General features: G+C 47.2%; 3 protein-coding genes and 1 long non-coding RNA gene across 16 annotated transcripts; 3 read left to right on the top strand and 1 right to left on the bottom strand.

Annotated features, from left to right (window-relative positions):
- Window positions 1-126,888: 126,888 nt before the first annotated feature.
- Window positions 126,889-129,580, top strand: LOC128341148 (uncharacterized). Its single transcript, XR_008314234.1, has 3 exons — window positions 126,889-126,993; window positions 128,153-128,202; window positions 128,741-129,580. It is a non-coding gene; the product is annotated as an uncharacterized LOC128341148 (long non-coding RNA).
- A 20,624-nt stretch (window positions 129,581-150,204) lies between these two features.
- Window positions 150,205-236,818, top strand: LOC128340841 (uncharacterized). Of its 7 annotated transcripts, none has more exons than XR_008314012.1 (11): window positions 150,205-150,286; window positions 200,805-201,270; window positions 201,829-201,999; window positions 202,232-202,399; window positions 202,615-202,791; window positions 203,015-203,142; window positions 203,998-204,129; window positions 204,875-204,969; window positions 205,468-205,620; window positions 205,724-205,819; window positions 206,696-207,792. XR_008314012.1 is itself a non-coding variant. In XM_053286610.1 (10 exons), exons 2-9 carry the CDS (start codon window positions 201,207-201,209, stop codon window positions 205,809-205,811), a joined length of 1,023 nt encoding a protein of 340 aa, XP_053142585.1. In that variant the 5' UTR covers window positions 150,205-150,286; window positions 200,805-201,206; the 3' UTR covers window positions 205,812-205,819; window positions 236,687-236,818. The 7 variants fall into 7 exon arrangements, 4 of the variants coding, with proteins under 4 accessions (XP_053142585.1, XP_053142584.1, XP_053142586.1 ...); XR_008314011.1 differs by lacking the exon at window positions 205,468-205,620 and having other exon boundaries at window positions 206,696-206,832; window positions 207,523-207,626; XR_008314013.1 differs by having other exon boundaries at window positions 207,523-207,558.
- Window positions 171,370-182,850, bottom strand: LOC128340840 (maestro heat-like repeat-containing protein family member 1). 4 transcript variants are annotated; one of them, XR_008314009.1, is made up of 14 exons: window positions 182,605-182,850; window positions 182,209-182,373; window positions 181,866-181,993; window positions 180,893-181,024; window positions 180,372-180,451; window positions 179,635-179,734; window positions 178,938-179,033; window positions 177,489-177,593; window positions 174,157-174,292; window positions 173,577-173,671; window positions 172,926-173,078; window positions 172,726-172,822; window positions 171,789-171,913; window positions 171,370-171,473 (listed from the first exon to the last, which is right to left on the bottom strand). XR_008314009.1 is itself a non-coding variant. In XM_053286607.1 (13 exons), exons 1-13 carry the CDS (start codon window positions 182,789-182,791, stop codon window positions 171,421-171,423), a joined length of 1,527 nt encoding a protein of 508 aa, XP_053142582.1. In that variant the 5' UTR covers window positions 182,792-182,850; the 3' UTR covers window positions 171,371-171,420. The 4 variants fall into 4 exon arrangements, 3 of the variants coding, with proteins under 3 accessions (XP_053142582.1, XP_053142583.1, XP_053142581.1); XM_053286607.1 differs by lacking the exon at window positions 171,789-171,913 and having other exon boundaries at window positions 171,371-171,473; XM_053286608.1 differs by lacking the exon at window positions 171,370-171,473 and having other exon boundaries at window positions 171,487-171,913.
- Window positions 236,819-236,947: 129 nt separating the features above from the next.
- LOC128350612 (endogenous retrovirus group 3 member 1 Env polyprotein-like) lies at window positions 236,948-280,968 on the top strand. Of its 4 annotated transcripts, none has more exons than XM_053309293.1 (3): window positions 236,948-238,749; window positions 247,411-247,520; window positions 280,576-280,968. In XM_053309293.1, the coding sequence occupies exon 1, from the start codon at window positions 237,168-237,170 to the stop codon at window positions 238,200-238,202; it is 1,035 nt and encodes a 344-aa protein (XP_053165268.1). In that variant the 5' UTR covers window positions 236,948-237,167; the 3' UTR covers window positions 238,203-238,749; window positions 247,411-247,520; window positions 280,576-280,968. The 4 variants fall into 4 exon arrangements, with proteins under 4 accessions (XP_053165268.1, XP_053165181.1, XP_053165010.1 ...); XM_053309206.1 differs by lacking the exon at window positions 280,576-280,968 and adding an exon at window positions 249,638-249,791; XM_053309035.1 differs by lacking the exon at window positions 280,576-280,968 and having other exon boundaries at window positions 247,411-248,326.
- The last annotated feature ends 1,239 nt before the right edge of the window (window positions 280,969-282,207 follow it).

The raw sequence follows: 282,207 nt of genomic DNA, 5'->3' as shown, positions 1-282,207 counted from the left end.
CAGGCGCAGGTGGAGGAGGTGTTGGAAATCGAGGATGCCACTGTTGCTGAACTGTTTCAAAATCAAAAACAGGAAACCTCCCCTTTGCCTTTCCTTCTCTAATCTGCTCATGGGGGGGTGGGGGCGGAAGCGGCGGTGGCTGGGGCGGCTGGTTTCCAGCGTCCCAATTTTACCATAGATTATGGCCACTGGCGGGGGCAAAGAGGCGGGAGGGGTAAGCAAGCCCTCCCGCCCTTACAGTGAGACCCCCCCACCTGGACCCGGACCGGCCCAGTCCGAACCGGTCCGGCAGTTCGGAGGCCATTAGAATGGCCTCCAGACCGGTTCGGACACACCCCTAAGACCTGCATTATTCTCCTCGAAGAGTTGTATTAACTCTTCAGTCCAGCGCCCCCTGCTGGCTGATGCTGGAATATCCAGCCAAATGTGGCCTAGATCCAATGGGGACTGTGCTTATGTTCTTAACCCACAAAGCAGGGGTTCTCCCACTTGGGTCCCCAGACACTGTTGGACCATCACTCCCATAATTCCCAGCCACAATGGCCACAGGAGATCTGGGGTTCTCGCATTCCCAGATGGCCAACATGGAGAATCCCAGCCATAAGAGCTCTGCAAAGACCTTCTGGTGGAAGAGGCCATGGCAGGACCAGAAATCTCCTTGCTTTCCCCTCTGAAAAATGCATTCACAAAAGGCAAGAGAGAAAGCATTCTGGCTCTGCATACTGAAAAATAGCAGTGTTTCTTTTCAAACTGGCGAGCCCTCCCTTTGGAATAATGAGAAGGATCAATTGCACGATGGCGATTCAGGGAGATTAAGCATCCCAGCCTTGTTCAGGAGCTGTGCGTGCTCCCGTTCGGTGAGCCTGTGCGAGGGGACAAGCAAGGTCGGTTTGGGAGAGAGGTGCTGGCATGGATGGTGCTGTCCCACCCTGCTCTGGTGCCCAGCACTTTACCCAGGTGGGAGGAAATGCTGCCAGAGGCAGCTCCTCCCCCTCCGATCTTGCTGGTCATCAAGAGGACCGGATCACCAAATGGGAGCACCCACCACAGCTCCCAGCTAGGGTGGGCTGCTTGGCCTGCCCCGATCATGTGGATCTTGGAGATTCCCAGATGGAGACGGAGAGCTGGCGATTCCAGACGGAGTATTTGGTGAACCTGTTCCACTTGCACAGATGAAAGATGCTCCCTGAGAACTTGAGCCCTCCACTCGCCCATCTGCTTGCAAAACCCAAAAGGACCTTCCCATCCATTCCCTGCTCTGGGTGCTGCTGGAGGGGAGGAGATGTGGGGGGGCCCTGACTGAGATCATGCAGGGGCTCTACTCAGCAGCAGCAGCAGCAGCAGAAGGTCTGGGGAGGAGACCCACCTGAAAGGGCACCCCCTTTTCCGCCATGAGGAAAACAGCCTCTTCCAAAGTCTAAATTCATCGAAGGCTAAGCAGATGCTTGGACTTCCCACAAAGCTCTCAGTTTGCTTTTGGACAGCCAGCTTTGGGGATATTTGAATACAAGTCAGTCTGGCTTTTGGTTTAGGGCCACCACAGGAAGTCTCCACTTGCATGAAGTATCAGCATCCAGAGCAGGGAAAGCTGAAGGCGGAAAACGGAATCAGCAGGACATGCATTTCAGTTCTCCAGGGGAGAGCTCCAGTTCTCAGCGGGTCTCCATCCTCCCTCCCTGGAAGTGGAACTTCTCTTTCAGGTCTCACCCCATACACAACGGCCGGGGTTCCCTGCACTGAATCCCCTGATGTGGCTGGACTACAACTCCCATTATCTTCTGCTGCCGCAATGTCCTTTGTGGCAGTGGATGATTGGGGGAGTTGTAGCCAGGGGTGAGACATCTCAATTTGGGGGGGGGCAGCGGATGCACCGCATGGCATATGGGAGGCCTCGGGGTAGTACGCATGACTGGTCCCCTTTGCTAAGCAAGGTGCACCCTGGTTTGCATTTGCATGGGAGATTCCAGGTGAGCAGGGCAAGACTTTCCCCTTAGGGGATGGGATGCCACCTGCATGCAGAATAAGCACCACCACTTGGGGAGCGGTTCTGCTCTCCCACAGTGGCAGCGGCAGCAAGCCCCGCCCCCGAGGAGGAGGCGGAGGAGAAAGAGGAGGGGAGGGGCTGCTGCAGCCAAGGCCAAGCTGGGGTGGGCGGGGCAATGGGAGGAGCCAGCGGGGCGGGAACTCGGCCCCGGGAGGAGGAGTTAGAGCGTCCTCCCTCTTCGCAGGCAGTTTCCCAGGCTGGGTGGGGGCGGGAGGAGGGCGGGGCTTCAGGGGGCGGGGCACATCCCCACGCGAGGAGGAAGGAAGCCACGCCCCCTTCTCAGTCCGGTCAGGCGGCCCCTCACGGGAGTGGGAGACAAGACCCCCGAGAAAGAGGAAGGGAAGGAGGGGGAGCCACGCCCCCCACAGAGCACACACACCCCGTCCTGAGCACCGCCCTCTGCAATGGGGGGGCTAAGAGGGAGACCCAGGGGCGTAACTACCATTAGGCAGGGGGAGGCAGTCATCTCGGGGCCCCACTGCCTTGAGGGGCCCCCCAGAGACACCTCACATTGATGTGAATACCCGGTTCGACTTGGGTCCGCATTTTAGCCAATCAAACAGAATCAAGGGAATCAATCAGAGGCTTTATTGCTTCGCGATAGCAAGGTAGACAATGTAGCTCACGCATCGCATTGAATACAATGAGTTACAGCTAGAGATGTTCTATTTATACAAACAACAACATGAATGCAAAAAGGCTCTTGACCCTAATGCGCATACCAACTGAGACCTAACCCCTTTCAAGCACGCATGCGTGACTTGACTATCGTCCATCAGGTGATTTCCCTAATATGGTTAGATCCGCTCTTTCTTCAGCGTTAGCATTTCAAGCGTTTCTCATGGGAACCTAGCTTGGTTAGCATTGCAATTGCTACTATGCAAGCTAGAGAGATAAGAGTAGTGACGGCTATTGTTAAAGCAATGTTGCAGAGTCTGTGTCCTTGGCCTTGCTGAGGTTTCTCTGAGTTAGAGCTTTTGCTTTCAAAGGAGAGTTTCTTTGGTTTACTAACAAAATGGAGTAGCTTTGGTTTACTAAAACACATCAATTCCCCCCTGAAACAATTAGATCATCCTGAATCTTCAGGATGCTTCAGGATGCCCTCATTAACGCTTGTAAGGGTACGGATGTGTATTTAGGTCCCAAACTGTGGCGGGGTCTAAAAGCTTTCATAAACAATTGAATTAAAGTTGGAATGCATTGCAAGCAGCAACATGTGATTATCAATAAAAGACAAATACATACGATAATTATGATTATCTTCTGTGCCCACAATCCCCAGTTGGGTAACCAAGAAGTGAGCCATGCCCATATATCCATAGGGTTTTCCTTGCCCATGTTATGCCATATTTGAAGTTGATCTTTAAGATTTTGAACATGAGCAGCGATAGATCCAGTCTCATTGACATAAAAACAACAAACCTCACCTAGAACTGCACAAGCTCCTCCCTCTTGAGCTGTGAGAATATCTAAAGCTCTACGATTTTGCATGACTACTTCTCCTAATGAATTTATCTCTGTACCCATATCAGTTAAGGCTAACAGAGTCTGGTTAAATGAGAGTTCGATTTGTCTGGAAATATTTATTATAGCTTTTTCTAGTTGATTTACTCCTAACCTAGGTAGTATGGTTCTTGTCCATTGATGGAACTTTGTGTTTCGTGGAGCTAAAGGATTTGGAACATACTTGATTTTGGCTTGTCTTCGTGTTCTGTGTAACAAGCTTCCAAGATTAAGAACTTGTGATGCATTAAGTGAAGGTTTCACATAAATGGTAGGTGCTAAATGGGCTGGTGCACATCTGCCTGTCCATCCTGGGGGTAATGCACGATAGGCTCTGTTCCCACAGACCCAATAAAGGCCTGCAGGTAAGGCAACAATTAAGTTGTTTCCTGAACGTGGTAGATTGACATCATGGCTACACAAATCCACAATGTCTTTACCTGTATTGCTAAACAAATGCTTCCATGTTTTTGACACTTTCTCTGGATAAGCACATGCAATAGTCACCCAGATGTCAAACCAAGGCGTGTGCGTGTTAAAACTAGAGCCTTCACAAACATGATCAGTCTGGTTTGCCTGTTGACAAAGGCCAAGACCTTTTGTAAGATATATGGAAGAATTATAAAGGTTCAGGGCTTTTGAAACAGTGATCCACTCTGAGTCTGTGAAGTTAAGAAAAAGAAATTCTCTAAGAGAAGTAGGTATTCCTAAATCAAGAGGAATATGAAAACACTCTAGTTCGTTCTCTCTGTGTTGAGAGAACCATGTTCCGTCTGTGCTGTTAAAGGACACTATATGTGTACAGCTGTGGTAGGGATTAACTCCCAAAAACTTCCCTGTACCATTTCTATTTTCAATGCAGATAGGATGTAAGCCGTGGCTTGAAAGCTTAATATCCGGGATACCAAGGGCATTTCTGTTGAGAGTTTCCCTTTTAGTGCATCCATAGCAATTATAACTAATGCTTCTTCCCTGGAAGTGAATTGTTTCTCTGTGTTTTCCCCAAGACCAATATGTAGTGTAATTTGAAAAATATTGGGGCTGTTCTGTGGTTTGTGGATAAGTAATCCACCAGCCAAGTGTGACTGGAATGGCCACTACATTTAAAATATCCCCTTCTGTGCTTGCCATGTGACTGCATAGCCAGCAGTCATTTAAGTTGGCAATGTCAGCTGAAGTCTGTAAAAGTGGAGCGTGTGGGTGTTGAGTTGACCATGTACACAAGAAATAACATGATAAACACCAAAAGAGATACATCCTCCCTTTGTACAGAAAAAAAATTAAAAGGAGAGGGAAAGAGAAAAAAAATATAAAAATATTGTTCTTTGCAAGAAAAATGTTTGGGAAAATTAAAAGTGTCCTTCATCCATTGCTTCCCACACTGCCAGAGTGTCTTCAAGGGAAAGAGGCTCTGGTGGGGGTTTTGGTGGTGGCTGTTTGCGTAAAGTGAGTCTCAGGTCACTGTCCAGTTGTTGTTGTTGTCTTCTGGTTCCTTCGCTGGGGTAGGCGCGAATCTCACTCGGGTGTGATGGGTCCAAGTCTTTGATCCAGAGAGACGAACTGCAGTTTGGGTCACTAGGAGCACTGTAAACGGGCCCGTCCACCGTGGCTCGAGGTTAGGCTTCTGCCATTTCTCAAGGTACACCTGATCGCCTGGTTGGAAAGGGTGTTGTGGTCCCTCTAGTGGCGGCCGTTGCGTTGCCTGTAAATGAGAAGAAAGAGAAGACAAGGCAGCCGCAATGCCAACTACATGTTGTTTCAGCAATTCTTCTCCCCTGACATGTAAGTCAGATACATCAGCAGATAGAGGATTTAGAGAACACACTCTCCCATACAGGGCTTCAAATGGTGAGAGCCCACTACGCCCCCGCGGTGTGATGCGCATGCGAAAAAGGGCCAGAGGCAAGGCGTCTGGCCATTTTAGCGATAGTTCTTGACATATCTTCCTCAGGTGTGTCTTCAAGATCCAATTTGAGGCCTCTACTCTCCCGGAAGAAGTGGGCCGCCAAGGTGTATGTAAATGATAGCGAATTCCCAAGGCTGTGGCTACCTCCTGTATGACTGTAGAGGTAAAATGTGGTCCTTGATCCGAATCTAAATGTCTAGGCAGTGAAAATCTCGGTATAATGTCTTGTAGAAGCCTCTTGGTGACTTCCTTTGTCTTGTTTGTCTTACAAGCAAATCCTTCTGACCACCCAGTGAAATTGTCAATAAACAATAGCAAGTGCTTATACATTCCAGCTCTAGGCATGTCAGTGAAGTCTAATTGCCAAGAGTCACCTGGGGCTGTTCCTGTCCTGAGCAGACCGCGTGGTCTTGCTCTCCTTGGTGGAGCTGGATTGTTCTTAATACAAACCACACATGCATTGACAGTGGTGGCTACCATTGCTCTCAATTGAGGGTGGTAAAAATATGTGACCAAGAGCTCATATAGTCTGTCCCTTCCCAAGTGTGTAGTCAGATGGGCTTGCTTAACTAAGGCCATGGTGGTGCCATATGAAAAGAACTGTTGGCCTGAAGTATGGACAGCTCCATTCTCAGTTTGAGTCCATTCAGGGTTTTGCAAAAGGTTATTTAAAGTAGACACGTCCTCTCCTGTCATTGGGAAAGGGTGATCTTGAGGCTGAAGTAAGGGGAAAGCTGGAATAAGTGGTAACATGATTACTGTGGGTGGGGGTGGCAGCAGAGCTGCTGTTTTGGCTGTGTGAACTGCTCTGGTATTGCCTTGGGCAATCTCAGTGTCCTTTCTCTGATGCCCTGGACAATGCATAACTGCAACCTTGCTTGGTAAAAGTATAGCATCTAGAAGTCCCAAAATCTGGCCACCATGCTTTATTGGTGACCCATCAGTGGTAATTAACCCTCTCTCCCGCCAGATGGTGGTGTGCGCATGTACTACCGAGAAGGAATATTTTGAATCAGTGAAGATATTGACCTTCTGGTCCTGGGCTAACTGCAAAGCTCTAGTCAAGGCGATCAGTTCTGCCAACTGAGCTGAGGTCCCAGGGGGTAATGAGTTAGCTTCCACTGTAGCATGTATGGTAACCACAGCGTAGCCAGCCCTCCTGACCCCATTGTCCATAAAACTGCTCCCATCTGTATAAAATGTGAGATCTGCATCTGATAGTGGAATATCAGTCAGGTCTGGCCTGGCTGAGCAATGATAGTCCAGAAACTGCTGACAATCATGCAAAGGAAGGTCTTGTTCTGACATGTTTTGCAGTAAAAGGGTAGCTGGATTTAATGCAGTGCAGTGATGAATGGAAAGTTCTGGAGACTTGATAAAAATAGCTTGGTACTTAGCCATGCGTGCAGGTGTCAGCCATTGGTTTGCTCTGTTCTCCAACAATGTAAGAACTGAGTGTGGAACATACAGTTTAGTCTGGGAACCTAGGGTGAATTTCAAAGCTTCTTCCCAAATGACAGCTGCTGCGGCCAGGGCCCTCAAGCAAGGAGGCCAACCTTGGGCCACGCCATCAAGTTTGGAAGAAAAATATGCAATTGGGCGATGATCCTTGCCCAGGGTTTGTGTAAGTATCCCAGATGCTGTTCCCTGACTCTCAGAAGCAAATAAGTAGAAAACCTTGTTGTAGTCTGGCAGTCCAAGTGCTGGAGCACTCGCAAGAGCTGCCTTTATCTTCATGAAAGCAGACGGGCAGTCTGCTGACCATGTAAAGCTGTCATTTTCTCCTCCAGAAAGTGCATCATACAGAGGTTGGGCTAAAGCTGCAAACCCATGAACCCATTGGCGGCAAAAATTAGCCATTCCAATAAAGGAACGTAACCGGCGGCGATTGGAGGGTGGGGCTATTCTGCAAATGGCCTCTTTTCGCTCTGGCAAAAGAGACTTCTGTCCTTGGCTGAGTAAAAGCCCCATATATTTAACTTGGGGTAAGGCCACCTGCGCTTTAGATTTTGATGGATGAAAGCCTGCATCCGCTAGATGGAGCAAAAGTGAAGTGGTAAGGATCAAATTGAGCTCCTTTGAGGTTGTGGCTAGGAACAAATCGTCTAGAAACTGCAGCAACACAAAATCCTTGCCTTCCTCGCCTTCTGGGGGTGTCCACCTACCCAATTCCTCCCTCAACGCATCGCTGAACAAATGGGGCGCAGAATTTAGCCCTTGTGGCAGACGAGACCATTGGAGCCCGACGTTTACATGCGTTTACATCCTTCAAGTCCAGAACAGTAAAAGTAGTCATTTGTGGTGGCACAGCTGTCATTATAGTGTGTGGATTTGGCAAAATTGTGTGTAGGGGTTCCACACAGGCATTTACTGCCCTTAGGTCTTGTACCAGGCGCCATCTACCGTCTGATTTTGGAATTGCAATGATTGGGGAATTCCAGGCACTTTGGCTAGGAACTAAGATTCCATTGGCTATAAAGGCATCAACAATTGGTTTTAATCCTTCTGCGCCTCCCTTCCTTAAGGGATACTGTGGTATTGCAACAGGCTGGGTGTTTGGTTTCAATCGGATTGTCACTGGTTGGGCATACTTTGCTTTGCCTGGCACTCCCTCCTTGGCCCACACTGTCTCTGGTACTTGTAAATCAATCAATGGTGCAAGCATGGGTGGGAAAAGACCCATCACTCTAGCTTGAACTGCCCAGGTTTCTGAATCAGGAATTTCCATGGTGATTTGGTCTGGGGCGAAAGATAAGGTAGGCCGCATGGCACACAATAAATCTCTGCCCAATAGATTCACAGGGCACTGAGGCATGTGCAGGAAGGAATGTTGTCCTTGTGACCCTGCGCATTCAAAGGGTATGGCTTCCAAAAAGTGATGTTTTGCTGAAGCACCCGTGGCTCCTTCCACAAAGGTGGAACGGCTGCTTGGGGTAGCCCCTTTTGGAGTAATTAAGACTGAATGAGTGGCGCTGGAATCTACTAACATTGAAACAGTCTGAGCATTTGCTCCAGAGCCCACTCTGCAGGCCACCAGGGGTTCTGTGGGTGAAAGTGTTCGGCAAGTCCCCAATACAGCTGTTTCCCCCGGCCTGTCCTATCTGGAGTTCCTTTGTTGATAGGGACTCTGGGGACTAGACTGGTAGGGCTGTTGTTGGGATTGGAACTGCTGGCCCCCCTGCTGCTGGGGTTGAAATTGTTGTGGTTGAAACTGCTGTTGCGGCTGAAATTGTTGGAACTGCTGCTGTGACTGGAAATGCTGCTGTGGCTGGACAGCCGAGGCTGTCTGCCAATAGGGCATTTGCTGCATTTGCTGTGGAAATGGCTGCGGCCCTTGAAACCGGGTCGGACAGTTCCGGACCCAATGGTTTGGATTTCCGCAATGGCAACAATATGGAGATCCCTGTCGAGGGGATGCTCTTCCCGGCCCCTGCTGGGCCCCCTTTCCTCGACCAGCATATAGGATATGTGGTTTACTTCCTCCAACTTTCTTCTTCTTCTCTTTTTCTTTCTCCTTCTCCCTTTCCTTCTCCTTCTCTTTTTCTGACTCTGGGTCTGGGTTCGCTCTCTGTGTATAGACACGGTAGGCTGCTTCCACTAAAGAGTCGAGGGCCATGGTTAAAGGTGCATCTAACTTATTCAGCCTTTTTCTAATGTCCTGGGCACTCTGAGCCAAAAATGCTGCTCTCAAAATATGTTCTGCTTCTGGAGATTTAAGGTCCAGGGACATGAATTGGCGAAGGCATTTTTCAAGCCTTTCCAGAAAGTCTCCTGGCGATTCGTTTGGACCCTGAAAGGTCTGATGAAGTCTGTTCAGATTTGTATGTCTAGGCACACAAGTGTTGAAAGCCTTCAGAAAGAGCTGGCGAAAAGTGTCCAAAGCGGCACTCCCAGCATCAGTATTTGGATCCCAGTTAGGATCCTGCAAGGGATATAGTTCTGCTGCTGCAACAACTGGTGTCTGACGGGCCCCCATGTTAGTGGCTAACTGGGTAGCTTTCTGCAAAAGGAGGCGTCGTTCCTCTGCTGTAAGCAAAGAGCCAGCCATTTGCTGGATATCTGCCCATATAGGTTTGTGAGTAGCAAACACAGACTCAAATAGACTAGAGCAGGCTACTGGGTCTTCTCTAAGTGATTTAGTTTGCAGCTTCCAATTCATTAAATCTGCAGATGAAAAGGGAACATGGACTAATGTTTGGTTCCCTGTGGCAGTTAAAGTTTCCCTCAATGGGGCTAAAATTGGGACTCTGCTGCTGCTTTTACTCCTAGTATGCCAGGCAACGGGGCTGGTTTTGGGGTTTGTAAGGGAAACGGTACCGCTGTTACTAGGCACAATAGCTAAATCCAAGGCTTCCAAATCTTTCTTTAAACGTTGCAATGGTGTTGTTCCCAAATCAACCAAACCTATGCCCGCCCCCGTTCCCAAAGGTGTCAAAGGTGTAGGAAGTGGCCCCAATGTATCTTCCCCCTCTAAGTCAACCAAACCTATGCCCTCCCCCCTTCCTGGAGAGGGTGCTCTCTGTACATCTGGTACATTGGGAATTTGAAGCAGCTGAGGCTGGGGAATAAGTTGAGGTTGTGGTGGGGGTGGGTAAATAGGTTGAACACAATCATCTTCTGGACATTCATAGGGCTTGGGATAGGGTGGAGGAGGGGGAGGTGCGGAAGGGGTGAGGGGAGTGGAAGGGCAAGACTGTAAGGGAAATAGTCCAGAAGAATTCCCTGCAGGCATTAGCCCACAGTCCATGGCTAACAGAGGTCTGCACCATAATTCCATGAATGGCTGAACATAACGGTGTTCTTCATACTTTCCATTTTTTGAACAATATACCAACAAATAGTATTTTTAAGCCCGTTATGATAATGGGCGCTAGCTTTCTATCCCGTCTTTTCTGTCTCTCTCTCTCTCTTTCTGTCTCTTCCCCCCCTTGTCCCCTCTCTCTTTTTGTTTTTTGTTTTGTTGTTGTCTCTGTTTTTGTTCTTCCTTATTTTGCTTTTACTTTTTTGGGGGTGTGTGTGTGGATGAATAACGGCCAAAATGGCCCATGAGAAGGTGGCCGCCCCCGCCTATCGCCCTCCCGCGCACCCAGCTGCCGGAGCCCACCTTACCCGCTCCAGCCCGAAGGAGAAGAGAGGAACTCGGAAACAGAGCTATTCTCTGTGTTAAGCTGCTGCCTATACTGTCGCAATGGACGCAATAGGCGTCCTTTGCGTCCATAGCGGCAGTTTGAGCAGTGACTTAGCACAGAGAGGAGCTCTGCTCGTGAGCTCCTCTCTTTTCCCTCGGGCTGGAGCGGGTAAGGTGGTCTTCAACAGCTGGGAGGGCGATAGGCGGGGGCGGCGACCTTCTCATGGGCCATTTTGGCCCTTAATCTTTTTGGGGGGGGAGCGGGGAAGGTGATTTTGGACAGCTGGGAGGGCGGGTGAGCAGGCGGCGGCGGCGGCTGTGAGCGGGCGGGGGCCTCGTTGGCGGCTTCGCCGCCACCTCGCCCAGCTTCCCTGTCCCCCGTCTCGGTCTTCCCCCGCCTCCATTGCCCTCGCCTTTTTCAGGGCGGCCGCTTCTGGTTGCCTCGGCCTCCTCTCGCCGTGCCGCAGCCTCGGCCACTTTCCCCCGCCGCCACACACCGGCTAATGGCCGCCCATGGCTGTGGGACACTGGTGTCTGAGGTCCTGTGTCCCTTGGGCTCTTCTGGGCCTGCGCTTCGCGCAGGCCCAGAACAGCCCAGGGAGGCAGGGACGCAGATCCCCAACGTTCCAAAGCCACGGCCACTCACTTAGCCTTTTATTATATAGGATTCTAAAATTAAAGATTGATCAACACTTCCTGTACGTGGCCAGTAGGTGGTGCCATCGCCAAGCTGATAGGTTGGCCACACTTCTATACAGAGACGTTTCAACATATATTTTTTAAGAGCATTGCTATCCCCTGTGAGGATCTTCCAATGCTTCAACACACATTCCAAGGGCGTGCAAGAAATCCTTTCAGATTTCGTGTGCTTGCTATTTCTGCTCCCCATGGTCTGCCCCCTAGCTTGCTTGTGCTTGGGACGTTTATTTTTGATTCAGCCGCCTCTCCTTCAGGCTCTTTGGCTTAAATTGCCCCTCCCCTCTCTCGGGATTTTGGCTTAAATTGCCCCTGCTTGGGTAATTTTGCTTTCTCCCCTCTTCTCGGGATGAAAGAATGCCCCTCCCTGGGCTTTCCCCCCCCTTTTGTTCCCCTACTTGGGCTTGGGGTACTCACCAAAGACGTCTCTGGATTTCTTGCCTCTCCCTCAGGCTCTTGCCTCGATTCCCAGATGTAGCGTGTAGTAACGACTGACGCGTCCCAGGGCCACGAGAAATCTCCTCAGACAAAGGCTGTGGTGCGCGCTGGTCCTCGTTGTCCCACGATGGGCCAAATCGTCCACCCAAGTTACATCCGACGTCACGGCACCAAATTGATGTGAATACCCGGCTCGACTTGGGTCCGCATTTTAGCCAATCAAACAGACTCAAGGGAATCAATCAGAGGCTTTATTGCTTCGCGATAGCAAGGTAGACAATGTAGCTCACGCATCACATTGAATACAATGAGTTACACTAGAGATGTTCTATTTATACAAACAACAACATGAATGCAAAAAGGCTCTTGACCCTAATGCACATACCAACTGTGACCTAACCCCTTTCAAGCACGCATGCGTGACTTGACTATCGTCCATCAGGTGATTTCCCTAATATGGTTAGATCCGCTCTTTCTTCAGCGTTAGCATTTCAAGCGTTTCTCATGGGAACCTAGCTTGGTTAGCATTGCAATTGCTACTATGCAAGCTAGAGAGATAAGAGTAGTGACGGCTATTGTTAAAGCAATGTTGCAGAGTCTGTGTCCTTGGCCTTGCTGAGGTTTCTCTGAGTTAGAGCTTTTGCTTTCAAAGGAGAGTTTCTTTGGTTTACTAACAAAATGGAGTAGCTTTGGTTTACTAAAACACATCAACATGACTCCCCATTGCCGCCTGCCCAGCCCCCAGACCCTTCAGCCACTGGCCCTCTTGGCCCCCTCTCCTGCTCCTCCTCCTGCTCGGCCATCCCAGCAGCAGGCAGGCTGCTTTTCTCCCGGGCGCCTCTCAGCTGATGGGCGGGTGGGCGGGGCTTGCAGGGAGGCCTCCGTGTAGGCCTCCGTGAAGCCTGGATTCGAGTAGGCTGGCCAGCCCCAGGAAGAAGGCTGGCAGTCCGAGTGGCCGCCACAGCTCTCTGCAGCAGACCCTCTTCCCAGGCCAGACAGCTCAGCCTTGGCCAGGGAGAAGAGCAATCCCTTGATGTGGTTCCCCCCACCCCCCCCACCCCCTACAGGTAGGGATCTGCTTGCCATAGGGCTTGGATGGGGGGTGGGGAGACGGAGAAGTCTCTGAATATTTCATTTAAAACTGATTGGGAAATGTGCTGGCTTCAAAAAACCCTCTAAAAAGCCCGATAAGTGGCTTGTTTCATGGCAGGAAATTACAAAAACTTCTGGAACAAATTTATTTATGTATTCATTCATTCATTCATTCATTCATAAATACACTTATGTTCAAGTTGTTTTGCAACCCAGGTCTGAGTGAGAACTGAGACATGAGTGAGAACTGTGACGCATGTGTTGTGCTTTTATGTTTTTTCCCCTTAGGGTCAATCTGGCCACCATGGGAATGCAGCACCTCCATTCCAGAGGAGATGTGTGTTAAAGGGCTTTCAAAGCCTCTTGTGAAAAACCTCCTGGAATCAAACTTGACTGAATTGGTTCAGAATTCTGAGAAAACAGACATAGGCTCACCCTGCATGGTTGAAAGTCTCCTTTGCTAATCTGCAGCAAGGGGCCCATTTTAACCATTAGTGTTTCTAGTGTGTTCTAGGCATGAAAAGTAGCACAGATATATAGTATTCAATGTATATCACTATCTATTGTGAAGTGTGTGTGTGTGTGTATTCAGTGAAATGTATTTCTTGGCAGCATACTTATTTTGAAATATCAGACTTAAATCCTTGGAAGCCTGGGGTGTGTGGAGGCCCTGGACTTGGGGGGGGGGGCATTTTAAAATCTCTTCTCAGGGCCCACTCCAACCTTGCTACGCCTCTGAGCACATTCGGCTCCGCTCTTAGAGCTCTGCTTCGAAAACGGAGCACAATGCAGAGAGCTTCACGATTGAAAAGGGAGCTGCATCTGCTGTCCACAGAGCCACCACCGGCTATTACTTGCTGGCAGACTGGAAGTCGCTTAGATGAACTTCAAGCTCAAATCCTTGGTTTTGCAAATACACCATATGAAAAACGAATTTTTGACCTGGAAATAGTTGTGCCTGAAAGGTATCCATTTGAGCCTCCAAAGATGCGCTTCCTGACTCCTTTTAAAAAAGGTTTTACTCCCATATAATTCTTCTCTTCTCATTTGCTCAATTTTGTACATCTGTTTTTTGTATGTTTTGAATGAGGACAGAAATGTGAGAATAAAAGCCCCCTGCTTACTGGGCAAAGAGGCACCTTATTCTCTTTGTAAACCACCCTGAGCCATTTTTGGAAGGGTGGTATAGAAATCGAATTATTATTATTATTATTATTATTATTATTATTATTATTATTATTATTATTATTAAAATATTTCTCGGCATGGGGGCCCATTTAAGAATCTTGTCTCAGGGCCCACTCCAACCTAGTTACGCCCCTGGGAAGACCCCAGGGAGACTCCCGCTCGGCCCGCCTCTCTCTGGGGAGGGCCGGTGCGGAGGCTGCTCTTTTTCTTCCCCCTCTGCCAGGTGGGGCGGAGGAGCAGCCAAGAGAGGGCGGGGCAGTGGGGAGAAGGCGGGGCTAGCCGTGCCGGGCTCCCTCCCTCCTCACCGCCCAGCCCAGCCCACTCGGCCACCCCCCTGCGAGGTGAGCAGCGGCAGCAGCAGCAAAGAAGCTGGACAGAGGGAGGAGGACGGAGCGATCCCCTCTTCAGGCTCCCTGCTCGCCCCGCCCCACCTGCTGGACAGCTGCCTGGAGGAGGTGGGCTCAGCAGCAAGCAGCAGCCAAAGCCGACAGGAAAAGAGCTCTGCAGCCCATGATGGGTGCCCCACTGGCGGCCGCCCCCACGTGCTCTGGGGCTGCGAACCCTCCTCGGTCTGTGCACCGTCGCCCTCCCGCTCCCTCCGTTCAGCCGAGCCCGGCTGTGGGGCTGCTGCTGCCTGTTGGGTCCTTGCCTGAGTGGAGAGCCTGGAGGGCAGGCCAGAGAGCAGCCGGGAAAGGAGCTCAGGATGCTGGCATCCATCCCCTGGTGGTGGGGGCTCCAGAGGGGACCCACATCCTCCTCTTGTGCTGGCCACTGAGAGGAGCAGCTGCCCTCAATTCTGTCCCTAGCAGAAGAGCAGGGGAAGGAGGAGCCCCGCAGTCTGATGAGGATGATCACAACAGGTAAAGTCAAACTCACCTGGTCCACCCAGATGATAATAATTGGTTATAATCGGTGGGATAAGGAGAGTGTTCACAGGGCCAGAGCTCATAGCCCAATCCCAGAGACACACAGGGTCAGGGATGTCCCGCAATCTTCCCTCCAGGGTTGCCCAGTCTTCTAGCAGGCCAGCCTGAAGAAGGCTCTCCGATGGCGCAAGGCAGTGAGATTCCCAAAATCTCTAGCAGGACAGGAGTAAACCTGCTGGGAGCAGAATCCTCCAAAGAATTCCAAAGCATTGGGGCCAAGCTCAGGTCTCTTTGCAGGTCACTGTCCCATATATTCATCTTGGCTTTCTGGTATCCCAGAGATAAGGAGTACTGAGAGGGAGACCCAGAGATGGATCATTTTTCCGGCAGCGGCCTCCTCCAGCCAGTTTGGAATGAGCCTCCCAGTCAGTGTTTCTGCTGCCAAACCAATTGGGGGAAAGATCAGCTTCAGCCAAGAACTCCAGAGATGCAGCCAAGCAGGAGCGGCAGCAATTGAGATGAAACCAGATCCTAACCATAAGGAGGAGGCACTGGAGGCACAATGCAGCACTGAACAAATTGCCCTCAGAGAGGCGAATGATCTCAAGGCAATTCTAATTGCGATAGACAGACCCCACTTCCCTTCCTCCTGCCCAAACAGAACCTGAAGAGGGAGCATGCAGTGGCATGCAGCCGAATCATGTTCTGTACAGTTCTAGAGACCAGGGGTCCCAACCCTGTACAAGAAGTGTACCCGTCCCATGGCAAACCTTCAGCTCAGGTACCCCATAGGAGCAACTGAGTGTGTGTGTGTGTAAATCATAAATGCGGCCGTTATGAGACAGGAGACGCCAGTCACTGACTGATATCCAGACTTTACTCATGAGTACACTCACTAAAATTAATGGGACAGGTTTACATGTCCCATTAGAATGAGTCGATGAGGAGGAGGAGGAGGAACTGAATCTGGATGCAAGTCAGGGATTGGAGGAGCCCATCTCACAACTGTCACCTTCTAAGAGTGTGTGTGTGTGCTCTCCTAAAAACACAACAGGGGGTGGGGTGGGGGCGACTCCAGTCACTGGCTCGTGGCTATTTCTGTCCCCTCCCAAGTTGCCAAGAAGCCGTCTCATGGAAGTCTTGTCCGGTCCATGTCAAGGGGAGTGCTGGGTGCGAGGCTGGGGAGAAGGAGAAGAAGGGGATGCAGAGCTTCAGCACCCAGCTGGCTGCAGCCTGGGGAGGGGCAACCTCAGCGCAAGAGGACCCGCTGGGAGCACTCCCAGTCCTCGTACTGCCTGTCGGGGACCCCTGCAGGACAGCATGCTGTGACTGCCCGTTTTCCTGATGAGCTGAGTGGGGATTCCCAGCCGGGGCAGCCCAGGATTTGTATGATGGGAGTCCATGACAACTTGGGAGACCCAAGTTGGGGAAGCCTCCAGTGAAGGGAAAGAAGGAGCATCGTGTGCTGTTTCACTTGGTGGGCTGCTGCAGAACCCCTGAATTGGCTCAGAACGATGGTCCCCAGAACGGCCCTGGAAAGCATCTGTGAAGAATTGGTCAGGCAGCATCTTTGCAGTTTTGCTTGGGAGAGGCAGCTTGTTCTGAGCCAAGTGGATTCCTGCAAGAGCAGCTGCTGGCGTCCTTTCTCCAGCCAATCCTCGTGAATCCTCCATCTTTTCCATTTCCCCCAGGACATTGTAGGACTCCGATGAATTCCTTCTCAAGCCCAAATCCAGAGGGGCTCAGCTGGACACATGGCAGTGGCCTCTGCTTCTCAAGGGGAAGAGAAGTGCAGCTCATCTCTTCCTAGGAATGGTCACGATGAAATGTACTGCATTCTAGCTGCGCACCATTTTACAAAATGAAACCCAAATCTTCCAATTAGAACTAGTTCTCAGAGTTCCATTGAAACTATCTTTGATGTAGGCATTTAATTGTGCTGGCGATAAACAACTTTGAAACTCGTTCCTTCTGGGGTGAAAAGGGTTCTTTTGAGAGCCAGCGTGGTGTAGTGGTTAGAGTGCTGGGCGAGGAGCAGGGAGATGGGATCTCCGTTCAGCCCTGAGGCTCATTGGGTGACTCTGGGACAGTCACTTCTCTCTCAGCATAACCTGCCTCACAGGGTGGTTGTGGGGGGAAGCAGAACCCTGTTCACTACACTGGGCTCCTTGGAGGAAGAGCGGGATATAAAGAGAGTGACATCAATCCATGCTGGGCACTTGGTGGCTGCTAGTCCTGATGGTTGGAGGCTACCTGTGAATACCAGCTCCAGGGGAGCAACAGCAGGAGAGGAGGCATGTCGTCATCTCCTGGTGGTGAGCTTCCCAGAGGGCTCCACTGGTGCTCTACTGTGTGGTATGGGAGGCTGGATTCAAGAGGTCTTGGGTCTGATCTAGTAAGTCTGCTCTTCTCTTCTCTCCGGGAGATGTCACTGCCGTTGGCTGAGAGCAGAAACTGCCAGCCCCACTGAGCTCTCAGAAGGTACCGAGCAACTTGTAACTCGTGCATCGTTTTCAAAAGCTTGATCTGGCAAGCTTTCATGAAACAAAACCTTGCCGAGAGAGAGTGAGATCTGGGATGAGAGGTCTGTGGTAGTTCTGGCCCCAAGCAATTGGCCCAGTCCTACAACCAAGTGCAGGAGCACTTTTGGATTTGATTATTGGCTGGTTGTTTTTGGAGTCCTTGTCTAACGGGTCGGTGTCGTGGTGGTTGTGTTGATTTTTGCTTGCTTTGGGTTTTGCAGGGATTTGACAAGCTGAACCTAAGCACAGCCCACTACACACCCCTCGCAGCTGCAATCGCTTGAAAAGAGAGACTGCTGAGTATGTGAGGCAAGATCCTCGGCAGACTCAGAGTACATCTTGCCCCTGGTCATGGCATTCAGTAACTGGAATGAGTCCGGAGCGTCTGAAACCCGCGAGCATAAATGGGGGGTGACGTTCCTCTCCCTACCTGCACGGTAAGCTCTGGGGGTGGGGTTCATGGACTGACTTGGGGATACTGGCCACGTGTCTATTCCAGGATCCCAGGACATGGGGGCGCTGCAGGGAAAGGGGGCGCTGCACTTTCCCACCCATCGCATTGAGACACATGTCTTTTTAGTCTTTTCTGGTTGCCAGCTTTGCAACCTCGCTGCAGACCTCATTGTTGTGGCATGATGTGGCCTATCTGCTGCTGTGCCATCCAGTCTAGAACTGTGTGTGTCCTTGCCTGGAAAATGATGGGTTGCCTCTCTAGAAGAGTGACAGCTTGGGTACCAAAGAGTTGATCTCTCCCATCTTGTTGTCGGTCAGCAATGCCGTGACCTTCTATGCTGTCTGGAAACCCTGGTTGCTCCCTCCTGCAAGTCTGAAGGTTCCAAGGGAACTCTTCTTTGGCCATTAGTTCAAACCTTCTATTTAGACTAAAAAGCATTTGAAGTCTCAAAACATGGAGCCAATTAAAACAGGGCTTAGCACATCCAGCTCTGTCCATGCTGGTCTCCTGCAGAACCTATCAGCCTAGGGAGCTTCAGCGTGGGAATTCAGTTGGCTTTGCTTTTCTTAGAGCAGGAGTTCTCCAGCCTGGGTCACCAGAGGTCATTTGAATTCAACTCCCATCATCCCCTGCCACAGTGGCCTTCAGGGGTGATGATGGGAGTTGTAGTCCAACAGCATACGGGGACCCAGTTGGAGGTCCTCAAAGAAAGAAAGTCATGTAGAGAGTTTCCAAAACTACAGTGATTCTTTGGGGTGATATTGGTTCTGACTGTAAGATCTTGCCAGACTCCATAGGTAGAGAAAACGGTCTCTTCCTAGCCATAATGGGCCATTTTCCAGCTCTCTTCTCTCTCTCTCCCTTCTGTATGGTTTTAAATAATGGCTTCTATTTTGCGTGTGGTAATTCTACAAAGCTGATGAATCTTTATATACTGCTTCTCAACACAAGTTCTCAAAGCGGTTGACATAGGTCTAAATTAAGTTAATGAACTAAATAAAGATAAATTTTATTTAAAATAAATAAAATGTACTAATGACACTTTTCTTCAGGTTGACAGGATACGCAGATTTGGATGGTCCAGGAACCTCATCTGGGAAAGGAACCATAAGTGGCTCTTAATTACCATCCGGGTCCAGTTTTGGGACAGGAATTGGAAAATCAGCTTGAACTGCTTAAGGGTCTCAAGCGACAAAGGTAGCTTTGGACCTTCATGTTTCATTCTTTCTGCTGAGATGCAGAAAGCCCAATGCATGCTAGATTCCCAGGCTGTATGCAGTGAGCACGTGAGAGACGTGGAATACACCCAGCCTTGACTGCAGGGATTCAAAGCCTCTACGTGGCCCTCCTCTGGAAGCACCAAAGCCACCAGGATTGTGGGGCAAGGCAGCCTCTGGCCCTTTCCCTCCGGCACCACCTCAAGGCCTCCGGCCGCCCCTCTTTGGACAAGGCAGGAAGCAGAGAAGAGCTTCTCGGCCATGCTGGGCACCAATGTGGGGCTCTGCCCTTTCTGAAGTGCAGGCCTCTCTGTGGGGGTGATGGGATCTCCTCACCTTGTACAGCAGGTGAGTAGAATACCACAACCTCTTCTTGGGCCTTCCTCTTTCCATCTGCGGAGAACAACAAAAGCCTGAATTACTCACAAGGCGACCCCTTTACAGCCGGAAGAGGTGCCTCTGCCCTCATCTTGGGATGGGGAGCTCCCTGCTCCTCTTCTGTCTCCCACCCTGGCCTGTAACTCTGCCTTGCTTTCCAAATGGCACATCAGCCCTCATGGTTCCCTGTGAGAGACTGGACAGGATTCTGCCCTTTGCCAGAAATGGAAGCTGGGAGCTGCTGCAGAGAAGGCACCCAGTCTACCACTGAGCGATGGGCTTAACTAGCCTGGCGGGGGTGGGGGACCTCTGGCCGGCCACGTTTGCTTGGAAGATGGGGCGCTCCTTCCCATCTGGGCTAGGCCGTGCGGGAGGGGCAGTGCTTGCTTACCTCCTCTCCGGTGCTCTCGGGGGAGCCTGCAGTGCTGGGCGGGACTGGAGTTGGCGCTGGAGGAAGGGGCTGCGGTGGTGTTCCTGGCCCGGGTCTGGTGGGCAGCTGAGTCCCCTGGATTCCAGGACAGGAAGAAAGGCGTGAGGAGGTTGCCTGCTGCATCCTGGCCCTCCGGAAGGTGAGGCACGACTTACAAATAAGAATTCGATGAATATTTATTGACCGCTTTTCAACAAGAACTTCTGCAGGCGGTTTACATAGATATAAATAAAATGGCCCCCTGTCCCCAAAGGGCTCACAGTCTCAAAAAGAAACATAAGACAGACCCCAGCAACTGCCACTGGAGGGATGCTGTGCTGTTGGGATAGACAGGGCCTGTTGCTCTCCCCCTGCATCTGGCATATGCCTTATACTCTTTGCCTTGCTTTTCTTTTTAGATTTTCTGGGAGTCTGGCTTCCTGAGGAAGAAGAAGAAGAAGATGATGATGGGTCCCTCCTGGGTCTTGGACACCTTGGCCCTTGGATGACCTGGACTGTTGGAGAGACTTATCCTGCCAATCTTGAAACCAGGTCTCTCATGTGGGTGGTTCTGTTTAAAGCACACCTGAAGGCGGGGTGGAGGGGGCATCCCCATGAAGGTCAACTGGTACCAGGGGCTCCACCGCGGCTGGTCTGTTTGGCCCTGTCATGTCTGGGTGTGACACACCCTCCAAAGAAGGGCTTCGAGGCCCCGCCCCCGTGCCATCCGATGTGCCCGCTCTGATTTGGAACCTTTCTTGGCCTCTGCAGCCAGATGGAGGCAGCTGTGGAGGCCCCTTCGCCTTTCTCTCTCAGCAACTCCTCACTGCACCGCAGCCTCTGTGGCCCCGATCAAGCCCTCTGGATGGGGCAGGTGGTTTCCTGGCCAGCCGGTGAGGCCGATGAGAAGGCGGGAGCGATGATGCCGCCGGGAGAGGGACTCGGGCTTCCGTGGCGCTTCCCTGGTTCCCAGGCGGGTTGCAGTTAGGGATAAAAGAATTCTCTGAAATAGTCTCCTCAGTGGTAGTCAATGCATTGGTGAATATTCTTTTCCAAGTTGGTGGCAGACTTGCAAAACCTGTCTTAAAGATCAAATGGATAGGCTAATGGCCCTTTCCCCCGGCTTCGGCTGATACGCCAGCTGCGTCCGTTTCTTGAGATGAAAGACCTCAGAACAGTAGTACAACTGCTGATCATCTCCGGACTAGATTACTACAATGCGCTCTATGTGGGGCTGCCTGTGTACCTAGTCCAGAAACTGCAGTTGGTCCAGAATGCGGCAGCCAGGTTGGTCTCTGGGACATCTCGGAGAGACCATATTACTCCTTTTTTGAAAGAACTGCACTGGCTGCCGATACGTTTCCGGGGGAAAATACAAGGTGTTGGTTATTATCGTTAAAGCCATAAACCCTTAGTATTGAAGAGAACGTATTAGTTCCTGGGTATTGAAGAGAATGTCTTCTTCACTATGAGCCCCACAGCCTGTTAAGATCATCTGGAGAGGTTCGTCTGCGGCTGCCACTACCTCGTTTGGTGGCTACTCGGGAACGGGCCTTCTCGGTTGCTGCCCCTGGACTTTGGAATGCACTCCTTGTTGAAATAAGAGCCTCCCCATCTCTGACACCTTTTCAAAAGGCACTGAAGACACATTTATTCACCCAGGCTTTTAATTAGATTGATAGTTTTGAAATTTTAATACTGGGTTTCCAATGTTTTAAATCTTTTAAATGATTTTAATTGAAAATTGATTTGATGTTTTAAATCATTTTAATTTTAAACCGCCCAGAGACGCAGGTTTTGGGCGGTATAGAAATAGTTTAAGTCAATAAAAGGAAGGGAGTAAAGTGATGGGGAGGTATATGCAGGCACAGTGACTTAACGGTGTAGCCTTAAGTAGAGCTCAAGCTTCCAGATTTCCCCTCTCCTCCCTCCCCTCCTCTCTCTTCCCTCAGGGAGCAGGAGAAATTCTGCTGCAGGCCTGTGTTTAGATCCCAGTTCAGCACTCGCAGCCTCTGTGGAGTGCTGAATTGTGTGGAGCATGTAAAGGGTCAATAGACAACAAACTAAAGAGCTGTTCTCATGGCCATCAACTGGGTAGGACATGCTCCCTGTCAGCAGTCTGGCCACCCAGCAGGGAAGTCCGCAATACAAACTGGGCTGCAGAAACAAGACACGGCTCAGAATAGTTCTTTCTATCTGGCTTGGGCTGAAAGCTGTCGACACGAAGGTTGACAAACGTTGTCTTCCAGCGGTGAATAGAAAGCTGACAGCTTCCCCTTCCTCCTCGCTATCTGAGATCGAGGGCGTGACACTCCCAACCTGTCTCAAGAGCTGTGCGATATGTCCGCATACCCACCCCACCCCACCCCCCGCCCAATCCCCAGTCACATATGAATCCAAAACTAGATCAGAGAAGAGGGAAAGGAATCCGTGGGAGGCGGGCACAGACTCTCAGTGTCATTTTACCCGGCACTTTTACCTATCAGTTGGGTAAAATCAGATGGCATTTTAAGATGGCATCAGAGTGGAAGTCTGTATCACGTCCTCTTCTGAGAATGTCTTGCCTTGCTTTTGGTTTTGATGTCTTCTATGTCTCAAAATGACAGTTTGTTGGGATTTTGTTTGGAATTCTCTGGCAGTTTTTTGATTATTGTTTTCCCATTTGTGAGACCTTGCGTGAAGGATGGGGGGAAACAAGAAAGGAAACAGAGAAATAGCCCTGAGAACTCTGTGGGGAGAAACAAGCTAAGATGCCAAAAAAAAATCTAAACTCTGAGGAGGCTGTGAGTACCTTGGAAACTTTTGAAACATCCAATAATGTTGAAGCTATACAAGATCAACTCCCAGCCTGGTCATTTGTGCCTTGAGTGAAAATTCTGGATTGATTTCTTCTATGATTTATTTGTTTTCCTGGCTGTTCATGGTATCCTCAAAAGTTTTCTCCAACACCAGAGTTCAAAAGTGTCCATACTTTTCCTGTCTTGCTGCTTCAAAGCCCAGCTTTTGCATCCATAGAGTGTCACAGGAAAAACCACTGTCCGAACCATTCGAATCTTTGTAGGTATAGACACGTCACGGCATCTAGTTATCCTTTCTAAGGCCTTCATGGCAATCCTACCAAGTGCTACTCTGTGGCATATTTCTTGACTGCTGATGGTAGATCCTAAAAGGCAGAAGCTATCCACCACTTCAACGTCTTCATTGTCAATTCTGAGTCTGGTTGCTGTACCCGTTGTCATTAGTTTAGTCTTCTTTACAGTTAGTCGTAGTCCCATTTTTTCACTGTGCTCCTTGACTTTCCCTACTAGAGGAAAAGATCATCCACATTCTCAGCTATCAGAGTGGTGTCATCAGCATAGCACAGATTATTGATGTTTCTTCCCCCAACTTTAAAACCACACTCATCTTCTTCCAATCCAGCTTCTCTCACTATAGGTTCAGCATGTAAGTTGAAGAAAGAAGGAGAAAGTATACAGCCTTGTCTTACTCCTTGGCTGATCTGGAAGCAGTCTGTTTCACCATGTTCTGTCTGGACTGTGGCTTCCTGTCCTGTGTATAGGTTTCTCTTGAGAGCAATGAGATGTTCTGAGACACCCATTTCCCTAAGGATATTCCACAACTTGACAGGGTCGACACAATCGAAGGCTTTTCTGTAGTCAATAAAGCACACATTGACTTCTTTTGGGTATTCTTTGGCTTTCTCAATTATCTAGCGTGCGTCAGCAATGATGTCTCTTGTTCCTCGGCCTTTTCTGAAACCAGTTTGAACATCCGGCATTTCTCTTTCCACGTAGGGCTCTAATCTGCATTGGATGATCCTGAGCATTATTTTGCTAGCATGTGAAATGAAGGATATTGTGTGATGGTTTGCGCAATCTCTTCAGTCTCCTTTCTTCGGTATGGGTATGTAGACTGACCTCTTCCAATCTGTTGGCTATTGTGTTGTTCTCCAAATTTGCTGGCATAGTTTGGTTAGAGCCTTGACTGATTCTTCTTCTGTTTCTTGCCATATTTCTGTAGCTATTCTAACAATTCCTGTAGCCTTCTGATTTGGTAATGTCCAGAGTGCTATTTAGTTTAGAAAAAAAGACAACTGTGGGGAGACATGGTAGAGGTCTATAAAGTCATGCATGGTGTGGAGAACGTGGATGGAGAGGAATTCTTCATAACACTAGAACCAGGGGTCATCCCATGAAATTGATTGACAGGAAATTTAGGACCAAAAAATGGAAGTATTTTTTCACACAACGCATAATCAACTTGTGGAATTCTCTGCCGTGAGATGTGGTGACAGCCAACAACCTGGATGGCTTGAAGAGGGGTTTGGATCACTTCATGGAGGAGAGGTCTATCAATGGCTACTACGGTAGTTGGAGGCCGATAGTCCACATCCAGCCTCAAAGGCAGGGTGCCTCTGAGTTCCAGTTGCAGGGGAGTAAGCGCAGGAGAGAGGGCGTGTCCTCAATTCCTGCCTGTAGGCTTCTAGTGGCATCTGGTGGGCCACTGTGTGAAACAGGATGCTGGATTAGATAGGCCTTGTGCCTGACCCAGCAGGGCTGTTCTTATGTTCTTAGAATGCTGATCTAACTTCATCTTCCCATACTAGAGCTTCTTGCAAGTAGGGAATATCTTCTCGAGTATCTTGGATGTTGTCATCCCTACTGTACAGATTTTCAGTATACTCCTTCCATCTCTGTTGGATCTTCTCTGAATCAGTGACTGTCTGTCCTTTGGCATCCCTGAACATACAAATTCAAGGTTGGAACCAGCTTCTGAGTTCAGAGATCTTTTGGAAAACCTTCCTCATTTTTCCGTGTCTATTTCCATCCTCAAGGTCTTGACAGATGTCATAGTAGTACTGTTCCTTATCTCTTCTTACAGCTTTCTGAAATTCCCTATTAAGTTCCTTCCTGAGGTCTTTCTCTTTCTTGACTTTGGCTTCTCTCCTCTTCTGGGCAATTTTGCTTTCTTCTGTTTCTTGGTCTTTGGCAGTCTCTTTTCACATTCGTCCTTAGCAACTTCTTTTTTCATTCCACAGTTCCTCTGGTTCCCTATCAATGAGGTTCAGAACTTCAAAGTGGTTCCTGATGTTCTCCTTGAAAATGGTGGCTACGTTCCCAAGGTCATATTGTGGAAGCCGGATAGCTTTGGTTTTTCCGCTTTAGCTTGACTTGGAGCTTGCACATGAGCAGTTAGTGATCTCTTCCTCGATCGGCCCCCGGCCAGGTTTTTGCTGTTATAACTGAGCTCTTCCACCTCCTTGCACCAAGAACATAATCAGTTTGATTTCTGCGTATTCCATCTGGTCAAGTCCATTTGTATAGGCGTGCTTTGGTTGTTTGAAGAATGTGTTAACAATGAAGAGATCATTGGCTTGGCAGAAACGAAGAAGTCATTCTCCTGTTTCATTTCTGTTTCCTAGGCCATGCAGTCCAACTTTGTTTTCCTCCTTACCATTTCCAACTTTTAACTTTCTTTAAAGATTCAAAAAGGTGTAATTCCATCCCAGTCTTTTATTAGGACCAAGCAGAATCTATGATTATCTTTGAACTAGAAACATTATAGTAAGGAGCGGACAACCCAAGAACGACATTGTAGAGTATTATATGTTGAATGTTTTGTAGTCATCGGCTTGGGCCTCTTCTTGCTTTTCTTTTTAATGATAATTTTTATAAATGTATTGTAATGGTGTCTGGTGTTTTTAAATAATAATCTCTTTTTAAAAAAGGTGGGGGGGGGGTCACTGGTTTGAGGTCTGGATTCCTCCTGGGACTCTGAAGGCATTTCCTCCTACTTAATAATAAGCTGGGTGATAAGCTGGGTGAAAGTGGTGGGTAGGATGACCCTGGCTGAGTCTGCCCCCACCTCCCACAGGTTCCTCTTCCTCTTCTCTTATGTAGTTGTTGATTCATACATGACTGGGGCTTGGGAGGGCACACAGCTCCTGAGACTGGCTGGGAGCTTGTCCTACGCAGCTGATGGTGTTCTTCCACGGCAGGCCCCATCAATCCTATGTGCCTTTAAAGCCCTAACGCCGCCTCCATGGTTCCGTGCACATCCCTTGGCTCCATCGCTCCGAAAGGGCCCTCCCCACTCTGAGAAAAGTGCAGGACGGTGCAGAGGTCAGCACAGAGGGAAATGGCTCTCACGCTGAAGGGTCTTTGCCCAAATGCCCCGCTTGGAAAAGAGTCAAGATGACTGCTCTGAGGTCTGGACTCCTCCGGGGACTCTGAAGGTATTTTCTTCTACTTTGGTTATTTGCTGGGTAGACCACATGCTGGGTAGGATGACCTCAGACTGAAGAGTAAATCAGCCTGTAAAGGCTCAGGGTCTCAGTCTGTCAGAATCTGCACCCACCTCCCACAGATTCCTTTCCCTCTTCATTGATGAAGTTTTTGATTCAACATTACCTGTGTGGCTTCCAGCGCTTGCAGGATTCAGTAGGCCAAACTGCGGAGCTCACCCAATCCCTGCATGGCCACACTCTGTATCCACTTCTAAAAGGAATCCAGAAAAAAACACAGACTCAACTCTGAAATCTCATCTACATCCCAGGATACTGCTCTGATGGTCCCTAGGGCTGGGCGAAGATTGAGGTGTACCTCAGCCTGAACAGGCTTCCACGGAGGGGGGATATTTGGACCACCTGATGCTAGACGGACACTGCCAGATGCCGTAGTGACTCTCTCTGTAGCATCTTTCTGTGCTCTGAAACAGTCGTAATGCCCAGTAGTGGGAGGAGGAGGAGGAGGAGAGGGCGGAGGAGTGGAGATCTCTTCCCAGGAACTGTCCTTTCCCTGACTCAGAGCTGGGAAGTCCCCGCAGCTCAGACTGCCCCACTTCACTGGAAAGCCCTAGCACAAGTGGAATGGGGGACAGATCTAGCACTCCCTCCATGGCCCAAGGATGCAGCACAGCCCTAGGGCTCCTACCTCCATTCCTCTTCCATAGGGAACATAAGACTTGCATCAAACATATGTGGACAGATTCTGGCGTGGGATGTGCTGGTTCTTTCAGCCATTGCTGCTATTCCCAGCAAAATGCAACTAGACCTTGGGTAGGCCGAGGCTCTTGAAACTGCAACAGAAAAGTTCAGGTCAGGTTTGGTACCCAGAGGGCTGAAAATGCATTTCCTCAGGGGGTAGCTGACATCCGGAGCAGCAGCAGAACGCTGTTGGAAGGATGCTGCACAAGTGCATAACTGATGCACTAGCCAGCCACCCTAACTGGTCAGCAAATTATCCAAGTCTGCAGTGGGCTTATCAGCATTGCTGAAGCAACGTCTACCTTGCTCCAGTGTCTCCCTCCGGTTCAATTGTCCCTGCCTGGGGCTATCCAAGGTCCTGACCATCCTGCCAGAATCTTGCTCACCCTCCAAGCTGCCTGAGGAATGTCCCCTCAGCTTAGACCCAAATAGCCCCACTTGACTGAAAGCCCGGCACAAGTGGAATGGGTGGCAGATCTCGCACTCCCTCCTTAGCCCGAGGATGCAGGCCCTCCCTGGGGTTCCGCCCCCGCCCCCATTCCTTTTACATAGGGAACGTACGGGAATGACTTGCGTCATACATACGGGTTTTGGTCTCAGCCTGTGATGGGGAGGTTTTCGAATAAAACTACCCATTCCTGGAGCAAGCCGAGGCTCTGGGACTTGCGACAGAAAGGTTCAGTAAAGGCTCAGTACCCGGAGGTCCCAAAATGCCCATCCCCACAGTATAGTGCTGCCATCTGTGCAGGCCCGAAGGTGGAGGCTGCTTTAAGGGGAATGGATCCCGAATCCTGAAGTCTTTTCCCTCATACTTGTATAATATGCTGGGTGGGAGGACACGGTCTGAGTTGGCACCCGCCTCCCATAGGTCCCTCTCCCTCTTCTTTGTTCTAGTTCTTGATTTCTTCATGACTGGGGCTTGGGAAGGCGCACAGCTCCAGAGACTGGCTGGGAGCTTGTCCTACCCAGTCGATGGCCATGAGAACAGCTCTTTAGTGCGCTGTCTGGTGAAGCTCTGCTGGTCCTCCCTATCGTCTGTTCATAATTACTAGCATTTTCCAGACATTACCTGCATGGCTTCTGTCACCTTCACGGTTTCCATAATGCTGTGATGGAAGTTGCCTGACCCATAGAATCCGTCCATGGATTTTCTTGCAAAGAATTCCTGTGGCAAGAAGGTTAACAATGTGCCAATTAGTGGCCAACACAAACCTGCATTCCCTAACTTTATGTCCACTTCTAAAAGCAAGCAAGAAATCAACACAGACCCACTCCTGACATCTCAGCTACGGCACGGGAATAGTCAATGTCCTCTCAGGGCTCCTGTTTTCACAGTTGAGAACACCCCCACCCCCACCAAGACTGGCAGCGCATCTGCATATAGTCGTTGGAAAGTGCATGAGCTTTCATGGTGCTCCCCAAAGACTCCTGGGAATTGCCGTTCAGTGAAGATGTGGCATAGTCTTCTTCCAATATCCTGCATCACTCTCACAGCACAACAGTCTCCAGGATCCCGCTGTAAAAGTGAAGCAGGATTCAACAAACTGAAGTCTGAAGTCCCCTTGCACAAGTGGAATGGGGGAAAGATCTGGCCCTCCATGGACCGAGGATGCAGCCCCCCCCCACCTCGGGTTCCAACCACCAATCCTCTTCCATTGGGAATATAAGAGTTGCACCAAAACGTACATGGACAGGTCTCGCCATGCGACTGACTGGTTGCTCAGGGCGATGCTCACATTCACGGTGAGAGGCACCCAGTCCTGGGGTGAGGTGAGTGTCTTGGACCCTGACAAAATGTTGATTGGGCCTGTGTGCAGCTTCACCCCAAACCTAGAACTCTATACAGTCCCCCCAGTCCTCATGTGGGCGTGACCATTTCCACAATGCAGTGCTGCTCTCTGTGCAGCCCCGGGGGTGTCCGGTTGCCCCCTTAAGGGAAAAGGAAGCCCCTTGAGCCTCTGCAAAGAGTGTGCTGAGAAGAGCAACCCCTCGCAGAGAGGGCTCCATCTCTCTGAAAGGGCCCTCCCCCTCTGAGAAAAGTGCAGGACGGTGCAGAGGTCAGCACAGAGGGAAATGGCTCTCACGCTGAAGGGTCTCTGCCCAAATGCCCCCACTTGGAAAAGAGTCAAGATGACTGCTCTGAGGTCTGGACTGCTCCTGGGACTCTGAAGGTATTTTCTTCTACTTTGGTTATTTGCTGGGTAGACCACATGCTGGGTAGGAAGTCACAGTCTGTCAGAATCTGCACCCGCCTCCCACAGATTCCTTTCCCTCTTTATTGATGAAGTTTTTGATTCAACATTACCTGTGTGGCTTCCAGCGCTTGCAGGATCCTACAGGCCAAACTGTGGAGCTCCCTTAAACCCTCCGTGGCCACAAACTGTCTCCACTTCTAAAAGGAATCCAGAAAACAACACAGACCCAACTCTGAAATCTCAGCTACATCCCAGGAATACTGCCCTGATGGTCCCTAGGGCTGGGCGAAGAGTGAGGAGTACCTCAGCCTGAACAGACTTCCGTGGAGGGGGAATGTTTGGAACACCTGAAGCTAGAGGGACACTGCCAGATGCAGCAGTGACTCCCTATGTAGCATCCTTCTGCTGCTCTTCGTTCCGTGCACTGGAAGAGTCATGATGCCCAGCAGTGGGAGGAGGAAGAGGGAGAGGGGGAGCAAAGCTCTCTTCCCAGGAACTGTCTTTTCCCTGACTCAGAGCTAGGAAGTCCCCTCAGCTCAGATGGCCCCACTTCACCAGATCACCTTGCACCAGTGCATCCAGCACTCCCTCCATGGCCCAAGCATTCAGCACACCCCTTGGGCTCCTACGCCCCAGTAAGGCTTGCATCAAAGGTACATGGACAGATTCTGGCGTGGGATGTGCTGGTTCTTTCAGCCAGTGCTGATATTCACAGCAAAATCCAACTAGTCATTGGGCACGCCGAGGCTCTGGAAGCTGTAGCAGAAAGGTTCAGGTCAGCTTTGGTACCCAGAAGGCTGAAAATGCATTTCTTCAGATGCTGGCTGACATCCAGAGTGGCAGGAGAGCACTGCTGGGAGGAGGCTGCCCAAGTGCAAAACCGTTGCACTAGCCAGCCACCCTAACTGGCCAGCCAAAGATCGAATCCTTCAGCAGGCTTGTCAACATTGCGTGCCCCTCTACCCTGTCCCTCTCCAGTTCAACTGTCCCTGTCTGCAGATATCCAAGTTCCTGGTCTTCTTGACAGAATCTTTCTCCCGTCAGAGCCGATCCTCAGCGGCAGGCTCCTTGAACTCTTGGTGCCTGTCTAGCCCTAAGTCTGACCAATTGTTGATTGGGCTTGTGTGCAGATTCAGCAAAAGCTGAAAACCCTGGAACGACCATCCCCACAGGATAGTGCTGCCATCTGTGCAGGCCCGAAGGTGGAGGCTCCCTTAAGGAGAACAGATTCCTCTTGAGCCCCTGCACTGTCTGGGAAGGCCTGCAGAGAGGGCTGGGAAGGGCAGCCCTTCCCGGAGAGCTCTTCAGAGAGGGCTTCCTCTCTCTGCAACGGCCCTCCACAGACTGAGACAAGCACAGGACTGTGCAGGGAAATGGCTGTGCAGGGAAATGGCTCTCACGGAGAAAGGTCTCTGCCCAAATGGACCCTACTTGGAAAAGAGTCAAGATCACTGCTCTGAGTTCTGGATTGCTCCTGAGACTTGAAAGTCATTTCCTCCCCCTTGGGTAATAGACTGGGTAGGATGAGACTGTCAGAGTCTGTGTCCACCTCCCACCTCTCACGGCTTCATTTCACTCTTCTCTGATCTAGTTTTTGATTCATACATGACTCAGTCTTGGGAAGGCGCACAGCTCCTGAGACAGGCTTGGGAGCTTGTCCAATCAAGCGAATGGCCATGAGAAGAGCTCTGTAGTGTGTTGTCTATTGAATCTTCATAAGGGACACAACAAAAGTGTTGCTTTTTGAATAGGGGTCTTAACACAGGCCTGCAGCAGGATTTCTCCTGCTCCCCGAGGAAAGAGAGGGGAGGAAAAATCTGGAGGCTGTGCAATACTTCAGGCTTCACGATTAACTGACTGTGCCTGCATACACCAGCACATTAGCCTATCCATTTTCTCTTGAAGAGAGAGTTTGAAAGTATGCCCTGCAAGTGTAACAGCCCCCAACTTGGAAAAGAATATTCATCAATGCATTGATTAGAAATGAAGAGAATATTTCAGAGAATTATTATTATTATTATTATTATTATTATTATTATTACTACTACTACTACTACATTTATATCCCGCTCCTCCTCCAAGGAGCCCTGAGTGGTGTACTACATACTTGAGTTTCTCCTCACAACAACCCTGTGAAGTAGGTTAGGCTGAGAGAGACGTGACTGGCCCAGAGTCACCCAGCTAGTTTCATGGCTGAATGGGGATTTGAACTCGGGTCTCCCCGGTCCTAGTCCAGGACTCTAACCACTACACCACGCTGGCTCTCTATTCTCTCAAGAGAATTCATTTTTCTATTCTATCCAATGCATTGGCGAATATTCTTCCCAGACCTGTAAATAATGTTCTTTTCCAAGCTATTTCTGTAATGTTGTGAAAGGAGAGATCTGTCTTCTTTACATTGTATGAATTGCTCCTTGACCTGCAGTGGCAATGCAAAGAAAACACAATCAAAGTTTGCTCCGGGGGATGGCGGGAGATTCAACCCATTGAAGTCTGTGGGGTAGACAAGCTCCAATAGCAAGCCTTATGCAGGCATATGCAAGTGGGCATGGGATGAGCCAAAGAAAGAGAGTCATGCTTGGCACTGACGGTTCTCCTAGCTGGCCTAAGGCTGAGGCATCCCTCAGGCTGAAAAGACTTCTACGGAGGGGGGATATTTGGACCAAGTCATGCTAGACGGAGAGTACCAGATGCGGCAGTGATTCACCTTGAAGCATCCCTCTTTTGCTTTTCTTTCTGCTCCCTGGAACAGTTGTGATAACAAGCAGGGGTGGGGGGAGGAAGAGAAGGAAAGATCTCTTCCAAGTCACTGTCCTATCCCTGACTTATGAAGTCCCCATGATCAGACGGAGACGGCTCCACTTCACTGGAGCCCTTTACACAAGTGGGATGGGAGAAAAATCTAGCGCTCCCTCCATGGCCCAAGGATGGAGCCCCCACCTCGGGTTCCAGCCCCCATTCTTAGTCCATAGGGAACATAAGGCTTGCATTAAACTTAGGTGGACAGGTCCTGGCTGCTTGGTCCGCATCTCACATTCAATGTGAAACGTCACAGGTGCTCATATGAAGCACGGTTTTCTGAACTGCAACAAAAAGGATCAGCACCGGCTCAGTACCAGGAGGGCCAGAAACACGTTTGCTCAGAGGGTGGTGGCTTCCATCCAGAGCAGCAGCAGAGAGATGGTGGAAGGAAGTTGCAGAAGTCCAAAACTGAGGCACTAGCCAGCCACCCTAACTAGCCAGCCAAAGATCCAATCCTGCACTGGGCTTGTCAACATTGCTGAAGCAACGTCTACACTGCTCTAATCTCCCCCACCGGCTCAAGGGTCCCTGTCTGGAGCTATCCAAGGTCCTGAACCTCCTGCCAAAATCTTGCTCCCCCTCGGAGTAGTGTTCTTTGGCGGCAGGCCCATTTAGCCTAAGTGGCTGTCCAATCCTGACTGTGACAGAGTTTTCTTTGGGCCTGTGTGCAGCTTCGGACAAAGCGGAATACTCTACACAGTCCCCCAGGCACCATGTGGTCATGGCATTCTACTTACAGAGGCCGGCTGCTGCTTCCTGGAGTTTCAGGAAGGAGGAAGAGGAATTCTTCCTGTGCGGAAGGGCCACATGGTTTCCATTGTCTTGTCTGCCCCACTCTGATGCTGTGTGTCAGTGCGAGTGTTTGTGGAACGGAGCAGGTTTCTCTTCTTTCTCTTCTCATATTTGATGCCATCATTTTCTTTCCCCCTTTGTGACTTGACCTGCTTCACCAGCTTGTCATCAGGAGCAGGTATACCCACCCAAACCCTGTTGCGGTATCACACTTACTTACAACCTAAGGGGACGGGGAAGATCATGATAACATGACAGACAAATATGCTATGTACATTCTCTGTCAAAAAGTGAGTTTGTTGATGCTCACTGATGTGTAGGACAAAGATTTCTAAATAGCTCTCTCTCTCTCTGTGTGTTTCATTGACAGTTGAAAACCCAGGTTCTTAAAGAGGAATTAATCCTTTGCCCCTGCTAACTGGGCAAAGAGGTACCTTCTTAACATGGTGATTCTCTTTATTGAGCGGGGGGAGAGTAACTGGCCCTATCCACCCCCAGCACAGTACTTCCAGTGACTGTTGCTGGTGTCTGTCTTATGTTTCTTTTTAGATTGTGAGCCCTTTGGAGACAGGAACCCATCTTTTTTATTTATTATTTCTGCATGTAAACTGCTTTGGAAACATTGGTTGAAAAGCAGTATATAAATATTTTGTTGTTGTTGCTGTTGTATTGAGATCTTCCGCATGCATGATTTGGTCAGGTCTGTGATCTATATGGCTTAATTTTCAAATCACATAAACTACATGTTGCATAGAATTCAGGCTGCATCCAGAGTTGATAGAAACCCATGTTTGTTTGTTTTTTAATTAATTAAAAAAAAATCAGATTTTTTCCATTTAAACTGGCTTGTGTTTTATTTTTCTTTAACCAGTTTATTTTCCAAAAGAACACAGGTCAAAGATATCATCATCACCATGAATGTTAATCATAACTCCTAATTATATTCTGTGAATTTTTTTTATCAGCAGTATATGGGGATGAGAGAGAACAGGCCTGATCCTATTCTGCAGGTGGTGAATATACAGCACTCACATACACAGTCAAGCCCTTGTGGGTGTCTGGGTGTTTCTCTCCAAGTGCAAAGACATTAGGCCCATTCACACATGATGTTCAACACTCATACAATGAGTATACACACAGGTACAATTCTGTGCACAGGTACAGTCATTCCCATGTTATGTTGAACACAGGTACAGTGTAATTCCGATCTGTACAATGCATTTGAAGGTCCTGTAACGAGGTTCAATTTTGTAATGAACCCCAGTACAGTAATTCACACCAACATGTGTACAAGTTGTACAGCATAATGTCTGAATCGGCCTAAAGAAGGACAAGGAATGACTAGAGGATTGAGGGGCATGGGATAGGTCTGAACAAGGAGCAGGAAGATGGAGGATACCTTTCCAAAGTCGTAAGAGGGATGTCTCTCACCGGAAACTGAGGACAGGTGTAAGCTCAGAGGAAATGTCCGTCAGCTGCTCCTCTGGAGCTCTGTACAGGAAGCTCCCCACTCTGGGAAAAAGAAACAGAAAAGCAGAGCATCAGTCCCGATACGCTGGGCTGAAATAAGCCGCCCATCTTTTGGGGAACCGGTTCAGATGGGGGTCCCCAGCCAGTGCTCAACCAGATGTTGTTGAACTACGATTCCCATCACCCCCATGCTACAGTTCATGGTTGAGGATGATGGGATTTGTCATTCAGCAACACCTGGAGTAACATGGCTGGGAACCCCTGCACTGTTAAGAAGAGACTTCCTTTCGCCCACTAGGAGCACTGAGGCCTGGCAGTGCGGAGGTAAAAGGAAGGGAGAGGCCACTGCCCGCTGGGAGGGACGAGGGAGGAGGCCATGGAGCCCAGGCCTCTGGGAGTGAGCCAGTCTCTCTCGTCACCTCAGAGACGTGAGGGACATCATCACTCCAGTGCCAGAATGGCCGCCCTTCTCTGGCCAAGAGCTTTCTCCATCCCTGGGGGGCGGGTGGGGCAGATCTCACCAGCCCCGTCAGAAATTCTTCCCAGCGGTTTCTGAAGGGAAAGACTATTGAAAAGAAGAGGAAGAAGCAAGAAACAGCTTCCCGCTCTCTCCCTTTCTTCTGAGAGCCACACTTCCGTTTCCGCACGAGGGAGAAAAATGAAAAATATCCCCACCTCATGCTGGCACACCATGTAGGAGGGCAACATTTTGGGGCTGGGAGAGTTTATTTTGAGTCCTAGATCCAGCTCCAGCTACAAGGACCTCGTGGTCTTCTTCTCTCCCCTCCTCGCCCTTGCAACGTGACTTTCTGGGCCAGCATAGAAACTTGGGATCAGTCCTGCAGGGAGGTCCAGAGGGCAGGTTTCCTGCGTGTCCTTTTCCAAACCCCTTCCCAGCCCTCATGGCAAAGCAAGTCCACACCACTCAGCCAGGCCTCTCCCGTCATGGAAATCCCCTCAGCTCATGGGTGAGCGTTTGGACTCTGCCGGGGAAAAGTATATCATCTTTTAAAAAACCGATTCTTCAAACAGGCGGGCTGGTGGGCGAAGCGCAACCAAAGGCAAGCAAATGGATTGGATGAGCCAGGGTGCAGCCATTTTGGCCCTCCCCTGGATGTAAGGCCACTAAGTCAGCTGAGGGCTTTAACTGCCAGCTTAGCTTAGCCTTCTGCTTGCAACAAATTCACCATGACTCCCTGTATGAATCACCTCTGTTTCCCCTGCGAAAGAAGGAAGAAAATGGTTCTTTCTTTCTGGTTCTTGGTTCTGTAACTGCCAGAGAGAAATGCAAAGCAGATTAGGCTAAAAGGGCAGAGGGATCCTGGATGTTCAAGCATGTTTGCCTGACTAGCAGAAAGGGAGGAGGACTAGCGGAGTGCGATGTGTGTGGCTTTTCCTATATAACGCTGAGGCTGAATGTGCTGGGTGTGCTTTTTGCTTTGGAAATGATTCCCTTGAGAACCATTTATTCTGCAGAATAAAAGCTGATTTCGAGATCTCCACCCTGGCTGTGTTTTATTGGCTCAACACACGCCAGGCAAGGACCCAGTTCTGGGACAACCGACTCACTCCACTAAAAATGCTCTATGACATCCAGGAGAAGACTTTGAGCTGGAAATTGGCACAAGCTTTGACATTTGGGGGTAGGATGTGAAATGCAGAGGGAGTCCGTTGTGTGCACGGACCCAGAATCACGTAGCCTCCCCGAATCCCCTTCCCTCAAAAGCAGCCAAGCCCAACCACCCATCCAAGAACGGCACCATGAGCTACGCCGCTTGGGGCTGAACTGTGGAGCTGCCGCCGGGTCGGAAGAGCTGGACTGGAGAGAGGTCAGCCGCGGAGGCCTGGTTTTGTGAGGGACGGGAGGAAAGCTTCAGAGCGCCACTGTGGGGAGAGATGGGCGAGTGGGAAGCATGCGGCCATGTCCAGGTGCTGGGTGCACATCTCCTGCCCTCAGCATGCCTGGACTCGCTCTCGGGGCCCAGCTCTGGGAGCTGCTTGCGGGTGCTCTGGCAACTGCAGTGAAGTGGATATTGACCTCCCCTTAAGGAGTCCTTTAGAACGAGGTTTTGCCTGCTTAGGAGCACATGGAGCTTCCATCTCCTGAGTCAGACCTTTGCTCTATCTAGCTCAGTATTGTCTTCACAGACTGGCAGGGACTACTCCAAGGTAGCAGGCAGGAAGCTCCCTCAGCCCAATCTTGGAGATGCCGCCAGGGATGGAACCTGGCCCCTTCTGTAGAGAAGGCACACCATCCACGACCGAGCCGTGGGCTTTCCTGGCACCGGTCAGAGATGGGGGTGGCCACGCAGCCGTAGAGGGTAGGACACCAATGTCCGCCTGCCCACCCTCAATTCCAACAGCACCCAGGCCAAGACCCCCTGGGCATGCATGAGACAGCCCACAGGCTTCAGCAAAGGGGATGAGCGCCGTGGTAAGGCAGAAATGAACACAGCCAGAAGGTGCCCTGCTCACCAACCCCACCTTGCAGCTTCTTCCCATGTGCAGAGGCAGGTTCTTGCAGGTCTTTCATGTGCTCTGATGGCCAGAGAATACAGGACCCGGGGAATGAGCCAACTTCTCTCTTCTGATTGGCAAAGCACTGTGTGGGATGGGCTTGCCACATCCGTCCTTAGCCTTATAGACAGATTTTCAAACCTCATTTTCCTACAGTATCACTCTCCTTTGAGGTGTGATACTACTGTACATCACTAGGGCCATACAAAACATTCTCCTGATGGACCTACAAGATGTAGCCCATCAGGTTTGGGGCTGGGGTGAGCTTTCGTACACACTGAAGTGATCCACACCTGGTGGCTGTTGAATCATGACCTCTAAATCCAAGCACCCAATCGTTGGCAGAGTAATGCTCAGATGCATTGTCTTCAGAAAGGTTCCCAATGGTGACATTGAGAAGCCCTGAAAAGCAGTGCATTGCTTGCAGCAGGGCCATCCCGGGGGGATGTGGGGCTGTGCACCAATTGGAACATGTGGGACCTCCTTCTCTAGCTTTTGTTCGGCCCCAAGCAAGACCAGTTTCCAGGAGCTCCTAAGATGAAGCAAGATTCAACTGCTTAAAAGTGTATGCCAGCCAATCTTAACAACATGTAGCCAACACACTACCCTGTTTCCCTGCTAAAATGAGGGAATTCCATCTCCTTGTTTTCCTGCAGCCAATTCCCCGCACAACTGAGAGTCCGTGGGGGGGGGGAGGGTAGTTAGAGGGCTGGATGAGACCTGTGTGCAAATCTTTCTCTATACAGCCCTAACGCTCACTGGGTGACCTTTGGCCAGTACAAACTCTCTCTCTCTCATCCTCATCCTCACCCTCCTTACAAGACTGTTGTCAGAATAAATGTGGGGAGGCAGAACTGTGTACACCATCCTGAAGGAAGGGCAGGATATCAGGGGCCTAAGAAAATACACATCTGTACACATGCCATATGCTTATTTATGTTGAGTATTAGCCAATGGAAGCATTACATGTGCTGTGCATGCCAAAACAGAAGGAAAAGTCACCTATTTGCAATCAGGCCAAAGATATCTATTTCCCCCAATTGGGATTTCAAACTAGACAGCAGAGTGGCAGACACGCCAACATTCCGTCTCACCCAGCACCGCCCAGCTCTGGCTGGCAGCAGTTTCCCTTTCCTCAAGCAATGACTCTTGGATCTTTTCCCGAGTTCCCTTTTCTTGATCTAAAATTGCCCCTCAAGCTTCGATGAGCCCTGTGGGGCACAGAAATAGAGTTTCAGGAACAGCATCTCACATCTATTTCTGAAAGAGATGGAATCTCTTATGGAGGCAGAACCGGAACACCTGTGGGCAAGGTGGACTCAGAATTACCAGTAGATACATTGGTTTCACAAACCTGTGAAGGAAAAGAATCCAAAGGGGGCAATTCACCCCAAACTGCCCAATGGAACTCCATGGAGCGGAATGTTCATGGACTCCAAGAGCAGTTTACAGGCAACCAGCTGGGCAGAGCTAATGGGACTCAGTATTCTGAGTAAACTTTCTTTCCCAGTTTATTAAGTCCCTTGAGAAAGAGAGAGGTGGGGATCCTTCGTCCTGCAATGAAGCTCGAAGGCTGACCCACCAAATGCCTAGTGCAGGGGTTCCCAACCTGTAAAACTCCAGATGTTGCTGGACTACAACTCCCATCATCCCCAGCTTCAATTGATGGTGGCTGGGGATGATGGGAGTTGCAGTCTGGAGTCCCACAGGTTGGGAACCCCTCGCCTCGTGGATTCTTGCCTGGATGCAGCCACATGGACACCATGGGGCATCATGGCTGGGGCCAGCATCTCCATCTTCCTCATCTTCACCTGGGCCTCCAAGACCAAGGAGGAGTGTGGGTGCACAGACGGCAAGTTGGAGGGCAGCACAATTGCTGACGCTGCACAACATCACAACTGATCAGGTGGTGGCGGCAGTTCAGTCAAAGCGTCAGCCTCCGGTTCCCATTTCCCGCCTTTGTAGAGCTTGAGCCCAAACAAGATGGCCTGAACTCTGCTCGGAAACTGGCCGGTTTCTTGTCTGCCCTCGAGAGTGTGCTGCTTGTACACTTCATGTCTGGGGTCAGGAGTTCCGCGCAAGGGGTCGCGCAGATGCTTATGCCAAGTGGTGTCTACGGCTATTCGTTTAGGGGCAAAGAGAAACTTCCTCCGTGCTTGCCCGGCATGGGGAAAGGGGGCAAAAGGGCAGTGCTTGGTTCTGCCAAGTGGCCTCAGGAGAGCTGGCTGTGGTGAGGTGGAAATGAACACAGCCCGAAGGTGCCCTGCTCACCAATGCCACCTTGCGGCTTCTTCCCAGGTGCAGAGGCAGATTCTTGCCGGTCTGACTTGCATGTGCTCTGATGGCCAGAGAATGCAGGACCAAGGGAATGAGCCAGCTTCTCTTTTGGGAAAAACAGGCCAAGGAGAGGAATGGAATCAGAGCGAAGCAATGTGTGGCTTCTGCATAGAGGAAGCGGTTGCTCAGTGTGCAGATCTCTCTTCTTATCAGAGAGGGTCAGTTTTCCATGTCCAGCTCCTCATTAAGTTGCACCAACTGGGGCGTTTTGTGTGGTCATCATTAGCTCTCAACACTTTTTAGCAGACACCTCTTTGATGGCGGCCTGTCTCCTAACCTGGGAAAGCCTCACCATCCTGAATTTCTGGTGCGTCCGTTGGGGCTGCTCTTAAAGACACAGGAGTGTGGCTAAGAAAAGCAGTTGGCCACCCTGAATGGCAGTGGCGTGCCCTGAGGGCATCTGGTAGGCCTGTGGGTCCTCTGGGTTTCTACAAGGTTGCAGAAAAGTGAAACAGGATGGGGCCTAACCCTCGGGCTCCACAACTGTATCAAATGCAAACCCCTCCCCCCATGAGAGATGTTGGAGTGGTCACTCTTTCTTTCCCATGATGCCTCTTCTTAGGAGACACCAAGGCTCCAAGAGTAGCTTTCCTACCCCACTTCCAGCACCCCAGTCCACAGCCTCTGCTGCCAGCAGTCAGCATCTCTCCCCTCCCAGCTGTCTCTGCCTGGCCGTCTCCCATCCCCCCATAGAACTGAGCTGAGAGTTCCGGCATCCATGGAGATGGAGAAACGCAAAAGATGCTCCAGAAGACAGTTGGCCAACTGCCTGCTTGCTGACCTGAAGCGAGATGGCCTTCTTCCTCTGGGTTTTGGCTTTGGCCATTACAAGCCTCATTGCCTTGGTCTATATCTACCGGAAAAAGGGCCGTTCAAGGCGGAGGAGACAGGTAAGAAGGGTCGCGTTTTGCCAAGTGAACCCTGGGTGGTGGGTCCAAAGAGGTTTCTCTTAATTGTTTGTTCACTTGTTCTTTTCCTAAAATCATTTCGTGCTGGACATCAGCCAATGGCAAATCAAAGAATTTGTATCCATTTTGGCAGGGGTTTCGGGCTTTTTGTGTTGCTGCATTCTAATTAATGTCCCCTGCCTCCTGGAGGGTTTCCATCACTAAAAAGAAGCGCGCACCCCTTTTTTGTGGTACCATTTGTGCTTCTGAAGCTTTACTCTAGAACATTTTTCCGGTGTCCTCTCTTTTTTGATACACTCTCTCTAAACTATCATCTGACATATGCATAACAAAGGTTTTCTCAACCAATTTCCTCAGAAGTCTTGAAATAGTGAAACTAGTGTCAGAAGATATTGCTTGCCTCTGTCTTTGTAAATAACATTTCTTTTTTAAATAAAGAGAGACAATGAACTGTTCTTGAGGCTTCTTGGTTCACTTTTTGTTTTAGCTTTTGCTTTGGATCCCCCTCTTTCTGTTTTAAAAACCAAAGTGCCTAGCCATTCCTTGTGTTCTCTTTGGGACTGCTTTGTTTGACAAGCCTGCATTTAGCCCTAGCTGCAGATTGTAGTCCCATGCCATTCTGCATGCAATTGGATCGTTTTAGCCAAGCATTTGGACATGTCTATCCCACTCCTCCTCTGCGGGGTCTGGTGTGGTCTACATGCTTATGGTTATCCTCACAACCACCCTGTGAGGTAGGGTGGCCTGAGAGCCAAGGTAGTGGCCCCGAAGCACCCAGTAAGTTTCGTGGCTGAATGGGGATTGGAACTGGGGACTCCCCAATCCGCGGTCAAGACGGACACCTTGCTAAGGGCTGCATGGATGTATTTGTCACAATGTCCCTTTGAAAGGAAAGCCTTGGTTCTTGTACTTGTCTCTCCTGTTCACCTGCTACACAACGTTACATGTGTCCTGCAAGTTCTGATGTGGCAAAGACAGGGAGAGGAAGGTGGGGTTGCCGTTCTCTTCTTTCCCCAGCCCACTCCACCCTCCTGCAGTCTCTCTAGAAGGGCTCGAAGAGGAGGACGGGCTCCCTGGTTCTCACCTGACTCGTGTCGCAGGGGCATCCCCTCTTGGCGGTGGGGGCCTTTCTGTCCCTGCCTTCTGATACAGTAGAGGGGAGGGCGTGGCATCCAGCGAGGACCTGAAGAACACGGCCTCAGGCAGGTCAGGACCTTGGAGATCTCCAGGCAGGGACAGTTGAACAGGAGGGGACACCAGAGCTGGAGTGGTGTTGCTCCAGCCATGTTGACAAGCCCACTGCAGGCTTTGATCTCTTGCCAGCTAGTTAGGGTGCTTGTGCAGCATCCTTCCAGGAAGGCTTTGCTGCTGCTCTGCATGGCAGCCACCATCTGAGGAAATGCATGTTGCGTCCTCTGTGTTCCGAGCCTGTTCTGAACCTTTCTGTCTCAGGTACGAAAGAAGCGGCGTGTCCGGGTGGACCATCGGCGTTTACCTAAGCGGCCCTCTAAAAAAACTGAACATCAGATGCCAGGACCTGTTCACGTAAGTTTTATGCAGGCGTAACATTCCCTCCAGCAGAAGAATGGGGGTCAGAACCCATGGGGGGTGGGCCGCATCCTTGGGCCATGGAGGGATGGAAGATCTTTCTCCCATTCCCCTTGTGCAAGGGCTCCCACTGATGTGGGGCTGTCAGTTACTGAGGTTTGGGGACTTCCTAACACTGAGTCAGGGATAGGAGGACGAAGCTATGCCTCCTCCCCGCACTTCTGGGCATCACAGCTGTGCCAGGGCACAGTAGGGAAAGCAAAAGAAGGATGCTGTGTAGAGAGCCATTGATACATCTGGCACTGTCCATCTTGCATCAGTTGGTCCGAAGAGACCCCCCTCAGTGGAAGACTTTCCAGGATGAAGTACTCCTCAGTCTTAGGCCAGCGATGGGGTCCATCCGTGCAGAGCATGTCTCTGTTCCTTGGGCTCATCCCAGGCCTACTTGCAGAATCTGGTGTAAGGCTTGTGATAAGAGCTTGTTTACCCCACAGACTTCGGTTGGATCAATCTTCATGGCCCTCCTACCGCACCCCCACCCCGAGCAAAATTTTTGTTTGGTTGTGTAAGCATTGCCTCTGCAGGTCATGGAGCAATTCATACACTCTGAGTAAGACAGGTCTCTCTTTTCAAGACATTACAGAAATAGCTTGGGAAAGAACATGACGGATAGGGTGATCGAATATTCACCCATGCATTTAATAGATGGGATAAGATAATTCTCCAGAATGTTCTCTTCAGCTCTAATCAATGCATTGGTCAGTATTCTTTTCTAAGTCAGAACTTGTGATCCTTTCAGGGCAGCCTTTCAAAATCGTGATCAAATGGGTCGGCTGGTGGGGTAGTGTATGCAGACACTGTGAATTAAGGGTGCACCTTGAAGTATAGCTCAGCCCCCAGATGCTGCTGCAGGCCTGTGTTAAGGGCCCTATTCAAGAAGCCAACACTTGTGTGCGCCTTGTGAAGTTTCAATGGATAACACACCACAGAGCTGTCCTCATGGCTATTAGTTGGTGGGACAAGCTCCCAGCCTCTTTCAGGAGCTCTGCACCCTCCCAAGCGCCAATCACATACCAGTCAAAAACCTCATCAGAGAAGAGGGAAAGGAATGCATGGGAGGCGTGTGCAGACTCTGACAGTGTCATCCTACCCAGTACTTTCCCGGAGCATAGGAGCAAAGTTGGAGGAAATGCCTTCAGAGTATCAGGAGGAATCCAGACCTCAGAGCAGTGACCTTGACTCTGTTCCAAGCAGGGGACATTGGGGCAGAAACCCTTCAGCCTGAGAGCCATTCCCCACTGTGCTGACCTTGGCATGGCCCTGCTCTTTTCTCAGTGCTGGGAGGGCCCTTTCAGAGAGAAGGAGCCCTCTCGGAAGAGCTCTCTGGGAAGGCTGAAGTTCCAGCATGCCTGCCAACATAGAACAGGGGCTCAAGGGGGTTCCTTTTTGCTTGGGGGAGCACACACACACACACACAAACACTCTGGCCTGTGCAGATGGCAGCACTGCACATTGGGTATGGTCATCCACAAATATGGTTCCAGGGCCCTTGTGCCACGTCGTTCCACCAGTGCTGTCATGCTGCTCTGAATGTCAGCCACCATCTGAGGAAATGCAGTTCCAGCCCTTCGGGTACCGAGCCTGTGCCCAACCTTTCTCTTGCAGGTGGAACAGCCTTGGCTTACGGAGTGTCTGTCACAGGGTGACTGCTACTTTAAATGTGGAAAATGGCGAAAAGAAAAACCTGCCCACCACAGGAGGAGACCTCTCAGCGTACGTTCTATGAAATCTTACCTTCCTTATAGGGATGTGCAAAAAATTTCGGGCACAGAACGATCTGTGCCCGAAATGAACAATTTCGGGTGATTCGGGGCCGAACCGAATCACCCCCGATGCCCCCCGAATTTTTTCGGGCACGAGCCGAATCACCCGAATTTCGGGCACCAAAAATTCGGGTGATTCGGTTCATGGTTGATTTTTGGCGATTTTTTAATTTTTAGTGACTTTGGGGCAGTTCGGGGGCATAGCATGGGATTTGGGCAAAAGGAGTGGGGTGGGGTGGTAGTGCCTAATGGGTGCAGGCTACCACCCCAATTTCAGGGGGATTGGGCAAAGGGCTGATTTTTGGTAAATTTCTGAAAATTTCATGTCTTTGGGGCAGATTGGGGCATATTGGGGCAGAAAGTGGGGGCTGGGGCAGAATACTGGGGTGGCGTGGTAGTGCCTCATGGGTGCAGGCTACCACCCCAATTTCAGGGGGTTTGGACAAAGGGGTGATTTTTTGAGAATTTTTGAAGTTTTGGTGACTTTGGGGCAGTTTGGGGGCAGAAAGTGGATCTGCCCCAAAATAGTGGGGTGGGGTGGTAGTGCCTCATGGGTGGAGGCTACCACACCAATTTCAGGGGGATTGGGCAGAGGGCTGATTTTTTGAGAATTTTTGAAGTTTGGGTGTCTTTGGGGCAGATTGGGGGCAGAAAGTGGATCTGCCCCAAAGGAGTGGGGTGGGCTTGTAGATAGTGCCTGATGGCTGGAGGCTACCACCCATCCCCAATTTAAGAGTGATTGGGCAGAGGGGTGAATTATGGTGAATTTATTTGTATGAGGTTTGTCTTCATAAGGTGAAGTGTGCTAAATTGATTACTTCCTCATATTATTCATAGTAAAGGAAAGTGTGAAAAAGTGAAAGTGGGGTCATGAGAGTTGTTTAATTGAAAAAAATCTCATTTGCTATGATAGAATGAGAATTCACACCTCAGAAAAACTTCTGAGGTGTGAATTCTCATTCTATCATAGCAAATGAGATTTTTTTCAATTAAACAACTCTCATGACCCCACTTTCACTTTTTCACACTTTCCTTTACTATGAATAATATGAGGAAGTAATCAATTTAGCACACTTCACCTTATGAAGACAAACCTCATACAAATAAATTCACCATAATTCACCCCTCTGCCCAATCACTCTTAAATTGGGGATGGGTGGTAGCCTCCAGCCATCAGGCACTATCTACAAGCCCACCCCACTCCTTTGGGGCAGATCCACTTTCTGCCCCCAATCTGCCCCAAAGACACCCAAACTTCAAAAATTCTCAAAAAATCAGCCCTCTGCCCAATCCCCCTGAAATTGGTGTGGTAGCCTCCACCCATGAGGCACTACCACCCCACCCCACTATTTTGGGGCAGATCCACTTTCTGCCCCCAAACTGCCCCAAAGTCACCAAAACTTCAAAAATTCTCAAAAAATCACCCCTTTGTCCAAACCCCCTGAAATTGGGGTGGTAGCCTGCACCCATGAGGCACTACCACGCCACCCCAGTATTCTGCCCCAGCCCCCACTTTCTGCCCCAATATGCCCCAATGACATGAAATTTTCAGAAATTTACCAAAAATCAGCCCTTTGCCCAATCCCCCTGAAATTGGGGTTGTAGCCTGCACCCATTAGGCACTACCATCCCACCCCACTCCTTTTGCCCAAATCACCTCAGAAGTATGCCCCCGAACTGCCCCAAAGTCACTAAAACTTTAAAAATTCACAAAAAATCAGGACTTAGCCCAATCCCCCTGAAATTGGGGTGGTAGACTCTACCCATTGGGCACTACCACCCCACCCCAACATTTTGCCCCTGGGCCCCTTTTTACCCCCCCGAATCGATTCGGATTCGGATTCGGATTAAATCCGAATCCGAACCGAATCAAGGGTGATTCGGGTGACCCAGATTCGGGCACAAAACAGAACGGGGGTGATTCGGCTCGGGTCCGAGCCGAATCACCCAAAAATCCGAATTGCACACCCCTACTTCCTTACAGAAGAGGGATGGGGGCCAGAACCCGAGGGAGGGGGGCTGCATCTGGCACTGTCCGTCTAGCATCAGTTGGTTCGCATGTCCTCCCACCCTGGAAGCCTTGTCAGGCTGAGGTGATCTTCTGCCTTAGGCCAGATCTAGGGATGGTCAGTGCAGTAGTCCCATGATCATTCCTGTGACTTAGCTGAGATTTCAGAAGTGGGTCTGTGTCCTTTTCTTGATTTCTTTTAGAAGTTGAGACAAAGTCAAGATGGCACAGGGGCTCAAGGGGATTCCTTCTCCCTTAAGAGAGCACACACACACACCCTGGTGGGTCAGGGCTAGACAAGTACCTGGGGGTCAATGGGGTCGTACACAAAAGATGCTTCCTGACTGCCTCAGGAAGCTCGGGGGGGGGGGCAAATTATGGCAGGAAGATCAGGACCTTGGGTTGCTCCAGGCAGGGACCATTGAACCAGACGGAGAGACCAGAGAGGGGTAGAGGTTGCCTCAGCAATGTGGACAAGCCCACAGCAGGCTTCGATGACTTGCTGGCTAGTTAGGGTGGCTGTCTAGCACAACAGTTTTGCGTTTGTGCAGCATCTTTCCAGCAGCGCTCTGCTGCTGCTCCGGATAGCAGCCACAGTCTGAGATCATGCATCTTCATCCCTGCGGGTACTGAGTCTGTGCTGAACCTTTCTGTTGCAGGTCCAAGATCTTTGGCTCACTATAGGACTGGGTGGATTTCTCCCGGAGCATGAGCGCTGGCTGCAAGAATTTCTCTGTGGCACGATGAGACCTATGCTGGTACGTATTATGCATTCCCTACGGAAGAGGAATGGGGGTAACAACCCAAGGGATGGCCCGCATCCTCAGGATAGGGTGGGAGTGCTAAATCTGCCACCCATTCCACTGGTGCCAGGGGGACCGGTAAAGTGGGGCTATCGGGGTCTAAATATGGGTACTTTTTATGGGACAGGGCAGTTAATCAGAAAAGAATCCCACCTCTCCTTTTCACCCTGGGGGGCTTCACACTGCTGTGCATCACAGCCAAAGCTGCACACAGGCCCAAGAAACAATTTGCTAGGGTTGGAGCTAGACTGACACGTTGGGGTGATGGGGAGTGCCACTGAAGAAAAGGCAGCTGAGCAAGATTCTAGCAGGCAGATCAGGACCTTGGATAGCTCTGGGCAGGGACAGTTGCACTAGAGGGAAAAACGGGATCAGGGTAGACCTTGCTTCAGCAGTCTTGACAAGTCCACTGCAGGCTTCGATCTCTGGCTGGCTAGCACAACAGTTTTGCCATATACTGAGTGGCAGTATACCGGTGGTCCATCTAGCTCAGTATTGTCTTCACAGAGTGGCAGCGGCTTCTCCAAAGTTGATTGTTCAGCATCATTCTAGTAGCACTCTGCGGTTCTGGATGCCAGCCACCATCTGCGGAAATGCATTTTTGGTCCTCGGGGTACTGAGCCTGTGCTGAACCTTTCTGCCTCAGATCCAAGAGCCTCAGCTTGCCCCAAGACTGGGTAGATCTTGCCATGGGAGTGAGCATCACCTAAGGAATCTGAACATCTCATGCCAACACCTACAGTGGGTATTGGAAAGAATCACCCCCTTTGATAGACCTTCAATTCTGGTTCCCTTACATCCTGAAATGAAAACACAAAGAAAATTCCCTTCACCAGCTGTACTTATTCAATGCAACCTATAGCATCCAACTGAGAAACATCACAATTACAGTCCAGAAGAAGTGTCAGAAATAAAAAACAAGAATTACTGAGATTGAAAAAGGATCAACCCCTCCCCATGTCAATATTTTGTTGAACCACCTTTTGCTTTAATAACAGCCTTGAGTCTGTTGGGATACTTCTCTATCAACCTTACACATCTAGACGGAGCAATATTTGCCCACTCCTCCATACAGAACTGTTCAAGTTCAAAAGGTGATCCTTTTTCAATCTCAATAATTCTTGTTTTTTATTTCTGACACTTTTTCTGGACTGTAATTGTGATGTTTTTCAGTTGGATGTTATAGGTTGCATTGGATAAGTACAGCTAGTGAAGGGAATTTTCTTTGTGTTTTCATTTCAGGATTTAAGGGAACCAGAATTTAGAGAATTTAGAGAACCAGAACCAGAATTTAAGGTCTATCAAAGGGGGTGATTCTTTCCAATACCCACTGTAAGACATAAGAAGTGCTTGGCATTTGAGTTCTAAATCTCTCAAATTCTGCCACATCTCTGACAATACCACCTTGCTTTTGTATTTCCTTCTGTGCTATGCTCTCGATTGGTGAATCTTGAAACCAGCCTCCACTGCAAACTCCAGCCCTGTCCACCACCAAGGCCGAACGGACCCGACCCTACTTTGTGGTAAGCACCCTCCCTTTCCAGGGAATCCTGGGCTCTCTACTCCTGTGGGATGGAGTTTGGCATTTCTCTCTCTCTCTCTCTCTCTCTCTCTCTCTCTCTCTCTCTCTCTCTCTCTCTCTCTCTCTCATATCCCCCTATTTCTCCAGCAGTATTGGGGACACTTATCTATCACACTCACGTTTCCAATGCTTCTTTATCTTCTCATTCTGTACTGCAAGATCATCTTCATCTTGCCATCCTCTTCACTTTCCATACATGTAGAGATCTCTAGTTGCTTCAGTTTCCGGGTTTCAAGGGTTGTTGCAGTGGTGGTGGTGGAGATGATGATGATGAGAACAACAACGAAGAATTACATGTGTCAACCTGACTCTGACTTGGCTGGCAAATGGCTCTTTTGTTCCCCCAGGAGACAGACCCTAACCACCCCAATCTGTCCTGTGGCCTTAACCGGAGAGCAGTGCACTTACAGCAGGTGGGCCGAGCAAAAGTCCTGAGGCGCTTCCGCAAGCTGGCTGAGGTGAGGAAATCAGAAATACACAGACCCCCACTGAGAACCAAGAGCAATGGGGCAAGTTTTTCCCTGCGCTCAGCCCCTTTGCTGAATTGTATGGCTTGGCTAAGGCAGAATTCAGGGGGTCTTGGCCTGGGTGCCGTTGGAACTGGGTGTGGGCAGGAGGAGATTGGGGCCCCCCCTCCATACTCTCCCAGTCCCAGCACAAAAGCACCACCTCCACCCTGTGGGAAGCATTGCCCCTCCAGCACGGGTGTGCCTAGACTGGGTAGAGTACTAGCAGCTTCTCCTTTTCCAAGCCAACATGGCCATCCTCATGTTCCACCATGGCCTGGGAAGCTCACGGCTCCCTGGTAGATCCCAGTAGACCCTCTTCACACCTTTCTTCCTGCCCTTGAATCCATCCAGGAGAACGTATCTCCAGTTTGTATATGAGACCCAAGAAGTGCTCGGCCTTTGAGTGATTAATCTTTCAAATTCTGCCAAATCTCTGAGAATATCACCTTGTTTTTGTATTTCCTTCTGTACTGTGCTCTTGATTGGTGAATCTTGAAACCAGCCTCCACTGGAAACTCCAGCTCTGTCCACCAGCAGGACCGACCCAACCCGACCCTACTTTGTGGTGAGCAACCTCCCTTTCCAGGGAATCCTGGGCACTCTAGTTCTTTGGGGCAGAATTTGGCATCTCTCCCTCCCTCCCTCTCTCTTTCTCAAAAGAAATGCCACAGACCTCATCTGCCCACATGTTTGAAGTATAGCCCCCTATTTCTCAACCAGTATTGGAGACACTTATTTATCTCTCAAACGTTTTCAATGCCTCTCTATCTTCCCATTCTCTACTGCAAGATCTGGCTTAGCTTCAAACTTCATCTTCCTTCCTCTTCAGTTTCCATACATGCAGGGGATCTCTGCTTGCTTCTGTTTCTGGGTTTCAAGTGCTCCTGCAGTTATGATGATGATTGATTTCATGTATATAACAGACTAGGAACATAGGAAGCTGCCATATACGGAGTCAGGCCATTGGTCCATCTTGCTCAGAATTATCTACACAGACTTTCAGCAACTTCTCCAAGGTTGCAGGCAGGAATCTTTCTCAGCCCTACCTTGGAGATGCCAGGGAAGGAACTTGGAACCTAGATGCTCTTCCCAGAGCAGCATTCTCTTCCCCGGAGGGGAATATCTTACAGTGCCCAAACTTCTAGTCTCTGTCTTGGTTGACGAATGGCTCTTTTATTCCACCAGGCTCCCCAAAACCAACAGGTCTGCCTTACCTGTGGCCTCGACCCCACAACAACATTTTTAAAAAAGAAAGGGAGGTTCGAGACATTGAAACGCTTCCGTAAGATGAATGAGGTGAGGAAATCAGAAGTAAAGAGAGTACCAAGTTCTCTGGGACAAGCTTTTCCCTGCGCTCTGCCTCTTTGTGGAAGCGTGTGGGTTGTCTAAGGCAGGCCCCAGTAGGGCCTTGGCAGTCTGGAAAGTGGGGAGGAGGTGAGAGCTGGTCTTGTGGGCGCCTCGGGGACACCTTGCCCCCTTGGAAGAGGACAGCAGCTCCTTCCAAGCACAAGTGCAGATTACTCCATTTTCAAAGTCTGCATGCCTTGGTGAAGACCAGGGAGTCAGTGTGGAGGAAGCGCCTCTTGGGAAGTGTCGCCTCGGTGTGCAGCAGCTGTGAAAAGGACAATTTCCATGCAAAGGTTCACCAGGAAGGGGACTGAGAACAGAGCTGCTAATATCATCACCCCTTGAGACATCCACATTTGGAGTCATACTCTGTACAGTTCTGGTCACCATATCTCTCAGAGGACATTCTGGAGGTATGAAAGGTACAGAGGAGGAAACCGAGAGGATCAGGGGGCTGGAGCACCTCCCTTATGAGGCTCAGTTTCCACATCTGGGGCTTTTTAGTTGAGGGGAGAAGGCAACGAAGGGGAGCCATGATCGAGGTTTATCAAATGATGGTGTCTAGAATGTGGAGAGTGAGAAGAATTTCTTCCCCTCCCATAAGACTGGAACCAGTGGCCATCTCATGAAAATGATTGCCAAGTCATTCAGGACCAGCAGAAGGGAGTCCTTTTGGACACAGTGTATCATGAATCTAGGGAATTCTCTGCCACGGGATGCGGTGCTGGCCACCAGCTTGGAGGGCTTTAAAGGGGACTCTGGCCATTTCACAGAGGACAGTCCTATCCATGGCCACTAGTCTGGACAGCTGCAGGCCACCTCCAGGCTCAGAGGCAGGATGCCCCGGAGTAGCAGTTGCAGGGAGCCGCGGCAGGGGAAGGGGCAGGCCTTCACCTCTGGCCTGGGGGCTTCCCAGAGGCAGCAGATGTCCAGGGTGGGAAACAAGAGGCAAGACAGGATAGCATTTCTTTCCTGAAGGATCTCCTCTGAAAAAGGGCAGGGTCAGGGAAGACCCCCTCCTTGTGCAGCCATTAAAACTCATCTTCACTCATGAATCCCTTGTCTGGGATGACATCCTCATGTCTCTCTCTTTTCTACCTTTAGAAGAAGAGCAGGAAGAGGAAAAGGAAAAGGCCATATGATCCAGGAGAAGGCCCAAGGTAACTTTGTTTGAAGCTTTCCTGATGTGTTAATCTCCACCTCGAAAGGAAGGCCGGGGTGGTGTGGGGGATTTGAAGCACAGCCAGAGCTTTGGTCCTCCCAGACCAGGACTGGCATCAACAACTAGCAGCAGCTCTGCAGGGTCACAGGCAGAAAAAATAACTTGGCCCGGGGCAGAAATCTCTTGTGGGGTCTTCCGCGATGCATCAAGGTGGTTCATGCCCTCCGGCATCCGGACGAGTCTCCCTTTCTGGCCTGGGGTTCTGGTGTGGCCTCTCCCTGATCCACCTTTTGTCCACAAGGGGGTAACGTTCTTGGATGGGGGAGCATTTGTTCACCTGAGTAGTGGCCACCCTGCGCCATGGGAAGGGGTACAGGTTGGTCAGCTCCACGGAGATGTTGGAACTAGGTCTGAGGCCGGGCCTGAAAGCCATGGGGCTGGGATCGGAGCTTTCCTGGATCTGAACGGGCGGAAGCCTGCAGAGCAAACCCGGGCCAGCCGCAGGGACTGATTCCTTTCCTCCTCTCTCTTTTGCAGGATCAAACGGAGGAGAATCCGGCCCTAGTGACGTTTGTATTTCATGTTATTACATATACTTCTTGTTCTTATAGATCCAAGTCAACTTGTACAAAATCCCCCTCCCCTTGGCCTCGTGCGGAGGGGAGGGAGTTTGTCCCAGCCCTGCCCCGCACGAGGCCCAAGAAGCGGGCCGATTGGCTCCCTTGAAATTGGAGGCGTGGTCTGGGCCGTAATCGGCCGATCCATGCCCCAAGCTCTTCAGTTTTGCCTTGGCAATCCCCTCCCTCCCTTCCTTCCCTGATGCAGAGCGGGTCTAGCGGCTGGTCGCCCATGGGGGCCGAGTAGGAATTTTTTGCTCTCAACGCATTGGCCACCGTTGGGGTTTTTTTCGCCTACTCCGTTCTGTACTCAGGTGTTTAGTTAGAGTTAGAGTTGGCAGTAACAGTGCGGGCTGAGGGGTAAGTTGAGGGTTAGAATATCGGTGAGCACCCTTGGATCTTTAAAGGTTGATTGGTCAATTGCTCCTTTGTGGCCTGTGCGGCACGGGGAGAATAGATTGCCATGAAACCTGCTTCAGGACTTCACCAACCTTTGGGCTGTGCAGTCCAGGGTGGGTGAAGACCTTGAAGTATCCAGATCCCCTCTTCTAACGGGGGCGGTTGGCTCTGAAGGAATTAGGCGGGGCGTACCTGCCTGTTTCCTGAGCCAGGGTGTGTCGCCCAGTGAGGCGATGGGTAGGACGTTAGAGTCCTAGCCCGAGCCTAAGGGCCCGCACTGTTCTCTAAGGGTGATTAATCACCTGGCGTTCTAGTCCGCCAGGTCTGTTGTTTCTTTAATAAAATTGTGGTCCTTTCACCCATAAAAAGTCTACGTGTCTTCTTGGGCTGGGGTCTGGTGACAACCTACTATTTGTTTCTTTATTTACGTCTACTCCTACTTGGATTGATATGCTGTTGCTATACTGGAACTGCATTTGACCTGACCACTGTGAAATTGCCTTCCGCTGCCATTGGTTCACCATATTTAAAGCAGCAAGTAGTTCCAAAGGACTTGCTTCTATGTCTTCATCCTTGTTGACCATCCACACTTTTTATAGTACCTGTATAAGTCTTTTCAAAAAGAAAGCTGGTTTACTAGCACAGAAAGGATCAGTTTGAGCAGGTTCATCAATGTCCTTGAAGGTGGTCTTTGTGGGCATGAAGCCAAATGTGAAGAAACTGAATTGGTTCCTATGCTAATATCGAGGTGAAGCCTGCTTAATTTCTAAGGACATCTTTGTGCCCTGGTTTGATAGACTTGTTTCTCTCAATATATTTCATTATTTATTTATTATTACTATTAGTATTAATAAGGTATTGTTGTTCTTGAATAAAATCCGTTACTAAAAACATTTTCCTCCAGTATGTGTCTCTTTTGAGGCTTCATAGTATGGTATGTCACTCAAGGTAAAGCACAGGGCCATAAAAAACATTCTCCGGAAGGACTGACATGATGAAGCCCATCTGGGTTAGAATGGGGGGAGCTTTCTTCCACACTGGCTGCCGTTGGGAAATGCCGAACAGGTTTTTAGCACTTTGCCCCTTGTTTACCCACTCTGGCATCAGATGCTTTTCTTCCTCTCTTCTCTTTGGACCAGCAAAACAAAGACCCGAAATTCAAGCACCCAATCTTGGGCAGAGAGTCAGGCTCAGGGAATCTGGCAGGTTGTTTTGTCCAGATTCAGCCGGAGAAACCTCCCTGAGATCTCTGCGCAGGAGAAGCGTCTGTGGTTTGGGTCTAGGTTAAACACTGGCCTGCATTCATTGTGCACATGCAAGTTCCGGGTAACTGCAGTGTGGTTATTTCTATTAGAAATGGATGGTGTAAAAAACAAACAAACCCCAAAGCAGAATAAAGCACCAGGGTTGCCCTAATCATGTGGATAATGGGGAGAAAGGTATGTGGTGTGGGGGTGAGGGACGGCCATGCACCCTACAAGAAACGAAAAAACGAGTCTCTTCAAAATAGCTGTAGAAATTAGAATGAATTGCAAAACCACATCATATGCCGGAATGCACCACATATCTGGGGGAGGAAGAGGCTGCCACAGGGTCTCCCCAGTCCCTAACGAGGCCATCCAAGGCTGCAGCCCGCGTGGGGCAGGACCCTTGTTTGGAGTGACAAGGACACTTCCAGAGGTCTGGTGGGCAAAGGATGTGTTTTCCCCTCCCCACCCTCCCCAGACCTTCCCCAAAACCAGCACAGAGAAGGCCCCGTCCTTCGTGTACGACAATTGAAATTCAGCAGGGCTTGGCACATAGAGCAGGGTATTCCCAACTGATCTTGCGTGCTGGGAAGCTTCACTTGGCAGAAGGCCGTGTTTCAAGGAGCCGGGGCCCAGACATGGCTGCTGTGTGAGATGGGTATGCGAAAAGATTGTTCCGGGAGCTGGAAGGGATGAGGTCGTAGCTCAGTGGTCGAGCGGATGGAGTCCTACCTCAGTGGTGGCTCTGGGCACGCAGAAGGTCCCAGATCCCATCCCTGCTGTATTCTCCAGGTAGGCTGGGGAAGAGTTCCTGCCGGAAACCTTGGGAAAGCCGCTGCCAGTCAGTGTAGCCCATCCCAAGCTAGATGGACCAAGCATTGGGGGATCATAGGGCTGTAGCTGAGTGGGAGTGCATCTGCCTTGCAGGCAGAAGGTCCCAGGTTCCATCCCCGGCAGCATCCCCAGGAAGGCTGGGAAAGCGTCTTCCTGAAAAGCTGGATGGACCAGTGGTCTGATAGGGCAGCTTCGTAGGAGTGAGAGGACAGACAGTAGAAACCTTGGATGCCGAGAAGGGAGAAGGAGTGAAATCAAGGATGGGTTCCCTGGTACAGCCATGGAGCTGTTGTTGGTGCTGACCCAGAGAAACAGGCTTTCTCATCTGCCCTCCTCATCTGGCCAATGGCATCACCTCTACCAGATCTGCATTATTCTCCTCCAAGAGTTGTATTAACTCTTCAGTCCAGCACCCCCTTCTGGCTGATGCTGGAATATCCAGCCAAATGTGGCCTAGATCCAATGGGGTCTGTGCTTATGCTCTTTCCCCACAAAGCAGGGGTTCTCCCACTTGGGTCCCCAGACACTGTTGGACCATCACTCCCATAATTCCCAGCCACAATGGCCACAGGAGATCTGGGGTTCTCGCATTCCCAGATGGCCAACATGGAGAATCCCAGCCATAAGAGCTCTGCAAAGACCTTCTGGTGGAAGAGGCCATGGCAGGACCAGAAATCTCCTTGCTTTCCCCTCTGAAAAATGCATTCACAAAAGGCAAGAGAGAAAGCATTCTGGCTCTGCATACTGAAAAATAGCAGTGTTTCTTTTCAAACTGGCGAGCCCCCCCTTTGGAATAATGAGAAGAATCAATTGCACGATGCCGATTCAGGGAGATTAAGCATCCCAGCCTTGTTCAGGAGCTGCGCGTGCTCCAGTTCGGTAAGCCTGTGCGAGGGGACAAGCCAGGTCGGTTTGGGAGAGAGGCGCTGGCATGGATGGTGCTGTCCCACCCTGCTCTGGTGCACAGCACTTTACCCAGGTGGGCGGAAATGCCGCCAGAGGCAGCTCCTCCCCCTCCGACCTTGCTGGTCATCAAGAGGACCGGATCACCAAATGGGAGCACCCACCACAGCTCCCAACTAGGGTGGGCTGCTTTGCCTGCCCCAATCATGTGGATCTTGGAGATTCCCAGACGGAGACGGAGAGCTGGCGATTCCAGACGGAGTATTTGGTGAACCTGTTCCACTTGCACAGATGAAAGATGCTCCCTGAGAACTTGAGCCCTCCACTCGCCCATCTGCTTGCAAAACCCAAAAGGACCTTCCCATCCATTCCCTGCTCTGGGTGCTGCTGGAGGGGAGGAGATGTGGGGGGGGGGCTGACTGAGATCAGGCAGGGGCTCTACTCAGCAGCAGCAGAAGGTCTGGGGAGGAGACCCACCCGAAAGGGCATCCCCTTTTCCGCCATGAGGAAAACAGCCTCTTCCAAAGTCTAAATTCATCGAAGGCTAAGCAGATGCTTGGACTTCCCACAAAGCTCTCAGTTTGCTTTTGGACAGCCAGCTTTGGGGATATTTGAATACAAGTCAGTCTGGCTTTTGGTTTAGGGCCACCACAGGAAGTCTCCACTTGCATGAAGTATCAGCATCCAGAGCAGGGAAAGCTGAAGGCGGAAAACGGAAGCAGCAGGACATGCATTTCAGTTCTCCAGGGGAGAGCTCCAGTTCTCAGCGGGTCTCCATTCTCCCTCCCTGGAAGTGGAACTTCTCTTCCAGGTCTCACCCCATACACAACGGCCGGGGTTCCCTGAATTGGGTCCCCTGATGTGGCTGGACTACAACTCCCATTATCTTCTGCTGCTGCAATGTCCTTTCTGGCAGTGGATGATTGGGGGAGTTGTAGCCAGGGGTGAGACATCTCAAATTGGGGGGGGGGGGGGCGGATGCACTGCATGGCATATGGGAGGCCTTGGGGTAGTAAGCATGACTGGTCCCCTTTGCTAAGCAAGGTGCACCCTGGTTTGCATTTGCATGGGAGATTCCAGGTGAGCAGGGCAAGACTTTCCCCTTAGGGGATGGGACGCCACCTGCATGCAGAATAAGCACCACCACTTGGGGAGCGGTTCTGCTCTCCCACAGCGGCAGCGGCAGCAAGCCCCGCCCCCAAGGAGGAGGAGAAAGAGGAGGGGAGGGGCTGCTGCAGCCAAGGCCAAGCTGGGGTGGGCGGGGCAATGGGAGGAGCCAGCGGGGCGGGAACTCGGCCCCGGGAGGAGGAGTTAGAGCGTCCTCCCTCTTCGCAGCCAGTTGCCCAGGCTGGGTGGGGGTGGGAGGGGGCAGGGCTTAAGGGGCGGGGCACATCCCCGCACGAGGAGGAAGGAAGCCACGCCCCCTTCTCAGTCCGGTCAGGCGGCCCCTCACGGGAGTGGGAGACAAGACCCCCGAGAAAGAGGAGGGGAAGGAGGGGGAGCCACGCCCCCCATAGAGCACACACACCCCGTCCTGAGAGACCCGCCCTCTGCAATGGGGGGGCTAAGAGGGAGACCCAGGGGCGTCACTACCATGAGGCAGGGGGGGGCAGTCATCTCGGGGCCCCACTGCCTTGAGGGGCCCCCCAGAGACCCCTCACCTGACTCCCCATTGCCCCCTGCCCAGCCCCCAGACCCTTCAGCCACTGGCCCTCTTGGCCCCCTCTCCTGCTCCTCCTCCTGGTCGGCCATCCCAGCAGCAGGCAGGCTGCTTTTCTCCCGGGCGCCTCTCAGCTGATGGGCGGGTGGGCGGGGCTTGCAGGGAGGCCTCCGTGTAGGCAACCGTGAAGCCTGGATTCGAGTAGGCTGGCCAGCCCCAGGAAGAAGGCTGGCAGTCCGAGTGGCCGCCACAGCTCTCTGCAGCAGACCCTCTTCCCAGGCCAGACAGCTCAGCCTTGGCCAGGGAGAAGAGGAATCCCTTGATGTGGTTCCCCCCACCCCACCCCCACCCCCTACAGGTAGGGATCTGCTTGCCATAGGGCTTGGATGGGGGGTGGGGAGACGGAGAAGTCTCTGAATATTTCATTTAAAATTGATTGGGAAATGTGCTGGCTTCAAAAAACCCTCTAAAAAGCCCTATAAGTGGCTTGTTTCATGGCAGGAAGTTACAAAAACTTCTGGAACAAATTTATTTATGTATTCATTCATTCATTCATTCATAAATACACTTATGTTCAAGTTGTTTTGCAACCCAGGTCTGAGTGAGAACTGAGACATGAGTGAGAACTGTGACGCATGTGTTGTGCTTTTATGTTTTTTCCCCTTAGGGTCAATCTGGCCAACATGGGAATGCAGCACCTCCATTCCAGAGGAGATGTGTGTTAAAGGGCTTTCAAAGCCTCCTGTGAAAAACCTCCTGCAATCAAACTTGACTGAATTGGTTCAGAATTCTGAGAAAACAGACATAGGCTCACCCTGCATGGTTGAAAGTCTCCTTTGCTAATCTGCAGCAAGGGGCCCATTTTAATCATAAGTGTTTCTAGTGTGTTCTAGGCATGAAAAGTAGCACAGATATATAGTATTCAATGTATATCACTATCTATTGTGAAGTGTGTGTGTGTGTGTGTGTGTATTCAGTGAAATGTATTTCTTGGCAGCATACTTATTTTGAAATATCAGACTTAAATCCTTGGAAGCCTGGGGTGTGTGGAGGCCCTGGACTTGGTGGGGGGGGGGCATTTTAAAATCTCTTCTCAGGGCCCACTCCAACCTTGCTACGCCCCTGAGCACATTCGGCTCCGCTCTTCGAGCTCTACTTCGAAAACGGAGCACAATGCAGAGAGCTTCACGATTGAAAAGGGAGCTGCATCTGCTGTCCACAGAGCCACCACCGGCTATTACTTGCTGGCAGACTGGAAGTCGCTTAGATGAACTTCAAACTCAAATCCTTGGTTTTGCAAATACACCATATGAAGAAGGAATTTTTGACTTGGAAATAGTTGTGCCTGAAAGGTATCCATTTGAGCCTCCAAAGATGCGCTTCCTGACTCCTTTTAAAAAAGGTTTTACTCCCATATAATTCTTCTCTTCTCATTTGCTCAATTTTGTACATCTGTTTTTTGTATGTTTTGAATGAGGACAGAAATGTGAGAATAAAAGCCCCCTGCTTACTGGGCAAAGAGGCACCTTTTTCTCTTTGTAAATCGCCCTGAGGCATTTTTGGAAGGGTGGTATAGAAATCGAATTATTATTATTATTATTATTATTATTATTATTATTATTATTATTATTATTATTATTAAATTTCTCGGCGGGGGGGCCCATTTAAGAATCTTGTCTCAGGGCCCACTCCAACCTAGTTACGCCCCTGGGGAGACCCCAGGGAGACTCCCGCTCGGCCCGCCTCTCTCTGGGGAGGGCCGGTGCGGAGGCTGCTCTTTTGTTTCCCCCTCTGCCAGGTGGGGTGGAGGAGCAGCCAAGAGAGGGCGGGGCAGTGGGGAGAAGGCGGGGCTGGCCGTGCCGGGCTCCCTCCCTCCTCGCCGCCCAGCCCAGCCCACTCAGCCACCCCCCTGCGAGGTGAGCAGCGGCAGCAGCAGCAAAGAATCTGGGCAGAGGGAGGAGGACGGAGCGATCCCCGCTTCAGGCTCCCTGCTCGCCCCGCGCCACCTGCCGGACAGCTGCCTGGAGGAGGGGGGCTCAGCAGCAAGCAGCAGCCAAAGCCGGCAGGAAAAGAGCTCTGCAGCCCATGATGGGTGCCCCACTGGCGGCCGCCCCCACGTGCTCTGGGGCTGCGAACCCTCCTCGGTCTGTGCACCATCGCCCTCCCGCTCCCTCCGTTCAGCCGAGCCCGGCTGTGGGGCTGCTGCTGCCTGTTGGGTCCTTGCCTGAGTGGAGAGCCTGGAGGGCAGGCCAGAGGCCGGCAGGGAAAGGACTCAGGATGCCGGGTGCCACAGACCTCAGGAGAGGCCTCATCCATCCCCTGGTGGTGGGGGCTCCAGAGGGGACCCACTTCCTCCTCTTGTGCTGGTCACTGAGAGGAGCAGCTGCCCACGATTCTTTCTGTCCCTAGCAGAAGAGCAGGGGAAGGAGGAGCCCCGCAGTCTGATGAGGATGATCACAACAGGTAAAGTCAAACTCACCTTGTCCACCCGGATGATAATAATTGGTTATAATCGGTGGGATAAGGAGAGTGTTTACAGTGCCAGAGCTCATAGCTGAATCCCGGAGACACACAGATGTGTACACAGGGTCAGGGATGTCCCGCAATCTTCCCTCCAGGGTTGCCCATTCTTGTAGCAGGCCAGCCTGAAGAAGGCTCTTCGATGAGGCAAGGCAGTGAGATGCGCAAAATCTCTAGCAGGACAGCAGTAAACCTGCTGGGGGCAGAATTCTCCGAAGAATTCCAAAGCATTGGGGCCATGCTCAGGTCTCTTTGCAGGTCACTGTCCCATATATTCATCTTGGCTTTCTGGTATCCCAGAGATAACGAGTATTGAGAGGGACACCCAGAGATGGATCATTTTTCCGGCAGGTTGGAAATGAGTCTCCCAGACAGTGTTTCTGCTGCCAAACCAATTGGGGGAAAGATCAATTGAAGCCAAAACTCAAGAGATGCAGCCAAGCAGGAGCGGCAATTGAGGTGAAACCAGATCCTAACCATAAGGAGGAGGCATTGGGGGCACAACACAGCACTGAACAAATTATCCTCGGTAAGGTGAATGATCTCAAGGCAATTCTAATTGCGATAGACAGACCCCACTTCCCTTCCTCCTGCCCAAACAACCTGAAGAGTGAGCATTCAGTGACATAGCAATAGCAATAGCAATAGCACTTACATTTATATACCGCTCTATAGCCGGAGCTCTCTAAGTGGTTTACAATGATTTAGCATATTGCCCCCAACATTCTGGGTACTCATTTTACCGACCTCGGAAGGATGGAAGGCTGAGTCAACCTTGAGCCCCTGGTCAGGATCGAACTTGTAACCTTCTGGTTACAGGGCGGCAGTTATACCACTGCGCCACCATGCGCCGAATCATGTTCTGTACAGTTCTATCAAGCAGGGGACGCAACCCTGTACAAGAAGTGTACCCGTCCCATGGCAAACCTTCAGCTCAGGTACCCCATAGCAGCAACTGAGTGTGTGTGTGTGGATCGTAAATGTGGCAGTTATGAGACAGGAGACGCCAGTCACTGACTGATATCCAGACTTTACTCATGAGTACTCTCATTGAAATTTATGGGCCAGGTTTACATGTCCCATTTCAATGAGACAGATGATGAGGAACTGAATCTGGATGCAAGTCAGGGATTGGAGGAGCCCATCTCACAACTGTCACCTTCTAAGAGTGTGTGTGTGCTCTCCTAAAAACACAACAGGGGGTGCGGTGGGGGCGACTCCAGTCACTGGCTCGTGGCTATTTCTGTCCCCTCCCAAGTTGCCAAGAAGCCGTCTCATGGAAGTCTTGTCCGGTCCATGTCAAGGGGAGTGCTGGGTGCGAGGCTGGGGAGAAGGAGAAGAAGGGGATGCAGAGCTTCAGCACCCAGCTGGCTGCAGCCTGGGGAGGGGCAACCTCTGGGCAAGAGGGCACCCTGGCAGCCCTCCCAGTCCTCGGACCCCTGCAGGACAGCATGTTGTGACTGCCCGTTTTCCTGATGAGCTGAGTGGGGATTCCCAGCCGGGGCAGCCCAGGATTTGTATGATGGGAGTCCATGACAACTTGGGAGACCCAAGTTAGGGAAGCCTCCAGTGAAGGGAAAGAAGGAGCATCGTGTGCTGTTTCACTTGGTGGGCTGCTGCAGAACCCCTGAATTGGCTCAGAACGATGGTCCCCAGAACGGCCCTGGAAAGCATCCGTGAAGAATTGGTCAGGCAGCATCTTTGCAGTTTTGCTTGGGAGAGGCAGCTTGTTCTGAGCCAAGTGGATTCCTGCAAGAGCAGCTTTCTCCAGCCAATCCTCGTGAATCCTCCATCTTTTCCATTTCCCCCAGGACATTGTAGGACTTTGAAGAATTCCTTCTCAAGCCCAAATCCAGAGGGGCTCAGCTGGACACATGGCAGTGGCCTCTGCTTCTCAAGGGGAAGAGAAGTGCAGCTCATCTCTTCCTAGGAATGGTCACGATGAAATGTACTGCATTCTAGCTGCGCACCATTTTACAAAAAGAAACCCAAATCTTACAATTAAAACTAGTTTTCAAAGTTCCATTGAAACGATCTTTGATGTATGTATTTAATTGTGCTGGCGATAAACAACTTTGAAACTCGTTCCCTCTGGCTTGAAAAGGGTTCTTTTGAGAGCCAGTGTGGTGTAGTGGTTAGAGTGCTGCGCGAGGAGCAGGGAGATGGGATCTCTGTTCAGCCTTGAGCCTCACTGGGTGACTCTGGGCCAGTCACTTCTCTCTCCGCCTAACCTGCCTCACAGGGTGGTTGTGGGGGGAAGCAGAACCCTGTTCACTACACTGGGCTCCTTGGATATAAAGAGAGTGACATCAATCCATTCGGGGCTCTCGGTGGCAGCTAGTCCTGATGGCTGGAGGCTACCTCCAGGCTCAGAGGCAGGGCCCCTGTGAATAGCAGCTCCAGGGGAGCAATAGCAGGAGAGGAGGCATGCCGTCGTCTCCTGGTGGTGAGCTTCCCAGAGGGCTCCACTGGTGCGCTACTGTGTGGTACGGGAGGCTGGACTCGAGAGGTCTTGGTTCTGATCTAGTAAGGCTGCTCTTCTCTTCTCTCGGGGAGATGTCGCTGCCCTTAGCTGAGAGCAGAAACTGCCAGCCCCACTGAGCTCTCAGAAGGGACCGAGCCACTTGTAACTCGTGCATCATTTTCAAAAGCTTGATCTGGCAAGCTTTCATGAAACAAAACCTTGCCGAGAGAGGGAGATCTGGGATGAGAGGTCTGTGGTAGTTCTGGCCCCAAGCAATTGGCCCAGTCCTGCAACCAAGCGCAGGAGCACTTTTGGATTTGCTTATTGCCTGCTTGGTTTTTGGAGTCCTTGTCTAATGGGTCGGTGTCATTGTTGAAGAGAATCTGTTTCATGGTGGTTGCAAGATTGGTGTTGATTTTGGTTTGCTTTGGGTTTTGCAGTAATTTGACAAGCTGAACCTAAGGACAGCCCACTACACACCCCTTGCAGCTGCAATCGCTTGAAAAGAGAGACTGCTGAGTATGTGAGGCAAGATCCTCGGCAGACTCAGAGTACATCTTGCCCCTGGTCATGGCATTCAGTAATTGGAATGAGTCCGGAGCGTCTGAAACCCACGAGCGTAAATGGGGGGTGACGTTCCTCTCCCTCCCTGCACGGTAAGCTCTAGGGGTGGGGTTCATGGACTGACTTGGGCATATTGGCCACGTGTCTATTCCAGGATCCCAGGGCATGGGGGCGCTGCAGGGAAAGGACATCGCTTTCCCACCCATCCCATCGAGACACATGCCTGTTTAGTCTTTTTAGTCTTTTCTGGTTGCCAGCTTTGCAACCTCGCTGCAGACCTGATTGTTGTGGCATGATGTGGCCTATCTGCTGCTGTGCCATCCAGTCTAGAACTGTGTGTGTCTTTGCCTGGAAAATGATGGGTTGCCTCTCTAGAAGAGTGACAGCTTGGGTACCAAAGAGTTGATCTCTCCCATCGTGTTGTCGGTCAGCAATGCCGTGACCTTCTATGCTGTCTGGAAACCCTGCTTGCTCCCTCCTGCAAGTCTGAAGATTCCAAGGGAACTCTTCTTTGGCCGTTACTTCCAACCTTCTATTTAGACTAAAAAGCATTTGAAGTCTCAAAACATGGAGCCCATTAAAACAGGGCTTAGCACATCCAGCTCTGTCCATGCTGGTCTCCTGCAGAACCTATCAGCCTAGGGAGCTTCAGCGTGGGAATCCAGTTGGCTTTGCTTGTCTTAGAGCAGGAGTTCTCCAGCCTGGGTTGCCAGAGGTCATTTGAATTCAACTTCCACCATCCCCTGCCACAGTGGCCTTCAGGGGTGATGATGGGAGTTGTAGTCCAAGAGCATATGGGGACCCAGTTGGAGAACCTTTGAGAAAGAAAGCAAGTCATGTAGAGAGTTTCCAAAACTACCGTGATTCATTGGGGTGATATTGGTTCTGACTGGAAGATCTTGCCAGACTCCATAGGTAGAGAAAACGGTCTCTTCCTAGCCATAATGGGCCATTTTCCAGCTTTCTTCTCTTCTCTCTCTCCCCCTCCCCTATAGTTTTTAATAAGGGCTTCTCTTTTGCGTGTAGTAATTCTACAAAGCTGATGAATCTTTATATACCGCCTCTCAAGTTCCCAAAGCGGTTGACATAGGTCTAAATTAAGTTCATTAACTCACTAAAAATAAATTTTATTGATTTACAATAAATATAATGTAGTAATTACACTTTTCTTCAGGTGGCAGGATACGCAGATTTGGATGGTCCAGGAACCGCCTCTGGGAAAGGAACTGTAAGTGGCTCTTAATTACCAACTGGGTGCAGTTTTGGGACAGGAATTGGAAAATCCGCTTGAACTGCTTAACGATCTCAAGCGACAAAGGTAGCTTTGGACCTTCATGTTTCATTCTTTCTGCTGAGATGCAGAAAGCCCAATGCATGCTAGATTCCCAGGCTGTATGCAGTGAGCACGTGAGACACGTGGAATAGACCCAGCCGTGACTGCAGGGATTCAAAGCCTCTACGTGGCACTCCTCTGGAAGCACCAAAGCCTTAATTCGATAGTGCTATGACTACAAACACTTATCTACCACCTTTCAATGGGATGCCATTGGGAACATCTGTCTGGTGGTGAAATAGCCACCTGGTGGTGGTGATTCCTGGAACTCTCTTCAACTTGAAATGCAGGTTGGGTAGGAGTGATGACCCTGGGCAGATGGGTGTAGAGGAGGCATTGTGTTTCTCTCCCTCAGTCTAGACAACAGCTCCTTCACCCTTCTCAGCAAACAGGGTTTCTCCAGGCTTGGACCTGTCTACTCATCCCTAGGAAGTGGCCCTATCAGACCAGTGGTCCTTCCAGCTCAGTCTTTTCCTTCCTGACTGGCAGCAGCTCTCCAAGATTTCAGGCAGGAGTCTTTTCCAGCCGACCCAAGCGGTGATCTTCCCCTGAGCTCCGCCCCTTCCTCCTTCCGGGTCAATATTGTGCCACACCCATCTCACACAGCAAGCATGGATGGGCCCCAGTTTCTGGAAGGACTTGTTATGCCGAATCGATTCTTGCAAGTATAGGTCCGCAAGAACAGGTTGCAGCATATCCCTGGTATGCCTTGAGGCTGTGCAAGGAGGAAGTTTGAGACCCCCTTTCCCCTCAGAAGCAGAAGGGGTTGTGACTGCTGTGAGGGAGTATTCTGCAAGCGGAGACATTGCCTGCTCTTTCAGTTACAGCCTACTGTTCCCCTCTTTGCCACTGAGCCCCATGAGCTCTGCCCAGCTAGTTGCCTGTCAATTGCTGAGAGTCCATGAACATTCTGCTCCAGGGAGTTACATTGGGGCAGTTTGGAGGAGTAGCCCCCATCTGGCTTCTTTTCCTTCAGAGTCTGGTGAGACGTATCTGCTGGTTATCTTGAATCCACCTTGCCCACAGGTGTCCCAGTTGTGCCTCCATGAGGAGCATTGCATCTCTTTCCGAAACAGATATGTAATAGTGCTGCTGCTGAAACGATATTTCTATGCCCCACAGGGCTCATCGAAGCTTGAGAAGCAATTTTAGATCAAGAAAAGGGAACTAGGGAAAAGAACCAAGAGTCAGTGCTTTCGGAAAGAGAAACTGCTGCCAGTCAGAGCTGGGCGGTGCTGGGCGAGACGGAATGTTGGTGTGTCTGCCAATCTGCTGTCTAGTTTGAAATCCCAATTGGGGGACATATACTGTATTTCGCCTAAATTGATTGCAAGTAGGTGACTTTTCCTTCTGTTTTGGCACTGACCACCCAAGCGATACTTCCATTGGAGGTCGCAATGTGGCTAATACTGAACATAAATAGGTATCTGGGATGTCCACAGGCATGTATTTTGTCATGCCACTGATATCCTGCCCTTCCGTCAGGATGGTGTGCACGGTTCTGCCTCCCCACTTCTATTCTGGCAACAATCCTGTGAGGTAGGTTAGGATGAGAGAGACTGAGTATCTGGCCAAAGATCACCCGGTGAGCATTAGGGCTGAGTAGAGGAGGATTTGAACCCAGGTCTCCCCTGGTCTCCCCCAGAACTCTCACTATGCCACTGCTCGGGCTCTCAGTATTGGCTGCAGGAGAACAAGGAGGTGGAAATCCTGCTTTTTAGCAGGGCAACAGAGTAGTGGGTTGGCTATGCATTGTTAAGATTGGCTGGCATGAATTTTTAAAGCGTCGAATCTTGCTTCCTCATAGGGGCTTCTGAAAACTGCCTTTCTCCGGGGCCTAGCAAAGCTAGAGAAGGAGGTCCCAATCGCTCCTACAGCCCCACAGCCTACAGCCCCACAGCCCAGCCAGGTCCCACTCGCTCCTACAGCCCCACAGCCCAGCCAGGTCCCACTCGCTCCTACAGCCCCACAGCCCTACAGCCCCACAGCCCAGCCAGGGACAGCCCTGCCTGCCTCCTCTGCACTGCTTTTCAGGGCTTCTCAATGTGACAGTTGGGACCTTTTCTGAAGGAGATAATGCACCTGAGCCTGACTCTGCCAAAGACTGGGTGCTGAGATTTGGGGGTCTTTGTTTTGGCCCTGAAAAGAGAAGAGGGGAAGAAAAGCATCTGATGCCAAAGTGCTCCAGTGTGGGCGTGCAAGGGGCGAAGTGCTAAAAAGCTGTTTGGCATTTTCAAACAGTAGCCAGGGTGGAAGAAAGCTCCCCCCAACTCCAAACCAGAAGGGCTGCATGGTGTCATTCCCCTGGAAGAATGTTTTGTATGGCCTTGGTGACATATTGTACAATAAGCCTCAAAGGAGAGAGGAGAGGAAAGCTGGTCTTGTGGTGGCAAGCATGACTTGTCCCCTAAGTCCGCCCTGAATGCATATGAAAGGGAGACTAGAAGTGTGAGCACTGCAAGAGATTCCCCTCAGGGGATGGAGCCGCTCTGGGAAGAGCAGAAGGTATCAAGTTCCCTCCCTGGCTTCTCCAAGATAGGGCTGAGAGAGATTTCTGCCTGCAACCTTGGAGAAGCCGCTGCCAGTCTGTGTAGACAATCCTGAGCTAGATGGACCAATGGTCTGACTCAGTATATGGCAGCTTCCTATGTTCCTATGAGACAGATACTGGAAGGAAATGTTTTTTTAGTCATGGATTGTATTCAAGAACATCAACAACAACGATAATGAATAGTGGTCAGGTCAGATGCAGTTCCATTATAGCAACAGCATATCGATCCAAGTAGGAGTAGATGTAAACAAAGGAACAAACAGTGGGTTTGTACCAGTTAAGACTTGGATATATATACGAAGAAGAAATATATGTAATAACATATCCCAGGCAACAGTTCTGTCTCAGCAGGGCCAAGTGCATTTCTGCACGACTCAGATCTGCTCTTCAGTTTTCCAACAGACAAGCCCATGATAAGGGGCATCAAAGAAGATCGTCATCAAGGCAGCTTGTCAACCTCTGAGGGAAACGCTAAAGAGATTCTAAAAGAGACTGATGGCCAACTAGGATGAAGAAAGACAAGGAAAAACCCTTCCACAGGAGCAATTGCTCTGGACCTACAGGTGCCTTAAATATGGGGAAGAGACCCCAGCAGGAGGTGTTTCCACAGGGCTGAGGTGGTCAAATGCATTTGCATTTTAGCAGCAGCAAATCAATACAAGTAAGAACACAAATACATAAACAAAGAGTAGGTTCGCACAAGTTTTTATATATCTCATTCCTACGCAATCATAAATTAAGCAAATAATACTAAATAATATAATGAAAATAGTTAAGTGAAGTACAAATGTCACGATGGCCAGCTTCTCCTCCGTTTGATCCTGCAAAAGAGAGAGGAGAAAAGGAATCAGGCCCTGCGGCTGGCCAGGGTTTGCTCTGCAGGCTTCCGCCCGTTCAGATCCAGGAAAGCACCCATCCCAGCCCCATGGCTTTCAGGCCCGGCCTCAGGCCTAGTTCCCACATCTCCATGGAGCTGACCAACCTGTACCCCTTCCCATGGCGCAGGGTGGGCTCTGCTCAGGTGAACAAATGCTCCCCCATCCGAGAACGTTTCCCCCTTGTGGACAAAAGGTGGATCAGGGAGAGGCCACACCAGAACCCCAGGCCAGAAAGGGAGACTCATCCGGATGCCGGAGGGCATGAACCATCTTGATGCATCGCGGAGGACCCCACAAGAGATTTCTGCCCTGGGCCAAGTTATTTTTGCTGTCTGCAGAGCTGCTGCTAGTCATTGATGCCAGTCCTGGTCTGGGAGGACCAAAGCTCCGGCTGTGCTTCAGATCCCCCACCCCACCCCAGCCTTCCTTTCAAGGTGGAGATTTACACATCAGGAAAGCTCTCATGGGAAGCACAGCCACGGTCCACTGATCCAAAGAGTTGCTTCCAGAGGAGGTGAGTGTGGCGGAAGAGCTGAAGGCAGCACACAACACACTTCTTGGAGGACTCTCCCCTGATCTCCTTGGAACGTACCCGTCCTCTCCTGCGCTTCAAACAAAGTTACCTTGGGCCTTCTCCTGGATCATATGGCCTTTTCCTCTTCCTGCTCTTCTTCTAAAGGTAGAAAAGAGAGAGACATGAGGATGTCATCCCAGACAAAGGATTGATGAGTGAAGATAAGTTTTAATGGCTGCATAAGGAGGAGGTCTTCCCTGACCCTGCCCTTTTTCAGAGGAGATCCTTCAGGAAAGACATGCTATCCTGTCTTGCCTCATGTTTCCCACACTGGCCATCTACTGCCTCTGGGAAGCCCCCAGGCCAGAGGTGAAGGCCTGCCCCTTCCCCTGCCGGGGCTCCCCTGCAACTGCTACTCCGGGGCATCCTGCCTCTGAGCCTGGAGGTGGCCTACAGCTGTCCAGACTAGTGGCCATGGATAGGACTGTCCTCTGTGAAATGGCCAGAGTCCCCTTTAAAGCCCTCCAAGCTGGTGGCCAGCACCGCATCCCGTGGCAGAGAATTCCCTAGATTCATGATACACTGTGTCCAAAAGGACTCCCTTCTGCTGTTCCTGAATGACTTGGCAATCATTTTCATGAGATGGCCACTGGTTCCAGTCTAATGGGAGAGGAAGAAATTCTTCTCACTCTCCACGTTCTGGACACCAGGCATCATTTGATAAACCTCGATCGTGGCTCCCCTTCGTTGCCTTCTCCCCTCAACTAAGAAGCCCCAGATGTGGAAACTGAGCCGCATAAGGGAGGTGCTCCAGCCCCCTGATCCTCTCGGTTTCCTCTTCTGCACCTTTCATACCTCCGGAATGTCCTCTGAGAGATATAGTCACCAGAACTGTACAGAGTATGACTCCAAATGTGGATGTCTCAAGGGGTGATGATATTAGCAGCTCTGTTCTCAGTCCCCGTCCTGGTGATCCTTTGCATGGAAATGGTCTTTTTCACAGCTGCTGCACACTGAGGCGACACTTCCCAAGAAGCGCTTCCTCCGCACTTACTCCCTGGTCTTCACCAAGGCATGCAGACTTTGAAAATGCAGCAATCTGCACTTCTGCTTGGAAAGAACTGCTGTCCTCTTCCAAGGGGGCAAGGTGTCCCCGAGGTGCCCACCAGACCAGCTCTCACCTCCTTCCCACTTTCCAGAGTGCCAAGGCCCTACTGGGGCCTGCCTTAGATACCCACACGCTTCAGCAAAGAGGCAGAGCGCAGGGAAAAGTTTCTCCCAGAGAACTTATTACTCCGTTTGGGGCCCGCGTGATTCTGATTTCCTCACCTCATTCCGCTTCCAAAAGCGTTCCAATGTCTCAAACCTTCCTTTCTATTTAGGGAATGCAGTTGTGGGGTCGAGGCCACAGGTAAGGCAGACATGTTGGGTTTGGGGACCCTGGTGGAACACACGAAAGTGACACTTTGCAGTGGAGGCTGGTTTCAAGATTCACCAATCAAGAGCACAGTACAGAAGGAAAAACAAAAGCAAGGTGATATTCTCAGAGATTTGGCAGAATTTGAAAGATTCATAACTCAAGTGCCGAGCACTTCTTGGGTCTTATATACAAACTGGAGATACGTTCTCCTGGATGGATACAAGGGCAGGAAGAAAGGTGTAAAGAGGGTCTACTGGGATCTACCAGGCAGCCGTGAGCTTCCCAGGCCATGGTGGAACATGAGGATGGACACGTTGGCTTTGTAAAAGAGAAGTTGCTAGTACTCTACCCAGTCTAGGCTCACCCGTGCTGGAGGGGCAGTTCTTCCCACAGGGTGGAGGTGGTGTGTTTGTGCCAGCTTGCAGAAGCGCCTCAGGACTTTTTCTCGGCCCACCTGCTGCAAGAGCACTGCTCTCTGGTTTGGCCCACAGGACAGATTGGGGTGGTTAGGGTCTGTCTCCTGGTGGAACAAAAGAGCCATTTGCCAGCCAAGTCAGAGTCAGGTTTACACATGTAATTCATCGTTGTTGTTCTCATCACCACCACCACTGCAACAACCCTTGAACCCCGGAAACAGGCTTTCTGCTGGAGAAATAGGGGGATATGAGGGGGGAGGGGTAATCCCAAGCACCATCCCACAGGAGTAGAGAGCCCAGGATTCCCTTGAAAGGGAGGGTGCTTACCACAAAGTAGGGTCGGGTCCGTTCGGCCTTGGTTGTGGAAAGGGCTGGAGTTTGCAGTGGAGGCTGGTTTCAAGATTCACCAATCAAGAGCATAGCACAGAAGGAAATACAAAAGCAAGGTGATATTCTCAGAGATTTGGCAGAATTTGAGAGATTAATAACTCAAATGCCGAGCACTTCTTGGATCTTATATGCAAGCTGTTATTGAAGTTTGGCTGAGTAGGGTGAAACTTGCAGAGTCTGTGCCTGCCTCCCACGGGTGTCTCCCCCTCTTCTCTGATGATTCCTACGTGACTGGGGCTTGGGACTGGCTGAGAGCTTGTCCGACCCAGTTGATGGCCATGAGAACAGCTCTCTTGAAGCTCTGCTGGTCCTCCCCAGCTCCGCGATGTTAACAACGGCATCATTTCCCAAACACTACCTCTATGGCTTGCAGTATTCTGTAGGATGAGCTGCTTTGTCTGCCCCATTCTTCGGTGGAGTTTTTTGCAAATACCCATGGTGAGAAGGTAAATGACAACAGGTCAAGTAGTGGCCAACGCAATCCTGCCTTTCCGCACTTTGTGTCAAAGACATCAAGAAAAGGACACAGACCCACTTCTGAAATCTCAGCTCCATCATGGGAATACTCAACGTTCTCTCAGGACTGCTGTTTTCACAGTCCAAATCAAAGACTGAATGGTACAGGAATCCTGTTCTCCTTGGGGGGGTTGTGCATGTTTTTGGTGTTCCCCAACTAGCGTGTGAGTTGAGGGCTGGGTCGTCGGAGGGGAGGGTCCCGTGGGAGGCGGACACAGGCTTTAAAGGCATTTCCTCCGATCTGGGTTATTTGCTGGCTGAGTGTGCTGGGTAGCATGGCCCTGCCAGAGTCTGTGCCCACCTCCCCCGGGTTCATTTCCCTCTTCTCAGATCTAATTTTTGATGCATACGTGACTCCATAGTGGGAGGGCGCACAGCTCCTGAGACTGGCTGGGAGCTTGTCCTAGCAAGCTAATGGCCATGATGAGTACAGCTCTGTAGTGTGTTGTCTATTGAACCTTCACAGACACTCTACCAGAACCCCCTTGCACAAGTGCAATGGGGAAAGATCTAGCACTCCCTACATGGCCCAAGAATGCAGTCCACCCCTCGGTTCCAACCCCCATTCCTCTTCTATAGGAGACTTAAGCCTTGCATAAAATGCATATGGATAGGTGTTGGCATGAGATGTTCAGATTCCTTAGGTGATGCTCACTCCCATGGCAAGATCTACGCAGTCTTGGGGTGAGCTGAGGCTCTTGGATCTGAGGCAGAAAGGTTCAGCACAGGCTCAGTACCCCGAGGACCAAAAATGCATTTCCACAGATGGTGGCTGACATCCAGAACTGCAGAGTGCTATTAGAATGATGCTGAAAAATCAACTTTGGAGAAGCCGCTGCCACTCTGTGTAGACAATACTGAGCTAGGTGGACTAATGGTATACTGCCACTCAGTATATGGAAAAACTGTTGTGTACGTACGAGCATAGGTCTCATCATGCCACAGGGAAATTCTTGTAGCCAGCACTCACGCTAAGGGAGAAATCCACACAGTCCTGGAGCGAGCCAAGGCTCTTGGACCTGCAAGAGAAAGGTTCAGCACAGGCTCAGTACCCGGAGGGATGAAGATTCATGATCTCAGACTCTGGCTGCTATCCGGAGCATCAGCAGAGTGCTGCTGGAAAGATGCTGCACAAATGCAAAACTGTTGTGCTAGACAGCCACCCTAACTAGCCAGCAAGATGTCTAAGCCTGCAGTGGGCTTGTCCACATTGCTGAGGCAACCTCTACCCTGCTCTGGTCTCTCCGTCTGGTTCAATGGTCCCTGCCCGGAGCAACTCAAGGTCGTGATCTTCCTGCCATAATTTGCTCCCCCTCGGAGCTTCCTGAGGCAGTCAGGAAGCATCTTTTGTGTCCGGCCCCATTGACCCCCATGTGCCTGTCTAGCCCTGACCCTATCCAATGGTGTATTGGGATAGTGCGCAGCTTCCGCCAAAGCCAAATACTTTGCATAGTCCCCCTGCGCCATGTGCAGATGGCCATTCCCACAGTACAGTGCTGCCCTCTCTGCAGAACCGGGGGGTGTTTGTGTGTCCTCTCTTAAGGGAGAAGGAATCCCCTTGAGCCCCTGTGACATCTTGACTTTGTGTCAACTTCTAAAAGAAATCAAGAAAAGGACACAGACCCACTTCTGAAATCTCAGCTACGTCACAGGAATGATCATGGGACTACTGCACTGACCGTCCGTAGAGCTGGCCTAAGGCAGAGGATCACCAAAGACTGGAAAGGCTTCCAGGGCGGGCGGACATGCGAACCAACTGATGCTAGATGGACAGTGCCAGATGCAGCCCCCCTCCCTCGGGTTCCGGCCCCCATTCCTCTTCGGTAAGGAAGATAAGATTTCATTGAACGTACGCTGAGAGGTCTCCTCCTGTGATGGGCAGGTTTTTCTTTTTGCCATTGTCTACATTTAAAGTAACAGTCACCCTGTGACAGACACTCAGTAAGCCAAAGCTCTTCCACCTGCAAGAGAAAGTTTCGGCACAGGCTCGGTACCCAGAGGGCTGGAAATGCATTTCCTCAGATGGTGGCTGACATTCCGAGCAGCAGGAGAGCACTGGTGGAAAGATGCGGCACAAGGGCACAACTGTTGTGCTAGCCGGCCACTCTAACTAGCCAGCAAGAGATGGAAGCCGGCAGTGGGCTTCTCGACATTGCTGAAGCAACGTCTACCCTGCTCTGGTGTCCCCCACCAGTTGGACTGTTCCTGTCTGGAGCTATCCAAGGTCCTGATCTTCCTGCCCGAATCTTGCTCCCCTCAGAGCTGCCTGAAGCAGTGTTCTTCAGCAGCAGGCTCCTTCACCTTATGTGATTGTCTAGCCCTAACCCTGACAAATTATTTGCTGGGCCTGTGCGCAGCTTCAGCCCAAGCCAAAAACTCTGCACAGTCCCCCTGGACCCATATGTGTGGATGATCATACCCACTGTGCAGTGCTGCCATCTGCACAGGCCGCAGTGTTTATATGTGTGTGTGCTCCCCTAAGGAAAAAGGAACCCCCTTGAGCCCCTGTTCTATGTTGGCAGGCATGCTGGAACTTCAGCCTTCCCAGAGAGCTCTTCCGAGAGGGCTCCTTCTCTCTGAAAGGGCCCTCCCAGCACTGAGAAAAGAGCAGGGCCATGCCAAGGTCAGCACAGTGGGGAATGGCTCTCAGGCTGAAGGGTTTCTGCCCCAATGGCCCCTGCTTGGAACAGAGTCAAGGTCACTGCTCTGAGGTCTGGATTCCTCCTGATACTCTGAAGGCATTTCCTCCAACTTTGCTCCTATGCTCCGGGAAAGTAGGATGACACTGTCAGAGTCTGCACACGCCTCCCATGCATTCCTTTCCCTCTTCTCTGATGAGGTTTTTGACTGGTATGTGATTGGCGCTTGGGAGGGTGCAGAGCTCCTGAAAGAGGCTGGGAGCTTGTCCCACCAACTAATAGCCATGAGGACAGCTCTGTGGTGTGTTATCCATTGAAACTTCACAAGGCGCACACAAGTGTTGGCTTCTTGAATAGGGCCCTTAACACAGGCCTGCAGCAGCATCTGGGGGCTGAGCTATACTTCAAGGTGCACCCTTAATTCACAGTGTCTGCATACACTACCCCACCAGCCGACCCATTTGATCACGATTTTGAAAGACTGCCCTGAAAGGATCACAAGTGCCGACTTAGAAAAGAATACTGACCAATGCATTGATTAGAGCTGAAGAGAACATTCTGGAGAATTATCTTATCCCATCTATTAAATGCATGGGTGAATATTCGATCACCCTATCCATCATGCTCTGCACGGATGGACCCCATCGCTGTCCTAAGACTGAGGAGTACTTCACCCTGGAAAGTTTTCCACTGAGGGGGTCTATTCGGACCAACTTGTGGAATGGAAAATTCCTTATTGTTCTCTACTGTTGAAACTGTTGAGTCTCTTATCTACCAAGGACAGACAGGGTGGGGGAAGTGGGTACGGATGTTGCAAACTGCATTAGCATAGGTGTCGAATGATAGGCTTATTTCAGACTGTAACTGTTCTGTTTCTTGGAATGTAGATGTATCTTCTCTTAATTTGCTTATCTGTCTGCTGAGGAACCAAAACTTAAGGCAAAGTCCAGCCTCAAGGCAAACACATGTGTAAATGTAATAAACTAATTGGTCCCTCGGGCTGAATGGTGATGCCCAGCTGTTTAACAATGCCAAGGCATAAAATCCCAAGGCACTGGGTATTTGGCGCGTTTTTTCCTGGTAGGCCGCGAGGCGCCAGGAAAAGCCACCAGCGCTGGTTTGGGTTCAATAAATGATGACTATTGCTTCCTTCAATCATCCTTGTTCGTCTGGTTTGTGGTAACTGGGGTTCTCCCAGGTAACAAACTGATGCAAGATGGACAGTGCCAGATGTGTCAATGGCTCTCTCCACAGCATCCTTCTGTTGCTTTCCTTGCTGTGCCCTGGCACAGCTGTGATGCCCAGAAGTGGGGGGGGGGGAGGAGGAATAGTTTCCAAGTCACTGTCCTCCTATCCCTGACTCAGAGTTAGGAAGTCCCCAAACCTCAGTAACTGACAGCCCCACATCAGTGGGACCCCTTGCACAAAGGGAATGTGAGAAAGATCTTCCATCCCTCCATGGCCCAAGGATGCGGCCCACCTCCCATGGGTTCTGACCCCCATTCTTCTGCTGGAGGGAATGTGACGCTTGCATAAAACTTACGTAAACAGGTCCTGGCATCCGATGTTCAGTTTTTTTAGAGGGACGCTTACGTAAACTGTGATAGTCCACCCGGACATGCCGCTTCTTTCGTACCTGAGACAGAAAGATTCAGAACAGGCTCGGCACCCAGAGGACGCAACATGCGTTTCCCCAGACGGTGGCTGACATGCCGAGCATCAGCAAAGCCTTCCTGGAAGGTTGCTGCACAACCACCCTAACTAGCCGGTGGGAGATCAAAGCCTGCATTGGGCTTGTCAACATGGCTGGAGCAACACCACTCCTGCTCTGGTGTCCCTGCCCGGAGATCTGCAAGGTCCTGACCTGACTGAGGCCGTGTTCTTCAGTTCCTTGCTGAATGCCATGCCCTCCCCTCAGCTGTATCAGAAGGCAGAGACAGAAAGGCCCCCACCACTGAGAGGGGATGCCCCTGCGACACGGGAGTCCTGCGCTTCAAAGGGGTTGACAACTGTCTATATCAAAGGAATGAAGTGTTCTGTAGCACATGTAGATTGGGCTCCTGTGATGTGGCGCAGCGGAAGGAGATGCTGTGACAATCCAGTGTCTTGGGCCAGACGCATTTCGACAGACACAGTCTTGGTCCACCCGGCGTTAAATCGTGTGGCCAATCAGAAGCCTGGTCTTCCCATGTCATTATTTCAAAACAAGCCCTGGCCAGCCGCAGGGACTGATTCCTTTTCTCCTCTCTCCTTTGCAGGGTCAGACTGAGGAGAAGCTGGCCGCAGTTATTTGCTTGATTAGTTTGTTATTTTCTATTCCTACTTGTATTGCTCTGTTGCTACAGTGCAACTGCATTTGGACTAAGCATTGTGGAAACTCCTCCAGCTGTGATCTGCTCCCAAGATCTCAAGCAGCAGAAGGTCCAGAGAGGATTTGCTTCTGCAGGAGGGTTTTCCCTTCTGCTTCTTAATCAAGGTTGACTAGGGCAGAAATGCACTTTGTTCAGCTGACACAGAGTTGTTGCAGTATTGGATGGTCTGTTTGGTTATGACGGAGAATCCTGAACTGTAATGGGTGGTGGTTGCCGTAATGGTAACTTGTCTGTGTTTCTACCACTGGCAACAGGTATTCTGGGCTGGATTTCAATACCTTTGAGCCTGGGCAAGCACACAAGTCTTTCCAGAACGAAACCTGCTTTACTTGCACAGAAAGGATCAGCCTGAGGAGGTGGTCGATCAATGCCCTCCAAGGTGGTCTTTGTGGCTGTCAAGCAAAAAGAGTGAGAAACTGAGTTTGTCCCAAGTCTAGGATTGATGTGAAACCTTCTTCATTTCTCAAGCCATGCTCATGCCCGGGATATATTGTTACATATAGTTCTTCTTATATATCCAAGTCTTTACTTGTGCAAACCGACTGTTTGTTTGTTTACGTCTATTCCTACTGGTGTTGATATGCTGTTGCTATAACGGAGATGCGTTTGACCTAAGCGCTGTGAAAAATACCTTCTGCTGCAATCTGTTCACAGTATTTACAGCAGCAGTAGGTCCAGAGGGCTTGATTTGATTGTCGATTTGCTTGTTATGGAGAATCCTGAACTGGAATCTGCGGTGGTTGCCCTCATGGTATTGATGTGAATACCGATTCGTCCCTGGGTCTGCCTTTTAGCCAATCAAACAGACTCAGTGGGGATCAATTAGAGGCCATTTTATTTGCTGCTGCAGCCAGCAAGGTAAATCAATGGCTATTGCTCTGCATTGAAATACAAATTGGTTATAGGTGCATCTTACATTTATACAGACAATCTGAATGATGTTGACACCTTAGACATAGTATACTTGGCAACAAAATGGTGGACTAAGTATCTAGTACGCATGCGAAAGATTCATTGTTCATCTGGTGATCACCCCTTAATTGGTTACATCCTGTTTTCTTTAACTGTCAGCAAAGAACGGTGAGAACCAAGTTTCTTTAGATACAATTTAGTGGAGAGAGATAATCATGTGAGGCCGTGTCCTTGGGCTGGCCTGAGCTGGGCTGGGGTTACTTTAAGTTAGAGTGAGGTATTCTAAGGAAAATGGAGTTACTTTGGTTTTCTAAAACTCATCAATTCCCCCCTTAAACACTGCATCATCCTGAATCTTCAGGATGCCTTAATTAAGGTTTGTAAAGGTACAGCTATATGTATGGGTCTTACATTGTGGCAAGGTTTAAAGGTTCTCATAAACATTTGGATTAAAGCTGGAATGCATTATAAGCAGCAACATGTTGATTATCAATACAAAGAAAATACATGCTATAACTAGAATTATCTTCTGTGCCTATAAATCCATAGGCTCTCCATATTAGTTAGATGAAAGTTCTAACTGTTTGGAAATATTAATAATAGCTCCTTTTTAACACAAACTCTTAGATGGAACTCTGTGTTTCGTGTGGCTAAAGGGTTTGGAACACATGTGGTTTTGGGATGCCTTAAACATTTGTGATGCATTAAGCATAGTTTTTACAGAAATGGTATGTGCTATGGCAGGCACATTGCATACAATATTCTAGAGCTACAAACATAATTATATAATTCTATACATCACACACACATCCTTAACGACCCATATCTGGCATGATTTGATATAGATAAAAAGTTTTACACATAGCAGCAAAGTGTACATATAAAGATTATACAACTTACAGCAAGCAAGATGATTTTAAACCATCTTTATCCCAAATAAAGTATCAATAACAGTCTTGCATTGTGGAACCAGGTGCTTCTGGTGATTAATGGATTATCAGTTTGTGGAAAGCGATAGCGATGACAAGTCATGTATAATCACACTGATTAATACAAGTGTCTATAAAATTGCAGGTAAAGCTTGGGCCAGCTTAATGTCTTAGATCACAAAGGGATCAGTAACTTGGGGATAGGTGCAGACTTGCAGGTAAATGCTCTGGTTGAAACAATGAGATGATTGGCACAATATATAAGTGAAACAAATAAGGAAATGACTGGAGAGCAAGCATGTGAGGCCCATGATCTTACAGCACAGGAGATAGCAAGGTTTTCAACATAATGATAGCACATAGTCACTACAAGAAAGTAATATAAGAAAGTGGTGCAAATCATCAACTCCCGCCCCCCTTAGTGTCCTCTAAAGTCTGTCATGGCCAAAAAGGAAGCCATGGAGAGCTTTAGAATTCAAAATCTAAAAGTCCTTGGTAAGGAAAAATATATTTTAGTCCTACAGTTGAGAACCAAATGCTCTTGTAAAACGTTGCAGGATTTTGGCTATCCTGATCCGTGTTGTTTTGGCTTGTTTGGCTAGTGTCCACAGACAAGCTCAAATGTTCATGTGTGTGGGAGCCTTGACTCCCTCCCCTTGTGGGCAATCTGAAATCGTGTCTTTGGCAGAATTTGAAATAGTGTCTTTGGCAAGGTATCTTACCCAGGTAGGATGGTTCCAGGGCTTTACAGCTTGGGGGAGTGCTGTTGCATGTATGACTCCAGAGAAAAGTGAACAAATTGGCTTGCTTGTTTGTTGTCTATTCCTCTCCTACAGCACTTAGGAGCAGGAAGATGAACTGTGCATTAGGCCTTCTTCCTCGAACACAGGACAGGGTAGTAGATGGACGTTCTGTCACCATTGGGTTGGGTTGGAAATGCAGATAGGGACTGCCCCCGGGTAGCTGCTGCTGCTGCTGGTTAGTTTTCCTGGGTCACTGTTGATGGAGACTCCCTTGGGATCACATTCTGGCGATGGATCCAGGTATTCCTTCCATCTGGGGAGGACCAATCCTTCTTGGAAAGACAATTCAAGGCACTGTTGGTTGCAAACCTGTTTACTTGAGAGAAAGACAGGCAAGTGAGTTGCCAATTCCCTCCCCCCCCCCACCATGTAGGGACAGCATCCTGAGACTAAGTCTCTGGGTGCCAACCATTAGCACAAAAGGAATAGTCAAGTTTTCAAGGCAAATAATACAAAGGATGGACAAAACCTGAGGCTAATTCAATTTGGTCTTTTGGCAATTCCCCCCCCCCCAATTTATATTTTTGTTTTCCTGTTTGCCTTGGGCCCCCCTTTCCCTGAAGATCAGAACAGGGGATGATGTCTTCATTTGAGGCTTGGTGGCCAGGCGTGAGGCTGTGTGTGGGAGCCGGTGCTTCTTGGAGGCTGGCTGGCTTGTGTTGTAGGCTGGTTTCTGATCACGAGAACAAAACAGCAATCCTGGGCAAAAGCAAGGCAATAAAGTCAAAAAGAAAAAGGCATTCACATTTTTCACCTCCCTTGTGAGTTTGGGGTTTAGAGGAGGCATTAAAGCCTTTCAGGTCAATCACAGTCACTGCTAACAAAGTCCAGTTTCCATGTGGCATCTCACATTCTCTTCTGCATCCTGTTCTTCCTCTTTACAACAACCCTGTGAGGCAGGCCAAATCATTTGAGTTGTAGGCTCTGTGTCGCCCAGCAAGTGTCTTGGCTGAATGAGGATTTGGACTTGGGTTTTCCCGGTCCTGTTCCAGCACTCTAACCACTGCACCACGCTGGCTGACAATCATACTTACAGTCCTTTGTCAGGGCAATCAATCTCCATCCAGTATAACTGACTTCATCGTCAGTAACGTGTAGATAGTTGTGGTGTCCCCGTTCTCCATCTTTAGCCTCATAATTAACCAGTCACTGATGGATTCAAGTTTGGGTTTGACATTTCTGTAAAGCGAAAACAACCTCTCGAGACAAGGAAAAAGATAGCCCACAGTCAATCCCTGCCCTCTGTTTACCCACAGCTTGGGCATTACCTGACTTGGTATGTCCAGTGAGATACTACTATACCTTGGTAAAGTAGGATTGTTTACTACACAAATTACACAGGCTGTTGCCACATGTTCTGCAAAAGGGTACATCCAAGAGGCACAAAAGTGTCTTTGTATTGACTAGGAAAAACCAAAGGATTGGTTCTGCAAGAATTCCACATCCATCTGCTGTTCTTTACCAGCCATCCTCTTCTAAATGCGCCCCCTGCTGTGGTGCAAAGTCAATGTCCTTTTTCTGAATATGTGGGGGGGGGGTTGTGCCAAGATGGTTAGCACAAGAATCAAAGTTGCTTGGAAACAGGAATGGAAGGAGCAGCGGTTTTAACTGCAGCATCTGCCATCCAATTACCCTTTGTCACTGGGTCATTTCCCTCTGGTGACCTCTGCTATGGATGACTGCAACCTCTTCTAGTAGTGTAACAGCATTCTAGAGTTCTGATATCTGTGTCCCATATTTTACTTCCTTGTTTCCCACTGTTAAAAATCTTCTTTCTTTCCAAGTGGCCCCATGAGTTGTGTAAAAATTACCTTGAAGGTGATGAGCTCTGCAAGCTGTGCTGACTGAGATACCTGGAGAAAGAGCATGGTCAGTCACTTCTCCATAGCCAGCTTACGTTGTCCATCTTACATGAAGCTGCCTCCATCTGTGTACAAATCAATGTCTGCATTTTGGAGAGGTTGATCTTTAAGATCAGGACGGCTTGGCATAGATGCAGTCCACAGCTTGCAAGCAATCATGTTCTTGGTCTTCTGTAGTCTCAAAAGGAAGTAAAGTAGCTGGATTAAGAATAGCCATGGAAACCCCAGAATTCCCCACCAAAGTCACATGATATTCGGTCATGTGTGAGGGAGTCAGCCATCTACTGCCCCAGACTAATCCCTTTTAGCTGGGAAATTTCCAAGGTGAATTGCAAACCGGTGCTTTGGAACTCCTTGCCACTTGCAGGATTGGCAAAACAAAATTCCTTTCATCAAATCTCATGTCTGGGATTTTAAGATTCAGCTGCTGTGAAGGCAAAGCAGGGCTGGTGGTGAGACAAATTTAAAAAAAATTTTTGAACCTTAGACCATTTGATCATTAGTTCTCAGTTTACATCAAATTCAGCTAGCAGGAATATTGCATAGATTTTGCAAAAACATGACAGTAATACAATTAGACTCATTTATCTTAAAATCCATTTTTCCTTCTCACCCACAATTAATCTGGCTGGAACACAAACTGCTTTACAGAGAACCTCTTTCCCCCTCCCATCTGGAAATGGGCGGAGTTATCCTTGTTCATCAGGGATCAGCTCAGTTGTGAGCAAGAATTTGAAAGGGAAACTTCCGGTTTAGAGTTTTGAGCTCACGGAAAATGGTAAGAGACCATCTCAAGGAAATCAGTAAACATAACATCTAAAGGCTTATGATACTCGGTAGTGGCAGAAATATCACAATTAACTTGATATAAGAATGAATGAAATAGAGCTTGCTCTCATGCCTAATGCATTTAGCCATAAGCAGCACTTTTGCAGAGGTGGGAAGATTCAGCCCTCAGTTGGCCAGCTGACCGCTGAAAGTTCCCTGTGTTGCTCAGGCCATGACCAATTTTATGTTCAATTAATATAATAACTGTGAATTTTGGAATTCAATGTCAGAGCAAGTTTGGTCTGGAACAGTTTACAGAAAGGAAAAAAACACAAACATGTCACTAGTATAAATACATTCACAAATACAACAGAATAAACAGAATAAATACAACAGAAACCTCATCTTCACAGAGATGAGCTATAAAATTGATGTGGGTTGAATTCCTATACAGAACCAGAGCTTTGGGCTCCCTCTCAGAAACATGCACAGACACACACACACACATAGAGAATTGTCTTGTGTATTTCACAGAACAAAGGACTAAACAAAGAAAACTCCATATGAGTCACAAGGAATTTTATAACATTTTCAATCTGTTAGCCATAAACTCAGTTAAGAAAGTAGCTTAAATAGAACAAATTTATCACAGCCATCCATAAAAACAACCTGTAATTCTATATTACCTTTCCACATCACAATCTTATAACTTACTGGTGCTTTTCAAGCATTTTTCTTTTTGTTGTTGTTAACAACCTCCAACCAAAATCCTTTTACGTATTTCCTTCTAGGTTTTTTTTCCCCTTTTGTCTGCAATTCCCATATGCATTCCTTCAAAACTCCATTTTCTTTTCTCTTTTCCAACTGAAGTAGTTGAAGAGAGATAGAAAAGAAGAAAAAGAGAACAAAAGCAGCCTTTTGTTCAGAGAAACTTTTGCAGCTAGAACAGTGTTATCTTTTGGCTTGGTTACAACAGGACAGTGGCAGAGACTGTTTGCAGACTGTTTGCAACACACGGGCAAAGCTTGGAAGCAACTTGGAAACAGAACACAGAGAGAGAAATGATTTTTGCAAAAGACAATCATTCTTCCTTCCTTAACACTTATAAAACAGAGGCAAGTGCAAAAGGATGTTATTTTTGGAGTCAGGAGGCCTCTGACTCGAGTTCATAGTGGCCAAACTTTCATACGAAGGCATTTCAAAACATGTTTTCTAAGAGCACTCTTTGCTCCCATGATAATCACCCAATTTTTCAACACACGCTCCAAAGGTGTACATGAAATCCGTTCAGATTTTGTGTACTTGCTATTTCTGCTACCCATAGCCCCCCCTTTGAATTGCTCGGGCTTAGGCTGTTTATTTCCTTCCCAGGCAGCCCTACTTCGGCTGTGGGGTTGTTGTTTTTTGTTTGTTTGTTTTTCTTCTCTCTCTCTCTCTTTCCCCCTTCTTGAGCTGAAAGATTAAACCGCCCCTGCTTGGACTTTTTGGCTTAAATTGCCCCCCCCCTCGGGATTTTGGCTTAATTTGCCCCTGCGTGGGCAGCCCTTCTTCGGCTGTAGGATTTCCCCCCTTTTCTCGGGCTGAAAATTGCCCCTCCCTGGGCTTCCCCCCCCCTTTGCCCCTCTTCAGCTGAGGAGAACCAAAAGACGTCTTTGGATTTCACTCTCTTACTCACTCACTCTCTCTGTTCACACTTTCATTCACTCTTGCCTCGATTCCCAGATGTGGCGCGTTGTGACGACTGGTGCATCCCGGGCCCATGAGAATCCTCCACAGACAAAAGCTGTGGGGCGCGCTGGATCTCACTGTCCCGTGACGGGTCAGACTGTCCACCCAGAGTCACATCCGACTGTCACGGCACCAAATTGATGTGAATACCGATTCGTCCCTGGGTCCGCCTTTTAGCCAATCAAACAGACTCAGTGGGGATCAATTAGAGGCCATTTTATTTGCTGCTGCAGCCAGCAAGGTAAATCAATGGCTATTGCTCTGCATTGAAATACAAATTGGTTATAGGTGCATCTTACATTTATGCAGACAATCTGAATGATGTTGACACCCTAGACATAGTATACTTGGCAACAAAATGGTGGACTAAGTATCTAGTACGCATGCGAAAGATTCATTGTTCATCTGGTGATCACCCCTTATTTGGTTACATCCTGTTTTCTTTAACTGTCAGCAAAGAACGGTGAGAACCAAGTTTCTTTAGATACAATTTAGTGGAGAGAGATAATCATGTGAGGCCGTGTCCTTGAGCTGGCCTGAGCTGGGCTGGGGTTACTTTAAGTTAGAGTGAGGTATTCTAAGTAAAATGGAGTTACTTTGGTTTTCTAAAACACATCAGTATCTTGCCTGCGTTGCTGCCTCTAGCAATGGGCTTTTCTAGGCTGGATTTCAATATCTTTGAGCCTCCGCAACTGCTTCTGCAGAAGGGTTTCTCTGCCCACCCTCCTTGTGAAGCCTGCAAGTAGCACAAGGGGCGGAGCGTTCTCTTTCCCCTCCCCATAGGCCACATTCAAAGCCTGCAAGGGTCCTTTGTGGGACGGGGCGGGGGGGAGAAGAGGCTCTACTTCCAGTCTAGGTGAAACAGCACTGTAGGTTGGGTGCTTACCACATCGTAGGTGCTAATGGCTGCGTCCACTGTGCCGGGCGGGGCTGGAGCTGTCACTGGAGGCAGAAGCTGTAGTGGGGTGGTGCTGCTGGTCCCAGTCTGGGTGGCGGCGGCAGAACTGGCCTCCGCAGAGTCCCCTGGATTAAGGAAGAAGAAGACAGGCGTGCCGAGGGCTCCTTCTGTGCTCTGGACTCCAGAACAACCGGGGGGGGGCGCCAACCCCTCCCCACTTTCACGAGCGCCAAGGCCCTTCTGAGGTCTACCTTCGAGGGCCCACATGGCTTGACGAAGAGAGTGGATGGGAGACGACGCTAAGCAGCAGCCTCAGTTTCCAGCCTGGTGTCCATCGGATGCTTGGGGATGGCCCCATGGGAAAGGAGTCGCTGCTGCTAGTCGAGGCTCACCATTACTGGAGCGGAAGTGCTTGCCACATCATTGGTAGTGCAGGGGGAGGCTGCAGTGATGGCGAGGGGCAGAGACAGTGGGGGCAGGGGCTGCTCACGAGGTAGACATGGTGCTTTGCAGCTGGGACTGGGAGAGGACAGACGGGGGGACACCAATCTGTGCCTGCCCACCACCAATTCCAACAACCCCCAGGCCAAGGCCCCCTGGGCTCTGCTTTAGACAACCCCCCCACACACACACCTCTTTCTTTCCTTATTGCTGGCTCCTGCTGTGTCGCATTGAGTCCAGGGCTATGTGAAGGGAAAATGTCCGGGTGGTTCAAGATCCCCCTTAACTGCCTGAAGTGACGCCTCTGCCCTCATCTTCGGATTGGAAGCTGCCCCCTCCTCTTCTGATGCCCCCTCATGCAACTCTGTCCTGCCTTCCAAATGGCACATACGCCCTCTTGGATCCCTGTGCAAGACTGGACAGGATTCTGCCCATTTCCAGGGATCGAACCTGGGACCTCCCTGAAACTCTGCTTCCCAGAATAGGTACTGGGAACTGGTAGTAGGGATTAAGGATTTCAGGGTCACCATGCACATTTGGAGAGAAGTACATGAAATGTACATACAATTCTTTTAATAATTTGTTTTCATAATTGTTTTATGCTACTGCTTTTATTTCTGTTTTATGCTACTGCTTTGATTGTTTTGTGTATTTTCACCTGTGCTGATTTTTAAATATTGTGTTGAATTTTGTACACCAACTAGAGATGTACATATCAGGCAGTATAGAAATATGATAACTAAATACATACATAAATAAATAGCACCAGAATGACTCCTTTTGATTTATAATACTAGAACAGTCTGGAAAAGGGTGGGGAGGTATTCATGGTGGTTTAAATCAAATTTTTAAAAACAAAATAATATCTATAGAAAATAAATGACGGCAGCATCTCCTCCACCCAGGGCTCGGAGAGACTCCTGCCTGCAACCTTGGAGAGCCACTGCCCGTCCGAGCAGCTTGACGGATGAATCGGGATGAGGCAGCTTCCTAGGTTCCTCTCTAGATCCTGAAGTTTACCACTGCTTGGACAAGCCCCATAAGAAGACAACTTCCTCCTCTGGGATATGAACACCTGTCTGAGTTCACTCCCAGAAGTGCCTCTCCCAAGGCATGGGTGATCTTTCTGCTGGCCATTGGTCCCGCAAGCACAGCACTGACTGCTCTGTCTGGCAGTGGCTCTCAGGCCAAGCCAAGTCCTTCTGGGGCCTGCTTCCTGAAACCCTTTCATGGAAGATGCCCGGGATGGACCCTGGCCTCTTCTGCAGAGAAGACACGCCATCCGTGACGGAGCCATGGGTTTTCCTGGCCCCGGTGGGAGATGGGGGTGGCCACCTTGCCCTGGAAAAGGAGAAGCTGCTGCTACCAGTATGGGCAGACCAGTGCTGGAGGGGCAGAGCTTCCTGCATGATCCCGGGGAGCGCGAGGGGAGGCTGCAGTGATGGCGAGGGGCAGAGACAGTGGAGGCAGGCAGGGGCTGCTCAAAGGGTGGAGGGTGGGAGATGGGGGCAGCCATGTAGCAGTAAAGGGGACGGTCCAATGTCCACCTGCCCACCCCCAATTCCAACAGCACACAGGCCAAGACCCCCTGGGCATGCATGAGAAAGCCCACAGGCTTCAGCAAAGAGGATGAGTGCAGGGAAAGGTTGCCCCAGCGCGCTTAGTTCTCAGTGGGGTTTGCTTCTGATTGACTCACCAGCTTCCTGAAGCTGGCCAAGATTTTGAATGGGCCCTCTTTCCTACGTTGAGGCCGATGAGCCCTTGGGTCCAGGCTTGGCCACTTCTCTCGTTTCCGAGCCTGAAAGGTTCAATGTCTGATCTGTAACTGAAGAATCAAAACTGCATTGACCAATAACACATCAGTCTTTCAGGGAAGGTAAGAAATGGGGAAACCTAATCTCCAGATTGCTAGGTTTTCTATCATCATGGTGGAATTCCAGCTACCGCCACAAGGGAGTTGCCAGGGATTAGCTTTGCCTACAAATCCCACCCTCCACTGTGACACCAGACAGGCTACAGGCTACATTATGACATCATGAGGTTCACCACTGAGCATCACTGGAAGCAGAGAGACAAGTTACTCATCCCTCTCTTCAGCCCATTCATTTCAATCCTCCATGCATGGTGTGGAAGGAGCGGACGGAGAGACATTTCCCTCCCTCTCTCACCATACTCGAACCCGGGGGCCTCCCCTGAAACTGACAGCCACGAAATGTAGGATGCCACTCCAGGCCTGGGAGTGCCACCCACATGCTGCAGAAGAGCAGGCAGCTGAATGGCGTGCAGGATCGGTGCCACGGTCATCCCCAGGGAGACCGCAGGAAGGCGAGTGGGGGAAACCTGACTGCAGGAGACGGGCCATCTCCCCCCACCCCCCTCGTCTTCTTACCAAGATGGGAAAGAGGGAGGGGGCCTTTCCCAATGGGTGGTTCTCCTTCCTGAGCTGGGGTAGAGTGTTGCAGCAGCAAGAAAGTGAGCTGTCTGCCTGGTTTCCAGAACAAGCCCCAGAGAAAGGCTTAAGCTCACTTTCCTTGGGAGACCAACCAAAGAGGCACTTGGGGAGATCAGAATAGAACCGACCGACTCACACACAGGAAACAGAGCCCAGGAACAGGAAGGAGAAGAGAAACTCCTAGCTAGCCCCACCAGCCCAGAGGAAACTACAGTGCCCCCTCTGGCTGCAGAGCAATTGCATGATGCAAGCGATGCACAGTGAGTTGGGCCGCAGCTGTTGCATATCGCAGCGGAGAGCAACTGGCCCTATCCATCCCCCGCACAGCATCCCTCCAGTGGCGGCTGCTGGTGTCTACCTCCTGTTTCTTTTTGGATTGTGAGCCCTTTGGGGACTGGGATCCTTCTTTATTTTTTATAATTCTCTGTGCAATCCACTTAGACACCTTTTGTTGAAAAGAGGTATATAAATATCCTTAGTAGTAGTAATACACAGAGTAATATAGAGAAATGGGCTTCATTAAGTATAGATAAAAGACAGCCAGAATCTGGATGAACAATAATCAGGCCAGGTCGAAGCGCCAATGAGTGAGTCACGGCCTCGGATGCCAGCAGTCCGAGTCTCTCCCCTCCCAGCTCTCTCTGCCTGCCCTCTCGGGAGTGTCCCCCCCTCCAATACCACAGCGCTGGGAGTCCCAGCATCCATTGAGATGGAGAAAGGCCAAAGATGCTTCCAAAGTCAGCGGGACTCAGAGAGCATCTTCTCCCCGGTGCTCCTCCAAGGCAGGCACCTCCTGGTGGCTTTCTCTCTGGAGGCGTTCACACACCTTCCGTGATGAACCACATCCTTGCTCTGTTTAGACACATGATTTTTTTTTGCATATTCCAAGAAGATCGGATCTCAAAATGGGATCGCTGTCAACTGACAAAGGCCAATGCTGGCAGATAGGGCCACGTTTGGCAAAGCGGAAGCTGGGGATGGAGGGAGACGCTTGGCGGGAGGTGAAAGGGCTCCCCAGTCAACGGTTTCCACTCACTGAAATCACTGCGGTGTGAAAGACGCAAATGGGAGTCTCTTGGATACCCCTCTTCTCCTTTTAGTGACATGCCAAGCCCATGACTGGCTCCTCTTCATTTTGAATTGTCCTGCATTTTGTATCAGGAGGGAGATCAGTGTTGTGATTTTTCATCTCCAGGGTCCCCTGAATGCCGCCAAATCATCTTTTCCCAACTTGGCTCCTTTGGGACTTGATACGAACCCTGAGGCACCATAGCAAGGCAAGGGCCTCTGGCTTTCCTGATGCTGTGGATTGCATATGGAGGTGAAAGGGCTTTGGGTGGTTATTTGTAAAGAATGTAAAAATCTGGAATAGCTTGAATTGTGTCTATATCGCGAATAAACACTTGCATTAGAGACTGTGTGCTTGGTATTTGTCATTTTATGGAACTGACACAATGACTCATCAGAACAAAGCAAAGTTTCAAAGAGTCCAGCGTAAATCGTAAATCGCTGTCGAGTCCAGCTTTAAATAGTAAATTCTGATTTGAAATGCACACTGGAGCAGATCAAACATAAAAGAGAACTGACTCAGTCAGAGGAAGGGAAGTAGAACTTGTCCTCCTGCTGGAATGGATGTCTGCTTGCTGCAAAGAAAAGCAGTCATCCCACCTGCGGTGTGTGGAGTGGGGCTACCATCGTCCGTTCTGCCGCAGTCTCCTCCTCCTCCTCCTCCTGCATGTGTGGGGTGTAGCGAGAAGGAGGGAAATGGGGGCGAAGCTTCCTCAAGTGGAATATCCTTTCAGTCCTCCAATTCCGGTCATTTCATTAGAATTGCCACTTTTAGAAAGACAGCTTGAAGGACATCCCGAAGGGGCAGGGCGGGGCCAAGGAAGTGTCCAGACGGAGAAGAAACACAAAAGGAAAGGTGTGACGGAGCTTCTGTGGCTCACTTGGAAGTCGCAGGAATCCCAGGCCAAGCCCAGTGCCCTGCGCAGAGGAGGGAGAGCAGCCCAAATGGGTCAATGGCACAGTCCAAATTCTGCAGCCTCTTAATAGCAATAGCAATAGCACTTACATTTATATATCGCTTTATAGCCGGAGCTCTCTAAGCGGTTTACAATGATTTAGTATATTGCCCCCAACATTCTGGGTACTCATTTTACCGACCTCGGAAGGATGGAAGGCTGAGTCAACCTTGAGCCCCTGGTCAGGATCGAACTTGTAACCTTCTGGTTACAGGGCGGCAGTTTTACCACTGCGCCACCAGGGGCTATTGGGCACCAGCTATTGTTGCCATTTGCCAGTGCCTTGGGCGTGTGCATGTGCCTAGGCCTCTCTGTGTGTAGGCTGGCCAGCATTGTGTAGTGCTTAGAGTGTGGGACTTGGACCGGGAGGAATCCCCGAGTTCGAATCCCCATTCAACCATGAAATTGTTTGGGTGACTCTAGGCCAGTCATGCATCTCTCTGCCTAACCTACTGCACAGGGTTGTTGTGAGGATAAAAGTAAGCTTGTACACCGCTCTAAGCTCCTGGGAGGAGGAGTGTGATAGAATTCTAAAATAAAATTAAATAAAATAAAAAATGCCATGAGCCTATAGTGCCCCCATGAAAGCAAGAAACTATGGGGAATCATAAGACCTATTTGGTGCCTGGATCAAATGGCCGTTGCTGCACAACACAGGACGGGAAGAATCGCATCCTGGAATTCTGTCCAGGTACAATACGGCAAGATGAAGTGGACCCTGGGACTGAAGGGAGGGCGGGAGCTAAAGGACAGTCAGGGAGTGACTGTCACCGGCAAAGGTGGCAGCAATAAAAGACGGGGAAATGTCAGACATCGTGGGTGCCTGTATCAAATGGCCTTACTGCTCAACACAAGACAGGAAGAATGACACCCTGGAATTCCACCTAATGAGAGCAGCTTCAGCTGTAATACGGCAAGATGAAGTGGGAAGATGTGGAGGAAATAAGATTAAAAGAAGCACCCAGAACTGGGGCCAGAAAGCAAACAGGGAGATGACTAGAGAAAGACCGGAGATGCAGAGAGGAGCTGGACCCCTCCCAAGGATCAGGGCTGAACACACCTCTTGGTAGACGGGAAGGCGTTGCCAACCCCGGGGCTTTGCCCTTGGAGGAAGGAAAGGTGGGAAGCACCCTCTTGTTTCCTCCCGGAGAGCTCAGCCAGCCTCCCAAGGTGGTGCAGTACAGCAGAAGGGGAGGGGCCCTTGCAGCCCCAGGCAGAGAGTGCACAGTGCAGGGGGGCGCCAATTGTCCGGCCCTCCGGCTCTTGTTGAGCGACAACTCCCATCCGGCCCAGCCACAAGCTTTGGATGTGTTTAGAAAACCAACGAAACTCCATTTTTGCCTAGAAGACCTCATTCTAACTTCAAGTAACCTAGCCCAGCTCAGGGACATCACTGCCTCTCATGATTAACGTCATTATCTCTCTCCAGCTAAATTGTATCGAGGAAACTTGTTAACACAGCTAAGGTTCCCAGGCTAGAAAACAGGATCTAGCCAACTAAGGAGTAATCACCCGATGAACAATGAATCAGGCATCCGCGTGCGTACTAGATACTTGGACCACCATACTGTGTCTAGGGCGTCAGCACCATTTAGATTGTCTGTATAAATGTAGGTGCACCTGTAACCAAACTGTAATCGGTTTGAGAGCATGAGCCTACTGCTTACCTATTGCTATCTGCAGAAGCAATAAAGCCTCAATGAATCATTCCCAATCCTTGTGTCTGACTGACTGGTTACGTTGACCCAGGAACGAGCCCCATCCACATCAGTATGGTCGCTCAGCAAGAGCTGGAGGGCCAGATTTCCCCTCCCCGGCACAATGTCAGGGCAAATGAGCAAGAGAGGTGTTTGTGATCTGGCTCTCCAAAGCCCAGGAAGCCTGACGGAGCCCTTGCTTGACATGGCCCCCCTTGCGATGGGGATCTGGAATGCTGAGCGTTGGCCTGACTGATGGTGGGGATCTTTCTCTCCCAGTTTATCAAGTCCGTTGAGAAAGAGAGAGGTGGGGACACAGGAACATAGGAAACTGCCATATACTGAGTCAGACCATTGGTCTATCTAGCTTAGTATTGTCTTCACAGACTGGCAGCGGCTACTCCAAGGTTGCAGGCAGGAATCTCTCTCAGCCCTATCTTGGAGAAGCCAGGGAGGGAACTTGGAACCTTCTGCTCTTCCCAGAGCGGCTCCATCCCCTGAGGGGAATCTCTTGCAGTGCTGCTCACCCATCAAGTCTCCCATTCAGATGCAACCAGGGCAGACCCTGCTTAGCTATGGGGACAAGTCATGCTTGCTACCACAAGACCAGCTCTCCACTGTCCTGCAATGGAACTCGAAGGCTGACCCACCAGGGGCCTAGTGCAGACGTTCGGCAACTTGGGGAGTCCTGCAGGCTTCAAAACCGTGGCCTCCCGGAATCTCATGTCAGCCCAAATCCTGCTCTGGGAGTCATGGAAGGTGAAGCCTGAGGGAGGAGGGGGAGACCTGGGCAGGAGAGGTGGGGACCGCCAGGTGGGGGCATGAGCCAAGTGGGAGGGGGAGCAGTGGGGGTGGGGGGGCTTGCTTCCCAGGAAGCCTGCCCAGGACTGCCTTTGCCTTTGCTTCCCCTCCCTCTCCTGCCTCCCCTGCCAGGCAGAGAGCCACTCTCTCCCTCTCCCTCCTTCGAAGGACCTCAGGCTGCTTCTCTCACTGCCCCCCCCCGCCCCCCAACACTGAATGCTGAGAGGAAAAGTGCACACGACTTCTGCCAGGGAAAGGAAGAGGTCCATTGGCCCCGGGTGGAGGGCTGCTTTAAGGACACCCATTTTAAAGAAAAGCCCTGAAGTCATCTCCGTGGAATTTGGCCCAGGCCCTGTTTGAGCCCAAACGAGATGGCCTGAACTCTGCTCTGGAACCGGCCCCTTGCTTGTCTGTCTCAGAGAGAGTGCTGCTGGCACAGGTCACGACTCAGGGCAGCCTGTAGTTGAGCGAAATGTGTGGTTCCGATGTGTGGCATGCTGGCCAGCAGATGCTTCTGCCAAGTGGTGTTTGCGGCTATTAATTCAGAGTCAAAGGGAAACGTCCTCCATGCTTTCCTGGCATGGGCAGTTCTGCCAAGTGGCCTGAGAAATGAACACAGCCAGAAGGTGCCCTGCTCACCAACGCCACCTTGCAGCTTCTTCCCAAGTGCAGAGGCAGATTCTCGCAGGTCTGACTTGCATGTGCTCTGATGGCCAGAGAATACCGGACCCGGGGAAAGAGCCAGCTTCTCTTTTGGGAAAAGCAGGCCAAGGGGAGGAATGGAATCAGAGCGAAGCAATCTGTGGCTTCTGCATAGAGGCAGCGGTGGCTCAGTGTGCGGATCTCTCTTCTTATCAGAGAGGGTCAGTTTTCCATTTCCAGCTCCTCATTAAATTGCACCAACTGGGGCGTTTTGTGTGGTCATCATTAGCTCTCAAGACTTTTTAGCAGAAACCTCCTTGGTGGCGGCCTCAGCCTGTCCCCTAACCTGGGAAAGCATCACCATTCTGAATTGATGGTGTGTCAGGGCTGCTCTTAAAGACACAGGAGCGTGGCTAAGAAAAGCAGTTGGCCACCCTGACTGGCAGTGGTGTGCCCGGAGGGCAGCAGGTAGGCCTGTGGGTCCTCTGGGCCTCCCCAAAGGTGGGGCACTCTTTGTTAATTCGGTGCCAAGACAGGTTGGATTCTGCACCCATATAGATCACACAAAGCCCGTCCATGCCATGCATTTCCTTAGTCTGATTTCAGTGAAAGCATATGAAGTGCCTGAAAACTGTGACAGGTTGCTGAAAGGTGAAAAAGGATGGGGCTCAGCCCTCAGGCTCCACAATGGTTTCAGATGCAAACCCACACACACACACACACACACACACACACACACCCATAAGAGATGGAGTGGTCTCTCTTTCTTCCTCACGATGCCTCTTCTTCAGGCACCCCAAGGCTCCCAGAGTAGCTTTCCTACCCTAGTTCCAGAACCCCAGTCCACAGTCTCTGCTCCAGCAGTCAGCGTCTCCCCCCTCCCAGCTGTCTCTGCCTGGCCGGTGCCCATCCCCCCATAGAACAGAGCTGGGAGTTCCGGCGTCCATGGCAAAAGATGCTCCAGAGGACAGTTGGCCAACTTCAGCCTTACTGACCAGACGCTGAGATGGCCTTCTGCCTCAAGGCACTGGCTGTGGCCATTCAAAGGCCCATCTTCTTGGTTGTGGCCTATGTCTGCAAACCTATTTGGGGTTCCCTGCTGAGGAAGGTAGGAAGGGTCACCTGGTGCCAAGTGGGCCCTGCGGATGAAGGGAGGGCGGGAGCTAAAGGACAGTCAGGGAGTGGCCACCGAGCAAAGGTGTGCTTTAGCAGCCTCACCCCTCCTCTCCATCTTGCTTGCAGGCTCTCTCCTCATCTTTCCGGCTGCCCCCAGGGAGGAGCTGTGTGACTTCTGCCTCTCCTTCTAGCAAGGTCTAGCAAGCCCAGCATCCTGTTTCCCAAACAGTGACAGATCTTTAAGAATGGGGGGTTTCATAGGGATGGTTGTCCTGACCCAGACATGCATCTACCTAGTGAGGGGGAAGAGAGTCAGCCATGAGGACAGCATTTCCTCCTTTGGATGCCAAGTGGATTGATCTCGAAGAGAAGTCCTCAGGGTCTTGGAAAAGGAGTATGGGCAAAGAGTGGAAGGGGCTAATGCTAAATGGGCCAGGTCCAAGGGAAAAGAAGCCGGTCTACTGGCTTTGCTGCAAGAGACAGTGTGAGAGGGAATCTGAGATGGGCTTAGGGGATCCAAGAACCTTGCTGGATCAGGCCCAAGGCCCATCCGGTTCAGCACCCTGTTTCCCGCAGAGGCCCACCAGATGTCTTGGGAAGCTGCCCCCCTCCTGCTCTTGCTCCCCTGCAACTGGTGTTGAGAGGCACTGTGTGAAAAGGTCCTTCCTTGGATCGGTCCTAAATTTCCTGGCAGTCCGTTTCATGGGAGAAGCTCTGGTTCTAGTCCTGGGAGAGAGGGAGAGAGATTTCTCTCTGACCACTCAGCAGGTGGCATCCATAGGATATTTCCCAGGGTGTTCAAGCTGTGCACAGGATGCTGAGGTGTGGCCTCTGGCTGCCATCCAGGGATCTGGGTGTGATGCCATCACCATGCCGAGGACCCCAAGGGGATGGGGCCATAGTTCAGTGCTGGGGCATCTACTTTGCATGCAGAAGCTCCCAGGTTCCATCCCTGTCATCTCCGGCTATGGCTGGGAAAGAAGCTTGGAGAGCGGCCACTGCCAGACTGTGTCGGCGATACGGAGCTAGATGGACCACTGGTCAGACTCGGTAGAAGGCAGCTGGCTATGTCGCAGTGTCTCCAGCTCTCGCTCTCCTTTCCATCTGATTCCAAGGGCTGGAAGTGAGGCTTGAGCGGAGTGGTGGGCTGGCAGCAGGTCTACAGCTCTCGACCGGAGAGAAGTGCTGCTGTCAGTCAAGCCTGTGGGGATGCTACTGGTGGGGATTGGTGCAAGAGAGCTCATAGGAACCTGGGGCCTTCTGCACGCTCAGCAGCGCTTCTCCCACGGAGTAGGGGCCCAAGGGGAACTGGGATGGTCGAGGCTGAGGTGCCAGGAAATAAGCGCTGTCTTTCTTTCCTTGGTCCATAGGAGCGTATGAAGCCAGACCCCCTGTGGCAGCTGGAGCATCTGGGGGAGCTTGCTCGGAAGGAGGTGAGGAGCATCTTGAATGGCATCGTCCAGCCTAGAGTGGAAGACCACCCAACCCCTTAAGCAAGGGGTTTGGAAAACAAGGTTGCCCTTCTTTGAGCACCCTTTTCCGTGGGGTTTGGTCAAGACACAACACGGAATACTCGTTGGCTTGGTCTCATCCATGCATTAGCAGAAAGCAACTGCAGTTGAGTTGTATTGCTGGTGCAATTTTGGAAAAGGCAGTTGTGGCCAATGGGGAGGCCGCTGGCATAGTTAAAGCAAGGGGCTGGGGGGAAGGCTCCAAGAGGATCCTCTTCCCTGCTGGGTCGTTGGCCAGGGTGGAGTTGCAGCAGTCTCAGGGGTCAGGGTAAAGGCAAGAGTGCAAGGAGGAATCCAGACCTCAGACCAGTGACCTCGACACATTTCCAAGTTGGGAGCATTTGGGCAGAAACCCTTCAGCCTGAGCGCCATTTCCCACGGTGCTGACCTCTGCACAGTTTTACTCTTTCCTCAGTGTTGGGAGGGCCCTTTCCGAGAGATGGAGCCCTCTGTGAAGAGCTCTGTGCGGAGGGCTGCACTTCCCAGTACTCTCTGCAGGCCTAACAAGATGGTGCAGGGAACAAAGGGGTCCTTTTTCCCTTCAGGGAGCATCCCCACCCACCCCCAGCCCGGTCCAGATGCCAGCACTGTACCGTGGGGAAGTTCATCCCCAGATGCATCCAGGAGGACTGTGTAGAGTATTCTGCTTTGTCCGAAGCTGCACACAGGCCCAATGAACAATTTGTCACAGTCAGGACTGGACAGCCACTTAGGCTAAATGGGCCTGCCGCTGAAGAACACTACTCCGAGGGGGAGTGAGATTCGGGCAGGAAATTCAGGACCTTGGATAGCTCCAGACAGGGACCCTTGAGCCGGTGGGGGAGACCAGAGCAGTGTAGACGTCGCTTCAGCAATGTTGACAAGCCCAGTGCAGGATTGGATCTTTGGCTGGCTAGTTAGGGTGGCTGGCTAGTGCCTCAGTTTTGGACTTCTGCAACCTCCTTCCACCATCCCTCTGCTGCTGCAATGGATGGGAGCCACCACCCTCTGAGCAAACGTGTTTCTGGCCCTCCTGGTACAGAGCCACTGCTGATCCTTTTTGTTGCAGTTCAGAAAACCTTGCTTCGTACGAGCACCTGTGACGTTTCACATTGAATGTGAGATGCCGACCAGGCAGCCAGGACCTGTCCACGTAAGTTTAATGCAAGCCTTATGTTCCCTATGGACTAAGAATGGGGGCAGGAACCCGATATGGGGGCTTCATCCTTGGGATATGGAGGGAGTGCTAGATTTTTCTCCGATCCCACTTGTGTAAAGGGTTCCAGTGAAGTGGAGCCGTCTCCGTCTGAGGTGGCTGGCTAGCGCAACGGTTTTGCACTTGGGCAGCCTCCTCCCAGCAGCGCTCTCCTGCCACTCTGGATTTCAGCCACCATCTAAAGAAATGCATTTTTGGACCTCCGGGTACTGAGCCTTTGCTCAACCTTTCTGTTGCAGGTCCCAGAGCCTCAGCTTCCTCCAGGAATGGGAGGTTTTATTCGAAAACCTCCCCATCACAGGCTGAGACCAAAACCCGTATGTATGACGCAAGTCATTCCCGTACGTTCCCTATGTAAAAGGAAGGGGGGGTCGGGACCCCAGGGAGGGCCTGCATCCTCGGGCTAAAGAGGGAGTGCGATATCTGTCACCCATTCCACTTGTGCCGGGGTTTCAGTCAAGTGGGGCTATCTGGGTCTAAGCTGTGAGGACATTGCTTCATGCAGCTTGGAGGGTGAGCAAGATTCTGGCGGGAAGATCAGGACCATGGGCAGCCCCAGGCAGGGACAACTGAAGTGGAGGGAGAGCCCGGAGCAAGGTAGATGTTGCCTCAGCAATGTTGATAAGCCCACTGCAGGCTTGGAGCATTTGCTGACCAATTAGAGTGGCTGGCTAGTGCAACAGTTTTGCGCGGATGCAGAATCCTTCCAACAGTGTTCTGCTGCTGCTCTGGATTTCAGCTGCCCTCTGAGGAAATGCATCTTCAGCCCTCTGGGTACCCAACCTGACCTGAACTTTTCTGTTGCAGGTTCAAGAGCCTCGGCACACCCCAGAACCTCGCCAAGATTGGAAGTATCAGCCAGAATCTGTCCAGGTACGTTTGCTGCAAGTACAAGGTTCCCTGTGGAAGAGAAATGGTGGGTAGGAGCCCAAGGAGTGTGCTGCATCCTTGGGCCATGGAGGGAGTGCTGGATCCACTTGTGCAAGGGGTTCAGGCGAAGTGGGGCCGCCTGAGCTGAGGGGACTTCCTAGCTCGGAGTCAGACAGTTACTGGGTAGTGATCTCCGCTCCCCCTGCCCCTCTTCCTCCTCCCACTGCTGGGCATCACGACTCTTCCAGGGCACAGAAAGAATAGCAGCAGAAGGATGCTACAGAGAGAGTCACTGCTGCATCTGGCAGAGTCCCTCTAGCTTCAGGTGGTCCAGATATTCCTCCTCTGCGGAAGCCTGTTCAGTCTGAGGTACTCCTCACTCTTGATGTAGCTGAGATTTCAGAGTTGGGTCTGTGTTGTTTTCTGGATTCCTTTCAGAAGTGGAGACAGTTTGTGGCCACGGAGGGTCTAAGGGAGCTCCGCAGTTTGGCCTGTAGGATCCTGGAAGCGCTGGAAGCCACACAGGTAATGTTGGATCAAAAACTCCATCAATGCAGAGGGAAAGGAATCCGTGGGAGCAGGGGCATAGCAAGGTTGGAGTCGGCCCAGAGACAAGATTTCAAAATGGGTCCTTTGCTGATATACACACACAAACACACTTCACAATATATAGTGCACTCACACTCACATCCCCATTATGAATACGGTGAAGATCTAGTTCACATTGAATCTAGGTTTTTTTACGCTCTGCTACTGCCGATATCCAAGAGAATCAACCTAATTCATAGGGGGTGCAACACGGGCGGGCAGGGAGTCATGTGACGTGCCTCTGGGGGTCCCCTCAATGGCAGTGGGGCCCTGAGAAGACTGTCTCCCCTTGCCTAATGGTAGTCACGCCCCTGTGTGGGAGGCAGGTGCAGACCCAGACAGACAGAGACCTTTAGACATTTCAGGCTGAGCTACTCCTCAGTCTGAGCTCATCCTACCCAGCATATGGTCTACCCAGCAAATAACCCAAGTAGGAGAAGTGGGTCTGTGTTCTTTTCTGGCTTGCTTTTAGAAGTGGACATGAAGGTAGGAAATGAAGGTTTGAGTGGGCCACTAATGGGCACGTTGTTAACCTTCTTGCCATAGGAATTCCTTGCAAAAAACCCTACGGCAAGATTCTATGGGCCAGGAAACTTCCATAAGAGAATTATGGAAACCATGAAGGTGATGGAAGCCATGCAGGTAATGTCTGGAAAATGCTAGTAATTATGAACAGAAGATAGGGAGGACCAGCAGAGCTTCACCAGACAGCACACTAAAGAGCTGTTCTCATGGCCATTGACTGGGTAGGACAAGCTGCCAGCCAGTCTCCGGAGCGGTGCTCCCTCCCAAGCCCCAGTCCTGAAGAAATCAAAAACTAGATCAGAGAAGAGGGAGAGGAACCCATGGGAGGCGGGTGCCAACTCAGACCGTGTCCTCCTACCCAGCAGATTACCCAAGTAGAAGGGAAAGACTTCCAGGTTCCAGAAGGGATCCAGACCTCAGAGGAGCCGTAATCTTGATTCTTTTCCAAGTGGGGACCTATTGGGCCGAAATGGCATGAGAGCCGTTTCCACCTGTGCTGACCTCTGCATAGTTTTACTCTTTTCTCAGTGCTGGGAGGGCCCTTTCAGAGGGATGGAGCCCTCTCTGGAGAGCTCTCTGGGAGGGATTGCACTTCCCAGCACTCTCTGCAGGCCTTCCGAGGTGGTGCTTTGGCTCAGGAGGGCTCCTTCTGCCTGAAGGGAGACCCCACCCTCAGGGTGCAAAGATGGCAACACTGCATCTTGGGAATGGTCATCCCCACATGGTTCAAGGGGGACTGTGCAAGGTATTTGGCTTGGGCTGAAGCTGCACCCAGGACCAATCCACAATTTGACAGGCTTAGGGCTTTAAAGGTGCATAGGGTTGATGGGGCACTGAAGAACACTGTCGCAGGCAGCTCTAAGGGGGAAGAAAATTTTGACAAGAAGATCAGGATCTTGGATAGCCCCGGACAGGGACAGTCGAACTGGGAGGGGACACCAGAGCAGGTTAGTTGTTGCTTAAGCAATGTGGACAAGACCTCTGCAGCCTTAGGTCTCTGGCTGGCTAGTTAGGGTTTCTGGCTAGTGCCATATTTTCACACATGTGCTGCATCCTTCCAGCAGCGCTCTGCTGCTGCTCTGGATGTCAGCCACCACCAGAGAAAATGCATTCCCAGCCCTCTGGATACCAAGCCTGTGCTGAATCTTTCTGCAGACCAACCAAGAGCCTTGGAGCATGAAGGGACTGGGGACATCTGATCACAACTGTGATCCTGGGTCACTGCCAGTCACAGAAGACATTCAGGTATTGTTTGGGTAACCTCCTACTCCTTACAGAAGAGGGGGAAGGACCAGCAGAGCTTCAACCGAGGGCACACTAGCTGCTCTCTTGGCCATCAGCTGGGTGGGACAAGCTCCCAGTCCCTCTCTGGATCTGTGCGCCCTCCCAAGCCCCAGTCATGTATGGATCAGAAACTAGATCAGAGAAGAGGGAAAGGAACCTGTGGGAGGTGGGGACAGAAGCTGACAGGGTCCGGCCACCCAGCACAGCATATGACCCAAGTCGGAGGAAATGCCTCCAGAGTCCGAGAAGGGATCGAGACCTCAGAGCAGTGATCTTGAGACTTTCCCAAGCGGGGGCCCTTTTGACAGTAACCCTTCAGCGCGAGAGCGATTCCCCACTGTGCCGACCTCTGCACAGTCCTGCGCTCTCCTCAGTGCCGGGACGGCCCTTTCAGAGAAATGGAGCCCTCTCTGGAGAGCTCTCTGGGAAGGGTTGCACTGCCCAGCACTCTCGGCAGGCCTTCCAAGGTGATGATGCAGGGCTCAAGAGTGCTCCGTTGACCTTAAGATGCTCCGGCCCCCGGGCCTGCCCAGATGGCAGCACTGCACCTTGGGAATGGTCATCCCCACATGGCACCTGCCGGACGGTGCCGGGTATTTGGCTTGGGCTGAAGCTGCACACGGGGCTAGGGCTTCAAAGGCACCTAGAACAGATGGGGCCTGCCGCGGAAGGACACTGCCTCATGCAGCGGAGCAAGATTCTGGCAAGAAGATCAGGACCTTGGATTTCTTGTAGAAGTTGTTATGAGGTAATGCAGGTTTGAATGGGGCACTCATTGCCCTGTGGTCAACCTTCTCGCTACAGGGCACTGAAAACAACTGGCCTGAAGGATGGTGCGGGCTCAGGAGCTTCCCAACAAGAATCCTCCAAGCCATGGAAGCCGTGCAGGTAATGTATGGGAAACATTCCTAACAGATTAGGGCGGGGGGGGGCAGACAAGTTCCCAGCCAGTCTCCGGAGCTGTGTGCCCTCCCAAGCCCCAGTCTTGGATGCATCAGAAACTAGATCAGAGGAGATGGGGAAGAACCCGTGGGAGGTGGGCGCTGACTCTTGACAGTGTCAGAGGGGGCAGAAGAGTGGGTCAGGTGGTAGTGTTCCAATGGGTGCCTGCTACCACCCAGATTTCAAAGAAATTGGTGAAAGGGGTGATTTTAAAAAGAATTTCTGAAGTTTGTGCATCTTTAAGCTTCCCCCCCATCGGGAATGATGGGGAATTTCAGCAGCCCCATAACTCCACTTGGGGGGCACCAGGGATGCTCTGAGCAAGTGGTGGTGTAGTGCACATAGGGTTCCAACCACCCCTTAACCCAAAACCCATGGGGCACGGGGGTTTGTTGTATCAGAGCTGTTCTTCTGAGAGTAGATTCTCTGGTCGGAATGAGAGTGGATTCAAGGTGGGTCATTCTTTCTGTGCCAAACCTTCACATCATCTCCAGCAGCAGGAAGAATCCTTCACAGCAAGTAGCCAATCTTTCCTGCCTTAGCTGGAGAATTGCAGTTTGTTCCACCAGGGTCCGGAGAACACACATCTGGCAGGTGGAGGGGTCAGATGGATATCACACTGAAAACGGAGGGTGCTGTTTAGCTCCTTTTGGAGAAGCAATATTGGGAACACGTTGGGGATGATGTTGATTATGATGAATTTCATGCAGATACCTCATTCGGCCTTGGCTGGTGAATGGCTCTTTTTCCCCACCAGGGTCCAAAGGAAAAGGCTTTGCAGCAACAAAGCATCCTGGACAAATACAGGAAGGAGGGCCGCTTCCAGAGATTAAGGTCCCTCCAGAAGCTGGATGAGGTGAGGAAATCGGTAGCACAAGGGCCCCACACGGAGAACCCAGTTCTCTGGGACACGATCCCCCTGCGCTCAGCCCCTTGTGGGTTGTCTCGGGCAGAGAGGAGGAGGGTCTTGGCCTCAGTGCTGCTGCAGTTGCGAGAGGGCAGGTGGAGATTGGAGCCGCCCCCCCCAGTCCAGTGGGAAGCTCTGCCCCTCCAACACTGGTGAGCGGAGACTGGGCAGCCTGCCAGCAGCTTCTCCTTCCCCAAGCCAACGTGGCCATCCCCTGGGATCAGCTGGACTTCAGGCGGAAACGGGAGGGTGCTGCGGAGCGTTTTGTCCCGCCCGCTCTCTTAGTCACATCATATGCCAGATGCAGGGGGAGAGCAACTGGCCCTGTCCATCCCCAGCACAGCATCCCTCCAGGGGCAGTTGCTGGGGTCTGTCTTATGTTTCTTTTTGAGACTGTGGGCCCTTTGGGGACAGGGGGCCATTTTATTTCTATCTATGTAAACCGCCTGAGGAACCTTTTGTTGAAAAGCGGTCAATAAATATGCACTGAATTCTTATTCGTAATTCGTGCCTTACCCTCTGGAGGGCCAGGATGCAGCAGGCGCCCTCCTCACACCTTTCTTCCTGTCCTGGAATCCAGGAGACTCAGCTGCCCACCAGACCCAGACCAGAAACACCACGGCAGCCCCTGCCTCCAGCACCAACTCCGGCCCCAACCAGCACTGCAGGCTCCCCCGAGAGCACCGGAGAGGAGGTAAGCAAGCACTGCCCCTCCCGCATGGCCTTGCCCAGATGGGAAGTGTTGCAGGGGTGGGAGTCCGAAGAGGAGCGGCGGGGGCTCCCCATCCAAAGATGAGGGCAGAGGCAACTCTTCCGGCTGTTAAGGGGTCGCCTTGTGAGTAATTCGGCCTTGTGTTCTTCTCCGCAGATGGAAAGAGGAAGGCCCCAAAGGAGGGGGTGGTATGCGGTCAAAGGCCCTCTGCTGTACAAGGTGAGGAGATCTCAACACCCCCACAGAGTGTCCCATATAGTCATCTTGGCTTTCTGGTATCCCAGAGATAAGGAGTATTGAGAGGGAGACCCAGAGATGGGATCATTTTTCCGGCAGGGGCCTCCTGCAGCCAGTTTGAAATGAGTCTCCCAGTCAGTGATTCTGCTGCCAAACCAATTAGGGGAAAGATCAATTGAAGCCAAAACTCAAGAGATGCAGCCAAGCAGCAGCGGCAGCAATTGAGATGAAACCAGATCCTAACCATAAGGAGGAGGCACTGGAGGCACAACGCAGCACTGAACAAATTGCCCTCAGAGAGGCGAACCATCTCAAGGCAATTCTAATTGCGATAGACAGACCCCACTTCCCTTCCTCCTGCCCAAACAGAACCTGAAGAGGGAGCATTCAGTGGCATGCAGCCGAATCATGTTCTGTACGGGTTATAGAGAGCAGGGGTCCCAACCCTCTACAAGAAGTGTACCCGTCCCATGGCAAACCTTCAGCTCAGGTACCCCAGAGCAGCAACTGAGTGTGTGTGTGTGTGTGTGTGTGTGTGTGTGTGTGTGTGTGTGTGTGTGTGTAAATCATAAATGTGGCCGTTATGAGACAGGAGACGCCAGTCACTGACTGATATCCAGACATTACTCATGAGTACACTCACTAAAATTAATGGGACAGGTTTACATGTCCCATTTTAATGAGTCGATGAGGAGGAGGAGGAGGAGGAGGAACTGTATCTGGATGCAAGTCAGGGATTGGAGGAGCCCATCTCACAACTGTCACCTTCTAAGAGTGCGTGTGTGTTCTCCTAAAAACACAACAGGGGGTGCGGTGGGGGCGACTCCAGTCACTGGCTCGTGGCTGTTTCTGTCCCCTTCCAAGTTGCCAAGAAGCCGTCTCATGGAAGTCTTGTCCGGTCCATGTCAAGGGGAGTGCTCCGTGCGAGGCTGGGGAGAAGGAGAAGAGGGGATGCAGAGCTTCAGCACCCAGCTGGCTGCAGCCTGGGGAGGGGCAACCTCAGGGCAAGAGGACCCCCTGGCAGCCCTCCCAGTCCTCGGACCCCTGCAGGACAGCATGTTGTGACTGCCCGTTTTCCTGATGAGCTGAGTGGGGATTCCCAGCCGGGGCAGCCCAGGATTTGTATGATGGGAGTCCATGACAACTTGGGAGACCCAAGTTAGGGAAGCCTCCAGTGAAGGGAAAGAAGGAGCATCGTGTGCTGTTTCACTTGGTGGGCTGCTGCAGAACCCCTGAATTGGCTCAGAACGATGGTCCCCAGAACGGCCCTGGAAAGCATCCGTGAAGAATTGGTCAGGCAGCATCTTTGCAGTTTTGCTTGGGAGAGGCAGCTTGTTCTGAGCCAAGTGGATTCCTGCAAGAGCAGCTGCTGGCGTCCTTTCTCCAGCCAATCCTCGTGAATCCTCCATCTTTTCCATTTCCCCCAGGACATTGTAGGACTTTGAAGAATTCCTTCTCAAGCCCAAATCCAGAGGGGCTCAGCTGGACACATGGCAGTGGCCTCTGCTTCTCAAGGGGAAGAGAAGTGCAGCTCATCTCTTCCTAGGAATGGTCACGATGAAATGTACTGCATTCTAGCTGCGCACCATTTTACAAAAAGAAACCCAAATCTTACAATTAGAACTTGTTCTCAAAGTTCCATTGAAACCATCTTTGATGTATGCATTTAATTGTGCTGGCGATAAACAACTTTGAAACTCGTTCCCTCTGGGGTGAAACGGGTTCTTTTGAGAGCCAGTGTGGTGTAGTGGTTAGAGTGCTGCGCGAGGAGCAGGGAGATGGGATCTCTGTTCAGCCTTGAGCCTCACTGGGTGACTCTGGGCCAGTCACTTCTCTCTCCGCCTAACCTGCCTCACAGGGTGGTTGTGGGGGGAAGCAGAACCCTGTTCACTACACTGGGCTCCTTGGATATAAAGAGAGTGACATCAATCCATGCGGGGCTCTCGGTGGCAGCTAGTCCTGATGGCTGGAGGCTACCTCCAGGCTCAGAGGCAGGGCCCCTGTGAATACCAGCTCCAGGGGAGCAACAGCAGGAGAGGAGGCATGCCGTCGTCTCCTGGTGGTGAGCTTCCCAGAGGGCTCCACTGGTGCACTACTGCGGGGAATGGGAGGCTGGATTCAAGAGGTCTTGGGTTTGATCTAGCAAGGCTGCTCTTCTCTTCTCCCAGGGAGATATTGAATAGCGTTGGCTGAGATCAGAAATTGCCAGCTCTCGAAAGGGACCGAGCTGCTTGTAACTCGTGCATCGTTTTAAAAGGCTTGATCTGGCAAGCTTTCATGAAACAAAACCTTGCCGAGAGAGAGGGAGATCTGGGATGAGAGGTCTGTGGTAGTTCTGGCCCCAAGCAATTGGCCCAGTCCTACAACCAAGCGCAGGAGCACTTTTGGATTTGATTATTGGCTGGTTGTTTTTTGAGTCCTTGTCTAACTGGTCGGTATCATGGTGGTTGTGTTGATTTTTGCTTGCTTTGGGTTTTGCAGGGATTTGACAAGCTGAACCTAAGCACAGCCCACTACACACCCCTTGCAGCTGCAATCTCTTGAAAAGAGAGACTGCTGAGTATGTAAGGAAATATCCTCGGCAGGCTCCATCTTGCCCCCGCTGTGTTTTTCCTGCAACTAGGTCATGGCATTCAGTAATCGGAATGAGTCCAGAGCGTCTGAAACCCACGAGCGCAAATGGGGGGTGAGGTTCCTCTCCCTACCTGCACGGTAAGCCCTGGGGGTGGGGTTCAAGGACTGACTTGGGCATATAGGCCATGTGTCTATTCCAGGATCCCAGGACATGGGGGCGCTGCAAGGAAAGGACATCGCTTTCCCACCCATCTCATCGAGACACTTGTCTGTTTAGTCTTTTCTGGTTGCCAGCTTTGCAACCTCGCTGCAGACCTGATTGTTGTGGCATGATGTGGCCTATCTGCTGCTGTGCCATCCAGTCTAGAACTGTGTGTGTCCTTGCCTGGAAAATGATGCGTTGCCTCTCTAGAAGAGTGACAGCTTGGGTACCAAAGAGTTAATCTCTCCCATCTTGTTGTCCGTCAGCAATGCAGTGACCTTCTATGCTGTCTGGAAACCCTGGTTGCTCCCTCCAGCAAGTCTGAAGGTTCCAAGGGAACTCTTCTTTGGCCGTTAGTTCAATCCCTATATTTAGACTAAAAAGCGTATGAGGTCTCAGAACATGAAGCCAATTAAAACAAGGCTTAGCACATCCAGCTCTGACCATGCTGGTCTCCTGCAGCCTAGGGAGCTTCAGCGTGAGAATCCAGTTGGCTTTGCTTGTTTTAGAGCAGGAGTTCTCCAGCCTGGGTCACCAGAGGTCATTTGAATTCAACTCCCATCATCCCCTGCCACAGTGGCCTTCAGTGGTGATGATGGGATTTGTAGTCCAACAGGATACGGGGACCCAGTTGGAGGACCTCAAAGAAAGAAAGCCATGTAGAGAGTTTCCAAAACTACAGTGATTCTTTGAGGTGATATTGGTTCTGACTGTAAGTTCTTGCCAGACTTCACAGGTAGAGAAAACGGTCTCTTCCTAGCCATAATGGGCCATTTTCCAGCTCTCTTCTCTCTCTCCCTTCCATATAGTTTTAAATAATGGCTTCTATTTTGTGTGTGGTAATTCTACAAAGCTGATGAATCTTTATATACTGATTCTCAACACAAGTTCTCAAAGCGGTTGACAATTTATTAATTTAGTAATGAACTAAATTAAGATAAATTTTATTTAAAATAAATAAAATGTACTAATTACACTTTTCTTCAGGTTGACAGGATACGCAGATTTGGATGGTCCAGGAACCTCATCTGGGAAAGGGACCGTAAGTGGCTCTTAATTACCATCCGGGTCCAGTTTTGGGACAGGAATTGGAAAATCCGCTTGAACTGCTTAAGGGTCTCAAGCGACAAAGGTAGCTTTGGACCTTCATGTTCCATTCTTTCTGCTGAGATGCAGAAAGCCCAATGCATGCTAGATTGCCAGGCTGTATGCAGTGAGCACGTGAGAGACGTGGAATACACCCAGCCTTGACTGCAGGGATTCAAAGCCTCTACGTGGCCCTCCTCTGGAAGCACCAAAGCCACCAGGATTGTGGGGCAAGGCAGCCTCTGGCCCTTTCCCTCCGGCACCACCGCAAGGCCTCTGGCCGCCCCTCTTTGGACAAGGCAGGAAGCAGAGAAGAGCTTCTCGGCCATGCTGGGCACCAATGTGGGGCTCTGCCCTTTCTGAAGTGCAGGCCTCTCTGTGGGGGTGATGAGATCTCCTTACCTTGTACAGCAGGGGAGTAGAATACCACAACCTCTTCTTGGGCCTTCCTCTTTCCATCTGCGGAGAACAACACAAGCCTGAATTACTCACAAGGCGACCCCTTAACGGCCGGAAGAGGTGCCTCTGCCCTCATCTTTGAATGGGGAGCTCCCCGCTCCTCTACTGTCTCCCACTCTGGCCTGCAACTCTGCCTGGCCCTCCAAATGGCACATTCGCCTTCATGGGTCCCTGGGAGAGACTGGACAGGATTCTGCCCTTTGCCAGGGATGGAAGCTGGGAGCTGCTGCAGAGAAGGTACCCAGTCTACCACTGAGCCGTGGGCTTTCCTGGCCTGGGGGGCGGACATCTGGCTGGCCACGTTTGCTTGGAAGATGGGGCGCTCCTTCCCGTCTGGGCTCGGCCGTGCGGGAGGGGCAGTGCTTGCTTACCTCCTCTCCGGTGCTCTCGGGGGAGCCTGCAGTGCTGGGCGGGACTGGAGTTGGTGCTGGAGGCAGGGGCTGCCGTGGTGTTTCTGGTCTGGGTCTGGTGGGCAGCTGAGTCTCCTGGATTCCAGGACAGGAAGAAAGGTGTGAGGAGGGTGCCTGCTGCATCCTGGCCCTCCGGAAGGCGAGGCACGACTTACGAATAAGAATTCAGTGCATATTTATTGACTGCTTTTCAATAAAAGGTTCCTCAGGCGGTTTACATAGATATCAATAAAACGGGCCCCTGTCCCCAAAGGGCTCACAGTCTAAAAAAGAAACATAAGATAGACCCCAGCAACTGCCACTGGAGCGATGCTGTGCTGTTAGGGATGGATAGGGCCAGCTGCTCTCCCCCTGCATCTGGCATATGCCTTATACTCTTTCTAAGGCCTTCATGGCCTTAGATATCCTTTCTAAGGCCTTCATGGCAATCCTACCAAGTGCTACTCTGTGGCGTATTTCTTGACTGCTGGATCTTGACTGCTGATGGTAGATCCTAAAAGGCAGAAGCTATCCACCACTTCAACGTCTTCATTGTCAATTCTGAGTCTGGTTGCTGTACCCGTTGTCATTAGTTTAGTCTTCTTTACAGTTAGTCGGAGTCCCATTTTTTCACTGTGCTCCTTGACTTTCCCTACTAGAGGAAAAGATCATCCACATTCTCAGCTATCAGAGTGGTGTCATCAGCATAGCACAGATGTTTCTTCCCCCAACTTTAAAACCACACTCATTTTCTTCCAATCCAGCTTCTCTCACTATAGGTTCAGCATGTAAGTTGAATCAAGAAGGAGAAAGTATACAGCCTTGTCTTACTCCTTGGCCGATCTGGAACCAGTCTGTTTCACCATGTTCTGTCTGGACTGTGGCTTCCTGTCCTGTGTATAGGTTTCTCTTGAGAGCAATGAGATATTTCTGAGACACCCATTTTCCTAAGGATATTCTACAACTTGACAGGGTCGATGCAATCGAAGGCTTTTCTGTAGTCAATAAAGCACACATGGACTTCTTTTTCGTATTCTTTGGCTTTCTCAATTCTCCAGCGTGCGTCAGCAATGATGTCTCTTGTTCCTCGGCCTTTTCTGAAACCAGTTTGAACATCTGGCATTTCTCCTTCCATGTAGGACTCTAATCTGCATTGGATGATCCTGAGCATTCTTTTGCTAGCATGTGAAATTAAGGATATTGTGTGATGGTTTGCGCAATCTCTTCAGGCTCCTTTCTTCGGTATGGGTATGTAGACTGACCTCTTCCAGTCTGTTGGCCATTGTGTTGTTCTCCAAATTTGCTGGCATAGTTTGGTTAGAGCCTTGACTGATTCTTCTTCTGTTTCTTGCCATATTTCTGTAGCTATTCTAACAATTCCTGTAGCCTTCTGATTTGGTAATGTCCAGAGTGCTATTTAGTTTAGGAAAAAAGACAACTGTGGGGAGACATGGTAGAGGTCTATAAAGTCATGCATGGTGTGGAGAACGTGGATGGAGAGGAATTCTTCATAACACTAGAACCAGGGGTCATCCCATGAAATTGATTGACAGGAAATTTAGGACCAAAAAATGGAAATATTTTTTCACACAACGCATAATCAACTTGTGGAATTCTCTGCCATGAGATGTGGTGACAGCCAACAACCTGGATGGCTTGAAGAGGGGTTTGGATCACTTCATGGAGGAGAGGTCTATCAATGGCTACTAGTTGGAGGCCGATAGGCCACATCGAGCCTCAAAGGCAGGATGCCTCTGAGTTCCATTTGCAGGGGAGTAAGCGCAGGAGAGAGGGCGTGTCCTCAATTCCTGCCTGTAGGCTTCTAGAGGCATCTGGTGGGCCACTGTGTGAAACAGGATGCTGGACTAGATAGGCCTTGTGTCTGACCCAGCAGGGCTGTTCTTATGTTCTTAGAATGCTGATCTAACTTCATCTTCCCATACTAGAGCTTCTTGCAAGTAGGGGATGTCTTCTAGAGTATCTTGGATGTTTTCATCCCTACTGTACAGATTTTCAGTATACTCCTTCCATCTCTGTTGGATCTTCTCTGAATCAGTGACTGTCTGTCCTTTGGCATCCCTGAACATACAAATTCAAGGTTGGAACCAGCTTCTGAGTTCAGAGATCTTTTGGAAAACTTTCCTCATTTTTCCGTGTCTATTTCCATCCCCAAGGTCTTTACAGATGTCATAGTAGTACTGTTCCTTATCTCTTCTTACAGCTTTCTGAAATTCCCTATTAAGTTCCTTCCTGAGGTCTTTCTCTTTCTTGACTTTGGCTTCTCTCCTCTTCTGGGCAATTTTGCTTTCTTCAGTTTCTTGGTCTTTGGCAGTCTCTTTTCACATTCGTCCTTAGCAACTTCTTTTTTCATTCCACCGTTCCTCTGGTTTCCTATCAATGAGGTTCAGAACTTCAAAGTGGTTCCTGATGTGCTCCTTGAAAATGGTGGCTACGTTCCCAAGGTCATATCGTGGAAGCTGGATAGCTTTGGTTTTTCCGCTTTAGCTTGACTTGGAGCTTGCACATGAGCAGTTAGTGATCTGTTCCTCAATCGGCCCCCGGCCAGGTTTTTGCTGTTATAACTGAGCTCTTCCACCTCCTTGCACCAAGAACATAATCAGTTTGATTTCTGCGTATTCCATCTGGTCAAGTCCATTTGTATAGGCGTGCTTTGGTTGTTTGAAGAATGTGTTAACAATGAAGAGATCATTGGCTTGGCAGAAACGAAGAAGTCATTCTCCTGTTTCATTTCTGTTTCCTAGGCCATGCAGTCCAACTTTGTTTTCCTCCTTACCATTTCCAACTTTTAACTTTCTTTAAAGATTCGAAAAGCTGTAATTCCATCCCAGTCTTTTATTAGGACCAAGCAGAATCTATGATTATTTTTGAACTATAAAGATTATCATAAGGAGCAGACAACCCAAGAACGACATTGTAGAGTATTATATGTTGAATGTTTTGTAGTCATCGGCTTGGGCCTCTTCTTGCTTTTCTTTTTAATGAAAGTTTTTATAAATGTATTTTAATGGTGTCTGGTGTTTTTAAATAATAATCTCTTTAAAAAAGGGGGGGGGGTCACTGGTTTGAAGTCTGGAATCCTCCAGAGACTCTGAAGGCATTTCCTTCTACTTAATAATAAGCTGGGTGAAAGTGGTGGGTAGGATGACCCTGGCTGCATCTGCCCCCACCTCCCACAGGTTCCTCTTCCTCTTTATTGATGAAGTTTTTGATTCAACATTACCTGTATGGCTTCCAGCGCTTCCAGGATCCTACAGGCCGAACTGCGGAGTTCCCTTAAACCCTTCATGGCCACAAACTGTCTCCACTTCTAAAAGGAATCCAGAAAACAAGACAGACCCAACTCTGAAATCTCAGCTACATCCCAGGAATACTGCCCTGATGGTCCCCAGGGCTGGGCGAAGATTGAGGAGTACCTCAGCCTGAACAGACTTCCGTGGAGGGGGAATATTTGGACCACCTGAAGCTAAAGGTACACTGCCAGGTGCAGCAGTGACGCTCTCTGTAGCATTCTTCTGCTGCTCTTCTTTCTGTGCCCTGGAAGAGTCATGATGCCCAGCAGTGGGAGGAGGAAGAGGGAGAGGGGGAGCAAAGCTCTCTTCCCAGGAATTGTCTTTTCCCTGACTCAGAGCTAGGAAGTCCCCTCAGCTCAGATGGCCCCACTTCACCAGATCCCCTTGCACAAGTGCATCCAGCACTCCCTCCATGGCCCAAGCGTTCAGCACACCCCTTGGGCTCCTACCCCCCATTTCTCTTCCATAGGGAACATAAGGCTTGCATCAAAGGTACATGGACAGATTCTGCCGTGCGATATGTAGGCTCTTTCTGCCAGTGTTGATATTCACAGAAAAATCCAACTAGCCATTTTGCACGCCGAGGCTCTGGAAGCTGTAGCAGAAAGGTTCAGGTCAGGTTTGGTACCCAGAAGGCTGAAAATGCATTTCTTCAGATGCTGGTTGACATCCAGAGTGGCAGGAGAGCACTGCTGGGAGGAGGCTGCCCAAGTGCAAAACCATTGCACTAGCCAGCCACCCTAACTGGCCAGGCAAAGATCAAATCCTTCAGCAAGCTTGTCAACATTGCTGAAAGAACCTCTACCCTGCTCCGGTGTCCCTCTCCAGTTCAACTGTCCCTGCCCGCAGATATCCAAGTTCCTGGTCTTCTTGACAGAATCTTTCTCCCGTCAGAGCCGATCCTCAGCGGCAGGCTCCTTGAACTCTTGGTGCCTGTCTAGCCCTAAGTCTGACCAATTGTTGATTGGGCTTGTGTGCAGATTCAGCAAAAGCTGAAAACCCTGGAACGACCATCCCCGCAGGATAGTGCTGCCATCTGTGCAGGCCCGAAGGTGGAGGCTCCCTTAAGGAGAACAGATTCCTCTTGAGCCCCTGCACGGTCTGGGAAGGCCTGCAGAGAGGGCTGGGAAGGGCAGCCCTTCCCGGAGAGCTCTTCAGAGAGGGCTTCCTCTCTCTGCAATGGCCCTCCACGAACTGAGACAAGCACAGGACTGTGCAGGGAAATGGCTGTGCAGGGATATGGCTCTCACGGAGAAAGGTCTCTGGCCAAATCGACCCTACTTGGAAAAGTGTCAAGATCACTGCTCTGAGTTCTGGATTGCTCCTGAGACTTGAAAGTTATTTCCTCCCCCTTGGGTAATAGAATGGGTAGGATGAGACTGTCAGAGTCTGTGTCCCCCTCCCACCTCCCACGGCTTCATTTCACTCTTCTCTGATCTAGTTTTTGATTCATACATGACTCAGTCTTGGGAAGGCGCACAGCTCCTGAGACAGGCTTGGGAGCTTGTCCAATCAAGCGAATGGCCATGAGAAGAGCTCTGTAGTGTGTTGTCTATTGAATCTTCATAAGGGACACAACAAAAGTGTTGCTTTTTGAATAGGGGTCTTAACACAGGCCTGCAGCAGGATTTCTCCTGCTCCCCGAGGAAAGAGAGGGGAGGAAAAATCTGGAGGCTGTGCAATATTTCAGGCTTCATGATTAACTCACTGTGCCTGCATACACCAGCACATTAGCCTATCCATTTTCTCTTGAAGAGAGAGTTTGAAAGTATGCCCTGCAAGTGTAACAGCCCCCAACTTGGAAAAGAATATTCATCAATGCATTGATTAGAAATGAAGAGAATATTTCGGAGACTAATAATAATAATAATAATAATAATTATTATTATTATTATTACTACTACTACTACTACTACTACTACTATTACATTTATATCCCGCTCTTCCTCCATAGAGCCTTGAGTGGTGTACTACATACTTGAGTTTCTCCTCACAACAACCCTGTGAAGTAGGTTAGGCTGAGAGAGAAGTGACTGGCCCAGAGTCACCCAGCTAGTTTCATGGCTGAATGGGGATTTGAACTTGGGTCTCCCCGGTCCTAGTCCAGCACTCTAACCACTACACCACACTGGCTCTCTATTCTCTTAAGAGAATTCTTTTTTTCTATTCTATCCAGTGCATTGGCGAATATTCTTTCCAGACCTGTAAATAATGTTCTTTTCCAAGCTATTTCTGTAATGTTTTCAAAGGAGAGATCTCTCTTCTTTTCATTGTATGAATTGCTGCTTGACCTGCAGTGGCAATGCAAAGAAAACACAATAAAAGTTTGCTCCGGGGGATGGCGGGAGATTCAACCCATTGAAGTGTGGAGGGGTAGACAAGCTCCAATAGCAAGCCTTACGCAGACATATGCAAGCGGGCATGGGATGAGCAAAAGAAAGAGAGTCATGCTCGGCACTGACGGTTCTCCTAGCTGGCCTAAGGCTGAGGCGTCCCTCAGCCTGAAAAGGCTTCTGCTGAGGGGGGATATTTGGACCAAGTCATGCTAGACGGAGAGTACCAGATGCGGCAGTGATTCACCTTGAAGCATCCCTCTTTTGCTTTTCTTTCTGCTCCCTGGAACAGTCGTGATACCAAGCAGTGGGGGGAGGAGGAAGAGAAGGAAAGATCTCTTCCAAGTCACTGTCCTATCCCTGACTTATGAAGTCCCCATGCTCAGACGGAGACGGCTCCACTTCACTGGAACCCTTTACACAAGTGGGATGGGAGAAAAATCTAGCGCTCCCTCCATGGCCCAAGGATGGAGCCCCCACCTCGGGTTCCAGCCCCCATTCTTAGTCCATAGGGAACATAAGGCTTGCATTAAACTTACGTGGACAGATCCTGGCTGCTCGGTCTGCATCTCACATTCAATGTGAAACGTCACAGGTGCTCGTACGAAGCAAGGTTTTCTGAACTGCAACAAAAAGGATCAGCACAGGCTCAGTACCAGGAGGGCCAGAAACACATTTGCTCAGAGGGTGGTGGCTTCCTTCCAGAGCAGCAGCAGAGCACTGGTGGAAGGAGGTTGCAGAAGTCCAAAACTGAGGCACTAGCCAGCCCCCCTAACTAGCCAGCCAAAGATCCAATCCTGCACTGGACTTGTCAACATTGCTGAAGCAACGTCTACACTGCTCTAATCTCCCCCACCGGCTCAAGGGTCCCTGTCTGGAGCTATCCAAGGTCCTGAACCTCCTGCCAAAATTTTGCTCCCCCTCGGAGTAGTGTTCTTTGGCGGCAGGCCCATTTAGCCTAAGTGGCTGTCCAATCCTGACTGTGACAGAGTTTTCTTTGGGCCTGTGTGCAGCTTCCGACAAAGCGGAATACTCTACACAGTCCCCCAGGCACCATGTGGTCATGGCATTCTACTTACAGAGGCCGGCTGCTGCTTCCTGGAGTTTCAGGAAGGAGGAAGAGGAATTCTTCCTGTGCGGAAGGGCCACATGGTTTCCGTTGTCTTGTCTGCCCCACTCTGATGCTGTGTGTCAGTGTGAGTGTTTGTGGAACGGAGCAGGTTCCTCTTCTTTCTCTTCTCATATTTGATGATATCATTTTCTTTCCCCCTCTGTGACTTGACCTGCTTCACCAGCTTGTCATCAGGAGCAGGTATACCCACCCAAACCCTGTTGCGGTATCACACTTACTTACAACCTAAGGGGAAGGGGAAGATCACAATAAGATGACAGACCAATATGCTACGTACATTCTCAGTCAAAAAGTGAGTTTGTTTTGCTCTCGTTGATGCTCACTGATGTGTAGGACAAAGATTTCTAAATAGCTCTCTCTCTCTCTGTGTTTCATTAACAGTTGAAAACCCAGGTTCTTAAAGAGGAATTAATCCTTTGCCCCTGCTAACTGGGCAAAGAGGTACCTTCTTAACATGGTGATTCTCTTTATTGAGCGGGGGGAGAGTAACTGGCCCTCTCCACCCCCAGCACAGTACTTCCAGTGACTGTTGCTGGTGTCTGTCTTATGTTTCTTTTTAGATTGTGAGCCCTTTGGAGACAGAAATCCATCTTTTTTATTTATTATTTCTGCATGTAAACCCCTTTGGAAACATTGGTTGAAAAGCAGTATATAAATATTTTGTGGTTGTTGTTGTATTGAAAGGAGAGATCTTCCGCATGCATTATTTGATCAGGTCTGTGATCTATATGGCTTCATTTTCAAATCACATAAACTACATGTTGCATAGAATTCAGGCTGCATCCAGAGTTGATAGAAACCCATGTTTGTTTGTTTTTTAATTTAAAAAAATCTGATTTTTTCCATTTAAACTGGCTTGTGTTTTATTTTTCTTTAACCAGTTTATTTTCCAAAAGAACACAGGTCAAAGATATCATCATCACCATGAATGTTAATCATAACTCCTAATGATATTCTGTGAATTTTTTTATCAGCAGTATATGGGGATGAGAGAGAACAGGCCTGATCCTATTCTGCAGGTGGTGAATATACAGCACTCACATACACAGTCAAGCCCTTGTGGGTGTCTGGGTGTTTCTCTCCAAGTGCAAAGACATTAGGCCCATTCACACATGATGTTCAACACTCATACAATGAGTATACACACAGGTACAATTCTGTGCACAGCTACAGTCATTCCCATGTTATGTTGAACACAGGTACAGTGTAATTCCGATCTGTACAATGCATTTGAAGGTCCGGTAACGAGGTTCAATTTTGTAATGAACCCCGGTACAGTAATTCACACCAACATGTGTACAAGTTGTACAGCATAATGTCTGAATCGGCCTAAAGAAGGACAAGGAATGACTAGAGGATTGAGGGGCATGGGATAGGTCTGAACAAGGAGCAGGAAGATGGAGGATACCTTTCCAAAGTCGTAAGAGGGATGTCTCTCACCGGAAACTGAGGACAGGTGTAGCCTCAGAGGAAATGTCCGTCAGCTACTCCTCTGGAGCTCCGTACAGGAAGCTCCCCACTCTGGGAAAAAGAAACAGAAAAGCAGAGCATCAGTCCCGATACACTGGGCTGAAATAAGCCGCCCATCTTTTGGGGAACCGGTTCAGATGGGGGTCCCCAGCTAGTGCTGAACCAGATGTTGTTGAACTACGATTCCCATCACCCCCATGCTACAGTTCATGGTTGAGGATGATGGGATTTGTCGTTCAGCAACACCTGGAGTAACATGGCTGGGAACCCCTGCACTGTTAAGAAGAGACTTCCTTTCGCCCACTAGGAGCACTGAGGCCTGGCAGTGCGGAGGTAAAAGGAAGGGAGAGGCCACTGCCCGCTGGGAGGGACGAGGGAGGAGGCCATGGAGCCCAGGCCTCTGTGAGCGAGCCAGTCTCCCTCGTCACCTCAGAGACGTGAGGGACATCACCACTCCAGCGCCAGAATGGCCGCCCTTCTCTGGCCAAGAGCTTTCTCCATCCCTGGGGGGCGGGTGGGGCAGATCTCACCAGCCCCGTCAGAAATTCTTCCCAACAGTTTCTGAGGAAAAAGTCTTTAAAGAAGCAAGAAACAGCTCCCCGCTCCCTCCCTTTCTTCGAACAGCCACACTACCATTTCTGCAAGGGGGAGAAAAATGGAAAATAACCCCCCTGCCCCCCATACCGGCACACCATGCAGGAGGGCAATATTTTGGGGCTGGGAGAGTTTATTTTGCGTCCTAGAACCAGCTCCAGCTACACGGACCTCGTGGTCTTCTTCTCTCCCCTGCAGCGTGACCTTCTTGGCCAGCATAGAAACTTGGGATCAGTCCTGCAGGGAGGTCCAGAGGGCAGGTTTCCTGCATGTCCTTTTCCAAACCCCTTCCCAGCCTTCATGGCAAAGCAAGTCCACACCACTCAGCCAGGCCTCTCCCGTCATGGAAATCCCCTCAGCCCATGGGTGAGCGTTTGGACTCTGCCGGGGAAAAGTATATCATCTTTTAAAAAACCGATTCTTCAAACAGGCGGGCTGGTGGGCGAAGCGCAACCAAAGGCAAGCAAATGGATTGGAAGAGCCAGGGTGCAGCCATTTTGGCCCTCCCCTGGATGTAAGGCCACTAAGTCAGCTGAGGGCTTTAACTGCCAGCTTAGCTTAGCCTTCTGCTTGCAACAAATTCACCATGACTCCCTGTATGAATCATCTCTGTTTCCCATGCGAAAGAAGGAAGAAAATGGTTCTTTCTTCCTGGTTCTTGGTTCTGTAACTGCCAGAGATCAATGCAAAGCAGGTTAGGCTAAGAGGGCAGAGGGATCCTGGATGTTCAAGCATGTTTGCCTGACTAGCAGAAAGGGAGGAGGACTAGCGGAGTGCGATGTGTGTGGCTTTTCCTATATAACGCTGAGGCTGAATGTGCTGGGTGTGCTTTTTGCTTTGGAAATGATTCCCTTGAGAACCATTTATTCTGCAGAATAAAAGCTGATTTCGAGATCTCCACCCTGGCTGTGTTTTATTGGCTCAACACACGCCAGGCAAGGACCCAGTTCTGGGACAACCGATTCACCCCACTAAAAATGCTCTATGACATCCAGGAGAAGCCTTTGAGCTGGAAATTGGCACAAGCTTTGACATTTGGGGGTAGGATGTGAAATGCAGAGGGAGTCCGTTGTGTGCACGGACCCAGAATCACGTAGCCTCCCCGAATCCCCTTCCCTCAAAAGCAGCCCAAGCCCAACTGCCCATCCAAGAATGGAACCATGAGCTACGCCGCTTGGGGCTGAACTGTGGAGCTGCCGCTGGGTCGGAAGAGCTGGACTGGAGAGAGGTCGGCCGCGGAGGCCTGGTTTTGTGAGGGACGGGAGGAGAGCTTCAGAGCGCCACTGTGGGGAGAGATGGGCGAGTGGGAAGCATGTGGCCATGTTCAGGTGCTGGGTGCACATCTCCTGCCTTCGGCATGCCTGGGCTCGCTCTCGGGGCCCAGCTCTGGGAGCTGCTTGCGGGTGCTCTGGCAACTGCAGTGAAGTGGATATTGACCTCCCCTTTAAGAGTCATTTAGAACTAGGTTTTGCCTGCTTAGGAACACATGGAGCTGCCATATCCTGAGTCAGACCTTTGCTTTATCTAGCTCAGTATTGTCTTCACAGACTGGCAGGGGCTACTCCAAGGTGGCACTCAGGAATCTCCCTCAGCCCAATCTTGGATATGCTGCCAGGGAGGGAACCTGGACCCTTCGGAAGAGAAGGCACACCGTCCGTGACCAAGCTGTTGGCTTTCCTGGTCCCGGTGGGAGATGGGGATGGCCACCTAGCCGTAGAGGGTAGGGCACCAATGTCCGCCTGCCCATCCCCAATTCCAACAGCACCCAGGCCAAGACCCCCTGGGCATGCATGAGACAGCCCACAGGCTTCAGCAAAGGGGATGAGCGCCGTGGTAAGGCAGAAATGAACACAGCCAGAAGATGCCCTGCTCACCAACTCCACCTTGCAGCTTCTTCCCATGTGCAGAGGCAGATTCTTGCAGCTCTTGCATGTGCTCTGATGGCCAGAGAATACAGGACCCGGGGAATGAGCCAACTTCTCTTTTCCAACTGGCAAAGCACTGTGTGGGAGGGGCTTGCCACATCCGGCCTTAGCCTTATAGACAGATTTTCAAACCTCATTTTCCTACAGTATCTCTCTCCTTTGAGGTGTGATACTACTGTACATCACTAGGGCCATACAAAACATTCTCCTGATGGACCTACAAGATGTCGCCCATCAAGTTTGGGGCTGGGGTGAGCTTTCGTCCACGCTGAAGTGATCCACACCTGGTGGCTGTTGAATCATGGCCTCCAAATCCAAGTGCCCAATCGTTGGCAGAGTAATGCTCAGTTGCATTATCTTCAGAAAGGTTCCCAATGGTGACATTGAGAAGCCCAGAAAAGCAGTGCAGAGCTTGCAGCAGGGCCGTCCCTGGGGGGATGTGGGGCTGTGCACCAATTGGAACATGTGGGACCTCCTTCTCTAACATTTGTTCGGCCCCAAGCAAGACCAGTTTCCAGGAGCTCTTAAGATGAAACAAGATTCAACTGCTTAAAAGTTTATGCCAGCCAATCTTAACAACATGTAGCCAACACACTACCCTGTTTCCCTGCTAATATGAGGGAATTCCATCTCCTTGTTTTCCTGCAGCCAATTCCCCGCACAACTGAGAGTCGGGGGGGGTAGTTAGAGGGCTGGATGAGACCTGGGTGCAAATCTTTCTCTATGCAGCCCTAACGCTCACTGGGTGAACTTCGGCCACTACACTCTCTCTCTCTCATCCTCATCCTCACCCTCCTTACAAGACTGTTGTCAGAATAAATGTGGGGAGGCAGAACTGTGTACACCATCCTGAAGGAAGGGCAGGATATCAGGGGCCTAAGCAAATACACATCTGTACACATGCCATCTACTTATTTATGTTGAGTATTAGCCAATGGAAGCATTACATGTGCTGTGCATGCCAAAACAGAAGGAAAAGTCACCTATTTGCATTCAGGCCAAAGATATCTATTTCCCCCAATTGGGATTTCAAACTAGACAGCAGAGTGGCAGACACGCCAACATTCCGTCTCACCCAGCACCGCCCAGCTCTGGCTGGCAGCAGTATCCCTTTCCTCAAGCAATGACTCTTGGATCTTTTCCCGAGTTCCCTTTTCTTGATCTAAAATTGCCCCTCAAGCTTCGATGAGCCCTGTGGGGCACAGAAATAGAGTTTCAGGAACAGCATCTCAGATCTATTTCTGAAAGAGATGGAATCTCTTATGGAGGCAGAACCGGAACACCTGTGGGCAAGGTGGACTCAGAATTACCAGTAGATAAATTGGTTTCACAAACCTGTGAAGGAAAAGAATCCAAAGGGGGCAATTCACCCCAAACTGCCCAATGGAACTCCATGGAGCGGAATGTTCATGGACTCCAAGAGCAGTTTACAGGCAACCAGCTGGGCAGAGCTAATGGGACTCAGTATTCTGAGTAAACTTTCTTCCCCAGTTTATTAAGTCCCTTGAGAAAGAGAGAGGTGGGGATCCTTCGTCCTGCAATGAAGCTCGAAGGCTGACCCACCAAATGCCTAGTGCAGGGGTTCCCAACCTGTAAAACTCCAGATGTGGGTGGACTACAACTCCCATCATCCCCAGCTTCAATTGATGGTGGCTGGGGATGATGGGAGTTGCAGTCTGGAGTCCCACAGGTTGGGAACCCCTCGCCTCGTGGATTCTTGCCTGGATGCACGCACATGGACACCGTGGGGCATCATGGCTGGGGCCAGCATCTCCATCTTCCTCATCTTCACCTGGGCCTCCAAGACCAAGGAGGAGTGTGGGTGCACAGACGGCAAGTTGGAGGGCAGCACAATTGCTGACGTTGCACAACATCACAACTGATCAGGTGGTGGCGGCAGTTCTGTCAAAGCATCAGCCTCCGGTTCCCATTTCCCGCCTTTGTAGAGCTTGAGCCCAAACGAGATGGCCTGAACTCTGCTCGGAAACTGGCCGGTTTCTTGTCTGCCCTCGAGAGTGTGCTGCTTGTACACTTCATGTCTGGGGCCAGGAGTTCCACGCAAGGGGTCGCGCAGATGCTTATGCCAAGTGGTGTCTACGGCTATTCGTTTAGGGGCAAAGAGAAACTTCCTCCGTGCTTGCCCGGCATGGGGGAAGGGGGCAAAAGGGCAGTGCTTGGTTCTGCCAAGTGGCCTCAGGAGAGCTGGCTGTGGTGAGGTGGAAATGAACACAGCCCGAAGGTGCCCTGCTCACCAATGCCACCTTGCGGCTTCTTCCCAGGTGCAGAGGCAGATTCTTGCCGGTCTGACTTGCATGTGCTCTGATGGCCAGAGAATGCAGGACCAAGGGAATGAGCCAGCTTCTCTTTTGGGAAAAACAGGCCAAGGAGAGGAATGGAATCAGAGCGAAGCAATGTGTGGCTTCTGCATAGAGGAAGCGGTTGCTCAGTGTGCAGATCTCTCTTCTTATCAGAGAGGGTCAGTTTTCCATGTCCAGCTCCTCATTAAGTTGCACCAACTGGGGCGTTTTGTGTGGTCATCATTAGCTCTCAACACTTTTTAGCAGACACCTCTTTGATGGCGGCCTGTCTCCTAACCTGGGAAAGCCTCACCATCCTGAATTTCTGGTGCGTCCATTGGGGCTGCTCTTAAAGACACAGGAGTGTGGCTAAGAAAAGCAGTTGGCCACCCTGAATGGCAGTGGCGTGCCCTGAGGGCAGCTGGTACGCCTGTGGGTCCTCTGGGTTTCTACAAGGTTGCAGAAAAGTGAAACAGGATGGGGCCTAACCCTCGGGCTCCACAACTGTATCAAATGCAAACCCCTCCCCCCATGAGAGATGTTGGAGTGGTCACTCTTTCTTTCCCATGATGCCTCTTCTTAGGAGACACCAAGGCTCCAAGAGTCGCTTTCCTACCCCACTTCCAGCACCCCAGTCCACAGCCTCTGCTGCCAGCAGTCAGCATCTCTCCCCTCCCAGCTGTCTCTGCCTGGCCGGCTCCCATCCCCCCCTAGAACTGAGCTGAGAGTTCCGGCATCCATGGAGATGGAGAAACGCAAAAGATGCTCCAGAAGACAGTTGGCCAACTGCCTGCTTGCTGACCTGAAGCGAGATGGCCTTCTTCCTCTGGGTTTTGGCTTTGGCCATTACAAGCCTCATTGTCTTGGTCTATATCTACCGGAAAAAGGGCCGTTCAAGGCGGAGGAGACAGGTAAGAAGGGTCGCGTTTTGCCAAGTGAACCCTGGGTGGTGGGTCCAAAGAGGTTTCTCTTAATTGTTTGTTCACTTGTTCTTTTCCTAAAATCATTTCGTGCTGGACATCAGCCAATGGCAAATCAAAGAATTTGTATCCATTTTGGCAGGGGTTTCGGGCTTTTTGTGTTGCTGCCTTCTAATTAATGTCCCCTGCCTCCTGGAGGGTTTCCATCACTAGAAAGAAGCACGCACCCCTTTTTTGTGGTACCATTTGTGCTTCTGAAGCTTTACTCTAGAACATTTTTCCGGTGTCCTCTCTTTTTTGATACACTCTCTCTAAACTATCATCTGACATATGCATAACAAAGGTTTTCTCAACCAATTTCCTCAGAAGTCTTGAAATAGTGAAACTAGTGTCAGAAGATATTGCTTGCCTCTGTCTTTGTAAATAACATTTCTTTTTTAAATAAAGAGAGACAATGAACTGTTCTTGAGGCTTCTTGGTTCACTTTTTGTTTTAGCTTTTGCTTTGGATCCCCCTCTTTCTGTTTTAAAAACCAAAGTGCCTAGCCATTCCTTGTGTTCTCTTTGGGACTGCTTTGTTTGACAAGCCTGCATTTAGCCATAGCTGCAGATTGTAGTCCCATGCCATTCTGCATGCAATTGGATCGTTTTAGCCAAGCATTTGGACATGTCTATCCCACTCCTCCTCTGCGGGGTCTGGTGTGGTCTACATGCTTATGGTTATCCTCACAACCACCCTGTGAGGTAGGGTGGCCTGAGAGCCAAGGTAGTGGCCCCGAAGCACCCAGTAAGTTTCGTGGCTGAATGGGGATTGGAACTGGGGACTCCCCAATCCGCGGTCAAGACGGACACCTTGCTAAGGGCTGCATGGATGTCTTTGTCACAATGTCCCTTTGAAAGGAAAGCCTTGGTTCTTGTACTTGTCTCTCCTGTTCACCTGCTACACAACGTTACATGTGTCCTGCAAGTTCTGATGTGGCAAAGACAGGGAGAGGAAGGTGGGGTTGCCGTTCTCTTCTTTCCCCAGCCCACTCCACCCTCCTGCAGTCTCTCTAGAAGGGCTCGAAGAGGAGGACGGGCTCCCTGGTTCTCACCTGACTCGTGTCGCAGGGGCATCCCCTCTTGGCGGTGGGGGCCTTTCTGTCCCTGCCTTCTGATACAGTAGAGGGGAGGGCGTGGCATCCAGCGAGGACATGAAGAACACGGCCTCAGGCAGGTCAGGACCTTGGAGATCTCCAGGCAGGGACAGTTGAACAGGAGGGGACACAAGAGCTGGAGTGGTGTTGCTCCAGCCATGTTGACAACCCCACTGCAGGCTTTGATCTCTTGCCAGCTAGTTAGGGTGGTTGTGCAGCATCCTTCCAGGAAGGCTTTGCTGCTGCTCTGCATGGCATCCACCATCTGAGGAAATGCATGTTGCGTCCTCTGTGTTCCGAGCCTGTTCTGAACCTTTCTGTCTCAGGTACGAAAGAAGCGGCGTGTCCGGGTGGACCATCGGCGTTTACCTAAGCGGCCCTCTAAAAAAACTGAACATCAGATGCCAGGACCTGTTCACGTAAGTTTTATGCAGGCGTCACATTCCCTCCAGCAGAAGAATGGGGTTCAGAACCCATGGGGGGTGGGCCGCATCCTTGGGCCATGGAGGGATGGAAGATCTTTCTCCCATTCCCCTTGTGCAAGGGCTCCCACTGATGTGGGGCTGTCAGTTACTGAGGTTTGGGGACTTCCTAACACTGAGTCAGGGATAGGAGGACGAAGCTATGCCTCCTCCCCGCACTTCTGGGCATCACAGCTGTGCCAGGGCACAGTAGGGAAAGCAAAAGAAGGATGCTGTGTAGAGAGCCATTGATACATCTGGCACTGTCCATCTTGCATCAGTTGGTCCGAAGAGACCCCCCTCAGTGGAAGACTTTCCAGGATGAAGTACTCCTCAGTCTTAGGCCAGCGATGGGGTCCATCCGTGCAGAGCATGTCTCTGCTCCTTGGGCTCATCCCAGGCCTACTTGCAGAATCTGGTGTAAGGCTTGTGATAAGAGCTTGTTTACCCCACAGACTTCGGTTGGATCAATCTTCATGGCCCTCCTACCGCACCCCCACCCCGAGCAAAATTTTTGTTTGGTTGTGTAAGCATTGCCTCTGCAGGTCATGGAGCAATTCATACACTCTGAGTAAGACAGGTCTCTCTTTTCAAGACATTACAGAAATAGCTTGGGAAAGAACATGACGGATAGGGTGATCGAATATTCACCCATGCATTTAATAGATGGGATAAGATAATTCTCCAGAATGTTCTCTTCAGCTCTAATCAATGCATTGGTCAGTATTCTTTTCTAAGTCAGAACTTGTGATCCTTTCAGGGCAGCCTTTCAAACTCGTGATCAAATGGGTCGGCTGGTGGGGTAGTGTATGCAGACACTGTGAATTAAGGGTGCACCTTGAAGTATAGCTCAGCCCCCAGATGCTGCTGCAGGCCTGTGTTAAGGGCCCTATTCAAGAAGCCAGCACTTGTGTGCGCCTTGTGAAGTTTCAATGGATAACACACCACAGAGCTGTCCTCATGGCTATTAGTTGGTGGGACAAGCTCCCAGCCTCTTTCAGGAGCTCTGCACCCTCCCAAGCGCCAATCACATACCAGTCAAAAACCTCATCAGAGAAGAGGGAAAGGAATTCATGGGAGGCGTGTGCAGACTCTGACAGTGTCATCCTACCCAGTACTTTCCCGGAGCATAGGAGCAAAGTTGGAGGAAATGCCTTCAGAGTATCAGGAAGAATCCAGACTTCAGAGCAGTGACCTTGACTCTGTTCCAAGCAGGGGACATTGGGGCAGAAACCCTTCAGCCTGAGAGCCATTCCCCACTGTGCTGACCTTGGCATGGCCCTGCTCTTTTCTCAGTGCTGGGAGGGCCCTTTCAGAGAGAAGGAGCCCTCTCAGAAGAGCTCTCTGGGAAGGCTGAAGTTCCAGCATGCCTGCCAACATAGAACAGGGGCTCAAGGGGGTTCCTTTTTGCTTGGGGGAGCACACACACACACACACACACACACACACAAACACTCTGGCCTGTGCAGATGGCAGCACTGCACATTGGGTATGGTCATCCACAAATATGGTTCCAGGGCCCTTGTGCCACGTCGTTCCACCAGTGCTGTCATGCTGCTCTGAATGTCAGCCACCATCGGAGGAAATGCAGTTCCAGCCCTTCGGGTACCGAGCCTGTGCCCAACCTTTCTCTTGCAGGTGGAACAGCCTTGGCTTACGGAGTGTCTGTCACAGGGTGACTGCTACTTTAAATGTGGAAAATGGCGAAAAGAAAAACCTGCCCACCACAGGAGGAGACCTCTCAGCGTACGTTCTATGAAATCTTACCTTCCTTACAGAAGAGGGATGGGGGCCAGAACCCGAGGGAGGGGGGCTGCATCTGGCACTGTCTGTCTAGCATCAGTTGGTTCGCATGTCCTCCCACCCTGGAAGCCTTGTCAGGCTGAGGTGATCTTCTGCCTTAGGCCAGATCTAGGGATGGTCAGTGCAGTAGTCCCATGATCATTCCTGTGACTTAGCTGAGATTTCAGAAGTGGGTCTGTGTCCTTTTCTTGATTTCTTTTAGAAGTTGAGACAAAGTCAAGATGGCACAGGGGCTCAAGGGGATTCCTTCTCCCTTAAGAGAGCACACACACACACCCTGGTGGGTCAGGGCTAGACAAGCACCTGGGGGTCAATGGGGCCGTACACAAAAGATGCTTCCTGACTGCCTCAGGAAGCTCTGAGGGGGGGGCAAATTATGGCAGGAAGATCAGGACCTTGGGTTGCTCCAGGCAGGGACCATTGAACCAGACGGAGAGACCAGAGAGGGGTAGAGGTTGCCTCAGCAATGTGGACAAGCCCACAGCAGGCTTCGATGACTTGCTGGCTAGTTAGGGTGGCTGTCTAGCACAACAGTTTTGCGTTTGTGCAGCATATTTCCAGCAGCGCTCTGCTGCTGCTCTGGATAGCAGCCACAGTCTGAGATCATGTATCTTCATCCCTGCGGGTACTGAGTCTGTGCTGAACCTTTCTGTTGCAGGTCCAAGATCTTTGGCTCACTATAGGACTGGGTGGATTTCTCCCGGAGCATGAGCGCTGGCTGCAAGAATTTCTCTGTGGCACGATGAGACCTATGCTGGTACGTATTATGCATTCCCTACGGAAGAGGAATGGGGGTAACAACCCAAGGGATGGCCCGCATCCTCAGGATAGGGTGGGAGTGCTAAATCTGCCACCCATTCCACTGGTGCCAGGGGGACCGGTAAAGTGGGGCTATCGGGGTCTAAATATGGGTACTTTTTATGGGACAGGGCAGTTAATCAGAAAAGAATCCCACCTCTCCTTTTCACCCTGGGGGGCTTCACACTGCTGTGCATCACAGCCAAAGCTGCACACAGGCCCAAGAAACAATTTGCTAGGCTTGGAGCTAGACTGACACATTGGGGTGATGGGGAGTGCCACTGAAGAAAAGGCAGCTGAGCAAGATTCTAGCAGGCAGATCAGGACCTTGGATAGCTCTGGGCAGGGACAGTTGCACTGGAGGGAAAAACGGGATCAGGGTAGACCTTGCTTCAGCAGTCTTGACAAGTCCACTGCAGGCTTCGATCTCTGGCTGGCTAGCACAACAGTTTTGCCATATACTGAGTGGCAGTATACCGGTGGTCCATCTAGCTCAGTATTGTCTTCACAGAGTGGCAGCGGCTTCTCCAAAGTTGATTGTTCAGCATCATTCTAGTAGCACTCTGCGGTTCTGGATGCCAGCCACCATCTATGGAAATGCATTTTTGGTCCTCGGGGTACTGAGCCTGTGCTGAACCTTTCTGCCTCAGATCCAAGAGCCTCAGCTTGCCCCAAGACTGGGTAGATCTTGCCATGGGAGTGAGCATCACCTAAGGAATCTGAACATCTCATGCCAACACCTACAGTGGGTATTGGAAAGAATCACCCCCTTTGATAGACCTTCAATTCTGGTTCCCTTACATCCTGAAATGAAAACACAAAGAAAATTCCCTTCACCAGCTGTACTTATCCAATGCAACCTATAGCATCCAACTGAGAAACATCACAATTACAGTCCAGAAGAAGTGTCAGAAATAAAAAACAAGAATTACTGAGATTGAAAAAGGATCAACCCCTCCCCCCCATGTCAATATTTTGTTGAACCACCTTTTGCTTTAATAACAGCCTTGAGTCTGTTGGGATACTTCTCTATCAACCTTACACATCTAGACGGAGCAATATTTGCCCACTCCTCCATACAGAACTGTTCAAGTTCAAAAGGTGATCCTTTTTCAATCTCAATAATTCTTGTTTTTTATTTTTGACACTTTTTCTGGACTGTAATTGTGATGTTTTTCAGTTGGATGTTATAGGTTGCATTGGATAAGTACAGCTAGTGAAGGGAATTTTCTTTGTGTTTTCATTTCAGGATTTAAGGGAACCAGAATTTAGAGAATTTAGAGAACCAGAACCAGAATTTAAGGTCTATCAAAGGGGGTGATTCTTTCCAATACCCACTGTAAGACATAAGAAGTGCTTGGCATTTGAGTTCTAAATCTCTCAAATTCTGCCACATCTCTGACAATACCACCTTGCTTTTGTATTTCCTTCTGTGCTATGCTCTTGATTGGTGAATCTTGAAACCAGCCTCCACTGCAAACTCCAGCCCTGTCCACCACCAAGGCCGAACGGACCCGACCCTACTTTGTGGTAAGCACCCTCCCTTTCCAGGGAATCCTGGGCTCTCTACTCCTGTGGGATGGAGTTTGGCATTTCTCTCTCTCTCTCTCTCTCTCTCTCTCTCTCTCTCTCTCTCTCTCTCTCTCTCTCTCTCTCATATCCCCCTATTTCTCCAGCAGTATTGGGGACACTTATCTATCACTCTCACGTTTCCAATGCTTCTTTATCTTCTCATTCTGTACTGCAAGATCATCTTCATCTTGCCATCCTCTTCACTTTCCATACATGTAGAGATCTCTAGTTGCTTCAGTTTCCGGGTTTCAAGGGTTGTTGCAGTGGTGGTGGTGGAGATGATGATGATGAGAACAACAACGAAGAATTACATGTGTCAACCTGACTCTGACTTGGCTGGCAAATGGCTCTTTTGTTCCCCCAGGAGACAGACCCTAACCACCCCAATCTGTCCTGTGGCCTTAACCAGAGAGCAGTGCACTTACAGCAGGTGGGCCGAGCAAAAGTCCTGAGGCGCTTCCGCAAGCTGGCTGAGGTGAGGAAATCAGAAATACACAGACCCCCACTGAGAACCAAGAGCAATAGGGCAAGTTTTTCCCTGCGCTCAGCCCCTTTGCTGAATTGTATGGCTTGGCTAAGGCAGAATTCAGGGGGTCTTGGCCTGGGTGCCGTTGGAACTGGGTGTGGGCAGGAGGAGATTGGGGCCCCCCCTCCATACTCTCCCAGTCCCAGCACAAAAGCACCACCTCCACCCTGTGGGAAGCATTGCCCCTCCAGCACGGGTGTGCCTAGACTGGGTAGAGTACTAGCAGCTTCTCCTTTTCCAAGCCAACATGGCCATCCTCATGTTCCACCATGGCCTGGGAAGCTCACGGCTCCCTGGTAGATCCCAGTAGACCCTCTTCACACCTTTCTTCCTGCCCTTGAATCCATCCAGGAGAACGTATCTCCAGTTTGTATATGAGACCCAAGAAGTGCTCGGCCTTTGAGTGATTAATCTTTCAAATTCTGCCAAATCTCTGAGAATATCACCTTGTTTTTGTATTTCCTTCTGTACTGTGCTCTTGATTGGTGAATCTTGAAACCAGCCTCCACTGGAAACTCCAGCTCTGTCCACCAGCAGGACCGACCCAACCCGACCCTACTTTGTGGTGAGCAACCTCCCTTTCCAGGGAATCCTGGGCACTCTAGTTCTTTGGGGCAGAATTTGGCATCTCTCCCTCCCTCCCTCTCTCTTTCTCAAAAGAAATGCCACAGACCTCATCTGCCCACATGTTTGAAGTATAGCCCCCTATTTCTCAACCAGTATTGGAGACACTTATTTATCTCTCAAACGTTTTCAATGCCTCTCTATCTTCCCATTCTCTACTGCAAGATCTGGCTTAGCTTCAAACTTCATCTTCCTTCCTCTTCAGTTTCCATACATGCAGGGGATCTCTGCTTGCTTCTGTTTCTGGGTTTCAAGTGCTCCTGCAGTTATGATGATGATTGATTTCATGTATATAACAGACTAGGAACATAGGAAGCTGCCATATACGGAGTCAGGCCATTGGTCCATCTTGCTCAGAATTATCTACACAGACTTTCAGCAACTTCTCCAAGGTTGCAGGCAGGAATCTTTCTCAGCCCTACCTTGGAGATGCCAGGGAAGGAACTTGGAACCTAGATGCTCTTCCCAGAGCAGCATTCTCTTCCCCGGAGGGGAATATCTTACAGTGCCAAGACTTCGAGTCTCTGTCTTGGTTGACGAATGTCTCTTTTATTCCACCAGGCTCCCCAAAACCAACAGGTCTGCCTTACCTGTGGCCTCGACCCCACAACAACATTTTTAAAAAAGAAAGGGAGGTTCGAGACATTGAAACGCTTCCGTAAGATGAATGAGGTGAGGAAATCAGAAGTAAACGGAGTACCAAGTTCTCTGGGACAAGCTTTTCCCTGCGCTCTGCCTCTTTGTGGAAGCGTGTGGGTTGTCTAAGGCAAGCCCCAGTAGGGCCTTGGTACTCTGGAAAGTGGGGAGGAGGTGAGAGCTGGTCTGGTGGGTGCCTCGGGGACATCTTGCCCCCTGGGAAGAGGACAGCAGCTCCTTCCAAGCACAAGTGCAGATTACTCCATTTTCAAAGTCTGCATGCCTTGGTGAAGACCAGGGAGTAGGTGTGGAGGAAGCGGCTCTTGGGAAGTGTTGCCTCGGTGTGCAGCAGCTGTGAAAAGGACAATTTCCATGCAAAGGTTCACCAGGAAGGGGACTGAGAACAGAGCTGCTAATATCATCACCCCTTGAGACATCCACATTTGGAGTCATACTCTGTACCGTTCTGGTCACCATATCTCTCAGAGGACATTCTGGAGGTATGAAAGGTACAGAAGAGGAAACCCAGAGGATCAGGGGGCTGGAGCACCTCCCTTATGAGGCTCAGTTTCCACATCTGGGGCTTTTTAGTTGAGGGGAGAAGGCAACGAAGGGGAGCCATGATTGAGGTTTATCAAATGATGCCTGGTGTCTAGAACGTGGAGAGTGAGAAGAATTTCTTCCCCTCCCATTAGACTGGAACCAGTGGCCATCTCGTGAAAATGATTGCCAAGTCATTCAGGAACAGCAGAAGGGAGTCCTTTTGGACACAGTGTATCATGAATCTAGGGAATTCTCTGCCACGGGATGCGGTGCTGGCCACCAGCTTGGAGGGCTTTAAAGGGGACTCTGGCCATTTCACAGAGGACAGGCCTATCCATGGCCACTAGTCTGGATGGCTGTAGGCCACCTCCAGGCTCAGAGGCAGGATGCCCCTGAGTAGCAGCTGCAGGGAGCCGTGGCAGGGGAGGGGGCAGGCCTTCACCTCTGGCCTGGGGGCTTCCCAGAGGCAGCAAATGGCCAGGGTGGGAAACAAGAGGCAAGACAGGATAGCATTTCTTTCCTGAAGGATCTCCTCTGAAAAAGGGCAGGGTCAGGGAAGACCCCCTCCTTGTGCAGCCATTAAAACTCATCTTCACTCATGAATCCTTTGTCTGGGATGACATCCTCATGTCTCTCTCTTTTCTACCTTTAGAAGAAGAGCAGGAAGAGGAAAAGGCCATATGATCCAGGAGAAGGCCCAAGGTAACTTTGTTTGAAGCTTTCCTGATGTGTTAATCTCCACCTCGAAAGGAAGGCCGGGGTGGTGTGGGGGATTTGAAGCACAGCCAGAGCTTTGGTCCTCCCAGACCAGGACTGGCATCAACAACTAGCAGCAGCTCTGCAGGGTCACAGGCAGAAAAAATAACTTGGCCCGGGGCAGAAATCTCTTGTGGGGTCTTCCGCGATGCATCAAGTGGTTCATGCCCTCCGGCATCCGGACGAGTCTCCCTTTCTGGCCTGGGGTTCTGGTGTGGCCTCTCCCTGATCCACCTTTTGTCCACGAGGGGGAAACGTTCTTGGATGGGGGAGCATTTGTTCACCTGAGTAGTGCCCACCCTGCGCCATGGGAAGGGGTACAGGTTGGTCAGCTCCATGGAGATGTGGGAACTAGGCCTGAGGCCGGGCCTGAAAGCCATGGGGCTGGGATGGGTGCTTTCCTGGATCTGAACGGGCGGAAGCCTGCAGAGCAAACCCTGGCCAGCCGCAGGGACTGATTCCTTTCCTCCTCTCTCTTTTGCAGGATCAAACGGAGGAGAATCTGGCCCTAGTCACGTTTGTATTTCATGTTATTACATATACTTCTTTTTATTATATATCCAAGTCAACTTGTACAAAATCCCGTCCCCTTGGCCTCGTGCGGAGGGGAGGGAGTTTGTCCCAGCCCTGCCCCGCACGAGGCCCAAGAAGCGGGCCGATTGGCTCCCTTGAAATTGGAGGCATGGTCTGGGCCGTAATCGGCCGATCCACGCCCCAAGCTCTTCAGTTTTGCCTTGGCAATCCCCTCCCTCCCTTCCTTCCCTGATGCAGAGCGGGTCTAGCGGCTGGTCGCCTGCGGGGGCCGAGTAGGAATTTTTTGCTCTCAACACATTGGCCACTGTTGGGGTTTTTTTCGCCTACTCCGTTCTGTACTCAGGCGTTTAGTTAGAGTTAGAGTTGGCAGTAACAGTGCGGGCTGAGGGGTAAGTTGAGGGTTAGAATATCGGTGAGCACCCTTGGATCTTTAAAGGTTGATTGGTCAATTGCTCCTTTGTGGCCTGTGCGGCACGGGGAGAATGGATTGCCATGAAACCTGCTTCAGGACGTCACCAACCTTTGGGCTGTGCGGTCCAGGGTGGGTGAAGACCTTGAAGTATCCAGATCCCCTCTTCTAAAGGGGGCGGTTGGCTTTGAAGGAATTAGGCGGGGCGTACCTGCCTGTTTCCTGAGCCAGGGTGTGTCGCCCAGTGAGGCGATGGGTAGGACGTTAGAGTCCTAGCCCGAGCCTAGGGGCCCGCACTGTTCTCTAAGGGTGATTAATCACCTGGCGTTCCAGTCCGCCATGTCTGTTGTTTCTTTAATAAAATTGTGGTCCTTTCACCCATAAAAAGTCTACGTGTCTTCTTGGGCTGGGGTCTGGGGAAAACCTACTATTTTTTTCTTTATTTATGTCTACTCCTACTTGGATTGAGATGCTGTTGCTATACTGGAACTGCACTTGACCTGACCACTGTGAAATTGCCTTCCGCTGCCATTGGTTCACCATATTTAAAGCAGCAAGTAGTTCCAAAGGACTTGCTTCTATGTCTTCATCCTTGTTGACCATCCACAATTTTTATAGTACCTGCATAAGTCTTTTCAAAAAGAAAGCTGGTTTACTAGCACAGAAAGGATCCGTTTGAGCAAGTTCATCAATGCCCTTGAAGGTGATCTTTGTGGGCATGAAGCCAAATGTGAAGAAACTGAATTGGTTCCCATGCTAATACCGAGGTGAAGCCTACTTAATTTCTAAGGACATCTTTGTGCCCTGGTTTTATATATTTGTTTCTCTCAATGGATTTCATTATTTATTTATTATTACTATTAGTATTAATAAGGTATTGTTGTTCTTGAAGAAAATCCGTTACTAAAAACATTCTCCTCCAGTATCTTTTGAGGCTTCATAGTATGGTATGTCACTCAAGGTAAAGCACAGGGCCATTAAAAACATTCTCCAGAAGGACTGACATGATGAAGCCCATCTGGGTTAGAATGGGGGGAGCTTTCTTCCACACTGGCTGCTGCTGGGAAATGCCGAACAGGTTTTTAGCACTTTGCCCCTTGTTCACCCACACCGGAGCACTCTGGCATCAGATGCTTTTCTTCCTCTCTTCTCTTTGGACCGGCAAAACAAAGACCCGAAATTCAAGCACCCAATCTTGGGCAGAGAGTCAGGCTCAGGGCATCTGGCAGGTTGTTTTCTCCAGATTCAGCAGGAGAAACCTCCCTGAGATCTCTGCGCAGGAGAAGCGTCTGTGGTTTGGGTCTAGGTTTGCGCACATGCAAGTTTCGGGTAACTGCAGCGTGGTTATTTCTATTAGAAATGGCTGGTGTAAAAAACAAACAAACCCCAAAGCAGAATAAAGCACCAGGGTTGCCCTAATCATGCGGATAATGGGTAGAAAGGTATGTGGTGTGGGGGTGAGGGACGGCCATGCACCCTACAAGAAAAGAAAAAACGTGTGTCTTCAAAATAGCTGTAGAAATTAGAATGAATTGCAAAACCACATCATATGACGGAATGCACCACATATCTGGTGGAGGAAAATGCTGCCACAGGGTCTCCCCAGTCCCTAACAAAACCATCCAAGGCTGCAGCCCGCGTGGGGCAGGACCCTTGTTTGGAGTGACAAGGACACTTCCGAAGGTCTGGTGGGCAAAGGATGTGTTTTCCCGTCCTCACCCTTCCCAGACCTTCCCCAAAACCAGCACAGAAAAAGCCCCGTCCTGCGTGTACGACAATTGAGCTTCAGCAAGGATGGGCACACAGAGCAAGGTATTCCCAACAGATCTTGTGTGCTGGGAAGCTTCACTTGGCAGAAGGCCGTGCTTCAAGGAGCCGGGGCCCAGACATGGCTGCTGTGTGAGATGGGTGTGCGAAAAGATTGTTCCGGGAGCTGGAAGGGAGTAGGTCGTAGCTCAGTGGTCGAGCGGATGGAGTCCTAACTCAGTGGTGGTTCTGGGCATGCAGAAGGTCCCAGATCCCATCCCAGCTGTATTCTCCAGGTAGGCTGGGGAAGAGTTCCTGCCGGAAACCTTGGGAAAGCCGCTGCCTGTCAGTGTAGCCCATCCCAAGCTAGATGGACCAAGCATTGGGGGATCATAGGGCTGTAGCTGAGTGGAAGTGCATCTGCCTTGCAGGCAAAAGGTCCCAGGTTCCATCCCCGGCAGCACCCCAGGAAGGCTGGGAAAGCGTCTTCCTGAAAAGCTGGATGGACCAGTGGTCTGATAGGGCAGCTTCGTAGGAGTGAGAGGACAGACCGGAGAAACCTTGGATGCCGAGAAGGGAGAAGGAGTGAAATCAAGGATGGGTTCCCTGGTACAGCCGTGGAGCTGTTGTTGGTGCTGACCCAGAGAAACAGGCTTTCTCATCTGCCCTCCTCATCTGGCCAATGGCATCACCTCTACCAGATCTGCATTATTCTCCTCCAAGAGTTGTATTAACTCTTCAGTCCAGCACCCCCTGCTGGCTGATGCTGGAATATCCAGCCAAATGTGGCCTAGATCCAATGGGGTCTGTGCTTATGCTCTTTCCACACAAAGCAGGGGTTCTCCCACTTGGGTCCCCAGACACTGTTGGACCATCACTCCCATAATTCCCAGCCACAATGGCCACAGGAGATCTGGGGTTCTCGCATTCCCAGATGGCCAACACGGAGAATCCCAACCATAAGAGCTCTGCAAAGACCTTCTGGTGGAAGAGGCCATGGCAGGACCAGAAATCTCCTTGCTTTCCCCTCTGAAAAATGCATTCACAAAAGGCAAGAGAGAAAGCATTCTGGCTCTGCATACTGAAAAATAGCAGTGTTTCTTTTCAAACTGGCGAGCCCTCCCTTTGGAATAATGAGAAGAATCAATTGCACGATGGCGATTCAGGGAGATTAAGCATCCCAGCCTTGTTCAGGAGCTGTCCGTGCTCCAGTTCGGTGAGCCTGTGCGAGGGGACAAGCAAGGTCGGTTTGGGAGAGAGGCGCTGGCATGGATGGTGCTGTCCCACCCTGCTCTGGTGCCCAGCACTTTACCCAGGTGGGAGGAAATGCCGCCAGAGGCAGCTCCTCCCCCTCCGACCTTGCTGGTCATCAAGAGGACCGGATCACCAAATGGGAGCACCCACCACAGCTCCCAACTAGGGTGGGCTGCTTGGCCTGCCCCGATCATGTGGATCTTGGAGATTCCCAGATGGAGACGGAGAGCTGGCGATTCCAGACGGAGTATTTGGTGAACCTGTTCCACTTGCACAGATGAAAGATGCTCCCTGAGAACTTGAGCCCTCCACTCGCCCATCTGCTTGCAAAACCCAAAAGGACCTTCCCATCCATTCCCTGCTCTGGGTGCTGCTGGAGGGGAGGAGATGTGGGGGGGCCCTGACTGAGATCAGGCAGGGGCTCTACTCAGCAGCAGCAGAAGGTCTGGGGAGGAGACCCACCCGAAAGGGCATCCCCTTTTCCGCCATGAGGAAAACAGCCTCTTCCAAAGTCTAAATTCATCGAAGGCTAAGCAGATGCTTGGACTTCCCACAAAGCTCTCAGTTTGCTTTTGGACAGCCAGCTTTGGGGATATTTGAATACAAGTCAGTCTGGCTTTTGGTTTAGGGCCACCACAGGAAGTCTCCACTTGCATGAAGTATCAGCATCCAGAGCAGGGAAAGCTGAAGGCGGAAAACGGAAGCAGCAGGACATGCATTTCCATTCTCCAGGGGAGAGCTCCAGTTCTCAGTTGGTCTCCATCCTCCCTCCCTGGAAGTGGAACTTCTCTTCCAGGTCTCCCCCATACACAACGGCCAGGGTTCCCTGCATTGGGTCCCCTGATGTGGCTGGACTACAACTCCCATTATCTTCTGCTGCTGCAATGTCCTTTGTGGCAGTGGATGATTGGGGGAGTTGTAGCCAGGGGTGAGACATCTCAATTTGGGGTGGGGGGGGCGGATGCACCGCATGGCATATGGGAGGCCTTGGGGTAGTAAGCATGACTGGTCCCCTTTGCTAAGCAAGGTGCACCCTGGTTTGCATTTGCATGGGAGATTCCAGGTGAGCAGGGCAAGACTTTCCCCTTAGGGGATGGGATGCCACCTGCATGCAGAATAAGCACCACCACTTGGGGAGTGGTTCTGCTCTCCCACAGTGGCAGCGGCAGCAAGCCCCGCCCCTGAGGAGGAGGCGGAGGAGAAAGAGGAGGGGAGGGGCTGCTGCAGCCGAGGCCAAGCTGGGGTGGGCGGCGCAATGGGAGGAGCCAGCGGGGCAGGTACTCGGCCCCGGGAGGAGGAGTTACAGCATCCTCCCTCTTCGCAGGGAGTTTCCCAGGCTGGGTGGGGGCGGGAGAGGGTGGGGCTTCAGGGGGTGGGGCACTTCCCCACGCAACAAGGAAGCCACACCCCCTTCTCAGTCCGGTCAGGCGGCCCCTCACGGGAGTGGGGGACAAGACCCCCAAGAAAGAGGAGGGGAAGGAGGGGGAGCCACACCCCCCACAGAGCACACATACCCCGTCCTGAGAGCCCCGCCCTCTGCAATGGGGGGGCTAAGAGGGAGACCCAGGGGCATAACTACCATTAGGCAGGGGGAGGCAGTCGTCTCGGGGCCCCACTGCCTTGAGGGGCCCCCCAGAGACACCTCACATGACTCCCCATTGCCCCCTGCCCAGCCCCAAGACCCTTCAGCCACTTGCCCTGTTTGCCCCCTCTCCTGCTCGTCCTCCTGGTCGGCAATCCAAGCAGCAGGCAAGCTGCTTTTTTCCCTGGCGCCTTGTCAGGATATATCTCTGTTAGGTGTTGTAGTAACATGCCTTCAGGTGAAAACTGCAAGTCACTGTATTTACTGTGATTAGTGACTAGCAACATGTGAGGCCAATTACAAGCTGCTGAGTAATGATCTGCAGTGATTGGCCAAGGCCAGTATAAGAAGGAGGCTCAGAGAAGAGCGAAGTGTCCACAATGGCAGATGCTGCTACACTGTGGTCCACCCGGCTGAACTATGTGAATGCTGTATCCATGTGCCTGATGTATATATATATTTACATGTAATGGACTTATTGAGCTGCAATATCATGTGAGTGCCTTTTCTACAATATATTCTTCAGTTTAAACCCTTGCCTATGTGTTGGAGTCTTCTAACTTTTCCACTGGGGTACTGGAATGTGACTCTGCGAGTAGGGCGCAACACCAACAGGTTCTGGGCCCAGCACGCTTCCGCTGTGCCCTGTGATGAAATGTGAAGCAGGAGAAGGCGGATTGAGTACCCCTAGTAACGTGAAGAGTGAAGTGTGGACTATGGCGTGTGGACAAACACATAACATCCCGGTAAGCAAGTTAAACGGGACAAATTACTTGGCTTGGAGCCTGAAAATGCAGATGTATCTGTGGAAAGAAGGTTTGTGGGGAGCTGTGATTAACCCCCCTGATGAACCAGATGCTGAAGAACAAAGGCTGGATGAGAAGACGTTGGCCAGCATAGTGTTATGTTTGGAAGATAACTTGCTGCTTCATGTGAGAGGCCTTGATACAGCTCTGGAATGTTGGAATGTGTTAAGAGAGTTGTTTATGCGTAAGACTGCATGTTCCAAGGTCATGTTGACTAGGAAGCTATATCGCAAGCAATTAAGAGCCGGGGAATCCTTGGAAAAGCATCTGGAATATATGCTTGCAACATTTTCTGAACTGTCTGAGCGTGGGATGGACTTTACAGACTGTCACAAAGCATTTGTGATTCTGTCCTCAAACGAATCTTGGGACACACTTGTTATGCCCCTAGAGGCTTTGGATGAGAAAGAGTTAACTGTAGACCTGCTATCTGCCCGGTTGCTGGAGGAGGAAAAGAGACGAAAAGAAAAAGCAGAGTGTCGGCTGGACAGCTGGAAAGCTTCAAGTCATGAGGAGGCTGAGACCGTCCAGAATGTGAGGAGGTGCTTCAAATGTGGTTCCCGTAAACACTTACAAAGAGACTGTAAGCAGAGATTGCCTGCAGCGCGAAAAGGAACTCGGCAACAAAGAGGCGGTCGGCACGTGAACTTGATACGTGAGAGAGACAATATGAGTAGCTCAGAGTGGATAATAGACAGTGGATGTTCTCAACACATATTTGTGGATCCTGAACTCTGTCCAGAACTGAGGCCAGCTACTGGCAAGCACGTGAGCCTGGCTAATGGCAAGTGTTCGGACATTATGGGGGAAGGAACTGTATGTATTCCAGAGTTATGTGAGAAAGTAAATGCTTTATGTGTACCAAGCATTAGGCAGAACCTAATCAGCGTTCCTCGTTGGATAATTCACATGTATATCCAACTCATTTAATATCTGTTTGTACCACATCAATTCTGTACACAGATCAGACAATGAAGCATATTCTGCTTCTGCTGTGGACGTCGCAATACTATTCTGCTTTCGCTTCTTCCATCCAATTAAACTACCTCCAAGTAATATGACATATCCTGTGGTGGACTTTCTATCTCTTACATCGCCAGCCCAGTCACTGTCCACATAGGCTTCAATTTTTAGGCTTTCATCGGGTTCCAAGTGCAACCCCTTGCTCATTGTACCTTTTAGATATCTTAAGACTCTTTTAACACCTACCCAATGTCTTTGCGTGGGTTTGGTGGAATATCTGCTTAAGATATTTACAGCTGTCAATATGTCAGGCCTTGACTACTGGGCTACGTACAATAATTTCCCAATTATAGATTGATATAGCTCCACATTTTCAAATGGTTCACTTGTACAACTGTCTTCGTTTAAGAAACCTGTCACCATTGGTGTTTCTACTGTTTTACATTGCTCCAAGTTGCATTCTGCTAACATCTGTGCAATTTTATTGTCTTGTATTAGTATGTACCCCTCGTCTGTATGGTCTACATGCATGCCAATATAGGTTTGGATCAAGCCTAAACCTTTGAGGGTGAATACCTTGCCAAGTTCCACCTCAATTCTCTTCCTTTGTCTTTCATCATGCACGAGCACTAACAAGTCATCAACATAGACCACTATTACTGTTCTATTGGTTCCTGATCCTCTAATATACATACAGGGGTCTGCAATGCTCTGTTTATAACCCAGATGTTTTAGTTCCTTATCTAGACAGCGATTCCAGTGATGAGCTGACTGCTTCAGCCCATATATGAATTTCTTTAGTCTGTACACCGCGTTAGGCTCCTTGCTTTCGTAGCCTGGTGCTTCTTTCATGTACAAAACTTCATCTAGTTCAGCGTTGAGGTATGCGGTTTCAATCTCATAATGGTATACCTTAAACCCTCTCTGCTTAGCCAAGCTCAAACATATTCTCACTGATTCCCCTCTAGTAGTAGGAGCATAACTTTCATCATCGTGTATGAACACGCGCTGCGTAAAGCCCTGTGCTACCAGCCTCGCTCTGTAAATCACTTCTCCACTCTGTGTGACTTTCTTCCTGTATATCCACTTGCATCCTAAAGCAACTTCACCTTCCGGTAATTTTGTAGGAGCAAACACATGGAGTTTTTCCATTGCCTGCGTTTCTTTTTTCATAGCTTTCTCCCATTCTCTCTTCTCACCTACAGGCAGCTCCATAACTTCCTGGTATGTCATGGGCTCCACTAACACATGTTCTATTTTGTTTATTTTAAATCTCTCCGGGGGTATTCCTTTTGTGTCCCTTTCAGACCTTCTGGGCAGTACTTCCTCTGACGCTACCTCTTCCTCATCTTCTGATTCAGAGTGTGCCTCTGTTTTAGGGAGACCGTTACTGTCAGCTATTCCCTTTTCTCTGTCTGTATCAGGTTTCACTGGTCTGTTTGTTGGCTCACTTATAGGTAGAAAAACCTCAGTATTATCGTGCACATGTTCCCAATTACTTTGTTCAGCAAACTTGGCTGATCTGGAAATAATGATCCTCTCCTTATCTAGGAATCTATACCCTTTGGTGGCTGGTCCGTATCCTACAAACCTCAGCTTCCTGCTTTTGTTCTGGTTCTTTCTCCTTAACTGCTTGGGTATATGCACATAAGCATCGCTCCTGAAAACACGCAGATGTTTAACAGACGGTTTCTTACCATATAACATGTAATAGGGAGTCTGCTGGATTGCTGAGCTCCACAGTCTGTTCACAATATAGTTAGCTGTTAGAATTGCCTCCCCCCAGAGCACTCTTTCAAGGTTAGCATCCAGGAGCAGGGCATCCTTCATGACTTGTAGTAACCCGTTTCTCCTCTCAGCCACCCCATTCTCAGCAGGGGTGTATGGATTAGTTTTTCTGTGCAATACCCCAATACCTTTCAACCAAGATTGGAACTGATGAGACAGAAACTCTGTTCCTCTGTATCTCAGCAACAGAAGTTCCAAATTTCCTTTCCACATAGGTAAGCCATTCTTTAAATCTGGCAAATACCTCTTTTTTGTCTTTTAATAGGTAACAGAACCCAAATCTGGAAAAGTCATCCACAATAACCATAGCATATTTGGCCCCTCCTTTCGTTTGACTTAGTGGCCCTATCAGATCAGCATGTACCAACTCAAATGGCCTTTTGGTTACTCTGTTACTTCTTTTACTTACTGAATAGACCTTACTTTTGGCTTGCTTACAAATAGAGCAATCAAGGTATTTAATACACTTCTTTGTATCACAGCCCTCTGCAAATTCAGGCATTTTAGTTATTGTGGAAAAACATGCATGACCTAGCCTTCTATGCAATAGATGAATACACTTGTCATGAAAAGGTATTATCATGCACAGCTGAGGCTGCTTCATTCTGCTCTAGATAATATAGGTTATTATGCATTTTTCCTTTTGCTATCACTTTGCCATTTTTGGTTATTAAGCATTCCTTATTGCTGAAATTCACTTCGTATCCAGCAATATCTAAACGAGGAACGCTGATTAGGTTCTGCCTAATGCTTGGCACACAAAGCATTTGCTTCATCACATAACTCTGGAATACATACAGTTCCTTCCCCCATAATGTCCGAACACTTGCCATTAGCCAGGCTCACATGTTTGCCGGTAGCTGGCCTCAGTTCTGGACAAAGTTCAGGATCCACGAATATGTGTTGAGAACATCCACTGTCTATTATCCACTCTGAGCTACTCACATTGTCTCTCTCACGTATCAAGTTCACGTGCCGACCGCCTCTTTGTTGCCGAGTTCCTTTTCGCGCTGTAGGCAATCTCTGCTTACAGTCTCTTTGTAAGTGTTTACAGGAACCACATTTGAAGCACCTCCTCACATTCTGGACGGTCTCAGTCTCCTCATGACTTGAAGCTTTCCAGCTGTCCAGCCGACACTCTGCTTTTTCTTTTCGTCTCTTTTCCTCCTCCAGCAACCGGGCAGATAGCAGGTCTACAGTTAACTCTTTCTCGTCCAAAGCCTCCAGGGACATAAGTGTGTCCCAAGATTCGTTTAAGGAGGACAGAATCACAAATGCTTTGTGACAGTCTGTAAAGTCCATCCCACGCTCAAACAGTTCAGAAAATGTTGCAAGCATATATTCCAGATGCTTTTCCAAGGATTCCCCGGCTCTTAATTGCTTGCGATATAGCTTCCTAGTCAACATGACCTTGGAACATGCAGTCTTACGCATAAACAGCTCTCTTAACACATTCCAACATTCCAGAGCTGTATCAAGGCCTCTCACATGAACCAGCAAGTTATCTTCCAAACATAACACTATGCTGGCCAACGCCTTCTCATCCAGCCTTTGTTCTTCAGCATCTGGTTCATCAGGGGGGTTAATCACAGCTCCCCACAAACCTTCTTTCCACAGATACATCTGCATTTTCAGGCTCCAAGCCAAGTAATTTGTCCCGTTTAACTTGCTTACCGGGATGTTATGTGTTTGTCCACATGCCATAGTCCACACTTCACGTTACTAGGGGTACTCAATCCTCCTTCTTCAGGGCTTCACATTTCATCACAGGGCACAGCGGAAGCGTGCTGGGCCCAGAACCTGTTGGTGTTGCGCCCTACTCGCAGAGTCACGTTCCAGTACCCCAGTGGAAAAGTAAGAAGACTCCAACACACAGGCAAGGGTTTAAACTGAAGAATATATTGTAGAAAAGGCACTCACATGATATTGCAGCTCAGTAAGTCCATTACACGTAAATATATATATACATCAGGCACATGGATACAGCATTCACATAGTTCAGCCAGCTGGACCACAGTGTAGCAGCATCTGCCACTGTGGACTCTTTGCTCTTCTCTGAGCCTCCTTCTTATACTGGCCTTGGCCAATCACTGCAGATCATTACTCAGCAGCTTGTAATTGGCCTCACATGTTGCTAGTCACTAATCACAGTAAATACAGTGACTTGCAGTTTTCACCTGAAGGCATGTTACTACAACACCTAACAGAGATATATCCTGACAGGTACTTGCTGATGTTTCCATATGTATAGAAGAGGCTTACACTGGGGTCCATTTCCAGCACATCTTTGGGCATATCTACCCAGTTCATATAATTGATACAGTTGGCAAACACACCCTTAGAGACTTCTCTGGTCAAAGGGTCTGTCAGCTGAATTAAGAGGGGAACATACGCTTTGGAAACTTCTCCCTTCAGGCTCTGTTTGGAGCCATCTTTAATCCCCCTCAGCAGCATCCCAAAGAGACCAATGGAGGCACCTCGCAATTCATTGTCGTCATCATCCATGTACTGCAGGAGGTGAGAGATGAGGGTCTTCACCATGGGCACAAAATCCTCCATGGCAAAGTGCTGGAACATAGCCCGGAGGGTCTTAATGGACTCTTTGGCAATGTTCCTGTCGGAATCTAAAGCACAGGTCAGCAGGGGAGAGAGGAAGGGCTCGAGAGCCTCATGCTTTGAGGAATGCTGCAGAAGGTACCCCGGCCTCCGATATTGAGGATCTGCATGAGCGGGCAGGCCTGTCCCATCCATTCTCAGAGGACATCCAGAATGCCTTGCTTCGAAATAAATAGACCAACCTCTGCATGAAAGAGAAGCTCAGTGAAGCAGGCCATCCCAGTCATTCTCTCCTTAATGTCGGCACGGAGTAAGTAGGCGTTGGCTAGTTTGAAAGTATGTTTCAGGTGCATCTTGTTAGATGCAATCAAAGTACTCATGAGGCAAAAAACACCTTCGAAGAAATTGTCTGGTGCGGCCAGCATGTCCCAACAGCCTTGCATATCCAGAAGGTTATATTCCTTTAGGTAGCCGGCACACACAATCAGGTTCTTCAGGGCTTGGACGGCAGAGCCCAGCGGGGTGACGGGGAGCTCGCCATTACTTAGTCTCTTGGACCCTCTCCTTCCTGCCCCAATGAGAAAATAGATTTGAGTGACCAGTGCAATGAGCTGGTGGGCAAACGTGCCCTGGATTGCATCCGCACACTCAGGTACGGACAGGATCGGACACAAAGCCTTTGTAGCTGCAATAGGCATGAGAGAGTCACTGTGGCGCCTCTGATAGACGTCTGAAAGAGGCTCTTCATCCTGCAGCCTCCTGAGCAGTGGCCTGATAAGCTTCTTGTTCAGATGTGGCTAGCAGGCCAGGGCCTTCCAGATCTCTGCTACGCTGTGATGACATTCCAGCGAGCATTCAAGGAGGATGTCTAAAACTCGGTTCAGGAGTTTGGAAGCTAAGTGACACACAGCTTTCAGAGTCTCCTCTTTGGTGACAGGGTCGGTGATGTGAGGAAGATGTTGGTAAATTTCCTTGACTGTCATGGGCATGTCCTCCATGTCCATCCCACATTCCTCCAAGAAGGAGCTGAGCAGCACCCCTGCCCCCCGAGAGATGGCCGCCTCTTCATGCTTGAGATGGTCTATTGCTTTGAGCACAAGCTCCGAGATCTGGCTGGGGTCCAGGTGCTCTCCGAAAGCCTTTGCCACTTTGGCAATATTGTTGAAGAAGACAGAGGGGCCAGGAACCAAGAAATCTTCTTGGAACCATTTCACAAAGGTCCCTTTTTTGTTTTTGGGTTTCTTCTCCATCTCCCTGGCCTACTTGCCCATGACAATACAATGGAGATAGTACAGGGCCTCTGCGGCCTGCATGCCAATGTCCTTCACACTGTCAGCTATGCAAAGGGACAGCAGTGCCACCAGATGTCCAAGCAAGGGAAACTCCTGGCCCAAATCAAAATCTGGGTGTTCCCAGACAAACTTCAGTAGGTAGTTGGTGCACCTAACAGCCCTTTCCTGCTCATATTTTTTGGAGGATTCAACCCATGTTTTGAATCAAAACATCCTGTCATGACCCAATATTGGTGTTTTCAGACAGCAAGCCACTGAGCATGCTGTTGCAGACATGGGCGGTCTGTTGATACAAGTCCTGTGTTTGGATGGGGTGCGTTGGGCTGCCAGCTTTCAGCTTTGTCATCTTCAGGGAGGGCAGAGAGAAGACCTTCTGGACACTTTTGTACATGAGGTCAGTTCTGAGTTCTGAGCTCAGTGGGGGCTTCAAGGAGGTCAGACACAAGGCAGTGATGATGGCCTGGTGCAGAACTCTAATGAAGCAGGACCCCAGCGGCTCTTCATCAATGATTTGTATAACACATCTGACCAGTTCAGTTTTATGGGGGACACAGCTATCTTCCTTCCGGAAGACTTCAGGAAGCATCTCTTTATTGCGTCATCCTTGTCGTCACGGTGGTACTGAGAGAAGATCTCTGATGGATTTCTGCTTGTGGCAACATCTCCTGCGAAATTGTAGCACAAAATGAGAGTGGCTCGCATGTTTCTCTCAAGGACATGTTTCTGTCACTCAGACATCTCTCGCTGCAAAGAGTGCCTTGTAAGCATCAAGTGCCTATAATCCTTAATTGTCGCCATGTTCTCAGGCAAATTGGAAAAATCCACCCGGTTGACTGCTTCTACGATTCCCTCTCCGCCCCCTTCTCATCCTGTTAACCGCAGAAGCATATTCAGGAGTTTGGAGACCAACTCTTTATGCTTCGATTCTCGCAGTTTTACCCCATAGTACTTATAATTGGAAGACTTCTCTTGGCTATGTGCTTTGGGTCCCTTTTGTGGTCCTGCTTTTTTCTGGCTTGTAGCAGAGATGTCTTCTTGCAGCTTGCCTGGGGTCTGTAGCAGGAGTCCGCTGGAGAGGCTGCTGGAGGTGAGCCAGGATGGTATCTAGGACTTGGCTCTCATCCATCATCTGCACTGCTAAAAGGACAGTTTTCCCTTTCTGCAGCTTCTTGCTGTCCCACAGATATCAGAAATGCTCATCAGAGAGTTCTGACGATAAAGGTGCTCCACCCTCTGGCAGTTTCTTTTTCGGTATTGGTCTGGTGCTCGGCTTTGGCTTAGCGGCCGGCAGCTTGGGCAAAACGACCTGTTCCTTGGAAGGCTTGCCTAGAACCCGACGTGGCTCCCTCTTGTCTCTCCTATTAGCCCCTAGATCAGACTCAGAGGGTGGAGGCTGCACCAGTTCGGGGAATGCTACTGGCTGCGACTGCTCCCTGAGCTCAGCAGATGCTGGCACAAGAGGTTTGACCTAGAGCGGCAAGCACGGGGATGTTCTCTGGGCGGGTGGATCTTGGGAACTTGATGATGCTTGAAAGCTTGGGCTTTGGATGGCCTCCCGACTCTCTGGCCAACCTTGACTAGTCTGAGGAATAGGCTTCTTGCTCTCCACACCCTTCTTCTTTAGGAGCTCCTTTAGGATAGGATTCATCCTCAGGCTGACTAATCACCTAACTTTGGTGGGCACTTTTCAGGTTTCCACACTCAGGAAAAGCTCTTTTGCAATACTGCTCTCTCCTCCTTAGCTTTGGGGAAAGCCTCCAGGCCTCTCAAAACAAGGGTCTTGAGGCTACACCCCTAGTTATGGCATCACCGTGATTTATGGCCTCAAAGGTGATGCCAGCAAACAAGAAACCTCTTGCTCAGCTGACTGAAGACAATGGGATGGCTGTGTGCAGGGGAGGCTTGCCCAAAGTAAACATGGCATTGTTGCAGTGCAGCCAATAGGTGTCTGGCCTATGCAGGCAGGGGAATGGCGGCAGAGAAGAGGCTTCTTGCTCTGCACAACCTTTTCTTTAGGAGCCCTAAAATCCTATTTGTTTGGCCTGGCCTTCCAAGGCTTGTTAAAAAAAATATTTAAAAGTATCTTAATTAGTTTTAAATGGTTTTAATCATGTTTGGGTTGTTTTAATATTGTTTTTAGCATTGTGTTTGAATTGTGGGGTTTATGTCTTTTTAAAAAGTTGTTGTCCACCGCCCAGAGCCTCTGGATGGGGCGGTTTATAAGTGTGTGTGTGTGTGTGTGTGTGTGTGTGTGTGAGAGAGAGAGAGAGAGAGAGAACAAGGTGGGGATATGAAACAAAAACCAAAACAAACAAGAAATGGGAATGGAGGATGAAGGGATAAAGATAATTATCAGTCTGGAAGAAATTACACAAATCTAAATACACCTGCCAGATCTTGGTATGAGAGTCTCCTTTGAGCATACAACAGTAAGTTGTGACTTCAGATGTAGCCAGGTCAGAGAGATCTTCCATCCACTCAGTGCGCATTAATCTTTTTGCCACTCGTAGGCAACCAAGGATTTGCCATCCCTCTCTGTCCGACTCTCAACACGAAAAAACTACTTAGTATATAGTATTCCGTGCATCACATGCAGAAATGAAATTCAGCAGAGCCAGCCCAGCGCTTCCTCAACCTCCTCCTCCTCCTCCTCCTGAGTCTCCTTTGCATTGGTCCTCCAGCATGGCTGTTGGCTGGGACTGCCGAAGCAGCAGCAACAGGGAGGGAAAGCTGGAGTCAAACTGTGCGAGGTGGTGGGGCACGGGCTGCTGAGCGGTCTCTCAGCCTTCCACTTCTCCCCACTCGGGGTCTTCTCTCCTCCTATTTCTCCTTCTTGCAAAGGGAGTAGCGCACTGCAGATTAAGCAGCAACAGCTACGATCTCCGGCAGCATGAGGCAAACAGACAGTCCCTTCAGGAAGCAGCAGTAGCAGCAGGCAGCACAGCACCACTGCCGCCCTGCTCTAGCGCTGGGAGCTTGTGCTTGGCCCCATCCAGGACTTCAAGCTCTTTCCCTGTCTCCTTTGGCCCCTCCCCAGCAGCCACCCCTCATGCTAGCACAGCCGAGAGGTATCACTGGGACTCGGGAGGAGGAGCCTCCTTGCCAGGCTTCCGGGTTTGCCTCCCTCCCTCCCACGCACCTCCCGTCTTTTGCACCCCACCCCCGGACCTCGACGCTGCCTGCCTTGCAGTGGCAACACAAGATCCTTATTGTCGTAGAGTCGGGCTGATTTGCCGCCCCTCTGATTTGCCGCCATAGGCAAGTGCCTACTTTGCCTATCCATTCATCCACCCCTGCATCTACTGATAAACTGAAGGCTTGACATACTGCAAAAGGAGAGACATGATCTGCTACCACAAGAGAAGTTTCACAAGAGAAATGAATAAGAGAAGCTTATTAGATGACGAAGAAGGATTAGTTATAGATGATGATGATGATGATGATGATGAATTCTATTTCTATACCACCCTTCCAGAAATGGCTCAGGGCGGTTTACACAGAGAAATAATAAATAAATAGGTTGTCACAAAATCTAAAATCAGAATTCAAAACTAGGTTGATGCAAGCAATCACTTCTTGCCAGAAGGGAGCTTTATATTGCAACACCACATCATATGAATTGGAGAACCTTTAGCAACATCACACAGCATCAATATAAGGGAGAAGCCGTGATATGTTTATGAAATAAACATACAGGTATCCACTAGGTGGAGAATATCTGCTGCTTCAGCTTCAATTTAAGAATTAGTGATCATTCATACGACCAGCCCAACAGGAGCAGGACAGGGCTACCCCAGGTAGAGTGGGTTGTGCGCAGTGCCAGGATCACTCTCGATCCCAGCACTCCACCCCCAGATAGATCTGCTTTCATTCCCAGGCTAAAAGTGAAGTCATAGGAGGCATATGCACTTCCTACCTCATGCCCAGGCCGTGGGGTGCTTTGGCTGCCACAGCCACCATTTCCATAGAACTGGGGGGAGGGGGGGGAGTGGCCCCACAGTGGGAATTTCCCAAATGCACCATGCTACTCACACAGTGCATTGTGGGACTCTAGGAGGTCCAGCTCCCTTCCCCCTGCTCATGATGCCCGTATCATTGGCCACTTGCCACTTTGCCATCATCTGGGCATGCAAGTGGCAGAGCCCTGAGGAGCCACCATTCATGTGGGGAAGGCCAGGTGGGCTACTGCCTTCTCCCCAGCCCCAGCTGACTTGGTCGTGTGAACGATCTTCTAGTGTAGAGGACAGGGGCGTAACAAGGCTGGAGTGGGCCCAGAGACAAAATTGTAAAATAGGCCCCTCGCTGATACAGACACTTCACAATATATAGTCATGTGACTTGCCTCTGGGGGTCCCTCAAGGCATGGGTGGCCCCAGGCGGCCGCCTCCTCTTGCCTAATAGTAGTTAAGCTCCTGTAGAGGATTTTTTGCTTCCTAGGACATTGGTCCATTCAACTGGAAGGATCTCGGTTTCCAACTCCTCATGTTTCTCAGCACATAGGAGCGATAAGTCAGACTTATCATGTGACGTATCCGCAGTATATGGATATGTTTGGTTTCGGCAGGTCAGCAGTGCAAATGATATCTTCTAAAACTTTAGGGACCTCAGAAGCACTTAGAGCAGAGTGCCCAAATCTGGAAGTTATAGTGTCATGTGTTTCAGCTGCAGGTATTGCTACTGAGCTGTCGGGCAGATCATCCTGTATGCACAAAAGGTAGGAAATTGTGATTGGTGTCTAATATCTGGTCAAGAGTTAGAAGATGATTTCTGGTCCCATTATTCTCCATAAACATAATACCAGATATTTTGACTGCAGGATTATATCAGAGAGTCATTTTGTCATGTAAGGATCAGAGTCATTATGTCAGCACAGAGCATAAACATGCTTCTCTCAAAGTCTTGATGGTAGGGGAACAGGTAGCTCCAGTCTGTTAAAATCTGGAGCCTGATTGATAGAGGCTATACAAGCAAACCTCAAGAGTGGACCATGCTGAAGGGTTGGGAAGATCATATTTTAATTTAAAGATCCAACTAAGCCAATTTGTTCTATGATGTTGTAAGATAGCTGAGAAATTAACATCCCCTTCTAGGACTGGTAACTGTAAGCTATGAAGGGAAAATCTGAGATTGTATGTCTGTATGTATGTATTTAGTAAATTTGTATTCTACCCACTACCAAAGTCTCTAGGCGGTTTACTGCATAAAACATACCAAGAATAAAACAAACCAAGAATGTAACTGTTAAAACATAAAACCAGATTCAAATATCCATAAAATCATTATGCCATATAAAGTGGCAGAAAAGCTTGAGAAAGTGTCTGAAGGGTTTTCGGGGAATGAATAAGAGGAGGAGACCCCTTAATACATAAATCAAATGGGGAAGAAGATTCATTTTAATTATGTTTATTGTACTCCAAATGCTGTTAGCTAAGGAGATCCATGTATCCACATCAAGTTTCATTTGAGTGAAAATTTATTTTGTTTACAAAAACATAAAGCAAAATAAAACAGACATTTTAAAAACGATTTAAAACCACAAGTCAAGTTAAAAGGCTTTGGTGAAAAAATGTTTCTTGAAAGGTTTCTTGAACGTTGTCAGAGATGGGGAGGCTCTTATTTCAGCAGAGAGCACATTCCAGAGTCTCGAGGCGACCACAGAGAAGGCCCGTCCCTGTGTAGCCACCACTTGGGCTAGTGGCAACCGCAGATGAACCTCTTCAGATGATTTCATTGGGTGATAGGGCTCATGATGAAGACGCCTAAAATGAGATGAAGATTCCTATTAATTAACAAGCAACTACTGCAGGTGACAATAATTCTGAAGTATTTAATATCTGTTTGGCAAATTATTAAATTCCAATTTTGAAATAAGGAGAGAGGAGAACACGTTCTCAGATGCTTCAGTTCAGACTTGGGCCAGTTAATGCAGTAGCCAGAGAGCTGACCACATTTCTGAATTAGGAGGGAAAGCAGGCATAGAAGAAACAGGACCCTTTAAAGGGGGGAGTATCATCAGCATAGAGGGCTATGTTATGCTCTAATTATTATGAATCATTATACCTTAAATGGTGAGATGTTGTCTGACTGTACAAGCCAGAAGACCTAATGCTAAATTAAAAAGGAGATAAAAAGGCAGCCTTGTCTGGTGGCTCAAGAAAGCCTGAAGGGCAATAACAAAACTCCGCTGGAAAACTTTTGAGACTGAGGCACAGAGTATCAAATGCCTATCCAGTGAATGAATTCAGGAGGAAAGCCAAATTTGAATAGAACATAATTCAAAAAAGACCAAGAAACTTTATCAAAGGCTTTCTTTGCAATGGTGCTTTCCAGATTAAACCCTACAACAGTGTCACTACCGATCTGCTAAGTGTGCTTTCATACTTCCTGTGTTGTGATACCACAGTCTCCGCACTGACATCAGGGTGCCGTTCACATTTCTGATGCCTTCCTTCAGATTTGATCTTTGCGTTATAGTGCTACAACATCACAAGTCCATTGCAGAAAAAGAGCTGCATTTTCCCATTGTAGGAGTTTGAGATTCTGGGGATCATTGCCAATACCGTCCTGACAAGCTCAAGCATTTTACCCCTGTTGTAGCATGTAATCTGGAAAGCGCCAAGAAGAGAGAGACAGCAGCAGGAATAGATTTGTCCTGGGATAGTGAGATCATTCAGTAAACTGACTGCGCCTTGTTGGCCATGAGGGGGCTGGGATATTGTTTGCGCCTTGTTAACCATGAATGAAATCCACTTGATTGGGATGTACTATTGAAGATAAAATGGACTGCAGTCTATTGGCCAGAACGGAAGCCAGGATTTGCATGTCAACATTGATGAAAGACATAGGTCTGTAGTTACAATATTTCCTAACAGGGCAAGGGGGGAGCAGTAGGCTAGTAATAATACGTGAACAGTTAGTAGCCCCTTTCACATGTATTACATTAAAAACCATGTATTTTATGAAACAAAGGGTGTTATAATGAAGAACATATAAACACACACGTGCACACAGTATAAACCCAACTCGTAATCACAGATTACTGAGTCTGTTATAGGCTGGTAATTAGGCACTAATTTACCTGTAGCTGAAGCAGGATGGGTTCTTAGGTGGAGGCAGATGCAGGCCTTCCATCTGTCCGGTCACCTCATCCTCTAGATGTAGGTAAGGAAGCAGGATGTGGGCTACAGGGATGGAGGTCAAATTTGGAGACTGCTCAGCTCCTTTAATAGTTCTGTCTCAATCCCCAGTTTCCCCCCTTCCTCTCAGACTTCTGTGGCTCCTCCTCTGGGACAAAAAGCATTATCCTGCTTCCTTTTAAAGGTACAATGTTTGGTAAGCTTGTGAAATGATGGGGGGGGGGGGTTGGTGAGATTCTGCCATATCTTTGCACTTCATCCGTAGACCTCTTTGCATGTTTGAAGTTCCTCAATTTCTGAAGTTCATTTGGAAATTTCACACAGTGGTAGAAGCTTCTTTGGGTCGAGAAAGTCGTCTTTGTCTGTAATCTTTAAAGTTTGTATGGCAACTGAAATATCCATATACTTCTCCCCAGATGGAGCTGCCATTTCACCTTTCTCTGTATCAACTGCACTGAAATACAGGTGAAACTCGGAAAATTAGAATATCGTGCAAAAGTCCATTAATTTCAGTAATGCAAATTAAAAGGTGAAACTGATATATGAGACAGACGCATTACATGCAAAGCGAGATAAGTCAGGCCTTAATTTGTTATAATTGTGATGATCATGGCGTACAGCTCATGAAAACCCCAAATCCACAATCCCAGAAAATTAGAATATTACATGAAAGCAAGAAGACAAGGATTGTAGAATAGAACAATATCGGACCTCTGAAAAGTATAAGCATGCATATGTATTCAGTACTTGGTTTGGGCCCCTTTTGCAGCAATTACTGCCTCAATGCGGCGTGCCATGGATGCTATCAGCCTGTGGCACTGATGAGGTGTTATGGAAGACCAGGATGCTTCATTAGCGGCCTTCAGCTCTTCTGCATTGTTTGGTCTCATGTCTCTCATCCTTCTCTTGGCAATGCCCCATAGATTCTCTATGGGGTCAGGTCAGGCGGGTTTGCTGGCCAATCAAGCACAGTACACTGTATAATTTTCAGAGGTCCGATATTGTTCTATTCTACAATCCTTGTCTTCTTGGTTCCATGTAATATTCTAATTTTCTGGGATTGTGGATTTGGGGTTTTCATGAGCTGTATGCCATGATCATCACAATTATAACACATTAAGGCTTGACTTATCTCGCTTTGCATGTAATGCGTCTGTCTCATATATCAGTTTCACCTTTTAATTTGCATTACTGAAATTAATGGACTTTTGCACGATATTCTAATTTTCCGAGTTTCACCTGTATATTCTCCTAAAAGTTTGATAATCTGTAGGACAGTTCTCGATCACAGCACGGTCAGCATTGCTTTCATACATGTTTTGTAGGTGGAAGAGAGACTTACATATCCTCTTTGGCATTGGTCATTTCATTTGAATGGTTTGGTTGGTGTTCTATAGTGTTCAGTTGAAAATCATTATTTTGAGTGTCATCATTTTGCAGTGATGCAATTTCTTGTGAAACTGCCAGGATGACATCAAGGGCATGGGAAATAGAAATATCTATTGAAAACAACTCCAGAATAGCATTAGCTGGATGTATCAATTTTGACATTTGTGTGTGGGGCGGGCGGGCGGGGTGTGTGTGTGTGCAGGCGAGTAACAATGATCGGGCAATGGGAGACAGTTGTCTGGGGGCCCCACTGCCTGGAGGGGCCCCCCAGAGGCACCTCACGTGACTCCCCATTGCCCCCTGCCCAGCCCCAAGGCCCCTCAGCCACTTGCCCTGTTAGCCATCTCTCCAGCTTGTTCTCCTGGCCGGCAATGCAGGCAGCAGACAAGCTGCAAAGAGCTCCTTTTCTCCCGGGCGCCTCTCAGCTGATGGGCGGGTGGGCGGGGCTTCCAGGGAGGCCCCCGTGTAGGCCTCTGTGAAGCCTGAACTCCAGTAGGGCCCAAGCCAGCCAGGAAGGAGGAGGCAGCCAGAGTGGCCACCACTGTTCTCTGCAGCAGAAGAGCCCTTGCTGCCAGGTAGAGTGTGAACTCCTTTTTGTGCTTACCTTCCCCGCCCCCCGCCCCCCATATATAGGCATCTGCTTGCCATAGGGCTTGGATATGGGGGGGAGGGACTGAGAAGTCTCTGAATATTTATTTTTAAACAGCTTGGAAAATTTGCGGGCTTAAAAAAAACTATTTAAAAAGTCCTATAAGTGGCTTGTTTCATGGCAGAAAATTACAAAAACTTGTGGAAGAAACAGTATTATATTTATTTTATTCATTCATTCATTCATTTATAAATGCACTTATGTTCAAGTTGTTTTGCAACCCAGAAGGTCTGAGTGAAAACTGTAAAGCATGTCTTGTGCTTTTATTTTATTTTATTTTTCTTGTGTGTGAACTGCTCCCCAATAACTTGCAGGGACTTCAAGGTAAATCTGGCCAACATGGGAATGCAGCACCTCCATTCCAGAGGAGAAGTGTGTTAAAGGGCTTTCAAAGCCTCCTGTGAAAAATCTCCTGCAATCAAACTTGACTGAATTGGTTCAGAATTCTGAGAAAACAGACATAGGCTCACCCTGCATGGTTGAAAGTCTCCTTTGCTAATCTGCAGCAAGGGGCCCATTTTAATCATTAGTGTTTCTAGTGTGTTCTAGGCATGAAAAGTAAAACAAATGTATAGTACTCAATGTATATCACTATATATTGTGAAGTGTGCGTGTGTGTATTCAGTGAAATGTATTTCCAGGCAGCATACTTATTTTGGAATATCAGACTTAAATCCTTGGGGGCCTGGGGTGTGCGGAGGCCCTGGACTTTGAGGAGGGGGACCCATTTTAAAATCTCGTCTCTGGGCCCACTCCAACCTTGCTACGCCCCTGTGTGTGTGTCAAGAAGTGTGCCAGAAAATGGTTGGGTAATTTTTTAGAAGTAGTCCTTTGGCTTCAGTGCTGATGGTTGCATCACATTCAGGGTCGCTATCAATGAATTTGAAAAGTTGTACTAGTAGCTATTCACTCCTAGGTCTCCATCACAGTTTTTAGAAAGCATGTTAAATCGTGGCTTTTTACCCAGGCTTTTATTTGATTCTCTCTGCTGCTGCTCCGTTTGCTCTGTATTGCTTTTATGCTTTCATTTTAAATTTTTAATCAGATTTGTTTTATATTTTTAGCTTAATATTTTAATAGTGTCCTTTTTATAATCTTGTTTTTAAACTTTGCTGTAAACTGCCTTGGGATTGCCTTTTTATAATCTTGTTTTTAAATTTTGCTGTAAACTGCCTTGGGATTGTTAATGAAAGGCTGTATATAAATTTAACAATAAATAAAATAGTTCCTTGTAACTTCAGACAATAGCTTCTATAGATGCCAAATGCCCTATCCAACATTCTTCCAAGAGATATTTCAGTTTAATGTCATTGTATTTCACTGAAATGGCTGGCTTATGAATGAAATTGTCAGAGGGAGGGTGGCGCAAGCCACAGACAGGATGGTGTGTTAGCTCAATCGCTCTCTCCATCTCAGCCCTTCTACCAGACCTAGCCTTGAGAGTTTGGCAGCTACATTTCTTAATTTGAAGTGATATTGGAGGGGAAATGTCCAAGAAAGTGTTGAAGTGGAAAGGAAAAGGAATTAGAGCCTTCCTGGATGATTTGAAGCCAGCTGGTATGTCCCCCCCCCCCCAACACCCATAATGGATGTGTGGATGACGAAGAGATCCAGGAAGAAGCTCAACTGAGTTACAAAAACAAGAAAAGCCTTTGGATACCTCCGGACAAACCTTGGCATTACAATTAATTGAACATTTGATAATGTAGCTTAATAAAGAACTACAAGTGGAATGGAGTCACACGTTTACAACGGTCCGTCAAGATTTGGCAAGTATAACTGATCAAATTAATAAGCAATTTAAGGACCTTTCACTGCAAATCTCTGATATTGGACAAACAGCTAGTAATGTCTTTGATCTGGCGATTAAGAATGCCCTAGAATTATCTGCTACTCAGAAAAAAGTGGAGGAAGTAAGAGAGACTATGGCGACTATCCATGATCGCGATAGAAGAAATAATTTAAAAATTGGGGGCATTAGTGTGATGTTGCCAAATGTGGATTTAATGAGCTTATTGATGTTATCACTAAAATGAACGAGTTGTCTTCAGACTTGCAAACTGTAGAAAGAGATCTGGAAGGAGGTCATAGGATATCATATAAGATTTCAACACAGAAACCGAGAGACGTCCTGGTGAGATTAGTTAATTTTGGCTTGAAGGACAGAGTGCTTTATAAAGAGCATCAAAAAGGGGTAATCTGGAATAATGAGAAAGTAGTATTTTTTCAAGATATCAATACAGCAACATTGCAGTGGTGTGAAGAATTTGAGCCTTTAACTGAGATTCTCTTTTCAAAAGGGATTTGATACCAATGGGGGTTTCCCTTTAAAATAATTATCTTCAAACCTGAAGGGAAGCAAGTTATTACATCTCTGGAAGAAATGCAAAAAGAAGTAGCTGGGCTAAAACGTCTCACAGAGAACTATGCAACTTAGCCTTGAGTTAACTGGGAAACAGAAGAATTTGTTTAAGATATGCATCTCTGCCAAGATTTTTTTTTTTAAAAAAAAACTCTCTCCTTTGAAACTAGGCCATTTGACCTTAGAACTGTGAAATATGGAACCTACGAGAAGCAGCTGGAAGATTTGATAAATTACTATAGTACGTGAATTTTAAAAGAGAAATTAGGAAGCAGGGAGGAGAATGCTAAGGTGGTTAGCTGGGCCGGGTGAATATAAGTAATTAGTTAAATAATCATTTGGTTATAAGGAATATTGGGCTGGAATGGAGAGAGGGTGAGCTGATGCTCCTCCCCCCCCCAAAAAAAAGTTAGAGAATTTAACTTCTCTGCAACAATATTTGCTTTTGGTCTGAGTGCACCAGGGAGGGAAGGGAGGGGGGAAAGTGGTGACAGGGAGAGGAGGCAGTTGGAGGGGAGGGTTTTCAGGGAAGGGGGAAGCATATTTTAAAAAGGAACAGTTAAATACATTATGTTGCATTCTATAGATGGATATACTAAGATAGAAATGGGTGATTTGAGAGGATTGGAACTATCTTGAATTTGGAAATTAAATCATTTCTAGCTGACACCACACAGAGCATCTGTGCGCTAGTTGGGCCCAGCCGTGTCCCCCCCCCCCCCCCGATGCTGTCATGGCTAGCTTTCTGGCTGGCCAGCCAGCCGACTGGCTGTTCCCCTCTCTGCCTGCTTCTGGTCCCCCTCCACTTTCTCCCCCCTCCTCCTGGCAGCCAGGCTAGGGCCCGCCGCTACCTCCTCCTGACCTCAGCAGCCGGGCCAGGCAAGGCGGGGCTAGCTGTTCGGCTGCTGCCTCCTCCTCATGGCGGCCTTGGGCCGCCAGCCACCCTCCTCTTCAGGCTGGCGGGGCTTTGCCCACCGGTGGTCCTCCTCCCCACAGGCCACCCTCCTCTTCAGGCTGGCGGAGCTTTGCCCACCGGTGGTCCTCCTCCCCACAGGCCACCCTCCTCTTCAGGCTGGCAGAGCTTTGCCCACCGGTGGTCCTCCTCCCCACAGGCCACCCTCCTCTTCAGGCTGGCGGGGCTTTGCCCACCGGTGGTCCTCCTCCCCACAGGCCACCCTCCTCTTCAGGCTGGCGGAGCTTTGCCCACCGGTGGTCCTCCTCCCCACAGGCCACCCTCCTCTTCAGGCTGGCGGGGCTTTGCCCACCAGTGGTCCTCCTCCCCACAGGCCACCCTCCTCTTCAGGCTGGCGGAGCTTTGCGCACCGGTGGTCCTCCTCCCCACAGGCCACCCTCCTCTTCAGGCTGGCGGAGCTTTGCCCACCGGTGGTCCTCCTCCCCACAGGCCACCCTCCTCTTCAGGCTGGCGGGGCTTTGCCCACCGGTGGTCCTCCTCCCCACAGGCCACCCTCCTCTTCAGGCTGGCAGAGCTTTGCCCACCGGTGGTCCTCCTCCCCACAGGCCACCCTCCTCTTCAGGCTGGCGGGGCTTTGCCCACCGGTGGTCCTCCTCCCCACAGGCCACCCTCCTCTTCAGGCTGGCAGAGCTTTGCCCACCGGTGGTCCTCCTCCCCACAGGCCACCCTCCTCTTCAGGCTGGCGGGGCTTTGCCCACCGGTGGTCCTCCTCCCCACAGGCCACCCTCCTTTTCAGGCTGGAACATTCCACCAGGTATCCCCATGCATCCCTACGCATCCCCATGCATTCTGGCTTAGAGAAATAATTCTATAGATTGTCAGCAAGAACTAAGAATTAAAAATGAGTGATTACTGTATGGTTTTTTCCTTGAACGTGAGAGGTTTGGGGGATGCAATTAAAAGGGCCAGGATATCTATATTAAATCCTTTAACCCAGTTGTGGTCTTTTTACAAGAGACTTATAAGATAGAGGATACTGCAGATAAATATTTTGGAAAACAGTTTTCCAAACAAAGCAAGAGGGGTTGGTATTTGATTTAAAGCTGACATTGATCTTGTTGTTGAAATTTTTTTGAAAGATAAGGATGGAAGATTTATTTTTATTAAGGAGAAGTTGCACAATAAGGATATTACTTGGGCCTCTATCTATGCTACAAATCAGAGACATATTGACTTCCTTCAGAAAACAATGAGGAAAATGAAAAGGATTGCTGGTACTAATATAGTGTTGCGGCCTGGGGGGACTTTAATATTGGTGCCACTAAGTCATCTAACGAGAATAAATCAAGATCTTTACACTATAAGAAACAAGCCTCACTATCGTTGAACTTTCAAAGATTGATGCATAAATATGAGCTTATAGATTCTTGGCAAATGCTTAATCCCTCTGCAAAAGTTTGACCTTTTTTCCAGGAAGACACCAATCTTATTCTAGGTTGGGTTATATATGGGCATCTAATACTTTGTTAACTCAATTTCATTTCATAAAATTTCATAAGGGAGAAATTGGACCCATTCTTGTTTCGGATCATGCCCCAGTGATCTTTAAATTCCATTTATTTGTTTATTTGATACATATCTATACCTCCCAAAACACAAGTTCTCTGGGCGGTTTACAAACAATAAAAGCAGCCAATAAAAGATTAAAATATTTCAAAAATTAAAACTAAAAAGTTAAAATTATTAAAACATAATTAAAACACAATTAAAGCAGTATCTAATTAGAGGAGAAAATTTTATTCTCTCCGGTTTGGCGTTTTAAAGCTAGATTACTTGTGGACAAATGGCAAAGCAACAATTGGCCCAAACATTAAGAATTTTTTTTTTTTTAATGAAAATGATAAGGAGCAAACATCATTAGTAATGAAATGGGATGTGATGAAAGCTGTTATTAGAGGGGAGTGAATTAATCAGATGAGCAGGATTAAAAAAGAATCAACACAAATGAGTGATAAACTAGAGTTGGAATTTAAACACTTATTGGCAATATTTCATAGAACAGGGTCTGTTAATACCTTTCAGCAAATATGGAAGAAAAGGAAGGAGCTAGTGGTTTTGGAAACAACAAAAATTTCTACTCAACCTGTTATGTAAAACAAAGTTATTATGAATATGGTGATAGAAATACAAGATCGTTAGCCAAGATAGTTATTAACAAGATCGTTATTAAAGAAAGTTAAGGAGAAGAGGCTTATAAAAGTAATAAAGGATGATAAAGGTCGAACCATCACTAACACTAAAGATATCAGTGATCAGTTTGTTACGTTCTTTGAACAATTATATAATTCTCATAACCCAACACAGGGGAAAATTCTTAACTACTTAGATAAGATTAGTACCCCACAACTAACTCCAGAGGATATTAAGATTTTGGATGCACCATTTACTGAGGCAGAAGTGCTTGAGGTTTTTAAAACCATTCAGAATCACAAATCTCCAGGACCGGATGGTTTGATAGGGGAATTTTTTAGCCAATTCAAAGAAATTATTATACCAAAGTTTGTAATTTTAATGAATGCTCTGAGTCAGGGAGCATGTTTCCCACCCTCGTGGTATGACTCAAAAAATAACATTAATTCCTCAAATAGGTAGAGATTTACAGGAAGTCAGCTCTTATAGACCAATTTTGCTACTTAATGTTGATTATAAATTATACAGTATACTAAATTATTGGCAAATTGACTTAAATTAATTAGTTATAAAATTGTTCATATTGATCAATCTGGATTCATTCCTAGGAGAAATCTATTTAATTCTATAAGAAAGATATTTCTCCACTAACACCTTTATTAACATATCTGGATAGTGGGGAAGATCAATATGGATTGGCTTATTTGAAGATGTTGAAGGGAAAGAATTTTTATAGAATAAAAGACGTCCATAGAAATAAGAGGTTATTCAAGAAGGTTGAGATTGAACAAGAAACAGGATCTCAAATACCATGGCTAGTATAGTTACAAATTAGATCTATATTGATGGATAGTAGCATCGATAGTTCAGCTACCCGATTTTAATACAAATAGAGATTGGAGATCCCCCAATAGGTTTGAGGAATGGACAGAGAAGCAAGATGGCGTTCTTCTGGGAAGTACCTGACAATTTGGCTGCCAGGGCTTTCCGCTCCCGTTTGGTCTAATTATCTTTCATTGGCTACATAAAGATCAGAATGCATGCAGGGTGCATCCCCACCCCCGTGGGGGGGGGGATCCGTGGAGATTCCAGGCTTGAAAAAGCCTGGAGGACCCTGGATGAACCCTCAGCAGAGACCTTTCTGCATTAAGCATCAGGCTGAACGGAGACAGGCTTAACAACATGCCTTCTGAAGAACGGCTTTTTTCTTTCCTATCAAATCTCTGAGATGACCATGGCTTTTGAGCTTGCAAGATCTTTGGCATTTCTTTTTACTTCTTCTGGCCTCCCCTTTTTTTGTCTTTATTACTTTTGAGCCTCCTACTGACTTTTCCAGAGGGAATTATGTAAACGGCATTAAGAAGAGGGTTGGCTGGGTGAGGAATGAAGTCTTACATGACCAATGTGTGATCCTACTGCTTACTGTTTTGCACAACCCAGCCTCTTATTTGAATCTGTTTTTAGTTTTACCTTGAAGAATTCCTGCGAGTGGTTTTGCAAAGCGTTTGATGCTCTAGTTACTAATTATCTCCCTGCTAACTTGGCAAAGAGGCACTTTTTACCTTGGTGATTCTCTTTATTTAGCAGGGGGAGAGTAACTGGCCCTATCCAAACCCCAGCACGGTACTTGCAGTGACTATTGCTGGTGTGTGTCTTATGTTTCTTTTGGGAATGTGAGCCCTTTGGGGACAGGGAGCTATCTTATTTGTTTGTTGTTTCTCTTTGTAAAACGCCCTGAGCCATTTTTGGAAGTGCGGTGTAGAAATCGAATTCATCATCATCATCATCGTCGTCGTCATCATCGCAGCACTGGAATTCTGGCACTGATAAAAGTGTTTTATGGCTGGTAATTAAGTTCTTTGCTCTTTGTGTGGCACTCTCTGTTTCGAACGTTTAGAAGCGTTATTGAAGTTAGGATGGAACAGATACATGAATGAGGGTTTTTTACTTTTTAATGGTTTGAATACAGTATGTATATGGAAGTTTGAATACAGAAGCTCTCTTGTGGTACAATTATGTTTATGTCTCTTGCTTGCTGCCTGGAACTTTTAGCAACATTATTGAATTTGGGACTGTAGAGACAAATAGAAAGGGGATTCTTAATTTCTGAGCTTTTGATGCCTCCTTTTCCTTATAGTATGGATTATGGTGATGGAAAAACAGGGGAAAAGAAGAAACTTTGAACGTTTCAGCATCCTTTGGGACTTGGGGACTCTCTTTATTTTCTGCTGTTGACTAATTGGATGAATACCTTCTAGCACCACTGATGGAGTATAAATATTACCCAGCATTGTAAATCCTATTCAGAAGTCTGGCCTGAAAGTCAACATTTGAAATTGGAATGATCACAAATAGAAGACCTAAGGCTTTTTATATTTACTACACGTAACCTGATAACACATTTCCCCATGCACAAGCTTTCTTTCATATGGAGCTAGTTCCGGCAGTGTTTAGTCTCCCAGCAGAGTTTCCTCTTATCTTTCTACCTGGAATGTTTTGAAGACTTTCAAGTTAACCCCTTGAAGGACTAGGAAAGACTCTTAATAGTATCTACTTATTCGATCTGAATTCCTCTGGGACTCTTTACTATATTGCTTTGATGTGGGAAGTAAATGATACCTGAGAATTAAATAATATGTTTTTCTTTCCTCTCCCCCCTTTAAATCCATTACTTTTATTATCCTTTTTTAATATTATTAAGATTTTAAATTCCTATTGGTTTATTTCAAGATAAAAATGTATACATTTAGGTTATCACAATCTATACGAATATGTTTAGTTTGTTATTTTAGCTATTATTATATGCTTATTTAATATGAACATATTCAGTTTATTCCCTCTGAAGAAATAGCAAATGTATGGTATTGGTGAATAGGGAAATCTGTGTTTAAAGGCATATAGGTGAATTTATCTGTTGAAGCTATTAGGTTGAACTTACTTATAAGAGATAGATTTTACTGAAAGCTGATTAATTTTCCCCCATTGGATTCCCTGTTATTGTAATTTCCAAAAGTATTATAGAGACTAGGGGAAATTAGTTTATACATTTATACATTTCATCTATAATTATAATTACTGTTATATTTTTGTCCTGTACATGTAATTAGTCTTTTCCAATATGAAGAACTGGTTTTATGGATTCCCTGTTAATTTAACAGCTGTTATCAAAAATTCTTGTGAAGAGGAAAATCTTTATACTAAAGGGTATTGTTTTTTCTCTATTTTTTCAAATCATGGGTTAAAACTGAAGTTTGATTGGATGGTATTGCATGAGATTATGGCACTGAAGATGTATTTGGTTTTCAGAAGATTGAGAGTTCCAGATGCAGTTATTTTTTTGTTTGATTTTTCATTGAGGAATTTCATTTTAGTATTTCATAAGATCTCCTCTTCTCTTTAAATTAACTTTTTCCCCTTCTCTCAAATTCCTCCCTGTTGTTCATCTCTTTTTAATATAATAGGTTCTAGATGCCAGTCATGAACATTTGCCAAAACGTCTCGTATTTGGTGTGCATGGGTTGGGAATTTTGTCTTGGCTCTGGGTTTAAAATATCCATACTTCATGTCTTTGCATGGTCAGTTTCTTCCTCTCTAATAATTAACTTTCTTCTTTCCTAAGCCCTTGGATTATCTGGACAGTCGAATGGGAAGTTCAAAATCATTTTTAAAAATCTTTTTCATTAGACTTTAGATCTATTTTTGTCGCTATCCCTTTTGTTTTTAATGACACTCCCACAATTGAGAATACCTTTTGAGCTTGTAAGTACTAACAGGATTCCTTGCATTTTTGTTCCTCAGTCTCTGTGTTTCCATCATTTTTGAACCTCCCATGGACTTTTTAGGAGGCAACTATGCTGTATTGTGTATTGAGAAGAGAGCCAGTAGGAAGTGATTAATGTGATCTGCTTAAGCTCTTGCTTCATAGTTTTGGCACAGAGTTCTGCATTTATGTTAATCAGCTTAAGTTCTGCTTGAGGGATCCTCCTGCTTTATTTGGTTTGCATTATGAAGGGTTTTATGACCAGATAACTACATTCTCACTTTAGAGCTTTCACTACCAGCATTGAACCTATGGAGACGAAATTTACAGCTTTCATTGGGGAAGTCTGCAGGCAGGAGCTTTTCTTTTTCTTGATCTTTTCTTATTAGAATTATGGTTCTGAAAAGACTTTGAATTTTTCTAACATTTTCTTAGAAGTTTAGTCCCCCCCACCCCCGTTTATTAGTTTAGCTCCACTAATGGAGAATTGAGAATTTTTTTAAAAAATATCATCTCTTTCTGTTAGACTCAGGATTCTGAAAGCTTCTGAATAAATAAATCGGAGTGGAGAAATTTACATGTATTGATTTTATTGATCTTTTTTAATATGCGGATCATTAAGTGTTGGATTTCTTATGTGGATACTCTATGAAGGTTTTATTTCAGTGGGTTTGCGTATTTCTTTATTATGCGACATTTTAAAATGTATTTCTAATCAATTATTCTCTTCTTTCTTTCTGGGTGCTTGAATTACTTATATTGCCTATACCTGCAGTACTTCCTGGCAAAAAGACTCCTGTGTGGCTAGAACAAAGGCGAAATGATGCAGCAAGAGAAGCTGTAGGTGTGGATGTCCCATGGTGGCTTCCATTAGCGTTCGTCATGATGTGTGTGTGCACATACAGTTCATAAGATGGCAGTGAAGAATGCCATGTTAGCAGAGTCCAAGGGCAAGTGACAAGAAAAGAATGATGGCCAGATGTTGCAGTTGGATGAAAGGCGCTCTTAGATCTCCATATCATTGAGATGATGGTTGGCTGAGTTGAAGTATCTGCCCATAGGTTGTTCTTTGTTAAGATGGCAGATTTGTGCTTCCTGAAAGATGGCTTCAAGTCTGAGGATGTTTTGCCTACATAGCGCATATGGCAATATGGACATCTGCGCTCTTTAATATATATGACAGGTGGAAGTACAGATGAGTTTCCCCCAGATGTAATAGGTTTTCTTGGTAGTGGTACTGCTAAAAGTGATGGTATTCTTTAGAAAAGTGAAAGTAATGCAGTGGCTGGATTGACAGTGGTGTGATCCAGGATTGCTGATCAGTGATTTTAGGACAGCTCTCAGTAATCGTCTGTATAGATTAGGTGGTTGATGGAAAGCAACACGTGGATGTTCTGACAGCTATTGCTGTAAGCAAATTCTGAACTTCTGGGAAAAGCTCTCAGGGTGGTGGCTGTCTTTTTATTGCCTGGTGATAGTTTGGTGAGGCAGGATGAAAGTCTACCAAAATGGGACCCTCTCTTCTTTTTGCATATTTGTTTTGCCTCTGTAGAGAATCTCTTGATATGGCTGATGTCCTATTGATCTTGTAATCGTTGAGGGTATCCACATTTTAAAAGGTGTTATTTCAGTTTCCTGATCCCTTTGAGGAATTTTGATCATGATTAATACATTTATGATATGATACATATGATACATACATTTATGATAATACATAATACATTTAATTAAGATGTTATATGATTTTTCTCTTGATATGTTTATACTTGAGTGTTTTATATGGAAAGGAAGGAAAGGTGTCATGGGAGGGTAGTCGGCTTAGCGGCACTGCCAAGGTCCATCAGTAAGTCACCTGAATGGGAGAGAAGAGAAGGAAAAATAGAATGATGCCAGCACCATTTGACTAAGGAAAGTGTTAGGGATGGGAATCACTGTAGAACTCCTAATGTACTAAGTGGAGGAGTTGTATGTGGAGCTGGTGTTAGCATTCAGGCTCTCAAAGCAAATAGTACCGTCTGCTTCCAAAGCAGTGGGTTCTTTCACAGAAAGAACCCTGTTGGACCTATGTCATTGCTGGTATTTTTTCTAGAATAATACTGTGGTAGTAATCATTTGAGGCCACGGCATATAAAAGATGCAGCTAGAAAGCAAGTCATAGGCGTAGCTTGTATTAAGTGCCATGGAAGTTAGGTGGGCCGCTCAAAACTGGCTCTGAAAATAATCCCACGTTAGTGGATTCATTTTCTAGATAAGCATCCACATTCAGAAATTTCGCCTGAATTCTGCATTAGGTCCACATTGAATTTCTGGGTCCTAGCAGGAGGAGGAGAGGGTGGCTGGGAGGGTGACATTCATAATAGGATTACTAGATTTAGATCTGAGGTCCCTGGATGTGGCCTTGAGCCTGTAGTCCTTGAAAAAGCGAGGAACTATAGGAATTTCTCTCCCAAAGGTTCCATCTTCCCAGGATGCACTGCACATGTGCATGTGGCCTGAAAAGGATTGACTTAATGCAAGAACTTGCATAAGGTTTTCTGACTAATGAAGACATGATCCCTTGGGAAGTCCAGGTCACACACATTACAGCAATATGTTTGGGACCTTTAACGCCTGAGACCAGCTATGGTACAGGGGATGGCTTTGGGTGGGGGAAAGGACTTCTACCTGCACTGTGACTCCAGGGATGTGGTTTTACCCTCCCCAATTCCTTGGAAATAGAGATTACCTTGGTTTTTTAAGATACCTTCGATTTCTTCAGGCAGCCCTTTGCTTTCTTTGATTTGGCGGAGACGACGCCAGATTTTCCTCTGGATTTCCTCCTCCTGGGGAGATGGGGAAAATGCCCAACCCACCAGAATCAGAGGCCCTTTTTGATTACATGCCACCCCCCACCCCCACTGCCATGCAGCTTAACCAGTGGCTCACCTCATACCCCATCAGTGCATCGGCCTTGCCCAGGAGGGAGTACAGCAGGATCAGTCCAGCCTCCTTAACCCTGTGGAGGGGATGATTAATGGCCCAAAGCGTGGTCCTCAGGAAGGATCTTTGCTGATCTTTGTTAAAGATCTCCCTGAAAACCTAAAATCAAGAATCAGCCTCAATTAATTCCCCTGAAGCCCAAAGATGTGCAACTTGATTCACATGCATTCAGCTCATAAGCACTGCTTCTCCTATTTTCCCTCTTCATTCCTTCCTTCTTTGATCTCCTCCACAGTCAGAACTGAGATGGCAAGGTGCTTGGGGAAGGACCTGCTCTTCTGCTCAGGCTACTCAGTAACGGACCATGTGCACTGATAGATATAGATATTCCAAACCAAAGCAATCATCATTATCTTATCAAGGTGTCATGCCACTACAGCAGGTTGAAAGTTGCATTTGCATGAACTAACATGCACTGCAGTTATTTAGCCCACTGTGTCTCTGGAGAGGTCTGTGTCAAGATGTCCTAATGCTGATTCTGGCACTTCTTGAATGCAGAAAGTGATAAGGACGCCTCTGCCCATTCTCACACTCCCAAAAAGGGGGACAATGGGCCATTCTGGCACCCAAGGGAGCCACCCAGAGGGATCTTCTTACCTCCCCAACTCTGGCGGTGTTCAGATAGGCCAGAATTCTTTCCTCCTCCTGCCATCTCCGGCTCCACAGCTCCCCAGCTTCTCTGCTGCTCTGGCCTGAGAAGGAAACATCAGGGGCTAAATATTTATACATCCTGATGACATAGGGGGTTTCTGACAGAATGGCTGGGAGTCTTTCCGGATTCCCCCCCCAAGAGGAATTGCCTGAACCCCGCCATGGCTCACTGCAGCAGTGGTCCGAAGCCAGACTTGAGAAATAAGAGGTTCGAGTCTGGTTTACGAGAGGGCCTGTATACTCATTGTCTCCATGTTTGCTCATAGGATGGGGTCTCGTGGAGAAGGGGAGATGAGGAAATCCAGCTGAATCAGCTGCTGGTCACTCACTAGCAGAGTGATCTTTGTGGAGGACACACCCTTATTGAAGCACCTTTTGAGGGACTCGGCTGAAATCAGTGGATATAAATGGACCAAGACAAAAGACCAGGGGCTATAATCTTATTTACTGGTATTTGAAACTAAGGCATTTGTTATAGAACACATAATAATCTAGAAAGCAGTGTTGGTCTCACCAGCTTCCTTACCTTTGTGGTGGAGAAGCACCTCTAGGAGCCGGTAGATTCCCTCCCTGGCGTATCTGCTCACATCCCTCCTGGAATCCATAATGCAGATTCCGAGTTTGGCCACATGGTGGCCCAAATTGGGGAGTTCTGCAGAGTTCTAGCAGGAAGGAAAATGAGAGGGATCTCTGTCATCGACATTGCTTTGTCAGCCCTTCCCCTTTTTTCATGGGCAATTGATATTCCTGGGTTGGGTAGACCAGTCATCTCTTCCCTTCCTAACGTGAATAGACAAGCAGGCCCCTCCAAGAGGGTGCATTTTCCTCTCTGTCTTGGCAAGGGGTTGGTGACAGGATGAACTGGATACCTACAGCAGGGGCGTAACTACCATTATGCAAGGGGAGGTGGTTGCCTGGGGGCCCAACCAGGGATACCTCACATGACTCCCCATTGCCCCCTGCCCAGCCCCAAGACCCCTCAGCCAATTGCCCTGTTTGCCTCTCTCCTGCTTGTCCTCCTGGCGGGCCATCTAAGCAGCAGGCCAGCTGCAAAGAGCTCCTTTTCTCCCCGCCTCTCAGCTGATCGGCAGGTGGGCGGGGCTTCCAGGGAGGCCTCCGTGTAGGCCTCAGTGAAGCCTGAACTGGAGTAGGCTTGCAGGGAGGCCCCAAGCAAGGAAAGAAGGAGGCAGGGAGGCAGGCAGAGTGGCCCCCACAGCTCTCTGCAGCAGTCCCTCTGCCCAGCCCAGCATTTGCCAGGTAGAATGTGAACTCCTTTTTGTGGTCACCCCCCTGACCATATATAGGGATCTGCTTGCCATAGGGCTTTGATATGGATGGGGAGAGACATACTCCTCCCTCTCTCCCAGCACCCCAATGAGCCACCTGTCAACCCCAGACTTCAGCCTCCCAGCCAGAGCATGACCCTCTGGCGTGGTCAGAGAAATCTGGAGTTCACCCATCAGCTTCTCCAGACCCATAGCTGTGGGCAGCGCCTGGCTCAAGGGAGTGGTGTCGGCACACAAGCCCTTCGTGGCAAATTGGAAGGGCTGGAGTGCCGACACCGCCTCGGACATCTGCTTCCACTCTGCGTTTGAGAGGTCGCAGACATCCAAGGACTCGTCCCTCGCCAGGGCAACAAGGGCTTTCTCCTGCTCCAACAGGCGCTGGAACAGGAGGAAGGTGGAGTTCCACCGCGTCTCAACATCCGAAGGGATGAGATGGCGAGGAAGCCCAAGGTCATCCTGCTTCTGGCGAAGCAGTCTCCTGGACTTCTCGCTGTGGTGGAAGTGGGCGGCCAGCTTGCGGGACTTATCCACAAGCGTGGCCGTGGCACCAACAGCAACTGGGACGGGGCGGCCCCCTTTCTCCTGGGACGCCTTCAGCTCCTTAAGGCCAAGGGCGTCCCTGACGGTCAGATGGAGCGTGTGTGCCATACACCGTATGTTCACACAGTCCATGAACGTCTCGACAGCGGTGATAACGTTGGCTCCATTGTCGGTGACAATGAAGCCGCGGGAGAGGTGTGGACACCCGCCAATCCACTCCTCTATCTGGCGGTCGAGTTCGGCCGCCACCTCCTCCCCGGTGTGCCTCGTGTCCATCGTCTCCACGTGCAGGACGGCCCACCTGTGCCGTAGTGCAGCGGGAGCCGCGCCGGACCCGGAAGCATCGCCCGAGGAGGTCCCCTCACTCTCCGGTCCCCACCAGTGGGCAGTGAGGGCCAGGAAAGAAGCGTGCATCCCACTGACACTGGTCCAGAGGTCAGTCGTGAAATGCACGCTTGTCCCGGCCGGAGCTGCACGCAGCTCGGCCGACACGAGCTCCCTGCACCGGCGGTACAGGGAGGGGACCACGTTCCGGCTGAACGTGGTCCTTGAGGGGATGACGTATTCGGGAGCCAGGTATTGGAGAATCCGGCGGAAGCCGTTGTTCTCGACCACCTGAAACGGCTGGTCATTGGTGGAAATCATCTCCCCTATGAGGCGGGTGAGGTGATGATGGTCCACGCGAACAATACGCTGGCTGCCCGACAACTGCGTCCACCTCTGGACTGGCAGTGTGGCCTGCTTGCTGGCTGGCACACTGCCGCTGCCCGCCCTAGTGGCAGATGCACAAGGCGCACTAGCGCTGCCAGCCTGTCCCCTGAGACCTGGGTGGTGACGCTCTATGTGTCTCCACATAGGCGTCGTACCCAGGTGCGCAGGGTCCCTGCCTGCCCCATCCTTGTTATGCTCCTGGCTCATGTTTAGACGCAGCCTGGGTTCTTTGAACCCGTTAGTCCAATGGTGGCTCTGCCCCTGTGCACAGGGGCATTACCCATATACTTTCACAACACAAGGCAGCTTACAATAACTGTCAGGGCCAATTAAAATACAGTAGAATACAAATAAAATGGTAACCCCAAAACAGTCAGCAAGACTGAGGCCAGACCAAAGAGATGTGCCCTCCTAAAAGCCAGCTTTCCCCTGGAAATTCAGGCTGTTAGTCATTCTAGCCTTTTCTTTCTTTTTGTCTCTGTGGTTTATCTTTGGTGTGTAACTAAGCCTCATTTCTAACATTTAGCCGTGCTTAGTTTTTTCAGTAAGGCCCTGAAGCATATCCTGCTTTGCACTGGCGGAGCTACCATAGTGCAGAAGTGTTCAAAGCGCACGGGCCGCTGCCTCCAAGGAGCCGCTGCCTCTCCTCCCCCTCCCCCCACGCATTTCAAAGGCAGGCAGGCAGTACTTGTCTTGGGCATCCCCCACTCTCCACCTTCGCTACAGGGCTGCCGCCCCCACCCCCTCCCTCCCTCCCTCCCTCCCTCCCTCCCTCACCCTTCCCATCTCGGATGATTACCATTGACCACCCCTCAGCGCCAGCCTAACTAGCTAAAAGACAGGCGCCCAAGCAGCGCAGCCCAGGAGCGGCTCTTCCCTGCAGGAAAGAGCCGCTCCTGGGCTGCATTGCAAAAGCAGCACTAATGGCTATCTCGCCATCGGGTGTTCTCTGACTATTGTTCCCTGGCCTCCCGAGGCGAGAGGCAGAGAGCTGAGAGAGCCCAGGAGCCGCCGCATGGGCGCTCTTGAGGCGGCGGAGCCACCAGAAAGCCCACAGCCTCAAGTCTCTCCCCGCCCGCCCTTGAGCGGGAATCGCCAGGCTGGGCGGGAACGAGGCTCCTGAAGGGAGGTTTTCTGCTGTTGTGAGTCTTTTCCATGCTCAGAGAGCCGCAGCGAGGCGACCGCTGCCTGCTGCTCACACAAACTGGGCTCAAAAGTTTTAAAGACGCTCAGCTGATGACATGTTCGTTGCTTCCGTGCCTTTTCCTTGAAGCTGGACAAGCACCAGCCAGAGGGCTCCAGCTTCGCGTGTGGAGGGGTGGTGGTGGTGGGAAACAGAGGAGCAGCGCCTGCCAGTCAGCAGGAAAGGATGGTTACTCGGACCAAGTAATGTCAACATGTACGTTCCCTCTCAGCACTGCGCTTCTCGGCTGGATGGGAAGGAACAAGCTCTCCTTTTCCCTTTCCTTTTCTTTCTCCCCCCCCCCCGCCCCCCTCAAGCCCTGTGAATGCCTTTCTGATGCCAGCCCCTTTAGCAGTTAAAGTTGAACTGTAACGGCAACTCCCGAATGGAGCCTCAAGGCTCCCTTCCTCAACAACTGAACTGACTCAGAAAAGATCAAAAAGCCTTGCTCGCATTCATTAAAATGTAGCACAGCCTAGGCAGGTTTCAGTGGAAAGCTCCCTTTGCATCACAATTAACGTGGCATATACTGGTTTGCAATATGCATACTGGGGAAGCAGTGTGTGTGTACACACAAAGGGGGAAGAAGAAGAACAAAAGAGACCGCTCTTTTTATCCGGGGATGATGAGGTCAGTTTGATTTTACTGACAACTATTGATGTATGTGGAGCAATTGCAGGGCAGTTCACTGCATCTGCTGACACTTTGCAGGAGAAACAGTTATGTTAACTGGCTAAAACATTCGTCCTTTTGCAAATCTTGGGGCTTAAGCACTTAACTTCAGCTGAGCTACTACTCACTGCCAGACCACACCCCCAGCATCTGACATCAGAAGTGGGGGGTGGGGTTAGCGGGGGCGCCCGCTGCGGCTGCACACGGGCCGGCGGCGGGCTAGCTATGTCCCTGCTGCTTTGGATACTTGATAAAGCATTGTTGGAGAAATCTCCAGGAGTTTGTTTGAATGAGCGGAGGCCACATCATCCATCAGGTTCAAGATTGTGACTAGGCCCAAACCAGGCCCAAATAAAGTATTTCTTCATCAGCATCCATTTGTCGACTTGATATTTTTACTGCTCGCAGCTAAAGGAGCACCTGTCCAAGGAGCTTAGCATGCGGGAAACGTTGGAAGAATCCCAAGCCGTCCTGCTCTATCGGATGCAGGATATGGGAGCAACAGTGGCGAAAGAACGGAAACAGGTTGGTAAGACACAGCAATCTAAACCCTTTCTTTAGGATTTGACCAAACAATTTGAACAAACAATGCAGCCTACCCTCCAAGTAGTACTGAGGCTAAAAGCTACAACAGCTCACAGCAGATGGTAGATGGTGAATATCATTATTACTAGTGCAGTGCAAAGGCCCTGATAAAATGTCTAGAAGGCAGTTCAGAACATTTCTGCAGTCAGACAGCACGAGCATCTTCTGCAGCGTGTTGGCAGCACTGTACTTGCAGAGAATGGTCTACATCAGTGTTTCTCAACCTTTTTGGAGTCAAGGACCGCTAAATTAGTTATGCACAGTTTCAAGGACCGCTATATTTGTGTGTGTGCAGTTTCTAGTCCCAGACCAGCAGTTAGCAAAGGGGTTTCAAGTTTATCTATTAGTACAGGCGTTCACAGGTGTTCACCACTCAAATGTCTGTAACTTGGCTCATGGGGGCCGAGGTCAATTTTTAGGGTGCTGATTATTAAAATAACACTTAATCAATCAATTAAATCAAAATGAAATTAATGAAAATGAATTTAATCAATATTTAACTTTTGAAGTTCTGGCTCAGAAGGGGGAGGGAGGAAAGGATGAGACATCATGGCTCCCTGGCACCTGAGATTTGTCCAGTCCAGATTTAACATTACCATCTTTTAAAACTAGGCTGCAACCTTACACTCCATTCTTCCAATTCTGTCTTTTCTTACTCCTCATCTATCTATTTTGCATATAAACATGCAGGCAGGAACTTGTGTCAAGTTCCTGTATACATAATATCTTGCTTCTTAAATGCATAAAAATAGTAATTTAATATTGCTTTTAAAAGAGTACTCTCTCTTACACACACAATACTCCCCCTCCAGATTTCCTCCTCTCTTCATTTGGTAATCACTGCCCTTGCTCTCCTTAGCAAATGGGACAATGCATGTTTGCTACCATAAAACCAGCTTATCAACTTAATTGATAGGAAGCTTAAAACATGACATCTCATATCATACTGGAAGTCTGTAAACAAACATCATCCAAAAAACCTTCAAGCAGTACACTCAGAACTAAAACACTCATTACCTTGAAAAGGTAATGTTATGGTAATGAACTTTACACAGCAATATGGCATCCACATTAGGAAAGTAAACCACAGGGAACGGGGTGGGAGATTTAACCCTTCATACCACACATTCATATCTCTCCAGGTTTTTACAACTGTTATGATTTTTAGGCAGAGGTTTAAGGGAGGGGGGGAGCACTATGTACTCACACATGAGTGGGAAGACTTTTAGTGGGTCTCTTCTTCATCCTTCTTTCCCTCCTTCTCTCTCCTCTATTCACCATTCCATACCTTGCTACACCCAGCCCCCACTCCATCCCCTTTCTCGTGATCTCTTTTTTCCACTGGGTTTCTCAGTTCGCACACATTGCACTTGTTCTCTCTTCTGCCTGCATGTTTGCTTTTAAAAATCCCAGTTTATGTTAGCTTCATCCCCTTTTTGGTAAGTCAGTAGCTCACCCTAGCCACCCCTTTCTTCATCTCCCTCATCCCCCCCCCACATTTTATTTCTCAGTTCACACAGATTGTACTTGTTCTCTCCTGTATGCTTGCTTTTAAAAATCCCATTTTATTTGATCTCCATCCCCTTTTGTTGCGTCAGTACATGATCAGCCCGCCCCTCACCCCCACCCCTTTCATTCTTCTTATCTTTCCCTTCTTTTTTCATTTGATCAGCACTGTTGCTTACTTTTGTTTGTTTTCTTATCTTTTGCCTGCCTGCCTTCCTCTGTTCCTCCTCTGTAGTAGTTCAGAACAGAGTTTAGGCATGCAGCACTCCAGCCAAGCCAAGCCCTCCCTCTCACTCGCCCTGCTACCTGCCTTGTGTGTGTTTCACAGGCGGCTGCATACCAGTGATGTCACTCGCTCTTGCTATCTCCTCTCATCAAAGAGACTGGAGATTAGCTGGGAGTGAGAAAAGGCTGTCTGGGACTCCGGAGGAAGACAGAGCCGTGCAGCGAAGGCTGCCTGGTTAAAGATGAGCTCCAGGGAGCTCATCTCCAGGGTGTTAAAGGACTGGCATGCTTGAAAAGGAGGGGGTGTGAAAGGACTTGCACGGACCGGCACTCAACCCCCTGGGGACCGGCAGCGGTCCGGGGACCGGCGCTTGAGAAACTGTGGTCTACATAGTGATATCCGCCAACCGAGTTGTTATTATTTATTTTGATTTGTATAAAATGGCTTCCAAAATGGCTCAGGGCGGTTTTACCTGCTGCGCGACCAGCCAATTGATACATGCAATTTTACATTTGTGAAGATTTCCAGATAAAAAAGAATATATGGGAGTGTGAAAGTGATGTGTTTTAGTAAACCAAAGCAACTCCATTTTGCTTAGTAAACCAAAGAAATTCCTTTTTGCTTAGAAAGCTAAAAAGCTCTAACTTAGAGTAACCTCAGCTGCTCAGCCCAGGGACATTCTCTGCAACATTGTCTTTAACAATAGTCGTCATTACCTCTCTCTCTAGCTAAGCAAAGTAACAATTATAGTAGCAATTGAAATGCTAATGAAACAGGCGCTTGGTTCCCAGGAGAGAGAAGATCACATGATGCACAGTAGTGTTAAGTTACGCATGCGTATTAGAAAGGATTAGGTCATCGGTTTGGGATGTGTATTGGGGGCCGGGAACTTCACATTTTGTGGGATGTATAAAAGTGTATTTCTAACTGTGCTCTGGGTATTCAATGTGATGCGTGAGCTCCATTGTCTACCTTGCTATCGCGATGCAATAAAGCCTTTGATTGATTCCCTTGAGTCTGTTTGATTGGCTAAAAGCGGACCCACGACGAGCCCAATAGGAATGTGCGAGAATGCTGACACCACCCAGCCAGATGCCCTCTACGTGCTGATTAAAGAACCAGGTCATGGCAGAGGTTTCAGGCTCTGTGTTAAAGAGTTTAAGATGGCAAACACGTCAACCCAGGCCAATAGACAATAACAGAATATCTACCTATTAATACCGATATCAGAATCCCCCCCTGAGGTCAAGAAATCAAGTGATCACTAGAGAGCGAACCTTTATTAAGCCTCATGAACATGCATCTCAAGATATTGCAAAGCAATGAATTGAGCTACATTACCGTTGGCCCTTTTGTTAGGCCAAAATTTAAGTTTAGGTTTACACATAGCAATCAGACCTAAGGAAATACAGCATCCTAAGGAAATCAGTATAATAAGTACAGCAAAGCAAATCAGCAGACATTTCCATAACTATTGCCCCACAAGGAAGAAGGTGTCATGGGAGGTTAGTCGGCTTAGCTACAACTCCAAGGTCCATCAGTAAGTCACCTGAATGGGAGAGAAGAGAAGGAAAAATATAATGATGCCAGCACCATTTGACTAAGGAAAGTATTAGGGATGGGAATCGCTGTAGAACTCCTAATGTACTAAGTGGAGGAGTTGTGTGTGGAGCTGGTGTTAGCATTCAGGCTCTCAAAGCAAATAGTACTGTCTGCTTCCAAAGCAGGGGGTTCTTTGACAGAAAGAACCCGGGGCGTAACTATAATAGGGCAAGGGGAGACAGTTGTCTGGGAGCCCACTGCCATGGAGGCCCCCCCCCCCAGAGGCTAGTCACATGACTGACTCCCCCAGCCACACACCCACCCGGGCTTCCTTCAGTTGTAATCATCCTCCGAAATTGATGTGAGTGTTAAGACCTGGAGCTACCAGAACAGCATGTCTTTCTCTAGTACCATTAAAAGACTTGCATCATCCACAATTTACAAACCCTTTAAAAATAACTTAGAATGATGTTCTATTGTGACACATAGGATATATATTATATATATTCTACTTCAGTGAGGGAGGGCCCATTTTAAAATCTTGTCTCTGGGCCCACTCCAACCTTGCTATGCCCCTGGAAAGAACCCTGTTGGACCTATGTCATTGCTGGTATTTTTTCTAGAATAATACTGTGGTAGTAATCATTTGAGGCCACAGCATATAAAAGATGCAGCTAGAAAGCAAGTCATAGGCGTAGCTTGTATTAAGTGCCATGGAAGTTAGGTGGGCCACTCAAAACTGGCTCTGAAAAAAATCCCACGTTAGTGGATTCATTTTCTAGATAAGCATCCACATTCAGAAATTTCGCCCGAATTCTGCATTAGGTCCACATTGAATTTCTGGGTCCTGGCAGCAGGAGGAGAGGGTGGCTGGGAGGGTTACATTCATAAAAGGACTACTAGATTTAGATTTGAGGTCCGTGGATGTTGCCTTGAGCCTGTAGCCCCTGAAAAAGCAAGGAACTATAGGAATTTCTCTCCCAAAAGTTCCATCTTCCCACGATGCACTGCACATGTGCATGTGGCCTGAAAAGGATTGACTTAATGCAAGAACTTGCATAAGGTTTCCTGACTAATCAAGTCATGATCCCTTGGGAAGTCCAGGTCACACACATTACAGCAATATGTTTGGGACCTTTAACGCCTGAGACCAGCTATGGTACAGGGGATGGCTTTGGGTGGGGGAAAGGACTTCTACCTGCACTGTGACTCCAGGGATGTGGTTTTACCCTCCCCAATTCCTTGGAAATAGAGATTACCTTGGTTTTTTAAGATACCTTCGATTTCTTCAGGCAGCCCTTTGCTTTCTTTGATTTGGCGGAGACGACGCCAGATTTTCCTCCGGATTTCGTCCTCCTGGGGAGATGGGGAAAATGCCCAACCCACCAGAATCAGAGGCCCTTTTTGATTACATGCCACCCCCCACCCCCACTGCCATGCAGCTTAACCAGTAGCTCACCTCATACCCCATCAGTGCATCGGCCTTGCCCAGGAGGGAGTACAGCAGGATCAGTCCAGCCTCCTTAACCCTGTGGACGGGATGATTAATGGCCCAAATCGTGGTCCTCAGGAAGGATCTTTCCTGATCTTTATTAAAGATCTCCCTGAAAACCTAAAATCAAGAATCAGCCTCAATTAATTCCCCTGAAGCCCAAAGATGTGCAACTTGATTCACATGCATTCAGCTCATAAGCACTGCTTCTCCTATTTTCCCTCTTCATTCCTTCCTTCTTTGATCTCCTCCACAGTCAGAACTGAGATGGCAAGGTGCTTGGGGAAGGACCTGCTCTTCTGCTCAGGCTACTCAGTAAAGGACCATGTGCATTGATAGATGTAGATATTCCAAACCAAAGCAATCATCATTATCTTATCAAGGTGTCATGCCACTACAGCAGGTTGAAAGTTGCATTTGCATGAACTAACATGCACTGCAGTTATTTAGCCCACTGTGTCTCTGGAGAGGTCTGTGTCAAGATGTCCTAATGCTGATTCTGGCGCTTCTTGAATGCAGAAAGTGATAAGGACGCCTCTGCCCATTCTCACACTCCCAAAAAGGGGGACAATGGGCCATTCTGGCACCCAAGGGAGCCACCCAGAGGGATCTTCTTACCTCCCCAACTCTGGCGGTGTTCAGATAGGCCAGTATTCTTTCCTCCTCCTGCCATCTCCGGCTCCACAGCTCCCCAGCTTCTCTGCTGCTCTGGCCTGAGAAGGAAACATCAGGGGCTAAATATTTATACATCCTGATGACATAGGGGGTTTCTGACAGAATGGCTGGGAGTCTTTCCGGATTCCCCCCCCAAGAGGAATTGCCTGAACCCCGCCATGGCTCACTGCAGCAGTGGTCCGAAGCCAGACTTGAGAAATAAGAGGTTCGAGTCTGGTTTACGAGAGGGCCTGTATACTCCTTGTCTCCATGTTTGCTCATAGGATGGGGTCTAGTGGAGAAGGGGAGATGAGGAAATCCAGCTGAATCAGCTGCTGGTCACTCACTAGCAGAGTCATCTTTGTGGAGGACACACCCTTATTGAAGCACCTTTTGAGGGACTCGGCTGAAATCAGTGGATATAAATGGACCAAGACAAAAGACCAGGGGCTATAATCTTATTTACTGGTATTTGAAACTAAGGCATTTGTTATAGAACACATAATAATCGAGAAAGCAGTGTTGGTCTCACCAGCTTCCTTACCTTTGTGGTGGAGAAGTACTTCTAGGAGCCGGTAGATTCCCTCCCTGGCGTTTCGGCTGACATCCTTCCTGCAATCCATTATGCAGATTCCAAGTTTCGCCACATGGTGGCCCAAACTGGGGAGTTCTGCAGAGTTCTAGCAGGAAGGAAAATGAGAGGGATCTCTGTCATCCACATTGCTTTGTCAGCCCTTCCCCTTCTTTCATGGGCAATGGATATTCCTGGGTTGGGTAGACCAGTCATCTCTTCCCTTCCTAACGTGAATAGACAAGCAGGCCCCTCCAAGAGGGTGCATTTTCCTCTCTGTCTTGGCAAGGGGTTGGTGACAGGATGAACTGGATACCTACAGCAGGGGCGTAACTACCATTAGGCAAGGGGAGGCGGTTGCCTGGGGGCCCAACCAGGGATACCTCACAGGACTCCCCACTGCCCCCTGCCCAGCCCCAAGGCCCCTCAGCCAGTTGCCCTGCTTGCCTCTCTCCTGCTTGTCCTCCTGGGGGGCCATCCAAGCAGCAGGCCAGCTGCCAAGAGCTCCTTTTCTCCCGGGCGCCTCTCAGCTGATGGGTGGGTGGGCGGGGCTTCCAGGGAGGCCTCCGTGTAGGCCTCAGTGAAGCCTGAACTGGAGTAGGCTTAAAGGGAGGCCCCAAGCAAGCAAGGAAGGAAGGAAGGAGGCAGGCAGGCAGGCAGAGTGGCCCCCACAGCTCTCTGCAGCAGACCCCTCTGCCCAGCCCAGCATTTGCCAGGTAGAAGGTGGACTCCTTTTTGTGGTCACCCCCCTGACCATATATAGGGATCTGCTTGCCATGGGGCTTTGATGTGGACAGGGAGAGACTGAGACGTCTCTGAATATTTAATTTAAAACCGCTTGGAATATTTGCTGGCTTGTTTTGCAACCCAGAAGGTCTGAGTGAGAACTGTGAAGCATGTGTGGTGCTTTTCTTTTCTTTTATTTTTCTTATGTGTGAACTGCTCCCCAGTAACTCGCAGGGACTTCAGGGTCAATCTGGCCAGCATGTGAATGCAGCACCTCCATTCCAGAGGAGAAGTGTGTTAAAGGGCTTTCAAAGCCTCCTGTGAAAAACCTCCTGCAATCAAACTTTACTGAATTTATTCAGAATTCTGAGAAAACAGACATAGGCTCACCCTGCATGGTTGAAAGTCTCCTTTGCTAATTTGCAGCGAGGGTCCCATTTTAATAATTAGTGTTTCTAGTGTGTTCTGGGCATTAAAAGTAGCACAAATATATAGTACTCAATGTATATCACTATCTATTGTGAAGTGTGTGTGTGTGTCTTCAGTGAAATATATTTCTAGGCAGCATACATATTTTGAAATATCAGACTTAAATCCTTGGGGGCCTGGGGTGTGTGGAGGCCCTGGACTTTGAGGGGGGGGGGCTTTTTAAAATCTCGTCTCTGGGCCCACTCCAACCTTGCTACGCCCTTGACCTACAGGTATGTTGCCAGAAGAGCAAACTCTGCCACACGTCAGGCTGAAAGAAGCCCATTTAGCTCTGAGATGAAAGGATAAGAGGCCTGTGAGTAACGTTGCTGCCAAGAGTAACTTTGCTACCACCACTCAGACCTCATTAGAAAGGATCTGAGACCAACTCTCACTTTCCCCCCATCTTGTTTGTGTGATAGCATAGTCCTTCTGCTGGTGTTGAGGGAGAGGAAATAAAACATACCTAAGTAACAAGTTTTATTTGTTTTTTTGCGGGGGGGGGGGAATCTAAGCGTGATGGTTACAACAAGGTTTCAGATGTACATTAGCATAGTGGTTTCAGAATGATGTTAATTTTTTATAACTTACAGCTTACAGAAATGTTCTGAGTTTCTTTCTTACTTTTCCTCCTCTCCACATAGGGGTTAGGTGCCTAACCTGATTGCTTTCTTCCTGATGTGCCTCCCCTCTCAGGACGTTCAGATCTACCCTCCGCCTCTCTGGATTTATCCTCTGCCTCTCCTTAAGCCTGACTTCTCTCTTCTCCAGAAAAGTCCCTCCTGTTCACTACTCCTCCCTTGTCCCAAGCCTCCAGCTTAGCTTCTCCCTCTTCATTGTCTGACCAATTGTCATCCAACTGATTTTTAACTATCACCTCTCTCTTACTCTGCCTGCCCCCTCCTGGAGCTTTTCCGCATGGGGCTTGGGGTGCATTCCTATGAGGGTGGGATTTAGACCAAATTCATTACTATGTCAGCAAGGTACTGTTCACCTAGCAAAGCGGAATTATACAGGTTTTATCTTTACAAATGGAGCTTAATTCAGAGTATCTGCATCCAAAAAGAGTTGCACTTCCTAAAATGTTTTCCTGGGATACTCTGTCATTCTGCAGATACGATGCTGATGTGTGGAGAGACCCCACGGATAAAGTGGATCAAGATGAGATGGAGGGGTGGCTTTGCCGAGTCTTTGCTGACATGATAGCACTCTGGGCAGACTTGTTTCCTGTGCCCTGGAATCAACTTCCATTCATTCATTTCTATTTTTTCTTTAATTTTAAAAATTCTTCCTTCCTGAAAAGCTCAACTCATTTTTTTAAAATTAAAATTAATTTGTCATGGATCTTGGCCAAGCTGTGACATGTCTCTATTGCCAGCTACAAGGGTGTTTTTTGTTTTGTTTTCTAACGTAGGAATCAATGGAAAATTATAAAAAAATTCTTAAGTTGGGGAGGGCTGGCCATGGAGCTCTTAAACCAAGCTCTGTTGTAGCACATGATAGCAGGATTCTGTGTATTAAATTTGAAGCCCTTGAGACAATGGTTTGATTTTTAATAATTTTTTAGACAGGGAGGGTGCTTTCCCTGTTGCTCTTGCACAAGGCTGCCACCTGGTGGCTGATTGCAGTCTTGTGCAAGATCAACAGGGAAATTAAAAAAGAAAAAAGTGAAATGCCCTCCCTGTCAGGAAAAAAAAAATTAAAAATCAGCCAAGTGACTGATTCGCTTTGAATTTAGTACACAGAGTCCCGCTATCCTGAGCTAGAACTGTGCCTGGTTTCAGAGCTCCATGAAATGCATCTCTGGTCTTCGGAGACCAGAGGAAGGTGCAGACAAGGCCAATCTCACTTCCCCACTTTGATTCTTGGCTTTCCCTCTGTTGCCCTCAAATCGAAGGGACAAATGTGAGCTCAAAAGGAAACAGCTCCAGAGACTGGGACAAGTCTTCAGGCCACTTCGATGCAAGGAGTCCAGCCTTCAGACTCACTCCACAAAGCAAGAAGAGAATAAGGATTTCCACTTGCTTCTCTTGCTATGGTTGCCTCCCAAAACAAGGACTCTCTTGGCCTTCAAAACCAAGTTATGCCAACCTGTGTGTGGTAATACTCACATCACAATCAGGCATCATGACACTAAAGCGGAGCAAGCTGGCGCATTGTTTGCTGGCTCGTGCTCTCTCCTGGGCATTCCTGGAGAGGATCCAGATGTTGATGTGCTGAAAGAGAAACAGCACCGCAGAATCTCATTACATGCAGCTAACATTTATTTATTTACAGTATTTAACATGGCCCTATACCACCCCAGATGCAAGTCCCTATACAGTTCACAATCTTAAAAAAACCCCTGTTAAAATATTAACCCAATTAAAAGAGTTTAGAACACAGATTAAAAACTCTAAAACCTAAAACTTTAAAATGATAAACCAAAAGCCTGACTTTATTTAGCAACTGACCCTATCCACCCCCAGCACAGTACCTTCAGTGACTGTTGTTGGTGTCTCGCTTACATTTCTTTTTAGATTGTGAGCCCTTTGGGGACAGGGATCCATCTTATTTATTTATTATTTTCCTGAGCCATTTTGGAAGGGCGGTATAGAAATTGAACAAACAAACAAACAAACAAACAGGTATGTTTCGTATAAAAGGAATGCTTGGCTTCTCAGGGCTCTTTCCAGGAAACAGGGAGTCATAGTCCTGTTTTTAAGTTCCTTTTGTCTCTGTCACGCCGTATGAACTCTTGACTATCCCCGTGCCTCATCACACAACTGCCTCCCGCATGGACTTAGTCAGGGACTCCAGTGAAGCCTCTGGTCTGGAAAGAAGGAGTCGGATTTCCTCCCATTCTCACCTCTCCTCCTCTGCCCTCTGTTTTTCTGTGGGAATCTGTCAACTGCTCATACTGAGGTGTCAGAAGCCTGTGTGATGCACCTGTGAGGGACCTATCTAGCTTTCTCATGCCCCTTTGCCTGGATTTGAAACTATTCCTCCAGCCACTCCTGTACACGTATAGCAGAATTTCTTCACAGAGCTGGTGGCAGTTCTTCCCCTATGCCCTTAGATTGGCTAAGAGTCAAGTTGAGACTGCTTTTGGGGGGAGTCAGGGTCAAGGGCAGTACTGATTTGCCACAGGGAGCATTTAAGTATCTGCTCAGCCACCTGCTCCCTAAAGTGGTGCTTTCAAGGAGAAGCTTTACCTCTTGAGTCTGTGCATGTATAGTCTAGCCCTTTGTGTCCAGGAGAGGAAGTGAGTGGCTTCCCAGAGATCTCTAGGATGGAACAGGTGAGTCTGCTCAGTTGTTTCTCTCCTGCGTCTCTTTGATTTGGGGATACTGTTCCTGATCAAGCTTTTATTCAGAGATGTGTAGAGCATATGTGATGCTGTTCAACAGCATGTTGTATGAGATTGCGCATGATGTTCCTGCCTTTTCCGTTGGGCTGCCAATCACAGAAGAGCCACAGTGGTGCATGGTGGGCATTCCCGCTGACTACATGTGGCCCAGGTGTCCATCTCTCCCTGCCGTGCTCTCCTTCCCACCTCACCACCTCTTCAATGTTCTTACCTCCAGGAGGGACAAGAGATGCTGTGTGGTTGGGGCCTCTGACAAAAAACCCCTCAGCATCAGTTCCAGATTGTCTGCTGCGAGTTTGTGCAGAGCCTGAAAGAAAAGAGAGAGCCAGTGTGTAATTGCGGCACTCCCCCCAGGCCCCGCCCTCCAGCATGTCAACAAAGAGGAACTCAGCACAGTCAAGGCGAGAGCCTTCCATCAAAGCCATTCCATGGATTCCGGATGACAAAAGAGACCAGTGACCTTCACTGGTTATGCGGCAGAGGCTGCCGGCACTCGCCCATTCTGCTGCCACTTCCACATCTCCTTCTGCCTTCTGCCACAGGCCTGTGATTGGTCCAGTGCCCCCACCCCTAGCAGCATGTGACCCAGTGGCGAGCGGGGAGTGTGCACACTGAGGGGGCTCTCCAGGCACCTTCCTGGCTTTCCCGTCTCTCGCTGCTACTCAGAAGGCACAGCAGAAGACATGGGGGAGCATGGGCCTCGTCAGCCGGGGGTGAGGACAGGAAAGTCGAGGCCACCAGCGGCCCACGGGCCATACAATGAAGGAGGTGGAAAGAGACTGTGTGAGCACCCGTGAATCACCTCCTCTGCTTTTTTTCCCTTTGCACCCCTGAAGATAGAAGGTATCTCAGGGAATTAACAATCATGGCTCCAGGAGGTGTGTTTGATGAATTCCATAAGAATGTACCTGTTTGTGGACATGTCCTGCTTGCACCTCTATGACCCCGCGAACAGCGAAGCGCAGGATCGCAGACTCTAGCTCTGGGTCAGTTGGAGGCTTGATTTTGCTGGCAGGGTAGAGGGGGAAGTTAAGTTATGCAGGGTGGGGGAGAGGCTGTCATCCTCAGGTGCAGCCCAAGGCATTTGGGAGCCTGAGGTGAGGTGCAAATTGCTGCCTCACCTTGCTCCCCCCCAAGTCCTACCTGGAGCTTTTACACACATGGCTTTTAGTTCGAATCTCCTCCAGAATAGAGAGCGTGAGTCCACATATCAGCTGGATTTACCCCAAAGTCGTTGCAGGCTATCGGGCCAGTTCAGACACGACTCTGTTCCCTCCCGAATTATGGCTTCGCATTCTGGCTTAGCCCAAATTACTGTATGTCCAGCATTAAAAAATATTTTATTTTCAGCAGCTTCCAGAGGAATCAAAACTCCGCTGGGGCCATCACAGAGCCAATACATCCCCGTTCTTTTTCCAGCCACTTGTACTGATAGTGTTGTGGGCCAAAGGGAAGACCCCTTCTTTTTTATAGGCAATTTCCATTTCCTTTTCTGCCCGTGTCTCTCCCCTTTATTTGAACTGCTCTGGGGCTTTTGAGCAGGTCTGAAGGTTTTCTCCCCTCACTCGCCCCTTTCACTGCACCCCTTTTGCTAGTCATCTTGGCTTATTGTGAAGAGAGATCCCCCTTCTCCCAGAAAAGATACCTGAGGCAGGAGACGGCAGCCATGGCATAAAGCAGGAGAATGGTAGGCCCAGACTGCACAGGGGACTTCTCCATCACAACCTGAGAAAGACCAAGGGCCAAAACAGAGCAGAGAAGCATCAATTCATGATGCTTCCTAGTAGGGGTTATTTCAGCCCACTCTTGAGCTTTCCTTCCAACCTCACCCAACCTTCCAACCTTCCTTCCAAAGCACTTGTCTATATCTTGATCGACCACTTAACTCCCTTGAGTGGGAATTATAAGTACACTGCAGTCTTGTGGCTGTTTTTAAGTGGACTTAGTGGTCCTGTTCCAAAAGGCTGCATTGTCCTACTCTCTAGCAAATCCGCAAGCCTTTCTTTTACAGAACTTTCTCAAGATAAGCTTGTGAGCTGCCCTGGGAGAAGTTTGGTGTTAAAAGGCGGAATCTACATTGGTAACACAAATGTGTTGACCTCCCAGTCCCACCCCTTATTTAACTTCCATCTTTTCACTCGATTTCTGGTCCTCTTTCTCACTCACCACGATTTCCTTTATCAGTTGTCCTTTGGTGTAGGGGAGATCCAGAGTCTCCTGGCCGCTCTTATATGCAGCCTTGCAGCAAGCACAGAGGACCGCGAGGAAATGGACATCCTCATCCTGATTGCTGGCTCTCTGAAGTTGCAAGAGAGTCAAGCAGTTAGGTAAGAGAGGACATTCTGATAGAGTCCAGCACCCATCCCGCGGTGGCTCTGAATGAGAGAGGAATTGAGGACTTTCCCACCCTGCATAGCATTCTGCTAGTGCACAGAGAGATGGCAGAACTGAAAAGGGGATGGAATCAAAAGGGGTGGGATCCTGTAGGCTACTATGGAAACTGTTCTGGGCTCCGTGGCTGCTTCTGCTCCAGTCATTTCCCCCCAGAGGCACACATTTCCTCCATTCAGTGTTTTCAGGGGATCCAGATGACACGGAGGGAAGGGCAACCCAGCACTTTCCAGTAATTCCAATGATGCCCTCTTGTCTTTTTCCACACCCTCTTTGTGGTGCAATTTGGGAGTTAAAATGCAAGGGCAGAGCCAGAATATCCAGGCACGGCACTCTGGAGGCTTCCCAGGACTTCCGTCCCTTAAAGGAAATCCTTAAATAGGCTTCTGCCCCTTGTCTCAGTTGTTTCCTGTTCACTTCTGTGCCTCTGAATCAGCCCAAGTTGCAGAAGCCACTTGGAAAGAAAGGAGTGAGGACTGAGGAGGCAGAAATGAAATAAAGGAGCAGGTGCTGAATGGGGCTTAATTCTGAGTCATCATGCAGTAAGATCATGACGGTAGGGAGAGGCATTGCTGATTTTCACAGGGAATATCACCGTGACAGTCCTATATGACATGTCATGTGGAACCACCGTTCGTGCCCACCCCCCCTCCCTTCCATCTGATGGCAGAAAAGCAATTGGGAAGGTAAAGGTCCAGAACATGGAAGCAACCTGTGGAGGAAGCACCTGGGATGTGGGGTTTTGTACCTCCTCTCTGTCCTCCATATGCCTGTGTATGATTTCCATGAGATCCTCATCCACTTTCCAGTCCTCCACCTCAGAGTGGTAGGAGCTGGAGGAGAAAAGGGAGCAGTACATGCTGCTGACCACTGAATCTGGGGGAAAGAACAGGAAGAATGTGCAGACATATTAATGCACCCATCTGTGTCCTCCTTCCAAAAAGGACCCAGGTTCTTCTCACTGAAACCCTCTTTGTTTAGGAAGAGTATAGCTACCTTGGAACCTGCTCTGCCTCCCAGCCTCACCTATTGGCCTCAATTTCTAAGATTCTCAATCCCTAAATCCCCCCAATTCCTGAGCATCTCCTCACCTCCAGACTGGTTCCAAACTGCTCTGGAGCTTTGGCTGTCCGTGTAGCCCATGTTTTCCCATCTGGAGACCCGCTCTTTTGGGCTGCCCACGGTTAGCTCCTCATCCAGTTTATGGTCCTCCAGCTGGGATTGGTCTGAGACGAGGGAGCAGTGCATACTGCTCACTGATGAATATGGGGGAAAGAACATGAAGGATGTGGAGACATATTAATGCACCCATCTGTGTCCTTCTTCCAAAAAGGACCCAGTTTCTTCTCACTGGAACCCTCTTTGTTTAGGAAGAGTATAGCGACCTGGGAACCTGCTTTGCCTCCCAGCCTCACCTATTGGCCTCAATTTCTAAGATTCTCCATTCCCAACCCCTAAATCCCCCCAAATCCTGAGCATCTCCTCACCTCCAGACTGGTTCCAATCTGCTCTGGAGCTTTGCCTCTCAGTTTCACTTTGGTCTTCCCAGACCGTCTGTGTTGAGCGGTCCACCATGACCTCCTCAACCAGTTCTAGGTTCTCCATCTGGGACTGGTCTGAGGAGTCGAGGGAGCAGTGCATACCGCTCACTGATGAATATGGGGGAAAGAACATGAAGAATGTGCAGACATATTAATGCACCCATCTGTGTCCTTCCTCCAAAAAGGACCCAGTTTCTTCTCACTGGATCCCTCTTTGTTTAGGAAGAGTATAGCGACCTGGGAACCTGCTCTGCCTCCCAGCCTCACCTATTGGCCTCAGTTTCTAAGATTCTTAACCCCTAAATCCCCCCCCCAATCCTGAGCATCTCCTTACCTCCAGACAGGTTTTCAAGTCCTCTGGAGTTTTGCCTGTGTTTGTGTGCATCCCTCCCATTCTTGAGAGCGACAGCCTCCCTCCTCCTGCAGAGATGATACCATTTTGCTCTGGGAGGGGCTGGTGGAGTGCTGATGCCAACCCCCCCCTGCTGCTCAGGTTCCTGTTGCTCTTTTGGTTTTCTGCAGCAGGCAATGAAGTGCCAGCTCTTGGGATGAGCAGCCATGGGAACTGTGGCACCCTCTTTTTTTATCTTGCTGCTTCTTTCTGGTGGACCAGACTTGGGCCTCCGGTTACGCAGGAGGGTCCGCAGCCTTTGCAGCCTAGAACCGAGTGGAAAGAAGATGAGAGGTGAGGCTTGCAGGGTCCTCCTGCTCTTTGCCCCTAGACTGAGCTTGGGCCACCTGTTAGGAAATGTTGCTCTAATATGTCCAGCCAGTAGGTGGCACTAGCCTTTGCTTAAAAGGGTCAAATGAATGGTCCAGCACCTGGACTTATGAAGATACACACACAGGTGTATTGAAGCATTAGAGCATGCCCTGAGGACAACCTCTATTAAAAAGATGCTTGCCTTAGATAGAGAGGAGGAAGCCCCAAGGCTCTCCTGTAATCACAATAAGAATGATAGAATCAAAAAGTAGAAACCTCTATGGAATCCTACTTACATCTTGCTCCCTTTGTTTCTCTCACTAAAAGAAAGCCTAAGCACAAACACAGATGCACGTATGCACGCTTTCTTTCTATCTCTTTTTGTCAATATATTATACTCTCTCTATATACAACTATATATGTTGTATATACAACATATATACAACGATATATGTAATATAATAATAATATAATACAACTATATATGTTGTATATGTCAATATACAACACTGTAACAGAGCAGAGAAAAGCATATGCTTCTGCTCCCAGATAGCACCTCTGCTCATGTGACCGATGAGTGAGCAAAGGGGAGGTGTAACAAGTGAGGTCATGTCCCAATGGACCATTGTTCCTCCTGAGTTCCATTGTGACATTTCTCTGAGTGGCTTTTAATCTATGTTGAGCCTTTGAAATTACTTCTGATTTTCTAGATATGTTTTCAGTGGCTCTTGGACAACCGGTTCCATAATCAGAGTGGCACCTAGGGAATTTTGGAGCATAGACCTAAAGGTTTTTGAAGGCTCCTCTCTCACACACAAACACTATTTCACACACATTTTTAACGTGACCACACCACCTGGGACAGACAAAAAGGATTTGGGGACCCCCAAGGGGACTGGATGCCCTGGACTTCAGTCCGGAAGTCCAGGGGTGAGAGCGCCTCTGTCCATAGCCATGATAACCAAAATACTTTAGACTTATGACTAGAGAAAAAGAATGAGAAGGAATCAGAAAACCCTCTTTCTTTATTTTTGGAGGCAGCTTTGTTCTCCTGCCCAGATTGTCCAATTATTAAAAGTCACTCCTCAGTGCTAACTGCAGGGCCGGTGTTACCATCAGGCCAACTAGGGAGCTTCTTAGGGCGCAGAACTCAGAGGGGCGCAGAATGCAGACCTCAGAGGGGTCGCAAATAGTCTGGCACCGGCCCTGGCTAACTGGCCTACCCACAATTCTAAGTTGGCATTTCAAAGTAGTGCTAATGGACTGACAAGGCCACAACACCTATTTGCATGGCATTGCTTTGTTTTGCCTTCCCTCTGGGTCATATGATTAGTGCTGCTTATAGCAGATTCAAGCTATATGCAGCATTGTGCAACCCTCTTTTGAATGTAACATGGTAATAGCTTTCCTTTTCCACCGAGAGTTGAGAATTAACTTGAGCACAAAAAAGTTTACATAGCAAAATAATTGAGAAAATGGCTCCCTGTCTACAATCTAAAAATAAACACAACTGAAACACCATCAACAGCAATGTGAGAAATGTTACTTTCCAAGCCTTTACACCCCCAGATTCCTCCAAGAAGGGTTTTCACTGCTACCACTGGCAGTTCCAGGCAGGCTGGATGCCTGAAATAAAAGTACTTGAGCCCCCAACTCACACAAGCAAGTTCAATTGTGCTGCTGCTGCTGCTACTACTTATATACCACTTTTCAACACAAGTTCTCAAAGCAGTTTACACAGAATTTTTTTAAAAAATTAAGATGGTTTCCTGTCCCCAAAGGGCTCATAATTTAAACAGGAAAATAAGGTAGACACCAGCATGCTAATATGGGTTGTGGGCAACCCCCTACATTCCAGAAACTTTCAGTAGCATGATCTAAAGTGGAGTGGCCCCTTCAGAATGCAGTTTGTTCAGTACTAAAGATGTTATTCACTTCACCCCTCAACTAATTTTTAATTAAGATATATGGCATAGAGTTTGTGTTGGAGGAAATGACTTACAATGAAATGAACCTATGTCTAGGTTCTGGCTACATGTTGGTCAGTGAGAGACCTATAGAAACATGGTGCTGAGCGAGCAAGCTAGAAGCATTCTGTGGAGAAGGAGGAAGTCACTCCCAGGAAGTTTCTGAGTACATTCAATCAACTGAGGGGCCATAGCGGCAGAGATCATCAGGAAAGAGTAGGAGACCCTGACTGACTATCTCTACTCCCAATGCCCTAGTTGTCATTAGGGTTACTGGTGCAAAAGGTTGATGCCATGCAGAGCTGAATCTCCAACAGATTGCCAGTTATTGACAGGAGACTTATAGGTTTATAATTTTAAGGATCTAGTTTAGAACCTTTTTAGCCTACTTTCCAGTAGGCTTATGACATCACCCGGCATTCTGTGTCTGTGTGTGTGTGTTTGTCCATCCGTGTGTTCCCGCCCCCCATCAACTTCGCAACACCTGGACCAATATGAACCAGATTGGGTAGAGTTGTAGGGACACATAGGAACACCTCAACAGCATAGTCTGAGATGATGTCATCCCCCCCAATCAAAGATGGAGGACACGTAAACCTTTAGGCGCATGTGAGCTAACTTGTGAACCGCCTAACCGCTTTGAACCAAATTTGCTACAGCTGTTGAAACACAGGGATTTCCAAATGGCATGCCAAATGGCATCCCCCTGCTCACTTGGCAAAGAGGCACATTTTAACGTGGTGATTCTCTTTATTTAGCAGGGGGAAAGTAACTGGCCCTATTCACCCCAGCACAGTACCTCCAGTGACTGTTGCTGGTGTCTATCTTGTGTTGCTTTTTAGATTGTGAGCCCTTTGGGGACAGGGTTCCATCTTATTTGTTTGTTATTTCTCCGTGCAAACCTCCCTGAGCCATTTTTGGAAGAAATCGGATGAATGAATGAATGAAAGAATGAATGATGTCATCCACTCCAATTCGGGTTTGGTATTGGAGTCGCCTAGGCCTGTGGTGCTGGGCGACTTCAATGTTCATTTCGGGATCAATTTGGCCGGGGCGGCACAGGAGTTCATAGCGGCCATGACGACTATGGGCCTATCTCAGGTGGTCTCGAGACCGACACACATTGCAGGTCACACGCTTGATTTGGTCTTTCACTCTGATCAGGGTGGTGTTCTGTGGGTGGGGACTCCTGTGATTTCCCCATTGTCATGGATGGAACCTATTAGGATGGTCCGCCCGAGAAGGTTATTGGATCCCATAGGATTTCAAGAAGCCTTGGAGGGAATCAGTGTTGGCTCTGCCGGTGATCCTGTTGATGTCCTAGTGGAGAACTGGAACAGCAAACTCACCGGGGCAGTAGACATGATAGCTCCTAAGCATCCTCTCCGACCCGCTTCAAAACTGGCCCCTTGGTATACGAAAGAACTACAGGGGCTGAAGCAGCGATGTAGACAACTAGAGCGCAGGTGGAGAAAGAGTCGGCTTGAATCTGACAGATTGCAACATAGAACTCATGTGATAGAACTGCTCAGGTGATATGTGCGGCAAGGAAGCGATTCATTTCTACCTGTATTGTATCCGCAAGTTCATGTCCAGCGGAGTTGTTCATGGTTGTGAGAGGACTAGTATGTGCCGCTCCTCCCTTGAATCGGAATCTGAAACCATCGATTACCCGCTGTGATGTGTTTAATGAATTCTTAGTGGAAAGAATCTCTCGTATTCAGGCCGACTTGGATTTTGTCTCCACACTTACTTCAGTATCTGCTGTGGAGGTATCCAGCGACTCCTCTTACGTGGTTAGGTTGGATCAGTCCCAGTTTGTGACTCCTGAGGATGTGGACAAACTGATTGGAACGGTGCGGCCCACCACCTGTCCTCTTGACCCTTGCCCAACATGGCTTATACTATCAGGCAGGGGGGTTGTTGTAGAAGACCTGGTAGAGATCATAAATGCATCTCTGAGGGAAGGTAAGATGCCTCCTAGTCTTAAGGAGGCAATTATTAGACCGCTTCTGAAGAAGCCTAGCTTGGATCCCTCAGAGCTGAGTAACTACAGGCCTGTCTCCAACCTTCCGTGGCTGGGCAAGGTGACTGAGAGGGTGCTGGCCTCCCAGCTCCAGGTGGTCTTGGAGGAAACTGATTATCTAGACCCATTTCAAACTGGCTTCCAGGCTGGCTATGGGTTGGAGACTGCCTTGGTCGGCCTGATGGATGATCTCCAATTGGGAATGGACAGAGGAAGTGTGACTCTTTTGGTCCTTTTGGACTTCTCGGAGGCTTTCGATACTATCGACCATAGTATCCTTCTGGAGCGTCTGAGGGGGTTGGGGGTGGGAGGCACTGCTCTGCAGTGGTTCCATTCCTACCTCTCGGGCAGGTTCCAGATGGTATCTCTTGGAGACTGTTGTTTCTCAAAATCTGAACTTCGGTACGGTGTCCCTCGGGGCTCCGTATTGTCTCTGATGTTGTTTAACATCTACATGAAACCGCTGGGAGAGATCATCAGGAGATTTGGTTCAGGGTGCTATCAGTATGCTGATGACACCCAATTTTTTTCTCCATGTCGGCATCATCAGGAGAGGGCATAACCTCCCTAAATGCCTGCCTGGAGGCAGTAATGGGCTGGATGAAGGATAACAAACTGAGACTGAATCCAGATAAGACGGAGGTACTCATTGTGCAGGGAGAGACGATTTTGAGAGACGATTTTGAGAGACTCGAGAGACGATTTTGATCTGCCTGTTCTGGATGGGTTCACACTTCCCTAGAAGAAACAAGTACGCAGTCTAGGGGTGCTTCTGGATCCAAGTCTCTCCTCGGTGTCCCAGGTTGAGGCAGTGGCCAGAAGTGCCTTCTATCAGCTTTGGTTGATATGCCAGCTGCGTCCATTTCTGTGGACGCAGCTGGCATATTGAGATAGACGACCTCAAAACAGTAGTACATCTGCTGGTAACCTCCAGACTGGATTACTGCAATGCGCTCTATGTGGGGCTGCCCTTGTACGTAATCCGGAAACTACAGTTGGTCCAGAATGTGGCAGCCAGGCTGGTCTCTGGGTCATCTAGGAGAGAACATATTACTCCCGTGTTGAACGAGTTACACTGCCTGCCGATATGTTTCCGGGCAAAATTCAAGGTGTTGGTCATAACCTATAAATCCCTAAACAGCTTGGGCCCTGGGTAAGAGAACGTCTTCATCATGAACCCCACTGCCTGTTGAGATCATCAGGAGAGGTCCGTCTGCATTTGCCACCGGCTCGTCTGGTGGCTACTCAGGGACGGGCCTTCTCCGTTGCTGCCCTGAGGCTTTGGAATACACTCCCTGGTGAAATAAGAGCCTCCCCATCTCTGACAACTTTTAAAAAGTCTTTAAAGATGCATCTCTTCACCAGACTTTTAACTGATATTGTTTTGATTGTTTTAATGTTTTTAGAATATTGTTTTAAAATTTTAAATTGTGTTTTAAATTTCTGGCTTTTAATTTTTGATTTTAATTAATGTTTTACTTTTTAATCTTGCTGTAAACTGCCCAGAGATGTAGGTTTTGGGCAGTATAAAATATTCATCATTATCATCATCATCCCCCAGTGAGGCACTACCTTGGCGTGGTTGTGGGGCTTGTTTGCTCTGATGAAGGTGAGAGCTATGCCAGAGGTCCAACCATACTGGACTGGTCTCACCAGAGGAGCCAAAGAGTGCCTCTCCCATCAACAATATGGTGATACATAACTTTAATAAATCTATACTGGATTGGTCGTCGCCTGGGTCAACAAGGACTGTGCCAGATGCTATAGTCCCTGGACATCTGGTGGCAAGTGGGCAACAGGACTCAGGATCTTCAGTTGAGCAACCAGGGCTGGAGACAGCAAAGTTACTGGAAGAAACGTCGCTTAACCGGAAAAAAAAAATACGAAAAATGCCAACAAGGAAATAATGATCTGCTATTACAAGTATAGTCCAACTAGAAGAGGTTATTTTAAAAGAATGTACCAAATTTGGAAAGAGAAGCATCCAGACACAGAAATAACAGAACAAAGGCTAGCAGACCAGAGAAGATTCATAATTAGAAATAAAGTATTCACAGGAGTTGAGCTGGAAGAACTGCAAAGAGCAACACAGGCTAAAGATATGGAAGAAGAATTATCACCAATTGAAAAAGTTGCTCAGGCGCAGGTGGAGGAGGTGTTGGAAATCGAGGATGCCACTGTTGCTGAACTGTTTCAAAATCAAAAACAGGAAACCTCCCCTTTGCCTTCACCTCAAAAATCCGAATGCCGTTTAACAGAAAAGCAACAAGAACTAAAGCAAAAAATAACTGAGCACATGAACCAAACAACCACCAGGGTTCGACTTCCAGCTCTAAAAACAGTTGCCAAAAAACAACTTGCTCAGGCATTAAAAGATGTCAATGCTGCACTTGCAGAAATAACAACCAAGAATTTGCAAGAAACAAACCAACTAATGTACAGTGCAGCAACAATAACAACACAAGAGCTCGGATATAAGATCAGTGGACCTGTCAAAAAAGAAAGCAGTAGATCACCTCAATGGAAGATTAGATTAGAAAATAAAATCACCAGGCTTAGATCAGATGCTAGTAAATTGAAAGATATGAAAGACAAGAAGCTGAAGAATGAAAACACCAAACAGTATCTGATCCAAAAATACCACCTAGATTCAAGGAAAATTAGAGAAGTCCTGGAAATAATGAAGCAGCAAATAACAGCAGTGTCAAAGAAGATTAGCAGATATGAAGCCAGAATTACACAACACAGGCAGAATCTCCAATTCCAGTTGAATCAGAGACGTTTCTACCAAAGCATAGAAGGAGAAACTGCAAGAAACCTAGAAACACCAAATAAAGAAGAAACAGTGCAATTCTGGCGGAAATTATGGGACAATCCAATAGATTATAATAAAAAAGCAGGCTGGATGAAAGAGGTCAAAAATGTAACCAACAAATGCAAGATCTAATAATAACACCAGAATTAATAAGTGAAAGAGCAAAGATAATTAAAAATTGGACTGCGCCAGGAGACGATGAACTGCATGGCTTTTGGCTTAAACACCTAACAAGCCTTCATAAACAACTATCAAAACAGTTCAATCACATTATGAAAGGCAGTGATATTGAACAATGACTAACAACTGGCAAAACTCATCTCATCATGAAAGACCCAGCAAAAGGTGCAGTTCCAAGTAATTATAGACCGATCACCTGCCTGCCAACCATGTTCAAATTATTAACTGGAATAATAGCAGATGAAGTGATGCAACACTTATTAACTAACAAACAGCTTCCAGTTGAACAGAAAGGAAATTGCCCGAACACCAGAGGCACAAAAGACCAGCTGCTGATTGACAAAATGATTTTAGAAAATTGCAAGAGAAGAAAAACAAATCTAAGTGTTGCATGGATTGACTACAAGAAAGCCTTCGATTCATTGCCTCACACATGGATACTAAAATGTTTAGAAAAAACTGGTGTCAGCAAAAACATTCAGATCTTTATTTTAAAAAGCAATGAGCATGTGGAGTACACAGTTAACAATCAATGGTGAGGCACTTGGACAGGTTAGCATTAGAAGAGGCATTTTCCAAGGGGACTCACTATCCCCTCTATTGTTTGTAATCACCATGACCCCACTTTCACAAATACTCAACAAAACAGGCCTCGGATACCAAACATCTAAAATATCCAGTCAAATCAACCATCTGCTGTACATGGACGATCTGAAGTTGTATGGAAAGTCCCAGTCAGAAATTGAATCACTGCTAAATACTGTCCGTATAATCAGTAGCGATATAGCAATGGAGTTTGGACTAGACAAGTGTGTTGCATTAATAATGAACAGAGGGAAAATAACAAAAAAAGAAGGAATAAAACTGCCCAATGGAAGCAACATCAAGAACTTGGAAGAGAAAGAACCTTACAAATACTTGGGCATTCTCCAGGCTGATAACATTGCACACACTGAAGTTAAAAGAAAAATTGGAAGTGAATACATCAGGAGAGTTAGAAAAATCCTCAAGTCCAAACTCAATGGCCGGAACACCATACAAGCCATAAACACCTGGGCTATACCTGTTATCAGATACACCGCAGGAATAATAGACTGGACCCAGGCAGAGCTAGAGACGCTAGATCGTAAGACCAGGAAAATCATGACCATCAGTCATACTCTGCACCCCGCAGTGATGTCGATAGGCTCTACCTCCCTCGCAGCTCAGGTGGAAGAGGAATGCTGCAAGTCCATCAAACAGTAGAGGAGGAGAAAAGAGGCCTTGAAGAATATATCAAGGACAGTGAAGAAGATGCACTTCAAATGGTCAAGAACGAGAAACTATTCAACACCAATGAAACAAAGCAGGCCTACAAGAAAGAACAAGTCAAGAACCGAGCAGAAAAATGTTGAAATAAGCCCCTGCATGGTCAATATTTGCACAATATAAGTGGAAAATCAGACATCACCAAGACCTGGCAATGGCTTAAGAATGGCAACTTGAAGAAAGAAACTGAGGGTTTAATACTGGCTGCACAAGAACAGGCACTAAGAACAAATGCAATAAGAGCAAAAGTCAAAAAATCCACAACAAACAGCAAGTGCCGCCTTTGTAAAGAAGCAGATGAAACAGTGGACCACCTGATCAGCTGTTGTAAGAAGATCACACAGACTGACTACAAACAAAGGCATGACAAGGTAGCAGGGATGATACACTGGAACATCTGCAAAAAAGACAAGCTACCTGTAGCCAAGAATTGGTGGGACCATAAAATTGAAAAAGTTGAAGAAAATGAAGATGTAAAAATATTGTGGGACTTCCAACTACAAACAGACAAACATCTGCCACACAATACACCAGATATAACTGTAGTCGAGAAGAAAGAAAAACAAGTCAAAATAATTGACATAGCAATACCAGGCGATAGCAGAATAGAAGAAAAAGAAATAGAAAAAAATCACCAAATACAAAGATCTACAAATTGAAATTGAAAGGCTGTGGCAGAAAAAGACCCAAATAACCCCAGTGGTAATTGGCGCCCTGGGTGCAGTTCCAAAAGACCTTGAAGAGTATCTCAACACCATAGGGGCCACAGAAATCACCATCAGCCAATTACAAAAAGCAGCTTTACTGGGAACAGCCTATATTCTGCAACGATATCTATAACAACAGCAACAACATTGACAATAAAATTCAGCCATCCTAGGTCCTTGGGAAAGACTCGATGTCTGGATAAAACAAACCAGTCAATAACACCTGTCTGACTGTGTAAATAAATAATAATTTATTATTATTATTATTATTATTATTATTATTATTATTATTATTAAAGATGGCAGCCACATGAACATCTGAGGAGCAAGTGGTCTAATTTTTGAACTGTCTAACCAATTTAAACCAAATTAGGTACAGTTGCAGTGAGTGACGCATAAGAAAACCTCAAGGGCATTGTTTGTGATGATGTCATCCACGCTGATCCAAGATGGCGGACGGACTAACTTTTAGGCTCAAGTGGGCTAACTTGTGAACCACTTAACCGATTTGAACCAAATTTATTACAGCTGTAGCGACACATAAGCATGTCCTAATGGTGTGGTGTGTGTGATGTCATTCACTTTAATTCAAGATGGTGGCCACATGAACATCTGAGGCACAAGTGCGCTACTTTGTGGACTGCCTAACCTATTTGAACCAAATTGGGTATGTTTGCAGTGAGTGACACACACAGACACCTTGATGGCAAAGCTTGTGATGATGTCATCCAATCCGATTTAAGATGGCAGACGCATAAACTTTTGAGGCCAAAGAGGGCTAACTTGTGGACTGCTTAACCGATTTGAACCAAATTTGCTGCAGCTGTAGGGACTCATAGGGACACCTCAATGGCATAGTTTGTGATGATGTCATCTACCCCAATCCAATGATGGTGGACGCGTGAACATCTGAGGTTCAAGTGGGCTAACTTGTGTACTGTCTAACTGATCGGAACCAAATTACGTACAGTTGTAGTGAGTGATACATAGGGACACCTCAGTGGTGTAATTTGTGACGATGCTATCCACCCTGACCCAAGATGGTGGAAGCATAAAGCTTTGAGACTCAAGTGAGCTAACTTGTGAACCGCTTAACCAATTTGAACCAAATTTGTTACAGATGTAGAGACACATAGGGTTTTCCAAGTGGTATAGAAATTGAATAAAAAAATAAATAATAAATGGTGTGGTGTGGTGTGTGATGATATCATCCACACCAATTCAAGATAGTGGCCACGTGAACTTAGGTGCAAGCGGGCTAATTTGTGGGCTGTCTAACCAAATTAAGCCAAATTAGGCACAGTTGCAGTGAGTGACACATAGAGACACCTCAACGGCTATCTGGTTGACTGGGTAGTTTGTCGTGATATCACCCAACCCGACCCAAGATGGCAGATGCAAAAACTTTTGAGGCACAAGTGCACTAACTTGAGGACTGTCTAGCCGATTTGATCCAAATTGGGAACAGTTGTAGTGAGTGACACACAGGGACACCTCAATGGTGCAGTTTGTAGTGATGACATCCACTCCAATCCAAGATAGCAGACATATGAATATTTGAGGCACAAGAGATCGAACTTGTGGACCTTGATTTGCACCAAATTTAGTCCAGATGAAGAGACAGTGAAAGGAAAGTAGGCTGATTGGGTTTTGCTAGATCAACTTGTTTATAAAGTGTTTTAAGCCAGCTTTGGGGAATACAGCCAAAAATATCAATATGGGTGAACAATGAAGTGAGAGGTTTTACTCACCAGTGAACATTAGATTTGAACAATTCAGAAGGAATTGACCTGGAGCCATCTCAGATTTTAACCGTGCTATAAAATTGAATATCTCCGTCTCTGAGACTGGTTTCTACTCAGGCAACCCTTCAGTGGGGAACTCTGATTTAACATTCTGAATAGGGAACCGGCTGGACAGCACACTTTACCTTTAATTCTCTGGCAGAACCATTAAAAGTGGGGGGAAATGTTCCCATGTGATTTCAGGAATCGTTTGCTATGTCATAACCAGTAAGTGTTGCTGTGATCATTTGCCAACACTTTACTGTTCTTATTTATTGTGGCCATTATCAATATTTGCCAGCTGTTTTTTTCTGCTGTTTTCTTTCTTGGTTAAGAGATTCTTATAATTTTTCCTCAGCTGAACATGGGTATGTGGTAATACTTTGACACTAGAAGCTCTGTATTGCTAATATTGATCATGAACATTCCCTTCAGTTTTATACAAAGCGGCAGACCTCCCCTTAGCCCAGATTAGCGGAGCGAGTGCTCCGCTAACCCCGGAATTTTGGTCGTGTGTTGCCATGGCATGGCTCTGCACTGTGGCAAAACACAAGTAGACCCCTGGCGGAGAGCGTAATGCAGCCTCCCGGCTCAGGGGTCTCTCCAGCATGCTCTGCGCACTCGCGTGACGCCGTGTGGCCCCTGATCCCTTGCCCGCTCTGTGACAGAGCCGGCAGTTGGTTCGGCCGCCCAGGGCTACTTCCCTCATCCTCTGCGGGGAGAGCGGCTTAAGCCCGCTCTCCCCGCAGAACGCTATCTGGCGGGTCTCACTGATCGTGAGACCCGCCTCAATCTCTATCAAACTAATGATTTCCCCTTATTGAGTTGAAACATCCAATTGACAAGGTAATAGTCAAACGTTTATAGAGAACTACAATCACGGTATCGTAAGCTACTAATGCTGAGACTAATGAATCACTTTCTATGGCTTTAATGATAAAAGAGCAGGACATTTTAGTAGAGCATATTGTCAAGTTTAAATGACCACCTAAATCTCCTTGAATTGATATTTTCAAGAGCTTTAAGATAGGCTCACAATACTTTTTGTGGAAAGGGGAGACTGGCACGTTCATTCTTAATTTCAATGGTCTGCTGATGGTCACTAAAGACCTGGGTATTTATTGTTAAGCTATTGACAGTCATTTGACTTGGAGATTACCATCTCATCAATAGATCAACTTCCTGCTAGAGTGCTATAAGTATATTTGCCAGTAAGGTCTCCACAAGTGGAGCCATGTAAGTGTCTCAAGCGACTCCTCAATTTAAATTGAAATCATGTAAAACCTGCAGCATTGATAATATTGTCTTTAGAGTTTCTCAGCTTTACTCCAAAGTCCTCATCATTTCCTCCTGCTTTATTAGACTTAGAGGAATAAAAGATATAATCCGTTCAAGCATTGAAATCTCCAGCCATGACCACGTAAGCTGATGTGTGTTGAATTCCTGACTTCAATAGACATTGTTCTTGATTAGTCCAGCAGGTCCCCTTACAATTTTTTGAATTGGCAGGTTGGAGAAATATAACTAATAATCAGAGAAATATGTCTAATTTTAACAATAAAAGTTATTGCTACTGCCTAAATAAGCTAGTGTGGCATTTAAAGTAGAAGCTAGAACGTTGGCATCTCATCCACATGGTCTATGTTTCTGCTCGGCTGCAACTGCTTCTAATGTCAAACCCTGATGCCTATTTAATTCTATTCTATTTTGGGCCCAAGTTTCTTGAAATCATAATATATCAAACTGATGTATATATTCTAAGAACTCATTGAAGCTATTCTCACGAGCAGCAAAGACCAGGCGAGGGAAGCCCATCCCGGTTTTTGCTGCTCTTGAGAACCGCTGGGAGCCACACGACTCCCGGTGGTGGCGCAGCAGTGAGGCCTCTTAGGTAGCCCACCACTTCACGCACGTTTTGGCCGCGAGTGTGCCCAAACACCGGGCTACATGATCGTGTGCCTGCTGCAGCTGCTTGCAGCCGCGGCGGACAAACTCAGGGGGGAGAGGGGCTCCCAGGAATGCACCGCGCACTTGCACAGTTATGATTGGGGCCCTGGGGGTGGGACACCATGCGGCAGTGCTTCCCTGCACCAGACCCCCGGAGCTGCTGGGCAAGGCCTGGCGAGGCACAGGTGGCCCGCAGGAGAGCCAACACCCATCTGGGAGGGCGATTTGCACGCCCAGAGACCTCACTGTGTTCCTCTGTGGGGAGGTAAGCGCTTTCAGGCTTCCTCCCCGCATAAGAAGGTAGCCCTTCTCGCCCATCGTGAGATGGGCTTCATTATTTGCTGTCTTATTAGCCCATCCAGCTAATTCCATGAAAGAAAGTAGAAATAACTGGAATATGTTTTGGATCTTAGATTGTCTACGTGTAGGTTCAGTTATTCCTAGCTGATTAACGTAGGTACTGCCATTCTTCTGAGTTTTGGGGTTTATTCTGATTTCTGAGCCTTCATTTCAGTAAGTGATTTCATAGGGTTTGAGCTCAACCTGGTTAGTTATGTTGGGGACTTTGGCTGCTATTCTTGAAGGAGCATTGATTTTAAATTAACTAATACTGAGTCAATTTCCTTTGGAGAAAAATGGCTACTGACATCGATTTACTTTATTATTCTTATCAATGGTAATTTGTGGATGTACTACTGCACGTGTTTGTGGATTTTCTGAAAAAACGGTCAAATCCTCTTCAGTTGTCTCTTCATTTCTTTTACTAACGCATTCTAAAGACACTGATCTATTTATAATAGCTTGTTGTTCAATTAAAGCAAGATGGAGAAGGATTGAAATAGTTGTTGTTCTTCAGGTTCTGGGCTTTCTATTTGCAAAGATCTATCACTTAAAACCCTTTTTGACAGAACTTGTTTCTGGACTCAGAATTGCTTCTTTACCTGGATTAATTAGTGACATTCTTTTCACGTTAGGAGGAATCTTGATAGTGTTAGTAATGCTAGGTGGTTGTTTAGCTAAATTACTTATAGAACTAGATAAAGGTTTTACAAACCTCGCCAGGCCTCGCCCCGCTGCTCCGGGGGTCTGGTGCAGGGAATCACTGACGCATGGTGTCCCACCCCCAGGGCCCCAATCACGAATGTGCAAGTGCGCGGTGCATTCCTGGGAGCCCGCCTCCCCCCTGAGTTTGTCCGCCGCGGCTGCAAGCAGGCACACTGCAAGCGAGGCACACTCGCGGCCAAAACCTGGGTGAAGTGGAGGGCTACCTAAGAGGGCTCACTGCCGCGCCACCACTTGGAGTTGTGTGGCTCCCAGTGGATCTCACGAGCAGCAAAAACCGGGATGGGCTTCCCTCGCCTGGTCTTTGCTGCTCGTGAGAATAGCTTCAATGAGTTCTTGGAATATATACATCAGTTTGATATATTATGATTTCAAGAAACTTGGGCCCAAAATAGAATAGAATTAAATAGGCATCAGGGTTTGACATTAGAAGCTGTTGCAGCCGAGCAGAATCGTAGACCACATGGATGACTTGCCAGCGTTCTAGCTTCTACTTTAAATGCTACACTAGTTTATTTAGGCAGTGGCAATAACTTATATTGTTAAAATTAGACACATTTCTCTGATTATTAGTTATATCTCTCCAACCCACCAATTCAAAAAATTGTAAGGGGACCTGCTGGACTAATCAAGAACAATGTCTATTGAAGTCAGGAATTCAACACCCATCAGCTTACGTGGTCATGGCTGGAGATTTCAATGCTTGAACGGATTATATCTATTCCTCTAAGTCTAATAAAGCAGGAGGAAATGATGAGGACTTTGGAATAAAGAGTTTCTAAAGACAATATTATCAATGCTGCAGGTTTTACATGATTTCAGTTTAAATTGAGGAGTCGCTTGAGACACTTACATGGCTCCACTTGTGGAGACCTTACCGGCAAATATACTTACAGCACTCTAGCAGGAAGTTGATCTATTGATGAGATATTAATCTCTAAGTCAAACAAGTGTCAATAGCTTTACAATAAGTACCCAGGTCTTTAGTGACCATCAGCAGACCATTGGAATTAAGAATGAACGTGCCGGTCTTCCCTTTCCACAAAAAGTATTGTGAGCCTATCTTAAAGCTCTTGGAAATATCAATTCAAGGAGACTTAGGTGGTCATTTAAACTTGACAGTATGCTCTACTAAAATGTCCTGATCTTCAATTTTTTAGAAATATATATCTTTATTATTTCCACGGTTTCTTTCAAGATGATGATGATATTCCTTTCTCTTCCCCAATGGTTTTATTATTTGTTATGAATACTTTATAACAATACTTTGAGAAGCTTAACTGAATGAACAGTTTGTGATGCAAACAATTGGAAGGAAATTGTGAAGGATTAGATATACCTATAGGGGGGAGATCTCACTGTCATAGTGTGTGATAGCTCATGCTCCCAGTTGTAGGTTATAAAGATCAGTTATGGCTGAATTTAGTCTCCCTCTTCATGAAAGGATATCTTTCCATTTATCTCTCCGGTTGGTTTGTTTATTTTTTCATTATATAAGGAGGGGGACTATTAAAGGCTTAGCTGATTTCTGTCAATTACTTTATTGTGGCGTTTTGTACACCTGTTTAGGACGAGATGGGAATTTTGATTATTTATTGGTGGATATGTGGCTTTGTATTTACAATACACATACTATTTCTGTTATGGCAAAACTAGCGTGTTTTTTAAAAATTGTTTTCTTCTCCATTGATCAATCTTGTTTGGAATCGTTTGAATATATAGTTGCCTAATAACTAATTAAACTCAGGGGGAGTGTTCTGTGAGAGGTTTAGGTTCTATTTTCTCTGACGATTAGATTTATAGTTGAGCTTACAGATACTAATATGATTTTTGTATTGCTGTCTTCTGAACCTCTCATGGATTTTTTAGGAGGTAGCTGTGCTGAACTGCGTTTGGAGAAGACAGCCAGTATGAAGTGACTGATGTGATCTATGGTGTGCTTTGGGCGCAGAACCATGCAGAACCAGCTTATCTTCTGTCTGAGGGATCCTCCCCCTTTATTTTATTGGAATTATATAGTGCATTGAAGCACATTTAAAATTACATACTAAGACATATTTGAGACGTACATTTGAGATACATTTAAAACTACATCTCTATTTTAGAGTTCTTATTAGCAGGATTGAATTCGTGAATTCCGTTTAGATTCCTTCATCTCTTATTTATAACATTGAAATTTAAGTAGAAGATAGGTGCAACTGAACTTTATAACATTTGGTGGTGGTCTGCTGCTGAGGTTCCTGCAGTAAACCTGTTATACCCTTGTTTTGATAGAACAAGGATTTTAAAATTCACTGAACTCGTTTTTGGTTTTGCTAGATTTGTGGATTTTTTTTTTAGACAGGGAGCCATTTTCTCAATTATTTTGCTAATTTGCTAATAACTGCTTTGAAAACTTTTTGGTGCTCAAGTTAATTCTCGACTCTCTGTGGAAAAGGAAAGCTATTACCATGTTACATTCAAAAGAGGGTTGCACAATGCTGCATACAGCTTGAATCTGCTATAAGCGGCACTAATCATATACCCCAAAGGGAATGCAAAACGAAGTAATGCCATGCAAATAGGTGTGGTGGCCTTGTCAGTCCATTAGCACTGTGGTCACTGCTTTGACATGCCAACTTAGAATTGTGGGTAGGCCAGTTAGCTAGGGCCGGTGCCAGACTATTTTGCGACACCTCTGAGGTCTGCACTCTGCGCCCCTCTGAGTTCTGCACCCTAAGTGGCTGCCTAGTTGGCCTGATGGTAACACCGGCCCTGCAGTTAGCACTGAGGAGTGACTTTTAATAATTGGACAATCTGGGCAGGAGACCAAAGCTGCCTCCAAAAATAAAGAAAGAGGGTTTTCTGATTCCTTCTCATTCTTTTTCTCTAGTCATACTTCTAAAGTATTTTGGTTATCATGGTTATGGACAGAGGAGGCGCTCTTACCCGTGGACTTCCGGGCTGAAGTCCAGGGCATCCAGTCCCCTTGGGGGACCCCAAATCCTTTTTGTCTGTCCCAGGTGGTGTGGTCACGCTAAAAGTGTGTGTGAAATACTGTTTGTGTGTGAGAGAGGAGCCTTCAAAAACCTTTAGGTCTATGCTCCAAAATTCCCATGACCTCTCTTATTACACCTCCCCCTGCTTACTCATCGGTCACATGAGCAGAGGTGTTTTCTGGGAGCAGAAGCATATGCTTTTCTCTGCCGTGTTATAGTGTTGGATCACTATATTGACATAAAAAGAGAGAAAGAAAGCGTGCACATGTGCATCTGTGTTTGTGCTTGAGCTTTCTGTTAGTGAGAGAAACACAAAGGGTGCAAGATGTAAGTAGGATTTCATAGAGGTTTCGACTTTCCGATTCTATCATTCTCTTTGCGATTTCAGGACAGCCTTGGGGCTTCCTCCTCTCTGTCTTAGGCAAGCATCTTTTTAATAGAGATTTTCCTCAGGACATGCTCTGATGCTTCAATACACCTGTGTGTGTATCTTCATGAGTCCAGGTGCTGGACCATTCATTTGACCCTTTTAAGCAAAGGCTAGTGCCACCTACTGGCTGGACATATTAGAGCAACATTTCCAAGCAGGTGTCCCAAGCTCAGTCTAGGGGCAAAGAGCAGGAGGACCCTGCAAGCCCCACCTCTCATCTTCTTTCCACTCGGTTCTAGGCTGCAAAGGCTGCGGACCTTCCTGCGCAAGCGGAGGCCCAAGTCTGGTCCACCAGAAGGAAGCAGCAAAAGATAAGAAGAGGGTGCCACAGTGCCCATGGCTGCTCATCCCAAGAGCTGGCACTTGATAGCCTGCTGCAGAAAGCCAAGAGACCACCAGGATCTTGAACGGCAGGGGAGTTTTGGCATCAGCACTCCATCAGCCCCTCCCAGAACCAAATGGTACCATCTGTGCAGGCAGAGGGAGGCTGTCACTGTCAAGGATGGGGGAGAAGCACACAAACTCTGGCAGTGCTTCAGATTCCCAAACAAGCACTCTGAGAATCATAAGCTGCCAGAGACTCAGGTGAAGGAAGAGAAACCACCAAAGTCAGTGGACAGCTCAACAGAGAGGGTCTGAATATGGGAAGAAATGGGCCACACAAAAACAGGCATAGCTCGAGGGCACTTGGAAACCAGTCTGGAGGTGAGGAGATGCTCAGGATTGGGGGTGGGGGGGGATTCAGGGGTTGGGAATGGAGAATCTTAGAAATTGAGGCCAATAGGTGAGGATGGGAGGCAGAGCAGGTTTCCAGGTAGCTATACCTTCAGGAGAGCCCTTAAAACCTATCTGTTTGGCCTGGCATTTCAGGGTTTTTAATTTAGGAGAGCCCTTAAAACCTATCTGTTTGGCCTGGCATTTCAGGGTTTTTAATTTAGTTCTAATTGTTTTAATCTTAACCTGGTTTTCAGGGTTTTAATTGTTTTGATAGTTTAATTGTTTTTTAAGATGTTTTTAAATTTGGTGTTTATATTTGTATTTCTATTTTAATTGTTTTTAATGAATTCTGTTTTTTAATTGTAAACTGCCCTGAGCCAGCTTGGAAGGGCGGTATAAAAATCGAATAAATAAATAAATAAAATAAATAAAATACTCTTCCTAAACAATGAAGGTTTCAGTGAGAAGGAACTGGGTCCTTTTTAGAAGAAGGACACAGATGGGTGCATTAATATGTCTGCACTTTCTTCCTGTTCTTTCCCCCAGATTCATTAGGCAGCAGTATGCACTGCACCCTCATCTCCTCAGATGAATCAGAGCTGGAGGACCTAAAACTGGGTGAGGAGCTCATGGTGGACCGCTCAACACAGACGGTCTGGGAAGACCTGAGCGATACTAGGAGGCAAAGCTCCAGACCAGATTGGAACCAGTCTGGAGGTGAGAAGATGCTCAGGATTTGGGAGGGATTTAGGGGTTGGGAATGGAGAATCTTAGAAATTGAGGCCAATAGGTGAGGCTGGGAGGCAAAGCAGGTTCCCAGGTCGCTATACTCTTCCTAAACAAAGAGGGTTTTAGTGAGAAGAAACTGGGTCCTTTTTGGAAGAAGGACACAGATGGGTGCATTAATATGTCTGCACATTCTTCATGTTCTTTCCCTCATATTCATCAGTGAGCAGTATGCACTGCTCCCTCGTCTCCTCAGACCAATCCCAGCTGGAGGACCTTAAACTGCATGAGGAGCTAATGGTGCTCAGCCCAACAGAGCGGGTCTCCAGATGGGAAAACATGGGCTACACGGACAGCCAAAGCTCCAGAGCGGTTTGGAACCAGTTTGGAGGTGAGGAGATGCTCAGGAATTGGGGGGATTTAGGGGTTGAGAATCTTAGAAATTGAGGCCAATAGGTGAGGCTGGGAGGCAGAGCAGGTTCCCAGGTCGCTATACTCTTCCTAAACAAAGAGGGTTTCAGTGAGAAGAAACTGGGTCCTTTTTGGAAGAAGGACACAGATGGGTGCATTAATATGTCTGCACATTCTTCCTGTTCTTTCCCCCAGATTCATCAGTGAGCAGCATGCACTGCTCAGTCGTCTCCTCAGACCAATCCCAGCTGGAGGACCTTAAACTGCATGAGGAGCTAATGGTGGTCAGCCCAACAGAGCGGGTCTCCAGATGGGAAGACATGGGCTACACGGACAGCCAAAGCTCCAGAGCGGTTTGGAACCAGTTTGGAGGTGAGGAGATGCTCAGGAATTGGGAGGGATTTAGGGGTTGGGAATGGAGAATCTTAGAAATTGAGGCCAATAGGTGAGGCTGGGAGGCAAAACAGGTTCCCAGGTCACTATACTCTTCCTAAACAAAGAGGGTTTCAGTGAGAAGTACCTGGGTCCTTTTTGGAAGAAGGACACAGATGGGTGCATTAATATGTCTCCACATTCTTCCTGTTCTTTCCCCCAGATTCATCAGTCAGCAGCATGCACTGCTCCCTTTTCTCCTCCAGCTCCTACCAGTCTGAGGTGGAGGACTGCAAAGTGGATGAGGAGCTCATCAAAATCATCCACAGGCTTATGGAGGACAGAGAGGAGGTACAAAACCCCACATCCCAGGTGCTTCCTCCACAGGTTGCTTCCATATTCTGGACCTTTACCTTTCCAATTGCTTTTCTGCCATCAGATGGAAGGGAGGGGGGTGGGCAGGAACGGTGGTTCCACATGACATGTCACATAGGACTGTCACGGTGATATTCCCTGTGAAAATCAGCAATAACTCTCCCTACCGTCATGATCTTACTACATGATGATACTCAGAATTAAGCCCCATTCAGCACCTGCTCCTTTATTTCATTTCTGCCTCCTCAGTCCTCACTCCTTTCTTTCCAAGTGGCTTCTGCAACTTGGGCTGATTCAGGGGCACACAAGTGAACAGGAAACAACTGAGACAAGTGGCAGAAGCGGAGAACAGAAGCCTATTTAAGGATTTCCTTTAAGGGACGGAAGTTCTGGGAAGCCTCCAGAGTGCCGTGCCTGGATATTCTGGCTCTGCCCTTGCATTTTAACTCCCAAATTGCACCACAAAGAGGGTGTGGAAAAAGACAAGAGGGCATCATTGGAATTACTGGAAAGTGCTGGGTTGCCCTGCCCTCCGTGTCATCTGGATCCCCTGAAAACACTGAATGGATGAAATGTGTGCCTCCGGGACAAAATGACTGAAGCAGAAGCAGCCACCCAGCCCAGAACAGTTTCCATAGTAGCCTACAGGATCCCACCCCTTTTGATTCCATCCCCTTTTCAGTTCTGCCATCTCTCTGTGCACTAGCAGAATGCTATGCAGGGTGGGAAGGTCCTCATTTCTTCTCCCATTCAGAGCCACCGCGGGATGGGTGCTGGACTCTATCAGAATGTCCTCTCCTACGTAACTGCTTGACTCTCTTGCAACTTCAGAGAGCCAACAATCAGGATGAGGATGTCCATTTCCTCGCGGTCCTCTGTGCTTGCTGCAAGGCTGCATATAAGAGCGGCCAGGAGACTCTGGATCTCCCCTACACCAAAGGAGAATTGATAAAGGCAATCGTGGTGAGTGAGAAAGAGGACCAGAAATCGGGTGAAAAAATGGAAGCTAAATAAGGGGTGGGACTGGGAGGTCAACACATTTGTGTAATCAATGTGGACTCCGCCTTTTAACACCAAACTGCTCCCAGGGCAGCTCACAAGCTTATCTTGAGCAGGTTCTGTAAAAGTAAGGCTTGCGGATTTGCTAGAGAGTAGGACAATGCAGCCATTTGGAACAGGACCACTAAGTCCATTTAAAAACAGCCACAAGACTGTGGAGTACTTGTAATTCCCACTCAAGTGAGTTACAGTAAGTGGTCGATCAAGATATAAACAAGTGCTTTGGACGGAAGGTTGGGTGAGGTTGGAAGGAAAGCTCAAGAGTGGGCTCTGTGACGTTCGTGTGCGTGCGCAATGCACTCCTGGGAGGTTTTGCAAGCAACGCCGGGGAAGGGGCGGCAGGGAGGTATCCTGCCACCCCAATTACTCGTAAGTTTATGGCGCAAAGCGGGAAAGCAGCAGGAGGGGTAAGTAAACCCTCCTGCCGCGCTTAAAGGTACCCCACACCTCATTGCCGGACCACAGTTGGCAGTTCCGTGCACACCCCTATTTCTCAAGTCTGGCTTTGGACCACTGTTGCAGTGAGCCATGGCGGGGTTCAGGCAATTCTTCTTTGGGGGGAATCCGGAAAGACTCCCAGCCATTCTGTCAGAAACCCCCCATGTCATCAGGATGTATAAATATTTAGCCCCTGATGTTTCCTTCTCAGGCCAGAGCAGCAGAAACGCTTGGGAGCTGTGGAGCCGGAGACGGCAGGAGGATGGAAGAATACTGGCCTATCTCAATGCAGCCAGAGTTGGGGAGGTAAGAAGATTCCTCTGTGTGGCTCCCTTGGGTGCTAGAATGGCCCGTTGTCCCCCTTTTTGAGAGTGTGAGAATGGGCAGAGGCATCTTCATCACTTTCTGCATTCAAGAAGCGCCAGAATCAGCATTAGGACATCTTGACACAGACCTCTCCAGAGACACAGTGGGCTAAATAACTGCAGTGCATGTTAGTTCATGCAAATGCGACTTTCAACCTGCTGTAGTGGCATGACACCTTGATAAGATAATGATGATTACTTTAGTTTGGAATATCTACATCTATCAGTGCACATGGTCCGTTACTGAGTAGCCTGAGCAGAAGAGCAGGTCCTTCCCCAAGCACCTTGCCATCTCAGTTCTGACTGTGGAGGAGATCAAAGAAGGAAGGAATGAAGAGGGAAAATAGGAGAAGCAGTGCTTATGAGCTGAATGCATGTGAATCAAGTTGCACATCTTTGGGCTTCAGGGGAATTAATTGAGGCTGATTCTTGATTTTAGGTTTTCAGGGAGATCTTTAATAAAGATCAGCAAAGATCCTTCCTGAGGACCACGATTTGGGCCATTAATCATCCCCTCCACAGGGTTAAGGAGGCTGGACTGATCCTGCTGTACTCCCTCCTGGGCAAGGCCGATGCACTGATGGGGTATGAGGTGAGCCACTGGTTAAGCTGCATGGCAGTGGGGGTGGGGGGTGGCATGTAATCAAAAAGGGCCTCTGATTCTGGCGGGGTGGGCATTTTCCCCATCTTTCCAGGAGGTGGAAATCAGGAGGAAAATCTGGCATTGTCTCCGCCAATTCAAGGACAGCAAAGGGCTGCCGAAGAACTCCAAGGTCTCTATGAAAACCAAGGTAATCTCTATTTCCAAGGAATTGGGGAGGGTAAAACCACATCCCTGGAGTCACAGTGCAGGTAGAAGTACTTTCCCCCACCCAAAGACATCCCCTGTAACCTTAGCTGGTCTCAGGTGTTAAAGGTCCCAAACATATTGCTGTAATGTTTGTGACCCAGACTTCTCAAGGGATCATGTCTTGATTAGTCAGAAAACCTTATGCAAGTTCTTGCATTGTCAATCCTTTTAAGGCCACATGCACATGTGCAGTGCATCCTGGGAAGATGGAACCTTTGGGAGAGAAATTCCTATAGTTCCTCGCTTTTTCGGGGCTACAGGCTCAAGGCCACATCCAGGGACCTCAGATCTAAATCTAGTAATCCTATTATGAATGTCACCCTCCCAGCCACCCTCTCCTCCTGCTGCCAGGACCCAGAAATTCAATGTGGACCTAATGCAGAATTCGGGTGAAATTTCTGAATGTGGATGCTTATCTAGAAAATGAATCCACTAACGTGGGATTATTTTCAGAGCCAATTTTCAGCGGCCCACCTAACTAACTTCCATGGCACTTAATACAAGCTACGGCTATGACTTGCTTTCTAGCTGCATCTTTTATATGCTGTGGCCCCAAATGATTACTACCACAGGACTATTCTAGAAAAAAATACCAGCCATGACATAGGTCCAACAGGGTTCTTTCTGCGAAAAAACTCACTGCTTTGGAAGCAGATGGTACTATTTGCTTTGAGAGCCTGAATGCTAACACCAGCTCCACATACAACTCCTCCACTTATTACATTAGGAGTTCTACAGTGATTCCCATCCCTAACACTTTCCTTAGTCAAATGGTGCTGGCATCATTCTATTTTTCCTTCTCTTCTCTCCCATTCAGTTGACTTACTGATGGACCTTGGCAGTGAAGCTAAGCTGCCTACCCTCCCATGACACCTTCTTCCTTCCCTCCCATGACACCTTTCCTTCGTAACATGAACGTAATATTTATTCGGTCCTTGACCAGCAGTATTACAGGTACAGACATAAAAACATAAACTATACATTAGCACATATTTTACAAAGAATATAACAGTATTTAGCCGCAGTTCTAATTTTATCTTCATCACATAGAGAAAATAAAAACCTCAATGAAACATCATCTGCTCTTCCATTAAAATTTATCAGAAGGGGAGAAAGTAGCTTTCCTCTGGCTTCATCATAGAAGCTACAATGTAAAAAGGCATGTGCTATTGTTTCAACACAGCTCTTATCACAAGGACATACACGATTCACCAGGGGAATTCCTGCATATCTACCAAACAGAACTGCAGACGGAAGGACATCCAACCTGGCCAGCATCATGGCTCGTCTATATTCAGGAATCGTAACTACCTGGAGATAGAGGGCCAAATTAAATCCACTCAATTGGTCACCCAGGAACGATCTTTTAGATATCTGGGAAATTTCATATTGCAATTCAATGTCCATTAGGCGTTGAATAATTTGGATACGAGCTCTGTCGTAACCAAGCTCCTGTATGGCCTCTAAGGAGTAGCCACAGCGGGCCAGCTTATCAATGGCCTCAGTGTGCCATCTAAATTTAAAGGAGTCCTGTTTTAGAAAAGCAACCAAACCCTCCTGCAAATAATAAATTTTTAACCAGTAAAGAATAATGACTCTCCATAAGCATGTCTGTAGCCTAATCATTCCGACCTCTCTTCTCAGAGCCACCGTGGGGGCACATCTGGGAACAGCCAGTACAGCTCTTAAAATTTTTGACTGCAGTGCCTCCAACGGGTCAAGATTTTTAACTATGCCCAACTGAGCTCCATAAAAAAGTTGAGGCAAAACCTTTGCCAAGAATAGACTTGTGGTTTTAAATTGTTTTTAAAATGTCTGTTTTATTTTGTTTTATGTTTTTGTAAACAAAATAAATTTTCACTCAAATGAAACTTGATGTGGATACATGGATCTCCTTAGCTAACATCATTTGGAGTACAATAAACATAATTAAAATGAATCTTCTTCCCCGTTTGATTTATGTATTAAGGGGTCTCCTCTTATTCATTCCCCAAAGATCCTTCAGACACTTTCTCAAGCTTTTCTGCCACTTTATATGGCATAATGATTTTATGGATATTTTAATCTGGTTTTATGTTTTAACCAGTAAATTCTTGGTTTGTTTTATTCTTGGTTTGTTTTATGCAGTAAACCACCTAGAGACTTTGGTAGTGGGTAGAATACAAATTTACTAAATACATACATACATACATACATACATACATACAATCTCAGTTTTTCCCTTCATAGCTTACAGTTACCAGTCCTAGAAGGGGATCTTAATTTCTCAGCTATCTTACAACATCATAGAACAAATTGGCTTAGTTGGATCTTTAAATTAAAATATGATCTTCCCAACCCTTCAGCATGGTCCACTCTTGAGGTTTGCATGTTTAGCCTCTATCAATCAGACCTGTGTTGGGCTCCAGATTTTAACAGACTGGAGCTACCTGTTCTCCTACCATCAAGACTTTGAGAGAAGCATGTTTATGCTCTGTGCTGACATAATGACTCTGATCCTTACATGACAAAATGACTCTCTGATATAATCCTGCAGTCAAAACATCTTGTATTATGTTTATGGATAATAATGGGGCCAGAAATCATCTTCTAACTCTTGACCAGATATTAGACATCGATCACAATTTCCCACCTTTTGTGCATACAGGATGATCTGCCCCTGACAGCTCAATAGCAATACCTGCAGCTGAAACACACTATAACTTCCAGATTCTAAGTGCTTCTGAGGTCCCTAAAGTTTTAGAATATATCATTTGCATTGCTGACCTGCTGAAACCAAACATATCCATATACCGTGGATACGTCACATGATAAGTCTGACTTATTGCTCCTATGTGCCGAGCAACATGAGGAGATATTATTATTATTATTATTTTTACATTTATATCCCGCTCTTCCTCCAAGGAGCCCAGAGCGGTGTACTACATACTTGAGTTTCTCTTTCACAACTGAAAGTAGGTTCACAACTGAAGTAGGTTAGGCTGAGAGAGAAGTGACTGGCCCAGAGTCACCCAGCTAGTTTTATGGCTGAATGGGGATTTGAACTCGGGTTTCCCCGGTCCTAGTCCAGCACTCTAACCACTATACCACGCTGGCTCACCAGATCCTTCCAGTCAAATGGACCAATGTTCTAGGAAGCAAAAAATCCTCTACACTAGAAGATCATTCACACGACTAAATCAGCTGGGACTGGGGAGAAGGCAGGAGCCCACCTGACCTCCCCCACATGAATGGTGGCTCCTCCTGGCTCTGCCACTTGCATGCCCAGAAGAATGGCATGGTGGCAAGTGGCCAATCGCACGGGAATCAAGAGCAGGGGGGAGCGAACTGGACCTCCTAGAATCCCACAATGCACTGTTTGAGTTGCATGGTGCATTTGGGAAATTACCACTGCGGGGCCACTCCCCCTCCCTCCTCCCCCCAGTTCTATGGAAATGGTGGCTGTGGCAGCCAAAGCACCCCACAGCCTGGGCATGAGGTAGGAAGTGCATATCCCTCCTACGACTTCACTTTTAGCCTGGGAATGAAAGCAGAACTATCTGGGGTGGAGTGCTGGGATCGAGAGTGATCCTGGCACTGCGCACAACCCACCCTACCTGGGGTAGCCCTGTCCTGCCCCTGTTGGGCTGGTCGTATGAATGATCACTGATTCTTTAATTGAAGCTCATCCAATAGATTTTCTCCACCTATTGGATACCGTAATGTTTATTTCATAAACATATCACTGCTTTCTCCCTTATATTGATGCTGTGATGTTGCCAAAGGTTCTCCAATTCATATGATATGGTGTTGCAATATAAAAACTCCCTTTTGGCAAGAAGTGATTGCTTACATCAACCTAGTTTTGAATTCTGATTTTAGATTTTGTGACAATCTGTAATTAATCCTTCTTCGTCATCTAATAAGCTTCTCTTATTCATTTCTCTTGTGAAACTTCTCTTGTGGTAGCAGATCATGTCTCTCCTTTTGCAGTATGTCAAGCCTTCAGTTTATCAGTAGATGCAGGGGTGGATGAATGGATAGGCAAAGTAGGCACTTGCCTATGACAGCAAATCAGAGGGGCGGCAAATTGGCCCGACTCTAAGACAATATGGATCTTGTGTTGCCGATATGGATCTTGTGTTGTCGGCAATATGGATCTTGTGTTGTCGGCAGTCAGCGTCGAGGTCCGGAGATGGGGTGCAAAAGACGGGCAGTGTGTGGGAGGAAGAGATGCAAACTTAGAATCCTGGCAAGGAGGCTCCTCTGCCCGGGTCCCAGTGATACCTCTCGGTTGTGCTAGCATGAGGGGTGGCTGCTGGGGAGGGGCCAAAGGAGACAGGGAAACAGCTTGAAGTCCTGGATGGGGCCAAGCACAAGCTCCCAGCCCTAGAGCAGGGCGGCAGTGGTGCTGTGCTGCCTGCTGCTACTGCTACTTCCCCAAAGGGACTGTCTGTTTGCCTCATGCTGCCGGAGATCGTAGCTGTTGCTGCTTAATCTGCAGTGCGCTACTCCCATTGCAAGAAGAAGAAATAGGAGGAGAGAAGACCCCGAGTGGGGAGAAGTAGAAGGCTGAGAGACCGCTCAGCAGCCCTTGCCCCACCACCTCGCACAGTTTGACTCCAGCTTTCCCTCCCTATTGCTGCTGCTTTAGCAGCCTCAGTCAACTGCCATGCTGGAGGACCAATGCAAAGGAGACTCAGGAGGAGGAGGAGGTTGAGGAAGCACTGGGCTGGCTCTGTTGAATTTCATTTCTGCATGTGATGCATAGAATACTATATACAAAGTAGTTTTTTCGTGTTGAGAGTTTAACAGAGAGGGGTGGCAAATCCTTGGTTGCCTACGAGTGGCAAAAAGGTTAATGAGCACTGAGTGGATGGAAGATTTCTCTGACCTGGCTTCATCTGAATTCACAACTTACTGTTCTACGCTCAAAGAAGAATCTCATACCAAGATTCGGCAGGTGTATTTAGATTTGTGTAATTTCTTCCAGACTGATAATTATCTTTATCCCTTCATCCTCCTTTCCCATTTGTTTTTGGTTTTGTTTTTTTTTCATATCCCCACCTTGTTGTTGTAATGATTTGTTTTAACATGGAAAAATTTGTGTAATACAAATAATATTTTTCTTTAAAAAACTTTTAATTGCTTTAACTGTTGTTTGATGGTTTTATTTGTTGTAGCACTTGTAGAAATGTAATAAACAAAACTATTACATCTCTCATTTATATGTTTGCAGGAATGGCTATTGTGAGTTTGACTTAGATTTAAATGCTTGAGTACCTCAAGCACAGCCCCGATAATGCAATAATTTATAAATATTATTTTCAGTTAGAATACACATAACTTTGTTGATTTAACTCACCCAAGACCCTTGGTTTCATTGTTACTGGACACAACATGATATTTTCCAGAATAACTAAATTTCTGGGCACAACTCAAAGTGTATAGTAAACACTAAACAGCTTGGCACCTGGCCAGGGTCATAGCTACAATGCAGACAGGGGGGTTGAATGTTTGGGGGCTGCACGTGTTTGGGGGCCACCTGCCCCCTCCCTCTACTGGGTGCTCAGCCACAACTTGCACTGGCCATTGCTGGCAGCTGTGCCTGTTTGGTGAGGGAGAGCTTCCCCAATGCCAGCGAGAGCAAGTCTGCCTTAAAAGGGCCCACCTATTCTCACTGGGGTCAGGATGTCACTGCCTCACTGAGCAGGCATGGCAGCCACACTGGCTTGATGGCATCATGAGGCCACATTGGCTAAAATGAGAAAGGCCCTTCAAGAGCTCTTAGCATTCTGTAAGCCCTGGAAATGCAAGCTCTTGAGAGGTCACAGGGCCATTTGGGTTTTCTTCTGATATTTCTCTCTCTCCCCCTTGTTTGTTTTTCTTTCCGTTTACAAGCTTATCTGTTCTATGTACCCAGGGAGCTCCCCACTCATTCTTGAGTAGTCCTTTTTTGAAAGACATTCAACCACCTGCATTCACTATTAGAGGGAATGAGAATTCTAGCTCCCATAAATGTTTAATATTCTTAACCCTTTTTCCATAACAATGCTAGACTAACAAACAAATTTGCCAGATAAATAGTTAAAGCACAGTTCATGAGGATACTTGTGTTAAGGTTGACACTACCAAAACCCAGGCCATTAATTACAGTCTATTAGCCCATCATGGCACAAGCGGTACAGCAACCAGCCTCAGAATTGACAATGAAGACATTGAAGTGGTGGATAGCTTCTACCTTTTAGGATCAACCATCAACGGTAAAGGATCCAGCAGTCAAGAAATACGCCGCAGACTAGCACTTGGTAGGGTTGCAATGAATGCCTTGGAAAGGATGTTTAGATGCCGTGACGTGTCTATATCCACAAAGATTAGAATCCTTCGGACAATGGTTTTTCACGTGACACTCTATGGATGCGAAAGCTGGACTTTGAAGAAGAAAGATAGAAAAGCATTGACGCTTTTAAACTTTGGTGCTGGAGAAGACGTTTGAGAATACTATGGACAGCTAGGGAAACAAACAAATGCAGCCTAGAACAAAACAATTCAGAATTTTCACTTGAGGCACAAATGACCAGGCTCAAACTATCATACTTCGGACACATTATGCAAAGACCCAGCTCCCTTGAGAAGTCCATAATGCTGGGGAAAGTTGAAGGAAGGAGAAGAAGAGGACGACCAGCAGCAAGGTGGATGGACTCGATTACAACAGCAATGAATGCACCAATGAGAGTCATTAAAGGCCAAGTTGAAGACAGGTCATCCTGGAGAGAATCTATCTATGTGGTCGTGAAGAGTTGACAGCTACTTGATGGCACTTAATCAATTAATCAATCATTAGCCCATCATACTATTCTTAGACAATAGTTCTATAATACAGAACAATAAATAGAATAGAATATATTTTAGGTAACTATAAATGGTTCAAGCAACTCAGAAAGCCTGTTTAGCCTATGGCTGCAATAAAAGAACTACTGTTACAACCCAGAAAGCCAGGACTATAGGTACATCCGTTGTTTTTGTAATCCTACAGAGTTCTATATTTGCAGCCCCCAATATTATCTGTTTAGCATTTAGCCGTTTTATGTGACATGATAACAGACCTTCAGATGACTGAAAACTGCTACACTATTTCTGAATTCTTGAGCTACATGAGGCTGCCCCCTGAATAACACAATGTAGGCATTGTATTTTTGAGGGAGGAATAATGGCCAAGTTCCAAAGAACCATGTGACTAGTTCCACACACCCAAGAAGTGGGCACGTTCTCAAAAAGTAGCCCCCTGGACTTCCGGTGGGCTCTTCCGGCTGAAATGGCAGCTTCCCCGTGTGCTCCGTGGGCCCCCACCTGCATCCTAAAAATCCGGTCCTTTAATGAGCTCATTAAGTACTGATTATCACCTTCAGAGAAAGCTCACATCTGTAGCTACCTATTTCGCATATCAGATGGCTTGCTGAAGCTCCAGCCCCTGCTATATTTGACTTCAAACAAGGGACTATCGAGCAACAGGTCCTCCTCGCTTCTCCCTCCCCCTCCAGCCGAATCTTTCTTATCTCCTCTTCCCTCCTTATCTCCTGGGACACAGAGACTGTTATCATTGCCATTGTTATTCTGCTTCCTGAGAGAGTTGGTTGGCATCCCTGGCTGTTTCTGAGAGAGCGGGAAGGTGCAGATTTGCATACTTGGAGAGACGGAGGAAGGAGGGCCGCACCACTTGGCAGAATAACAGTTGTGGGATTTGAGGTGGAGGAGATCAAGTAAAGCTCCTTTGCTGTCTCAAAATTAGTCTTTGGAGCGGGGGGGTGGGATCCTCTCCTGTCTTTGCTTTTTCTCCTGAATAACTCCTTGAGAGATGAGAGCCCAATGGAAGAGGACAAAAAGAGAAGGATCATTTGCCATTGTTTTAAGTGGGCAATATAGAATTACGGAGGAGGAATTGGCTTAGTCTACAAATTTAAATATCTAAAGCAGGTTACAATAAATCATCAACACCCTCCCCTCAGCCATTCTTAATAGTAGAGCAAGAAGAGGACAGAAGGAAAGAGGGCGGCAACCTGGAGTCAAGAAGTAAACGTAAGGGAGTCCCCAAAAGTGGAACTAAAGCAGTCCCCAAGATGTCAAGCTCAGACAGCACGGCTGAGGAAGGGGTAGATACCAAAGCCCTCTTCTCCCTTCTTAAGGAAGTGGCAAGTGCCACTCCCTTCTTAAGGAAGTGGCAAGTGACAAATGGGTCAGGAGGCGATTAAGGCAGAGATAGGTGAAATCCGGACCTCCATGGAACAGCTCACTTCCAGGGTACAAGAAACTGAGGAACGCATCTCAGCAGTAGAGGATAGAGCCTCCATTATGGAGGCCTCTCCTACAAACCAATCATGAACTGGCATCTTTTAGAGATAAGCTGATTGATCTGGAGGGTCGCAACCGAAGAAATAATCTGCGTTTAGTGGGGGTGAAAGAAGGCTCAGGAGACCGCAACATGATTGACTTTGTCACCACTTTACTACATCAAGCCTTGGACCACCCCAATGACTACAAACTTGAGACTGAGAGAGCTCATAGAGCCCTGGGGTCCACCCCAGCAGGAGGTGCTCCACCTCGGGCCATCATTTTCAAACTGCTGAGATTTACAACCAAAGAAGTTCTCTTAGCAAGGGCCAGAGAGAAAGGTTCTCTTTGATGGGGCCCAGATAACAGTCGGATCTATCTATTTCATGATTTCCCAAAGGCAGTCATGGATCAAAGGAAGAAATTTCAACGCTGCAGGATTTGGGCTGGAGAAAAGAATGTAACCTGCTTTTTCAAATATCCTGCCATTCTTTGCTGCATCCAGGAAGGCAGAATGCATTGCTAAAGCGACCCGGCCCAAGCTGAAGCTTTCCTGTGGAGTTTGCAAGCAAACGGCTGACTCTTATTTACATAGGGTTTCTCGCAAGCAATCTTTCCTTTCTCTCTTTACAAGGAGTCTGATGTGTCCTATTTCTTCTCAAGTTTGAGATGCTGGTTTTTCTTTCTTCCTCTTAGGCTTAAAGTGCTAACTTTGAGTATCGTTCGGATGTGTGCTGGAGGCTCCAAGGGAGCTTATGCAATGTTCAATAGGTCAAGGGCTGCTGAATACCCAGGAGTGGTCAACCAATATCCTGCCATGAGCATAATGTTCAATCTTATGTTTTTCACCTCTGGGCGGGGAGAGACTTGTTCTTTTGGTAATATCTGGACATTGTGTGTGCATGTACAGTCGAGCAGGGGTCTTTCCAAGACTGCTTCTGTGAAGATGCAAGTCACTAACCCTGGAGATTCGGCTGCTGTCGGGCCTTTCGACGATGATGGCAAGAACAGAGACTACTCCTGGATAACTACTGGCCTTTGCAGAGAGTGGGCGGAAGCTAGAGCGATAGATCACTAGGAGGGTGAAGTTGATTCCAAGTTTGGAGTTGTTGTATGTTAGTGTCGTACTGGATGTGGGATGGGGGTGGGTGGGTAGTAACTGGGAATTTGCCCCATAGCTGGCCCTTCTGGAAAGTCTAATAATGTTTTCCTCACTTTTCTTTTGCTTCTATCCCCCAATTCTCTCCTTTTTGCTATTTTTCATTTCCCCACTCTACTGTCTCATAACCACCTTTCTCACCATTGCTTTCACACCTACAAATGCTAGAATGGTTAACCCGACATACATTGTGTTTTACAAGAGCTCGAATCAAGTGTTTTCTATTCTGTTTTCTAATATACTTATGTTGAGTTTTGATGAAGACCTGTTTTGGATGGTATACAAGGACCCCCTCCCCCCCGCTGATGCACTGGAACGGAACTTCCCGAATGAGACTTGTCCTCTGGCATTAGCTGTGGGACTCCAGGTCATGGGCCTTAATGATTCAAGATCGGGAAGGGTGAGCCTGCGAATGAGACCAGCTGGGTCTAGAATATTAAGTGCTAGGGCTATAGATTCTCGGGCACTGTATGTCCTTAAAATATGAATTTTAAGGACATACATTAATACATACAGGACATATGAATTTAATTACCTTCAATGTTATGGGACTAGGAACACCACAAAAAAGAACCCAAATTCTTAGGTATTTAAAGAGACAAAATGTAGATGTGGCCTTCCTACAAGAAACACATATGGCAGCAAAAGACATTCACAGGCTTAAACGGAGCTGGGTGGGCCATGTTTTGGGGGCGGGGTCCTCTTCAAAGTCAAGAGGGGTGGCAATCCTAGTACATAAGTGCATCATGTTCAACCCCCTTAATGTAGAGGCAGACCCCCTAGGAAGATTTATCATTGTGGAAGCCCAGATTGAGCCAAAAACCATCCTTTTGGTTAATGTGTATGCCCCAATGAAGATTGCCCCTCTTTTTTACAGCTTTACACGCTAAGCTTCTTGCAAGGGAGAACAGTAACTTAATTTAAGGAGGAGACTTCAACGAGGTTCTGAATCCTCTAATAGCAATAGCAATAGCACTTACATTTATATACCGCTCTATAGCTGGAAGCTCTCTAAGCGGTTTACAATGATTTAGCATATTGCCCCCCAACATTCTGGGTACTCATTTTACCGACCTCGGAAGGATGGAAGGCTGAGTCAACCTTGAGCCCCTTGGTCAGGATCAATCTTGTAACCTTCTGATTACAGGGCGGCAGTTTTACCAGTGCACCACCAGGGGCTCTGCTCTAATGCAGGGATCCTCAACGTTGGGCCCCCAGATGTTCTTTGACTTCAACTCCCATAATCCCCAGCCAAAGCCACTGGGCCTGGGGATTATGGGAGTTGAAGTCCAAGAACATCTGGGGGCCCAACGTTGAGGATCCCTGCCCTAATGGACAGGAGCACAGGGCATTCTGTGTTATCTAAATCTCGTGTTCTGTTAAATAGTTTTATGAAGGACCTTAGCCTCTACAATGTATGGAGATTACTACACCCCAAAGACAGGGACTTTACTTTCCTATCAAAACCCCATAAGACAAGCTCTAGGATTGACTTCTGGCTCTTGTCCCCAATTTTGGGGAAACAGGTAATTGCATGTGATATTGGCCCACTCATTATCTTGGACCATGCACCTGTGGTGTTAAAAATACAATTGGCAGACAGTGGAGACCAGAAGCAGAAACATTGGAGACTAAATACATCCCTGTTAAAGGACCCCAAATTCATTACAATGATTGGATCTGAAATTCAAGAGTTTTTGAAGTTTAGTAGAAAACCTGAGACTAGCTTGGAACTTCTTTGGGATACCCTCAAGGCTTACTTACGAGGGAGAATTTTAGCCTTTGCCTCATATTTTAAAAAGGAACAGCTCAAGAACATTAAAGAATTGGAAGAGAAACTCAAAGCGGCTTGGTTGGAATACAATACCAGCCCAGCCCCTCGTTCCTACTCTAGTCTCCTGAAGCTACAATATGAAGTGAATCTATTACATGCCAGGCAGGCTGACTTCCTTCTAGCTTGCTCCAGGCAAACGTACTGGGAATCAGGAGAAAAAGCTGGCAAACTACTGGCCTTTAGAATCAAACAAATACAAAATCGTTCCCATATAGCAGGCATCAAAGACAGTAATGGGCATTTACATACTGATAATAAGGCAATTAATGCAGCATTTGAAAATTTTTACTTAGCACTATACAATCATATCCCCTCCTATGGGTGTGAAGAGATCCAACTTCCTAGATAAAATTCAGATTCCGACCCTCACTGATACACAAGCCACACATCTTGCCGTACCCATATCCTTGGCTGAAATCCAGGAAGCAATTAAAAAAATTAAACCTGGAAAGTCTCCAGGCGAGGATGGGTACCCGTCTGATTGGTACAAAACATTCTCTGATAACCTAGCCCCACTACTGGCTGAGGTGGCCACCGAAGCTGCAAATACACATGAATTGCCTAAAACGATGTATGTAGCAAATGTGTCTCTTATACCAAAGCCACAAAGGGACTTGCAACAATGTGAAAATTATAGACCAATATCATTACTGAATGCTGATGTCAAAATCTTTGCTACAATCTTGGCAACCCGTCTTAATAGCTGTGTACATACAATTATACATCCAGGACAGGTTGGCTTTATCCCTAAGCGGCAGAGAGCAGATAATGTACGTCTGGTTCATAATCTTATCCACATTACATCCCGTAGGACTGACCAGGCTCTGCTGCTGTCCCTTGACGCTGAAAAGGCCTTTGATAAAGTACATAGAGACTTCCTCTTGGCAACTCTTGAGAAATTTAGATTCCCTACCTCTTTCGTAAATTGGGTGCGGACAATCTATAAAATGCCTTCAGCTAGGATCAATACTAACGGCCAACAGACGGGACCCATCTGCCTTCAGTGTGGGGTCAGACAGGGCTGTCCCTTATCTCTATTGCTCTTCGGCTTGGCCCTTGAACCTCTGGCTTGCTCAGTGAGGCAAAATGCAGGTATTAAGGGGATCAAGGTAAATGGACAAGAACATAAAATTGCATTATATGCAGATGACACCCTCTTGTTTCTTTCCAAACCACAGGAATCCGTCCCTAAACTTTCCCCCTTGCTCCCCCTTCTTTCCTCTCTGTTGAAGCAGCGAGTAGCTGCTGAGCTTAGAGACAGAACACAGGCATCATGATTTTAGCAAAATGCAATCATCCCTTCCTCTGAATCATAGTCCTCGGGGACCGAATCAGGGAGTACCTTTGAGCATAGTGATGCTCCACAATTTTACCAGCTCTTGAGCAGAACAATTGCAAAATTGTTTGGTAAACATATGAGCCTTCTGAGGGCCACAGTATTACTCCTGACAGTACCTAGTCATTCTGCTCTTCCTGAGCTCAATTTTCCCCATACTGATTCCAACCCTTAAGAATACTCTGCAACGGGGTGCAAGACGTCTCTTTGCGCTTCGATACACAGGAACCCATTGCCCTCTCGTTCCGGTCTTATCTTTGATAGTCTTAGCCAGTTTGGTCTTCAAGTCCTAGGTCCTTCTTTCCACGTAGGCTGAGCTTTGAGGATGATGAGGGGTATGAAATTGCAGTTTTACCCCAAGAGCTTTACAAACTGTCTGGATGACCTGTACTTCACTCGACAACAAGCTCTCCTCTATGATTAGAGTGCTGTATTTCATTCAATAACAAGCTCTCCCTTGCTACTGCTGAGATTAGTGGGCACGACATGAAGAAAAACAAAAAGAGGATTAGATCTCCTTTAGAGGGGCAGCCTGACAGGCAAAAGAAGAAGCTGAAAAACTTAAAGATTGATCAATATTTAACGACTTTGGGAAATGTAAGTACTGACCTACCTTTGGAAAATAGATACTCGGAGCTAATTGATTTGTGTGAAAACATTACAGCTGAGCAGACACACGACACACTTTCGCTGCGTAGTAACGAACTGTCTACTGATTTACTAAATTTGCCAACAGCTGGAGGTTCTCCAGCTCTGCAGGAATTTTTAAGGACTTATAAGCATATTAATTATTATTATTATTATTATTATTATTATTAACACAGGCAGGAATCTTTGACCAACTCTCCAGAGGTGAAGCGGGTTCCTTTGAAGCACTGTCCTGTGGACAGTGACGCTCTTTTAAAAGCTTACAATATTTCAGCTGAGTCGTTCCTTTTCGTTTTAAAGAAACTGTCAGCTCTGGAAACCTCTTTAGCCAAGGTCATAAGTCTCTTAATTCCTAAAGAAACTCATGGCAAGCAACAAGCTTCAAGGAAGCGGATGGAAGTTGACAAACAATTTTCAAGTTTAGTCCTAGAGAAGGAAACTGTTCAACTTAGGTCTTCTGGGGGAGGGAGTTCAAATTTTTCAGACAGAGTGCTGCAGACAAAGATGGTGTCCCTCTCAATAGTATGGAACCCCCTAAATAGTAACCATTGGATGAATAAATATTATGCAAGGATTTCTCTGAGTAAGCTGTTGCATTTTAACATTTCACAAGTGGATATTCTATCTTATCAAAGGCTTCCTAGTAGAAATTTTAGGACCATGAGGCTTGTTCTAACTTTTGGTAATGATGTGATTCTGTTAGCTCTAATTAGAATGTGACACTTTTGGGGCAGGTTTCAGATTTATCTACATAAGTAGTAGAGGTACATACCTGCTGTCAAAAACCATGTGCTTGTGTTTACAAACCAATGCACGTGGCTGGAGGGTGACGTCACAGGGGCGTGGCGTAGCAGCTGTCAAAATGCACTTACATCAGCGGAAATACATCAGCGGAAACCTCCACGTGGCCAGAAAGTGTCATAAGTAGGGGTACACCCTCACCCCCGGAGGTTTGCCCCCCACCCTCCACCCCTACTCCCAGAATATGTCCAGACATGTCCCAAAGGTGGGCATGTGACCCCTCTACAAACACAGGTCCGGGTGGCCATTTTGTGTAACTTTTTTTTTTTTTGCTGCAACAGGGTCAACTGACCCCTCTACAAACACACCAAGCCATCTTGGACCAATAGGAACAGGTTTCAGAGCCCAGAATTGTCTGTATGCACAGGCCTGATAACGGTCAGGCGGCCATTTTATGTAACTTTATTGGCTGAAACGAGGTCAAGTGTCCCCTCTATGAACAAAACTCACCACCCAGGGCCTATGAACAAGTCTCCACCACTTTGCCAGCATGGCTAACAAATAAAGTCAAGGAAGCTTTAGAGGGGAAGAAGACTTCCTTCAGAAATTGGAAGGCCTGCCCAAATGAAGAGAACAGATAAGCAACACAAACTCTGGCAAAATGAAATGCAAGGGGTAGGTGAATAGCCTGTGTCTCTCTGAGCCATCCTGATTTTGCAGACTCACTGTTTGTGCGATCATGGGGTCCCCAGAGAGATCACTGGAGTCAGCTTGTACCCCTGACAGTTGTAAAACTCAGCCCAAGAAAGCATTCTATTAGCACAAGTTCTGATGATGATAAGTTTCCACCGAAGCCCACTAATTTCTTTTCTTCTCACAAATACGCACATGCATACTTTTTCTAAAGCAAGACTTTTCTCTGTCCCTCTCACAATATGAACATTTCTGGAACATATATCCTTTGGTTGCAAACCTAAACACACAACAGTTACCTGGGAGTAAGCCCTCATGGGTGCATTAAGGCTTTGACTTAGAAACTGTATAGAATGGTTGCAATCTCGTCTTATATGATTTAAATCACTTCACAGAACTTAATTTTAATGATTTAAATCTCAATTTAAAGCACCATTTTCTAGTAAAAGTACATTCTTGTTGTCGAATATAACCTTAGTACATATTCAGAGGTGTAATCCGTATTCAGACATCATAATACTGTTTCATTTGGGCAACCAGACCTTGCATTTCTTTGTTGCAGTGTTTGCATTTTTGCACACATGCCTGACTTACCCACATGAACAGAAACTTGATTAAAATATTCCCAAGTGAGGTCTCTTTTAAGCATGCAACCATGATAGATGTTTCCCTTCTAAAATGGAGGATACACTTGGAAAAGGTTTCCTCCATGTTCCTGTTGCTTGCCCAGATCTATTCCGACCTCCCCAGATCTTCTTGTCATCCCTTGGCCTTCTTTATCCTGATTCAGACACTATTCTGTGGCAGTGTACACAAGCTGCCATGAATTACTGTACCTGGGTTCATTTTAAAAATTCAGACCGGGATACAGGCCCTTAAAGTGCACGGTACAGATAGGATGTATAATGCTGTACCTGTGTAACATTTGAATGACTGTACCTGTGCACAGATTTGTACTGGTGTGTACACTCATTGTACAATTGTTGAACAGAATGTGTGAATGGACCAACAAGTTCACAGAATATAATTAGGAGTTATGATTAACAATCATGTTCATGATATCTTTGATCTATGTTCTTTTTAAAAAATAAATAAATTGGTTTAAGAAAAAAAATCCAACTTAAATTAAAAAATCTGGATTTTAAAAAAATCATTGTTTTCTATCAACCCTGGCTGCAATTCTATGCAACATTTACTTTATCAGTTTTGAAAAATTAAGCCATATAGATCACAGACCTGAGAGAGAATTTATGCTGAAGAGCTCTCCTTTCAATACTACTATCAGTCACCAAAGTTTTTTAAAAAACCAAAATAACCAGCCAACAGCTAACAAAAAAACTGGTATAATCAAGGACTATAGAGAGAGGTGCAGCTACTTGAATATTTTGGACTTGCCTGGTTTCTAAGCTTGGAGGAAACTGATTATCTAGACCCATTTCAAACTGGTTTTCGGTCGGGCTATGGGGTGACTGCCTTGGTCGGCCTGATGGATGAGCTGCAATTGGGAATTGACAGAGGAAGTGTGACTCTGTTGGTCCTTTTGGATCTCTTGGCAGCTTTCAATACTATTGACCATAGTATCCTTCTGGAACGTCTGAGGATGTTGGGGGTGGGAGACACTGTTTTACAGTGGTTCCACTCCTAACTCTCGGATAGATTCCAGATGGTGTCGATTGGAGACTGTCACTCTTCAAAATCTGAGCTTAAGTATGGTGTCCCTCAAGGCTCCGTACTTTCTCCAATGCTTTTTAACATCTACACGAAGCCGCTGGGAGAGATCATCAGGTTATTTGGAGCCAGGTGTTACCAGTATGCTGATGACACCCAGATCTACTTCTCCATGTCAACTTCTTCAGGAGCTGGCATATCCTCCCTAAATGCCTGCCTGGAAGCAGTAATGGGCTGGATGAAGGAGAATAAACTGAAGCTGAATCCAGATAAGATGGAGGTACTTATTGTGCGGGGTCAGAACTCCAGAGATGATTTTGATCTACCTGTTCTAGATGGGTTCACACTTCCCCAAAAGGAACAGGTTCGCAGTCTGGAAGTACTTCTGGATTCACACCTCTCCCTGGTTTCTCAGGTTGAGGCGGTGGCCAGCGGTGCTCTCTATCAGCTCTGACTGATACGCCAGCTGTGCCCGTTTCTCGAGATCAACTACCTCAAAACAGTGGTACATCTGCTGGTAACCTCCCGACTTGACTTTTGTAATGCGCTCTATGTGGGGCTGCCTTTGTATGTAGTCCGGAAACTTCAGTTGTTTCAGAATGCGGCAGCCAGGCTGGTCTATGGGTCATCTCGGAGAGAACATGTTACTCCTTTACTGATGGAGTTACCCTGGCTGCCAATAGGTTTCCGGACAAAATATAAAGTGCTAGTTATAACTTACAAAGCCCTAAACGGCTTAGGCCCTGGGTTTTTAAGAGAGCGTCTTCTTCATTACAAGCCCCACTGCCCATTGAGGTCATCTGAGGAGATCCGTCTCCAGTTACCGCCAACTTGTTTGGTGGCTACACAGAGACGGGCCTTCTCGGTCACTGCCCCGAGATTGTGGAATGCGCTTCCTGCTGAGATACGATCCTCCCCATCTCTGGCAATTTTCAAAAAAACACCTGAAACCCCATCTTTTCACCCAAGCTTTCTCAGCTTTCTCAGCTTCCTAATATTTTTGGGATTTAACTTCTGGATTATTTTTAAATTGTTAAATTGTTTTTAAGTTTTAAATTGTTTTTAACTGGTTTTATGTTATTGTAAACCACCCAGAGACGAAAGTTTGAGGCGGTATACAAATTTGATAAATAACAACAACAACACTAGTTGGGCCTTTACTACCCAGTTAGCAAGGCCCCGGGATCCCCAATGTGTGGTGGTACAGGAATACATGTACTCATTTTTAATTAATTTCTGAAACTTGAAGGCCTCAGACAGATCATTATAGAGTTTCAGGACTGTCTTCTGGTAATCAGTAACTCCCACGGCTTGTTCAAAAATCTGCACAGCAACATTTTTAAGGACATAAAGAAAACTAGCCATCACCCTCAGCCATTCATATGGTCTTTCCCACACACCACCAGATTTGGTGGAGCGTCAGCATTGCCCGGCTCCTCATCAGCGAGTTCTAAAAACAAGAACATGATAAAGTTAGAAAACTATACATTAGCCCACCCCACAAGGATTATTTATTTAGATATGTATACCCCCACCCTCTGCAGTACTCTACTGCTCAGGGGTGGATCAGAGGCTCTTATTTCAACAGAGAGCACATTCCAAAGTCCAGGGGCTAGACCAGAGAAGGCCCATTCCTGAGTAGCTGCCAGAAGAGTTAGCGGCAGCCACAGGCGAACAAGAACATTAATAAAATAGCTACAATGTAAAATAAGACTAATCAAGTTAAACAAATTAAACTAAACAAATTAAAAGACCAGAGTAAAACCACAATTTTTAAAGTTTCAAATTGAGTCATTTAAAATGCCAGAAAATTGAGAACTATCAAAACTACATCCTCTTTAAAAGTATGTGTTTTTAATTGGTTGCTAAAAACACCAAGTTTTTTATTCTGAATGCTTTAAAACTAGTGCCCCAGGTGAGACACAAACTCACAAGCATGGTGTTGTGCTTTTGTACAAATTCCCTATGCTATCCATTGCGCGTGTGGAAAAATTCTAGTTATTAATAATTCTCTAAAAGTCACCTTAAAAACCTGGGTTTTCAATTGTTGATGGAACACACATTTTAGAAATCTATGTTCTACACACCAGTGAAGAGGAATGAGAGTAAAAACTAACTCACTTTTTGATTGAGAATGTAAATAGCATATTTGTCTGTAACCTTATTGTGTAACCCCATCTCCTTATGTTGTAAGTGTGATACTGCCACAGAGTTTGGGCTGTTCCAGATTACAAGCTGGTGAAGCAGTACCAGATGCATTAAAGCAGGACTGCATTCTGACAAAGGGGCCCAGAATCAAGCCACATTCTATTTGAGGACCCCAGTTCTCACACACTCCCCAGGGGTCAGCATCCAGAGCAAATAGGTTAAACAGAGTTGCACCACACACACACCCCCTGGATTTTCACAAGAGCACTTTTGCAGAAAAATTTCCATTCAGACAGAGGTGTCATACCATTTATGTGTGTGTGTGCAAATGTTGCACACAAAAACCGGCATTCCTCCATTCAATAGCACAACACTAATCTGGAGCACAAGCTCCAGACTTTACGACCAGTTTGAACAGTCTGGCACGCAGATGCTTTGATATCAGCCAGGGATGCAGTTGGATGAGTCTGTTTTAAAAACTAGAACCTGTTCACTTGGCTACAGAGATAGAGGCCTTGTAAAAATACTTAAGAACCTGACAATGGAACAAGCTAGCTCTTGAACACAGGGCAGCTAGAGTTACTATAAGACTTTTCTGACACCACACTCACTGGAGAAAGTAATGAATGGGTAATACAAAGGGCAAAGTGTCATGTCAAGTTACACTTACAACATAAAGAACATGAATGAATGCAGATTTGTAACGTATTAAGAATATGATATTCTACGTAGAGTGTCGGACACAGTAGTGTATGTGCTTGAGAAGGCACATTTTCATATCATAGTTTAGTGTTGTCCAAAACCATGGGTAGATTGTGTCTACATCTGAAAAAACAAAAGCAGCAATATAATGGATCAGTCATTTCAATGTGGTTGCTAACTGCTCAGTGTAAAGTAATATTTCCCCATTAAAATAAACCCGTTATTTCCTCAAAGTGCAGATAACTACCCTTGCTAACTTGGCAAAGAGGCACCTTTTAAACGTGGTTATTCTCTTTATTTAGCAGGGGGAAAGCAACTGGCCCTATCCACCCCCAGCACAGTACCTCCAGTGACGGTTGCGGCTGTCTATTTCATGTTTCTTTTTAGATTGTGAGCCCTTTGGGGACAGGGATCCATCTTATTTCTTTATTATTTCTCTGCCCTGAGCCATTTTTGGAAGGGCAGTATAGAAATCAAATGAATGAATGAACTACCACTCAAGCCTCCCAAAGGGAGAGCTGAACAGATATGGCTTAGCATACCTAATAGTCACAGCACATCTCCCTAAAACTCTGCTCCTCCAGAATAGGAAGCCATGTGCAACTTCTCAATAGGACTGCCATGTGCAACTTCTCAAGTGGCAGGCTGTCCCCAACACATGGCTGTTTTCTACAGATGGCTGCTTCTACAGAGAAACAATATGTAGTAGGCTACTCTGCTCCACTCTGTGGAGTTCTCTCTTTTGCCCTAAAGAAATAATCACTCCTTCAAACCAACACATTCATCATAAACTTTTGTGGACCAGAATCTGCTGCATCACAGGCATCTGATGTATGGGATTGCTAATTCGCAACAGCTCATGCTGAAACTAGAAAATAAAACATGGCCCCTCAGTGGTTTGGGAAAACCTTTGAAACCCACATGCCTAAAAGGTAAACTAGCAAAATAAAAAGTTATTTATATATTTTTTATTTTTTTATTTGTTAAATTTCTATACCACCTTTCATCAAAACAATTTCAAGGCGGTTCACAAAAAAGTTAAAACAAGACTACAAAAATTACACAATTAAAATATTAACTAGAATATACAAATACTGATCTGATTAAAAGTTTAAAAAAGAAAAACAAGCAGACTAAAAATGTAAAAGATACAAAGCAGCAGCAATGGAAATAATCATATGAAAGCCTGGGTAAATAGATATTGCAGGCCTGAAATTTAAGCTAAGGGAGGAAAAAATAAACCCAGCACAGGTTTGGGGAAGCTCTCTTTACCTGAGCATTCCATGCCCCAGACTTTTATATCCCAACACTTTCAAATATACAAGTTCAGTTTTTAACTTTGTCTAATTTGCTGTGTGTAATGTGGTCATGGAATCCTCACCAACTGCAGACTACCACCCCACTTAGTCCCCCAATACCTGAATATGCTATTTATTCATAAATAAATATGCTATTTTATTGGTGAAGGTGAAGATACCCAGAGCAAAGCTCATGCTGAGGAGGAGTGCATGAACCCACATTTGAACCTACAAAACTGGGGGTGCTTGGGATTCAGGCTTTCATGGTCACCACTTACATTCTGAGATAAGTACATAAAAATACAACAACCCCCCCCCTCCCGCAAATGACTCAGAACATTAGAACTGGCTGGGGGGGAAACAGAGGTGGGGGTTAGGATAATTAATGGTGGCTTAAAGCAAAATTAAACACAAACAAACACAACAATATCTATAGAAAATAGATGAAGACTACACTAAGTTTGAGATGTTAAAAGCAGCAATAAGACCAAAAAAAATGCACAGAGCTTTACAGTTAAGGTTGCAAGCCTATACAGACTTACTGGGGAGACAAGCTAATTGATACAAATGGTACTTACTTCTAAGTAGGCATGCATAGAATAGTTTGCATTATAACCCACCCACCCCCGCTGTCACGGTGGGCGGGGTGGTGCAGCTGTCACTCTCCAGGCACGTGCATTTGTTTGTAAACAGAAGCACATGGTTTTTGACAGCAGGTATGTACCTCTACTACTTATGTAGATAAATCTGAAACCTGGCCAAAAAGCGTCAAATTCTAATTAGAGCTAATGGAATCACATCATTACCAAAAGTCAGAACAAGCCTCATGGTCCTAAAATTTCTACTAGGGAGCCTTTCATCATCATTCTTTATTGCGGTCATAGACCAATACTTAGTAAAACATACATACTTGCAAGAAACTCAGCATAATAAATCACACAGATTATAACGCAATATTAACAGATTAGAATTAAGGCAGATGTGATGAAGTCCAGATAGATCTTGCTGATAGCCAAAGGGAGCAGAGCACCCTCCATTACAATCATAAAACAAAAATCATGGAAAAAAGAAAGCAAAACATTATTGGAAACCTAAGCGGATGTTACAAATGATATAACAGTACCTAGCCATTTTGCTGATTAGGTCATCATCAAGACTGGACAATAAATACTTCAAATAAAAGTCATCCGAATGCCCAGGAAAACGTTGCAGCAAAGGGGACACTAATCTTAAGCGGGTGTCCCTATAGAAATTACAATATAAAATGGCATGCACACTTGTCTCCACTTGACCAGACCCACAGGGGCAAAGTCGAGCAGAGAAAGGGGTACCTTTAAATCTTCCCTTCATAACAGCAGATGGAAGCGCATTTAGATGGGCGAGCATCAAAGCACATCTGAATTTAGGAATGGTAATTAGACTCAGATACCTAGCTGGTTTGATGTTAAGCATTTGATCCCCAAAAAAGACATTCTTAGGCAAGGAAGCAACTTCTTCCTGCAGTTCCATATCCATGATACGTTGTTTGATCTCAGTCCTGGCTCGATCATATCCCATTTTGATAATCTCACCCTGAGAGAAACCATAATGAGCCAATTTGTCAATAATTTGGGTCTTCCACTTGAATCTGAAACAATCAGTCTTAATAAGGAGGGCCAATCCTACACAAGAGAAGACAAATTTTAACCAGAATAATATGATATTCCTCCGATAACAAGTTTCCAATCTAATAATACCCACCTCTCGTCTTAATGCAACATTAGGCACGCATCGGGGACTAACAATATAGATCTCAGATATTTGGACTGCAGGGCTTCTAAAGCCACAAAGTTGGTAACAGGTCCTATTTGGGCTCCGTACAACACTTGAGGTGGACTTTAGATACAAATAGTTTAACTGCAGCGGGGATATAAGAACCCCCCCTCGAGAAATAAAAAGATGTAATTAGATTAGTGGTTAGCTGTGCTGTCAACAAAGTAGATTTAAGGTGGACATTGCATGACCCTGATGAATGAAAAACCACTCCTAGGTATTTAAAGGAGTTGACGTGTGCAATCCTATGACCATTGATGGACCAACAATATTGCCTAGATTGTTTTGCAAAGACTAAGACTTTAGTTTTTTCATAATTTATCTCAATGAATTCTTGGGAACAAAATTTTGAAAGAAGGCCCAAGGCACGTCTCAAACCAGTTGGGGTTTGGGACATGATTGCCATATCATACGCATATAAAAGGATAGATACATGCTTATTTGCTATTTTGGCAGGATGCGTAGAAGGTGTAGATACAAAAGGGACCACCGAGTTAATGTATAGATTAAATAATAAGGGAGCCAGGATGCAACCCTGCCTCACGCCCCTGTATGTAGGTATCGCAGTCAAAAGGGACCCTAGTGCATTGCAGCGAACTTTTAGAAAGGTGCCTTCATACAAGGAAGAAATCAATAATAGCAACCTTTTGTCTATCGAGATATCCCACAGTTTACGCCAAAGCCTTTCATGGGATATATGATCGAATGCGGATTTAAGATCGATAAAGGTGACATAAAGTCCGGAAGCTGGCTTACTATAATATTTTTCAGATAAGAGTTGTAGAGTGAAGGCGTGCTCCAGGGTAGACTGGCCTGCTGGAAAGCCAGCCTGCTCCGGGGCCAGAACATCATTTGTTTCAATCCAATCCACCAATTTATAAAACAGAGGTTTAGCATAGATCTTACTAATCACATTTAGAAGGCTGATTGGGCGATAATTTTTAGGGTCATCTCTGTTGCCCTTTTAATAAATGAGTATAATAATGGCTACACCCCAATCACGGGGGATATTAGCCGTAGAGTCGATGTAAGAAAAGAGAGAAGCAAGCAGGGGTACCCACCAATCAAGATTAGACCGCAGCGCATCAATAGTAATAAAGTCGCTTCCTGGGGCCTTGCCTCTAGGAAAAGATTTAATAAGCCTTTCGACTTCGGGGCACGATACAGGGTCCCAACTGGGAATCACAGTATTATTTAATTCGTTGATGATATTAACATCCATCCCACTAACCCTTTTATAGAGGAAACGAAAATGCTCTTCCCAGGCAGCAGCTGAGATACAATAAGAGGGGGAGGACAAAGCTTTGCCCATTACGGGTGAGATCAGCCTCCAGAAGATAACTTGGTTCTTTGATCTAGCCGCCTCAATTAATTTGGCCCAGTTTTCTCTGGCGGCTTTAAATTTCTTATCTCTAATTAGCTGTTTGTATTGTGATTTATTTATTTATTTGAGATCTCCTGCTTAGAGATTAACAAGGGATTAGCAACATGGCTTTTAAAGACCCTTACCAAATCCCTTTTTGCATTCAGGCAGTCAAGATCGAACCACGGCTTAGATGGAGCCTTGAGGTGATTACTAGAATGAGATCGAGATTTAACCAGCACAGGAAGTAAAAGAGCCAAAATACCATGATAGATGGAGAGAGTAGAATCCCTCTCCTGAATGGTATGTGGGGCTAATATCGCTTCTTGCAAACCGCTAGCTTTGTCTGAATTCAGTATTGCAGAGAAACGAAAGGCACATTCTTCTGCCCATTTAGCTCTGAGGGGCCCATGCTCCAATTCTAAATGGGACAGCTGTCCATCCACCAAATGGATTGAGCCAGTCAACCATAAGCATAGCTCAAAAGGAGAATGGTCACTTTCCGGGCGAGGGACCACCAGAAAAAAGCTGACAAACGAAGCCAAATTACGTGAGATAGCCATATAATCAATCAAAGAAGGATTGGAACCAGACCAATGGGAGAATTCAGCAGGAAAATCTGTTATAACGGAGCCATTAAGGAGATGGAGATCCTCCTTATGGCATAGGGACAGGGGATGGAAACCACGGTATTAGACCTGGGGTCCTTAGAGTACCTTGTAAGCAAGGGGAATGGAATAGGGATATCGGCAGGTTGGTATTGAAATTTATTACAGAGAGTGTCGATATCAGAACCCAAACGAGCATTAAAGTCACCAACAATTATCACAGAAGTCCCCCAAAAAGCTGCTCGAATAGAAGCTATAAAGGCCTCTAATTTATGCCATATCTCGTCTATATTTGTACAGGAACCAACAGGAGGTACATAAACAGAAATCGCTATTATATTAAACGTTTTCAGGCTAATAAGTACGGCAAGGGCTAGCAAATCCAATTGTCCAATTAGGGACACTTTACCCCTGAGCATGGTGGAAGTAAGAATTGCCAACCCCCACCCCTTTGGCCTACCCTTTCCTGTACCTGGTACTGCATCTAAAGAGTGCACCAAAAAACCAGACAAAGAGATGTTACCGATAATCCATGCTTCCTGTAGGAAAAGAATATCAAAACTGCTTATAAAGGAGCGGAAATCTGAATCACAGATCTTGTGTTTCCAACTGGCCACTTTCCAGGAAAGCACCCTGAGTTACACCGTGAACCCCACAAGTCAATTTTGTCTAGAGTGAGGGCACTCTTTGTCCAGAGCATTAGCACTCTCCAGCACAGGAGGGGATCTTCGTAAGGATTCGCAGTTAGTAGCCGATGGCAAGTCCAGCACAACAAGGGGTCTTGATAAAGATTCCTGTGTAGTGTCAACTGGCAGATCACAGAGAGGATTGGAATCCCCTTGAGAGACCAGAACATCCGAACTCTCCATAGGATTGTTAGTGGAGGACATATGGGTAGGGTCCAAGGTGGACAGTAAAGCATCAAAGCGCGGATCACTGAGCATGCCTGCCCACCTGTTTTTCTCCATCAGAGCATTCTCTTGAATGGCTATATCAACCAGCTTCAGTACCTCTGAGCTATATTTAGAGACATGAGAGGAATGTGAGATACAAAGTGAATACAGCTCTTTAGAATGAATAGAGGGATCATTAATTGTCCGAGTTGAAACAGGAATTGAAACCAAGGCATTTTTCTCTGTGTTGTTTCCCAGCGGAGCCAAATTATCCACTGTCTCAGTCAATGGTAAAGAACTCTAATGTAATTCAGAGGAGATCATATCAATGAGATCGGGAGAGTCATTAGGTCTAAAAGAATTAGTTGCAGCTGTAACCAGACAGGTGAGCAGCTCTTGCCTTCCTTGTTTAAGCTCAGCCAGCTGTGAAGACTCAAAGGGAGTGGAATGTCCTTGAGAGTCAATAATGATAAGTGAATCATTTGCAGGATTCAGGCTATTAGCTGCACCGAGACATGAACATAATCTTGCATGACATAAATTGGTCTTTTTTGCTCTCTCTTTGATCTTCTGTGCATAGAGAGGCATTGGCTGGAGATCAACGAAACATCTTTGAGTTCTAATGCCATATCTAGTCAATAGCCGGTTTGAGCGAAGCAACATCGAAGGAAACCTGGCAGTTTTAAACGTGATCATAATCCTTTGATAAGAATTAAAATCAGGTAGATAGTTGTAATGGACTACATCCTGATATGAAATGGGTGTTAAAAGTCTCAAAGAGCGAAGTATGGCTTCCTTGTGATGCCATTTAGAGTAATTTATGGGAATTCTAGAAATCAGAAGCGTGATACAATTTGATTGCAAAACATAACAAGACTTGTTAATACATTTCTCAGGAGATGCAAAGACAAATTATCTTGTTCCCATTTGCATGGGAAGAGCCCTTGATGTAAAGGCACAATTGCATTTTTGGGGGGAATAACTTTGTCTGGAGAATTTTTGTTTACAAAACAAAGATAAAGAGTCCAGTTTCTTTTGAAGAGAATGCAGGTTTTGCAGCACATGTTTAAGGGTATTTGCAGTAAGATTACAGAACTGAGAGAGGGTGGCATTTAGATTTCCAATGTCTTGTGAAGCTTGAGCTTGAGCTATATCAGTCTGATGAGAAGCCGTAGCAGCCCTCTCATTAGGCTCTGAATCTGGGTCAATTGAAGACTCCTATTCAACGAAGCTGGTATATGGGAGGCACTTACTTTAGTAAGTAAAAATTCATCCATCCAAGATTGTTTAGGACGGTGATCCTCCTCCACATTGCCAGCTGCAGGACTGAGACGAGCTCTCTTCTTCCTCGTCATAATGTATGAGAGATTTGAGCAGTAAAACACAATTAGCAAAAAACCAATCAACTAAAACATCTGCCCAGGGATTAAAAGGTATTTAAAAAGTATTTAAATAAAATAAAATAAATACTATAAAGATAGGGACTAAAAAAGGAAAAAATAACAGTTACAATGATGAGAAGTGGGGGAGCTGAGGAAAACACGTCCATCCACCATCAGATCTAAGCCCCTCCCCCTTCAGTAAATTCAGGTTTTCTTCCCTGAGTGGCCCTAGGAAGCCTTTGATAAGGTAGAAGATCCACTTGTGAAATGTCAAAATGCAACAGCTTACTCAGAGAAATCCTTGCATAATATTTATTCGTCCAGTGGTTACTATATAGGGGGTTCCATACTATTGAGAGGGACACCATCTTTGTCTGCAGCACTCTTTCTGAAAAATTTGAACTCCCTCCCCCAGAAGACCTAAGTTGAACAGTTTCCTTCTCTGGGACTAAACTTGAAAATTGTTTGTCAACTTCCATCTGCTTCCTTGAATCTTGTTGCTTGCCACGAGTGTCTTTAGGAATTAAGAGACTTATGACCTTGGCTAAAGAGGTTTCCAGAGCTGACAGTTTCTTTAAAACGAAAAGGAACGTCTCAGCTGAAATACTGTAAGCTTTTAAAAGAGCGTCGCTGTCCACAGGACAGTGCTTCAAAGGAACTCGCTTCACCTCTGGAGAGTTGGTCAAAGATTCCTGCCTGTGTTAATAATAATAATAATAATAATAATAATATTATTATTATTATTAATATGCTTATAAGTCCTTAAAAATTCCTGCAGAGCTGGAGAACCTCCAGCTGTTGGCAAATTTAGTAAATCAGTAGACAGTTCGTTACTACGCAGCGAAAGGGTGTTGTGTGTGCTACTGTGCTACTGGGGACGTGCTATCGCCCTCTGGATCAAAATGATGACAGTGACTGGGAGTTGCAGGAGGAAATCAGGGAGGCGTCAAGGAGAGGCAGGGCTGTAATAATGGGTGATTTCAACTACCCACACATAGACTAGGTAAATTCACATTCAAGTCAGGACAAAGAGGTCAAATTTCTAGATACGCTAAATGACTGTGCCCTAGAACAGTTGGTCATGGAACCAACCAGAGAGAAGGCGACCTTAGATCTAATTCTGAGTGACACCCAGGACCTGGTGCGTGATGTCAGTGTCATCGACCCTTTAGGGAACAGTGACCACAGTGCCATCAAATTCAGCATACATGCGGGGAGTGAATCACCAAGGATGTCTAACATGGACATTTTGAATTTCAAAAGAGGAAACTTCTCCAAAATGAGGAGTATGGTGAAAAAAAAGCTGAGGGGGAAAATCAGGAGAGTCACTTCGCTCCAGAGTGCATGGAGTTTACTCAAAACCACAATACTAGAAGCCCAGTTAGATTGTATACCCAAAAGGAGGAAAGGTACCACTAAGTCCAGGAGGATGCCAGCATGGCTAACGGGTACCATCAAGGAAGCCATAAAAGGGAAGAAGACTTCCTTCCGAAATTGGAAGGCCTGTCCAAACGAAGAGAACAAAAAGGAACACAAACTCTGGCAAAAGAAATGCAAGGTGACAATAAGGGAGGCAAAAAGAGAGTTTGAGGAACATTTAGCCAAAAGTGTCAAGGGGAATAACAAAAACTTCTTTAAGTACATCAGAAGCAGGAAACCTGCCAGGGACGCGGTTGGGCCATAGAAAATGAGGGAGTGAAAGGGATTATTAAGGAGGATATGGAGGTTGCAGAGAAACTGAATGAGTTCTTTACATCTGTCCTCACGGCAGAGGATACTGAGCATATACCTGTTCCTGAACCAGGCTTTTTAGGGATGGAGGCTAGAGAGCTGAGTCAGATAGAAGTGACAAGGGATGATGTTCTAAACTGTCTGGAAAAACTGAAAGCTAACAAATCACCAGGGCCAGATGGCATCCATCCAAGAGTCCTCAAAGAACTCAAATGTGAAATTGCCGACCTTCTTCCTAAAATATTTAATTTATCCCTGAAATCGGGCTCTGTACCAGAGGACTGGAGAGTGGCAAATGTAATACCGATTTTCAAAAAGGGATCCGGGGAGATCCGGGAAATTACAGGCCAGTTAGCCTAACATCCGTTCCAGGCAAATTGATGGAAAGCATCCTCAAGGATAAAATTGTAAAGCACCTAGAAGAACAGGCCCTGCTCGGAGTGAGCCAGCATGGCTTCCACAAAGGTAAATCTTGCCTCACCAACCTTTTGGACTTCTTTGAGAGTGTCAACGAGTGTGTGGATCAAGGTGATCCAGTTGACATAGTATACCTGGACTTCCAAAAAGCTTTTGACAAAGTTCCTCATCAAAGGCTCCTGAGGAAACTTAGCTGTCATGGGATAAAGGGACAAGTACATGTGTGGATTGCTAACTGGTTGAAAGACAGGAAACAGAGGGTAGGTATAAATGGAGAGTTTTCACAATGGAGGGAAGTAAGAAGTGGGGTCCCCCAGGGATCTGTACTGGGACCGGTGCTTTTTAATGTATTCATAAATGATCTAGATTCTAGAAGCAGGGGTAAGCAGCGACGTGGCCAAATTTGCAGATGATACCAAACTCTTCCGGGTAGTGAAATCTCAAACGGATTGTGAGCAGCTCCAAAAGGATCTCTCCAAACTGGGGGAGTGGGCGACAAAATGGCAAATGCAGTTCAATGTTAGCAAGTGTAAAGTGTTGCACACTGGGATGAAAAACCCCAACTTCAAGTATATGCTGATGGGATCCGAGCTGTCGGTGATGGACCAGGAGAGGGATCTTGGGGTTGTGGTTGACAGCTCGTTGAAAGTGTCGACTCAATGTGTGGCAGTTGTGAAAAAGGCAAATTCCATGCTAGGGATCATTAGGAAGGGGATTGAAAATAAAACGGCTAACATTATAATGCCCTTATACAAAACTATGGTGCGACCACACTTGGAGTACTACGTACAGTTCTGGTCACCACATCTTAAAAAGGACATTGTTGAACTGGAGAAGGTACAGAAAAGGGCAACCAAGATGATCAGGGGACTAGAGCACCTTTCCTATGAGGCAAGACTACAACACCTGGGGCTTTTTAGTTTAGAAAAAAGACGACTGCGGGGAGACATGATAGAGGTCTATAAAATCATGCATGGTGTGGAGAAAGTGGAGAGAGAGGGATTCTTTTCCCTCTCACACAACACTAGAACCAGGGGTCACTCCATGAAATTGATTGCCAGAAGGTCTAGGACCAACAAACAGAAGTACTTTTTCACACAACGCGTGATCCACTTGTGGAACGCTCTGCCTCAGGATGTGGTGACAGCCAACAACCTGGATGGCTTTAAGAGGGGTTTGGATGACTTCATGGAGCAGAGGTCTATCAATGGCTACTAGTCGGAGGGCTGTAGGCCACCTCCTGCCACAAGGGCAGGGTGCCTCTGAGTACCGGTTGCAGGGGAGTAATGGCAGGTGAGAGGGCATGCCTCCTGACTGTAGGCTCCCAATGGCATCTGGTGGGCCACTGTGCGAAACAGGATGCTGGACTAGATGGGCCTTGGGCCTGATCCAGCAGGGCTGTTCTTATGTTCTTATGTGTCTGCTCAGCTGTAATGTTTTCACACAAATCAATTAGCTCCGAGTATCTGTTTTCCAAAGGTAGGTCAGTACTTACATTTCCCAATGTCGTTAAATATTGATCAATCTTTAAGTTTTTCAGCTTCTTCTTTTGCCTGTCAGGCTGCCCCTCTAAAGGAGATCTAATCCTCTTTTTGTTCTTCTTCATGTCGTGCCCACTAATCTCAGCAGTAGCAAGGGAGAGCTTGTTATTGAATGAAATACAGCACTCTAATCATAGAGGAGAGCTTGTTGTCGAGTGACATACAGGTCATCCAGACAGTTTGTAAAGCTCTTGGGGTAAAACTGCAATTTCATACCCCTCATCATCCTCAAAGCTCAGCCTACGTGGAAAGAAGGACCTAGGACTTGAAGACCAAACTGGCTAAGACTATCAAAGATACTGGCCTGCCCTGGCCAGATGCTCTACCCTATGTGCTCTTATCTATAAGAAATACTCCAAATCGAAAACATGGATTAGCACCCCATGAAATTGTGATGCGAAGGCCACTAAGGGTGGGAGTCGAACCCAGGGGTAAAGTTAGTACAGGACAGCTTGGTCCAGCTAGACCAAGATATTGTACAGTCTTGTGTAAACCTGACTAAAGTGTTTATGTCTCTCCACTCACAGGTAAAAGAGGCTCATATACTTCCAAGCACTGAGGCTTGTCATCTTTGAAACCTGGTGTCATGCCTCTGTCCTCAGATTGTGAAGAGGAAGGGAAAGCTGGCAGTCCACCAGCAGCTGCAGGGGAACCTGAAGGGCAGAGTCCGGCTGTCAGCCCACAGCAGATACCTGAGGCAGGTCCAGTTGAAGCTTCAGGACAAATGGAACCATCAGAGATAGCACTCGTAGACAGGGAATGGAGAGCAGGACACTGAGGTAAATGGTGAAGCACCTTTGCATCCTCGCGAGAGAAGACTGATGAGACGCAGACAACAGGTGGAAGAACTCAGGAGAAGTAGATGCCTGCTCCACAAGCCAGATCAACCCTGAATCTGTGTCAGCTGGCCGAAGGTGGAGAGCAATTAAGCCCGGCTATAAATCAAGTCCGAAAGCTGCAGCTAAACGCTGATAGCAACACGTCTCTTTTTCCTGGGTATGTCATCACATGCCTGTCCATGCCAAAGGGGGGTTACCCATGATCCCTATTCCTTTAAATAGTACTGAACTGTCTGCTTATGATTATGCTACATGGGGAACGAAGCCAAATACCACCTGGGCAGATATGCAAGATGAGACTTGTTTGTGCCTATATGTGCAGCCTAAGGAAGGAGAGTTTTGTTTCCAGTGTAATGGCACAGGTTATAAAGTGAGAAATAGCTCCTGTGAAGTCACCTTTGTAAAGAATGGGGCTAACATAAACGGCTCTTACAAACCAAATGTCATTCCTTTTGATTACTCCATTCAAGGCTATTATGAACAGATAGCCCTCTACATCCAAACCTGCAACACAGGATATATGGCCCTGGTGGGACACTCTTTTGTATGTGGCAATAGAACCTATAGGACTTTACCTCCAAACTGGTCTGGAAGATCTTATGTAGCTCAGTTATGGCCTACAGTTACAATTACCCAACACTATCCTAAAGAAGGAATGCGAAATCAGCGGGATTTGGGCTCTGCCCAAGATATAGTGGGCAACAGAACCCCTTTAACAGTGGCTGATGCAATAGGATGGTCCTTCCTCCCACCGGTAGGAGTGGCCAGAGTTGGAGGTGCTGTTATTAGGCTCCAGGCAGTAGTGGAGGTTTTGGTCAATGAAACAGGAGAAGCCTTTCTTTCTTTGGCAAAGGAACAAAGGAAGATTAGGCAAATGACCCTGCAAAATAGATTGGCTTTGGACTACTTCTTGGCTTCTAAGGGTGGTGTTTGTGCCCTTGTAGGGAAAGAATGTTGTATATATATTCCTGACAATTTTGATGAAACCTTTGACCATATGCAGAAGACCCAACAAGTGGTCTATGTACCCCCAGATCACACTGGGGATACTTGGTCTCGGTTCATGGTCTTGGCTGCCAGATTTGGGAGCCCAGGGAAGGAAAAAATTAGCAGTTTGTTTTATTATCCTAATTTCCATTGCTTTATTATTATTATTATTATTATTATTATTATTTACATTTATATCCCGCTCTTCCTCCAATGAGCCCAGAGCAGTGTACTACATACTTGAGTTTCTTTTTCACAACAACCCTGTGAAGTAGGTTATGCTGAGAGGATGTGACTGGCCCAAAGTCACCCAGCTAGTTTTATGGCTGAATGGGGATTTGAACCCGGGTCTCCCCGGTCCTAGTCCAGCACTCTAACCACTACACCACGCTGGCTTTTATATGTTGGGGTCATGTTATTGAAATGCTGTATGCAAACTCTAAACAGATCTGATGCTATTTATGCCTGCCTCACTCGAGCTGAACTGCACGAAATTCCTACCAAGTTGCGCAAACATGAGGCATGCCTTCAGATGTGTGAAGTGCAAAAGTGAGGCTTAATGTATTCACATGGAGCCTCAAAGGCGGGGAATGATGAAGAAAAACTTTATTTGGGTCTGGTTTGGGCCTAGTCAAAAATCTAGGCAAGGCCTGTAAGTTTGGATTTCAGTGCTCCTGAAGGGTTGCTATGGTAACACAATGTATCATTGTGCTGTTTGGAGGGAATTGAAGGAGATGGGATGACATAAGAACTGCTGGCAAATGGTGATTGGTGCACACTCTCAGTATAGTCCGATGTCTGACCTTTAAAATAATTGGGTAACTGGTTATGTTGTATGCCCCTGATTGGGGGGAAATTTATTGCATAATGTTGAAATGTTATTCTATTATGATTGTTTCAGACAGTGTGCTGTAAGCCCTTAACTGGTGAGCCTATGTTTGCATTAAGATATGTAAATGTTTAAAGCACTTTTGCCAAGTCTACTGCAGGCACCCGGCATGTTGTGATAATAAATCTTGAACCTAATGGATGGTGTGGCCTCCACTCATTCAGACAAACTCCTGGAGATTTCTCCACAATGCTTTATCAAGTATCCAAAGCAGGACATGCTTCAGGGCCTTACTGAAAAAACTAAGCATGGCTAAATGTTAGAAATGGGGCTCAGTAACACACCAAGGATAAACTGTAGAGATAGAAAATGGCTTGAATGACTAACAGCCTGAATTACCAGAAAAAATCTAGCTTCTAGGAGGGTATATCTCTGGTCTGGCCTCAGTTGTGCTGACTGTTTTTAGGTCACCGTTTTATTTGTATTCTACTGTATTTTAATTGCTTCTGACAGTTATTGTAAGCTGCCTTGTGTTGTGAAAATATATGCCTAATGCACCTGCGCAGTAGTCTCCCAGGTCAAATTCTTGTTGCATTTCTATACTGTGTTTTTGTGCTGAGACTCCAGGGGTGGTGAAGTACAAATTAAAAACAAAATAATGAAACAACCAAAGGATTCCATTCAACACACATGCACAGTTAGCATTGTTGTGTATTTGGAAGTTGATCTTCTTCCTCTCTCCCTCCCACCTGAAACATGGAAATAGTCTTCTGTCGTTACCACCTGTTATTTATGGCTCATTTTATTGTTTGTCTCCCCCAGCTCCTAAGCAGCAATGGCTACATCTCTCTGCAAAGGCCAAAACACCACATGTGTTTTGCACCAATTTCATCAGCATTTTAATTAATTTTCCAGGCCACACAGTTTTATTTTATGTATTTTGCTGTCCAACCAGAAAGATGAGATTTCCTAAAATGTCACTATATTCTGTCTGTTTGTAAATAAAATTAGACAACAGGTACTAGTTTCCTCATAGCCGGTACAGGTTGTAAGTAGGGGGTTCAAACTCACTCTGTACAGTATTGGTAGATAGTTTTAGGTATAGTTTTAATGTCAATTGTGCTTATTGTATTATGTTCACACGCTTGTTTTCTTTTGTTCAACCTGTATTGGGGTTGTTTGCTGGTCTGTGACTGTGTACACAAAAGGATTGGTTTCTGTCATGCCTGATTTGATCCTTAGTGAAACCTTATTACATCAAAGAACCCCGGCAAGTTATTATCCAAACCCAAAATTTCCACCAAAGCCAAAGAAGGAAGGAAGGAAGAAATCAGAAATTGAAATGTAAAGACATACATTGGAATTGTAAGAGCTAGACATGGTTAGGGGCTTACACCTGCCCAGTAGGAGTTGTGAACTTCTTTTTTAAACAGACTATCATGCCATATCACTAGTAGTTTATGAAACTTTCCTCAGTAGCATTAGGGGGCTACTTTTTGAAAACATGCCCACTTCTTGGGCGTGTGGAACTAGTCACATGGTTCTTTGCAACCTAGCCATTATTCCTCCCTCAAAAATACAATGCCTACATTGTGTTATTCAGGGAGCAACCTCATGTAGCTCAAGAATTCAGAAATAGTGTAGCAGTTTTCAGTCATCTGAAGGTCTGTTATCATGTCACATAAAACGGCTAAATGCTAAACAGATAATATTGGGGGCTGCAAATATAGAACTCTATAAGATTACAAAAACAACGGATGTACTCATAGTCCTGGCTTTCTGAGTTTCTTGAACCATTTATAATTTGCTAAAGTATATTATATTTATTTATTGTTATGTTTTATAGAACTATTGTCTAAGAATAGTATGATGGGCTAATGATTGATTGATGGATTAAGTGCCATCAAGTTGGTGTCGACTCTTAGCAGCCACATAGATTCTCTCCAGGATGACCTGTCTTCAACTTGGCCTTGAAGGTCTCTCAGTGGTGCATTCATTGCTGTCGTAATCGAATCATCCTTGCTGCTGGTCATCCTCTTCTTCTCTTTCCTTCAACTTTCCCCAGCATTATGGACTTCTCAAGGGAGCTGGGTTTTCGCATAATGTTTCCAAAGTATGATAGTTTGAGCCTGGTCATTTGTGCCTCGAGTGAAAATTCTGGATTGTTTTGTTCTAGGATCCATTTGTTTCTTTTCCTGGTTATCCAGAATATCCTCAAAAGTCTTCTCCAGCACCAAAGTTCAAAAGCGTCAATGCTTTTCTTCCAAGTCCAGCTTTCACATCCATAGAATGTCATGGGGAAAACCATTGTCTGAAGGATTCTAATCTTTGTAGATATAGACATGTCACGGCATCTAAACATCCTTTCCAAGGCATTCATTGCAACCCTACCAAGTGCTAGTCTGCGGCGTACTTCTTGACTGCTGGATCCTTTACCGTTGATGGTTGATCCTAAAAGGCAGAAGCTATCCACCACTTCAATGTCTTGTGCTTGGCCCCATCCAGGACTTAAAGCTCTTTCCCTGTCTCCTTTGTCCCCTCCCCAGCAGCCACCCCTCATGCTAGCACAGCCGAGAGGTATCACTGGGACTCGGGAGGAAGAGCCTCCTTGCCAGGCTTCCAGGTTTGCGTCCCTCCCTCCCACGCACCTCCTGGCTTTTGCACCCCATCCCCGGACCTCGACGCTGCCTGCTTTGCAGTGGCAACACAAGATCCATATTGTCTTAGAGTCGGGCTGATTTGCCGCCCCTCTGAGTTGGCGCCCCTCTGATCTGCTGCCATAGGAAAGTGCCTACTTTGCCTATCCATTCATCCACCCCTGCATCTACTGATAAACTGAAGGCTTGACATACTGCAAAAGGAGAGACATGATCTGCTACCACAAGAGAAGTTTCACAAGAGAAATTAATAAGAGAAGCTTATTAGATGACTAAGAAGGATAGTTATTGATTGTCACAAAATCTAAAATCAGAATTCAAAACTAGGTTGATCTAAGCAATCTCTTCTTGCCAAAAGGAGCTATTATATTGCAACACCATATCATATGAATTAGAGAAGCTTTAGCAACATCACAGCATCAATATAAGGGAGAAAGCAGTGATATGTTTATGAAATAAACATTATGGTATCCAATAGGTGGAGAAGGCCAGCGGGGCTTCGCCTGCCAGCCATCCTCCTCCCCGCCGGCCGCCCTCCACCTCTGGCTGGAACGTTCCACAAGGTATCCCCACACATTCTGGCTTAGAGAAATAATTATATATATTGTCAGCATGGACTAAGAATTAAAAATGAGTGAGCACTGTACTGTTGTTTCCTTGAACATGAGAGGTTTGGGTGATCCAATCAAAAGGGCCAGGATATCTAAACATATTAAATCCTTTAACCTAGTTGTGGTCTTTTTGCAAGAGACTTATAAGATAGATGGTATTGCTGATAGCTATTTTTGAAAACAGTTTTCTGCTCAAGGGACAAACAAAGCAAGAGGGTTTGGTATTTTATTTAAAGCTGACATTGATCTTGTTACTGAATATTTTTTTTGAAAGATAAAGATGGAAGATTTATTTTTATTAAGGGGAAGTTGCACAATAAGGATATTACTTGCGCCTCTATTTATGCTCCAAATCAGAGACAGATTGACTTCCTTCAGAAAAAAAGGAGGAAAATGAAAATGTTTGCTGGTACTAAGATAGTGTTGGGCGGGAGACTTTAATATTGATGCCACTAAGTCATCTAACGAGAATAAATCAAGATCTTTACAATATAAGGAACAAGCCTCACTATCATTGAACTTTCCAAGATTGATGCATAAATATGAATTTATAGATTCTTGGTGAATGCTTAATCCCTCTGCAAAAAGTTTTACCTTTTTTTCAGGAAGACACCAATCTTATTCTAGGTTGCCATATATGGGCACCTAAAACTTTGTTAACTCATTTTCATTTCATAAAATTTCATAAGGGAGAAATTGGACCTATTCTTTTTTTGGATCAAGCCCCAGTGATCTTTAAATTCAAATTATTTATTTACTTATTTATTTATCTATATAATACATTTCTATACCACCCAAAACGCAAGTTCTCTGGACGGTTTACAAACAATAAAGGCAGCCAATAAAAGATTAAAACATTTCAAAAATTAAAATTAAAAAGTTAAAATTATTAAAACATAATTAAAACACAATTAAAACAGTATCTACTTAGAGGAGAACATTTTATTCTCCCTGGTTTGGTGTTTTAAACCTAGATTACTTGTGGAGTGGGTGGCAAAGCAACAATTGGCCCAAACATTAAGAATTTCTTTTAATGGAAATGATAAGGAGCATACATCACTAGTAATGAAATGGGATGTGATGAAAGCTGTTATTAGAGGGGAGTGCATTAATCCGATGAGAAAGATTAAAAAAGAATCAACACAAATGAGTGATAAACTAGAGTTGGGGATTAAACACTTATTGGCAATATTTAACAGAACAGGGTATGTTAATACCTTTAAGCAATAGAGAAGAAAAGGAAGGAGCTCATGGTTTTGGAAACGACAAAAATTTCTACTCAACCCATTTATGTAAAACAAAGTTATTATGAATATGATAATAAAATTACAAGATGGTTAGCATATAAATTAAAGAAAGTTAAGGAGAAGAGGTTTATAAAAGTAATAAAGGATGGTAAAGTTTGAACCATCACTAATACTAAAGATATCAGTGATCAGTTTGTTAAGTTCTTTGAACAATTATATAATTCTCATAACCCAACACAAGGGGAAATTCTTAACTACTTAGATAAGATTAGTACCCCACAATTAACTCCAGAGGAATCAAAATTTTGGATGCAGCATTTACTGAGGCAGAAGTGCTTGAGGTTTTTAAAACCATTCAGAATTACAAATCTCCAGGACCAGATGGTTTGATAGGGGAATTTTTTAGGGAATTTAAAGAAGTTATTATACCTGAGTTTGTAATTTTAATTAATGTTCTACGTCAGGGAGCATGTTTCCCACCCTCGTGGTATAACTCAAAAAATAACATTAATTCTTCAGATAGGTAGAGATTTACCAGGAAGTCAGCTCTTATAGACCAATTTTGCTACTTAATGTTGATTATAAATTATATACTAAATTGTTGGCAAATTGACTTAAATTAATTAGTTATAAAATTGTTCATATAGATCAATCTGGATTCATTCCTAGGAGAAATATATTTAATTCTATAAGAAATATATTTCTCCACTAACACTTTTATTAACATATCTGGATAGTGGGGAAGATCAATATGGATTGGCTTATTTGAAGATGTTGAAGGGAAAGAATTTTTATAGAATAAGAGACATCCATAGAAATAAGAGGTTATTTAAGAAGGTTGAGATTGAACAACAAACAGGATGTCAAATACCATGGCTAGTTTGGTTTCAAATTAGATCTATATTGATGGATAGTAGCATTGATAGTTCAGCTACCCGATCACTTACAATTTTTGAGAAATTTGAGGAATGGACAGAGAAGCAAGATGGCGTTCTGCTGGGAAGCACCTGGCAATTTGGCTGCCAGGGCTTTCCGCTCCCGTTTGGTCTAATTATCTTTCATCGGTTAGATGAAGATCAGAATGTGTGTGGGGCTTGTTCCCCACCACCCCAGGGTGGGAGTCCGGGGAGATTCCAGGCTTGAAAAAGCCTGGAGGACCCTGGATGAACCCTCAGGAGAGACCTTTCTGCATTAAGCATTAGGCTGAACGGAGACAGGCTTAACATCATGCCTTCTGAAGAACAACTTGCTATTTATCTATTTTTTTCTTTCCTATCAAATCTCTGAGATGACCATGGCTTTTGAGCTTGCAAGATCTTTGCCATTTCTTTTTACTTTTTCTTGCCTCCCCTTTTTTTGTCTGTATTACTTTTGAGCCTCCTACTGACTTTGCCAGAGGTAATTATGTAAATGGCATTAAGAAGAGGGTTGGCTGGGAGAGGAATGAAGTCTTACATGACCGATGTGCGATTCTACTGCTTAATTTTTTGCAGAACCCAGCATCTTATTTCAATCAGTTTTTAGTTTTACCTTGAAGAATTCCTGTGAGTGGTTTTGCAAAGCGTTTGATGCTCTAGTTACTAATTACTCTCATTTTGAACTCTAATCATAGCACTGGAATTCTGGCACTGATAAAAGTGTTTTATGGCTGGTAATTAAGTTCTTTGCTCTTTGTGTGGCACTCTCTGTTTCAAACGTTTAGTAGCATTATTGAAGTTGGGATGGAATAGATAAATGAATGAGGGTTTTTTAGTTTTTAATGGTTTGAATACAGTATGTATATGGAAGTTTGAATACAGAAGCTCTTTTGTGATACAAGTATGTTTATGTCTCTTGCTTGCTGCCTGGAATTTTTAGCAACATTATTGAAGTTGGGACTGTAGAGACAAATGGAAAGGGGATTATTTTCTGAGCTTTTGATGCCTCCTTTTCATTTTATTATGGATTATGGTGATGGAAAAACAGGGGGGAAGAAATAACTTTGAACGTTTCAGCATCCTTTGGGACTTTGGGACTCTCTTTATTTTCTGCTGTTGACTAATTGGATGAATATCTTCTACCACCACTGATGGAGTATAAATATTATCCAGCATTGCAAATCCTTTTCAGAAGTCTGGCCTGAAAGTCAACATTTGAAATTGGAATGATCAAAAATAGAAGACCTAAGACTTTTTATATTTACTACACGTAACCTGATAACACATTTCCCCATGCACAAGTTTTCTTTCCTATGGAGCTAGTCCAGGCAGTGTTTCCTCTTATCTTTCTACCTGGAATGTTTTGAAGACTTTCAAGTTAACCCCTTGATGGACTATGAAAGACTCTTAATAGTATCTACTTATTCGATCTGATTTTTTCTGGGACTCTTTACTATTTTGCTTTGATGTTGGGAAGTAAATGATAAGTGAGAATTAAATAATAGGTTTTTATTTCCTTCCCCCCCTTTTAAATTCATTACTCTTATTTTTAATTCCTATTGCTTTATTTCAAGATAAAAATGTATACATTTAGGTTATCACAATTTATACTAATATGTTTAGTTTGTTATTTTAGCTATTATTATATGCTTATTTAATATGAACATATTCAATTTATTCCCTCTGATGAAATAGCAAATGTATGATATTGAAGAATAGGGGAATCTGTGTTTAAAGGCATATAGGTGCATTTATCTGTTGAAGTTATTAGGTTGAACTTACTTATAAGAGATAGATTTTACTGAAAGCTGATTATTTCCCCACCCCATTGGATTCTTTGTTATTGTAGTTTCCAAAAGTATTATAGAGACTAGGGGAAATTAGTTTATACATTTATACATTTAGTCTGTTGTTATAATTGCTGTTATATTTTTGTCCTGTATGTGTAATTAGTATTTTTCAATATGAAGAATTGGTTTTATGGATTCCCTGTCAAATTAAAAGCTGTTATCAAAAATTCTTGTGAAGAGGAAAATCTTTATACCAAAGGGTATTGTTTTTTCTCTATTTTTTCAAATCATGGGTTAAAACTGAAGTTTGATTGGATGGTATTGCATTAGATTATGGCACTGAAGATGTATTTGGTTTTCAGAAGATTGAGAGTTCCAGATGCAGTTATTTTTTTTATTTTTCACTGAGGGATTTCATATTAGTATTTCATAAGATCTCTTCTTCTCTTTAAATTAACTTTTCCCCTTCTCTCAAATTCCTCCCTGGTGGTCATCTCTTTTTTATATAATAGGTTCTAGATGCCAGTCATGAACATTTGCCAAAACGTCTCGTATTTGGTGTGCATGGGTTGGGAATTTTGTCTTGGCTCTGCGTTTAAAATATCCATACTTCATGTCTTTGCATGGTCAGTTTCTTCCTCTCTAATAATTAACTTTCTTCTTTCCTAAACCCTTGGATTATCTGGAGAGTCCAATGGGAAGTTCAAAATCCATTTTTAAAATCTTTTTCATTAGACTTTAGATCTATTTTTGTAGCTATCCCTTTTGTTTTAAATGACACTCCCACAATTGAGAATACCTTTTGAGCTTGTAAGTACTAACAGGATTCCTTGCATTTTTGTTCCTCAGTCTCTGTGTTTCCATCATTTTTGAACCTCCCATGGACTTTTTAGGAGGCAACTATGCTGTATTGTGTATTGAGAAGAGAACCAGTAGGAAGTGATTAATGTGATCTGCTTAAGATCTTGCTTCATAGTTCTGGCACAGAGTTCTGCATTTATGTTAATCAGCTTAAGTTCTGCCTTAAGGGATCCTCCTGCTTTATTTGGTTTGCATTATGAAGGGTTTTATGACCAGATAACTACATTCTCACTTTAGAGCTTTCACTACCAGCATTGAACCTATGGTGACAAAATTTACAGCTTTCATTGGGGAAGTCTGCAGGCAGGAGCTTTTCTTTTTCTTGATCTTTTCTTATTAGAATTATGGTTCTTAAAAGACTTTGGGTGATGTCCTATTGATGTTGTAATCTTTGATGGTATCCACATTTTAAAAGGTGTTATTTCAGTTTCCTGATTCCTTTGAAGAATTTTGATCATGATTACGGATACATTTAATTCAGATGATATATGATCTTTCTCTTGATATGTTTAGGGTGGAAGGATGTATAGTTCAAGTATGAGTGTCTCATACGAAAAGGAAGAAAAGGTGTTGGACTTCTGGTTCCAGAACACTGAAGGGAGGACGCACTAGAAGCAGCTCTGGTAGTAGTTTTTTGCCGATATGTCTAATTCTTTGCTCCGATTAAGATAAAGGAAAATTTATTACCTTATCTTGTTTGCTGGACTTTGCTGGAAACTGGGCTGACCATAAATCTTCTCTAAATTGAGACAACTGTTGTCAAGAACCTTGATAAGACATTCTCTGTTTTGCCTCAGCTGCGTTGCTAATAACTGAGTCAGCAATGGTCAAAAATAAAAGACTTCGACAGAGCTCTTCTTCTAGTCTAATGCTGGGAGATTCTCCAGATTTTGCAGAAGGTGAACAAAATGCTAAGCAATCCTGTTTGGATGATTATTTTATCTGCAGAACTGATGTTTCTCAATCCCCTTTGGGAATAAGGCAAAATAAAGTACAAGAACCCCAGGTGATAACTTTGCTGGAGGATGTTGGCAGCAATCCAAAGAATCCTGAAGATAAGACCTCAGCTAGCCCAGCCAAGCCTATATCAGAATTAAGCTGGCTAACTACTACTCTCTCTCAATTCTATAAATTGACTGCTAGCACCTTAAAATTGATATTGGAGAATATGCATAAGCTTGATAGGCAGTTGAGTAAACTATCACCCCTATCACCTCTATTACAACAGACTGGCAACTCTTATGATGTGTGCTCCTAATTCCAATTACTTTCTGCCCCATTTGGCAATGTTTAAAGCTGAGGATAGATCTCAGTCTTTCCTTCAAGCAAGTTCAGAAGCACATCTCTCCAAATCCAATTATGTGTTGCAGCCTAATAATGTTATGCTATCAATATCAAAGATCCCAATAAACAATAACAAATGGCACCATAAGGCAGCTATAGTTCTATTGCTTTATTGACAAGGAATAAATTTATTTATTGTTCGTTCTATTGCTTTATTGACAAGGAAGTCTATTACATATGATGACATTATGTATTGTAAATTTTTACCAGTTTCAAATTGCTGTAAAAGGATTATGTTGACTTGTAGAGCGGGAATGATTCCATCGATCCTTTTACGTTCCAACAGATATCTTGCCAAATATGGGATCAGAGTAACTAGATGTTTTAAACATCTACATATATTGCATTGGAAGCTTAGATCTAGAGATGAATAGTCTTTTTTGATGGCCCTGAAACTGTCCATCAAAGAAAATGCACCTGCAACTGTACTTTAAAATCACAGAACCCTGGGAATGATAAAGATGAAGCTGAACGCTCGTTTAGCCATCTTTCCCCTTCAGAAACTGTTAAGCTGACAGAACAAATACAAAGGATACAAGACTTTATCAATGCCTCCTTCTATGCCTTAGCCTCTCCTTTAGATGAGGACATAAAAGAGACAAATCTAATGGAGGTGGTATCTCCTAAGTTGTTTGCATTCTGTCATCAGGAAAACCAGGAACTTCTGTCTAAGTGCATGGAAAATGAAGGCCCCCAGTGGACTAAATCGCACTCTACAGATACTCAAATGCCAATATCTGATAATGCTGACCTAAAGGGGATCTCTCCTTTCTGCGCCGTCCCCCTTTTAGACTCCGGTTTGGTCAATAAGGCACTTACCAATCTTGTTGAGACGGCCCTAACTGAATATACACAGGAGGAGAAAAATAAGTGGCTGGGAATACTGACTGATCCTTGTTTTGACGGATTAAACACACCTCTGAATCTACCAACAGTGCTCATCCCCCCATTACTTCTTTAGGCTCAAATTCCCCTTCTGGTTCTCCTGTTTGCTCAGAAACACTGGCTGCGACCAAATTGGTGGACCAGCAGACACAATTGCGGCCTTACGAGCAAGTTGGGGGAGGCAACTCTGCGCCAGAGCTAATTAACCAAATGATTTTAGCAGTTTTGGTCCCCACGAGCAGGAGGTAGAGGAGACTCCGGCCTCTGGCGATAGAAATTGACTTATAAGTGTAAATGTAAAATGTCAAACTTTATTTTGGTCGTAGACCAGCAATACAACAATATTAAAATAATAATGATAATAATAATATGATAATATAAAATCAGACTACTTATAAGTGCTGCTCTTAAGTTAAAATTGTTAAATTGGAATATTGCTGGGTGGAGGAAATGCTCTGCTGATCCCAGTTTTATTTTATGCCTAGCAACTTACGATATTTTACTTTTACAGGAGGCTTGGGCTGTGAGTCCTTTTGAAGTGTCAGGCTATACAACTTTTTCTATAGATGCCAAACCAGGTATAAGAGCTGATCGCGCCAAGAGAGGAATTGCTGTCTTAATTTCAAACAGGTTCAGCTTAAGGTCATTCCAAATTGGCAGATTAGATGATTTAGCGCTTGCAGTTCTCATTGATGTTCGTGGTGCTAAAATCTTGGTGATTTCGGTCTATATCCCGTCAGAAGGGTCCAGCTCTATGATTTATGATGTCTGGGATAAGTTAGAGGATTTTATATCCTCTCTCGAAGCAAAGTATCCTGGCTCACAGATTTTAGTTGCAGGGGATTTTAATGCCTGGCTTGGGTCGGATAATAACTCCCTTTTGAATAGATTTCATTGTCATTTTGAGGACGATTTTGTTCCTTTCCCACTGCTGTCTAGACTCTCCAGAGATGCTAGATTAAATTTGAGAGGGTTTAGACTACTAACGATATGCTACCGGCTTGATCTTCATATTGTAAATGGTGCTATAGAGTTGGATCATCCAGCCCATTTTACTCATTGGACCAGCAATAATCCTTCGTTGATTGACTATATGGCCATTTCCCGTCATATGATACCCTATTTGGCTTTTTTCAGGGTGATTCCTCACCCTGAAAGTGATCATCTTCCCCTTGAGTGTTGCTTTTGGATAACTGACTGGACACCTGTCCTAGACTGTGTAAATGCCCATGGAAAAACTGAAAATTTGGTTCCAGGTAGAAAGTGGACAAAAAACAGTGCTTTGCAAGTTTCTGCTTTGCTGCACTCTGCGGAGATGTCTAAATGGCGGGACTGGATTTTAAAATTATCCCCCGTTCATCAGATGGAAGACATGCTTGGTTACTATGAAAATATTGTGAATCGTATTCTCCTGGCCATGTCAAATTCTAATAAGGTGTCTATGCACCCAACCCAACTCCCATCCAAGTGATGGTATGATAAAGAATGTCGGGCAGCAAAAACGGAATTGGTGGGAGCTTTTAAAAGCTTTACTATTGACCCTGGTAGCTTTCCTAGAGTGGAGGTTGCAGAAAAGAAAGCACAGTATAAACAACTAATTAAGAGGAAGAAGGAGGTATCAATCAAAGAGGGTTGGAAACTTTTGATAGAGGCAGCCAAGGAGAGAAATCAGATTAGGTTTTGGAAATTGGTGACCCCTGCATTAAATAAATCAACACCTTGTCTCCCACCATGTATTTCTGTTGAAATCTGGGAAGCCCACTTTCGTACGTTGTATCAAAAACCAGCCATCAAAGTCAGTGGTAGCACTGACTTTGAACAGCAACTCCAGACTTTGGATACCCCAGTGTGGGCCCCTGTAACACATGCAAAGGCAGAGAGGCTGATTAGTTCATTCCCTTCGGGGAAAGCCCCTGGAATTGACAGTATCATTCTAGAAGCTCTTAAAGCAAATATAACCTGGTGGGTCCCGCTCCTCTCCTCTCTCTTCACGGCTATGGATGTAACAGCATTAATACCAAATGAGTGGAAAGTAGCTATAGTGGTCCCAATTTATAAAAAAGGACTTAGGAGCGATCCAAGAAATTATCGTCCAATCAGCTTGCTAAGCTTAATTAGCAAAATATATGCTAAACATCTGTACTTAAAGCTAAAAGATTGGCTTGAGGAAAGGGATATCCTGGCTCTAGAGCAGGCGGGCTTTAGAGAAGGGAGATCCACTTTGGATCATGCCCTGGTTCTTCAATTTCTGTTGGCTAAGTATTCAACGAAATCACATAGAGGACTTTTTGCAGCCTTTGTTGATTTAAAATCAGTGTTCGACCTTATCCCTCGAGAAGGACTCTGGAAAAGATGCTGGGCATCGAGAAAAGACTGCTCTTGTTAATTTTTACTTTATATTCTGGTTCCACTCTAAAGGTATGTTACAACCTCCAAGAGGCTTTGACTGCTGCAATACCCTCAGATAGAGGGGTCCACCAAGGATGTATACTGGCCCCTACGCTATTTAACCTGTATATCAATTCTATAGTCTCTTTTATTTCCTCCCCTTCCACGCATCCTCCCAAGATCGCGAATAGGCATATCTCCATTCTATTATATGTGGATGATATGGCGATTCTTTCGCTAACACCTATTGGCCTAAAGCGTGTTCTCCTTCTGTTAGATAAATACTGTGCACAGGAGAACTTGAAGATCAATTATCAAAAGACAAAAGTCATGGTCTTTGCTAACCGGCCCAGAGGGCATCAGTGGTCAATAAGCTCACATAGGATAGAGCAGGTTAAGTCCTTTAGGTATTTAGGAGCTCTATTTCATTCTTCCTGTTCACGTAAACCTCACCTCGATTCGGCAGTTTTAAAGGCCAAACCAGTAGTTAAATCAATACTCTCTTACTATTACACTAAGGGTAATACTATTACACTATTACACTATGTTCTGGCTGTGGTCAAACTATTCTTGGCAAAGGTTTTGCCTCAACAGTTTTATGGAGCTCAGTTGGGCATAGTTAAAAATCTTGATCCATTGGAGGCACTGCAGTCAAAATTTTTAAGAGCTGTACTGGCTGTTCCCAGATGTGCCCCCACGGTGGCTCTGAGAAGAGAGGTCGGAATGATTAGGCTACAGGCATGCTTATGGAGAGTCATTATTCTTTACTGGTTAAAAATTTATTTTTTGCTCGAGGGTTTGGTTGCTTTTCTAAAACAGGACTCCTTTAAATTTAGATGGCACACTGAGGCCATTGATAAGCTGGCCCGCTGTGGCTACTCCTTAGAGGCCATATAGGAGCTTGGTTACAACAGAGCTCGTATCCAAATTATTCAACGCCTAATGGACATTGAATTGCAATATGAAATTTCCCAGATATCTAAAAGATTGTTCCTGGGTGACCAATTGAGTGGATTTAATTTGGCCCTCTATCTCCAGGTAGTTACGATTCCTGAATATAGACGAGCCATGATGCTGGCCAGGTTGGATGTCCTTCCGTCTGCAGTTCTGTTTGGTAGATATGCAGGAATTCCCCTGGTGAATCGTGTATGTCCTTGTGATAAGAGCTGTGTTGAAACAATAGCACATGCCTTTTTACATTGAAGCTTCTATGATGAAGCCAGAGGAAAGCTACTTTCTCCCCTTCTGATAAATTTTAATGGAAGAGCAGATGATGTTTCATTGAGGTTTTTATTTTCTCTATGTGATGAAGATAAAATTAGAACTGCGGCTAAATACTGTTATATTCTTTGTAAAATATGTGCTAATGTATAGTTTATGTTTTTATGTCTGTATTTGTAATACTGCTGGTCAAGGACCAAATAAATATTACGTTCACGTTACAAAGGAAAGGTGTCATGGGAGGGAAGGAAGAAGGTTTCATGGGAGGGTAGTCAGCTTAGCTACACTGCCAAGGTCCATCAGTAAGTCAACTGAATGGGAGAGAAGAGAAGGGAAAATATAATGATGCCAGCACCATTTGACTAAGGAAAGTGTTAGGGATGGGAATCACTGTAGAACTCCTAATGTAATAGGAGTTGTATGTGGGCTGGTGTTAGCATTCAGGCTCTCAAAGCAAATAGTACTGTCTGCTTCCAAAGCAGTGGGTTTTTTCGCAGAAAGAACCCTGTTGGAGCTATGTCATGGCTGGTATTTTTTTCTAGAATAGTCCTGTCATAGTAATCATTTGAGGGCACAGGATATAAAAGATACAGCTAGAAGGCAAGTCAAAGGTGTAGCTTGTATTAAATGCCATGGAAGTTAGGTGGGCTGCTGAAAATTGGCTCTGAAAATAATCCCACATTAGTGGATTCATTTTCTAGATAAGCATCCACATTCATAAATTTCGCCCAAATTCTGCATTAGGTCCACATTGAATTTCTGGGTCCTGGCAGCAGGAGTAGAGGGTGGCTGGGAGGGTGACATTCATAATAGGATTACTAGATTTAGATCTGAGGTCCCTGGATGTGGCCTTGAGCCTGTAGTCCCTGAAAAAGCAAGGAACTATAGGAATTTCACTCCCAAAAGTTCCATCTTCCCAGGATGCACTGCACATGTGCATGTGGCCTGAAAAGGATTGACTTAATGCAAGGTTTTCTGACTAATCAAGACATGACCCCTTGGGAAGTCCGGGTCACACACATTACAGCAATATGTTTGGGACCTTTAACTCCTTAGACCAGCTAAGGTACAGGGGATGCTTTTTGGTGGGAGAAAGTACTTACTTCTACTTGCACTGTGGCTCCAGGGATGTGGCTTTCCCTTCCCCAATTCCTTGGAAATAGAGATTACCTTGGTTTTCATAGATACCTTGGAGTTCTTCAGGCAGCCCTTTGCTGTTCTTAAATGTCCTTAAAGTGACGACACCAGGTTTTCTTCCTAATTTCCTCCTCCTGGAGAGATGGGGAAAATGCCCACCCCGCCTGAATCAGAGGCCCCTTTTTGTTTACAGTAAAGGGCTCGGGCTGTGTGCCATCCCCCACCCCCAATACCATGCAGCGTAACCAGTGGCTCACCTCATGCCCCATCAGTGTATCAGACTTGCCAAGGAGGGAGTAGAGCAGAATCAGACCAGCCTCTTTAATCCTGTGGAGGGGATGATCAATGGCCCAAAGAGTGGTCCTCAGGAAGGATCTTCGCTGATATTTGTTAAAGATCTCTCCAAAAACCTAAAATCTAGAATCAGCCTCAATTAATTCCCTTGAAGCCCAAAGATGTGCAGCTTGATTCACATGCATTCAGCTCATAAGCACTGTTTCTCCTATTCTCCCTCTTCATTCCTTCCTTCTTTGATCTCCTCCACAGTCAGAATTGAGATGACAAGCTGCTTGGGGAAGGACCTGTCCTTCTGCTCAGGCTACTCAGTAAAGGACCATGTGCATTGATAGATGTAGATATTCCAAATTAATCATCATTGTCTTATCAAGGAGTCATGCCACTACAGCAGGTTGAAAGTCGCATTTCCATGAACTAACATGCACTGCAGTTATTTAGCCCACTGTGTCTCTGGAGTGGTCTGTGTCAAGATGTCCTAATGCTGATACTGGCGCTTCTTGAATGCAGAAAGTGATGAAGACACCTCTGCCCATTCTCACACTCTCAAAAGGAGGGACAACGGACCATTCTGGCACCCAAGGGAGCCACATAGAGGGATCTTCTTACCTCCCCAACTCTGGCTGTGTTGAGATAGGCCAGTATTCTTTCCTCCTCCTGCCATCTCCGGCTCCACAGATCCCCAGCTTCATTGCTGCTCTGGCCTGAGAAGGAAACATCAGGGCTAAATAGTTATACATCCTGATGACATAGGGGGTTTCTGACAGAATGGCTGGGAGTCTTTCCGGATTCCCCCCCAAGAGGAATTGCCTGAACCCCGCCATGGCTCACTGCAGCAGTGGTCCGAAGCCAGACTTGAGAAATAAGAGGTTCGAGTCTGGTTTACGAGAGGGCCTGTATACTCATTGTCTCCATGTTTGCTTATAGGATGGGGTCTAGTGGAGAAGGGGAGATGAGGAAATCCAGCTAAATCAGCTGCTGGTCACACTAGCAGAGTCATCTTTGTGGAGGACACACCCTTACTGAAGAATCTTTCAAGGGACCCAGCTGAAATCAGTGGATATAAATGGACCAAGACAGGAGACCAGGGGCTATAATCTTATTTACTGGTATGTCAAACTAAGGCATTTGTTATAGAACACATAATAATCTAGAAAGCGGTGCTGATCTCATCAGCTTTCTTACCTTTGTGGTGGAGAAGCACCTCTAGGAGCTGTTAGATTCCCACCCTGGCATATCGGCTCACATCCCTCCTGGAATCCATGACGCAGATTGCAAGTTTGGCCGCATGGTGGACCAAACTGGGGAGTTCTGTAGAGTTTTGGCAGGAAGGAAAATGAGAGGGATCTCTGTCATCTACATTTCTTTGTCAGCCTTCATGGGCAATTGATATTCCTGAGTTGGGTAGACCATTCATCTCTTCCCTTCCTAACATGAATAAACAAGTAGGTCCCTCCAAGAGGGTGCATTTTCCTCTCTGTCTTGGCAAGGGGTTGGTGACAGGATGAACTTTATACCAACAGGTATATTGTCAGAAGAGCAAACTCTGCCGCACGTCAGGCTGAAAGAAGCTCATTTAGCTCTGAGATGAGAGTCCTGGGAGCAGAGGCGTAACGATAGGGGGGGCGGGGGGCACGTGCCCCGGGCGCCACTTGCTGGGGGGGCACCAAAAAGTGCCCCCACTGATCCCTGAAAATTTCTGGAATTTTTTTTTTTTTTGCTGCCGAAAATTTTTTTTGCAGCCGCCGCCACACAGACCGACCAAGCGACCGACGAGCAGCCAATCGTCCGCACCAGAGCAGATAAACCCAGCGGGCGGCGGCCGCGAAGTGGGGGAAAGGGCTCTGCGCGGCTGGATCGGGGGTTGTTTGCCTTCGCCTGTCTCCCTCTGCCTTCCCTCTCGCCCTGCCCACCGCTCCGAGGGCGCCCCGTGCAGCCACTCACTGGGTTTTTGTTTGGTGTGCTTGTTTGGAAGTTTCAATGCTTCTCGCTTGCGAGCTGGACTGAAGTGAGCTTGGAACAGAAGAGCCGCTTCTGTTTCTCATCTTCGTTTTTATTTTATTTTGGCTTTGGGGTTGGATTTACTCGCCAACCGCAGGAAGAAGAGAATCCGAGGGGGAAAAAGAAGGGAGGGAGGAGGGTTGGTGCAACGCAGCTTCCACGGTGAGAGCTCTTTTCCTTCTTTGCAATTTGCAAAACAAGCTCTTTGGGGGGGAAAGGGGGGGGACCTGACTATTTGCAAGGAAACACTGGGAAATGCAGATTTCAGGCCGATCCCCTTTCACAAACCTGGTGGCTCTCCCCTCCACTGTTCCAAGGGAGTGATTGAAAGCGGGGGACTTCAGGGCGATTTATTTGGGGCGGGGGAGTATTGAGATTGCTGGGGTGGGAACTGATCTCTCGGTTCCTTCTGGCTTTGGAGGATTACTGAGTGCTCCTTCCCCTTGCGGATGACTTTACAAGGGAGGGAACCCCTCGCTCCGCGCCATTGGGGGCTGGTGTTATTTAAAAGGGCAGAAATCTGCCCTCAGGTTGAAGCGATTCCTGCAGCAGCTTGGAGCAGCTCACACTGCCATGATTTATTTGTGCGGGTATCCATACATGCAGCAATGCACAGCTTCAGCAACGTGTTCCTGAGGACTGGGATGGGAGCAACCCTGCAACTTAGATCCTGACAAGCCTGGATCTAAGAAGGAGCAACTTAACTCGGGCTTGTTTGCAGTGCTGCTTCTTAGGAACAAGGCAATCTCGTCTTTGGCCCCCTTCTTTTAATTTGTGCAGTTGGAATGCTCTGTCGGTGCAATTCAGAAGTGAGCTAATGCCCAGTGTAAATCTATTTTATGCGGGGTGTGTGTGTGGGGCGGGGTGTGTGTGGAATCTTCTCTCACAAGATTGTCTTGTGAACAGAGCTTTTGACATCTGCTCTCTCTCCCCCCTTCACTCCCCCCCCTTCTTTTCTTTCTTTTTGGTTTAACTTTGTCACTGCGTTGGAAGTAGCTGGGCTTTGTTGGTGTTTTTAAACCCCTAAACTTCACCCCACCCCAGTCCTTTCTATAAAGACGGATCACCTAGCCCTAAATGTAGGGTGGGGGGAGAGTTCATATGGAGGTGTAAAGACAGTGATAGGAATGGGGTGTGTTAAAAGGCCCCTAAAACAAATTGTAAAATATATGTTTCTCCATGCCATTCCCCTAACCTGTAGAGGGATGTCTGAACTATTTGCATTGAATGTGAGAAAGTCTGGCTGTCATTGTAGACTTTTGCTCGAATAAAGGACTCTCCCCTCTGGATTCCCCCCACTCCACCCCACACACACACCGCAGTATTATTTAGCAACCAGAACATTTCTCCCTTTTGCCAGTGAATGGACTTTGGCTTTTGGAAATCAGTAGAATTGTTAGCACATAACGTGCCAACAAATACTGAAATCGGGCAGAAAGGGGACACTGAATGCATTGTGGTCGCCTTTCTCGTTTAACTGTGCTCTTCTTGCGAGCAAAAGCTTTGGATTCCCCCAACTCGCCTTGCCCCTTGTCTTGTTAATAGTAGCTGGATGCATCGATATAGGAATGAGTTCTCTGGGCAATAAAATCCCGGAGGCTGTTTGTGATGCAGAAAGAGAACAAGGAGGTGGGGTGGGCAGCCGGAGAGCGCTACTTTGTAATTCATGAGAGGGGGATGTCAGTCAGATGTATGTTGGGGGGGGGGCGGGGGGCGCCATTTCAGTGCTTGCCCCAGGCACAGTTTTCCCTAGTTACGCCTCTGCCTGGGAGTAACTTTGCTGCCAAGAGTGCTAGTGCACAGAGAGAGGGCGGAACTGAAAAGGGGATGGAATCAAAAGGGGTGGGATCCGTAGGCCACCATGCAAACTGTTCTGGGTTCCGTGGCTGCTTCTGCTCCAGTCATTTCCCCCCAGAGGCACACATTTCATCCACTTAGTGTTTTCAGGGGATCCAGATGACACGGAGGGCAGGGCAACCCAGCACTTTCCCGTATTTTCAATGATGCCCTCTTGTCTTTTTCCACACCCTCTTTGTGGTGCAATTTGGGAGTTAAAATGCAAGGACAGAGCCAGAATATCCAGGCAGGGCACTCTGGAGGCTTCCCAGGACTAGCGTCCCTTAAAGGAAATCCTTAAATAGGCTTCTGTTCTCCGCTTCTGCCCCTTGTCTCAGTTGTTTCCTGTTCACTTGTGTGCCTCTGAATCAGCCCAAGTTGCAGAAGCCACTTGGAAAGAAAGGAGTGAGGTGAGGACTGAGGAGGCAGAAATGAAATAAAGGAGCAGGTGCTGAATGGGGCTTAATTCTGAGTATCATCATGCAGTAAGATCATGACGGTAGGGAGAGGCATTGCTGATTTTCACAGGGAATATCACCGTGACAGTCCTATATGACATGTCATGTGGAACCACCGTTCGTGCCCACCTCCCCTCCCTTCCATCTGATGGCAGAAAAGCATTTGGAAAGGTAAAGGTCCAGAATATGGAAGCAACCTGTGGAGGAAGCATCTGGGATGTGGGGTTTTGTACCTCCTCTCTGTCCTCCATATGCCTGTGGATGATTTCGATGAGCTCGTCATCCACTTTGCAGTCCTCCAACTCAGACTGGTAGGAGCTGGAGGAGAAAAGGGAGCAGTGCATGCTGCTGACTAATGAATCTGGGGGAAAGAACAGGAAGAATGTGCAGACATATTAATGCACCCATCTGTGTCCTTCTTCCAAAAAGGACCCAGTTTCTTCTCACTGAAACCCTCTTTGTTTAGGAAGAGTATAGTTACCTTGGAACCTGCTCTGCCTCCCATCCTCACCTATTGGCCTCAATTTCTAAGATTCTCAACCCCTAAATCCCCCCCAATCATGAGCATCTCCTCACCTCCAGACTGGTTTCCAAGTGCTCTGGAGCTTTCCCTCTCAGTATCGCTCAGGTCTTCCCAGACCGTCTGTGTGGAGCGGTCCACCATGAGCTCCTCACCCAGTTTTAGGTCCTCCAGCTCTGGTTCGTCCGAGGAGACGAGAGAGCAGTGCATACTGCTCACTGATGAATATGGGGGAAAGAACAGGAAGAATGTGCATACATATTAATGCACCCATCTGTGTCCTTCCTCCAAAAAGGACCCAGTTTCTTCTCACTGGAACCCTCTTTGTTTAGGAAGAGTATAGCGACCGGCGAAGCTGCTCTGCCTCCCATCCTCACCTATTGGCCTCAATTTCTAAGATTCTCCATTCCCAACCCCTAAATCCCCCCCCCCCCCAATCCTGAGCATCTCCTCACCTCCAGACTGGTTTCCAAGTGCTCTGGAGTTTTGCCTGTTTTTGTGTGGCCCATTTCTTCCCATATTCAGACACTCTCTGTTGAGCTGTCCACTGACTTTGGTGGTTTCTCTTCCTTCACCTGAGTCTCTGGCAGCTTATGATTCTCGGAGTGCTTGTTTGGGAATCTGAAGCACTGCCAGAGTTTGTGTGCTTCTCCCCCATCCTTGACAGTGACAGCCTCCCTCTGCCTGCACAGATGGTACCATTTGGTTCTGGGAGGGGCTGATGGAGTGCTGATGCCAAAACTCCCCTGCTGTTCAGGTTCCTGGTGGTCTCTTGGCTTTCTGCAGCAGGCTATCAAGTGCCAGCTCTTGGGATGAGCAGCCATGGGAACTGTGGCACCCTCTTCTTTTCTTTTGCTGCTTCCTTCTGGTGGACCAGACTTGGGCCTCCGCTTGCGCAGGAAGGTCCGCAGCCTTTGCAGCCTAGAACCGAGTGGAAAGAAGATGAGAGGTGGGGCTTGCAGGGTCCTCCTGCTCTTTGCCCCTAGACTGAGCTTGGGCCACCTGTTTGGAAATGTTGCTCTAATATGTCCAGCCAGTAGGTGGCACTAGCCTTTGCTTAAAAGGGTCAAATGAATGGTCCAGCACCTGGACCAATGAAGATACACACACAGGTGTATTGAAGCATCAGAGCATGTCCTGAGGACAATCTCTATTTAAAAGATGCTTGCCTTAGATAGAGAAGAGGAAGCCCCAAGGCTGTCCTGAAATCGCAAAGAGAATGATAGAATCAGGAAGTAGAAACCTCTATGAAATCCTACTTACATCTTGCTCCCTTTGTTTCTCTCACTAACAGAAAGCCTAAGCACAAACACAGATGCACGTATGCACGCTTTCTTTCTCTCTCTTTTTGTCAATATACTAAACTCTGTATACAACTATATATGTTGTATATGTCAATATAGAACACTATAACACGGCAGAGAAAAGCATATGCTTCTGCTCCCAGAAAGCACCTCTGCTCATGTGACCGATGAGTGAGCAAAGGGGAGGTGTAACAAGGGAGGTCATGTCCTAATGGGCCATTGTTCCTCCTGAATCCCAGTGCGACGTTTCTCTGAGTGGCTTTTAATCTATGTTGAGCCTCTGAATTTACTTCTGATTTGCTAGATACGTTTTGAATGGCTCTTGGACAACCGGGTCAATAATGCACCACCTAGGGAATTTTGGAGCATGGACCTAAAGGTTTTTGAAGGCCTCTCCCACACACACAAACAGTTTTTCACACACACTTTTAGCGTGACCACACTACCTGGGACAGACTAAAAAGGATTTGGGGACCCCCAAGGGGATTGGAGGCCCTGGACTTCAGCCCGGAAGTCCAGGGGTAAGAGCGCCTCTGTCCATAACCATGATAACCAAAATACTTTAGACTTATGACTAGAGAAATAAGAATGAGAAGGAATCAGAAAACCCTCTCTCTTAATTTTTGGAGGCAGTTTTGGGCTCCTGCCCAGATTGTCCAATTTTTAAAAGTCACTCCTCAGTGCTAACTGCAGGGCCGGTGTTACCATCAGGCCAACTAGGGAGCCGCTTAGGGCGCAGAACTCAGAGGGGCGCAGAGTGCAGACCTCAGAGGGGTCGCAAAATAGTCTGGCACCAGCCCTGGCTAACTGGCCTACCCACAATTCTAAGTTGGCATTTCAAAGTAGTGCTAATGGACTGACAAGGCCACAACACCTATTTGCATGGCATTACTTTGTTTTGCCTTCCCTCTTGGGCATACGATTAGTGCCACTTATAGCAGATTCAAGCTATATGCAGCATTGTGCAACCCTCTTATGAATGTAACATGGTAATAGCTTTCCTTTTCCACCGAGAGTTGAGAATTAACTTGAGCACAGAAAAGTTTACATAACAAAATAATTGAGAAAATGGCTCCCTGTCTACAAAGGGCTCACAATCTAAGAATAAACACAAATGAAACACCAGCAACAGCCATGTGAGAAATGTTACTTTCCAAGCCTTTACACCCCCAGATTCCTCCAAGAAGGGTTTTCACTGCTACCACCAGCAGTTCCAGGCAGGCTGGATGCCTGAAATAAAAGTACCTGAGCCCCCAACTCACACAAGCAAGTTCAAGTGTGCTGCTGCTATTACTACTACTACTTATATACCACTTTTCTACTAAAGTTCTCAAAGTGGTTTACACAGATTTATTTATTTTTAATTAAGATGGCTTCCTGTCCTCAAAGGGCTCACAATTTAAACAGGAAAATAAGGTAGACACCAGCATGCTAATATGGGTTGAGGGCAACCCCCTACATTCCAGAACTGCTCAGTAGCATGATCTAAAGTGGAGTGGCCCCTTCAGAATGCAGTTTGTTCAGTACTAAAGATGTTATTCACTTCACCCCTCAACTAATTTTTAATTAAGATGTATGGCATAGAGTTTGTGTTGGAGGAAATGACCTACAATGAAATGAACCTATGTGTAGGTTCTGGCTACATGTTGGTCAATGAGAGACCTATAGAAACATGGTGCTGAGCGAGCAAGCTAGAAGCATTCTGTGGAGAAGGAGGAAGTCACTCCCAGGAAGTTTCTGAGTACATTCAATCAACTGAGGGGTCATAGCGGCAGAGATCATCAGGAAAGAGTAGGAGACCCTAACTGACTATCTCTGCTCCCAATGCCCTAGTTGTCATTAGGGTTACTGGTGCAAAAGGTTGATGCCATGCGGAGCTGAATCTCTAACAGATTGCCAGTTATTGACAGGAGACTTATAGGTCTATAATTTGAAGGATCTAGTTTAAAACCTTTTTAGCCTACTTTCCAGTAGGCTTATGACATCACCCGACATTCTATGTCTGTGTCTGTGTGTTTGTCCGTGTGTTTGTCCATCCGTGTGCTCCCGCCCCCCATCAACTTTGCAACACCTGGACCAATATGAACCAGATTGGGTAGAGTTGTAGGGACACATAGGAACACCCCAACGGCATAGTCTGTGATGATGTCATCCACCCCAATCCAAGATGGTGGACACGTAAACCTTTAGGCGCATTTGGGCTAACTTGTGAACCGCCTAACCGCTTTGAACCAAATTTGCTACAGCTGTTGAGACACAGGGATTTCCAAATGGCATCCCCCTGCTAACGTGGCAAAGAGGCACATTTTAATGTGGTGATTCTCTTTATTTAGCAGGAGGAAAGTTACTGCCCCTATTCACCCCAGCACAGTACCTCCAGTGACTGTTGCTGGTGTCTATCTTGTGTTGCTTTTTAGATTGTGAGCCCTTCGGGGACAGGGTTCCATCTTATTTTTTTGTTATTTCTCCATGTAAAACTCCCTGAGCCATTTTTGGAAGGCCGGTATAGAAATCGGATGAATGAATGAATGAATGAATGAATGGATGATGTCATCCACTCCAATTAGGGTTTTGTGTTGGAGTCGCCTAGACTTGTGGTGCTGGGCGACTTCAATGTTCATTTCAGGACCAATTTGTCCGGGGTGGCTCAGCGGTTCATAGCGGCCATGATGACTTTGGGCCTATCTCAGGTGGCCTCGAGACCGACGCACACTGCAGGTCACACGCATGATTTGGTCTTTCACTCTGATCAGGGTGGTGTTCCGTGGGTGGGGACTCCTGTGATTTCCCCATTGTCATGGATGGACCACCATCTGGTTAAGGTTGGACTCAAAGTCACACCCCACCTTTACAGGGGCGAGGGACCTATTAGGATGGTCCGCCCAAGAAGGTTATTGGATCCCATAGGATTTCAAGAAGCCTTGGAGGGATTCAGTGTTGGCTTTGCCGGCGATCCTGTTGATGTCCTAGTGGAGAACTGGAACAGCAAACTCACCGGGGCGGTAGACATGATCACTCCTAAGCGTCCTCTCCAACCCACTTCAAAACTGGCCCTTTGTTATATGAAAGAACTACAGGGGCTGAAGCAGCGAGGTAGACGACTAGAGCGCAGGTGGAGAAAGACTCGGCTTGAATCCGACAGATTGCAACATAGAACTCATTTGAAGACCTATGCTCAGGTGATACGTGCGGCAAGGAAGCGATTCTTTTCTACCAATATTGCCTCTGCAAGTTCATGTCCGGCGGAGTTGTTCAGGGTTGTGAGAGGGCTAGTGAGTCCCCCTCCTCCCTTGAATCAGAATCTGGAACCATTGATTACCCGCTGTGATGTGTTTGATGAATATTTTATGGAAAAAATCTATCGTATTCGGGCCGACTTGGATTTTGTCTCCACACTTACTTCAGTATCTGCTGTGGAGGTATCCAGCGACTCCTCTTACGTGGTTAGGTTGGATCAGTTCCAGTTTGTGACTCCTGAGGATGTGGACAAGCTGATTGGAACACTGCAGCCCAACCACCCAGGTGGGTTGTTGTAGAAGGCTGGTAGAGATCATAAATGCATCTGTGAGGGAAGGTCGGATGCCTTCTAGTCTTAAGGAGGCAATTATTAGACCGCTTCTGAAGAAGCCTACCTTGGATCCCTCAGAGCTGAGTAACTACAGGCCTGTCTCCAACCTTCTGTGGCTGGGCAAGGTGACTGAGAGGGTGCTGGCCTCCCAGCTCCAGACGGTCTTGGAGGAAACTGATTATCTAGACTCATTTCAAACTGGCTTCCAGCTGGCTATGGGGTGGAGACTGCCTTGGTCGGCCTGATGGATGATCTCCAATTGGGAATGGACAGAGGAAGTGTGACTCTGTTGGTCCTTTTGGACTTCTCGGCGGCTTTCGATACTATCGACCATAGTATCCTTCTGGAGCATCTGAGGGGGTTGGGGGTGGGAGGCACTGCTCTGCAGTGGTTCCACTCCTACCTCTCGGGCAGGTTCCAGATGGTGTCTCTTGGAGACTGTTGTTTCTCAAAATCTGAACTTCAGTACAGTGTCCCTCGGGGCTCCGTATTGTCTCTGATGTTGTTTAACATCTACATGAAACCGCTGGGAGAGATCATCAGGAGATTTGGTTCAGGGTGCTATCAGTATGCTGATGACACCCAAATCTATATCTCCATGTCGGCATCATCGGGAGAGGGCATAACCTCCCTAAATGCCTGCCTGGAGGCGGTAATGGGCTGGATGAAGGATAACAAACTGAGACTGAATCCAGATAAGATGGAGGTACTCATTGTGCAGGGCCAGAACTCAAGAGACGATTTTGATCTGCCTGTTCTGGATGGGGGTCATACTTCCCTAGAAGAAACAAGTACGCAGTCTAGGGGTGCTTCTGGATCCAAGTCTCTCCTTGGTGTCCCAGGTTGTGGCAGTGGCCAGGAGTGCCTTCTATCAGCTTTGGCTGATATGCCAGCTGCGTCCATTTCTTGAGATAGACGACCTCAAAACAGTAGTACATCTGCTGGTAACCTCCAGACTGGATTAGTGCAATGCGTTCTATGTGGGGCTGCCCTTGTACGTAGTCCGGAAACTACAGTTGATCCAGAATGTGGCAGCCAGGCTGGTCTCTGGGTCATCTAGGAGAGACCATATTACTCGCATGTGAAGGACTTACACTGGCTGCCGATATGTTTCCGGGCAAAATACAAGGTGTTGGTCATAACCTATAAATCCCTAAACAGCTTGGGCCCTGGGTATTTAAGAGAACGTCTTCTTCGTCATGAACCCCACCGCCTGTTGAGATCATCAGGAGAGGTCTGTCTTCATTTGCCACTGGCTCGTCTGGTGGCTACTCAGGGACGGACCTTCTCCGTTGCTGCCCCGAAGCTTTGGGATACGCTCCCTGATGAAATAAGAGCCTCCCAATTTCTGACAACTTTTTAAAAGTCTTTAAAGACACATCTGTTCACCCAGGCTTTTAACTGATATTGTTTTGATTGTTGTAATGTTGCTTTTAGAATATTGTTTTAAAATTTTAAATTGTGTTTTAAATTTCTGGCTTTTAATTTTTGTTTTTAATTAATGTTTTTCTTTTTAATCTTGCTGTAAACTGCCCAGAGACGTAAGTTTTGGGCAGTATAAAAATATGCATAATAATAACTATTATTATTATTATTATTATTATTATTATTATTATTATTATTATTATTATTATTATTAATGGCAGCCACGTGAACATCTGAGGAGCAAGTGGTCTAATTTGTAGACTGTCTAACCAATTTAAACCAAATTAGGTACAGTTGCAGTGAGTGACGCATAAGAAAACCTCAAGGGCATTGTTTGTGATGATGTCATCTACGCTGATCCAAGATGGCGGATGCACTAACTTTTAGGCACAAGTGGGCTAACTTGTGAACCACTTAACCGATTTGAACCAAATTTACTACAGCTGTAGGGACACATAGGCATGCCCTAATGGTGTGGTGTGTGGTGATGTCATTCACTTTAATTCAAGATGGCGGCCACATGAACATCTGAAACACAAGTGCACTACTTTGTGGACTGCCTAACCTATTTGAACCAAATTGGGTATGTTTGCAGTGAGTGACGCAAACAGACACCTTGATGGCAAAACTTGTTATGATGTCATCCAAGCCGATTTAAGATGGCAGACACATAAACTTTTGAGGCCGAAGGGGGCTAACTTGTGGACCGCTTAACTGATTTGAACCAAATTTGCTGCAGCTGTAGGGACACATTGGGACACCTCAGTGGCATAGTTTGTGATGATGTCATCTACCCCAATCCAATTTGTCCGGGGTGGACACGTGAACATCTGAGGTTCAAGTGGGCTAACGTATACTATCTAACTGATCTGAACCAAATTACGTACAGTTGTAGTGAGTGATACATAGGGACACCTCAGTGGTGTAATTTGTGATGATGCTATCCACCCTGACCCAAGATGGTGGAAGCATAAAGCTTTGATACTCAAGTGAGCTAACTTGTGAACCCCAACCAATTTGAACCAAATTTGCTACAGATGTAGAGACACATAGGGATTTCCAAATGGTATAGAAAGCAAATAAATAAATAAATAAATAAATAAATAATGGTGTGTTGTGTGATGATGTCATCCACCCCAATTCAAGATGGTGGCCACGTGAACTTCTTAGGTGCAAGCGGGCTAATTTGTGGGCTGTCTAACCAATTTAAGCCAAATTAGGCACAGTTGCAGTGAGTGACACATAGAGACACCTCAATGGCTATCTGGTTGACTGGGTAGTTTGTCGTGATATCTCCCACCCCGATCCAAGATGGCAGATGCATAAACTTTTGAGTCGCAAGTGCACTAACTTGAGGACTGTCTAGCCGATTTGAACCAAATTTGAACAGCTGTAGTGAGTGACACACAGGGACACCTCAATGGTGCAGTTTGTAGAGATGACATCCACTCCAATCCAAGATAGCGGACATATGAACATTTGAGGCGCAAGAGATCGAACTTGTGGACCTTGATTTGCACCAAATTTAGTCCAGATGAGGAGACAGTGAAAGGAAAGTAGGCTGATTAGTTCTTGCTAGATCAACTTGTTTATAAAGTGTTTTAAGCCAGCTTTGGGGAATACAGCCAAAATTATCAATAGGGTGAACAATGAAGTGAGAGGTTTTACTCACCAGTGAACATTAGATTTGAACAATTCAGAAGGAATTGACCTGGAGCCTTCTCAGATTTTAACTGTGCTATAAAATTGAATATCTCCGGCTCTGAGACTGGTTTCTACTCAGGCAACCCTTCAGTGGGGAACTCTGATTTAACATTCTGTATAGGGATCCAGCTGGATGGCACATTTTACCTTTAATTCTCTTGCAGAACCATTAAAAGTGGGGGGAAATGTTCCCATGTGATTTCAGGAATCGTTTGCTATGTCATAACCAATAAGTGTTGCTGTGATCATTTGCCAACACTTTACTGTTCTTATATATTGTTGATGTATAGTAAATCAGAAATGTATAGAAGTTCACAGCTTGACATAAGCAACGCCATTATGTTTAACTAGACTCAAGGATCTGCTCTGCTAGAAGGATGCTTACTACTGTGTATTCCCTCTAGTAGTTTTCCATCCCCCACAGGTTAGAGCAGGGATTCTCAAACTTGGGTCCCCAGATGTTATTGGACTTCAACTCCCATAATCCCCAGCCCCAGTGGCCTTTAGTTGGGAATTATGGGAGTTGAAGTCCAATAACATCTGGGGACCCAAGTTTGAGAATCCCTGGGTTAGAGTGACCATGGATTTAGAATGTAGAACAATTTTAAGATAAGGCTGTCTGTCTGCCTGCGTGCATGTTTGTGGTTTATTCCCTAATCTTAGCAAGTCATGATGACGTATTTGCTATGTAGTTGAACAACATGTTGTTCTGGAGAACAATTATTTAAGAGTATAAAATGTATGCTCTCTGTATGGTCCTTTGTCTTGTTTTGAGCATGAGCCAAACAATACCATTACTACTTGAGAGTAAATAAACCTTTGATCTTGTTATCTCATCTGGGCTGATGATTATTGGGCTCCATCTGCCCAGGAACGAACCTCCTTATTGGGGACAAGGTTACCCTAATGCATTTTCAATATTTGCCAGCTGTTTTTTTCTGCTGTTTTCTTTCTTGGTTAAGAGATTCTTATAATTATTCCTCAGCTGAACATAGGTATGTGGTAATACTTTGACACTAGAAGCTCTGTATTGCTAATATTGATTATGAACATTCCTCTTCAGTTTTATACAATGAGGCAGCCCTCCCCTTAGCCCAGATTAGCGGAGCGAGCGCTCCGCTAACCCAGGTATTTTGGTTGTGTGTTGCCATGGCACGGATCTGCACTGCGGCAAGACACAAGTAGACCCCCGGTGGGGAGCCTAATGCAGCCTCCCGGCTCAGGGGTCTCTCCATCATGCCCTGTGCGCTCACATGGCGCCGTGTGGCCCCCGATCCCTTGCCAGTTCCGTGATGGAACCGGCAATTGGTTCGGCCGCCCAGGGCTGCTTCCCTCATCATCTGCGGGGAGAGTGGCTTAAGCCCGCTCTCCCCGTGAGACCCGCCTCAATCTCTATCAAACTAACGATTTCCCCTTATTGAGTTGAAACATCCAATTGACTGGGTAATAGTCAAATGTTTATAGAGAACTACAATCACGGAGTCATAAGCTACTAATGCTGATACTAATGAATCACTTTCTATGGCTTTAATGATAAAAGATCAGGACATTTTAGTAGAGCATATTGTCAAGTTTAAATGACCACCTAAGTCTCCTTGAATTGAAATTTTCAAGAGCTTTAAGATAGGCTCACAATACGTTTTGTGCAAAGGGAAGACCGGCACGTTCATTCTTAATTCCAATGGTCTGCTGATGGTCACTAAAGACCTGGGTACTTATTGTAAAGCTATTGACAGTCGTTTGACTTGGAGATTAATATCTCATCAATAGTTCAACTTCCTGCTAGAGTGCTGTAGGTATATATGCCGGTAAGATCTCCACAAGTGGAGCCATGTAAGTGTCTCAAGTGTCTCCTCAATTTAAACTGAAATCATTTAAAACCTGCAGCATTGATAATATTGTCTTTAGAGTTACTCAGCTTTACTCCAAAGTCCTCATCATTTCCTCCTGGTTTATTAGACTTAGAGGAATAAAAGATATAATCAGTTCAAGCATTGAAATCTCCAGCCATTACCACGTAAGCTGATGGGTGTTGAATTCCTGACTTCAATAGACATTGTTCTTGATTAGTCCAGCAGGTCACCTTACAATTTTTTGAATTGGCAGGTTGGAGAGATATAACTAATAACCAGAGAAATATGTCTAATTAGTGGGCCCGGGCCGACGGCCGCCGCCGCCATTCTCCTGGGTCAGCTGGGCTGCCAGGACACATTTTTGCCTGGCACACCCAGGAGAATTAAATATATAGATTTTAACAATAAAAGTTATTGCTACTGCCTAAATAAGCTAGTGTGTCATTTAAAGTAGAAGCGATAATGCTGGCAAGTCGTCCACATGGTCTACGTTTCTGCTCGGCTGCAACAGCTTCTAATGTCAAACGCTGATGCCTATTTAATTCTATTCTATTTTGGGCCCAAGTTTCTTGAAATCATAATATATCAAACTGATGTATATATTCCAAGAACTCATTGAAGCTATTCTCACGAGCAGCAAAGACCAGGCGAGGGAAGCCCATCCCGGTTTTTGCTGCTCGTGAGAACCACTGGGAGCCACACGGCTCCCGGTGGTGGCGCGGCAGTGAGGCCTCTTACGTAGCCCACCACTTCACTCAGGTTTTGGCCGCGAGTGTGCCCAAACACCGGGCTACCTGATCGTGTGCCTGCTGCAGCTGCTTGCAGCCACGGCGGACAAACTCAGGGGGGAGAGGGGCTCCCAGGAATGCACAGCGCACTTGCACAGTCGTGATTGGGGCCCTGGGGGTGGGACACCATGCGGCAGTGCTTCCCTGTGCCTGACCCCTTCTGGCACAGGTGGCCCGCAGGAGAGCCAACACTCGTCTGGGAGGGCGATTTGCACACCCAGAGACCTCGCTGTGATTCTCTGTGGGGAGGTTAGTGCTATCAGGCTTCCTCCCCGCAAAAGTGGGTAGCCCTTCTCACCCATCGTGAGATGGGCTTCATTATCTGCTGTCTTATTAGCCCATCCAGCTAATTCCATGAAAGAAAAAAGAAATAACTGGAATATGTTTTGGATCTTAGATTGTCTACGTGTAGGTTCAGTTATTCCTAGCTGATTAACATAGGTACTGCCATTCTTCTGAGTTATGGGATTTATTCTGATTTCTGAGACTTCATTTCAGTAAGTGATTTCGTAGGGGTTGAGCTCAACCTGGTTAGTTATGTTGGGGACTTTGGCTGCTATTCTTGAAGGAGCATTGATTTTAAATTAAATAATACTGTGTCAATTTCCTTTGGAGAAAAATTGCTACTGACATCTATTTACTTCATTATTCTTATCAATGGTAATTTGTGGATGTACTATTACATGTGTTTGTGGATTTTCTGAAAAACCATCGATCCAATCCTCTTCAGTTGTTTCTTCATTTCATTTACTAACACATCCTAAAGACACTGATCTATTTACAATAGCTTGTTGTTCAATTAATGCAAGATGGAGAAGGATTGAAATAGTTGTTGTTCTTCAGGTTCTGGACTTTCTATTTGCAAAGATCTATCACTTAAAACCCTTTTTGACAGAACTTGTTTCTGGACTCAGAATTGCTTCTTACCTGGATTAATTAGTGACATTCTTTTCATGTTAGGAGGAATCTTGATAGTGTTAATAATGCTAGGTGGTTGTTTAGCTAAATTACTTACAGAAATAGATAAAGGTTTTACAAACCTGTCTTCAAAGACTAGACTAGCTACTGCTCTGTAACTAGACAGATCTTTTTCTCTTTGTATCACACTCTCAATTGCACTTGCAAAGTTTAACAAAAATATTTTCCTATACAATTAATCCTGTAGAATTTCTTTACAGTTTAAATCAATGGTCCAACATACAAGAGAAAACTCAAATGATGAACCACACTAGAAAAGGGCTTCCATTATGAAATAAACCCTTTCTAAGGAAATATAGTAAGAAAATTTTGATTTCTATATTGTATTGTATGGGAGAACTAATTTCAAGATTATTCGCTTCATAAATAATTTAACACTTAGCTGATGGATCATATTTAAAAGCAAGTTTTCTTGTTTTTAATTTTCAGATTTAGAGTGATTAGTTCAGATTTCCCATCCTCTTAGTTAGTTACTGATAAAACAAATCCAACTTGACCTGAATTTCCCTTAATTGGTCATAAATAGATTGAACAGTTCTTGCAAGCAAGAGAGTCTGCAATCCTGCAATGATAACACAAGGCTTATAAGGTGATTTGACCCAGTTCAGCTCTGAGAGAACAGGGGACCGAGCTGCAGTATTCACATTTTTATCAAGGTCTAAATCAGATTCCAGAACTTCATTTCTCACAGGAATCTCCATTTTTTAGTTGCTCAGATTCTTCCTTTTAATAACTGATCAATTTAGCTTTATTTTCCCGTTCAAGTATCAGCTGGGCTGGTCCCTTTCCTATCTCTTTTTTATTCTTCCATTTAAAACCAACTATTGGCACAGTGGGGATATCAAATCAAATCTTTATTGTTACGATCATTCAACCAGCAAAACACAAAGTACAAAAGCTTTACATAAAAACGAGCTTTACATAAAAGCGAACTTGGTCAAATAAAATAATAAACTGTTGAAACATAGAACAGAACCATAACACCCGAGTGCATCCATTACATAAAACAGAGGGCTCCATGCATTGTAATAATATAATATTTAATTCAATCCAACCCCATATCTCGCTTCTCAACATTTCTTATCCTAGTCTTATTAGCCAGAAAACAGTACTTCGCCATGTTATAAGATACTGCATCCCAACGGTCTGTCAAAAGTAATTCCAGATAGAACTGTTCAGAACAACTGGGGTATGCTGTTAAAAAAGGACTTATATCTCTCTCCCACAAAGTTTGATAAAACTGGCAATTCAAGATAACATGGGCCGTTGACTCCACTTCCCCAGAACCACAAGGGCAGACACGCTCCTTATAGGGGATCTCACGGTATCTCCCCACCCAGACAGCCGTTTCTAAGGCATTACACTGGGCCAGCGTCAGAGCCCTCCGGAAACTAGGTACTAATATTTTATTAAGGTATCTTGCTGGGCCAGACAGTGATGTTTGATTACCTAAATAGGTGTCAACCCCTATCTGGCTTCTGTCCATCTGTTTCTCCATATCCATAATGCGTTGGTGCAGACATGATCTCGCTCTCCCATAGCCCAAGACAACCAAAGCATCGCTGGAGAAGTCATAGTAATTCAACCCCTTCTCCACATAAATTTCCACCTAGACCTATATGTATCATTCAACACTAAGGGTGCTAGTCCTACTGGCTGAAAAATCAACTTCAGCCAGTATTCAAATATTACCAGCCAAACACTTGCCTCCACCCGAACCCAGCCCGCTTCCAATCATAGAAATACATTGGGGACACCCCGGGGTAGTTGGAGCACACTTCTCAAAAACTTTGATTGGATTGCCTCCAGCCTGTCAAGGTTGGAATAGATACCTAGCTGCACTCCATAAAGGAGCAAAGGCCAGACTTTGGCCGAAAAAAGTTTAAGGACAGCCGGAACAAACTCTGTACCTTGCCTCCTATGAAAGGAGTTAATAGCAGCTGCTGTCCTCGAGGCATTTTGCATTATATATTCCTTGTGCGCATTCCTCCTAGTATTGGTCTGGAAGACTATACCCAAATACTTAAACTGTGATCCCTGTTCAAGTCTATGTCCATTCAACATCCAACACCGCTTCTTAAGTTTGTTGGCAAAAGCCATCATCTTGGTCTTTTCATAATTTATGGTGATCGCCTGTGAATCACAGTAGGACACCAGAGCATTAAGGGCTCTCTTGAGGCCAGTTGGGGTCCGTGATAAAATCACCATGTCATCCGCATATAGGAGTATATTCAAGTGTCTATTGGCCAGCTTAGGGGGGGTGAAAATCCTGGTTATTCATCTGAGTAACTAAGTTATTAATATAGAAATTGAATAACATTGGGGCAAAAATACACCCTTGCCTAATCCCTCTACTCGTTCTGATTTCATTTGTAAGATGCACTTTGTTACTGCAACGCACCCTTATTCTTGAATTTTCATGCATCTTAATTATTAAGAGTAACAACCTCCTATCAGTGGATGATCTTACCAATTTCCCCCACAGTATTTCCCTTGAGATTAAATCAAATGCATATTTAAAATCTACGAACACAGTGTATAATGTAGAATTTGACTTTCCTGTATATTTCTTGGCTAAATGTTGAAGTACCAAGGCTGGGTCTGCTACCAAATGACCTGCCCTGAAACCATTTGCTCCTCTGCTAGGATTGTTTCTGTGTCAAGCTAATCTACCAGATGATTATACAAATGTCTAGTGTACAGCTTAGTCACTATGCTAAGAAGACTGATAGGGTGGTAATTCCCTGGCAGCTTCCAATCTCCCTTCTTATATATGGGGACCACGATAGCAACTCCCCAGTCTTTTGCTACACATGCTGTCCTGTCAGTATAAGAAAACAATGCTGCCAATACAGCGGTCCACCATTCCAAATTGCAAGATATTAACTCTACCGATATATAATCAGCACCAGGTGCTTTTCCTGGTTTTAATTGTTTGACAAGCGAAGCATTTTCTGCACACAGTACCAATGGCCATTCAGTTAAGGTGTCAGCATTTAGCTCTGGAACCTCAATATTTACTTCCAATTTCCTATACAACTTACAAAAATGCTCTTCCCAGGCTGCTGCTGTTATTTGACAACCAGACCTTAAAGGACGCCTGCTCTGTCATGCAATAATATGCCAGAATAAAGATGAATTTTTAAGTTGAGCAGCCTCTATTAACTGATTCCACACAACTCTATCCGCTTCCCTCTTTTTAGTTTTCAGTAGCTGTTTATAATGCCTCTTGGCTTGTACCAAAGAATACAATGGCATTAAACAGAGCTTTCAGTGGGGAAATGGCTTGACTACAAAGCCAGAGGTTGTCAGTTCACATCCCCGCTGGAATATTTCCCAGACTATGGGCAACGCCTATATTGGGTAGCAGCAATATAGGAAGATGCTGAAAGGCATCATCTCATACTCCGTGGGAGGAGGCAATGGTGAACCTCTCCTGTATTCTACCAAAAGAAAACCAAAGGCCTCTGTGGTCGCCAGGAGTCGACACCGACTTGATGGCACAGTTTACCTTTATTAGCTTAAACAGAGGCAGTCAAATCACAACCCAGAATATGAGGAACATTCACCAGATCGTAATGGAGTCATGAACACAGCATTAAAAAGAGTCAGAGTTAATAAATGGGAATAAAATAAGAAGTTATCACATGGGTGCCACACTGGTGTCAACTGACTGGTATACAGAAGATTAAAAACGTCAAGTTCAACTTAAGATTTTATTCTGCTGGGCTGGCTTTAGATCCACAGGCAAAGAGCCCTTTTGCTCTTGCCCTTTAGATCATGCCTCTGGCAGGCCCAGGCTTCTGAAATGCCTGAGGAAAGGGTGCAGAAGTAGGAAACAAACCCTCAGATTCTGACCAGGTGGCAAACTTTCCTTCCTTCTTCCCTCCACACCATTGAAACGATAGAATAGTGTGCAGCCTCCTGTCATCATGACTTTTACATTTGAAAAGCCTTTCCATGAGGTATTTGAGTTCACATAGTTCACACGGTTCAGCTGAATTATCTCTCCCCCCCCCCAATGTGGAGATAACAAAGAGCCTGGACACCATGTTTCACTGAAACAGAAACTAACTTTAATTTTGCCTTCCAAAACCTCCCCTTTCTCCCTACCAGTGCCACTCCCCACTAGTGTCCCTGAACTATATATGATTACCCCACACCCCACAGACAAACATTCAGCTGCTCCCCTCATAATATGATTCTGCTACCTGGCTGGTTGTTGCTGGGCTAGTCCAACTGCCTGTCAAAGAATTGCCGTGCTGGGTGAGCAGGTGACTGGCTCGGCTCTTGCTATGCCCAATCTCAAGAGCAATGAGTGACTTGTAATGGGTGCATTGACTCCTCGTGTACCTGGCCACAGCACCAATAGACACCTTGGCTATGGTGACAACATAAGACTCAGCTTCCCCTGCTCCCAGATATGCCCACAACTGCCCCAGTTTCTCCAGAGCCTGACCACACTTGCAGGCAGCAGCAACAGGGCAGAAGGGATGAGAGAGTGCTGCTGTACCTATTTGGCAGAGGAAGGCCACCTGCAGTTTCACAACAGTGCAGGCAGTCGAAGAGTGCTCACACTGGGGCTGGTATTAATAAGATCACTTAGGAAATTCTCTTTTGTGGTTTTAAATAGATCAGCTGGGAAAGTGTTTTATTTCCCCCCTCTTCCACCTCTGGAGCCTTGTGAACTAAACAGCTAGTTTTCATCCAGTTGTCTCACAAAGCAAAAGACAGTTTGGGATATAAAAGCAGGAAAGAGAGAGAGAGAGAGAGAGAGAGAGAGATCCTGCAGAAGATGCTGGGACATTAAAGGCACTCCTTAAATGCCTGCAACCTTGGTCCAGCATGGCTGTCTAAGCCCTCACTCGTTTCTCCCCTGTCACCCTGCTCAGTTTTGGCTACCTGGCTTGGAATTGGATAAAAAAAAGTAAAAAGGTTAAAACAATTACAACAATTTAAAACTTAAAACAACGTTAAAATGATTAAAAACCATCAAACTATTAAAACAGTATCTAATTAAAAGCCTAGCCAGGTTAAGTGGCACAGTAGGGAAATGCTTGATTAACAAGCAGAAGGTTGCCGGTTCAAATCCCTGCTGGTGCTATATCGGGCAGCAGCAATATAGGAAGATGCTGAAAGGCGTCATCTCTTACTGCACGGGAGGAGGCAATGGTAAACCCCTCCTGTGTTCTACCAAAGAAAACCACAGGGCTCTGTGGGTGCTGGGAGTCGAAATCGACTCGACGGCTCACTTTAATAAAAAAGCCTGGGTGAACAAATGTGTCTTGACTGCCTTTTAAAAAGTTGTAAGAGATGGAGAGGCTCTTATTTCAGCAGGGAGCACGTTCCAAAGCCTCAGGGCAGCAACGGAGAAGGCCTGTCCCTGAGCAGCCACCAGACGAGCCTGGCAACTGCAGACGAACCTCTCCTGGTTATCTCAATGGGCCGTGTGGCTCATAGCTAAGAAGATGTTATCTTAAATATCTTTATCACTGCACTGCACTGCAGCTAACTCAGAGACTCAACCTACACTCTCCACCCCAATCACCTGGTGAACAAATCACCAGGGCCTGATGGCATCCATCCAAGAGTCCTCAAAGAACTCAAATGTGAAATTGCTGACCTCCTTGCTAAAATATTTAACTTATCCCTGAAATCGGGCTCTGTACCAGAGGACTGGAGAGTAGCAAATGTAACACTGATTTTCAGAAAGGGATCCAGGGGCGATCCGGGAAATTACAGGCCGTTTAGCCTAATGTCCGTTCCAGGCAAATTGATGGAAAGCATCCTCAAGGATAAAATTGTAAAGCACCTAGAAGAACAGGCCCTGCTGGGAGTGAGCCAGCATGGCTTCCGCAAAGGTAAATCTTGCCTCACCAACCTTTTGGACTTCTTTGAGAGTGTCAACAAGTATGTGGATCAAGGTGATCCAGTTGACATAGTCTACCTGGACTTCCAAAAAGCTTTTGACAAAGTTCCTCATCAAAGACTCCTGAGGAAACTTAGCTGTCATGGGATAAAGGGACAAGTACATGTGTGGATTGCTAACTGGTTGAAAGACAGGAAACAGAGGGTAGGTATAAATGGAGAGTTTTCATAATGGAGGGAAGTAAGAAGTGGGGTCCCCCAGGGATCTGTACTGGGACCGGTGCATTTTAATTTATTCATAAATGATCTAGAAGCAGGGGTAAGCAGCAATGTGGCCAAATTTGCAGATGATACCAAACTCTTCCAGGTAGTGAAATCCAAAACGGATTGTGAGCAGCTCCAAAAGGATCTCTCCAAACTGTGTGAGTGGGCAACAAAATGGCAAATGCAGTTCAATGTTAGCAAGTGTAAAGTGATGCACATTGGGACGAAAAACCCCAACTTCAAGTATATGCTGATGGGATGGACCGGGAGATGGATCTTGGGGTTGTGGTTGACAGCTCGTTGAAAGTGTTGATTCAATGTGCGACAGCTGTGAAAAAGGCAAATTCCATGCTAGGGATCATTAGGAAGGGGGTTGAAAATAAAACGGCTAACATTATAATGCCCTTATACAAAACTATGGTGCGACCACACTTGGAGTACTGCGTACAATTCTGGTCACCACATCTTAAAAAGGACATTGTTGAACTGGAGAAGGTACAGAAGAGGGCAACCAAGATGATCAGGGGCCTAGAGCACCTTTCTTATGAGGCAAGACTACAACACCTTGGGCTTTTTAGTTTAGAAAAAAGATGACTGCGGGGAGACATGATAGAGGTCTATAAAATCATGCATGGCGTGGAGAAAGTGGAGAGAGAGAGATTCTTTTCCCTCTCACACAACACTAGAACCAGGGGTCACTCCATGAAATTGGTTGCCAGGAGGTCTAGGACCAACAAACGGAAGTACTTTTTCACATAATGCGTGATCCACTTGTGGAACTCTCTGCCACAGGATGTGGTGACGGCCAACAACCTGGATGGCTTTAAGAGGGGTTTGGATGACTTCATGGAGGAGAAGTCTATCAATGGCTACTAGTCAGAGGGCTGTGGGCCACCTCCAGCCTCAAGGGCAGGATGCCTCTGAGTACCAGTTGCAGGGGAGTAATGGCAGGAGAGAGGGCACACCCTCAACTCCTGCCTGTGACTTCCAGCGGCATCTGGTGGGCCACTGTGCGAAACAGGATGCTGGACTAGATGGGCCTTGAGCCTGATCCAGCAGGGCTGTTCTTATGTTCTAGGGGGAGGACCATGTTACCAACAACAATTCGTTGATTTATTCTTGCGCAAGAACCCGAGCGCCCCCCCCCGCCAGAGAAATCATATACGGAAAAGGGCTTTAGTTATCAACAAATCCTTGAACTGCAGAATGAGCCTTACACACCATTGAGAACACCTTGCAGACTTCCTGGTAAATGACTCAGTTCACTGGGCTTCCTTGCAGTAAACAAGGGGTGAAAGGGCCATTGCCTTGCAGTAAACAAGTAGGATTGCTCAGAAGTAAATGAGTCAGTTCCATGGCCTTCCTCTTAAGTAAGTGACTGTTCTCTCTCTCTCCCATGAACTGCTCCATTGCCGTGTAGTAAACAGATGGGATTGCACAGAAGTTTATTTATTTATTTATTTATTACACTTGTCTACCGCCCCAAACCTGTGTCTCTGGGTGGTTCACAATGACAAAACAGCTAAAAACACATATAAAAACACATAAAAGCAATTAAAAACTAACAATTTAAAAATCAGTCACAGAATTAAAACCTATAAATTATCCAGAAGCTGAAAAAGCCTGAGTAAAAAGATGGATTTTAAAGTGTTTTTTACAAATTGTCAAAGATGGGGAGGATCGTATCTCAATAGGGAGCACATTCCATAGTCCCGGGGCAGCAACCGAGAAGGCCTGTCTCCGTTTGGCCACCAGACAAACTGGCAGCAACTGGAGATGGACTTCCACAGACAACCAAAATGGACAGTGGGGCTCATAATGAAGAAGAGGTTCTCTCAAATACCCAGGGCCTAAGCCATTTAGGGCTTTATAAGTTATAACCAGCACTTTGTATTTTGCCCAAAAACCTATTGTCAGCCAGTGTAACTCCATCAGTAGAGGTGTAATGTGGTCTCTCCGAGATGACCCAGGGACTAGCCTGGCTGCCACATTCTGAACCAATTGAAGTTTCCAGTCTACGTACAAAGGCAGCCCCACATAGAGCGCATTACAGAAGTAAAGTCTGGAGGTTACCAACAAATGTACCACTGTTTTGAGGTCATTGATCTCTAGAAACGGGAGCAGCTGGCCTATCAGCTGATAGAAAGCACCCCTGGCCACTGCCTCAACCTGAGAAACCAGGGAGAGGTGTGAATCCAGAAGTACTCCCAGACTGCGAACCTGTTTCTTTTGGGGAAGTGTGACCCCATCTAGAACAGGTAGGTCAAAATCGTCTCTCGAGTTCTGACCCCGCACAATAAGTACCTCCATCTTATCTGGATTCAGCTTCAGTTTATTCTCCCTCATCCAGCCCATTACTGCTTTCAGGCAGGCATTTAGGGAGGATATGCCAGGTCCTGAAGAAGTTGACATGGAGAAGTAGATAATTTAGTTCAATGGGGAAGCACAGCTCCTTCTGTTCTGCTTGCACAAGCAAGAGCAACTTCTAGGAAGTTGCAACTTCTAGGAAGCCATTTGCAACTCAGCCAGCAAAGAGAACAGGGACGGCAGGAGAGTTCTCCTGCCGACCCCTTGAGATGGGGGGATATTTGGCAAGAAGGGGGAGGCAGGGGACCTTTGGAAAGCTGCAGGGGGCGGCCGCCAGCCGAGGGGGCTTAGCTTGAAGGGGGCGGCAGGGACTGGGAGCGATCCTGCCACCCGATTACATATAGGAATGGAGGAGCCCGAGCTGCGCCAGCGGAGATTGAAGCCGGCGGCACCCTGCCGCCCGATTACTACAAGAATTACGGTGCCTTAGATGGAAGGGGTGAGTAAAGCCCCCCCCCGTTTTTATTGGAACCCCCTACCCCAGTGCCAGACCGGTTCCGTGCACACCCCTAATCTGTTGCAGCGTGTGATCTGGAAATGCCCTAGACCAGAGCAGCAGCTGCAGGGATGCAAGAACCCCCAATCTAGAGGGACGGAGGGAGCCGTGGATGTCCCCCAGAGATGTGTGACTAGGGGGCATCTCCCCCCCCCCCGCGTGCTCAGTTGTACCTACACCTTGAGCTGTGCCTTTCCTCTCCTCTTTAACTCAGAATGCTTTGTGTTTTGTACATGCCTACTTCTTTTCTTGGCCTCCTGTGCATGTGTGCCAACCAATAAGACTTTTCCTGCCAAGGATTTCAACAACCATCAGATTTCCAACCAAGCCACTTCACCTTTTGATCTGGGTACCACCCAATATTAGCTGAAGTACCACCACTGGTATGGGTAATCGCTGGCTGGAAAAAACTGGTCTAATATTTGAGAAGTTTGGTAAAGAAAGCAAATAGTGTTTGGCAAGTGGGCAAGTGTTTGGCGGCAGCAAGAATTCTGATAGCCAAATGCTAGAATTCAAGGATATTGCCAAGCACATAGGAAGATATGGTGCATTGTGCTAATGGCGAAAATAAGTGCACCCATCAATATGAAAAATGGAAAAGCTAAAGCTATGACCATATTTGAAAGTGACTGGAGTTAAAAGGTTCTGGAATAATAAATCAGGAAAACCTGAGTGGAATGATATTATCAAAAAGTGTAAGAAATACTGATTGTGTATAGAATATAGTTATTCCAAATGCAGTTAGTTTGGCCAGTCAATAAAAATAAAAATATAACAACCAAGTATATGAAGGCTGAATAATCCCGCTCCCCTGCCTTTTCTCTTCTCTTCTGTTTGGAAGGCTGGTTGGTACATTCTTTTTTAAACTGTTTGGCACTCTAAGAATCAGGAATGAGATGCTTCTGTAATGTTATGAATTTTAAGCTCGTATTTGATTGTGTGTACACTTTGTCTCAATAAACAATTTCTTCGTTAAAAGCACTGATCTAACAACACCTGATGGGGCAAAATTCCAGTGGAAGCCGTTTGGAAAGAGACAAGGCCAGAGCAGGCAATCAAAAAGAGATCCAGTGGGAAGACTCCTCTGTGGACAGATACTTCAGAGTCACAAAAGGCTTTACTTTTTAAATTACTGAAAAGTCTCATGGCAAACTAACAATTCACTGGTTTGAGAATTACTGTTCTGCATGTATATGCTGCCACCTACAGCCAGACATTATGTACCAGTATCATAATTTCTGTTTTTCTCTAGCAAATGTGGAAAACAAAGTAATCCAGTATAACAAAGTGTCGCTGTTTTAAACCTCACTTTACAGTTAATCAAATCTGAGAGCTAATGAATTATTTTTCAAGAAAAATAAATTCCAGACAGAACAAAGCAAAGTTATTTCTTGTTCCGAATAGTTAGAAGCCTGTGTTGGATTCCTGGACAGTTTTTGAAAGTCTCAGTGTGGCTAACAGTGAAATCACACATTTATAAGAACATAAGAACAGCCCTGCTGGATCAGGCCCAAGGCCCATCTAGTCCAGCATCCTGTTTCGCACAGTGGCCCACCAGATGCCACTGGAAGCCACAGACAGGAGTTGAGGGCATGCCCTCTCTCCTGCCATTACTCCCCTGCAACTGGTACTCAGAGGCACCCTGCCCTTGAGGCTGGAGGTGGCCCACAGGATGTGGGTTTCCAAACCGGTGCTGGCTGCAGTACCACAAATGTGGGGCATTCATAAGGGAACACTTGTGGGTCAGAGGAAGAGATGGTTAACATGTCCTGCATCTACCTCTCCTCCCATTTTCCCCTCACCTGAGTTTAATTCCAGTTTCAAAGCCTGGGGGAGAGGGATGAGTAAATGCAGTGGGAAGGAGAATCAAGGACGTGGGGATGTGTTAAAACAACTGGAGTTTTAAAACAGCTGGAGGCTTTACTGTGGGTGTATTGCGAGGCTTTACTGCAAGTTCAAAGTTGCCCAAAACAACCAATGCAAAAAGTGGATTTTTTCTTCTCTGGATATATATTGGGCTGCACGTTAACATGCAATGAAAAACCCAAATCATGTGTGAAGCACTTCTCGATAGCTCACAGGGACTTTGGGGTAAATTTATCCAATATGTGAATGCACACATTAGGACATAAGAACAGCCCTGCTGGATCAGGCACAAGGTCCATCTAGTCCAGCATCCTGTTTCATACAGTGGCCCACCAGATGCCTTTGGGGACCCCACAGGGAAGAGGTATGTGCATGCCCTCTCTCCTGCTGTTGCTCCCCTGCAACTGGTATTCAGAGGCATCGTGAATAGACAGCCTCCAGTCTAGTAGCCATTGATAGACCTGTCCTCCATGAATCTGTCTAAGCCCCTTTTAAAGCCATCCAAGCATCTCGAGTTTCTGCTTCTGTGAGTGTCCTGGAGCAGTATGCCACTGGTTTCAACTCTCCTTCATGATCTTGCAGTAACACTCCTTCTAACTACTAGCTACTAGCACCAGCACGGATGACAGTGTGATGACTGACATCATAGAATGCTAACACTGGGGCCTCTGTTAAAAGTTCTTTTACTCTTCTTGAGGCTTCATCTTGGTCCCCTCCCCCATACCAAGCAGTGTTTACCTTTAAG

This window comes from Hemicordylus capensis, chromosome 1 (genome assembly GCF_027244095.1).
Source record: "Hemicordylus capensis ecotype Gifberg chromosome 1, rHemCap1.1.pri, whole genome shotgun sequence".
NCBI lineage: Eukaryota > Metazoa > Chordata > Lepidosauria > Squamata > Cordylidae > Hemicordylus > Hemicordylus capensis.
Note: the sequence above shows the minus strand (reverse complement) of the source record. Positions and strands in the feature narration are given on the sequence as shown.

What these genes read in the sequence shown, in the direction of transcription:
- LOC128340841 (XM_053286610.1), top strand. Translation starts at nt 201,207, where the DNA reads ATGGGAAGAAATGGGCCACACAAAAACAGGCATAGCTCGAGGGCACTT. An exon ending in GGTTTGGAACCAGTTTGGAG is followed by an intron (nt 202,792 to 203,014) that starts GTGAGGAGATGC and finishes TCTTTCCCCCAG; the next exon opens with ATTCATCAGTCAGCAGCATG. An exon ending in ATGCAGCCAGAGTTGGGGAG is followed by an intron (nt 204,970 to 205,723) that starts GTAAGAAGATTC and finishes CCATCTTTCCAG; the next exon opens with GAGGTGGAAATCAGGAGGAA.
- LOC128340840 (XM_053286606.1), bottom strand. Translation starts at nt 182,791, where the DNA reads ATGTTCTTTCCCCCATATTCATCAGTGAGCGGTATGCACTGCTCCCTC. An exon ending in ATATGGAGGACAGAGAGGAG is followed by an intron (nt 181,025 to 181,865) that starts GTACAAAACCCC and finishes TTGCAACTTCAG; the next exon opens with AGAGCCAGCAATCAGGATGA. An exon ending in GCTGCCGTCTCCTGCCTCAG is followed by an intron (nt 179,735 to 180,371) that starts GTATCTTTTCTG and finishes CTACCCTGCCAG; the next exon opens with CAAAATCAAGCCTCCAACTG.
- LOC128350612 (XM_053309293.1), top strand. Translation starts at nt 237,168, where the DNA reads ATGCCTGTCCATGCCAAAGGGGGGTTACCCATGATCCCTATTCCTTTA.